Source organism: Magallana gigas, chromosome 6, assembly GCF_963853765.1.
Source record: "Magallana gigas chromosome 6, xbMagGiga1.1, whole genome shotgun sequence".
NCBI classification, from domain to species: Eukaryota; Metazoa; Mollusca; class Bivalvia; order Ostreida; family Ostreidae; genus Magallana; species Magallana gigas.
The window spans coordinates 28,880,061-29,168,418 of record NC_088858.1 but is presented as its reverse complement, the minus strand read 5'-3'; the positions used below and the strand labels follow the sequence as shown (position 1 = coordinate 29,168,418).

Below are 288,358 nucleotides of genomic sequence, written 5' to 3'. Positions count from 1 at the left end.
GAGAGAGAGAGAGAAGGATCTCGGACCCTTTCGATATTAAAAGATTAAAGGAGCCTGAAGTGTACTGAAGATATTGGTTAAAATATCAACCCTCGACCTCTAACAGTTTATAAGGAGTATTAAAATGCATTAATACAGAGATTTTCAAATGACCTTTTACTTTTCGGTCATCGGTTTGATGTCTCTACGACGTATGGTTAAAAGTTGTAAGTGTTTTGATTGGTTTCTCAAAACTTTCAGGGTCCCTTTCGATATGAATAGATTGCAGAACTCTCTAAGTGAACATTGGTAAAAGTTTCAAGTTTCTACCTCTAAGGGTTTAAGAGAAGAAGCGATAACAAACTTTTCATACACAAGGGCAATAACTCTGTTAATTCTGGGAGTTATTAAACAAAGGGTCATTTGGTACCATAACTTTTAATGGTAAATTACATAAAGAAAAAATTCAATATCTTTAGAAATAAAAAAGCTGTCTCTCAAAGGTAGAAAGACCTAATACGATATACAAAAGGTCTTTCACCTGAAAGGTAGAAAGACCTAAAATTTCAATAAGATTTCGGCTGCTAAACAGTTCAAGGTTTCTCGATAAGGTCAATTGTGTGTTATTTTTTGAAAATTTTGCTATTGTACAAGAACTTATTGATTTAATAATTAATAATCAAACAAATCAACTAATTCATTAAGAAATAAGGTATCATTTTTGAAAGTATATCGGAAGGGCTTTATGGTAGATTTGATCACGTACCAACCCGTATTTATATCCTGATATACATCCAAAAATGATACCTTATTTCTTATATTTACAGTTGTTGCAAATTATGACAATAACAATGCTCCATGCTTTCTTTTTTGTGATGACCTAGAAAGTCGCTTTGATTAAGATGACGTAACAAAAAATAGTACAACAATGTTGCAAGTATTTGATTATTATGATAAATAAATATGACACTACTTTTGACGAAACAACACTATTTTATTATGATAAAGTGAAACAGAAAAGAAAATTCACTTGTACAATTGAAAAAAAAAACGGTTGAAGCTTGGCGGAATAGTAACACTTTTGTCGAAGTCGCAGAGCGGTTGAAAATTTGAAAACAAAGCGATCGAAAGTTGAGTTATTGTCTACTTAGGCATTTTCAGAGGAAACTCTATCGCAGAATCAGATTCAAGAGCATAATGATTTTCCTCCGACATTATAGAGGAAAGCAATTTTAACTTCTCTAAGTTCTTTTTACGGAACAAAACGGACAGATTCCGACAAGGAGTTAAATTTGACCCTGATTCGTGAAGCAGTCAATGAGGAAGCTTTGGTAAGTTCATATCTTGATACAGGTAATAGATATAAGTTTTACTTCTTTTCACCTTTTAATTTTTAGGCAAATGAGGAAAATCAGATTCGCTATCCATTTAGCTTAAAAAACATGAAGATCGATGAGAAACTTTTCCTAAAACGTAGGGGGGGGGGGGTGCAAGATCTATCAAATTTTTCATAGAGGCCCCTGTCACCCCCTTAACACGAAAGGTCTGTGATATTGCGTTTGCGATTTTGATCGAGGCTTGTAATAATGCCAGAAATGAATTTTAACTGATTCAACTCCTTTGACAAATTGTAATTTTCAAGAACGCCTTGGTACGACGTCGATCCATAAACATTATTCTGTTTACATGCCTATCTTACATGAATCATTTATCCCCCGCAATTAATGTTATAAATTTTTTTTTAGAAAAAATGATTAATTAAAACTTAGTTTAACAAAATACGGATACTTTTTTCTTTTAGACCTAAATTATGTTTTCATTACGATATCTAATACATGTAGGTGTGTTTCAGTACTGTAAGTCGGTTAGTTTCAGCACATACATAGAAAGAGTAGTGACCTACAGTAGTAGATTATTCATGCGCTACTTTGACCTTTTGACCCATAATGATGTAATGCAAGAATAACAGCAGATTGCACAAACAGTGTTATACAGGGGAAAACATTTGCAAGTGTAAATATTTTGAAAGAACAAACGTTTGCTTTTCTGGTGATAATTTTAGGGACTAAAAAAACTCTCAAACGTCACAGCTACATGTACTTATAGAAAGGCACAACAGTATATACAACAGTCGGCATAATATTAACAATAGTGTTGTGTTGTGCATGCGGATCGTGCACCATGTATCAAACCCTGACCACTATCTAGACATAGTACATGCACAACACAACACAACACTATTACATAAATAAAGAAAGGTTTTATTGATTTCTCCGAGAAGATTCTAGTAGCCGAATTTTTGCATTTTAAAGTTGTTTATGTTTGTATATTATGTCATGAAAGTATAACTATTAACAAACTGCTTCGTCAAAACGCTACCTATGATGAATCAAAGTATTGAGAAAACTGAAAGTTGATCTTCATTTAAAGGGACTTAGACTTAAGACCTAACATTTTAATTTTCATTTTTTACATTTAATAATTTATGCATTTTGAATGATTGACAAAAAATTGAATAAAGTCAAGTTGCAAACGAGGTACAGAGGAAAGAAGTCATAGTTATGTAATCAAAGCTCGAGTACTAAGTATGGAAATCACCTTTTTTGACAAAACGACTCGTGACAAACAAAATAAATCAACTCACTGTGTTCATAACTTAATAAATATTATTCAAAAAGAAAGAGAAACATTTAATTGAAACTTATAACAATGCAATACATATTCAAACAATAACATGACTCTAGTTTTGTTTACAAACCAAAAAATGTCAAACCCTGTATCTTGCTCGAAATCCGATATTTGACTTTCAAACTGTGACGAATCATTTTTACCAATACTAACCATTCTAAACATTAAAGATAGAAAAATAAAATTTGATATAAATCTTGTTTAAGTCCATTTAATGTAAATGTATACTTTTGGGAACCAAAAATGACAAAGTACATGTAATATTTTCATTTGTGATCCTAATATAGTAGCTGATCTTTTAATGATGCAAACATTTATTGATTTTTAGCCTAGTTTTTAGAAAACACATACACGGTATTACAGGAAGGAAAATTTATACCGGGAAATGTTGATTTTCTTCAGTATATTAAATTTTATTGGAAATACATAAATTAAAAACAAGCTTGCAGGCCGCTTTCCAGTACTATTAGGCCCTTAATTAAAATAGTTTACATGACATTAACATTGATATGATACCTGCATCCTATAAGTGAATGTATCTCTAACACATTTACCACAATGCGATTATGCAAAAATTCTCTCTCTCTCTCTCTCTCTCTCTCTCTCTCTTTGAGTTGGTCCATTTTTAAGCAGCTAGTCAATGATACTGACAAAAAGTCAGGGCGATTGAAGCTGCGCACTAGTACCAATAGAATGAATTGGAGTGTATATTAAAATTCTGCTCAATTATGTTCATTCCTAATGATTTTAAAATGAAGCCGAAAACTACGCTTCACTATGTAAACTAGATTCATCGATATAGTATGAAAGCCTGTTAGTACCACAGAAGATACGTGAAAAGAAAGCTGTATAAATTAAAGAAAAACTATTAATTAATACATATCTACAAAAGAGAGTTTCATTTTATAATAAGCCGCTTTCTAAATAAATCTAAATAATATATAAAACACCGGATTTGACCGTGGCATCTCTTTGTATTTAAGATCATAAGCCCGAGAAAGAAAACTCACGTCCGACGCAGCGAACAGTCTGTGTAGGAGTGCTGAAAGATAACGCGAATGAAATAAACAGCAAATTAATGAAATTGTTCCGAAAATTTGACAATATTTTCCCTTTCTGTTCGTGTCGTTGGTTGTTTTTAGTGCTTCTTATATATATATATATATATATATATATATATATATATATATATATATATATATATATATATATATATATATATATAAAGCAAAAAAAACCCGAAACATTTTTTACTGAGTTTAGCCCAGCGTCTGCATGATAAATCTCTCTCTCTCTCTCTCTCTCTCTCTCTCTCTCTCTCTCTCTCTCTCTCTCTCTCCTGTTTGATTACAAAAATAAGTATTTATTTAGAAGCGGGCCTTTTTTTTTAACAAAATGACATACTTTGTATAGGGATGGCAATCGATTGCAGAATTGCTAATCGGTTAATCGCAATTCGTTGCGACGAATTAACCGGTTAATCGTATCAAAAAAACGCAGATTCTTGTTTAATTATTATCAATATTGATAAATGTTATAAATAACACAAAAAACACGATAGGAATATTCTGTTTTTGTGGTAATCAAAATATAATGAAAAAATTAAATCTCATGATAATTATTCAACAAGAAATCTTAAACAACGAGTAAACAGCCAAGAAGTATGTCGAAATTTCGCAGACCGACCAATTCTCAAAACAAAAAATGTCCATGACAAGTTATAGGTCTCCGTTTGAAATGATTATCCTTTTGGATAGTAGTAACATGCATGTGCCCGCTTCAGAAATTGTATTATAATTGGATAATAATCATGAATTGGTGTCGTGTTACAGGAAAAAATTAGGATAAACCAGAGACATAAATAACATGTTATTTATGTCTCTGAATAACAACTTTGAACGTATGTACAATAATTATCATTGTAACGGTACTCGACAATGATACTTGTATTAGTATCATTTATTAGTGATTTATGAAAAGCTGAAGAGACAAGGTGGTAACTTGTTTTAACAGTGATTATTATAAACACCTTCTGGCCAAATTTCCTCCAAGACCTCAGCCCGCGGGTCTTGGCGGTTTCCAAATTAAATAAACTTGATTAAATGATAGTCTCGAGAGACAAAACAAGAACTGAAATTTATTTGAAATTGCGTAAATATTCACATTTTTAAAAATCTTATAAGACTAACCGATTACTGATTTTGTAACCGGTTACCACCGTTCCGACCGATTAATCGGTTAACCGGTTAGAGATTGCCATCCCTAATTTTGTGTTTTCTTGATTTCGTTGATTTTTTTTTATGTACTTCGTACGTATCTAAATATATGAAAACTCTTTTTTAATATACAATGCATGGTGTAAATCACGAACGCCAACTAGCTAAAGAGATTTAGGACGAATAACTGAATCACGTTTATAGATCATCTTTTGGATATGAAAAGTTCTTAAGTATTTTGCCATCAGAATTTCGCAAAATATTTGTTATATTTCAAACTTTATAATGTAATGCCATTTCATGCATTACAAAAATATTTAGAATCTAAGCTTTGTATAGACCGAAATACTTTTAAATTTTGTGAATCAATTTCTACTTTAAAACATTTTATTTACTGTGGAATCATCAGTGTTTGTGAGGGGCCAATGTTCGTGGCTTTCGTTGGTAACCCTTGCCCACGAATTGATATCCCCACGAAAGTATATACAAGCATATGTTTGGTATTCATTAATATTATCCCAAACTTTCTATCAACAAAATTACGTCGCCACGAACCAGGAAAAGTTTATTAAACCACGAACATTGACCCCCACGAATAAAAATGATTCCACAGTTTATAAAAATTTATAAATCCGTGTTTCCTTCTTGAACAGTTGTACATTTTTCTTTTTTTTTCAATAATTTACACTATCTATTACAGTGTATCTACAATTGTAACTATTTATACATGTATATGTACTATTTCAGTATGTATCGATGTCACAAGTTGAACAAATTTAAAATAAGTCTGATAAAACTACAGTATTTTATGTACATATAATTATCATCCATTGGTTTTGCCGACACATTCAAATAATTGGGGTTTTTTAAGACCATCAACTAATAGATGTAAAAAAGAAAAGAAAAATACTCACGAATTTGGTCTGATTCCTATGAATACTAAACTCCAAAAAATTGAATGTGATCGGATGCTTGAATGTACAACTTGATTTCATATATAGCACGTGCCTGACAAATATGCCTCTGTTTTTAACACTTCGCAGGCAGATAACGAGAGCTCATCCATGTGGCATTGCCACTTCCTCAAAAATCGATTGAAAGGGGCGTGAGACAACTTATTGGATAATACATATCTCTAGTCCAATGGTGCCGTAATCTTTTCTTTCAAAACAGACGAAATCAGTGATAGGTAATCGATATAGATTTTATTGCTGCGATTCCTAGGTTATTTCATTAAACTGGTACGTGTAATCGCTGTAATCTCGTTATTCTGTAAATTGGGATAACAAATGCACCAGGCAAGTCTCAAGAGAAGCGTTTCTACAAACATCTGGTGCGAACATTCTAATTTTCTCTTCAAGGGACTTCATTGGATTGCTAATTGACAGATAAATATTGTTTTCATCCAAAGGAATCATGTAAAATTCATAATTCTCTTGCAAGGATTGACGAAAATTGAGCATATGGTAAAATTATGTACTCGTAACTTTTAACGATCATCCTATTGTATTTCTATACTGTATATTACACTATATGAAAATGTTTAACAGTCACTCATTTTTATCAAAGATTTTTATTGTCTTCCTGTCTTTTTGTTTTATTTATTTTAATTTTATTATTTTGGGGTGTTTTGTTTTTTTTGGCAAACAAATGTAAAAGAAATATAAGTAAAACATAGACATTTGCTTTCAAAGGAACATTTTCTAATATTTAATATCGAAATGAATCAATAAGGAAACATTAAACTTCTTGAAAATGTGTTTATTTTACTACCTTGTGTAAACTATGGAATCCGGATAGGGCCATGTAGTTCACTATCGCATCATTGACGTTTAAGTCGATAGTACGATGACGATGATGCGGTGGTGCGATAGCGCGACAATGCGATGACGATGGTGCGATGGCACGATAAAGCGATAGCATGATGATACGATAGCGATAACGCGATGGTGCGATAGCGATAACACGATGGTGCGATAGCGGTGTTGCGATGCTCTATCGCGTCATCGTCATCGTGTCATCGCGCTATCAACTGTTTTACGCATGCAACATTGAAAAGAGAAAACGCGCCAGACAGTGAATATATGAACGGATTTCATATGAGAAACTGACCTTACTTGGTTGATAAACTTGACTCTCTAATAATAATTAGGTATTACAAATTAGCCTTTTTTTTCTTGTTAAACATATAAATATTTAAAAGAGTCAACTTATAGGTAAATAAACAAAGAAAACAATGCAATTAAAGAAGACCGCATGACCGAGACATGGATCTAAACGGGGAGGGTGATAATTCACATTCAAATTAATTAAAAACAAACACATACGCTCCATATATTGAGCGAAATAAGATTCAATTCCAGTATACTATTGAACTATTAGATTTGAAAAAGAGTGTGTCTTTGATATTTTAACCAGTTCTTATTGTTATGACTATTAAGGACGTCGTTTACTCAGGGTTTGAGTTCTCAAAATCCGGATTGTTAAAAAGTTCAATGTCATGAGTAAAATTTGTTTTAAACACTAAAAGTATTTATGAAATGAATTATTATTGACAAACCATTCGATATTTTTACTATATCATGGAATTAGGCTCAAACAAAGTTGGACTTTTAGCAAAACAGAGGAAATTCGGACTAAAATTTAAGATTTTGTTTTTCACTTTAATATTTTTGGTAGTGCTGTAATATTCAAAGTTCAGATCTTATTTGTTAGTGAACATAATTTTGCATATTTTCTGTTGGTTTTATCTCACTTTTTCATTTAGATATTTGAATGGCACACACTACAAAAATATTGAAAAATGTTTAAAAACGATAAAAGACACCATATCTCAAAATTTTGATCATTGACCTCATATAACTTTTATACCAGCAGAGTAAGGTCAATATGCCTAGTTTAAAGCTATAAAGGTTTTAGTATTATCATCATTCAATGTTTTGTAAAATTGAATCAAAAAAGGGTAGGAATTTGAAAACTAATAGAGGAAATTCGGACTGGAATATTCAAAAAAATTGTGGATGAAAACTTAATGCTTTGTGTCTGTTCAGTGTCACTGCCATTCATAAACTGTATTTCATTTTTAAAAGAGTTAAGCAATTTGCATTATTTTCACAATTAAGAAAATTTCAATCATGGTATAAAAATTTTGGGACTTTTCTTATATTTTCAAAAAATATTCAGTGGCCATTATCTCAAAAAGTAGGTCATTGACCTACTTTTTTGAAAGTGGAAAATAGCACTACAATGATAGGTCTTTAACACACAATAGAGTTTTTTTATTATCATCAGTGGAATTTTTTTTCATTCTGAGTAAACGTATACCTTAAGGAAGAAGTACGTACTCTATATTCATTGTAATTGTCAGAGTTACCTCCCTTTAATTATTTAAATGACTTGTGTACATAATATGAATTATAATATTGCAATAGTATTGATTTAGATGGAAATTATGGACAATTTAATTACATTATAGTTATTTTTTATGACACATTTGCAGGTTTTATATCTATACATCAACAAACAGAAACATCTGCACGTTACTGTGTCCGTAATAAGTTTAATTCATTTTAAATCCTATCCATTAACAATATTTTCTAGCATCTTTTCGTCATCAAACGCCATGTTGTGCAATGGCTGCTGGGAATGTTATCCTTTATAAAGAAAGTCGACAGAGTGATGATGCGTTGACATGATAACGATGACGCGATAAAGAACTAACGATGACGCGATAGAGCATCGCATCATTGCTATCACACCATCGTGTCATCGCTATCGCATCATCGCGTTATCGCTATCATATCATCGTGTCATCGCGCTATCGTTTTATCGTGCCATCGCACCATCGTCATCGCATTGTCGCGCCATCGAATCATCGTCATTGCATCATCGTCATCGCACTATCGCAACATCGAACTATCGACTAAAACGTCGATGGTGCGATGATGCGATAGTGAACTACGTGGCCCTATTCGGATTCCATAGTAAACAGATAGCTATGCTACGACCTTGAATTGTTTTTATTACAAATTGGTCACTATGATACATTTTGTACTTACGTATACCTAGATACTGTGCAATGAATTGTGGCAGTGATAACTAAAGTAATGACTTTTGTAGCACAGCGCAGAATTCCTAAATGATGTTATGCAACCAGGTATAGAATGCAGACACAAATATCCAAATTGGGAGTTTATAAATAAGTTGTGATATTTGGCGATTCTGTGTCTGCATCGATAGCTTTGGTACTCTATACTGAGTCATGTATCGCATGTTTTATATATTCTTTGTAACCTTTGAAACCATGAACTCATGTATACTTTTATATATGACCTTTTAATATTGTACATAAGCGATGCGTCATACTCAGGCGGGAGACTCAAAGCCTGCAGCACCCCAATAATCTTAGTCTTAAATGACGTTAATTAATCAGGTACGGAATCCGGACACAGTAAAATCCAAATTGAAAATACATACACAAGTTATCATCAAATTTGCGATCCTCTGTCTGCAATAAAGGCCCTGATACTGTAAGGTAGCCATGTAATGATGTAACCTTAAAGCCATGTATGAATGAATGTGTTATGTGTAAGCGATGCATCATACCCAGTTGAAGGACTCAGAGACTCGGACTCGGAGACTCAAAACCTGCATCCATACTCTTTGATAGACAGTTCTGACAGTTTTGTTGTTTTATTTAAAAATAACATTTAACTCTGGAATTTGAACACTACATGTCAATGTTAACTCATGGTCATCGTAGATGGGCCGCACTAGTCGGAACTGCCAATCATAAGTAAAATGTAATATACCCATGAAAAATGATGTTAGACAGAATTTTTATTTGATTTTGGATTTTGACAGATCTTTTATTTTATTTAGGAATTTTATTTGAACTTATGGATTTTGATTTAGATTTTGAATTGATGTTATAATTTTGACTGTACGATCACGCTTGTTAATAAACTGCTTGGTAACCAACAGTTGGACTTGGTGATTCTTAAGTTTGAGTTGAGCCTTAAGTAGATCAAGAAGACAAATGGTTTACAATTGACTATATTGTGTAATAAAAACTTAGTTTTGTTTTGTCTAATATGTTAATAACTGGCATACCCATTGATTTATATTACTAAAACCGATTTGGTTTGACTTTTCCGATCGCGTCGCGTTCAACCTTTTCAGCTACGTCATACATAAACAATACCCGCACCTTAACCACAGTTTTTTTATTGGTGGATTCAGCTTACCGCTGATTGGCTGCTGGTTAACTAAGACTAAATTATGCACGGACAGAACAACAACATATCAGAGAATGAAAAATTCACATGGGTACTCGTGACTGTCGAAATTGGGCTATTTTTCGAAAGTGTACACTTGTGATAAAACAATACATACGGTACATAACATATATAGCTGTAGCTCTGTGTATAAATTTTGGGTTAGAAAATATAAAGCTACAGTGCATACAATACTTACATGTACAAAAAAACTTTACGGCAATTTGCCGCGTATAAAAATAACACTATTTTTAAAAAATATTTACATCATACCATACCACATTTTGTGCAAATAATTCATTTAAATAATTCTTCATTTAGTTTACTACTGTTAATAATTGTAGCTTTACCCGCCCCAAACTTTCTCCTATTGAACAACCTTTAACCGTACTCGGAAAGCGGATCAAGAACTGTATTTTTTATGTATGTAAACAAACCAGTGTTCATGTATGGAGCGGGTGATCGGGGGTTCAGAGACAGGTAAAATAAAGAAATCTGCAGTAAATGGTTTGTGGATATTTTAGTATATATATTTACACCGAAAGTGATAGGGCAACACAAGAGAAACAAATAAGACACTTGCCTAATGAAGACGCACATGTACAAACCTCCTTGCACTCTCCACTTCCGTCTCGTTCTTTCACACCATCGTTCAGTACTTTTATTGACTGTCGATTGCCGATCAAAAGGTGTAGAAATCGAGGAATTCATACCTATCACTTTGACTGGCAAGTTAGTAGGTAATACATGTGCATTATACATTTACGGTATTTACATGAAATGAACGCTTAGCACATGCAACTTTTAAATATTATATTTTTTATAACGCCGTACTCTGGACCGTAGCTTGAGGCTATGGTTTAACGCCCGTTTACACAGAGAGAGAGAGAGAGAGAGAGAGAGAGAGAGAGAGAGAGAGAGAGAGAGAGAGAGAGAGTTTAGCACAGAATTTAAACATACGGGATAGTCGATTTTGAATGAATAATATTGGGGGGAAATAAACTGTTCTGAGAAATCCTTCAGCTCTGGCATTGCATAAGCGTATCCTGATAACTCGGCCTAAAATAGGAGTTAACCAATCATATAGTTTTCACACCGGCGGCGTGTATAATTTATGCATGACGTAGCTGACAGAAATGATCGTGACGCTATAGGAAAAGTCAAACCAAATCGGTTTTGATAATATATGATTATTTCTTTGCCGTTAACAATCGTTACATCAAAGTGGTTTAGATTTGGTTATATTTAAGCAACAATAACTGACAATAATGAAAGCTGCATGTTCTCTATAGTACATTTAGCTAAACACGTTTCCTCGGATAGTACGGAATAACCTTCTATAAATGTTTTAGAATATATTTACCTTAAGGATTACGTTTACTCAGGGGAGAAAAAAAATTCACTAAAAGGAACAAAAATCTACTTATTTTACATTGTAGGTCTACTATTGTGGTGCTTTTTCCATTTTCAAATAACTAGGTCAATCACATACTTTTTATACTAGTGACCTCCAAACAATTGACTGCCTAAAACTTTTTATTGTCTATATTCTGTTGACATTAAAATTATATAAGGTCAATGATCAAATTCTCGAGATATTCTATCTGGAATTAATTTTAGTATTTTAAAGAATTTTCCCATCGGGTGCCAGCCAGTGATATAAAATTATACACGAGATGATACAACCATAAAATATGTAAAATTATATGAAAAAATACGTTAAAACTTAATTTTTTCTATTACATTGCTTTAGAGTGTTTTTAAGAGAAAATAAGAAATGAAAAAAATTGTCTGAATTTCCTCTGTTTCAATATTAATCTACCTTTGTCGTAGCATATCTTCCTCAAATAAACAAAACATGGATTTTGATATCGATATTTGTGTATAACATTGCTATTTTGTGTTTTTAAAACAACTTTTGACTTCAGGTATTGAACTTTGTAAAAATATTTTTTGAAATCTTAAACCCTGAATATACGTAATCCTTAAATAGTTTTGTGGTGTTTTTATTCATATAGAGTGAAGTTTCATCTATACATTAAATGAAAAGAATTTGCATATAACTTTTGATTGATATATTTTGTGTGATTAGAAATTATTGGCATATAAATTTCAATACAACCAGCTATCACATGTGCATTATATAATGGTTTATGAATCAGGCAATGTACATGTAGCTCGAAATGAAGCTGTAAAATGCACCTTATAACTATACATGTATACACAAATTGGTAATTGTTTGTGGTTCATAAGTTTTATTTAAAATTTAGACTATAATGCCCCCAAAAACACCCCAAACCCAATCACATAGTTTGCAATTATACTATTCCCTCCGCAACAATTTACGTAGGAAGATAATAACTGAAAACACCTATAAGACTGTGACGGATAATATTCTAGAATGCCAGTGTCTAGATGACAATTGTGCACCTGCTTAAGATGCTGTTTCGTAAAATTCCATATATTCCAAATGATAGATTATTGCTTAGCTGCAGGCATGTCTGAGAAAAACTGAATGGACGAATTGCAGCTGAAAAGTTGCAATTAAAGGCGCATAAAAATTGCACTAGTTTTGGACTGATATATATAAATCCTATTTACAGACAAATTCTGTGGAATTTTCTACAGAAAACGTTGTGCGATGCAAATGCATTAAATTTTGCGATATAACTTGCGTCTGTTTACGACTGTTGTACAATGACAGCGAGTAGTGTAAGATAATGCTATAGAATCGGACGAGTGATCTGATGATTGAACGTACGTCAATGCGATTGGACTCGTGTGATCATGCGTTTCATGGTAAGCATGTTCATTCTATAAATCGTGCAATGATATTAAGCGTTGCAAGATTACTTGAGACACGTTAAGCAACAGTCTCATGTTTGCAAAACACACGCATAGACAGTTGCGATTCATCTTACGACCTTTTCAAATCGTGCATAAATCCTCCGAGTACACAAAACATTGTGAGACGTTCGTACTAATGTTTTTGCGTTGCATTCCGATAATTTCTCGCAAGAGCGATGCACGATTTTTGAAGATCGTAAGATAAATCGCAGCTGTTTATTCGTGTGTAATGCGACCATGAGACTGTTGCTTAACGTGTCTAATGTAATCTTGCAACATTTTATTTTCATTGCAAGATTTATTGGTCTCAGTTTCAATATTTTGCTACTAGTATCTACTGGATACAGGGTTATTTTCTTCCGTGCTAATTTCGCTTCTACTTACGGTTTTGCCTCGGCTTGAATTTGTCCCGACAATGTTGTGGCAAAAGAGAGATAATATGAGACATTGGGATTCAAGACACTGAAATAACTAATCAGCTGACTGACAATAAAAGCGAATTGAGCGAAAAAACGGGGACAAATAGTTCCATTATACAGTATACACTATAAACACCTATCTGTTTCAGGCCACAATTGACCCTCGTTTTTGGCTGTTGCTTTTGTGATATTCTTGGCTGGTATCTTCTCTTGCATTCAACTACATGAAAATCGACAAAGAAGCGTCGAAAACGGTCGGTATTTATACCTCCTCCGACTCGTAGGACTATACTTACGATGAAACGAATGATCAGACGAGCGCCGCTCGTCCTATCGCAATGACACACGTTTATCTATCATACAATGTAACAGAAATTCTACAGGAATTGGTTAAAGTGAATGCATTATATAGATAGCGTATAACCGTTTTTGTTCGAGGAAAAATATTTCTCTTTTAAGGTAGTACGAAACACCCCTAAAATTATTTATTAAAAATATTTTCTCATATACACAAAATAATGGCTTAATATTATGTAAAAGTTATTTTCAGTCCATTATTTTAAGAAAAAAATAAAAATTATACCAATCAATTACTCAAGGCCAAAAAAAATTTAGGATACAACGTACATGTATTTCGATAATTTTGAAACATACATTTGGATGGTGTTCATATGATTTTTGTGCAATTTAGCCTTATATCATTTAAAAATGTGTAAATTTTGTTCTTTTCAAAGTAAAGACCTGAAATTTGGAAACAACCACCACCAGTGTTTAGCCTTTATGTCAAACAAATTTCAAAGTCATATCTACAGGTCAAAGGTCAAATATGATGACGTCATCAAGGATTTTTATCAATTTATACCTCCGTCAAACATACTTAAACCTTAATTAATCTACAACCAAAGGTTAAATTTTCTTTATTTTGATATATTTTAATAACAGGGTCATGAAAATCATACTGTTAAATTGTATTCGAATTTGAATTATACATTTTCTTTTTAGATACCGTTAAGTGCTGCAAATTTTCGTCTTTAAAGAGTATTCACAAGCACTAGTTTTACATTATATCGCATGAGAAATTATCTTAATTTACCAGTAAGAATTTATTTCAGTATCTTTACGTAACAAGAAGGTCTCCTGTTTAAATAGCAGCACAAATATTTGTAATATCTTGAAAATTAACTTAATGGCATAGAGAATTATAACAATGACTATTTCATTTTACACTCCACTAAAAGGAGATCCAATGGTAGGTTTGGGGCGATGTGGGCAAAAATTGTGAGGTCGGATTTTTTTCAAATTTTACGTATTAAAAGATTTCATTCCAAAGAAAAAAATGGTAAGAATTTATTTTAGTATCTTTAAGTAACAAGAAGGTCTCCAGTTTAAATAGCAGCGCAAATATATGTAATATCTTGAAAAATAACTTAATGGCATAGAGAATTATAACAAAGACTATTTCATTTTACACTCCACTAAAAGGAGATTCCAATGGTAGGTTTAGGGCGATGTGGGCAAAAATTGTGAGGTCGGATTTTTTTCAAATTTTACGTATTAAAAGATTTCATTCCAAAGAAAAAAATGGTAAGAATTTATTTTAGTATCTTTAAGTAACAAGAAGGTCTCCTGTTTAAATAGCAGCGCAAATATTTGTAATATCTTGAAAAATAACTTAATGGCATAGAGAATTATAACAATGACTATTTCATTTTACACTCCACTAAAAGGAGATTCCAATGGTAGGTTTGGGGCGATGTGGGCAAAATTGTGAGGTCGGATTTTTTTTCAAATTTTACGTATTAAAAGATTTCATTCCAAAGAAAAAATGGTAAGAATTTATTTTAGTATCTTTAAGAAACAAGAAGGTCTCCAGTTTAAATAGCAGCGCAAATATATGTAATATCTTGAAAAATAACTTAATGGCATAGAGAATTATAACAAAGACTATTTCATTTTACACTCCACTAAAAGGAGATTCCAATGGTAGGTTTAGGGCGATGTGGGCAAAAATTGTGAGGTCGGATTTTTTTCAAATTTTACGTATTAAAAGATTTCATTCCAAAGAAAAAAATGGTAAGAATTTATTTTAGTATCTTTAAGTAACAAGAAGGTCTCCTGTTTAAATAGCAGCGCAAATATTTGTAATATCTTGAAAAATAACTTAATGGCATAGAGAATTATAACAATGACTATTTCATTTTACACTCCACTAAAAGGAGATTCCAATGGTAGGTTTGGGGCGATGTGGGCAAAAATTGTGAGGTCGGATTTTTTTCAAATTTTACGTATTAAAAGATTTCATTTCAAAGAAAAAAATGGTAAGAATTTATTTTAGTATCTTTAAGTAACAAGAAGGTCTCCTGTTTAAATAGCAGCGCAAATATTTGTAATATCTTGAAAAATAACTTAATGGCATAGAGAATTATAACAATGACTATTTCATTTTACACTCCACTAAAAGGAGATTCCAATGGTAGGTTTGGGGCGATGTGGGCAAAAATTGTGAGGTCGGATTTTTTTCAAATTTTACGTATTAAAAGATTTCATTCCAAAGAAAAAAAAATAAAAATTTCAGAAAAATTGAATTATAGGAAAAATGTAGCTTATCTGTTTTGCTCTACCTTAAATAAACGACTGGTTCTTCTTGTCCAATTAAGGGAAAGTTAAAACTTTCTAAAATAGTTGGTTTGCATTAAAAGGTGTTTGTACTCTTTGCACATGGCACCTGAATAGTTGTAAATCTTTAAGCAAATGCTCCACGAAGGTGTGTTTTGGCATTTTTTCTTCAACTTCTTTCCAACGATACCGGTATTTATCACCATCATTAATTTTCTTCCATTGTTTGAAAGCAACTTCATCTTAAAGTTTTTCCTCTAACTCCTCTTTCAGTTTTTCATGTTTCATACCGCTTTATAAAAAAAACCCTGGCATCTTAAAACATACTACAAGCTCTTGATTTTCAGGGCCATGTTTTGATGTGTAGAGCAAAGACATGTTCTGCGGGATGAAAAACAGGCAAACAATACATGAGGTGGTCTCATCTTGCAAAAGCAACTGTGGCTGATTTTCAGTTCTGGATTTTCAGTCTTCTTGTGCAGATTGTGCAAATTATCTTAAAGTACCACTTTCTGTTTTGTTTCTTTAACATATTTTTTCTTTGGAGTGTAGAACAGTTATTTTCTCTCTCCAAAATATTGGTTACAACTTCTTGTAGTCGTTGCTTCATTGTGTTGCACTTTCTTTTGCTTCCTACTGATCTTATTTTCTTTCTGCCTACACCAAGTACACTTGCCCATATATGTAGAGCATCTGTATTTCTTCAAAATGTCAAGTCTAATACGACCCAGATTCTTGCCTTTTGGTATTTTTTTTCCACTTTAACCATAGGTTAAATAGAACAAATCAGCGAGTAAGCCATGATAATTTTCTTTCTTAAATCTTTATGTCTCGTCGGCGACATACCTTCTGTCCCTAGTTCTTTTGAGGGTTTTGAGCGTGTTAAAGGTAGTGGTGTATGTTCAGATTCGCTGGTCTCGCAACTAACATCTGCAGGGTATGTGCTGTCTTCTGATCGGCAGGAAGCTGAAGCATACTTCTGAAATTTCTTTTACCCTTTTCAAGTTCATTATTCTTCTCTTTTACCCTCTCTATGTCTCTTTAAGCCTTTTGAGCTCTCGAGTACCTCTTTATAAACGGTTAGCTTGTCAACAAAAATGTTTGTTATATAAAAGACAAAACAACATAATCAATAAAAATTAATTCCAGTACGGTTTAGATCAATATCTGTTAAACCTGAAAGTTTCATGAAAATCAATCAAGTCGTTTCTGAGAACTAGCGCGAACAAAATTTGTAAAAAAAAAAAAAATAATAAAAAATAAAATAACTAGACACGGTCTCGGTGCAAGCAACGAGGAGGTCTTTAGTCCGGTTTTAAACGGTGACATATGACCCTTGATTTCTATATTTAATAGCTAATCATATTGGAACATAAAAGATAAAGGTCTTCCTTCAAAGACCCAGAGACCATTTTATTTTTGCTTAAAAAGCTTTTGGCCCCTAATTTCAGAGGTCAGTCCCTTTTTTGTAATCAATTGAAAGGTCTTTCAATTCTAAACACGTTTTGTTTTGTTTGTTTTAGGTGTTAGAGCTTTTGTTGGTTTTTTTTTAATTTAGACCCCTTTTGGTCTCTTATTTGAGTGGTCAGTCCCTTTCACTTGATAACAAATGCAAGGTCTTTTAAATCTTAACATTTTTATTAAAACAAGTGTTAAGAAATCAATCAGTTACCTGTCTTGAGATATCTGGAATAGAATGTTTAAGGGGCCGAAATCTATCTCTTTATCGGGGCCAATTAGAAATCAAAGTACTTATAGTACTGAAAAGCGCTAACTCAGCTTCTGTATGTGTGTAACAGATATATGTGTATAACATTTCAGCTTCTGTATACGCACTATATACTACATGGCAGTCCCTGCAATGATGTATGTAAGCCCGGTACATTAAATTCACAATAGCCCGTACATTAGATTCAGAATAGCCCGTGCATTTTTGTGCTTAAACACCAGAAACTGTTCCCTAACCAGTTTAAATGATGTATACTTCTGCTCATAGGGGCGGTTATTCGATGCACCGGAAGTAAAGTCTAACGACAATAAAGCATTGAGCTATGCTTAGCGCTTTAAAAAATGTTGGTTGCATATTGTTTAGCATATTATTCTATGCATCTTTTCAATATTGCTTTTCAAAATATTTCTTCATTTTGATAAAAATATTAGATTTCTAGCCCCTTAAAACACCTAACTGCGTAATGCATGAGAGAATTAGTATAGTGTATGGGAACATTACTATAAGATGAACATTTGTGTTCTATTTCTTATTACATGTACAAAATATTCTTCAGTTAAGATATATTGATAAAAGACTATAAAACCCTCTTTTTTTCTATGTGAAGTCAGTCCCTTTTTCTTAATATCAAAAAGCTCTTGTAAATATAAAATTTATTTTCTTAATATGTCCTTACAACATATTTCCGAGAAAAGGAATAAACAAAGAAAACTAAGAAACACGACGTTTTTTAACCTTAAACTTTGTCCCGTTTTGAACAAGAAAATTATGAATGCCAAATGACACATCTACAATATTTTATCTACCAACCCTGAAAATTTAAACTCAATGTTTGTGATCGTTAAGAAGGAGATCCCAGGAAAAGATGACCCTCGAAAACTCGCTAAAACGTTAATATCTCAATAAAGAAAAGGACGTTACAAAAAAATGTATATTAAGTTCCCATTAATATCTATAAGATATGCAAGATTCGTGAAAATCGATTATAATTTACATACATCTTTACATCATTTACGATTTTTTCCTTAAAAAATTAAGATTTGTAAGGTACACAGATTACATTAAACTAGATATGATCTCGTTACGAGTAAAAAGATGGTTTTTAGTTCGATGTTTATTTGATACTATGAAATATCGATATCACCCCCCCCCCCCTCCAACTTTCAGATAATGAATAAAAATCCCTTATAACGTTGTCATAAATACGTGTGACAATGAGTTTTTCAAATAGATATTGTTACGAACAACAATTTTGCTTCTTTAATGCATTACAAAAAAGTTGGTCGTTTTTAAGTTATTTGTAATAGACTTTACGAGTCTTTCTGCCCCTAATTAAAGGGGCCAGCCCCTATATTTTGCAAGAAATGTCTCCCAAATTCTAGCATAATATGCTCTTACAATCATCTAAAATTGTTTGTTATTTTTTAGATACAAATGATTGAATATTCTAAGGGCGAGCCCTGTAGATCCTTACTGGGGACAGACAAAGGTGTTCCGATTAATGGAATCGATTAGAATCTTCAATGCAGACATTTTCTCTTCTACAATGCTAAACAAAATATATATCCTCTTTTCTAAATATATTCCGTCAAAGTTTAAAGACTTTGTCCTACACAATCCCTAATCATGTAATAAATGGGAGTGTTTGAACAGATATTGTTATTGTTATACTTAGTAATCAGCAACATTGCTTCTATAATGAATTACAAAATCTTGATCGTTATTTCAGCTATTTGTAATAGTTTTTAGGAGTCTCTTGGACCCTATTAAAAGGTGAAAGCTTCTTAATTTTAATTGTGTTAGACTTTTGGTATTCTACAACTTTTTTTTTACAGATGTCTTTTAAAACAAAATATAAACTGAATAAAATAAACAGATCAAAACGTTTGCAAATTTGTAATACAAACGTATCACCCCATTTACGTGCTTATGGCGTAATAGAACTAAATAGTGTATCTATCCTGAAAATTTCAAAGTCACATTTCTGACAGTTTCTGAGGTCAGCTCTGCACAAAATAGGTTGTACAAAATTACAAAAACTGTCGTAAATCTGGAAAACATATAAAATTCAGATCACATCTGATTATCTGTGGAAAAAATTGTTCAGATCAGTCTATTAGTTTTCGAGAAATCGCGTGCACAAAATTTGAGAAAATAAAAACTTTATATTGAGAATAGGGAAAGAGAAACATAACATAAACAATAACGCTTTCCGTTGGTAACGGTAGATTTAAACTAGAGCAAAGCTCCCTGCAAAGCAACGAGTGATCCTTCCGTTAATGTAAAAAGTAAAAGTTGGCATTTCCTGCTTAAAGCAGGATTCTAAAATCAAAAGCTGTTTAACGAAAAAAAGAAAAAAATTAAATGATTCTTGCTGCTATAAACAATTATTTCAAATACGAATAAAGCATTATCAAAATGATTCAAAAATAGAAACTCCAATAAAAGTTCGTCCGACTTTAAGGTTTTCGAAATAGTTTCTGATAATGGTTAATGTATCTTTGATGTATATTTTTAATAAAGATCGCGGATTTGGAAGATTTGGAAAAAATTGCGATTTAAACCCCCAGTATCTCTGCATTGCATTGTTCGAATTCAAATCGGATTCCAGTTTTGTGTTAAGCTTTATTGACATCACAACAAGCGGATATCTATTTTTTGGATTTGTTGCAAAAATTGAAATTCTTGAGAAATAAAAAAAAACCCACGTCGGTTTCGACCGAAAATGCCAAATTGCAATTATTTGTTAAAGTGCCTTATGTAAATCAACACATTCACAATCGTATCAAGTTTTCAATTCTCTATAATGAACCATTTTATACAGAAGCCCTAGGCATAATCATAATTCAAAAAATATTTTGAAATAACGTCATTTTTAGCCTTTCATACCGTAGAAAAACATTTGAGACTTCCGTTGAAACTGGGAGACACTGACAAATTTACGCATTGCTTATTTTTAATTAAGATAAATTGTCTGCAAATATTTGCTGATTATTAAAATCTGGCAATTTGTCTAGGAAAGTTAGATAAAAGAAAACTAGTGCAATCCGAGTCTGATATATCATGTAATCGATAGTCATAGCTTATACTGGTAAAGAAATCTATTTTTAGGTTTGAATAAGATGTACAGTGGTATAAAAAGTGAAATATGTCTTCTTTGGCCTTTGTAGAACATATCACACATAATCTTTCGTTTCATCCCCCGACCCATAAATCGTTCCGTTTCAATCCTGATACTTAGAACACCACAACTAAACTGAGCAAGTGTAGATCTGTGAGATTTGGGTATGTCCACTGAAACATATTTCTCCAAATTAAAATCACGTTCAAAAGACTTGTACATGTACATGTAAGTTCTGAGTTTTGAAACACTTTGTAGTTCATTGTGCCAGTCATTCACAAACTGTTGAAGTTTGTTCTCGGCAAGGTTCAGGTTTCAAACCTAATGATTAAAAAACATGTTGACATATCGAGAGATTGGAATAGAAGTAAAACATGGCATGCTTAGTTCTGCTTATTTGATTTTTCTAAATCAAGTTGAATGTATTTAACGTGTGTCGAATTTTTTGGATGAGTATTTGAAGTTCACAAGTACACTTTAACGTAAATGTCGAACAGTCACGGTAAATGAAACTGATAACACACTGGATATGGAAATCTGTCTTGCAATTATACATTTTATCGACTTAATGACCAATCTCTTGCCTTTTAGACATTTTTAAAAACTGATATGATACTTGTTCATTCATAATCAGTTGACTGATCAGTAATGCCAATATATAGATATTCAAATGAACCTGTAATAATGCAGTAAAATTGTTTATCAGACTAAAAAAAATTATGGAAATGATGCACGTATTTTCTGATAGAAATCAGTATGAATACTAAACGCGTGATTTTCCACAAATTGGTTCGTAGACATAAGCAGTCATTTCGACATTTATTGATTGATTAATCATAGCAAGAGGATCACAACGTAAGATGAATTAGGTGCTTAAAATAACATCCATACCATGTCCAAATAAAACTATTACATATTTATTCAAATGTTTTTTTTCAATAATAATACGACAAACTCTCATTAAATTAATTTCATTTTTGTTGTTTCTTATTGTTTTCTTATGTAAGACCCTTTGTACTGAATGTAATCGTTTTCTTTTCAATAACATTTCGAAGTACACGATAACTCTCAATCTATTCAAACTTTTTAAAATATGTTTTTTACTGATAAAAAATACATATTTAATCTGTTAGTTATCACATTCCGTTTAACGGTTACGGAAAACTTTTATCTTTAAAACGAATTGTGTCCTCAAAAGTTTTTAAAAAAGGGTGAAGTTAACATATTTTTGACGATTTACTATTAATAAGTCAGTCCGCGGCCTGACTAATCAAGTTCCGATTAAACTTCAATTGGACTTACGTAAATTGGAATTCTGAGAAGGAATTAGACAGCTTGTGTTAAAAAATTCGAAGATGACTTATATATAACTCTTCAGTTTCTAGGTCAAACTGCCCATCGTTGTTTTGCCCATGTGTATCGTCTGCAGCCACGGGACGGATTCCATAAAAGTAGCACTAAACTAAAATTTAAAAAATATATAAAACACCGGATTTGAACGTGGCAACTACTTCCTTGTATGCAAGATCATAAGCCCGAGAAATAAAACTCACGTCCGACGCAGTGTAGGAGTGCTGAAAGATAACGCGAACCAGCCATTCTCCAGAAATGGTTCCAATTATAAAATGTTATTGTTGCTAGAATTTATTATTTTTTTTTTCTTGTTCATGTATGTTACTGATACTTTTTTTAGATGTGCAAATTTCAGCATGTCGCCAGGGAGTATTCAATTTTACTACATTATTAAATGGCGTTGATAATAAAAACTTGTTCTCTTTTTTTTGCCCGGATTTAATTATTGTCGGTAAAACTACCCTGACTTCCGTAACACATGTTCGACTGAGAAGTAAGCGATTATATTGAAATTGATTGGATGAAGTTATAAGTTTTTAAAAATTTTAAACTCATTAAAATCGTGTTAGAATGACCTCAGACTAATTTAAAAACATGATATCTAAGTCGCACTTGCAATTCTGCGTCTGAAGACACCTTTCTCGAATTAATTGGATGAAATTTTAATTTTTCAATTTTTTTTATTCAAATCGTGATAAAATGACATCAAACTAATTTTAAAACATAATATCTAAGTTGCGCTTGCAATTTTGCATCTAAAGACATCTTTTTTAAATTGTTTAGATAAAATTTATTTTTTTTGAAAATTTGTAAAATCATTTATATTGTGTTAAAAGCATTTATTTTTATTTTTTATTTTTTTATTGTTACTTTTTATTTAGCGAGACCTTTTATTTAATATCAAGAAAAAGGGTCTGACCCCTCAAATTAGGGGCCAGAAAGGCTACAAAGTATTTTTATAATCACTCTTTCCTTAGCAATAATATGTTATTAATCATAAAGCAAAATAAAATAGCTTTTTAAACTTGATTTAAAACTGAAATTTGTTTTAAAATTGGACGATGCATTACAGATATATTGGGGTTAAAAAAATTACTAATTTTGATTCTGCATTCTTGGTTAAGAAAATAGTGTTATGTTCAAAGTTAATTTAACTCGTACCTAACATATTTCTGTAATTGTTAAATCGCACTTTAATACAGTCAGATTTTTTTTGGCTAGGTCGTTCTTCAAATTGAAAAGGTTTTTGTTCATTCATACCAAGAATCATTCGGATTTTGTTAACTCGTACCAAGAACTTTTCGATTTTCTCTTTTTGTTTTAATCACTCGTGTTATAGGTATTAAACTCCGCTTTTTAAAGGAACTTCTAGCTTTACTTTCGATATTTACCGAAGACATACTCGTTGCTTTGCTACGAGCTTTGCTCTAGTTATATATTATCTTTTGTTGGTTTACATCCTCGACAAAACATGCTCCGCCTCGCTTTCTATGGACTTTATCAACTTCGCAAATTTCTGTAAACAGTCAGTAACAAGCCTAATAAATTATATTATATATATAATTTATTAGTTGCTGATGAAGGTTGTTTGATATTTTTGTTTGTCGATGTTTTGCAAATCGATAAAAAACGCGAAACGCGGGGCGAGACATAATTAACATCCCGAATGACCGGAACTTAAAATTAGCGGCTTTGGATTCAAATAATTTCAAAGTGAAATATTATTAAGTTAATTTTCTAAAATCATAACAATGATTCTCTTTACTCGGTATTTTGTTATGCTTTAAAAGCAAGCGTTCTTTTTGAACCAATCCCGTGTTCGTATAAATTGCCAGCGTACATTTTACATTTCAGTAATACACATTAAATTTTGACGGCAGTGTATTGTAGAAAAATTGAGTTTAATTACCATGCATTAGAACCATTTTATTAACACATTTCCTAGTAGTTAAACAATTCAAGATGTCTTCGTTTCAGTAAAACAACGGGGGTTAAACATGTGTGTATATCCATCTCTGAAATCACATGCACTGTCGTCTGGGCGACGGCCTTATATGCAGTCAGCGGCTCTGCTATCGATCGGTTACCTGAGTCTCGGAATGCATCTAAATATAGAGAGGGGCAGAGTTTTGAGGCAAGCAATTAAAATAGAGCCAAAGAGGTTCAATTTTATGAAATGAAAATGTAAATACATGTATCAATCAATACATCAATAAATACAATACATAAATACAATTTATTTACCACTTTACTTCAATTATGCATTAATTTTTTTTATTCCTTAACAAGTTATTGACAATTTTTTTTTTTGGAAGACTCTAACTCCCTAATTATTGGGGTCAGCCACTTTTTCTGTATACCAAATGAAAGGTCTTGGTAAGACCAACAACTTTTGAAATATATCTTTTAACAAATTATTATCATGTAGAAAACTACAACGGACAATACGTTAATTTTTTAAATATTTTTTTATTTTACATATTTTTAAAATATGAAACGACAACATTGCGCTGCATGTTATCAGACCTGAAATTTTCAAAATCATCGGTAAACAAACGAGCGAGATATTAAGGATCAAAGTTGGCGTCTAAAAGAAATAAATAATAAGAAATCTGAAAAATTTTCAGAATAATAGTAAAGTCTTCCGCTCAAAGGAAGCGAGAGATATAAATAAATAAATTTCATTTCTTTAAAAAGTTCAAGTGATAGCGTGGGTCAGTAATTCATCAACAGAGCAATACCTCTTTATGTTCAGCTACAAGCTACAAGCCATGCATTTTTTTATTTTATTAATTGATTTTTTTTTACCTGCTTTGCCAACTAAGTCAATAAATGATGAATAAGATATATTTTAAACATATTCTTCCTCAACATTGCTGTTTATTTTTAAGAAAGTACAAGCACAAAATCCTTAGACCATTTCTCCAACCCACCCCTAAAGAACAGAATTAAATAACAATACATGAACCATGTAAATTCCTATAGTATAGATTTTGAGTGTTGATCACAACAACAAATATACAGATTTTCAAACATTTATTATTCATTTTTCAAGGAAAATATTGAAGAAATAACTCATAGTTAAGAAACTGAAATTAACAAATAAAACATGATTTAAATAGATAATATTTGAATATTTGGATTCATTCCTGACTGTATAACTTTTAAATACTAGTATCATTTATAATAATTTTTTAAAAAGTGCAAATTTTTTAGCGCAGATTCAACCTATAAATATTAAGACGATGTTTGTACATTTATTACAAATACATTAACATATAAGCATGTTTATATTTCTGTTTTGATAATATAAATGCACATTATTGCTTTCCTTTACCAAAACATGCCGATGGTCTCCACATAAGAAAAGCTGGGTAACAGGCAGACGAGGAACAGATGAAGGTTGAACCCAGCCAATTCACCGATGCAGATGGTCGCACGCATAACAAAGTTTAACATAACTTCAAGTACACACATTATAAATTTTAGCACTTGCACTTACAACAGTATAAAGAAGAAAATGTTAAATGACGAAAAATGAATCTTTTTTGATAAAAGAAAACCCTATGAGCAAAGTATTAGCCTCTGATGTTTATTCAAAGTTCTTGTAAACGGCTTTGATACTGAACACTTCTTCAATCATTCTTCAATACTGACCACAAAAGATGCCAAGATGTTGATTTAAAACCATATGATCATATTTTTGTTATGAAATAGTGCATTTTCTCAGTACATGTAAAAAAAATATGAAGATTTAGTGTTAGACTGGTTAAACACTATGAAGTTATGCAATAGTGGGATGACACTTAAGCGCGTAATAATCGTTTAAAAGCTTTGTTTAGAGTGCACAGGGTCTGCATCAAGTAGCAGACGTTTTGGAGCAACCGAAACTAAAGTTTTGATAAGTCGTATGAATGGTATATCTAATGTATGCAACTGTATTAGCATTATCTTTCATGTACATCTGACTAAAATTTGAATTCTATACTGCTGTAGCATTTCTTGATAGCGTGGATTTGAAAACAACGATCTTGGTTTTATATTACTTTTAATTTTGGATCAAAATTACGGATACATGTACATGTACCTGCGTCGTTGTTCACGTACAATTCGTTGTGGATGCGTTCGTGGGTGAAATTAAATGCAATCATTATAGTGGTGATATATTATATGTTTTGTTTTTAAAATAAGAACGATAAAATACACAACATTGAAAAATCTTCAGAGTTATTGCATTTTAGTAAACTGAAATGATAAATATTGAGCTCTTCAATCTATTATGCTTGACAATTACAATCAAACCAAGGTAAAATAAAATTCTTCGCGGTCGTTTTCAATATTGTAAAAGGTGAGTATATACAATGTTTTGAGTAAATTGAATTTACTAAATATATTCTCACCACTTACATCTGCCACTATTAAGGCATCTCCTGTACTATTATAATTTAAAAAAAAGGTAATTCCCGTCATTTTATCTATTTTATCACAATCAACAAGTCAATCAATCAATAAATCAATAAGTCAATATTTTGCAAATCTAAATTTACCATCCTTTCTAGTTGTTTTTGCAAAATTGACGTGCAACCAAATATTTGAACAGGCATTCAACTCTTTCCGTAAAAATGAAACTTGCCACTTTTAAGGCTAGTCAAATTTCATTACCTTAACTCGTTTTGATTGGAGAGACAGTGTTATAGTGATTAAAGAACTCATGTAAATTTCATGTTGCTTAATGGATACCGAAAAAGATTTAACAGATATCTAATTCCGTAAGCGATGTTAAATTTCATGTTTAAAGACATTTCCTATTAAAGATTCTGCGAACGATTATAATAGGAATGACATACTAGTAGTCCTTCACTTTACCATGTAACGTAGTAACTCAGTAAAAGAAAAAAAATTATATACAATATGCACTTATATAATATCACCCATACTTTACAAACACGTTTTTGACGTGTGTTACTTTGCTGCAATACTCTAAATTAAATTAATGTTTAATAGAATTATCCAAATGGTGGTAATAACCATGGTGTTGTAAACGGGTAATGAAATAAGAGAAGTTTGAGGATGACATTGAGTTAAAGCTATTACAATATGATTGCAACCATGGTATCATTGGACGCAGAAAAAAAAATAACACATAGGTTATGTTGTTTTGTAATTTGCAAAATTGATTTGAAGGCATTTTAACTCAATTACACAACAAACTATTTTTTAATTCTTAAAATATAGCATCCAATTATATGTCGAAAGTGACCTTTAGTCGCAGAATGCAAGCAAAAACCTATATTGGAATCAAATTGAAGCTGTTTAGAATTAAGCAAAATAAGAATTTTCCGGATAAAAAATTCCTTACAAACATTTCAACAATGTCTATTTGATAGTTGCGGAATTGTAATTTTAACGCAACTTATATGCGTAAAATTTTTGTTGAAAATTATATGACATCAAATTAATTCAGGATGATTCGATGTTGAATTGCAAATGCAACTTAAAATTAATATGTTGAAAACTAATTAAGCCACAAACTCAGACTTTTAAACAATAAAAGAAGTTTAAAGAAAATATTTAAATTATCACGATTGGTGACAATTTTATCATATTAAATATAACGTTTTCATGTTATTGGTATATGGTGTTAAACGATAATAGATTAAATTGTTGTTTTTTTAATACGCTTTTTCAAAAAAATTCAATTTTCAAGTTAAAAAATTCCTAGTTTTTCAATTGATATTTTTAAAGAGGACATTACCCTTTTCTGTATTAATTTGTAAATGCCTGTGTAATGTTTTCAAACGCTTTAAGAAAGGACTAGAAATGAAGAATACTAAAAAAAACTCTTCTGTTTCTGAGCTATTTATATCTAGCTGGTTTTTTCTTCAATGAATGACCTGATTAAAAAAAGTGATAAAAAGAAGAGTAAAAAAAAGATCTTCCGTTATAGTATTGAAAGTTTCAATTGGGAGGATACTTCTGAATTCAACATAAACGTAAAATTACTCTTGAATCCAAATTATGTCTCCTCTTCTTAGAGGCGACATTTTTTGTCGATTTTCTAAATGAGGTCTTCCACTTTCAACTTTATTGTTTATTTTAGGGTTCTTCCTCTCTTTTATTCATGTTAATACTTTGTTTCTTTTCCCCTTAATTATTAAGGTCTTCAACGGAAAACCTTATTGTTTTCGTACTTACTTCTTATTAATGTCTTCCGTTTCCAACAGAGGACCTTATTGTTTTTGTAAGGTTTCTTTTGACATATTATTTTTCTTCTTTTTTTTTTGTTACACAAAATTTTTCAAAAACCAAATTCTCAATAAAAGGATTTTCACGAAAGTTTTACAGATAGAATTCTGTATCCAAAACTACGCATAAGTATCTTTTCATGTATGACGTCACTTCCATTCGTCAACGTCGATCAATTTCCTTTTTTAAGTAATTTTGTCCAGCAAATACAGTCATTGGAAAAAGGATTCGTCGCTGGCGTCGAAATGCCTTTGATGTTGTAAATTCGTCGCAGCTATTTTTGTATCGCGTTATTTATAGAAAGCACATCGGGTTCGGAATTTCTTCCCTTCCCATAAATATATAAAATATATATATATATATATATATATATATATATATATATATATATATATATATATATATATATATATATATATATATATATATATATATATATATCTCAAAATATTTTTGAAAAAGTTCGGGAAAATACCGCCTCGTAAGTTAAAGGAAATTCCGGTGGCAGTAAGAATGATAGTTATAGAAGCTTTCAAGACAGAAGAATAAGGCAGAAATTGGGAGGTTGTTGGGAATGGACTAACATTGTTAGCATTATTTAAAAATTTGAAGTTCATGGAAGTGTGGAAAAAAAAGGCATCGATCTGGACGGAAGCCGAGGTTCACCGTGTGCGATGAAGTCCAACTTTCAAGAATCTTGAAAAAACAGGAGAGGGATGATATAACGAGTGCAATAAATAATGCATAGGATTTTACTTTTTGTTCAAAAACTGTCAGGAGAAAACTATTTAAAATGAGATACAATAGACGGATGAAAGGTGTCCAGGTAGCGTAGTGGACAATACACTCGCTTTTCACCGCTGCGACCCGAGTTCGATCCCCGTGATCGACAGAGGTTGTATGTGATAGGGTTTGGCGGTCGCCCGCTTGGACACGTGGGTTCTCTCCGGGTACTCCGGCTTCTTCCCACACCAATGACCCCCTCGCGCTAACATCCGTGCCAACGAGAGATATTAATATAAGTTGTAGAACTTGTTTATCAATCGTTGTAAAATAAATAAAGTTCAGTTCATAGACGGATGAAGAAAAAGAAAATTGGTCGTCAGAGTATGTAACAGGGAAAAACGCGTTTCTTCGTGCAGAGAAAGAAAAAAACTGGACTGTTGATGATCACTGGAAGAAATGGATATTCAGTGATGAATGTCAAGTAGAAATAAGTTATAACAACCGCGAATATATCTGGCGAAACACCTACAGAATTGACAACCCCCATCTTGTGTGCGCGCCATCGAAGAGCAAACTGTCTGTTATGATCTGGGGTTGTATTTTTTACGAAGGTGTTGGAACATTGACCAGTGATAATGTTAATATTAAATCTTAAAAATATTTTGATATATTAGAAAACAAAAATTTAGCCCGTAATTGTTCGGTATTTTCCTCATGGATATTATGTTTCAAGATGACAATGCCTTCGTTCATAGATCGCGATTATTCAGTGCCTATAAGGAAGAAAATAATGTAAACACTACATCATGGCCAGCCCAGTCTCCCGATATTAATATCATTGAATAAATTTGGTTAAATCTAAAAAGAAACCTACAGTCTACAAGAAACACCATCGATTCTAAAGATCAGCTGATCGCAGAAGTGACACTTTTTCTGGCAAAACCTACCGGTAGATTATATTCACCAGCTGTACGCCACAATTCAAACCCATCTACAAGAAGTAATTAAAATGAAGGGATATCTCACAAAATATTAAGGTAAGACAACGAATATCAAAATCAGGAGAGTAGGTTTTATTGTGTAGTTACTGTAAACAAATCGCCGCCTTTTGACGTCACTGACGAATACTTTTGTCCAATGACTGAATGGTTGAAAATAAAAACTTGAAATTGATAGATCTACCTTTGGAAAGGGTCACCTAAGGTTAGATAATGAATGTCCGTCACTTCACTTCTGGTCCCCCCAATTAAGCAAATTTCAAATTTTATTTTTTCTTCTTCAAAATTAACAATTGTGATTTCATCCCCTATGAAATATGTAAATTAGGGTATCCTGAATGTTCAATAAGGATTTACAAAAACTTAAATTTTTTAGCTTTATTTGTTTTAAATTGAAGTAAATTGACGTTAGATGATTGCATTCTTGTCTTACAGGACCATTTTATTCTAGCCCTTTTCTTTTGCACATGTGATGACATGAAAATGGAAGTTAAAAGACGAATTTTGAAGTTAAAAAAATTAAGAATATTAAAATAGAGTTCAAACAATTCCAAATCAATTTTTAAACACATTTTCTACGTTTCACGTCCAAAACTGCATTCAAACACATCTTTTGAATTGATTGAATTTACATTTTTCAATAAATATATAATCATTTCAATCGAGTTAAAATGACTATAAAGTTTAACCAATTTCAAAACATCATATGGAAATTGCCCTTGCAATGGTGCGTATAATGACATCGTACTCGAATTGATTGTATAAAAATTGAACTTTTTTCCCCCCAAAAAATCATTCAGTAAAAAATTTATTAACACGTGCTGAACGATAAATGATGAACAAAAATGATTTTTTCACAGATGATTGCCAGTGGTCACAAATCACATGGGCATCGTATCCGCTCTACTCTTTATGACATATACATATTTTAAAAATAAAACACAATGGAAGAATCGAAAGTAGGACACCATTGGTAAACAACGTCAAAAATCAACTCACTTGACAAAAGTTATACAAATCCTCCTACAAAATGTTGCAAATGTTGTCAAAAAGACGTTCACAATAGAATATTCCTAATAAACTCGGAAAAAGCGTCTTTATCCTATTGAAACCGCTGTCTGCTGCAGAATTTCAATCTCTTTGTCCAAGTAAAGATAACTCCGAACTTTCGCATCCGGAAACTTTCGGGACTCTCTATAATATGTTCAGTAATGAAAAAAGAAATTTCAGCGGTAAACTATAAAATGTCTGGGGAAATTTTCGTCTTGTTGTAAGCATAATAACATTATTCATTCCGATATACTCAGTAATTAGCATAATTAAATCCACAATTGTTTAAAAACAAATATATTTCCTATCATTTAATCTTTTGTAGAAAGGTAAATAATTTGATATATACAAAACAATCAATGCTGAATTTTTTAGGCAACGACCCATTAATTTTGAAGGAATGGGTTGCAAAGACAATGAATAATGAGTATTTTATTTATTTACTAAAAAAATAATTTAAAAAATTAAATGTCAACACCAACATAGTTTTTTTTATCAACAATTTAGAACCAAAAACAATTGTTAAGAATTAATCACTTGTTTCAACACTTTTTGATCATCATTAATTGTTTATTCTAAAATTACTAAATATATTCCTTATTACGAATCTTTTCTTCTAAATCAAATGGTTTTGCTCTAATGTCCTGTATTAATTAAGTGCATTCGCAGGTCAAACAATTCATTTTTTTCCAACATCCCATTTTGATCTCTAAGACCACAGAATAAATATTCATCGGGACAGCAGATCTACATTATAAAATAAATGTACATATTTTGATGACATTTTTAAACTGAATTCTAGATAAACTTAAATATGTTGCCATGGGAGGAGAGGTTTGGAATTTAACTGCGTTGTTTTAACCATAAACAAAGTGGCCAGCTCTTGTTATTAAAAGCTGGAAAACAAATATTTAACAAAAACAAACACTTTTCCTTGAATGAGGACTTTTGGTCTCAAATTTGGCTCGGTCCCAATTTTTGGCTTGGCCTCAAATGACCTGTACAAAAAATTTGGCATCTGTTTTATTTTCATATTTTATTTACATATTTGATGCACAGGTGCTTGAGGTCAGGATCGATCCCCCCAAACTTCCACCTCCCCCCCCCCCCCCCCCCCAGTATACAGACCCACGGGACTTTATTCATTTTTTAAATTAAATTATCCTTTTAGGACATATTTCTTATCTAATTTATACATTCATTGCACAAAATTACTTAAAACAAACATTTTTTTTTTAAATCAGACCCTCTACATGTAAAATACAAGAAGGTTACTAACTTCGTCTGCCAGCCGAGAGGCACTGCCGATGAATATTTGTTGAAATGTACTATCAAACTACATCTACTAGTTAAAAACGGTGACTTTATGTCGTAGCCTGATAATTCCCTTCACTGAATATCTGCATGCCATGCCCGTGTAAATACATTTATTGGGTAAATTAGGACAATTTTCACCGACAAGTTGCAAGTTTTGAACCGATCCGTCTAGAATCAACGGAAGTGAGGGTTTATCGCAAGGAAGATAACTCCGCTCGCTCTTAAACAGAGAAATTGCATGGCAAACTCGAGAAAAAAGTACAATTCATTAGAAGTATGAATTCTAATCAAGCCGCGAAGAAGTGAAAACTTTTTTATCGTCTTGGGTACTGGAAAATCTGAAAGATATTGAGTGTATTACAATGGAAGACATAAAAGAGAAAGTAAAAAAAAATTAATGTAACGAGTTACATGTATCTTCCTTGCGATAAACCCTTACTTCCGTTGATTCTAGATGGACGAAGTTAGCAACGAATGAATAAATTAGATTTGAAATATGTCATAAAAGGATAATTTAATTTTAAAACGTAGTAACAATATTTTTTTGGGGGGGGGGGGTGGTAGGGGGAGGGTCGGTCCTATATATGGGAAATCCAAGTAAGGTTTAAAGTTATGTAAGAATATGCTCGTATTATTTACTAGATTCAAATGTCGTTTTTCAATACCAGAGTTATATTCAAACGGAGTTAAAGTCAATGCCAAAGCTCTCTTCAGTGTTATTGGTTCTTTGCAATTTGCTTTAACTGTTACATACCAAAGTTTGCAAGTACATTCTTAATGTCAATTTGATTACAATTTGATTATTTAGATGACGAGACTAGGTATTGATAATAACCAATTTATTTTCATTAGCAAGCACACAACTGCTTGAAATTATCATTAAATGAAGTATGTACATTAAGCCTACGTGTATAACGATACTGTCCTGATTTGTCTTTGATAGGCATTCCACATACAAAAATGAAAACAAAACGTATGTTATTTTAGATTTTTTTTTTATTATTGTATTTTATTACTGATCTTATTCAGTACCCATCAATGATGTCATGTGGGACAGTGGATTTATTTCTGCTGGAGGATTTAGTGAAACGAGATTTGGAGAGGGTGTATTAAATTATGCTTCAAAAATTAACTGCTGCACTTTTAACTTCAACAGTGCTTTTGATTTTTGGTCCTTGATTTTCTCTAATTCCTCCTCGATGTAAATTGCAAACAGCGAATCTTAATCTTTTGTTGTTTCCTCACATCTCTTGTCTTCCATAGATACCTTCTGCATTACCTCATCGGGAAGGTCTCATTTCCTCTTTTTGAACAGGAGGGGGATTTTGGTCTATTCTCCATTTTATCCACATCATCACCTCCATTTTCTTTTTGAGAATTAGTACTATTCTAAAACAAAAACACATATGATTAATATTTTAGGCTCCATCGACTTCTCAAGAATGGGAAGGTATTGTAGTGGTATTTAAATCCAAAGGGAACTTTCCTAATCGCATCGGCGCGATTGATGGAAAACAGATCACCATACGAAATCCAATTACGAGCGGATCTTGTTTCTTCAATTATAAAGAATTTTATAGCATTCTTTTAAAGGCAGATGTTAATGCAAATTATAAGTTTATTTATGTAGACATTGGCTGCAACTGAAGAATAAGTGACGTTGGTATTTTCGGAATATGTTCCCTTGCACCTTCATGAGAAGCATGATGGTACAACTACCAAAACCACTAGGTTGGTGATAAAGCTTTCCCCCTTAAACCATACCTTCTAAAACCGTATCCATCATTACAACTCTATGAACCAAAAACAATCTTTAATTGCAGACTTTCTAGAGCTTGGCGCATAGTATAAAAGGTATTTGGTATTATGTATGAAAGATTTGCTATTTTTAAGAAACCTATTGCACTGGACAACGGAAAAGTGGAGATTATTGTACTAGCTGCCTGTGCACTACATATTTTTTTAAGAACGAAGTGCCATGGCATGTACATGCCGACAGGCAGCACTGATCAGGAGGATTTGGAAAGTAACTCTTCAGTCGATGGTGACTGGCACAGTGGCCCTAATCCCCAGGGTAACGTCATTCGTTTATCAAGTCAGGGAGGAAACAGGACATGTCAAGTCTAGAGACAAGGGATATTCGCGATGAATACTGCTATTATTTATTCACAAACGGACACGTGTCCTGGCAGTGGGATAAAACAAGTTAATTACAATGAATATATGCACATGAACAAATAATGAATTTATAAGATTAGATAACACAGTCGAGTGAAGGTTACCAATGTGCTGATCGATTGTCTTGGAGTAATTTTCTCCCAGGGAAAGCTATCCAAAATTGTAAAGTATGGCCATTTTGATGAGTAAATTTCATTGGTATCAGATCCACTTTTTTTTGCTCGATTTTGTTTTCTTCAACTCTTTTGCATAATAGCATCTCAGACTTTGGAGTTCGCAATTAATTTGAGATGCTACAAAGAATTTAAACCAATTCGAGTTCATAAATTGCTTATTTGATAAAAATTAGAAATACATTATTGTTATTTTTTTGCATACTTTGGAAATTAAATTCATATGTAAATCAAAGTAATTTATTTCATAATTTTATTTCTTTTATATTATTTTCTGTGCTTATTGGTAAATATGTGATTTCTAGAATTCCTTTGGCATCAACAAATATACGCACAAAATAACATTTGTTCACTGTATTATAATTTTTTCAACATGGACAGGGCGATGTTTATGTTAAATCGTATCAAAACAATGCACACTAATGTAAAGTCCATATCCATGTCTCGTTTGAGAATTTCCTTAATTTTTAGCAAGAGCAAAGAATTCTGGCGTTGGTCTTTTTTGTGATATGCCTTGCAAGACACATTACAAATGCTTTCTTCCTCCTCCCACAGACAGCATAACAGCATGTGGTCACTCAAATATACCCACTGAACGGTTTGATATATTTTAGATTGACATTAGGGTAAATGATTTTCATTGGCTATGATGCAAAGGTCGGCTAAGTTTTGTATTAGGAAATAGAGCAGTGCTCTATTCGTAAGATTGACTTGTAAGGCTAGCAAAAACGTGTATTTAGGGTGTACACACGGCAAGGCAAGTTAGAACTTAAGTTTTAAGACTTGTAATGCAAGCCTTATCGTGTGTACCGGCCCTACGGTAGCCTTACACTGCTGCAAAAACAAAACAAAAACAGTTTCAAATTTATTAACTTCATTTTAAGTAACCAACTACGAAAAGGTTGCCGATCGGTATGACCGTACAACAGTCGATTACTTAAGTAGTCGTTGAAATCCCTATTAAGAAGTTTCCGATATGTATATGATAAAATTACACATTAACATGATGTGTCAATCTAATTTGTAAGTAGATGTTTATGAATGCGACTTTGAGTTATTTCATGACCTTTGCCCAAATAAATATGCTTTTCATGTTTCTAGCTAATACCAATATCAAAACAACAGACAATTATGATTCAGATATTTACCCTGATGTATATACAAAACTAAATAGACTTTTCTTTGTTTGGCGTAGTTGTCATGGCCGTTTAATCAAATGTGCAAAAATTAGATAAGTACATGAATATCAGATAGATATCAGTCAGATATATAGTACAGGTACATCAGATAGATTTCATACATGTACATTGAACTCGACATGCGCCGTTCAAACAATATGGCAGCATATATCAAATATATATGTAATATACAATATTAGAAATACTCTCTTGACCCGAGGAGCCTGGAAAAAACAGTGCCCCACGGAGACAGTATTCTAATCAAAATTATGCCAAATGGATCACGGACACTGTCACGTGAACCATCCGCCAATACCAGGCGGCAATTTTGACAACAATGACACCTGTAGATATGATACATAAGAATGTCTATACTTGGACATTCTAGATTCAGATATATGTATATGATATATAATAAGATAGATAAGTAAACGGACCATGACTTGCCAGAGATATATCTGCTAGTATATTTTAAGGATAGGTGCGAGAGGAAGATGTCACAAACTGCACAATAGCATTTTTCAGGGAATTTATGTATATATTGTTACCCAGATCTGACAAATGCACACCATCTAATCTAAATAATCTCTTTTGAGTTATCTGGATATCTGGATATTTTATAGATGCACCATTAAGCTTTTTCAAAACAAATGTTGCAATGGCACTATTTATTCTACGCCTAGAGTTTTCACCTTCAATGGTTGATAAAGACTGCCTCCAATTACTTCTAGGTAATATATGTGACCATACAATGAGAGTGTTTGGCAAGAGGTCTGCTATTTGAGATAAAGTTAGTTTCATGAATTTTTGAATACCTTTTAGGGTATTTTGAGGGTCCCCAATATTATTACCACCGCAGTGAATTATCAAAATAGTTGGTTGTTTATTAGCTATTAACATACTTGACACAGTTGTATACAAGTACTCCCAAACCATTCCCCTTCTACCATTCCAATTAATGGTGAAGTGGTTTAATCCAAGGTTTAACTGATTTGTGGTCTCTGCATATTTCTGTGCCCAATGAATAATAGATGAGCCAATGATCCAAACTGAATCTGAAATTTATGTATGATTTAACAGCATAAAACTAAAAATACTATTAACATGGTCTTATGAAGGATTTGAAAGCCGAGGAACTCCATCTACCCATGTGCTTGATTTGTATTTCAGAAACCCCTTTTAAGTACAGGTAAGTTGCACCTCCAATCCTAAATGAGTGCGACTTGAATGAATTTGTAGGTACCTCTAGGAATTTTAAGGATTTATACAGCATGGATGAAAATTGATATTGAGTCAATGGTTAGTATTGCAGTGGGCAAATAGATGTGTTGCTTGAATGCATTGCCTATGACTTTGAAATTTTTGAAAAATTTGCAACATCAAAAAAGAATCTGGTGTTTTGGGTATTCTAATGGATGAACCGTTACCAAATTGATCTGTTTTTGAGCAACCCACAAAAACTATAAACTCATCCTCCAACATTTGAACATGATTTCTTTCCAATGCCACTAGCTCACTTACTCTCAATAAAGCAAAAAATGCAATGAGAAGTGCTGACTGAAATAAATGTGCTTCATATGAAGAAATAGTTAAATGTGGAATGATACTGGTAATTTGTGTTAATAAAGACAATGTAATTGGTTGTCTAATGTCCTGAGTTCTGCATGACCTTTTAAATCCTGCTAACAACTTTTTGACCAAAAAGGATTCCGTAGCATTCTGCCAACCATGTAAATTTACAACAAAACTCAAACCAGCCATATAAGATTTTGCTGTTGAAAATGCAAATCCAGATTCTTTCATATAAGCTATAAACATTACTATATGATCTATAGGTGGTGGCCAGAAATGCTCAAAGGAAGCTTGAACTCTGAAATTAAAAAATGCTTGCCATGGATGCCTTGTTTATAAACTTTACTTGAGTTTTCAGATATACCGGCTTCTAACAGTTGATCTATAGTTGATGAATAATCTCCCAAAATGGAGCAGGAATTTGACATGGAAAATTGTCTGCTGTAGGAGCCAACTTTCGGAATCTTGACCACTGAAAGCGAGAAATAGCATCTGCTATATTGTTATTTTTTTCCCGGAACATGTATAGCTCTAACCTGAATATTATAACTAAGGGTATACAATACCAACACTCGAATTAAAACCATGACCCTGTTATTTTTTGAAGACTTTTGATTAATAATATGAACTAATGAGAGATTGTCAATATGTAACAATAACTTTTTTGCATAGAGTTGTTCTGCCCAAATAAAAACTCCCCAAACAATAGGCACAAGTTCAAGAAAAGTAATATCTTTTGTTGTCTCATAAAACCAATGTGAAGGCCAAGCCAAATAACACCACTGACTGCCAAATATAACCCCACACCCTTTTGAACCTGAGCTATCTGTATAAAATTTGAGTGTCTCATCATCTTGCCATGTCAAAGATGGAAAAGGGGTTAAGCCATTAAACTTTGTAAGAAGTTCTACCCACATTTCTAAATCCAATCTGATTTCTTTTGAAATTCTTATGAAATGGAAAGATTTTTTACCTCCTGCTAAAGCCGCATATACACGACGACAAAATGCTCTTCCTGAGGGCAAAGCTTTAACCACAAATGCAAGTGACCCTGCTAATGACTGTAATTTTTTAACGGTGACCTTTTTACAACTTAAAGTATCATTAATTTTTTCCAAAAGTTCAGTAACTTTATTTTTTGGAATGAAAATAGTTCTTGAAACTGTGTCAATGCCTAATCCTAAGAAACAAATAGATGTACATGGACCTTCTGTTTTTTCTGGAGCTAATGGGATCCCTAAAATTTCAGATAACTTTATCATATGAGCCATTAACATCTCACAATCAGCTGTGTTTGCTCTACCTATAAATAAAAAATCATCTAAATAATGAATGATCCCCCTTGAATTTGACCTTTGCTGCAGCTCCCAGTGAAGGAAGAAAGAACATCTCAAATAATGAACATGAAATTGAGCAACCCATTGGCAAGCATTTGTCCACTTAATATGAATTTAAAAACTTGAAACCTAGCAAGCAGAAATCTTCAGGACAGACTGGCAACAATCGAAAAGCACTTGAAATGTCCATTTTGGCCATTAATCCACCCTCCCCCATCTCCTGAATCAGTGACAAGGCTTGATCAAATGTAGAGTATGACACTGAACAATATTGCTGATCAATGTCATCATTGATACTATTACCCACTGGGTGTGATAAATTAGAAATCATACGCCACCCCCCTTGCTTTTTGGGGAGGATACCAATAGGATTACACCGCAAATTTGAAATAGGTGGACAGGGAAAGGGGCCTAAAATTCTACCCAATTTTATTTCTTTATTTATTTTTTCATGTAACTCAACAGCATGTTCCTCTGCAGATATCATGTTTTTAAATTCAACCTTTTTTCTAATGCCTGTATATTGAAGCGAAAACCCATTTTTAAACCCATTTGATAGAACTGTTGCTATTTCTTTGTTTGGGTAATTTACCAGTAAAGAATCGAAGTTATATGTATTGATTGGAGTGCTGCCAATATCCCATAATTTATGTAACAAGTTACATGTAGGTTTGCCGTCCTGTGGTTTGTTGTCGATTCCTGAAAAATTTGTTGTTGGAATTAAAATTTTCCGAACGAGCAGGTGCATTTTTGGGAATTTGATTAAATTGATTATTTTTGAAGCAGTTAATGGAGGGATGATATGCATTACATGTGATGCACTGATGCAAATACTTGCAATATTGTTTCTGACAAACACCTTCATAATTGTAGGCATAACATTTCAAATACCTACGAGTTGACTGATTTGACAATTGGGTTTTATTAACTGTTTGCATGTAAAACAACCATAGTTCAGCATCAATAGATCCCCAGTTTAAAGAGGAGTCTACAGACTTCTTTAAGCGAAATTGCACATCATAATCCAACCAACCTGAATTGTTACTAGCAGCCCCCCTTTTAATTGTTGACATATATCTCAAGAGTGAAATGGCTTGTAGTGGATGTTTTTCTAAGTATAAAAAGAAGCATATATGAAAAATGCATCCATCCATTGCGAGAAGTTTGTAATTTTTGTTTCTTTATTTTTTGGTTTGACCTGAAAAACACCCCCCTCGAAAACAATTTGATTTTGCATTTCTGTGCAAGGCTCTTGAAGCAACAATTTGTTTAAATGAACAAATTCGCCATTCCAAATTTTATCTTTGAGAGCTTGGGATACATGGGATCCCAGTATAGAAGTAACACTGTTAAATGGGTTTGGCGTGTCAATATTATTTTCCAAATAATTTTCTGTACCTTGATTCATGGGAACATGTGACCGACTCAGGGAACAGTTGAATATAAAAGGAAGAGCTTAACGCGCATGCTCCAAGACCAGGAAGTGTAGAGTTATTGCCTTTGAATTAACATTACTAGAGTTGTAGTTGTTGTCCCAAACAATATGCTTAACTGCATGAAATAACAGGGTTTATCCATATTTGATAAACCTAATTAACTTCACAGGCAACCCTGTGTCGTCGCTCTGTTCGCAATCGTTTGTTATCTTACCAGGTTTTTGGATTGGTTTTTTTTTACACGTCCCAACCTTTTGTTAGGAGGACTCGATTGTAGTTGGTATTCTTAGACTGCATTGATCTTCTTCCAATAGTTCCCAAATTTAAAAGATTAGGTGTATCTTTACTTAAGAAAAGTTAATTACTATAAACAAACCATATCTTAAAAAATTTTTGGCAGATCTGATTGTATACTTTTTTACCATCTAGCCACCTTAAAATCAGTAAAATAAGTTTTAAGTGTATAAAGAGTAAGAAGTTCTGGTAAGTACAATAATTATTAAAATAAACGGTGCATGTAAAATAACCTCCCTTGAAACGAGGTCCCGGTATTCTAATACAGAAATCCATTAATAACGTGTTGCATGTTTCCACTGGGTCTGCATAGAACAGTTCAGATCAGTGTCAACCTGAGAACTGACACCGCTCATTGGAGTGATAAAACCTCTTACGGACAATATTTCTGACAGTTGTCTACAATATTGGGGAGCCAAAGTAAGTAGCTTTTATGTTGGTCATTGCGTTTGAACGTAAATACAAATTTATTATTTTTGATACATATATTAGTTGTAAATTATGGATGTGAATTCTAGGGACAAAATCCAGCAAGTGATTTGGAGAGTTTACATTTAGATTTTTGTAAGAAAAGTCTGGTGTTCTGTTTTGAATTGTGGGCATAAACTATTGCAGTTGAACAGAAAATGCAGAATATTGAAATATTGGTTAAAATTAAAGAATTATGAGAATTGTATATTAAGCAATATATACCAATATATGTTTTAAGTATGTAAAACAGAGGTAATTCCTAATTGCTGGCTGTCTTTATGTAAACCAGAGAACTTCAGGCCTTGACGGTCACCAGAGTACCATAGTCCTTAGACTGACCTGTCAGGTGGTCTGATTTTTGTATTTAAAGCTTCATTTTAGAATCTCAACTCTAATTCGAGACTCCTCTCCCCTGCCTTTTATCATTTGATGTTTGAAAAGCGTTTATGCGTTAAAGGAGGGGAGCAAGGGTCAAAAGGATCTCGGGTTTTATATACCCTAGCTCCAGGGGCCGAACAATGTAAACGTTTGGTATAAAGAGACTTGCAGTCCCTTAATGATCAATTTTTTAATTATATTTATTTCCATTTATAATGCGAACAACATGTATAAATTTATTTCTACAAGCAAAAAGTGCGCAGGAAATAAAAGTAGCCATTTTCTTAAACAGAACACATATTTATGGCCAAGTCACAATTTACCTTATCATGTGGTTTTCAAAGGTGAAGTTTGAAATGCATAATAACAGATTAACGGACGGCAAAAGGCATTAGGTTACACGAATGATTCAAGTGACATACTTGTACATATTTACTATACAACAATACTTGTCATTCTCCCACCCATATAAAAGCCCTAAACCCCTGTCCCATTAGCAGGGAATTTCAGAATTCAAGAACATATCATTATGTACATAATATTGCATTTAGATATCTCCCACGGAATTGAAAGTACAGAATAAAGTATAATGAAACTAAATGCATTTTCACTATGTGGCCATATTGGCCATCCCTTAGAGCCTGAACCCCTGACCCATGGACTATGAATTTCACAAATGGCAGAAGGCTTAATGGACATCATATTGAGGCATTTAGTTTTTTTCTCAAATGTAAATGGTGGTAGTGAAGAAGATTTAATACATTTTCTTTCAATGGCAATATTGGCCACTCCCTCGGGCCCGAACACCTGACCAAGGGACCGTTTCACAGTTTATATAAAAGGCTGAATGGCCAGCATAACATTGCTTTTAGTTTTTTCTAAAATGTATATGGGATCGGAGAAGAAGATTTTCTAAGATTTAATATATCGTCACTATATGGCCGGCTTTCGTTTTCCGTCCGATGAAAAATAATTTACAAAAATTACATGATCATTTTTACAGGAGCACTTCTGTTTGTCAGCTTTCGGTTCATCGACAAAAAGCCTTGTCTCACTCTGTTTTGAATATCATTGTTTAGTTTAAAAAACCGCTAGATGATGAAATAAGACATATATCTTAATATGTTTTCATATTTAACATAAATCAAAGTAGGATATGATACAAAAAACGACCAGTACTTTCGTATTTTGATAATATTATCCGAACACTTATACTTCCACTAGAAATTTCATAGAAACTAAACAAATCTCGGGGAAGTCTCGTGAACTTTCATTCGAGCACCTCTGGATTTATTACATACTTTGCAATGATAAAGAAAATATTCCGAACACCTTCGCAGGTGTGCCACGGGTGATGAAGAGAGGAACGACGCGTGATCAACCGTAGATTTTCGACGATGCCTTATCTGCATTGGTAAAAGCTATGGGTTGTTTACCGTTTGCTAAGACAAAATTGCAGTGGGAGAATTTCGGTAGACATTTTAATATTGAAAACATTCTTCAATAATCTCCAATATAATTTGGAATTATTTTTACTGGAATCTGAAAGATTAAGCACTAAATTGTTATAATAATTGTCAATAGCATACTTTTTCATATTGTTTACTTTATTGCGCGATTTTTTAAAAACTTTTGCATAATTATCTAAAGCGTCTTTAGAATTTATTGCAATCTTCCTTAAGCGGTTTCTTTGTCTAATTTCTTTCCGCAAGGCTGAGTCAAACCATGGTTTATCTTTGGGTCTGATAGTTACAGTTTTCCGGTAATATAATTCCTAACATGAGATAAAAAAAGTTTCTGAAAAATTGACGGCAGTCTGATCTACATCATCGGGCCCATTATTAATGTTTCCCAACCTGTATGTGTAATAAGTAAATTAAGTTTATCATAATCCGCTTTTTTGTAAAGCCAAAGTTTGCGCTTGTAAGGACTGTTAAGACATAACAATATGTACAAAATCGTAGCTTTATGGTCATTTATAGTATGGTGAACATCTTGAACACCAGAGTCAAAAACTGAAACGTCACGTGTCACTAGAATTGGGTCGATGAGAGTGATCGTGTTTTGGGTTACTCTTGTCAGTTTGGTGATTGTTTTTTAAAAATTGACTGGATAGTAAATCTTTGACCAAGTGAGTGTGTTGGATATTTAAAACATCAACATTTAGATCGCCGACTACAATAATCTTGACGTATCTATCATATGCTTTTTCAATGGACCAAGACAATTTTTTCCAAAAGGAATTATCGCAATTTGGACGCCGATATTTACAACAAAGCAAAATATTGCAGGTAGGATCGCTTTATTTCAATCCATGTACATTCCATGTTTGTTGGTTCTAAATCAGTGCGCCTTATCACTCGTAGTGAGTTTGATACATATATAATAATACCCCTTCCAAAAATATTCCTGACTTTCCGAAAAATTGTCTTAAAACCATCAATACACAAATTTTGGTCTAAAATAGAGGAATTTAAGTGAGATTCCGTAAAACATAAAACATCAAAATCTGTGACTAGCTTTGTATTTTGTCTAATATACAATGTATTTCTAATACTTCGAATGTTAAGATGAAATATATTTATAGTATATTTAGTTCCAGGACAAGGCCCAGGGTTCGTCTCAATATCTTCTGACAGAAATAACAGCATGAAAATGACTTGAAAAAAATAGCCAATAACTATTGAGTATTGCGCCCAACACCTCAACAAAGTTTTATACAAGTTTCCAAATCATAGTAAGTTTTGAGTTAAACATTTTAAAAGTACTCGTAATCGAAAAAATATAAGATAAAAACATTTATTCATACACCGAACACAACAGTAAATAAGTACAATCGCGACTCGGTATTGTTCAATTGTGTTACCCGCCATTGAAAGTCATGTTGATTAACGTTGTCGAAGCTAAAAGAGAGCACTGCGATCGAAAAGACAGGTGTGAATTCATGCATGTACCCAACGACCATGACCTTCGTTGCATAACATCAAGACAAAAGTTGAAGGCAAAAACACAGTAAGCAAACACTTGGAAAATGTGTGCAAACAAATAAAAATTGTAAAGTGAAAAACAAGAATGGAACCAAAGAACAAAAACAAGAAAATGTAGAAAAAAAAGAAGAATTTTGAATAGGTTTACAAAAGTTATAATATACTATATTATAGCAATAAAATTTCCTATATGATTTAACCACAACTATTATATACATGTACTATAACTTAGTTGTATTTATAAAAATATAAATTGTTTTCATATATTTGCAAGTATCTACTGTTGAGAAACGCAATTCTTAGACTGTCTCACATAACTTATTATACATTGTATTTAATTTATACTATACATTGCTTACATAGGTTTGGGATTCAGAAGAGAGCATGGGATAAGCGTTTTTTAGCCTTGTTGTTCGTCACTCGGTGGCGGCGCGATTTCGTGCAGTTCACTTATGGATTTGATCGAATATTTTTGCCCATTTTTGGACAGTTAAGTTAAAATTATCCGGTCGTTTGTCCAGAAAGAGTGATGTTTACGCAGACGTTTAGCAGCTGACAGTTGATGTACGATTCCCTTTCAGTATCTAGTGAGGTCTTCAATCACAAAAATATCGGAATTTTTTAGTTTGCTCTTTGCTTTGTACACTGCTTTCTTTGTTTTCCAATTGTGGAAACGATGAATAATTTGGATACCCCCATTGTTGTTTCTGTTTCCAATGGAATGGGAACGTGAAATATCGTTTCCGGTTATTTGGATCCCAGTTTTTCCTTGCAAATATCTTTAATAATGATGTCTTTGCTGTTGTTGGAAATTCGGTTGGGGACAATTGTGGAACCGAAGGGATGTTCGTCTACTGTATTGTTCTAGCTCATCCATTGATTCTTCGAGACCCCATATTTGTTGTTGAAGATCTTGATTTGATATTTCAGCATTTTTGAGTTTGTCTTGTAATGTGACAATTTCGCGATTTTGTTCGTCAACTGTTTCTGATTTCTTATTGTATCGTTTAGTGACTGGAATGCATTCTCTACTGCACTTTTTAATGTTGTCATTATAGCTTCAGATGATACATGGACAAGTTGGTTCACTGGGGTTTGGTTTTTGAATGCCCCAAATATTATGTCCAGTAGAAAGCCTTCCCCTGGGCTTAAAAAATGGGTGGCTGGTCTTGGGTTGACGAGTTGGAAGTAGTAGGACTTGGAGCAGTAGGATTGGTCATGGCGGCTAAGGATAACTTGGGTTCCCTAGCAGACTGATCTAAGGCACTAGATTATGTATCTATTCACTTTAATCAGGAAGGGACGATGACAAAAACCTTCTCCGCTGGGAATTGGAATTTTCAACAGGGCTCGTTTGTTTTCGTTTAGAGATAGACCTGGGTCGGGACTGTCTCAACATGAGCACTTTTCACCGTGCAATATAGGACACAAATTTGGCAAAATTTGCACAATCCCCTATTAGATTACAAAAGTTCTTGTAAGAACACAAGTAGCAGCTACTCACAATGTCATTTTCATAATGGTAGTCTCAATAACACACATAGATCTACAAACCGCCTTGATTTTCTATCCCGATATAACTATGAGATAAGATGTTTTAAATCTTTATTTGATATGACACAAAAGACATTTTGCATATTGTTTTAATTTACATTTTTGGAAAATCTCGCTAAACCCGGTGGTCGTGCATTCGGAGGCCTAATTTCGAAAATACATTCAAACAAATCGATAGGATTTTACACGTACGAAAAGATGTTTTTATGTGGAATTGTGCCAATTCTTGACTACTGTAGTCACCCCTGCGAATGTATTCGGAATGTTTTCTTTATCGTTGCTAAGTATGTAATAAATCCAGAGGTGCTCGAATGAAAGTTCACGAGACTTCACCGAGATATGTTTAGTTCCTGTGTAATTTCGAGCGGAAGTATAAGTGCTCGAATAATATTTTCAAAATACGTAAGTACTGGTCGTATTTCATATCATATCCTACTTTGAATTATGTTAAAACATGAAAAAGTGGTTGAAAATATAACCATTGGGTTGAATAATAAAATCAAAGCCATGTTTGATGCTTGTGGTGTGCAATACCATGTTTTTAAATAAACAATGGGTGTCTGTTTTTCATAAAAACTTTGTATATCGAGCCATTTTCAAGGGACATTCTGCATAAAATAGTATAGTCTGTTTCACTATTGATGTTATTACTAGGTCAGGCGCGGATCGAAAATTAATCCTCGGGGGGGGGGGGGGGGGGGGGTCGGGGGTCTCTACTAAGCATGTTAATCGTTACAACAGCAGACAAAAACTATTTACATTTAAATTATTTCTAGAACAAATTTTTCCACCAATTAATGAAGATAAAATTTAAATTCACTAAACCTCAAGATTCTATTTTTGACTACAATTACCTAGATTCCATGAAATAGACTATTAACACGAGGTATGGTTTTTACTGCGAAACTTAAAGGGTCAAACAAAACCACGTGGTCTAAAATTTAAATGACAATAACATTCGCAGGGGTGGTAGTGGCGTGTGGGGGCACACAAAACATTACAACATGGAATCCGTACAGCGACGGGAGTTGTGATTCTTTCTGGGGGTGCACCGGTTTACACCGTTTGTAGCTAGTACTCAAGGAGATACATTTACTGGCTGGCTTCCTTCACTCTATCGCCATCAATTTAACATGCTACGACTGTGGAATCATCTTGTTACTAATTAAACCTTTTCTCCAATCTATCGATAGGTCAACATGGGTTTTTTTTTCAAAAATCGGGAGGTCTGTAACTTGAACGTAGCTGAGATCAAACTTCAACAGAAATTTGTGAATGACTGGCACAATGAACTACAAAGTATTTCAAAGCTCAGAACTAACAGATCTTTTAAAAGTGATTTTAATTTAGAAAAATACGTTACAAAGGACATACCCAAACCTCACAGATCTACACTTACACAATTTAAGTGTGGTGTTCTTCCTATCAGAATAGAAACAGGGCGATTTAGGGGAGGAATAAAAAGATAGGCTCTGTATTATATGTTCTGTAGAAGCAATAGAAGACAAATTTCATTTTTTTTTACATTGTACATCTTATTCAAAACTTAGAACCGAATTCCTTACTAGAATTGGCTTTAATAATCAATTACTAAGCATGTCAGACTCAGACTGCACTGATTTTCTCTTGTCTATAACTTTATACATAGACAAACTACAAAATTCGTATATTTAGCTTTTATGTGAAAACAATCTATCCTGTATAAAAAAAAATAACAATACATAAACTTATTATTATTTGTATAAGCCTGTTTAAAAAGTGATGGGCCGGGTGTTTATTCATTAAGTTATATATTATATAAAGTACATGTATCTATATTTGTTTATAGAACACATGTCACTTAAACAAGCATTCTGAGAGTATTGCATAAGCAATACACGTCCCCTACCGGTTTGTGGAAATTATGAAAACAATGCACTGTTATGCAGAATATCAAACCCGAACATTAAAAAAATTGGAATATAAAAAATTAATTTTCTCAAAAATATGTCAACCAGACGCTAAAAAAGTGTAAACTTGATCTGTAGTTTGACATTTTGAAGCTGTTCAGCAAATTTCATATTATTCCTCAAACGCATAAAGAAAAAAAGTGTGGAAAACTGAAGTGGGACAGACGGACGGACAGACAGACGGACGGACTGAGGGACGCAGAGGAAAGCTGTAGTCCCTTCCGGTGAAAACCGGTAGGGAACTAATAAATCATTTACTTACTTAAATGACTTACTAACTACCAATGTAAGGTTCGAACTATTTATGACACAGCCCCTCGTTTCAACGCTTCATACCCTAAAATATACCACAGAAGCGACACACATGGCTGTCTAGCCGATACTTATCTTAATGGGAAGCGACTCCATTTTGTATAAAATTCTAATACATTCGAGGTGTTTTTCCGAGCCCGAGAAGTTGCGATTGACTAGTGACTTTGCTCGATATGCATGTCTAAATGACATTAGATCGTATTTCTGTACATGTATATGCACTAGATCGAAGAAAAGACGGAAGTGTACTGTCTTCTTAAATCTGCACGTTCCGTTTATGAATTTACATGTATGATCAGCAGCGAAAATTAACATTCATTTCTAAAACGATAGCCTAATTAATACATGCTTGCTTCCATTGATAAATTTTTTTTAAGTCAGGGAAGCTTTTTTGAAAGCTGTTACTTGTAGTAACGTAATGTTTGGCTAGCCACTGGTGTGTTGTACAATGATTTTTGGATAGATGCCACGCCCTGCCGTCACCAACTTTCCCCAACTCATGCATTACTCAGCCTCAAATCTGATTACAGACCTCAAATTTATACAGCTTTCTTTAAAGTAGGAAAGGATTTGAGGAAATAACTGAGTTAAGTGATTCGAGAGTTTTGATGACGACGGAGCCAGATGTTATAATTTTTATATATTTTATATAAATTATACAATAATTTGCAGTGGTGAATACTGAAAGCCAAAGTATTGTTAAAAGAGTAATAAGAAAGAAAAAAGGGTAGTTTACCATCTTATTTCCATTAACATGCCATAGGGAAAGAATCATTTGATGGGGGAGGGGGTGTAAAGGTGTACTAGCTACCTTTAGTTTTTTTAATGAAAACATATGCAAGTAAAAGCTATCTTAACATTGAACAAATTGTGGGGAAATTATTTCCTATCATTAGAGTCTCGTACCTTTTCAATATCCGGGGTTAATGATTTTTACCAAAATTATAGATTGTATAGTCCTTCTTGCAAGATTTTAGGTTAAGGGTGGGGGCTGTCATTACCATGGTTTAGGGTTTATTTTTACTCCAGAATAAAGCAAAATTAGATACATATACAGTTATTATGACAGTCCTCCTCGACAGGTCTGTCTATGGGCTATAGTATTCAGGTGACCGTTAGGCCTGTTGGCCTCTTGTTATTTCTTATCTATAGACAAAAAGCATCGCGTAGTTAATTAAAACAATAAGAAAAAGTCTATGTTATGCCTGTTTTAAAACATTTATGTCACATATATAGCACGTTATTTTTATTCATATCTTTTTAATTGATTAACGAGATTAAATCAAACTTTTAATCGGAGTGAAAATTTTGATATCAGGGTATAACATTTTATATATTACAGCGCACATGAGAAGCGCGGTGCGTTGTGTGACTTAATATTTTTGGATCAACCCTTGTAGACCGTGTGTTTTCAGGATGGCCCATTATCTCACAAACTAGGGATGGCACTTTCAACTTTTCACACCATGGTATTGGTAGAACAACAGTCAATGACCATGGACTTGTAGAAATTTAGCATGAACTGTACTCACTGAGATTTAAAAACGATAAAATTAAATTCCACGGTAGCATATATTTTTTTAATTTACAGATAGATACAGATTACAGATTGATATTGATAAACACAAACTTTACAATATCTCTCAAATTAACATTTACCTGCATATATACATGTATAAAGAATATTATTCATATATAAAAAGTAAAAAGAAATTCCCTATTACAATTGGATTTCCACATTTTTCCGCCCTTTTGAACAGAACTTTAGCCCTGCAGAATATATATTTTTATTGTTGCTTGGGTTTTTGGGGTTTGTTTTTCTTGGGGGAGGGGGGTGTTATTTTGGGAGTGTTTATGGTTCATGTCATAACTCATGCAGTCTTCAGCTAAATCATTGCCCCAAATCCACGAGAGGGATTTAATGTTGTATCTTGTTTTGCAATTTGTGTCGTCTAGATATGCTCACTGAGCCATAAACAATGAACGCAAATATTAATAGATAAATATGGTCTAAAACAAACCACACGCTCATAAATTTCGTGTACGTATAGAGGAGATGTTCAGGAAGTGCCCTTGATTTTCCATTCGTGACTTGCTGGAATGTATTCGTTTATCTAGTTCATGATTTGTCAGACTAATTGCAGAATATAAGTATTTATAAGTAACACACACACAGGCACCCCCCCACACACACACACACACACCCTCCCTTACATATATACAGTTTGTTCTCAGTTTAAGTTCGAATTAACAACACGCATATTGTAAAATCATGCAAAAAGTCAAACACTTTTTAATAAAATAAGAAAAACGGAATTTGTTTCATCAACTTTTAGCCTGTATATACAATTGAATCCAATAAAAACAAATTATTTTATTTAGCTAGTTTTTATGTAAACAAAATATTAATGTTAATATTCCAAATAATAATCAATCAGTAAATCCTACCTTTTGTTCCCATTTGCCCACTATTTTATAACTGTTTTGAAATTACAATACTCACCCATTTATTTCTACCTTCATCTAATTATCAAGAGTGCAAAACAGATAACACATATCACAAAAAGTGTTGTTTTAAAAATGAAGTTTTTGAAAGGAAAAATAACCATTGCATCTGAAAGCTTAAGCTTTGTTTAATATCCGAACGCTATTTGACAATAGTTGAATATTTTGTCTTCTAATAACACAACATGCAAACTGCATTTGTTTAAATCATGAACTATTTACAGTGTTGTCTACACCGTTGTTCATGCATCATGATTATGTTTAATTTCAATTTGATGATCAAAATAATTTTATCCAGTTTAGATGAAAACCAAATAAAAATTCAAGTAGAATTTAAAAGATATCCACAACGTATCAATAAATGTCTAGAGGCTTGCTTATGAGTTATCCAAAAAAATCTTTATTGTCAACTTATATCCCGAGGCTTACGCCAAATTTATCTCAATATCAACACATCTGGCAAAGCAAGTGGACACTCAAAATGCCAAACACCGTAGCTCACATTGTTTTCTCGCATTTACACGGTGTCCATTAAAATTGGTAAGTAATTTTCTTTTATTTATAGAGAAATTGAACGTGGTTAATAAGAAAGGAAGATATGAAGGAACAGTTTACAGTATCCATGCTACTTAAAGACTTCATCCGAAGGTCTCTCTCTCTCTCTCTCTCTCTCTCTCTCTCTCTCTCTCTCTCTCTCTCTCCCTCTCTCTCTCTCTCTCTCTCTCTCTCTCCCTCTCTCTCTCTCTCTCTCTCTCTCTCTCTCTCTCTCTCTCTCTCTCTCTCTCTTTTATACGTATAGTTATTTATTTTTATATGACTAATATAACATGAAAATTTCATGTATTCAGGTACCGTGATATATCATATCAGCCAGATCAGATAGTAGGAGACAATCAGGAAAATGTGGAGTGTATTTTACAAAAGGCTGGTTTGACAGGGTATAACATTTCAGGAAATGAACAGGTTAGTGTGTAATGCCCATTTTATTTATGAAGTTTTACAATGTACATGTATATCTTTTCATTTCGTTTTCTTAAAAGCAAATTTAAAACAGACAATATGATAATTTTCAAACTGTTATATATTATTGATGCTGATGCATGTACTGAATTAAAAATTCTTTAATCGTCTTGCATTTAATTATACAGGTGGTCATTCCACAGTGGCATAAATCTATTTTACAAGATCTTGTTTATGAAAGAAGAAAAATGATGGTCGTTGGACAACAAACGCTATTAACTGACCCTGAAACGGATCTTGACACAACATTCGATGTTTTGGATGAAACCCTACCAAATGCAGATTTTGTTGAATCAACAATAAAAGGGCAATGTTTTTCCGGAGAAACTGCGAGAACTGAAACAAACGTAAGCAGCAAAAATGTTGAGAAATCACAATTTGGATCACAACGAAAGGTGACAGAGTGGATGCAACACATAGACTGCGACACATCTGAGGTATGTTATTCATGTTTATAATGTGTTTGATTATATCTATATTTTATGTTTAATATTTATCCTAATTGTTACTAATGTTGAACTGAGTTACTTAATATTTACACATTTATCGGACAACCTATATTCTACACGTAAATAATTTTCTGAATTCCCAGATAAGTGTGGGATTGAAAATTGTAGCCGTGATATTAAATGTTTGTTTCCTTGACAAGTATACATGTATTACATCTACTGAGTACTATAGTATTTACTGCTGTATTTCTTAAGAAAACCGATTGTGATTTCAAAGCTCTAAACAAATTGACAGGGTCAGCTGAAAGCTACAAGATCTAGTTCTAGCCAATTTATCGGTTGAAACCATGAGCAACCTAAGAAAAATCACAGACTGCACGAAATAATCATGTTGATGTTTTCACTCGAATTTCCATATATTAAGACGACTTTATAGCTACTAGTATTTCTCTTTCATGTATCCATCGTACTGATGCACATTAACAATTAGTTAGTTTTACTAATGCTTTAGATCATTAAACTGATTTATAAAAAGAATGTAAACATAAACAATATTTTTTTATGATTCATGCGGTTTGTGAAGGTAGCGATTATTGCAGAAAAAATTTACAATATATTAATACGGGGCGCTCTTTCCCCATCTTCGCTAGCCAAGGGTTTACGATCCACTCTGCTCCTGTAGCAGAGTGGATCGTAAACCCTTGGCTAGCGAAGATGCTCTTTCCCGTACGGAACTAATACTGGGCCAACCCCGAGCTTCACACAGTGACACATGCTTCGCGTCCGCGTAAAACACGTGTTTTTAATATTTTTCATCAAAAGTAGCCGCGTTATTGTCTTCTTTGTTGCCTATGTTGTTGAAACAGGCGTTCAAGTTGTTTATCAAGCAACACGGACTCTAGATGTTCTTTTTCAAATGGTCTTCAGGAGGGCGTTGTTTTGTTCCCTCAGCTGTTTGGTTGTCTCGTCAGCCTCCGTCTGAATCTTCATTACATAGTCATAATGTTCTTTACCTATCTCCTTAAGTTTTCTGTCCATTAATTCCATTAAAACCTTGTCTCCTTGAGTGTTCTTTTCTAGTTTACGAATTTTCTTTACATACATATTAATGTCAGAACGTTTCGAGTTTTCTTGTAACTTCGTTTTCAAATCCATATTTTCGCTTTGAATTCTTGCGATCTTAGACTTTTTCCGTCAAAGATATTTGCACAGTCGTTTCATGTCTCGCGTCTTTTTACGACCAAAAAACCTCTTCCTTTCAACACGTTTTGTTGGTTTCTTCATCTGTGTTAAACACATTCTGAAATAATGTCCAATTCTGTGACATCGGTAGCACTTCTGGTTGAGCGCAAAACATAAAACGTTGGGAGGCACGTTTCCACACCTTCCGCACACTGGACACTGACATGAAGGGAAGCTGAACTTCTTCTGTCTCCACTGCGGTTGGAAAGAATATTTCATGTTGAATCTAATTTAAATCGCCTTCTTCATCTGTAAATTCTGCACCTTGCTAAACTGTTGTAGAGGTCCAGGATCCGACTACTACAAAATATATGTAGCAGTCCCAGGTGTCGTTACCCTTAGGTTTCTCCAACCAAATATTACGGGGCACTTTCTCCCGTACAGGACTAATACCAATTAACACAGTGTCCGAAAAAAGTTATTTACACAATAATTAAAAATAATCCGAAAGATAGAATTTCACACCGTGACACAACAACCATGCAGCTTACGCGGGTTATGTATTTATTTTTTATGCAATGTTGCTACCTTCATATCCCGCATGAATCACGATTTTAAATATGTTTAAACATCTCAAATATCTTTAAAGGTTTTTTTCGTTTATTAAGGTTGTCAACAAAAAATAACCAGTACCCTCTCTGATTTTGATGCCAAATGTAGAATGTTGCAGGTTGAAAAAATATTTGATTGTAATATTTTATCTGATCAATCAAGAAAGCCTAGGGGTTTGAAAGTCATAAACCATCGTATACAAGTTGGTATATTGTGCCTTTAGGTTTTAGTCATCAAACAAAAGGCTGAACGCCAATCATTAATAGTCAAACAGGTATATTATCCCTTCGATTTCGTCACACCCGATTGCACATGAATTTAATGAAACCTGAATGTTGTAGCTCTGTGGGAATATTCGGGTTGACATGGCAAAAGTCAATGTGCATTTCGCAGTTACAGTAGTTGTAGGAGAGAGAGAGAGAGAGAGAGAGAGAGAGAGAGATCATCTAGGGTTAGAAACATATTGAGAAATTTATCGACTTTTTAAAAATATTTTAAGAAAACATGTGCCTTTCTCTTTTTTTGCGTTTTTGACAGATCATTTACAAAAGCATGTCATTGTAACCAAAAGCATTAATTCATGTTAGATTTATTAAAAAAAATGACACAAAATGTCTTATATATGGTGGCATAGATCTGCCACCACTTGTCAGATAATTATGTTAAATTCTCATATGATAATGTCGACTTGTCAGATATTTATGTCAACTTGTCAGATCTTTATGTTGACTTGTCAGAAAATAACCATAGTGACTAGAAACTCAATATTTTGTTGTCAAAGTGTGTTAGTGCCACTAACTGCCATTTACTTGTCATCATAATATCATATAAGTCGACATAAATATCCGACAAGTTTACATAATTATCTGTCAAGTCCACATCATGATCTGACAAGTTAACATAATTATCTGACAGAAAAAATAATATGGCCACTAGTTTAAAGAAAATTATCATTCATATTGTAAGTCGACTTGTCAGATAATGATGTTGACTTGTCAGATGTTATGTCGTCTTGTCAAAAAATTATGTTGACAAGTCAAATAATTATATCGACTTAAAAGATGATTATGTCGACTTGTCAGATCCTTATGTCGACTATTTCAAATGGATGGCACAAATTGGGCGTGAAAAGGTTAAAGTGTTGAATTCTTAAACACGTGTATAAGTGACAAGTCGACTTAAAGAACTGACAAGTAAACATAATTATCTGACAAGTCGACATCAAGATCTGACAAGTCGACATAATTATCTGACAAGTGGTGGCAGATCTATGCCACCATACTTATAGCATAACCAAAAAAAAAACGGTATTGGCTGCGCCGTGTAGTATAGATAGCATGTGCTACATGAAGAAAATAGTGGCTTTAAAATGTTGCTTTTTAAAAAGTGTTCAAATTGGAAATAATATTAATATAAGTAATAAGGAATCATTCTTTGAATATTATGAGGTGATAGTTTTGGTCGGAGCGTGGTCAAATCTATCATAAATCCCTTCGGGCTTTATTGGATTTGACCACGCCCCGACCAAAATTATCAAGTCGTTATACTCAATGAATGATTTCTTATTCCTTATTTACTGAGGGATATTTTGTTATAGACTATAGCAACCAAAATGTTTATCATGTACCCATATAATTTGATAATTTTTCACGTTGTTACAAATAGGAGTTTTTAAGGGTCAGAATATCAAAACTTTGATTACCTGTATCTCGTAAAGGAAAAATATTCTGTTAAGCAGTAGAGAAGATAAAATGTTTATAATGATGCGCTGAACAGTATTCAACCATCAAAATTTCGTTAAACGGTCCCGATGAATAAAATGTGCTGAGTTTCAAATGCCCTTTTGTCCAAGTTTTATCAGAAATAGACATGCTGCCCTGCATGTGGTTTATCGTTTCCATGAAAAAGGAAGGTAACAATATATAAATAGTGCCTGTTTGGGAGGGTAACAGTTGAAATTGACACCCCGAGAAAACCATTGTCAACCGACGCGAAGCGGAGGTTGACAATGGTTTTCGAGGGGTGTCAATTTCAACTGTTATCCTCCCAAACAGGCACTATTTATTTTGTTATACTGAATGTCTTTTTTAAAATTTGTAAGAAAATTTTACTGCTTTTATATAGGAATAACGTGAATTCTACAGCGAACCGTACGCGCATAATTTTCGCGCATGTAACATTTTTTAATGTTACCCGTTGCCAAGTGCGTTGCTAACGCTGAGGGTAATAGTAAATATTATTAACTGCGTCTTAACCAATCAGATTTCAGTATTTAACATGAAAGTATAACAATCATATTTAGTGAATATCCTATCTATTCTGGCTTCTAGTCTCCTTTCAATAAACCATGCTAAAACAGTAAGACCTACAAGTGTGATGCATGCCTTGCATTAATATAAAGTTCAAACACACCAGGGTAGCTGTAGGCAGATAAGAATTGCATGAAAAGTTTCAAATTCTAGTAAATTTTCATTTCAAAATCACTGTGTTGATTTTAACTTTTTGTTATTGACATTGCGCTAGATATTTAATTTCTGATCTAACATGCTTTCATTTTACTAATTTAATCTGAACAATCAAACAATCAAATCAAGCAACATTTGATTTCAGAACATAATTTTTAATGCAAATTACTTGAACCTTTCGTTACTTGTCTACGCTATTTTGGGACAACCCTCGTACATCTAAAATATCACTTTGGGACAGGAAGGGGCAAAAACTTTTTGACATTTTGTCTAGTCCCTTAGGCCCAAAGCTTCTTTATGAAACGAGTCCCTGAAACTCGTGGCCAACGTGTAGTATTCGTTTTGTGGTTTGAGATTTTGTGCACTTATTTCTTGTCTTATTTTCATTTACTGTTTGGTATTAATGCATTAACCTGTATATTTGATGTGAATATTCTCCTGGCTTGAAAAAAAGTGCGTAAAAATTTGATAATTTCCTCGTGACCTACCATCACAGCGTCCATACAGGTTAGACCTCAATAGCGAAATACTGCGAACTGTTAAGAGGTCTACAGCTTATTCCGTATATTGGAGTTGTTGGTATAGCGGTGATTAAAGCAAAATATTGCAGACCTTTTACGAGTAGTGTTCAGCTTTATCAGACCATTGGGCGAACTCCATTAATTTTCTATTTTGCATGGAGGTAGGGGTGGTTAAAAAGAACATTTTAATTACTTGTCAATTTGGGAGACAAAACTATTTTAGTTTCGTAACTTCGAATCGTCAAAAATAGTCAATTTGGTAAATTTAATTGCATATAGAATTTATGAGAACTACAATGACCCTACTTGATATTTACAGATGAATTCTCGTTATTTAATCGAAACCAATATTTTACTTTTTAATACAAAGGATCGTGACTTTAAGAATATCCTTATAAGTCACTAATTGCACCATAACTTTGCAAAATATTTTATTAAAGAGGACATGTACTGACCTATATTTATTCATGTGCGAAAAAGTAATGATTTAATTGTAATACTATTTTAGGCGCAGGCCAAATGCAATCTTCAAGAGAAATCGTTAGATGCGTAAGTATAGAAGAATGGCAGAATATGTATACCAGAGAGAGAGAGAGAGAGAGAGAGAGAGAGAGAGAGAGAGAGAGAGAGAGAGATGTATGAGAATATTTTTCTTTTCAGCGAGAACCAGCTTTGTCAAGTTATATTCTATAAAATGTTTCTTCGTATTATTATTTTTTTTCTTTAGATATACATATGACTGATGGATATGAAATAGTTCAGCTTGTTATACGCCACTTTATCAAAGGTTAATCATTTTGTTGGCCATTTAATTAACTAGTTACATAAGAAACCACTGAAATAAATTACGAACTGAAAAACCACAAATGTAAATAACCAACTGAAAAACCACTTATATAAATAACAACTGAAAAACCACTTATATAAATTACCAACTGAACATGGGGTTGAAAAGATAGAAAATTAATTAAGCCCTGTCAAACTGTCACGATTTTCAGTCGAGCTACGATAGCCCACGAATAAAAAAAAAAGATATTTAGAATTTTCCTTAAAATAGCATGCAAAATGCATTTTAATGCTTATTGATAAAGTCAGTTTATATATTTTCAATTGAACACTTTATACATGTATCTAAATTAAAAAAGGATCATAACATAAAAATATAATTATGGAATTACTAAGTGGAAATTTTCACATCGTGGAGATTAGAAAAAAAATTGAAAAAATGGAAGACAAGGCCGCATTTGACCTTAATGCGATTTAGACTCTGTATTTTACATATATTATCCACCTTTTCTAACATTTTCTGTAATATTGCTATTATTTCTCTTACTCGTGCTTATTGACACATGTGTTTGATTTACTATGTTGTATAATATTATTATATATAATTTATTAGACCCTTGACGTTAAAATTTAACGCAAATAACACAATTTTGTTCCTCGTGTACCATTGTTTTTGTAGTGGTTTGAGAGAAAAAACAAATATGCTGGTTTTCATTTTGAGATTGTATGAAGAATTATATTTAGTTTTATACTCTACCTCCATGAATATAATTTATCATATCTTTTTTCCCATAATTCCAGTCGTCTCTGGGACCGTTTCCAAATGATCCCTCGTGAAAGAGTTTCTACAAGTGATACATTCCGACCATTTTTACGGCTTTTTAAGGTCCTGTGTTATACCCTTTTATTCTGTATAGTACTTGGTTCAGCAGTTGCAGCAAAAACCTCTATCCTTTTGATGACGTCTAGCATTGTAAAGGTAAGAATCTTATTGAAGCTGGTTATGTATTCTCATAAATACATAAAAAGAAATTAAAAGAGTTATAGAATAAACAATGGTTTGCGATTTGAAAGTGTTAACAAATCTGGTGACTATATATTTCTTTCAATATTTCAGGATGAAAATGTGCGGAGCGTCGACAACTCCCCAACACATACAATGCTAATCATTAGTATTTGCTTTCCATATGTTTTATGGGTGATTGGTTACACAGCAAAATCTTTGTTTGGAAGCTGTGCATGGCCGTCTTTAAAGACGACAACCGTGGTATGTCAATATTTTTAAGCACACACTTAAACACACACGTGAATAAACAAGCAAACAATCTGAGAAAAAAACCCAGGAATATTACGTAAATTGCATGAATACCAAATTGTCCTTGTAAATGATAATCTTTATATGAAATTATCCCCAAATAAAAAGTAACTTAACATCAATGGTTCAAAGATATTTAAGGAATGAATTCAATATTTATTTGTTTTATACGATATAAAATGGTTTGGGGCAGTTTACGCTTTATAAACCGCGAAGCGGTTTATAAAAAAGCGTAAACTGTTTCAAACCATTTTATATCGTATAAAACAAATAAATATTGAATTCATTGCTTATAATTTAATTTTTTTACTCTTCATTGTAAATAAAAACGGTCATTTGATCTTGAAAATGACGTAAAATTGTACAAAATTCAAACGTAACGTCAGGCGTATTGATATGTTTTTGACGTTAATCTTACTATGACGTAGGCAACATTCTTTATACGATATAAAACAATTTTTAGCCAATCAGAAAGCACGTTACAACCAGAATTAAATTATTCATTTGTCAATTTTAAAACACGAAGGAATGCGTAATATACATGATACATGTATCGACATACAAAAGAAAATTTGTTTACTCTCTCTCTCTCTCTCTCTCTCTCGTACTTAATGTATAACTTTTATATCTACTCATTTTCTTTTTCTCTTTTTTCAGATGCTGTTCATAGAGCTCCTCCACAGCTTTGGTTTATGTTTGATGGTGTTCCACATTCTTCCAAAAACAGATATGGCTAGATGTCTGATACACTTGAGTGGAATATTTGTTATTCCAGCTTTTCTAAAAACGCTATTTGTCATTACAGACAAATCTCTTTCGGGCATTAAGCGAGTAACGCTGACACTGATTAATGGAATAGCTTTTCTGATTCAATTTGGAAATTTGGCAGCTACTTGCATGTTTAGCATTCCACTTACAGATGGAGAAAAGCAGTCACTTGTAAATGACGTCATTGACAATACTCACGTAATCACGACGATTCAACGACAACGCCCTCTGTTTACAAACAGAATAATCTGGGAGGTTCCAATGGCGTTGATTTTTGTTTCACTGTCATTTTGGGAAAATTATGCAGAAGGAGATTTATATATATGCTCATTCAAAATACCTCTTCTTGACTGGAAAAAGAATTTGTTGCTTGTAAAACAAAGACTTTACATATTAATTGGATTGTGGAAGATTGGTTGGACTTTAATCTTTGCGGTATTATTAGTTCCAGGACTGAATTTCAATATGAATTTTTCTGATCTAAATTCAGTTGCAGGCAATCATACGAAAAACAATAGCACAGACCTTTTACCACTGGCCGAAAAGAAAATTGATGCACCTACCATTGGAATAACAACAAGCCCTCTAGTTAGTGGCATTGATGATTTTTCGCAAATTAATCTGACGAAGGCAATCAAAGACCAAGGAATTAAATCTGTGCTGCACCTCACCGAGGAAATGTTAGATCGCGAACAAAAAGTGACAGGAAAGAACCAAAACATTACAAACATGAAGAAAAACAATACTTCCAATGATTACCGGTACATTTCTGAAGTCATAAGATTGAACTTTGAAAAATACGGAGTATTGTATTTGAATATTATTTCTAATTGTCTTATGGCATATTTTGGGAGTCTCGCGTGCAAATTGTGTATGCAACTATTAGGGTTTACAGTCCCGATGTTTTTAGCAACGCCTATAACATTTGGACTTATCATTGCCCAATGTAATGAGCGGTTGATACCTTCGTACATTTATGTGTGGGTTTGTCCAGAATCAAAGGGAGATATTCGACTGTTCCATCTTCTTTGGCTTGGTGCAATTTGGATATCACAGATAATCACCACGTCACATATCTGGTTTCCCCGAAACGGAAGGATGGCTAAAGTTGACAGGTATGAATACCATGAAATAATGCAAGGTTCTTTTTGTAAATACATGTAGCTGCATCATCACTTCTGAAAATCGAAGAATCACGTGCACTATTAAATTTCATTTTGTTTAGTGAAATTGTGTATACAAATAGAAAGTTTCCTTTAAAATCAAATATAATATTTACATTCCGGATATAGAAAACAAGAGAAATGACGACTGACCTTAAGCCTCAGTCATGCGTGCGTGTTAATTAATTAATATGCGTTTGGTACGGGTCTTTTGCCGGTCCTGGCTTGCGTAGCTGATCGTAGGACATGAAAAAGTAATGGAGTGATTGCAAGTGCAAGTAAGGCAAACAATTTGCTTGCGAATTATAATTTTTGTGCATCAGGCGTACGTTCACCTTGCGAATGGCAGTACTAGCTATCCCGGTAATTTCCGCGTCGTAGTTCACTTGCAAATCAATCGTAGTTGCATGGACAATTGTTACTATTTCCGTTAAATGGAAGAATATCCTTGGGTCACCTGAGTCACTTCGGTGACCTGTTGCGATATGTTTTCGTACGTAGGCGTGCGTTAACATTTGAACATTTTCAGCTTCTTGTATAAAACTATTTGGGCCATCTTGACCATACTTGGTTTTTGGCCTCTACAGGGGAAGGGGGGCATAAATTGTGAAATTCATGACCCCCACCCCCAGGGACCTTAAATTCAGTAAAATCTGTCATAATCGTTGCAAACTTAAAAATCCTCTTCTTTACTATTGGACATTCAGCAGAGAATATAATATATATGACAATATAGTTAAAAATGTATTAAATCAAATAAATAATCGTCTTCTCTTCTCCTGTATATATTTGAGAAAAACCGAATGCATAATTATAATGTTCAGGATGCCCTTTACCGAAATTGTGAAATTCATGACCCCTTTGTCAGGAGTTCAGGTTTTGAGGTGCGGTTAATATGGCCATATAGTTAAATTGTATTAAATCTTAGAAAATCTTCTTCTATACTCCCACATATATTTGAGAAAAACTAAATGAATGATTATGATGTTTATTATGTCTTCTTCTTAAATTGTGAAATTCACTGCCCATAGGACATGGGTCCAGGCTATATATGGCCATATAGTGATCATGTATGTTTTAAGTCGACATTAACGCTTGTTCGCTCGTTTTAATACCGATGCGTCAAGATTAGTTTAAAAAAACAACTGAGAATGCAGTTCATCGGACAGAAAACAGTTAAACCTGATGCTAATATTTCTTGTAAATTTGCCATGACAAAGCTAAAGATGAAAAATCATATTTAATATTATCTGCAACAAATGCATATAGAAAATTCACTTTAAGTTTCCATTATAGTAAGAATAATTAATAATAAAGGACTTTAATCTAATAATAAAGAACTGTAGTTTTCAAGTTGACAATATTTAATCTTTGATATTGAAAATGTTTTGAACAAGTAAATTTGAAGATCGCGCAAGTAAATGTCTTGGTCACTTAAGCTTGTTACAAATAAGACAAACAGATGATGTAGGGCCATGGGTCACTTGAGTTTTTAGGGTAACCCATTGTCGTTGGTTGTTCATTGTCCGTTAATAATCTAACATTAATGGCATTCAAGTGATCGCCAAGCCCTGTGGGCCTCTTGTTATAACCAGACAGAGACTGAAATAAAATGCTCGATAAATCTGGTGTCACCAAGTGAATATCTAAATATGAAAAGAACTCGAAAAGCAGGAAAACTATTTAATTGTTATTGCTGCTCTTGTGAATAGCCTATGTTAAACCGATGACACAAATTGAGAATTTTCTCAAAACAGTGTGTATTTTTTTTAACTTGATACCATAAAAATTTTGAATAAAAATATGATTTTACTCTGAAACATACCAGAACGCCCATGTAAAAATATAATTTTAAAAAACCATTAAAAGAAAATGTTTCGCTGAAAATATTATTTATTATTTGAAAACTGTTATATTTTTGTAAACTACTGAGTTGAACAAAAATAGCTTTGACGAAACTTTTAAGAAGTAGTTAAAAGCTTTAAAAAAAAAAGATCACGCCGAACGCTTTAAATATTTCAAAACGGTTACACAATTTGCAGTTAAATTTATCAAAGTCGAACAACAATTATATGGGACTTTGAATTCAGTATCATTAAAAAATCATTTTACAAAGTTTTTGTCATTATAGCTGATAATTAATATTTTCAAATGCTCATAACAGTTATAGTCTATGTACAAACAAAAATATCCTACTCTTCCGTTCTGTTTTTAGCAACACCCTAAATTGTATGATTCACTGTCGTGTCTCGCAAGATATTGATCAATATCCGCCCTCAGACCACCCGTAGGAGCACACGTACGACTAGTTGTGACCGAAGCTTTAACGCTGCATTTACCGACAGAAGAAGTAAAAAAAAAAACATCATAAGAAACATTTATTCCTTTTAAAGGAATTATCGGCATGTGCTATCATAGGTCAGCTTTATGTTAATGTAATGCAAAAGCAATAAACATGATAAATAGGATATATCGCACCGTTTTGCTGATTTTCGAAAAAGCAAATATATCAAAACCGATTTGGTTTGACTTTTCCTATAGCGTCACGATCATTTCTGTCAGCTACGTCATGCATAAATTATACACGCCGCCGGTGTGAAAACTATATGATTGGTTAACTCCTATTTTTAGGCCGAGTTATCAGTATACGCTTATGCAATGCCAGAGCTGAAGGATTTCTCAGAACAGTTTATTTCCCCCCAATATTATTCATTCAAAATCGACTATCCCGTATGTTTAAATTCTGTGCTAAACTCTCTCTCTCTCACTCTCTCTCTCTCTCTCTCTCTCTCTCTCTCTCTCTCTCTCTCTGTGTAAACAGGCGTTAAACCATAGCCTCAAGCTACGGTCCAGAGTACGGCGTTATAAAAAATAAAATATTTAAAGGTTGCATGTGCTAAGCGTTCATTTCATGTAAATACCGTAAATGTATAATGCACATGTAAATGTATAATGCACATGTATTACCTACTAACTTGCCAGTCAAAGTGATAGGTATGAATTCCTCGATTTCTACACCTTTCGATCGGCAATCGACAGTCAATAAAAGTATTGAACGATGGTGTGAAAGAACGAGACGGAAGTGGAGAGTGCAAGGCGGTTTGTACATGTGCGTCTTCATTTTGTCCGATTCGTTTCTCTTCTGTTGCCCTATCACTTTCGGTGTAAATATATATACTAAAATATTCACAAACCATTTACTGCAGATTTCTTTATTTTACCTGTCTCTGAACCCCCGATCACCCGCTCCATACATGAACACTGGTTTGTTTACATACATAAAAATACAGTTCTTGATCCGCTTTCCGAGTACGATTAAAGGTTGTTTAATAGGAGAAAGTTTGGGGCGGGTAAAGCTACAATTATTAACAGTAGTAAACTAAATGTCGAATTATTTAAATGTATTATTTGCACAAAATGTGGTATGGTATGATGTAAATATTTTTAAAAAATAGTGTTATTTTTATACGCGGCAAATTGCCGTAAAGTTTTTTTGTACATGTAAGTATTGTATGCACTGTAGCTTTATATTTTCTAACCCAAAATTTATACACAGAGCTACACAGCTATATATGTTATGTACCGTATGTATTGTTTTATCACAAGTGTACACTTTCGAAAAATAGCCCAATTTCGACAGTCACGAGTACCCATGTGAATTTTTCATTCTCTGATATGTTGTTGTTCTGTCCGTGCATAATTTAGTCTTAGTTAACCAGCAGCCAATCAGCGGTAAGCTGAATCCACCAATAAAAAAACTGTGGTTAACAGTGGTTAAGGTGCGGGTATTGTTTATGTATGACGTAGCTGAAAAAGTTGAACGCGACGCGATCGGAAAAGTCAAACCAAATCGGTTTTAATAATAATGAATAAACTTTCCTCCTAGTTGGCGAAGTTAACTAATCTTTTTACGCATATAAAGAAAAATTTGATTTGAATAATTATGTATAAATGTATAGATGTTGTTATCTCAAGGCACACGCATTAGAATAATATTCTTTTAGTAATTTACATGTAATTGAAAATTTACATGAAGCTGTCACTGCGTTAAACGAAAGTAGAGCGAGGCGCAGTGCGTGTGCAAATAGTAAAATCTGCCTGATCCCCCATATTACAAACACGACTAGTGTTAATGACTTCTCAAATAATTATTGTATTGGCCCAATAAGTAAATAATTATGTCGAATTATAATATACCCCAATACTATTGGGGTATATTATAATTCGACATAATTATTTTCATTCAGTATTTACATTCAGCAAGTATGGTTCCCTCTATTTCTGACGGAAACTTATTGTAATTCATAGCTCTGTAGTAACTGACAGGACTCAAATCTATACACCCCTTTTATCAATTGGTCGAAACCTTCATCGACCTAAGAAAAAATAAAGGACTGCACGAAATAATCATGATGATGTCAGACTCAAATTCCCATTGAAGATTATTTAGCTCTTTGCGTTTAGCTAATGTACTTATGTACGTTAAACTGTAATTTAGTTAATTTTACTTACTTTTTACAATCGATTTATTAATCTGATGAAAGAAAGATGTCAATATAAAAAATAAAATGCTTTTTTGATGATTCATGCGGGTTATGAAGGTAGTGATCATTGCAAGAAAAATGACATAACCCGCGTTATTACAAAACCCGCTAACGCGGGTTATGTATTTATTCTGAAACGTCGCCACCTTCATGTCCCGCATGACTAAAAAAAAGGCATTTTATTGTTAAAATTTGTATTCTTGACTAACACGATATGATTTACGTGGATAGGGTGTTTACTGTGTAAATCATGTCTGTCTACTTTGTGATATATTTTTTCTTCGATAGGAATAAAACTAAAGTTCAATATCGATATAATGAATATTGTACATAATTTTATGTATAAATATTTCTTTAAATAATAATAATGCATTCATTATATACTCATTTAAAGGTACTTTTTTCAGGCTCTTCGTAACTCCATTGAGGTGCGGGATTTTTACAGATCTTTCATTAACGCTTCGCCGAAGACTTAATGATAGAGATTTTAATCTCTTCAATAACGAAGAAGAATGCTCTTATATTTCTGAAGATGACGAAATTCACAAGGCAGATGATGTTGTTCCACAAATATATGCGTGTGCAACTATGTGGCACGAAACTAGAAACGAAATGATTCAGCTATTGAAGTCCATATTTCGGTTTGTTTACTAACTAATTTATGTTGGTTTAAATATGGTTGAAATGTGGCTTAAAGTTGTTTTTAGGATTTATTTTCTTTATTGCTTTCAGAATGGATGTTGATCACAGTGGCCGATCTTTAGCACAAAAATTCTACTGCATACGAGATCCGGATTATTACGAATTTGAAGGTGAGTTACATTTAGAACTTCTGAAATCTATGCTGTGCGAGTCGTTCTTTAACATTACTTGTAATTACACACTGAAAATTCAAATAACAGGCCTTTTTTTCTTAAATTATCAATACAGGTTTTGGCCCTTTGATTTTAAAATGCATGTTAATTTCCTCTTAATGTTTTGAATCTCTTTATACAGACCCATATGCTGAGAAATGTACCACACGCGACCAATAAGACCATTTGTATCTATTAAAGCTTTATTTTAAAATGGCTGTTTTTGTTTTCATAGCTCATATATTCTTTGACGATGCATTCGATGTACCAGACGACAACCATACTTCTGTTCCAAATGAGTTTGTGGCTGAATTTGTTGACTGCATCGATGATGCTTTAAGGTAACATCCGAAGTTTGTTTCAAAGTATAGGTGAATACATGTTAAAGTAGAGTAGAAGGTCTAACATTTTCCAGAGACCTCTTTCCAATGACTTATTTATAGGTATGCAGTCAATTAGCAGAGTTAAAACTTTTCTAGCACAATTCCTGTTGATTGATATTCTTTACAAAAGAGGTATTTTAATTATAGCCAGTAAAAATTATTGCTCTAAATGTCTTCATATACCTTTGGCTGTATAATTATTCAATGACTAATTTATAATCAAAACAGCAATGGTCATGCGGTCATCCAATAACACAGTAAAAGGCAGATAAAAATTATTCGTTTCTTACCAAAATCAACGCACATAATTTATGTCGTTTGCTAGAATAATTAAATTATTACAGTTAACTGTGGAATTAATTAAGCTAAAAAAAATATAAAAAGAACAAGTGCTTATAATTCAACATACACATATATAAACATGACTGCCTTTTTCCCAAAACAACTCAATATCTACTTGCTCTTTAATACCGCGGCGGATCATTTAGGCATTGAATACACGCCTACAGTATACAATTACTAATTATTATATTTTCTACTTTTTAACGTAAAGTTCTGTTCATGCGAGACAACTTCAACTTGGCCCTCCTATGCGAACATCTACACCTTACGGGGCAAGATTAACATGGAGATTACCAGGTTCAACTAAATTGGTGGTTCATCTTAAGGATAGACAAAAGATAAGGCACAAAAAAAGATGGTCTCAGGTAAGTACTTGTGGGTAAATGTTTAAGTTTTTCTCCTTGTCACTTAATTAATTAGAAAAAAAAATTCTAAATTCATCATAAACACGTCTGATAGAGTGTCTGACTGTTGGTTATGTTTGTCAGATATGTTTCAAATTTTTTGTACGCTTTAAAGAGGCATGATCACGATTTTAGTCAAATTTATTTTTCTCTTTTTATTATTTACAATGCTTTAGAAATGCATTTCTAATGATCAAATGAAATAAGAACGATACAGGGCTCACAATTCTTTGTCATGTAAACAAGGCTCGTGCCCTGTTTTGTTTACATTGGTTCAATATAGCAGTAAAAATAAAATTTCAAGCTGATTTGTCTCTCTTTCCATTCATTTTAAGCATTAATAAACTAGTCCTAACGTTTAACATATTCATTTTAGGTCTAAAACTGGAATTTTCATTTCAACATTCAAAATGAAAACAAACGTTTCGTTTACCTAGCAAAGCATTTCAAACTTTTTAAATTGTTTATTAGCTAAAAAATGACACTCAAATTTCGGTGCCTATTATAAATAACCTCACTGAAGCATTGTAAATGTTAAAATCGGAAAAATAATTTTTGACCAAAATAGTGACCATGCCTCTTTAAAATTATGGTTTTGTTTGGTGTGTGTATAAAACTAGACATTGTAGTAGTTTCCCCGGTGAATTGAGCCATACTTCATTGGGAAATGGATCTGCAAAACTCGTTTACCAAAAAAAAAATTTTTATAAAACGGTACCACATTATTTCGCCCATTATTAAGATCTGCCTGAATAACCATAACTAAATAGAGATAATTGAAAAATGTGTAATTACAAAGTACGCATGCTTTGCAATCTACAATGTAACTCATCAAGAAAAGCCATTGTGACAGTACTTGCTGTTCTTTGTCTGAAGAAGCCATTTTAAACAAGAGGCCCAGATGCCACATTGCTCACCTGAGTGACAAAAGCCATAATTCTGATCAAATCAGCATTACAGTACCAAATTAAAATTATCTTGACAGTAGATCATACACAAAAAATTAAAGAAGATCTGCTGATTTTTATTCACATATTTTTATGGTAAATACCAAGCCCCTTTTGTTGTTTTAGTATCTATGAGAAGATTTTTCTCTATTTCTATTACCCCCCCCCCCCCCTTTATGGCTTCACTTTTCTCCAAGGAATCATGGTTTGATCACACTTTCATCTGTACAACATTTGTACAATCTTTCACACAAGTTTCAGCTTTTTTGGCTGACAGCTTTCCTAGAATATTTTTAAAGATGTTCTCTATATCTTCCTAGTATAAATTCAACATCTAGACTCCCCATTGTGGCCCCGTCCTACCCTTTGGGATCATGGTTTGAACAAACTTGAATCTTCACTACATTTTCATGGCCAAATGGTGTTTGAGAAGATGATTTTGAAAAATACTAACAAATTTTCCAATAATTCTAAATTATATCCCCTTAAAGTGAGCATAACCGTTCAGTTGAGGCAATTTAAATCCCATTCACCCAGTGATCTTTGTACCAATCTGATTTTAATCAGATCCTTTGATCCGCTCACGAAGATCGCTACACTAGGCCTAGTGTTGCGATCTTCGTGAGCGGATCAAAAGATCTGATTTTAATCAGATTGTCTTTGTACTAAGTTTAGTTAAAATCGGCCTATTGGTTCTGGAGAAGAAGACGAAAATGTGAAAAGTTTACAGCAACAACGACAACAACGACAGATAACAGACAAATCTTGATCAATTTTGAAGGAATAAAAGATAATAAAGAAAATTAATAAGTTGAAAGATTTGGTAAAATTACTAAATGGGAATTAGGTGAATCAGATGTTAGGCTATGTGACGTTCATTTTAATGCAGTCAATTTGCTTGTTCATGCCACCAGTTCTGAATGATTTGAGTCTGTGCATCCAGAACTTTACCTTTTTTCCTAGTAAATGATACCAAACTGTCTTTTTGGTGCTAGAACCATTATGACGTTATAATTGTTGATTTAATGAATCTTTTCCCATATTTTACGGCTTTAAAGGAATTATGTAGAAAATAAAACAATATTTTGACATTCTATATTTAATCACAGGAAAAGTAATCCCGGTACATATATTCATTTTGACATCATTTTAAAGAGGAGGACAAGAGCTTGTTTACTGTCGTTTTTGGAGAGACTGTAGGCATTCTAGATATATTTCATTAGTCAAAAATGGACAAAACTCCGAAATCTGTAACTTGTATCCTTCATATTTCATAGAGAACGGTTGTTTAAAACACCCTATGAAACAAAGATATTGTTATGAAGCACCATTAAAAAAATTTATATCTTGAATTTCATAAACCTGTAAACACTTTTCATTTACTAGATCTTGACCCTGATTTTTTTGGTCTTTATGGTATAGCGGTGGTTGTTGTTTATTTTGCGGGGGGTCATCTGTTTCATCATCAATTTCTTAGAGCAAACTTTGCAACTGATGAGATAGATGCAGTTGCCAAATATTTTGAATGTGCGACCCGTGATAGGGCTTTTAATACTGTCTGTGTTGGTGCTGTGATAGCACATAAGGCATCTGCATAGGAAAATGTCGTTAGAGTTCCTTGGGCGTTAAAACGCAGCCATTGGCGGATCCTTGAAAGGGTCAGCCATTCTTGTGTAAGTGTGAAGAATTGGCAGATTATTTCTAAGGATGCTGTTAAGGTTCTTAAAGGCGGGGTGATAGGCAGCGAGAAGTGGAACCCTGCTTTTGACTCTTTGTATTGCAAAAGGGTTTTATATTCTATTCAGTGATATATATATATATATATATATATATATATATATATATATATATATATATATATATATAAAAGGAATCATTCTTTGAATATTATGAGGTGATAATTTTGGTCGGGGCGTGATCAAATCCAATAAAGCCCGAAGGGCTTTATGATAGATTTGATCACGCCCGACCGAAATTAACACCTCATAATATTCAAAGAATGATTCCTTATTACTTATATTTATATAACTTTAGGCCATCGTACGATTGAATATTTAAATATAAATAAACAAACCCTGCTGGCGCCTCGATTTGGCGTCATTTGTATTATGAGTTACTAGTATATAGTACAAAATCGATACTTAGTGTTATCACAGACAAAGACACTGGATTATATATATATATATATATATATATATATATATATATATATATATATATATATATATATATATATATATATATATTAAAACACGCTTATACCGAAGTACCAGGGACATGCGATTTTGCTTCGTTATAAGCGTAATTCGTTATATCCGTCAAGTTTACAACATATAATAAAGTCACGGAGAATGAAAATTACTTTACTGTAAGCGTCAATTTATTATAAGTGTGTTCGCTATAACCGTGTCTTACTATTTATATATAAAGTCTTGGTACAGATTAAAATACTTAAAAATGTAAAACAGAATGCAACAGTCGGCTCTTCAGTCAGTTATATAAAATTGTATAGATCGCAATAAATATTTGATAACGATATATAATTAGTTATATTAAGTCGATTCTGTTCCTCTATATTTGCAGGTGATGTACATGTATTATCTTCTTGGGTACAGAATTCTCGCTCAACCTGAAAATTTGCTTCCCAGAGATGAAAGAATTTTTGTGTCTTCATCCGAGGAAACTAATAGAAGTACGCGGTTGACCTCATCGCAACTCCGACACAGGCGTCAAGCCTCACACTTTACCAGAAGTGTTATTTTTAATTACACATCCGAAGAAGTTCACACACAGGTTTTGTTTATTTTTTATTTTGTTTTTTATTTTTTATGACAGTTTACTGATAGTAACAAAATATTTCACAAGTTGAATTTTCATTTGTATGTAATTCACAGGCAGAAAATACTTTTATTTTGACTCTTGACGGTGATGTGGAGTTTAAACCTGATGCAGTTCGACTTTTGGTTGACAGACTGAAAAAGAACAAAAAAGTTGGTGCTGCTTGTGGTCGCATCCACCCAATTGGCTCAGGTACATTTAACCATAACAAACAAAAGGGATTCAAAATCATGACTTAAAGATTCGAAGTGAATCTTCTAACTACTTGGCTTCGCAGGTGACATTTGAAAAAAAAACTATTTATAAAATTACACTTTTCAGCAAATCAGAAAAATTACGGACTGCACGAAATAATCATAATGATGTCAGTCTCAAATTCCCATATAAGACGACTTGGCTATTTCTTTTGTCTATCGTAATGATGAACATTAACAATCCTTTAGTAATTTTTAACCGGGTTTTCCAACGGAAAAATCCGGTTATTAAAATGGTGAAAATGGCGGGCGGGCGGCTGCCAAAAGGGTACCCTCATTGTACGGATAACTCCTCCTACAGTTTTCAAGATAGGAAGTTGTTCTTTTGCAGATCAATTGTACATATATCAGAGGTGTGCATATTGCAAGGATTTTGATTTCTGATAATTTATCAAAAAAATACCAGGTTTGAAATTAGTAATTTTTTGGCAAAATTTTGCATATAGGGTACCCTCATTGTACGGATAACTCCTCCTACAGTTTTTAAGATAGGAAGTTCTTCTTTAACTGATCAATTGTACATATATCAGAGGTGTGCATATTGCTAGGATTTTGAATTCTGATAATTAATGAAAAAAATACCAGATTTTGAACTTAGTCATTTTTTGGCAAAATATTGCATATAGGGTACCCTCATTGTACGGATAACTCCTCCTACAGTTCTCAAGATAGAAAGTTGTTCTTTTGCAGATCAATTGTACATATATCAGAGGTGTGCATATTGCAAGGATTTTGATTTCTGATAATTTATCAAAAAAATACCAGGTTTTGAACTTAGTCATTTTTTGGCAAAATTTTGCATATAGGGTACCCTCATTGTACGGATAACTCCTCCTACAGTTTTTAAGATAGGAAGTTCTTCTTTTGCTGATCAATTGTACATATATCAGAGGTGTGCCTATTGCTAGGATTTTGAATTCTGATAATTTATGAAAAAAATACCAGATTTTGAACTTAGTCATTTTTTGGCAAAATATTGCATATAGGGTACCCTCATTGTACGGATAACTCCTCCTACAGTTCTCAAGATAGAAAGTTGTTCTTTTGCAGATCAATTGTACATATATCAGAGGTGTGCATATTGCAAGGATTTTGATTTCTGATAATTTATCAAAAAAATACCAGGTTTTGAACTTGGTCATTTTTTTGCAAAATGTTGCATATAGGGTACTCCATTTCATTGGATACGTGTTGACATGGATTATGGATACAATTCACATAAAAGAAAACCCGGTTTGCTGTCACATTGACAGCTTTTCTCTTGTTACTTAATCTTAACGATCAATTCATTGATTTGTTAAAAGAAAGATGTAAATACACGTCATAAATTTTATTATCATGAATGTACCCCCCCCCCCCAAAAAAATGAAAGTTTGCAGGGAAAATTTTCAGAATAATACTTTTCAAACTATACGTAAACTCCACCTATCTGGACATATTCTCCACAATTCTATATTTTATCTTTATATTTGGTTCATCATTTTCTCACTTTTAGAGACCATATTATTGTACAAAACTTGATTTTTTAGCTCACCTGAACCAAAGGTTAAAAGTTTTCGCAATCACTCGCAATTAGCAACGGGACCACATCGCTATAATTAAAGGGTTTCTAGCGTCTTTATTCATCAACATCCATGAAATTGTGGAGTAAGGGCACGTAGGGATACAAAAATTGTTTTGATGTATAATTTTAATGAAAAGAAATTGTTGGAATAAGATGGGTAAAATGCTTATATTATAATAAACTTAAAATATAAGTCTTTCGTTCAAAAGAATGCTTATTTAACATACGCTTAAATAAGTTTTATATTGATTTAAACTTGTGGATACGTACCAAAATATTCCAGTTGTGCCATTCTTTCAAATTTTAATGTCTTTGATTTCGTATTGTGTGTCAGTGATTCATAATTTTCCCAGTCTATTTAATTTCATTAGAAATATCATATTGTATCTCAACAATTGAACGTTTCTGTAAAATAATATCTGTAAAGCCGTGTTCAAAGTCACATATAGTGTCTTAAAAAACTTTGTTTTGACTTTTGACTATATGATTCAGTGGTTAATCTTAATAACCTTATACCAAATTAGTTCTTTACGTTAAGGGTGCGATAACTTCGGAATTGAGACTTATTTTTTCTTCGTGTTTATTAAGATATTCAAAATGACAATATTTATAAATTGTATTTTTGCAAAATTGTACCATATCATTTAAAAAAGATTTAAATGAAAAAAAAATTGAAAATAAAATTGTAATCTGCGATTAAACTAATGGACATATGCGCCACCTTATTCACCAATCTTATTTTAATTTTCTTAGGTCCGATTGTCTGGTATCAAGAATTCGAGTATGCCATTGGCCATTGGCTGCAGAAAGCCACTGAACATGTCTTTGGGTGTGTTCTTTGTGCCCCTGGGTGTTTCAGCTTGTTTAGAGGATCGGCCCTCATGGACGATAACGTTGCTAGATGTTATGCAATTAGAGCAAGTGAAGCCGGTCATTATGTACAGTATGATCAAGGTAGGAAAAATTTACGTTTCTTATATTTCATTTACTCTTATAGATCAACCATGAGTAAACAATCGCAATATAGAGAGCTAACTATAAAAACTGTATCAAATTTGCTATAGACGAAATAAAAAAAAATGATAGAGATGAATATTTGAAGATAATGAAGTGATTGCAAATTATTTTTCCCAGAATTTTTGTGCAACTGTGTCTGACTTTTGTATAGCAGGAATAAGAATAAATGTTGTGAGGCCAAATGAAACTATCAAACTTCGATACGCTCTATTTGTTTTCTTATTTCACGAGAGATTGTGGTTTGTATTTTTTGCGTTTTCCTAAAAGTTCTATTTTATTTCGTTGTTTTGCGTACAATTTGTGTTTGCAAAATATTTCTAGTGCAAGTAATATTATTTGTTCACATTTTTTATTTACCATAGCCTAGTAAAAGTTTAAATTTAAAATAATAAGAAAAAAGTATTCATTTGCAAGTAATGTTCACATTTTCTATATCATTTTATTCTTTTTCTTGTTTTAAAAATCATATTTTTATATTGGGCATAACGAAAAGAAGCGAAAATCACTTACAATATAAAACAAAGCTTGCAAACATAAATTATTCTCATTGTGAGTTCTGTTAGTTTTGAATTATAGAAATATTCTTCTGAATTAAGTGATGGTAATGAATACATAAATCCTTTGGTTTTAAAGGAGAGGACAGATGGCTCAGTACACTTCTTTTACAACAAGGATACAGAATCGATTATTGTGCTGCTTCAGACGCCCTTACACATGCACCTGAGACGTTTTCCGAATTTTTCAATCAGCGTCGTAGATGGGGACCTTCAACTCTAGCGAATTTGATTGATCTTTTAGGGGACTGGAAAAATACTGTGCGGCTCAACGACAACATAAGCACACCTTACGTGTTGTACCAGTTCTTCCTTCTAGTGTCTACCACATTAGGTCCAGCTACAGTACTTTTGATGATGGCAGGAGCATTTACTGTCGTATTTAAAACAACAGTCTTGGAATCGTATGTGATATCTTTGGTACCAGCAATAGTTCTCATTGTTGTATGCACTTATGCAAAACCAAGTACGCAAATCATAGTCGCTACTATCGCAAGCGCATGTTATGCAATTGTCATGACGATTGTCTTAGTTGGTACAGTTGGAACTGCTATAGAAGGAGGTCTAACAAGCCCAAATGTTGTTTTTCTCTGCATGTTAGTTATCATATACTTTATTGCTGCTCTACTGCATCCAGAGGAATTTGCTTGTGTTATACCTGGAGCTTTATACTTTATATGTATCCCCTCGGGTTATCTTGTCTTAACAATTTATTACCTGTGCAACATGCATGTAGTATCTTGGGGTACACGTGAAACTGTTTCGTACAAAAGCAAAAACCAAATGGATGAAGAACAAAAGGTTTTGGAAGAAAAAAGTAAAACGAAAAAAAGCAAACCCGGAATACTTGGATGGCTTGGAATTACTTCTATTTTTAACGAGGCTGTGGAACTTTTTCGTCAGGCCCGTTCATTTTCGTTTGAATCAAACTCGAATTCAAAAACGGACACATTGTTAGAAGAATTGATAACGGAACTACGTAACAGCCATATGCCAAATGTTGATGACAAAGAAGTCTGTTGTAATACATCAGTAACAAAATCAAAACATTCAACAGTTTCCCAGGATTCAATTAGTACAGATATTGTGAAGGGCAAAGATCTTAGGCATAGCAAACGGAAAAATGATGATTGCTTATTAGAAAATCTTGTTTTCGGAGATGGTCCTATAAAACATTTAGAGGAGAGAGAGATAACTTTCTGGAAACAAATGTTACAGAAGTATCTTTATCCTATAAAAGAAGATAAACTTCATCAACTAAAGATGGCAAACTCTCTTAAAAACTTGCGAAACAATGTCGTGTTTGGATTTTTTATGACGTCGGCACTATGGATTGCTCTTACAATGCAACTTCAACTATTACAAGATGATTTTAAGGACACAGTGTTGTTCATCAAAATTCCACATTTTTATTCTTCAGAAAAACAAATGACGTTTGAACCTCTAGGCATGATATTTTTAGCATTGTTTTCTGCAATACTGCTTTTCCAGTTTCTGGGAATGCTTTCACATCGTTGGGGGACAATTCTTCATGTTCTGTCCATTACTGATATTGATTGCAGTCAAAAGTTCACGGAGAAATACAAAGTTCAAGAAGTTATTGCTAAAGCAATGGAGCTACAAAGAGTTTGTAATATTGAAAATGAACCTGAACCCGATTATGATGATCCTTTGCCAGATTACGAAGATGATGATTTAGAAGATGACGACGAAACATTATCGACTGCATACACAAGTTCTTCGTCCTCTACTACCGATCACGCAAACCAGCAGACCAGTGGTGTGTTTAAAAGGTCGTCTCTTCGTCGTAGAAATAGCGCCGTGTTCAATAGACGTGGACTAACAACAGGAAGAACACTGCGCAGGGCATTTGAACGACGATATAGATATCAACTTCAAAAAGAAAAAGGCGTCGATCAACACAGCGAATCTGGTTTCAATCACCTGAAAGATGGCGAGCTAAACGACGGATTTTTAAGCGTATAGATATGGGCGTTAGAAAAAAAATTGTTTTAGGTGCAAATTTATATGTACCGTGTACCGTCTATAAAATAAATATAAATGTATACATGTATATCAACATTCTTAATCTAATGGGGTTTTTTGTAATGATTTGTAGTGATTTGTTTTTCAACTTTCTAGTAGTTTTTGCAAAAACACAACAACAAACAAACAAACAAACAAAAAACAAACAAAAAATTAAGATAATTATTTTTAAAAACTTACTTAAAAAAGCAAAAATCAAAAACTAATATCTTCAAATTTATTCTCTAAGGTATAAATTTACTCAGAACGAAAAAAAAAGATTCCACTGATGATAATGAAACACCATCTATTGTATGTTTAAGACCTGTCATGGTAATACTATCTTTCACTTTCGAAAAAGTAGGTCAATGACCTACTGTTTGAATTAATGGCCATTGAATATTTTTTGAAAAGTTTAGAAAAATCCCTAAAAATTTTACACTTTGATTGAAATTTTCTTAATAGTGAAGATAATACAAATTGCTTAACTCTTTAAAAATGAAATACAGTTTATGAATGTCAGTGACACTAAACATATTAAATGAAGAATATAAAAGGAAACAACAATAAATAAAATACAAAATGTATATCCTTTGAAAAATCCAATATGTGTGTCGTTTATACATAGTGCATAGCGTTTTCATTTTTGAAAACCCCGGCGGTACTACATCCAACACAATAGCTAAATGATAGTAAATCCAAGAAAGAAACAACATATTAACATCATTTTCTACAAAAACGCTACGTTTCTAAAATCCATGCAATCATTGACATTGCTCGATCTGCCACAATTATCGAGGATTTTTTTATTTCAGTTTGTCTTGTTTCGTCGTTCATTGGATGTTCTTTGCCAGTGCAGTGATTGTTATATTATTTTTGTTCAAAACGCGCTTCTATGCGTCTTTTCGTCCAAGGTAACGTTTTCGGGAGCATGAAGTACCTGAGTGTGGTGAAGCATGAATAGTGTTCTCGGCCTTATATAGGGGGTGTGAAGCGATGAGCAGAACAATAGAATTCGACAACTAATATCGCGTTAGTCGGATATAAAATGGAAACAAGAAAACATATTGACGCAAGCGTCAAATGGGCCGCAAAAAATATAATTGTTGTTTGAATCATCATGGCTGATTATACATAAAAACACAGCACACAGAAGAAATTAACGAGTTGGTTGCACTGGTTTTGATGGCAAATTTTAAAACATTTTCAGCAACACGTTTTGAAGTTTAATATTTTACTATTATCATTAAGAATCGAGTTCGTTACTGTAAGTATTTCTAACGGTAATTGTATGACCATTGCCATAGATTTGTACATTATTCAAATACAAATTCAACTCGTCATTATTCTCTTGGAGATTCTGTATTTCGAACCATTTTTATTTCTCGTTGCAAAACTTAATGCATTAGTTTATATGATTCCAAGGGACCATATAATTAAAAAAGAAATAGATTATTTTAAAGGTACATGTAAGATCATGCTCATCCAGTAGAAACTGCACAATTTTAAAGGTAAAAAAAAACCCAGGATAATTTTTCTCCGAAATGGAATGGTTATTTAATTGCATGAGGGTTTCGAAAGAAAAAAAATAAATCAGGTCAGCTCAAATTTTCAAGTCATTCAGTTTTTCATGTCGTTCATATTTTTGCGTAAATAACTGGAATGGGTGTCATTTCATGATATTTTTCTACATTTCACATGGAAATATAATAAATACACGGACAAAGTCATTTTATTTGATGCAGAATATAGAAATCAAATAGATCATTTATATAAAATTTCATGTCATTTAGGTCTTTAGTGTTTCAGGTCTTTAGTATGTCCCTAATACAGATCCCGATGCAATGAAAAACTCCGAAATTTTCCGAATAGAGTTAGTCTCTATAAAAACGCGCCTAACACGTCTATGGCCTACTTTTCATTTACGAGTAATACAAAATATATGTAATAATTTTTAAAGGCATAAAACATATTTGTACATGCAAATTTACTTTTAATTCATGAAAATAAGCATGAAATTAATTCTATAAAAAAAACTACCCCGTAAAAACGCAGTTACAATATGTAAATGTATATCAAACAAGTAATAATAAGTTTTCCAAAAAGCTTGCCTGACTAAACATAATTATTCAATGGAAGCATGCATGTATCAATTAGACTATGTTTTCAAAAATGAATTTTAATTGGGCCATCTTTTACATTTGAGAAGAAAATGTAAACATTTCTTAAACTGGTTTGTTCCTGTCCAAAACTAGCTAAAACTGTTGTTTTAAAAAAGATAAAAAAGCAATAAATATGACGTTCAACATGTTATTATGTATGCAATTTACGCATACAAGGGCAGAACAATGCATTTTCATGTCACTTTGAACTGCGCAGCTATAGACTAAAATTTAAGATTTAAAAATTTGAAAGTAAGTCATTAGTGTCCACCCTGCAACCATTTGGTGATAAAAATGTCAAAGCGTGCATTTTTAAGTTGTAACTTTGTCTCAAATGAGGGTACCCCATTCTTAAAATGAGTCTCAAAAACCGTAAATCTGCACGAGATATTTTTGTCTGTGTCTGTAGAAGTACATTAGAATTATATTTTCATTGAAAAATATATGTATATTTTACCTTTAATGCAATTGATTTATTGGACCCCTATCCTACTTCTGGAAAGAACTCATAGAACTAAAACAATACAATTGCAACTGGTTATAGAGATGTCCGTCACATTCGGTCCGGATTGTTTTTAAATTGACATTTATTCTCCTCAAGGAAAATAAAACGTCAATGTACCTCCATAGACACGGGAGTTCTAAGTAAAAGCCTGGAATTTTCTTTCTCTTAAAATAGATATCTAACGACTGATAAAAATAAGGTGCCCTATTTTGAGGCAAAGTTTCTGCATTTGTGTGAAGAATTCAACCTTTTTTTCAACAAATGGTTGTAGAGACGATACCAATGAACCCCCTTCATATTTTTTCAGGTTTTATAAATCTTCAAAATTAGTCTGTAGCTGCGCAGTTCGACAGCTGTTTTAAGTTATTAAAAAGGCACTCTCCTGTTCTTGTATGCATAATTTGCATACAAAACATGTAGAATCTCATATTCAGTGCTTTTATATCTTTAGCAACAGTTTTGGGGAGAAACAAGCCAGTTCAAGAAATGTTTACCTTCTTATCAGATGACCGCATATCCCCTTTAATATCGCTTTGACCGTTGTAACCAAGAGTCGATGCATGTTAAATATAACTAGAGGTACTGTGAGCAAGCTCATAATTGATACCCCCCGCTAAGAAAAAACACATAACACATGTATTTTTGCTATTATAGAAAATATTGGATGAATCTATTTTACCGTCCATTTTCTATAACAAAAAAAAAACTGCTCTATTTTTTAAAACTGTTAATGCTAGTACGAGTACACAAACCAATTCCTTTAATTCCATTTTATTTTAAGTTAACTGTTTTAAAATGCATGAGGACATTTGCATCCTTCCTTTAACAACCATGACTCAAATCAAACGAAAATCCAGATGTCAAGCAGCCACTTCATATAAACATTTTGAATTATTGGTATACTGAGCCCGATTTGTTCCGAATTTTTTTTTCCATAAAAAAAAATACATCGGGGCAGGCCATTTTCAGAGAGACGGGGATGAGAATCTAAAAAATAATTTTATGTGGCCTGAGACAAGCAAGCTTTGTGTCCAATTTTAACTTCTAGTTATTCCATTAATTAAAGACATGACACAGACAGAAATTAAGCATTTTTTTAACAATGACCTTGAACTTCCTTAATTGACCTTGGGTCAAGGTCATGACACCTTCAAGTTATAAGCAATTCATGACACACCTTCAAGTTATAAGCAATCTTTATATGAATTAAGAACTTCTAATATTTGTCCATAAGAAATATATGGACCGGACATGAATTCTGCATTTTTCTACCAGTGACCTTGACCTTGCCCAAATGACCTTGGTTCAAGGTCATGACACACCCTTTGGTTATTAGCAATATTTGTGTGAAGTAAGAACTTTCAATGTTTCTCCATAAGAAAGATATGGACCTGACACGAATTTTGCACTTTTTTGCCAGTGACCTTGACCGAATGACCTTGAGTCAAGGTCATGACACACTCTCAGGTCATAAGCAATCTTTGTGTGAAGTAAGAACTTTCAATGTTTCTCCATAAGAAAGATATGGACCGGACACGAATTTGCAGACAGACGGATGGACAGACAAGACGATTCCTATATACCCCCCCCCCCCCCAAACTTCGTTTGCGAGGGTTATAATAATTCACCATGTGATTTCTCAGCTTTGTGAATACAAACTTTTATCATGTGACGTGTAAGGTAGCACGTTATGTACTAACTAGGACAATGTTTTCGAACTGGTTAAGTTGTCAAATAGGGCGAAGTCTAATTGTTTAAACCATATTAAATAGCATTGGCGGATCCAGAGGGAGGGTTCCAGGACCCCCTTCCCCCCCCCCCCCCCCTTCTCTGGGACATATCATTTTTTTTAAAACGTTTAATGCCTATTTAAAGGCAATTTTTCCCATTTATACATGCGCGGATCCAGAAAATTTTTCCAGGGGGGGGGGGGGGTCCGAAGGATAATTGTGTTTGCCAGGGGGGGTCCGAGGCATATTTTCGTGATAATTTTACTATGTAAATTTAATAAATTTTCATTTTCCAGGGGGGGGGTCGGGACCCCCCCGACCCCCCCTCTAGATCCGCGCATGTTATAATAGAAATCGAAATAAGGTACATTGTACTCCACTTCAGCATCCGGTGTTTATTACACTGAGTAAACATGTGGAAAATTAAAGAAAAAAATATATAAAATTAAGCAGTATCACAGATTTATAATAACATCTACAAAGTATTTTCTACTCTATTTCTTTTAAAAAAATCGATTATAGTTCATACAGTTTTGAACTGACAAGCCATCGAGTAAAACGACGTTCAAGTACGAGTACACGCATTCGTTTTACTGTAAAAGGCAGCTGTCAAATGTATTGTTTAGTTGATTAACTTAAATAATTATAATAGATGAGTTTTACTTAGTTTCATACGAAAAATACAAAGTAAACTACATGACCCACTGATGCGGGTTGTGCCATTTTTGGGAGTTGATTTTTATCAACTCTCCTATGCACTTACTCGGGCAAACCGAAAGTGAAACAGTGTTTGGACCTAAGCACAAATCAATATCGCAGACAACACATAGTTCCTGAAAATAATCGATAAATTCGATGCAAAGTATTCGGAAACATTGTTTTTCAAAAAACCCTATTTATTAATACCATGAAAATAGTAAGATTTTAAATGGTACAAACAGTTTAGATATTTTTTGAAGTCGCATGCATGTATTCATGCGCTAGACTTCAATGTACTAATCTCGTTCAAGCAGACGCTCGGCTGTCTCCGTTAATGTCCGAGAAAACAGAGTCTCTCTTGCTTGTCGGAGATGAACGGAGACAGTCGAGCATTTGGTTGAACAAAACTAGAGTTCAATCTTGCCTGGATCCATACAATTTCTCAGAAATATTTCGATTACTGATACTACTTGATATGCAAAATCACATATCACTGATTTTAAAATAAATGATAATCGATAAAATCAACTCCGTCAGTACTTTGATTCTGTAATGCTAGCTACCTTCATACCCACATGATACACAAAAGAAAGCCTCCTTTTGTTTTGTTTCCAAAAATCGGATATTCTGTTACCAAAATACCGTGTAAAGGGTTTATATGTAAACCATTATGAAAATGCACAACTTTTCAAAACTTTTTTTTAAATATGATCGCATCTGTACTAGCCCGGATGATGTAGCGCACCCATTACAGAGGTCACATCAAGTTCTCTGGGACAACAATTGCTTTTACCATTGCATTACACACGTACCATCTTTTCAGCAGATAAATTATCCCCATTTTTTTGTCATATCCTATCATTTAGACCTCTATTGAAGAAGGCAATCGATAGAATTTAAAAACATCAAAGACAATTTTTTTTTACCAAAATATCCATTTTAATAATATTTTGTCGTAATTGTCTGAGTTATCTTTTGTTTCTTTTCTATCAAGCATAGAAGCACTTTCTCATTGCTGGAAACTTTGGTTTCTTAAGGCTAGATATTATGCAAATATTCCTTACCTAAACCAAAACGGCAAAACGCTCAATAGTGCAGTGCACTCTGATGTTGAAATAGATAGTGATGAGATAAATGTTTATTAGATACAGTTGTATACGCACGGAAAACGTTCAAAAAGTCCTTGTTTATTAACAAATGATGAATTTTGCACATATTGATTTTCATCAAATGGAACCCCCCCCTTCCAAATTGCTGAATCCGCCTCTGAATAGTATACTTGTACCATATTGAATAGACAGGGTTATGGTGGAAGCGTGATCACATAAATTTATATACATGACATTGTTATCCATGCTAGTCTAATTTAAGTACCATTCTGATAATGTTAGCTTCACTTCTCATACATATTAATATAAATCTTATGTTCGATCAAGGGCAGATAAGCGAAAACTTTCTTTTTTCAAAAGTTGTAAGGAGAAAAACATAAAATGAGTTTATTGTATCATAGTCTAAAATCTTAATTCATGTTGGATATTGTCTAGACTAAAAAATTTAACAAAAGTGATAATAGGTTAAGAAAGAAACGCAACAGAAGCGACTGAAAAGGGCCCAAAACCCGACGCCAAGTGCAGTCACCCTTTGGATTTCCTATGAAACAACCCTTAACTCATTTTCTTCAATACTGCAATGTACTTGGTCAAATAGCGGAATGTAACAATTTTAAAATCACACGTTTGGATTCAATCCATGCACTGAAAAAACAGAAAAAGTGACATCTCTTCACAACTTTATTACACCAAAGAGTCTTTACTTAAAAATTTTGCCTTGGTTGAATTTTTTTCCATTAAAATTCCCTTCCCAAGCAAAGTACTCTTTCACAAGATTTTTAGTTTCCTCAGTATCTGGGTCCAGTTTTTTCCAACTGTAGCTTTCATAGTCTATCTGCCAGTCTGGTGAAAGCTAAAAAACAAAAATAAATCAATGAAACAATAAACAAATATACACGCCATGATGGATCAAATGATACAAATAACAATAGTTTTGCAAAAAATGTACAAAACAAAAAACACCAAAAAAAATAAATTAAAAACTAAAGAGGCCCGCATTCCTTCACGATCACCCGAGTACCAAAGCCCTAAAAGGGGCAAGGTCACGATTTTGTTCAAAAATTATTTTTTGCTTTACAGTAAATGTTTACAATGCTTCAAGCAATATGAGCTGTATTTTTTATAATTTTATTTTGCTCCAAAAACCTGCTAATTTGCTAAGTCTGTATGTAACTTTAACTTTAATGATGAAGTTTTCAAAAAATCATAAATTTTTGTAAGAAGAAAGATTTTTCTTCTTAGGAATATATATATAGCAGTTCAATTTTTGTACAGGACAACAAAAATTCAATTTTGCTTCAATTAAGGCTTTTAAACGGCTTTTCCCACAAAAATAAGGCCAACAGAAATTAAAAAACCATTATATTTTTTGTCATTTCAGTAGATAACATTTTTGTAAAAAAAAAAATTCTGCATGAAAATTGCAGCTCATATTGCTTTCAGTAAGCCATTTTAATAGGCAACCAAAATTTAAGTGTCATTTGTTGAGTTTTAAGCGAGTTACAGAGCTTACAATTCTTTGCTATGTAAAACAAAGCTTTTGTTTACATTCAAATTCTAAATGTTGAAGTAAAAATTCCAGTTTTAGACCTAAAATGAATGAGTTAAATGTAATGAATTGTTAATTGATAGTTCAAATCAATAAGAAGTGAACAAATAAGTTTGAAAAGATTTTTTACTGGAATATTGAACCTACATAAACAAAAACAGGGCACAAGCCTTGTTTACTTGACAAAGAACTGTGAGCCCTGTATCTTGCTTACAACTCAACAACTGACTCTCAAATTTCATTTGATCACTAAAAATGCATTCCTAAAGCATTGTAAATAAATAAGGAGTAAGGAATCATTCTTTGAGTATTATGAGGTGCTAATTTCTGTCGGGGTGTGATCAAATCAAATTATGATAGATTTGATCACACCCCGACCGAAAATATCATCTCATAATATTCAAAGAATGATTCCTTATTACTTATATTAATATAATGTTAAGCCATCGTACGATTATAAATTTAAATATAAATAAGCAAACTCTGCTGGCGCCTCGATTTGGCGTCATTTGTATTATGGGTTATATAGTACAAAATCGATACGTAGTGTTATCACAGGCAAATACTCTGGAAAATGTAAATATTAACAAATGAAAAGCTGCCAATGTCACAGCAAACCGGGTTTTCTTTTGTGTTAACTGTATCCATAATCCATGTCAACCTTAATAAGCGGATTTTTTCGTTGGAAAACCCGGTTAAAAACAGAAAAATAGAATTTGACCAATATTGTGACCATGTTTCTTCAAATGTTCCTGTCAAGGAATCACGTTTGCATTTTAAGCTTAATTTTGCAGTCTAATCCCTAATTCAAGACTTGTCCGACTGCAACACGCACTGTTAATATTACCCCATTTACAGGGCACAAAAATTGTAAAAAAAAGACTTGCAGGTCTTTATTGGTCAATCTTGAATAATATTTAGTTCCATTTTAATGCACAAAACATACATGTATACAGTTTATTGCTACAAAGTGGGAGAATTTTTGGAGTACGTATATACATTTTGTATATCATAGATCGTAAACCAATTTTTATTTAGCAATGAGGAGATATTCTTTCTCTTGTCTCATTTATAACTAATTGAGACCAATACAATCATAAGAACAATCTGAACACAGCATGTTCTAATGATACTGTACGATTTAATATATACACAGCATGTATTGTTCAACTCACTGTGTAAAAAATATTCACAACAAAATTCTGATCACAGCTTGTTCTAATCGTGCTATTCAACAAATCCACAACGTGTATTGTACAACTTGTGTTGTAAAACCACATGAACCATGTGTAAAACAAAATGCATGGATTATCAATCCTTTCAAACCAAGTCTTCGTCTTAGGTAGATTTAAAATAAACTGACAAGGGCCCATGTCCCGATGTCGCCATAAGCGTTTATCACAATGAACGCACTATTTATACAGTATGTGACGTCACTTCCAGGTAGGTTTTAAGCTTTTTTCGAAGGGCAATCCCGAGCATAATAGCCAAGATATAACGCTACATGATACTCAGTTAGGCCGAAGGCTGGATGAAAAAAAAAAGGCTTTTCAGAAGATTTTGTGGCCCACCTTACCCCTGAAGATCATGATTTTGACCAACTTAAATCTACCTTACCTGAGGATGCCTCCATCTAAGTTTTTACTTTTTTGCCTATTGGTTTTGGAGAAAATGATTTTTGAAAGATACCAACAAATTTTAAATAGTTCTTAATTATCTTCCTTTGAAATTCATTTCAACAAACTTGAATCCCCGTCAACTTAGGATACTGTGCCAAGTTTGGTTGAAATCAGCCAAGTGGTTCTGTAGAAGAAGTTGATAATGTAAAAATTTACAAACAGATGGACACTGGATCAGAATAGCTCACGCAAGCTTTCCGCCCTGGTGAGCTAGAAAACATCCCATCTGTACCAAATTCAAACTTAAGTGTGTATTTTTATGATGAAATTGATGTGTGCAACTGTTGTTAAGATAATGAACAGAAAGTTAATGATGACAGAACAGGGTAACACTTTATGACCCCAACCATTTCATGGTTTGGGCATAAAAAAAAATATACCTCAAAAGCAAGCTGATGTCCTTTCCAAACCCAAACTCCAGAAACAGTGTTTTTGTTGTCCTCTCCAAATATGCACATACTTGCAAATGCATTTTTGTTAAGTTTCTCCAGCCTTTGGAACATTCCTTAAAAAAATAAATAAATACATATATAAATAAAGAAGAGGTCCATGGGCCAAATTGCTCACCTGAACAATAGTCATAGCTGCATGTCTGCTGCACCCAGTCTAAAATAATTTAGATGGACGACCTAGAAGCTACAGTTTCTATGCATCAAAAAGTTGCAATTTTCGGCACACAAAATATTGTGCTACTTTTGAAATAAATTCTGTGAAAATAATTAGTACCATTAAATTCTTCGATTTATAACTTATAACTGATATTGTCACTTTACTTGCCTCAGACTTCCTCTTCAAGGGGCATGGTCATGATTTTGGTCAAATTCTATTTTTCTGTTTTTATTATGTACAATGCTTCATAAATGCATTTCCAATGACTAAATGAAATTGGAGAGTCAGTAGTGAAGTTATAAGGTAGATACAGGGCTCATAATTCTTTGTCATGTAAACAAGTCTCGTGCCCTGTTTTTTCCATATTCTTATTCAATTCAAACATGAAAAAACAGATCTTAACATTTACCATATTCATTTTCGGTCTTAAACTAAAGTTTTCACTTCAATGTTCAAAATGTAAACAAACGCTTTGTTTACATTGCAAAGAATTGTAAGCTCTGTAACCGCATGAAATCAACGAATGACACTTAAATTTTGGATGCCTATTAAAAAGGCCTCACTGAAGCATTGTAAACATTAAAATTGGGAAAACAAGTTTTGATCAAAATCGTGACCATTAAGAGTTCTTAAAACTTTAACCTCCTCCAGCACTCAAAACCTATGGCTCAAATTTAGCATTCATGCCTGTCAGGTGCATCAGTATTATAAGATGCATCATCCATGCAAGTTTGGTGAAGTTAAGACCAGTAATAACTAAAATATATTTCTTACCATCCTTGATAATGGAGATAAGGCTCTGCATCTGAAGCTACCTCTGTGATTAATCTATATTATTATTTCAGTTAAAATCAACTATGCAAGTTTGAAATTTAAACATGTGACATGTTCCAAAAGAACTAAATTTCATCCAGTATTCAAAACCTATAACTCAGATCTAGATTCAGCATTCATGCCTGTCAGGTGCATCAGTATCATAAAACGCACCATCCATGCAAGTAGCGACCCCCCCCCCCCCCCCCATAAATTAATTTTTGATCCGCTCCTAAGCTACCAATGGCATCAATAGTGAAACAGACTACACTACTTCATGTAGAATATTCCTAGAAAATGGCTCAATATAGTAAGTTTTTATACAAAACAGACACCTATTCTTTTTTTTAAAAAGCATGGTATTGCACATCAAAAGCATCAAACATGATTTTCTAAACAACCCAATGATTATATTTTCAACCACTTTTACAGTTGTTGAACACGAACTATAACTCTGTTCTAAATATCATCGTTTAAATAACCCCTAAATGATGAAATGAGACATATATATATCTAAATAGATTTTTATGTCTTTACATAAATCAAAGTTGGATATAATATGTAAAACTACCAGTGCTTACATATTTTGAGAATATTATCTGAACACTTGAATTCATTATACCATAGAATGCTTCCACACAAAATTCAGCTTTTCTAGCCAAATGGTTTATAATGTGTGAAAAATACCAACAAATTTTCAGCGATTTTTAATTATTACCCCTTTAATAAAATATTTTATCATATTTATTGTATCATAAAATAATGCATTTTATGATTATATAATCACATAATGATGCTTTGTGCCAATTTTGGTTGAAATCGGTCCTGTAGTTCCAAATGTTAAAATTATACAGAAAAATGGACAGACACTAGACAAATAGTAATCAAAATAGCTTACTCAAGTTTTCAGCTCATATGAGCTACAAAATATGGGGGTTAACTTCCTTTTTTACTTTTTAGTACAATATTTTGATCATGTATATCCTCATTTTGCTCAATCAACTTTATTTTGGAAATAAATGTAATTAAATTCACTGAACATATACCATACATTTATGTCAATAGTTTCTCCTGAATGAACTCACCTCTTATAAGATTTGATGTCATAAAGATTTTTGCCAGTTCATCATTGTACTTGTATTCACAAAACCAGATAGAGTAATTCTCCTTGTCAAAGTTCTTCCAAAAATAGGGCAATGCTTCTGTCAATGTATCTTTGTTGGAGTATTCCCTTTTAAATTCATCAAAGTTAAAGGTTCTAGAGTAAAAAAAAAAAAAAAACACATGTAAATAAATGGTACAGATACAGGGTTCAACATGACAATATTTATATGAAATACAAGATGCAAATGTTACTATTAAAGCCAGTTTTAACGTCACTAAAAAAGCCAACTAAAACTGTCTTAATCGGACCAATTTACCCAAAAACCTCAAGTTATTTGAGGTAAATGTGAATTTCTCTAATTCAACAACTACTTTAATTGAAACATTAATTAAGTTGTGTGACACTTAATAAAAGACAAGAACATTTTACAATCGTAAATAAAATCCAAGCAAATTCTCAATTAAAACAGATAAAAATTGAAATGTAAAATTCACAACTTTGCTGTAAATAATTCATTTACCTAATCAGTATGTCGGATGTATGAAAATGAACCGATATCAACACAAGCTAAAACCACCGTCGCAAGTGAAAATAACAACGCATTGAAATATTTAACATCAATATGCATGTCTGACATTTTCCCCTAAACATTATCTACACAGGGTTTCCAAAGTTTTTTTCAAATATTCATCAATGGTTTTTTCTGGACTGTTTTTAACGTCAATCATAGGGATGTATATTCCATATATGTTTACTTCATGTACACATGCATTTAATGATTGATTATTATTAAAGGCCAGCTGCCCACACAGCTCGTCTGGCTTACACACAAGCTGTGTTTTTGTGAAAAGTGTTTGAAATATTCTTACAAAAGTATATTACACATATAATTGCTTATTTATTGCCTTACACAATGAAGGATTGCAAAAGGTTCTAGAATGAATTGGATGTTTAGAAAATTACACATACCCTTTAGGGAAAGAAGCAAATGGATCCTTTGATTCTCTTGGTTTCTCTTCTTCTTCCTCTTCTTCTGGCTCTGCTTCTTTTTCTTTTTTCTAAAATGAAGTAAAAGACTGTTTAATATTAAGCTGACTTGAAGTTATTAAAGTATTCAGTCACTATATTATTTTCTATTTACTGCTTTCTAATCAAGGCATTTAGTTTTCATCATTTTGTAGTTCCAGGTAGTCTATCAAAATTAGCATATCTTGTACATATGCTTTTATGAATCTAAACCGGTTCAACTTCAAGTCATTTTTTTTAAAAGAACACCAAAATGGATTTGAAAATATTAACAATTACACATCAGTGCTGTATGAAACTAGACTATAAAAAGGCACCCCAAAGTAGTTATAGCATATCATCCTTGTAATTTTTCTGTACAAGTATTTAATGTCTAGCAAGACATTTCTAATGATCAAGCAAAATTCCAGCATCAATTGTAGAATTATAAGCAAATTACAGAGCTAGGTTTGAGTCATGATTTTGATCACGAGTATATTACATTCAACTTAATATTTTTAAACTTGGTATTTCCTATTCAGCATTTAAAATGTAAACAAACTTAAGCATGGCCTCAGCTCTGTAGGGATGTGTATTGGTAAAGATTTTCCAATTCAATATGATACAATACTTTCAGATCTATGCAATATGCAATATATTGGATTTACAGTTTGGTTTAGCATTTTTAAGAATAAAGAACTATAATAAGCCAAAAATTAAAGATATTTTATTGGATTTTTAAAATAAAATAACCAAACAAACACTCAATCTTAAACAAATAAAACAAAAGAAATACACTAAAACAAAGAAAGAACACAATTTATTTTCGAAAATGAATCACACATAAACCTACATATTTCTATCAGCAAAAATATTCTCTGTTAAAACTGAAAATGCTTAGCATCATAACAAAACATGTTGCATTAAACAACCATTATTACACCATAACGGAGATATCATACCAAACTAGTGGGTATTGTTTTTTTTACAAAAAAAAACACATGTCTCCCCTTCTCCCCAAGGATTGTTATATGGGGCAAATTTAACAATTGAAAAAGAATGATGTCAACTATATGTTACCCAGACCCAGACAAAATTTTATTATCTTTTTCTTTAATTTGACCTTGAGTAAAACATGGTCAAGGTCATATATAAATCAATAGTACACCTAAGTGTATTATTATTGTTCTTTGTTTAAAGTATGAAGTCCTTCTGTCAAAGTATATTCAGGAGTTGAACAATGAAGTTTTTTTCTAATTTGACCTTGAAATACAATTTTTAGGTCAAGGTCAAATTTTTTTGTAAGGTTCAACTAGATTATATACCAACTATCCATGATACAAGGTAAAAGTCTGTATGTTAAAGGACTCTTGTGTTATGGTCCGGACAATATTTTTTGTGAAAAGCCAGACCTTTAAAAGCAAAATAGGTCAAGATCAAAACTTTTGGTGAGGTGCACTCCTTCTCATTACCATCTACCTATGTTCCAAGTTTGAAGTCTTAATGTCAAAGGGTATTAAAGTTATGATCCAGACAAAATTTTATTTTTTTTTAATTTGACCTTGAGTAAAACAAGGTCAAGGTCAAATATATTTTTCAATAGTACACCTAAGTGTATTATTATTGTTCTTTGTTTAAAGTTTGAAGTCCTTCTGTCAAAGTATATTCAGGAGTTGAACAATGAAGATTTTTCTAATATGACCTTGAAATACAAATTCTAGGTCAAGGTCAAAAATGTTGGTAAGGTTCAACTAGGTTATATACCATCTATCTATGATACAAGTTAAAAGTCTGTATGTTAAAGGAGTCTTGTGTTATGGTCCGAACAATATTTTTAATTAAAAGCTTGACCTTGAAAAGCAAAATAAGTCAAGGTCAAAAAATTTGGTGGTGTGCACTCCTTCCCAATACCATCTACCTATGTTCCAAGTTTGAAGTCTTAATGTCATAGGGTATTAAAGTTATGACCCAGACAAAATGTTATTATTTTTTTCTTAATTTGACCTTGAGTAAAACAAGGTCAAGGTCAAATATTATTCAATAGTACACCTAAGTGTATTATTAGTGTTCTTTGTTTAAAGTTTGAAGTCCTTCTGTCAAAGTATATTCAGAAGTTGAACAATGAAGTTTTTTCTAATATGACCTTGAAATACAAATTCTAAGTCAAGGTCAAAAATGTTGGTAAGGTTCAACTAGGTTATATACCATCTATCTATGATACAAGTTAAAAGTCTGTATGTTAAAGGAGTCTTGTGTTATGGTCCGAACAAAATTTTTTATGAAAAGCTTGACCTTGAAGAACAAAATAGGTCAAGGTCAAAACTTTTGGTGGCATGCACTCCTTCTCAATACCATTTACCTATGTTCCAAGTTTGAACTCTTAATGTCAAAGGGTATTTAAGTTACGGCTTGGACAAATTTGGATGAAGAAGAAGAAGAAGAAGAAGAAGAAGAAGAATAAGAAAGTCGACAAAAACAATATGTCTCCCCTTTGAAAGGGGAGACATAATTACCAATAGAATAAATAGGTTTATTTTGTTACTAAGTATGTTGTTAATGCATCAGATTTTGCTAATTTTGCGCAGGTAAACAATCAGCTGTCTGATCTACTGAAGTCTCTGTTTGATCTAATACGCAAGAATTCCAAAATAGAGGATATAGTTCTTCTAAGTTAACACATAATTAATGAAAATAAAACAAAAATCAAAACAAGCTAAAATTATCGTCACAAGTGAAATTGTCAACGCATTAAAATATTCAACCTCATTTTACCTCACAAAATCGGCAATGATACATTTTTCATGTTTCAAAGATGCCCTTCGCAAGTATACTGTTGGACAACAAACAAATTCATCTCTATCAGATTGACCTGTTTATGTCCAAGATGGCTGCTTTAAACATAGAACCTCATTTTCCAGAAATGAAAAAGCAAACCGGAAGTTATAAACTGAAGGACACCAGCGGCCCTTATCTTCTTTATAATTATTTTCATAATTAACTCATTTGACAAGGAATTAGCCCTTGATTTTTTCAATTTATGTTTTCTTTTCCATAAGGATTATTTATGCTAAATTACATTGAATTTGACTCAGTAGTTCTTGAGAAGAAGATACCCCCTAAACTTTGTTCAAAGGGGGTATAGCTTCAAGTTATATACACATTTTGTATTCATGCAACATTTTCTTAAAAATTGACAAAGTTTAATAGATGGTATTTTTTTTCATGTTTCATCAAAAATTAAAATGCATTTTTTAATTTACGCAAAATACAGTGCTTTATAAATCCTCCTCCTTTTCCCTACTAAAGGTTTACAAATAGGTACCAACCTTAGCAGCTGGTTTTGGTTGTTTTTCCTTCTTGCCACTACCTGCCGTCTGGCCATGAAGTTCTGCAAACTTTTTTGCTACCAGATAAATGAAACATAATAATAAGAAAAATAATATATATGATATGAGTTACGGTAAATTTGGCCCCCATAATTTGCCATTTTTTTAAGTGTTTTTGGTACAATAAAATGTTATGTTATATTTTAGAAGAGCTGATGTAAAATATATTTTTCACCTATTTATTTGCACTCACTGGCAGTATATGACGTCAGAAGTGACATTTTTTCTATAATTCAATCAAAATCAGTCAAAAATTGACATTTTAAAAAATCTTTTTATGAATAGGAAATGTAGAGCGCATGCTTGAACAAGGAAAATATTTTAGTCACTTATTCACTTACTAAGCCCAGTATTTCTACAGATTGTTTCTCCTATAGAGAGATGATCTAGGTCATTTTGACAGCTGTTCTGTGTGACCCCAACGGTTTTGTTAGTATTGTTTACATGTGTATCGATCAAAGAAATCACTTGCAGATGACAGAATTTTTCTTTGAATTTTAATATACTCTTCACTTATTTATAAAATATCTTCGAATCATAGTCCTAATATTCTAAGGGCAATTTAATACGACTATTACTACTACACGGTAAAAAGTAGACCTGCCAGTCATTTAAAAAAATTCGAATGAACTTGACTTGATTTAAAATCTTTTTTCAGACAGTATTAGAAATTTAAAGATTTTGGTGTATAGTAAATGAACAACAAAAATTTGAGTACAAAATGGTAATTCACATAAACACATTATGTGACGAACTTAAATAGATAAAACATCGCTTTAACAAAAAAAAAATTGGGTAGGGATCAATTTTGTACCTATCACTACTTACAATCAAATTCAGCCATTTTGCTGCACATCTTGAGAGGTCCAATAACTGCAGAAAACTGGGGTTGGTTGACAAGGGTTGTAAACCATCTATTGGTATGAATATATGGTGCCCGAAATGATGGATCTAAAACCTGATAAAAAAAATTGATGGGTGATACAAATTAGAGCAAAGCATGTTGCAAAGCAACAATTTGGTTTTTTGGTAATGTCTAAATTAGAGATGTCTGAATTGAATGTCTAGTATTTTTACAAAACAAGAGGCCCATGGGCCACATATTGCTTATCTCAACAATAGTCTTGCCTTGGGCCCAACAAAAAAATACACTGTGACATTTGTCTTTTTCTGATATCAACGCGGAAGCTGTGTGGTAAAGTCATAAATTTCATAATTTAGATTCCTCATATCAGAGATGATTCATACCAAAAATTGAAACAATTGGCCTTGGTTTTTTTTTAATTAAAATGTAAATTTGTTAACGAGGCACGTTCACAACAATGGACAAAAACCAATTGCAATAGGTCACCCAAGTGACTCACGTGACCTAATGAACTGCCTTAAAAACTTTCAGGTATTGTATAAACATTCTCAAAATATTTCAGAAAATTAATTATGAAATTTTAGACATGTGAACTTAAAGAGCATCAACATCATGAATATAACTTACATGCTTGTAAAGGAGAAGCAAGTTGCAAGCAACTGATATGTCAGCTTGTGAAATCCTTTCACCAACAAGGAAAGTGCGCTTAGATAAGTGTCCATTCAATACTCCAAGGGCTTTCTTCACCTGTTCTTTAGCTTTCTCTGTTTCCTGAAATATTAAGTTTTAATGTTATAATTAATCAAAGTACTGGAAGGTCTGGAAAGCAGTAAGGAAGCTTGTTGTCCGTTGTTGGGAATATTACCTTATATTTTATTTTAGAGTACTAAAGTTACAAAATTAGGAAATAATCAACATTTAGTGCAAGACAAACCAATGACCTCCCGTTCCTTGAATACCAATTTGTTTTTTCTTTAAATTATTTTTCCCAAGTTTCCCCAAGTCTCCCTCTGAACAAAAACATGATGGCTATTGTTGGGAATGAAATATGATTGGTCAACTGATGCTTTCGGAAGATTGCTAGAGTTTTCCAGAGTTTAAAATAAAGGCTATAGAGCGGTAAACTTCCGAGAAATGTTTTGAATTGTAGCAAAAATGTCGAACGTAGAATGAAGCGACGACACGAAAGTTTACTTTTTCACAGTGATAGCAAAGACGAATTAATTTTGATGGATTTAATCCTGCAGTACATAACTTAGGAGATGTTAATTTATTGATTTATGTGTCTTTGATGGACTTTGTGCCAAAATTTTTTTGAAAAGGGCTGTGGTCCTTAATTTTCACAACTTTGTATCCCCTTGCCTAAGGATGCTTTGTGCCAAGTTAGGTTGAAATTGGCCCAGCAGTTCTTGAGAAGATGTTGAAAATGTGAAAAGTTTATGAACAGACAGACAGACGACAGACAAAATGTGATCAGGGCTGCGTTCAAGATCTTAGCAGCTAGCCTAGCCGCTAGGTCGTACATATCTAAGTCTATTGAACGGACCGCTAGGTCTCAGATTTGAAGTTGGAAATATTCAACTAAAGGCTATGGTAATTACATCGACAAAATTTGTTAATTTAAAGCGGAAATATATACATGTTAAAATTCATTATAACTTAAGGGGTGAACAAAATATCACTAATTAATAGATTTCATGTTTGTTACAAAGTGGTAACTAAGGTGGCCATCTTGAATTTGATGCTTAGCATAAATTATTTAGGCTACAAATATCTACATAGCGGCTAGGCTTGTCTATCTTTCAACTACCTAGCCCTGCGTAGCAGCTACGATCTTGAACGCAGCCCAGAAAAGCTCACTTGAGCTTTCAGGTTAGGTGAGCTAAAAAGAGAGTAAAGGGGGGATCCAAGTCAGTGGGACTTGAATAACTAAATTAAGGCATTTAGTTTCTTTCCATTTTAGTTTTGATCAATAGAACTTACTCGCTTGCAAGGCAAGACCTCTGGTGAGAGAATGGAATAGACCTTTCCAGACAGGGTAACTAAAGTTATAGCTTTTCTAGAGAAATGTTTGGTTTTTTTTAAAGATTTTTAAAAGGTTTCTCAAAACTCCTACATGTGTGTAAAAATTCAACCCCCATTGAGGCTCCCACCTACATGTATCCCCAGGTACAGTAAAACTGGTCAATTTTGCTTCGTATAAGCATAATTCGTTATATCTGTTTAGTTTACAACATGTTACTGAGGTACAGGGAAACGAAAATGACTTCGCTGTAAGCGTTAATTCGTTATAAGCTTGTTTGTCATGATCGTGTTTACTGTACCATGATCTGACATCATTGATTCTTTACAAGCTGAGGATACTTTACAAAAGTAGCAGCTTTTCAGGTCAATGTTTTTTGTTTATCATGTATTATTATGTCAAAATTTCATCCATCATTGTGGCCACCCTACCCCCTGGTATCATGATTTCTACAAAACCTGAGGATGTTTTCACACAAGTTACAGATTTTCTGATCGATTGGTTTTTGAAAAGATTTTAAACAATATTTTCCTTATACTTCTAACATTTCTTGTCAAAAGTTTTAACTATAGTACTCTGGAAAGAGTTTGATTACCTGTTTGTTGAATTGCATAATTCCCAGACATGGAAAAACCCATGTACAAGATGCTGGCAAAACTTCATTATCTGCAAAATTAATCCACTGTTGCACAAATGCAGCATCTCTAGAATTGGCACCCATTAGCTGGGCATTGGAAACTGAAAGATCAATCATTAAGTAATCAGCAATGAGAACAAGAGGCCCATGGGCTACATTGCTCATCTGAGCAAAAATGGCTTTATATGGATGTTCAAAGGATGTTGTGACATATATATGGCCCCTCAGTAGATTAACAAATTAAATATCTGAATTGCATATAAACTTAAACTTTGACGTACATGTATTTACCTTTATGGAATACCATCTATACTTATAAATAAAGGCACTTTGCAAATAAACTACAAAATGCTAGCACCAGAGTACTTGCTTACACCTTTGGTATTTCAACACGTTAGATGATGTCCGTAAGGCCTAAGAAAAAAAAATGGTTTGTTTCCGGTTTCATGCTGAAAAAAAGTAGGGTCGGTCGGTCGGATTTTAAAAAAAATGTCTAATACCATTTATATATATAATGACAAGAATTACATAAAGTTCATGTTCACCATGTCTGATAAAAATAGCACTAGCATTGAAAGTTACGAGATCATGCTGTAATGTTTAGAAAGCAAACAAATAAAACAAAGGAGATAAGTACCAAGTGCATGTATTATTTTATATTATTTGTCAGAAAATGAAATACTATTATATATTATATGTGTACATGTACTGATGCACACTTTTAAATGTGAAGATTTTTTATACGTTCATATATGCCATTACAAAATATGGGTATGGGGAATTTGTCAGGCCTTGTACGTTCTCGTCCTTTCATGAATTTCATATTATAAGAAGTATGTCTGATAATGAAAAGACTCCTTCCTAAGTCAACATCCACCTACCCTTGCCTCAGATTAATCTAGGATGAATAACAGGGAATGAAAATGCAAAGGGTCAACTCAGTGTACCCTACAAATGTACTTACCATACTGTGCAATGGCATTACTCTCAAACAGACAATCTCCAGATGCTGATTCAAATGCTGGAACCTGTTTAAGATAAAAATATATACATATAAATTTCCATGGCAGTACAACAGTTCCAAGACCTACTTATCCTTTTTTTTCAGGTGCTAAGGTAGCAAAGGACAGTTTCGAATAAAGTAACCATCAATATTTTTGTAAAATTGAGAGTTGCTGTACTTGAAGGCTTATTAGTGTTGCTAAAATTCATGAATTGATTTTTATTGAATATTATTAGTTAAAGGGATGTCTCTTGTTTAAATTGATATGCAATATGTAGGCCCCATATGTTAGGTACATGAGAATCAGAAGTGCTTAATTGGCAGGAATTTACAATTGTTATCATTAATTTTTGTTATTTTCTATAAAATCGCAAATAAAATTAAATATTGTTGTTTGTTGAAATTGGTGTTTTTCACAGTGTGTTTAAAGGTGTTAAAGGTGAAATATATATTATTAAATTTAAAAGTAAGACCAAGCAGAATCTTCAATCACAAAGAACCTGTGAAATGAATTATAACAACATAGGAAACATTCAACATACTAAGAGTGTGATTCATCGTCGGAACCCACAGGTTTTGCAATGTAACGGATAGAAAACCCGTGGATTCTGACTATGAGTGTGAATCTGACTCTCTAAATGTTCAGTATTGTGAAATTCCGCGAAACATCAATAACAATACTAGGAAATAAATTTATCTGTTTATAAACGCCTCCTCTACTGCTTCAGGTTTCAATATACATCCCAAAATTAAAAGTCTAAGGAGATTTTGCATTGCATCAGCCATTAATAAGCCCGTATGATAACGTAAAAAAATTGCGCGAGGTATCCCGAGTATTTCCGAATGGAAAAAAGATATAAGCATTTCACATTATAAATCTCCAGAGGAAAATTGTTTCATTGTAGGTATTTGAGACTAATCATAGAAAATTTAGGTGAGATACAGCTTGATTTTTTTTTTTTATTCAGTGCTCTAAGTTACGACTAAAATGGTCGCATTTGCGACTAAATTTCAATTAGGCGACCAAAATGTCATAGTAACTCACATTTTCGCGACCAAGAAAATTTGAAGATGCGATCGTCTCGGGATCGAAATTTGTCGTGATCGGGATCGAAATTAACAAAAAATTAACTCTCGGTCAATGTACTGTTTAAATAAATGTTAGCTTGAATGAAGCGTCACTGGAATGAAGATTAACATTGTCAATCACGTGGCCACGATGGCGGAAAAACAAAAGCCACGGCTTCTGTCCTTTGGGTTTACAATTAGCAGTGAAGGTCCTCCTATTGAGGAATTTAAAACTAATGCCATTGTTGAACGCTGGTTTTCTCAGAAACGTACTGTTAAATATGCAGGATGGCCAAATGCCATCCAACTTCCACAATAGTAGACCTCCAATCCTGCTTGCTGCATATTTTAAATTGTCAATTTGTTAAAGTGTAATAAAGGATATATGACATTACTGTATATAAAGGAGTCTTTATTATTTGTTTCATATTTAACTTGTTAATAAAATCATTATCAGTTATTATGGCGAGTGAATTATATTTGATGGCTACCATAAATTCTGAAATGGCGACCTAAAAAAATTGTTGGTCGCCATTTAGCGACCTGATAGCAATTGTAACTTGGAGCACTGTTCTTTGCTACAAAGCAAGTATATGGGGTACCAGACATCTCATCAAAAGACAACTCGCCGAAAGTGACAACTCATCGAAAGTCAACTAATCAAAAGTAAAACTCACCGACCGATGCGACATGTCAACGAAAGACATCTCATGGATGATGTGGTATTATGTAAATGTTTGAACACTTTTCAGGTTATTGTCTTCATTTCATTCTTAGTCACAATATGGCTGAGGGAGGAATCGCAAAGGAATAAAAACAAATTAGCTTACAATTGTTTTATTTACATTTGTGATCGGAAAAATGAAAAAAAAGTTATTGGAAAAAACAAAAAGATTTACTCGATCGTTTAAACATTCGGAGAACAAGTCGCGAATGGCAATTATTTCCCATACCATACCTTGAAAGGCTAGCACACAACATAAGATATTAATGTAAATGTGAATCAGTGCGAATACAATTAAATTTTTTTATACCTATCAGTTCTATTGTGTTTTACTTTTCACTTTTAGTGTCTACTTTTTTCACTTTTATTTTCACTTTTGATAAGTTTCGATGTATTGTTGTATCAATGAGATGTCTATTCATGACTTGTCGTATCGATGAGCTGTCCATTCGTTGAGTTGTCGCATCGATGAATTTTTTCGATGAGTTGTCATAGACCCGGGACGAATTCTATCGTTAAACCGGGTCCGTATGACATCTGTCATTTTAACGATAGAACATTCTATCTATATTTACCAGGACGGGAAGTACCGGTATTTACGGTACCACTGGTAATTCCAAGCACTGATATTTCCCGGCCAACACTGCCACCTGACCCATCCTATAACATACCTTTCCGAGAGGAAATTTCTCAAGAAAGCTTTTCGACTTGTTGGTCTCCCCAAATTTAAAACCCGGCGAGATTTTCACGTCTGCTCCACTGTACTGAGCAGCAATAAGGGCCTTAAATGCCCTGAAGTTATCGGGAAAAGTATACAAAGTCTAAAATATAAAAAAACAATCATTTTATTTATTTTAATAACAATAAATGAATGAAGTTGATGAAAGAGATAGGAATCGGATTATCCACTGTAATTTTCTTACCCCCGACGCCATTGCACTAGAGAGGAAAAGGAAATAGCAGACGCAACGCATGCGCACAGCACAATGAACAATTGACAGTAAGGATTATTGCCAAGAAATCTATTCCGCAAAATGGTAATTTTTTTAATTTATTTTAACATTGTATGAATTATCTTATCAACATTAAAGTAATGAAAGTAAGTAATACTCAAATGCAACAATTAATTTGAGAAAGTACTTTAAAAGGCGGAAAAGCTGAGAAAAATTGAGATGATCCTAAACTAAAACTCAATAGACCTAATTAGCATTACCAAAACACTGTGTAATTTTGTACAGAACCAAAGTGTAGTAGGTTTACTCAGTAGTATAATTCACAAAAAGTCGTCGTAACGTCATCAGGTCAGTCATTTGGTTGTTGTTATTATTGTAAAGGTGCTTTAATAGTGCTGTTATATAATTATATACGTTTATATAAATGAACAGAATACAAAAAAGATACAACTTTATTACTTCTGTATAAGGGCAAACGCATTTCATACATATTTTAAAATATTCAACAAGACCTGAGTACGTACGAAAACATGCATACCCTCGGCATTCATGCTAACCTCCATTGATGAAAAATAGGTAGATTTTGAACTCAAAAGCCGTAGCATTGCGCACGGTGCGCGGGAGCGTTTCAATTTTCATGTAAATCTAATGGCTACAATAAGGAATATGAAGGAATGCAATAATGAAACAATAACACTGTTATCACATGCAAAGAAAGATTTATTCGTGTTTATTGGTGTAGGATTTTGTAGCTATACTGGCGTGCGACCAGTTCTTGCCGAGTACCATTTCTCGCCAGTACATTGTGACGTCATTTTATCAACACAGAAAATTATATACGAAAAATGATGTCACAATGTACTGGCGAGAAATGGTACTCAGCGAGAACTGGTCGTACCCCAGTAGTCGGTCCGAAGATATTTATGCAGCACATTTGGACAATTTTTAATGAAAATACACATACCCGTGAGAGAAGTACAATTGAAATAGTTGAAAGGGATAATTTCCAAGAAAATTTCATTGACACATTATCATCTTTCACTCGGAAAAATTCACAGGAACCAAAAAAGATTCCATAAGGAGATATAATATGGGGAATGTTTACATCTTTTCTCCATTCGGAATACACTCGGAATACATCCTGCAATTATACAATGTTATCATCCGGGCTTGCTGCAATGCAAATCCCTGTAGACATCACATTTTTTAGCAATGTATTAAAACCTGATAACCACAAAGGGGCGTTTCGACTGAGAAATCTTGGAAACTTTTCATACTTTTGTATGCTGTCCCATGTTCAGATATAACACAGACAGCTAGTAAACATCATTTATTCACTAGGAATAAATTGTAGATACTACAATATAAACAAAATCACTTATTACACAATTGCATGAACTTGTCATTACATAATATAGGTTGGGGAGACCGTTACACATAAGTAAAAAAAGGTCAATCTAATTTAACTCTATTCATTTTCTTGTCACAATATATATATAAACCCGTAAGCATGAAAGTAAACAAGTATGCACTGAACTTCATATAAATTAACTGACATTAAATCTAGTAAAGGCTCAAATACATATCGTAGATATGAAAAACATGTTTGTTTACTGCACGAAGTACACATAGCCCATTCAAATAGTAAAATATACCTTAATGGAATTTATACAAGTCAAAGTGCATAAGAAAGAAATATACCGTTCATAACTCTATATGTTATATAAAAAATACAAAAATACATACACTGTGGGGTCTCTATATCACCAAAAACTGATGGAACGTGGTTCCCTGAATTTGTGCATCGCGCTCGTGGAGCGGAGGTCCTACTATAAACTCTGAACCGGTTATGTATATATAAATCCGGATTATAACTGAACATAATAAACAATTCCGGAATGATTCCAGAACACTCCCCACCTAATATTGTCACAATATTACCCTTTAAATCAAAAATTGTAACAATTTAAGACAAGATAAAATAATACAATTTACATAAGAATATACATGTTATCAATTTTCAGCCAAAATCAAATGGTGCAGTGACCAGGATAACATCACCATAAAATGTGAAAATGAATGATTGTCATAACATTGATCATTTTATGCCTATTCAATTGTTCTTCACAATGTCATATTAACACTGAATATGAGAGTACAGTAAATGTTCAACAATAAACATCTATTCAATGAGGCGAATTAGTTCACTGATAGGTCTCATATAAGTACATGGTTTCCCATTCACAATAAGGCGTACGCGGACTTTTCGCACAAGTTCATCAACACTTTGGATAACTTCCTCCACAAGTCCCACAGGCCACTGGCATCGCGCTATATCTTTATCTCTAACGATCACAACATCCCCAGGTTTAAGGTTAGGTGTTTCAGTGGTCCACTTACGGCGAGACTGTAAGGTATGAAGATATTGATCATTCCACTGCTTCCAGAAGAAATCGGAAAGTACTTGCACTTGTTTCCACTGTTCCTTATACAGGTCACGAATGCTATCTTTCACACAGGTAGAGAAATGTCCCGATATTTTCTGATTCAATAGTATTGCAGGGCTCAACACAAAAGGCATATCTGGATCGCTTGATATCGTAGTAATCGGTCTAGAGTTCATGATTGCTGTCACTTCGGCCATCAATGTACTAAGAACCTCATGAGTGAGATTCTTTCCCTTTGGTCCTAATAGTAGAGCATCTAAGATACGTCGTGTTACCCCTATCATCCTTTCCCACACTCCTCCCATGTGGGAAGAGTGAGGGGCATTAAAAATCCACTTTATCTTTGACTGGTCTAAGAAGTGCTTTACTGGACCTTGTATCACATCTATGTTAAGATCTCCGGTAGCTCCAATGAAATTTGTCCCACGGTCAGATCGCAGTTCACAAACGTTTCCACGGAGGGCAATAAATCTTCGTAATGCATTGATGAATGATGAGCTTGACATGGATTCCACCAGCTCGATATGAACAGCTCTTGTCGTCAGACACGTAAACATAATAGCCCATCGCTTGCTTTCAGCAACACCTCCTCTGGTTTTACGTGTCACAATCGACCAGGGGCCAAAGGTATCCACACCTACAGCACTAAACGGAGGTCCTGGAGTTACTCTAGATGATGGTAAATCTGCCATTTTCTGAGACATCAAGTTTCCACGTAATCTTTTACACACAACACACTTATGAATCACTGATGAAATCAGTTTCCTTGCACCGATCACCCAGTAGCCATTATTCCTTATGACACCCTCCGTAATGTGCCTTCCCTGATGAGCAACTGTTTTTTCATGGAAATGTAGCACAATCAATTTTGCAACATGCGATTTCCTAGGAAGGATAATTGGGTTCTTTTGCTCCATTGGAAGTACACTAAGGTTTAATCTGCCTCCTATTCTCATAATACCGTCCTGATCCAAATATGGGCATAGATTCCTTATTGAGCTGTCTCGAGGCAATGGTTTCTGGTCTTGTAAACACAAGAGTTCTTCTAAGAAAAACGTTTTCTGTGTTTCTTTCACAACAAATAGTTCACTTTCTTGTTTTATGGTTAAAGAATCGAATGTCATATGCTTCCATTTTCTAGCAGCTGTTTTTAGCACTGTAACTGCAGATATTAGGGAATTCCATGTAGAAAATCTCTCAAAACGATTTGTGAGGTCTGCGGTCTTCAACATTAACTTGTTTGCATTTATGCGGATTTCTTTATCGTCATGAGGGTTCACGAGTGGAAAGTATTCTTTTACAAGGTCTTTGCTGATATGCAGAAATTCAGGTCCTTTAAGCCACTTACAGCTCAAGTCTTCGGCTGTACTTAATCCTCTTGTTCCTACATCAGATGGGTTTTCCTCAGATTTTACATAATTCCACTGGGAAGGGCTAGATGATCGTAAAATGCGTTCCACACGATTGGCCACGTAGTTGTAAAAACGTTTGGTATGATTACTGATGTAACCTAGCACAATTTTGCTGTCAGAATAGAACCATGTGTTGACAAAAGTAATGTTTAAATGTCTCTTAACAGTTTCTGCTATTTCAACTGCCATAAGAGCAGCGCAAAGTTCTAATCTTGGCATTGAATGTCCATGTAAAGGGGCCAATTTCACTTTGCCAAACACAAATGATACTTCACTCCTTATCTCATCTGGAACTTTGATGTATGACACTGCTGACACTGCTTGTTCGGAGGCATCACAAAATACATAAAGCTCTACATGGTCACAAAGGCTCAACGATTTTGTGATATACATTCGAGGAATGGAAATGTTCTGAAGTGATGAAATGGACCTTTTCCAAGATTCCCATCGATGTACATATGAACTATCGACATCGTCATCCCAATCACATTTTGTCGTAATTTCGCAAAGGATGATTTTTCCACAAATAACGAGTGGTCCAATGAATCCCAGAGGATCATATATGCTGTGCAACATAGACAGGTAGCCACGTCTAGTGTTTGGTTTCTCTGGGAAGTTGACATCAAACAGGAAACTATCAGTTGACAAATCCCATAATAGACCAAGACTATGGTGTACAGGAAGAAGGTCTTTCTCTAAATCCAGTTGTTTGATTTCTTTACTCAGGTCTTCTTTGGAGAAAGCTAACATCACTTCTTTATTGTTTGATGCAACTTTGTGGAGATTGATGTTACCATTGGTTTTCAACGCAGTCCGAGTTCTTTTCAATAGGTCGATCGCTTGCGAAGCATTTGGAACAGATGTTAAGGCATCATCTACATAGAAGTTGTTATTCACAAAGTCTTTGATATCTTGCTCGGAATTCTCCACACTTTTGCGTAATCCAAAGGTAGCCACAGCCGGCGATGGACAATTTCCAAAAACTTTCTAAATCACTTAAGGTGGCTTCAGATACAATAGTCTTGAATGTCCCTTTCCATACGTTGTATGAGGAAGGGTCATCATCATATCTTCTAAGTCGTTGTGAAACTAAGTCTTTTTTCAATAAATAACAGTTAATAGTATCACTAGTCACCGCACTGTCAATAACACTAGATGAAATAGGTTGATATTGATGCCGCGGTGTAAACGTAGAATCCAAGTGCGGTTGTGCTATAGGAGGCGGTCTATACGACTGTGAAGTTGGTGTAAACCTAGGTTGCATAACCTGAGGAGGGAACCTAGGTGGTAACGGTTGAGGTGTATACCTCGGCTGCATCAATTGTGGCATGTATGCCTGTCCAGGATATTGCATAGGTCTCGGAGGATACATAGCCATCACAGGTTGAGAAACTGAATGCTGCGGCGTTGAAGTCGACGACTGTGCGAAGTGCGGCACTGCTGGAGCAGGAACTTGTCTTGGTAGTTGCTGGTTTACAATCTGCTTAGATGCTTGTCCAATATACCTGTCTTGTTCTTCTTTCTGTGATTCAGGTTTTACTTGTTTCGGACCCAAAGTTATTTTTTCTACATACTCTCTGGATTTATCGACACTGTTTATCCTCGGTAACCCCAAATCACATACATGTCCTTCATCTTCCATCATTTCAAATTTTACCTTCGACTCTGCAAGCTCCAGTTCTCCCTGACACTTCAACAATTCTAACTCATTTTCTAAATCTTCCTGTGCTTGTTTGTATTTAGCAACATTCAAGTTTTCTTCAATGATCAGTTTGGACTTTTGACGCTTTAATTCAATGGCTCTCTCTGTTATTTTCAACTTTGTTTTAGCTTCTTCTAATTTCTGAAGAGATTTAATGCTTAATCTACTTGACGTTGACTCTTCATCTGTTTTCTTCCTTGTTTGTGAAGGTTTCAATTTTTGTAAACACTGAATAACATTGTCATGAAATGGAGTAAAACACTTGTTCATCAAATCTAGTTCTTTGAAACTTTCTTCATTGTTCTGTCTATTCAAATATTCACAACACTCATGGTATGTATTCTCATAATTTTTCAAATTAGCTTCAATCCTATCACACACTTTAACAAGAACTGCTGAATCGGATGTTGAAGTAGATTCAAGAATGTCAGAATTAATTCTTTTTTCTAATTTAGCCAACTTGCTTTTCTGCTTGTTGAGATTTTCTAAATATAGTTCATGTCCTTTCTGTGTTTTCTCATGTAAACGACCTGAAGTTCTTGGATCTTTCTCCTCCATTTCCATGTTTCCTTGATCATCCAAGTGTCCTTGCTGATCCTTCTCCCTTTCATGTGTAGACATCTTAGGATTGGTGAAGGCTGAGTACCAGTTATCTACTATGCTGTCCCATGTTCAGATATAACACAGACAGCTAGTAAACATCATTTATTCACTAGGAATAAATTGTAGATACTACAATATAAACAAAATCACTTATTACACAATTGCATGAACTTGTCATTACATAATATAGGTTGGGGAGACCGTTACACATAAGTAAAAAAAGGTCAATCTAATTTAACTCTATTCATTTTCTTGTCACAATATATATATAAACCCGTAAGCATGAAAGTAAACAAGTATGCACTGAACTTCATATAAATTAACTGACATTAAATCTAGTAAAGGCTCAAATACATATCGTAGATATGAAAAACATGTTTGTTTACTGCACGAAGTACACATAGCCCATTCAAATAGTAAAATATACCTTAATGGAATTTATACAAGTCAAAGTGCATAAGAAAGAAATATACCGTTCATAACTCTATATGTTATATAAAAAATACAAAAATACATACACTGTGGGGTCTCTATATCACCAAAAACTGATGGAACGTGGTTCCCTGAATTTGTGCATCGTGCTCGTGGAGCGGAGGTCCTACTATAAACTCTGAACCGGTTATGTATATATAAATCCGGATTATAACTGAACATAATAAACAATTCCGGAATGATTCCAGAACATTTTGAATGAACCCGGTTTACTGTCACATTGACAGCTTTTCACTTGTTGTATTTAAAGCAGCACAAAAAATGATACATTACTTTTTGAGGCGCATCGCTATCAGCGATGTAGCCTCATTGCTGTCAGGCCACTTCTCTCGGCTTATATACAAGCGGTGTCATAGAACTCAAGTATCAATGCGCCAAAAAATATATAGTGCCGTTCTGATTGTTACGTATTTTCAACCAGGAACATATATTCAGTATTCGTTTTAAAAATGTCAACAAATCATTACAACAGATATCTCCTTTACACATTGAAAAAACATCAAGATCAATGAAAGAACAAAACAAAGATTAATACGCTGATGAGATGGCAACGCTTGCAATGCGATGTTCATACGATAGGGACAGAGGACCAGTCAACCGATGAGATAATTTGCATAACAACAGTTCATACTTCAATTTAAAAGCGGCCACGTTAATTGTTTGAATATCGGAGGTAAAAAAATGAAATAATTTCGTATATAAATTATTTATATTAAAATGAGAGTAAGTTGCTGTCTTCCTATAGCTAGGAACAGATTTCGTATTTTATCACTTGATAAAACGAATAAGACGATGTCCAACTGAATGAGGAAAAGCGTGCCACCTTCCCCATGTGTAGAAAGGCGATATTTAACAACTTGTAGTGATGTTTTTAGCTACCTTCATGCGATGCGCCCTTCAGGCCTTTGATTTATTCTAATATTATTTGATATAGGACTTTTGGTACAGAAATTCAAATTATTGACCATATCTATATAAAAGAAAATGTCAGCTCGATGCTTTTGTGACAGTTCCGGCCTTTGGTCCTTTATATATAAAAAGGGTAGTAAAACAAAATAGCTTGATAGATAAACACAATAAATCCCTGGTATGAATATAAATGGGGGGGGGGGGGTGGTTTCCAGGTGTTGGTGATATGTTTGTTAATAGATGTATGTTTTAGATAAAAGTTCTAACGATTGAGCAGCATTCTATATCTGTGTGTTTCTATTGTTAGCTCACCTGAGCTGAAAGCTCAAGTGAGCTATTCTGATCACATTTTGTCCGTCGTCCGTCTGTCCGTCTGTCTGTCCGTCCGTCCGTCCGTCCGTCCGTCTGTAAACTTTTTACATTTTGAACTTCTTCTCTAAAACCGCTTATCCAATTTCAACCAAATTTGGCACAAAGCATCCTTATGGGATGGCGAATATAAATTGCAGAAATAAAAGTACGATCTGTATTCAAAGCGGAGAAAACCTTGAAACTGTAGAAAAAGGGGGGGGGGTGCATTTTTAAAAATCTTCTTCTCAAGAACTACCGAGGCAAATTCAATGTAGTTTAGCATAAATTATCCTTATGGGAAGGAAAATATAAATTGCAAAAATTAAGGTCTAATTCAGTTTCAAATCTGAGTTATTACGAAAATAATGATAAAGGAAAGGCGTGTTTCAGCTTCGGTTCGGTTCGGCATCCGGTAAAATGGGTAGGCAAGACTTGGCCTGGTCAAAACAAAAGATTGGCAGTTATTAATCTGCCAATCTCATTAAAATTTCAGGATATTTGATGGACCAGTTATATTTGTATTCGCTGTAAATATTGCCGCAAAATAATGCGTATTTGGAATTGACGATTGCCGATCTACCCCGGCTTTTATTTTGCCACGGCCCGGGTTTGCATACCCATTTTACCAAGACTCGTATTCCATACTTCTAAAACGAGGTTCTTTGTTTAAAGCAGCCATGACATTATACGAAAAAGGGTCGATCTGACTATGATGAATTTGCTTGTTTATGCAACAGTTCGTGTATGAAGGGAAATTTTTGAAACATGCAAAATATATTGGTGCCGATTTTGTGAAGTAAATTGAGGCTAAATATTTCAATGCGTTGACAGATTTCACACATGACGTTGGTGTTAGCTTGTACTGATTTTCGTTTCGTATTCATTATTTATGCTTTGTAATTTAACCTGGGAACTCTCGTATTTCGTGATTTTTACGTATCAATTCAAACAGAGACTTCGGTAGATCAAACAGTTAACTCTTTACCTGCGCAAATTAAGCAAAATCTGATGTATCAAAAAAGTACTGAAATACAATTCATTCTATCGGTAATTCGGCGTTATCTTTTGCGTAATGGTAGATTAATGCAATAGGTTTTGTTGAGATCGATGCTCGGCATTTTCTCGAGTTTATTCAGTTTAAATAGAGTTTGATATCGCTGAAGGAAATATGTAGGTATATATACATGTATATATGATTCATTTCGAAAAAATAAATTGTGTTCTTTATTTGTTATAGTGCATGCATGTTTCTTGTGTTTAATTGTTTACAATTTCTATTTACTAACCATATTTGAGTGTTAAGCTTCGAATTATAAGCAATTACAGACCCTGAAACGTACTACTACACCACACGCTCGCTCCACGCTCGCTACACGCTCGCTAAACGGTTCACACGAAACGCTGAACGGTTTACACGAAACGCTGCACGCTTTGCCCGAAACGCTAAACGATTTACACGAAACGCTGAACGGTTTACACGAAACGATTCTTGCACGAAACGATTTGCTCGCTTTTCACACGCTTTGGACACGCTTTTATCCTGATCGATTCGGGTCCTCTCGGATTTTTACCCTGACTCTGTTAGTAAGAATTAATTTTAAGAAAACACGAAATAATAGAAATACTGATATTAGAAACATATAATTATGTACATAAGTATTGAATTGATTAATTAAATTAATTTGGTACTTATATTTAAAGCAAAACATTATTTATTCACAGAATTAGCCAAAAATATTACTTCTGTAAATATATTTATTGCTCAAAAGAAATATCCATGATTCTTATTAGTCCCGTAAATAATAAAAATTCCAGAGAAAAAAGTTACCGTAACACAATATTCAATACCAAAAATAAAATCCGTATGATTATGCAAACTGAAATCGGTTTTTCAGTATTCGGCGGGATTTGTTTTTTCTTCTCACATTAATATTTTTATTGGTTTCAGAGAATACGATGTAAAAATACTAATTATAAATAAACCTGTAATTATATGACTAATTTTAGGAAAATGCTATAAAACAACCGAATAATTTTTCTTTAAGTCGAATCATTCGCGTAAATAAATGTTCTGTACATAACATCACAGAGAAAAATCAATGGATTAAACAATAAAGAAAGTTGTCATTACTATTTTGGATTTCGGAAAGAACAAAAAATAAAAAATGATTTAGATTTTTGTCTCAATATTCGTATACATAACCGGCGCCCCGCATAACGGCATACAATATATCTATCATAATGTATTTGAATTAAGTACCATGCATATATATTCCCATATTAATTAATTGCATGTATACATTTTAGGAAAATTTCAGTGTGTTAATTACTTGTTGTTTTCCGTTATCAGTGTTTAAATGATTAAAATAATAACTTGTAGAAATATTTTTATTCGGGATTCAGAAGAATTTACTTCCCGCATTTCATAGAAATGAACAGAATATTTTCTTTCTATGTTTAATTTTAATTTTGTTCAAATTAATGTTAAATAATCTATCATTGAAATTGTGTGCATCATCAAAATTAATACTGATTCCGACTACCTTGAAGTCATTAAATTTCTATTGGCTATTGACAAAAAAAGAGACGCGTGACCATCCAATGAAAACGAATACACAGAGTTTGATTGACAGGTTCAGCCAGGTGCAGGTCTTACCCGATGTCCGAGGTTATGTGTACTGGTTGTACACAGCCGAATAGTCTCAGTAACTAGTCTTCTTTCAATACGCGTACTTTTCTTTTGTTTGTTAAAAATTAATTCAATTTTGTAAAAAGATAAGTATATCATTTCTTATAGATTTTTCTCACGAGAATATCTCAAAGGAGTTTTGCCAATCAGTTTAAAGTAATGTTTAAGACGAGCGCTATTTTGAAACAATTAAGTTGTCAGAGAGTTCCGAATGAAATCTGATGAACGTTTCACACGGTTCTCGCACGCTTTGCCCGAAACGATTTACACGCTTTGCCCGAAACGCTGCACGCTTTGCCCGAAACGCTAAACGGTTTACACGAAACGCTTCACGATTCACACGAAACGCTAAACGGTTTACACGAAACGCTAAACGGTTTACACGAAACGTTTCTCGCACGAAAGTCGCACGCTTTTTTGGTGTAGTAGTACGTTTCAGGGTCTGTAAGATACAGAGATTTGCTCACAATTCTATGTTTGTACACAGATCTTAAAAACTAAAGATTAAAAAAGTAAAAAATTTGTCAATATTTATTAAGAAAAATTTTCAAAGTCTGTTCTTCCAGAAACCAATTTTAACAACTTATTGTATTGTAAACTTAACCTTTTTTCGTCATTATTACTCCTACTGTACACGTGATCCTTGACTGTGTTTGTGTACATTTGTATAAACTGATTTTGAACCTTAAATACCAATGAACTGGTCTTGAGTGAATAAAAGAATTGAAAATCTTAGGCCATTCTTTTTTTCCATTTTAAATGCTGAATAGGAAATATCAAGTTAAAAATCTTAAGCTGAATGTAATAAAGTCATGTCAACAAAATATGACTCAAACCTAGGGAAACTGTGAGCTCTGTATCTTGCTTATAATTCTACGATTGACGCTGAAATTTTGGTTGAACATTAGAAATTCTATATGAATTAGAGTATGTTAAATACTTGTACAAAAAAAATAAAAGAATGATATTCTGTATATACCTACTCTCTGGGGTCCCCTCATTATACAATAAATAATGTGAAATCTACATCAATTTTGATAGTTTTTCAGACACGAGTAAATAAAAACGACATCTTTAAAACAGTTTCCATAGTTTTGACACATTTCTGTTATGGGGATAAAATAATTATCGCTATTCCTAAGAAAATATCACAGCGGAAAATTATCCTGGTTTGTACGCGAGGTAAATAACAGTCATTTAATTATAATGGAAAACAAATTAAATTTTTGAATGTTTTAATTTGAGGAATTGAGCACATTGAGGTACAATTTTCTTCTTCACATCTATACATGAAGGATTTTTTAAATAAAATACAATAACTATTATATATTTTTTTTAAATACAATAACAAGTAAGTAGTTGATGAAACAAATGTACCTATATGCTCTCATATATTTTGATCGCTTTACAAAGTGTGTGTGTGTGTGGGGGGGGGGGGGGGGGGGGCAGAACGAAAATATAGGGAATTGGAAGTTAACAACTTAACAGTGTACCCCTACCAAATGTTTAGTTTTATATCTTGCGTAGGATTTTCTTATTCTGGTAAAAAATAGTATTTCATGAAGGTACAATGTCAAAGATTACGTGTATGCAAAAATAATTGTAAAATTCGAATACTTGACAATATTTATTTTTTGTTATTCTACTGAGGGACCATATGGCACAATATCTTTTGAACGCCAATTGTTGCTCAGGTGAGCGATGTGGCCCCATGGGCCTCTTGTTTTTTGACTAATGATAATACATATTAATAGGATGATTATTTTATTTTTTGGGATGAACAGTCAAGTAAGAGAAAATGTAATACAAGATATGTATTTGTTCCATCGTATGACAAAATTAACCCTTTTCACAAAAAATCATTATAAATTGTTCAAGATGTTTTAATGAACTAATTTAAATTTCAGGGAAATGAAAATTCTCTTCCAATGGAGCTTTGCTCAAACTGTAAGTATTATTTCATACTCCTTATGTTATGTTTGAGATCAATTGTACATTGTTGCAGTCATTTCAAAGATTACGGTTTTTAGCTCAGTCAAAGGCTCAAGTAAGCTTTTCTGATCACAATTTGTCCGTTGTCTGTCGTTGTCGTCGTTGTTGTAAACTTTTCACATTTTAATCTTCTTCTCAAGAACCACTGGGCAGATTTCAACCAAATTTGGCACAAAGCACCACTAGGTGAAGGGTATTCAAGTTTGTTCAAATGAAGGGCCACACCCTCTTTAAAGGGGAGATAATTGAGAATTATTGAAAATTTGTTATTATTTTCAAAAATCTTCTTCTCAAAAACAATTCGGCCAGAAAAGCTTAAACTTGTGTGGAAACATCCTCAGGTAGTGTAGATTCAAGTTTGTTCAAATCATGGTCCCCGGGGGTAGGGAGGGGCCACAATATTGGGGGATCAAGTTTTACATAGGAATATATACAGAGAAAATTTTTAAAAATCTTCTTCTTATAAACTATTTGGCCAGGAAAGCTCAAATTTGAGTGGAAACATCCTCAGGTAGTGTAAATTCAAGTTTGTTGAAATCATAGTCCCTTGGGGTAGGGTGGGGCTACAATAGGGAGATCAGGCTTTACATAGGAATATGTAGAGAAAATCTTTAAAAATCTTCTTCTCAAAAACTATCAGGCCATAAAAGCTCAAATTAAAATGGAAGCATCCTCAGAGAGTGAAGATTCAAGTTTGTTCAAATCATGGTCCCCGGGGGTAGGGTGGGGCCACAATAGGGGGATCATGTTTTACATAGGAATATATCGAGAAAATCTTTTAAAATCTTTTTCTCAAAAACTATGTTGCCAGAAAAGCTCAAATTAAAATGGAAGCATCCTCAGGTAGTGTAGATTCAAGTTTGTTCAAATCAGGGTCTCTGGGGATAAGGTGGGGCCACAATTAGGGGGACTAAGTTTTACATAGGAATATATCGAGAAAATCTTTAAAAATCTTCTTCTCAAAAACTATTAGGCCAGGAAAGCTCACAGGACTATGTGCGGTATGGTCAAATATCTGCCCCAGATTTCAATCAATTTTTTAATAGTATCGTATAAAAATAAAATCTTCACAAATCATTGTATAGTGGATGCCTATAACTTTAATAATGATTTTAGTCATCATTGCTCATTCTCTGTGTATCTATGACATCACCTAAATGGCCCAATTCCCGCAAATTTGCAAACAAATGAAAATATTCTCATTTTTGCTCTATATTTTGCATTCGGAAGTATAGAGCGCAGGTCTGCTCAAGTGCGATTTTAACATATGTTTTTCTCCAGATAGTTATACACATTATACTAAAATATGGTACTAGAGCAAGCCTGCGCTCGATGTTTCCCAGTCGAAAAACCATCGGAAAACACCCATATTTCGCTACAAAACATCAATTTATCAAATAATGCAATCTTCATGACGTCATTTCTACATTATGACGTCATTGTGGTGATAACCTTTTACACCTTTTATTTCCAATATGATTTTAACTATCTTTCACCTTATTTTTAAAGCTCTTTCTAAAAATTTGATTTTGGGGGCAAAAAATGCATAAAACCGCACATAGTCCTTTGAGTGGAAGCATCCTCAGATAGTGTAGATTCAAGTTTGTTTAATCATGGTCCCCGGGGGTAGGGTGGGGCCACAATATTGGGGGATCAAGTTTTACATAGGAATATATACAGAGAAAATTTTTAAAAATCTTCTTAAAAACTATTTGGCCAGGAAAGCTCAAATTAAAATGGAAGCATCCTCAGGTAGTGTAAATTCAAGTTTGTTGAATTCATAGTCCCTTGGGGTAGGGTGGGGTTCAGGGTTGTCTCTAAAAATTGAAGTAGAAGGGAGAAATAAAAAAGTAGAAGGGGATCTAGGGGTCTAGCTTATAGCTAGATTGTGTTTGAAATGCAATAATAGCCGGGTAATTACGTCACTTTAGGCGGGGAAATTCCCCGCCTCCCGGGTCTTAGAGACAACCCTGGGGGTTACAATAGGGGGATCAAGTTTTACATAGGAATATATAGAGAAAATCTTTAAAAATCTTCTTCTTAAAAACTATTTGGCCAGGGAAGCTCAAATTTGAGTGGAAACATCCTCAGATAGTGTAGATTTAAGTTTGTTGAAATCATAGTCCCTTGGGGTAGGGTGGGGTTACAATAGGGGGATCAAGTTTTACATAGGAATATATCGAGAAAATCTTTAAAAATCTTCTTCTCAAAAACTATTAGGCCAGGAAAGCTCAAATTTGAGTGGAAGCATCCTCAGATAGTGTAGATTCAAGTTTGTTTAATCATGGTCCCCGGGGGTAGGGTGGGGCCACAATATTGGGGGATCAAGTTTTACATAGGAATATATACAGAGAAAATTTTTAAAAATCTTCTTCTTATAAACTATTTGGCCAGGAAAGCTCAAATTTGAGTGGAAACATCCTCACATAGTGTAGATTCAAGTTTGTTCAAATCATGGTCCCTGGGGGTAGGATGGGGCCACAATTGGGGGATAAATTTTTATATAGGAATATATAGAGAAAATCTTTGATAAAATTTCTTTTAAAAACTATTTGGCCAAGAAAGCTCAAATTGGCATGTAACCATCCTCAGATTCAAGTTTGTTCAAATCATGGTCCCTGGGGGTAGGGCGGGGCCACAATGGGGGATAATTTTTTATATAGAGGGAAAATCTTTAAAAATCTTCTTCTCAAAACTATTAGGCCAGGAAAGCCCAAATTTGAGTGGAAGCATCCCCAGATCGTATAGATTCAAGTTTGTTTAAATAATAGTCCAGGGGTATGGTGAGGCCACTATGCATTGGGGATGAATTTTTACATAGGAATATATAGAGAAAATCTTTAAAAATATTCTTTTTAAAGACTATTTGGCCAGAAAAGCTTAAATTTGTGTCGAAGCATCCTCAGGTAGTGTAAATTCAAGTTTGCAAAATCACAGTCCCTAGTGGTAGGGCGGGGCTGTGATGGCGGTTTTTACATAGGAATATATAGAGAAAATCTTTAAAAATATTCTGGGAAAATTTTCGGTCCAAAACTCAGTACCGTGTACTTAGTGTGAAAGCACAGGTTATGCAGATTTAAGTTTGATGAAACCATGATTCCCTAGAGAAAAGTGGGGCCACGAAATGGGGGGGGGGGGGTATATAGGAATAGAGAAAAAGCTTCTTACAGGTACAACAACAAAAAGGGCTTGGTATTTACCATTAAAAAAAGAGATGGATAAAAATTGGCAGATTTTCAATTTTTTCTTAGCAAGATCTACTGTACTTAGTTGTCAAGATATTTTGATACTGTAATGCTAATTTGATCAGAATTAAGGCAATTGTTGCTCAGGTGGCAGGGTTTGATACTAACTTTTTACTTTGGTGGACCGCAGGTCCACTCAGGTCAAGAATTTTTGGTGGACCTTCACAAATTCTGGTGGACCTTCATTAATGTTTGAATTTTTGTTGAATTAATTTACTCCATATGCTATGCACGCTGCTTAAATGCAATTAATTTGAACATTAACATGTGTAATCTTCTACTTTATTGACTTTATTTCATTTTCCTACATCATTATCATTTCCACTGGTAAAACATAAAATATTGAAATATTTTTACTGTGTCACAATTTTTGGTGGAAGATTTTACTTCTCCCTAACAGAAAAATATATATAGAAAGAAGTTTGAGAATTAAATCAGAGAGACTTCATTTTATTTATTAAGTTAACAATGTTAATATTCAGAATACAAAACTTAAATTTAAAATATTGTTAAAGATTTTGAGACAGACTATACTTAAATGCATGTAAATTGGATTAGATCAAGTATATGTCCACAACAGCTAATAAAAAATCTACTTTTGAAAAAAAAATGAAAGCTTATCGGAGTTGAAACTTTATATATTTAATGTATTTATATCTCTAATAAAGGAAATATCTCATCATTTGTATGCTAAGTGACAAATAAAAATCTGTCACTTTATTTCAGTGTTTTTAGGGGTATTAGTCTAACCCAATGACCCACTTACCACCGTTATGTAGAGGATAGCCAACTGGTTAAATTATAAATAATTGTTTTAGTTTCTATTTTGCATTAAAAATGTCTTTTTATTTATCAACTATCATTTTATTGCCAAGGAAGTTAATTTACATAATCATGAACTTAGAGGACAGAATAACTTCAACTTCTTTTTATGAGGAAATTCTGGTGAAGTTACCGCGATCACAAAACTTCATTTATTAATTTTTGGTTGTCAATTTCAATGTAAGAATTTGCATTAATAATTTGATTTTCATTAAAAAAGTTAAAAACTTAAGTGGACCGACGGTTCACCAGGTCCTGAACTGTTGGTGGACCTTCCCAATTTATGGTGGCCTCGGGCCGCCGGTCTACCGTTAGTGTCAAACCCTGGGTGAGCGATGTGGCCCCTGCGCCTCTTGTTTAACTGGGTTCTCCGACGGAAACATCTGGTTATTGAAATGGTGAAAATTGCCGGGGGGGGGGGGGGCTGCTTAAAGGGTACCCTTATTGTACAGATAACTTCTCCTACAGTTTTCAAGATAAGAAGTTGGGTTGTTGTTTTTTTTGCAGATCAGTTGTACATATTATACATATATAAGAGGTGTGCATATTGCTATGATTTTGATTTCTGATAATTTATGAAAAAAAATACCAGCTGTTGATCTTAAGTATTTTTTGGCAATATTAATATTGCATATAAAATACCCCATTTCTCTGGATATGTAGTGTTCATCAATTCAGGGTTGACAAATGGATTATGGATACTGTTCACACAAAAAAGAAAACCGCATCAATCACAAAATACACACAAAATACACCATTCATGAAGAGTTAGAATCATCATTATTTTCAATGTCTCTGAAGTAAAATCTCCTAAAAAAATTTGATGAGGACCAGTCACCAGTGTTTAAAATGTTCGATATAGAGCCACCACTTTTCAGAGCTGCAGAGGCAGATGCTCCATGAATTGAATGTGCCTTAAAAGTACTTAATATATGTCTATTCCTGCGCTTTCCATCACACATTCAATCCACCTAGCTACAGTACTTGTGGAATTTTATCAAAGGTCTTAAACAAGACAAGAAGTTGATCACACCTGCGATTTTGACTTGTTCGTTTGATATATTCCCGTAAAGAACGCACAACACAATTTTTTTCATCCTTGAATCTTTCAAGAGTAATAGAAAATGACTTTTAGGCCTAGATTTCTTAAAGTAATGATGAAAAATGAAAAACAACTCTATCTGAACTAAAATTCATGTTCTTAATATTCAAGTTTATGAGAGTTTGTGCTCTAGCTGCTGTTGATAAATCTTAAAGTGTACATAACGTCCAGGTAAAATGCTTCATGTCTAATGAGGCCTAAAAAAAAAAGTTGTGTGTTTGGGTAACCCGACCTAACCTACAAAAATGGCCCGATCCTACCATTTTTAGACCAGTGTTTCCCCAGGCCAATTTTGCATGGCGGTACCGCCATGCATTGAAGATCCCCCGCCATGCATCACACAGGGCCGCCATGCTTCCCGCTATGCATGTTTATTTCAAAGCAAAATTCTTTTTCCAATTATTACACATCTTAACTGTAATTAGTAGATATAAAGTTGTCATTTCTTCGCTCAAACTTCAGAAAAACACTTGCACCCGCAGTGAGCGCAGTTAATTTCGACATCGATCTCAGCAAGGGGGCACACGTGGTTTACAGTGTAAGGAGTTAGCTTATGATTAAGATATATTAAAACTGAGTTTATTAATTGGTGATTAATGCATAAATAGAGACGTGATCACTTCTTGTTTTAATATAATGTACTTTTTTCGACATCTCCGCCATTATCGAATGTTGTGGATTTTCCAAGATCTAAAAATAGCACAATGTTTTACAATGGTGTTAGCTTGGATTCGATATGCTTGAACTCTTTATTTGCCGCAAGGATATTGGAAACTTGAAAAAATGTACACAATAAAGAAAAAAACTACAGTTATTTGCAGAAATGCACGGAAGCGATGTCACATGACTAGAAACATCATATATTGTATGCCTATGAAAATGATTGACTGTGTACATACATGTGAACGGGGAAGGGGACTGGTGTCAAGATATCTCAGAAACTTTCATATGAACCCCCAATTTAAACAAGAAATATTAACCGCCCAGAATAAGTTGAATCAAGTTTGCTGTAATTGTATGGACTTGTTCTGCCTATTTCTTGTTCAACACCCCCCTAAAAAAATCTCTTTATATAATATGTAGAAGAAGGGGTGGGACAGAAGCTGATGTTGAACTGCCACGTGAATCTATATTTCTTGTGTTTTGTGAAAACTTGTGAGGACCAACCTCTTAAAAAACTGATTTTGAAAAAAAATGTTATTAGTTTTGCCAGAAAAAAACCCCAGAAAAATTGTATATTAAATATACACAGATATTAAAATATAATTATGAATTGAAATGATACTTGTTGATGTAGATTTCATGAAAATGCATCAATTATAGTACATATCATGTAGTACGTTTCATCAAATGGTTATATTATTACACACAGTGATTTTGCCGGCTTAGGCGCTTTAATGCCGCACCGCGCACTTACTCTGACAAACTTCCCCCCATGCTTCAAAAATTTTCTGGGGAAAACACTGTAATAAATAGATGTCTGATTTTATCCGATTGTGAATTTTATCTTATTTCCAATAAAAAATATGTTTTTAAATATGAAACAAACAAACATTCTTAGGATTCATACAAAAAAATATGATAAAATAAAAAAAAATCCCTACCTTCCTAACCTAATTTTTTCATCAGTGTTACCCTAAACACACAATTTTTTTTTAGGCCTGAATTCAAAGGAAAAAGAGATATCAAATATTTAAGAGCTTTACTCGCATCACATGTAAATTTACATGTATATCTTGGCAGGTTTGGTCTTAAATCTAACAAGCCTTTCATAAATTTAGTAAGCAAAGGTGAATTTTTATTCCAATTTTGGTCTAATAATGAGTTTTGAGTAACAGCTACTTTGTGAGTATTAATACATGAGTAAGCTAGACTTTCCATCTTTGAGTAACCATTACCATTTTTTATTTCAATATTCTCTATCAAGCAAACAATTTCTTCTTTACTTTGATCTGATAAATTTATATTTCCATCATTTTGATGATGATTATCATCATTTTTATTCAGTGCTCTAACTTTGTCCCTTTCTAGAGATATGTAATAAAGGGGTCCAATTGAAAATGCATTAAATTCATGCACAATGAGTCCAATGAAAGCTGTGACCCCTCTCTAATACTAATTCAGTCTTCCTACAAAACACTTTTAGCAGCATTTTTTATTTTATCTATTTTATTTCTTGGTGAAAATACCTTAAATTTCTTTGAGTCATTTATCAACCCAAAAAAAAGTCAATTATTTGAGTTGATGTTGTCACTCTTTTCTCAAAGTTAACATGAAAACCTATTTTTATGAATGTAAAGTATCTACAATAAGTTGAGTATTCTTCATACGTAAGTCCAAACTTTGGTTCAAAATTAAAGAATCATGCAGATAATAGGAACATCTAGACTTTTCAAATTTATTATAGGTCTGCAGAGCTTTCCATTTTTCTTAATAGGAACAACAGATATATTAGAAATAAATAAATCATCACTTTCATCTATTTCTCTTATTGCACCTTTTCCTAACACATCGTTAATTTCATCATTAACAACCATAGTCTCTTGATCATTAAAAGAAATTTGAGATGGGTTTTTAAATTGGTAAGGTCTTTCATCAAACAAAATTTCATAACGTTGGATTGTCTTCAGAACCCATGGATCATTAATGATCTTTTTCCATTGAGATACATGATATTTAATTTGACCAACACTTACCGTGTTTGTCTCATTAAGTATTTCTTTTTGCCTTCCTCTCTTGTCTGAACTCGCTTCTCGGGTTCTTTCTATTAGATCCTGTTCCTCTGCCAATAAGGTGAGATATTTTATTTATGTTCTTTCTTTATTAAAGTTAAATATTTCTTTTTTAGTTGATGCAGATGAAATCAAAAGACTTGGAAAAAGATTTAAAAAGCTGGATTTGGATAATTCTGGCTCCTTAAGTGTTGATGAATTTATGACTTTGCCAGAGCTACAACAAAATCCATTGGTTCAAAGAGTCATAGATATATTTGATACTGATGGAAATGGAGAGGTTGATTTTAAAGGTAATTAATTGATTCAAAACTGTGTTATGGAGCATTTGTCTTACCATTTTACAATGGATTTCCCTGAAAATGATAGTCCATTTGTTAAAATAAAATAATTAATTAATTACCAGATAAAGCCACTAGATTGTTTTTTAGTGACATGTAATTTTAAATCTTAATCAGCGTGCAATGAAGTTGTCAGGGTATAATATTTTTGACCAGTCAATCAGTCTGTCCTGTCATTTTTGTAAGCACAACCTATCCTAAACCGCTGCATGAAATTTAATAAAACTTTGTAGCTATTTAGGACACAATGTGTAGGTGTACATATTACCAGAAAATTTTGATTCCAATATTTTTATTGGAATTTTAATGGCCCTTTTGAAATTGGGGCCTTATTTTGAATATAGTAATAATCATACTGTAAGTGGAACTCTGTGTAAACTGGTGCAGCATAGAATTTAGTGACAGTATTTAGGACATAATGTGTAGATATACATTTTACCAGTATATTTTGATTTCTTTATTTTTTGTGAAATTTTGGCCCTTATGAACAAAGAACTTTGGCCCCTATTGGCCAAAGTTCTTTGTTCATAAGGGCCAAAATTTCAATAAACTGGTATTAAGCAACTAACTGTTACTGCAGTAACTGTCGTCTCACATGGGATGGCCGAAAAAAGGCAAAAAATTCTGGGGTTGATAACTTATATAAAATGGATAATATTAATACCTTCATAACTAGCATAAATCACCAAAGAAAGCCTACATGTAAAAGCTCATCGAGATGAAGTCAGGGGAGCTTATGCTATAACACCCTCCCCCCCCCCCCCCCCCCCCCCAACCATGTTGGCGTCCCGACCTGGTTAAGTTTTTGTTGCAGGTCCTGTATCTAAGTTATTACTTCTTCTATCTTCACCAAATTTGCATGGATGATGCATCTGGACCTACTTAGGCTGTCTCAAGTTAATTCTAACATGCGCATTTTAGTTTAGGAGAAATTGTGTTTTTAAAAAAAAGAAAAATCCCTATTTTGATTTGAATTTTTCTAGTTAGATTTTACTAAACTACTGCAAACTGTAGAAATTCGAAATGTTCGGAGCACATTATGGACTCTTTATCAGATACTCCATGGGATTTTAGAGCAAAGATCCTAATTAAAGAGGAGGCCTTCATGTAGCTTGAATGCTCAAAGTATTTTTACTGATGCAAATGAATGATATTCAGTTGTTTGAAAAAATTGTTTGTTTTAAGTTTATGACCCTCCCTCGTAGACTTTGCATTTTTAAGTGACATCAAACGTAGAATTAACTTTGGGCGGCCTAATGGACTGGACAGACTTGAATGCTGAGTCTGAGCCATATGTCTGGATGCCGAACGAGGTTAAGGTTTTTGGAGCAGGTGTCCTTTAATACAAGGTCAAGCCTTTCATAAAAAACATTATGACAACCTTTGTAATGATGTTTATTCCCCTGATCAAGACCTGAGCTTTGATGAGGCCTCTTGTGCATGGAAAGGACGCTTGAGATTCTGTGTCTACAACCAGCAAAGCCTACTTAGTTTGGGATAAAGCTGTACCAAGTTCGTGAGGCCAAGCCTGGCAACTGCCTTGGATTCGACATCTACACAATTATAACTACCTATAAACAGAATTTATGTATTATTTATTACAAATTATTTTAAAAAATTTATGATAATAACCTGTTAAAAATATGCATATTTTGATATGAGTAATTGGTTAATCGGTTGGATCGAATTGCAATTAACTGATATTGCTATGATAATTATTACAAAATTGTTTTACGGTTATAACGAATTACGGATATAGTGAAGTAAATCCCTAGGACTTAGCTATAATTGATTTTTACTGTATTTCTATTTAAATAATACAATATTGAATGGGATTGGTCAGCAAACACAGCCGTTTTTAACCTTCTCCCTACGTCATGGTCAAAATGAATATATTGGACTTAATAAACAACTCAGAGAATAGAAAGGATACAAATCAAAAGAATTTGTAAAATCAGAAAAAAGAAAATAATATTTTATATTTTGAATGTTGTTTTTGACTAATGTATGGTATCAGGTGACTTCATGCACAGCTTACATGTCTGAAATATAATGAAACTGATTACTAAACACTGAGAATATGGAATATCTTTTATTACAGAGTTCATTGAGGGTGTCTCTCAGTTTAGTGTTAGAGGAGACAAGTTATCCAAGCTGCGATGTAAGTGAAATATATTTTTTAAGTCATTTTGAAATTTATTAAATTTTATAATTTGTACTTTTTAGTTCATTGAACTGAAGGTTCAAGTGAGCTTTTCTGATAACTGATTGTCCGTCTTCTGTAAACATTTTGCATTTTGTACTTTTAGTACTTTGTACTACATGTACAATTCTACAATTTGTGAGATTTAAATATGCAAGCATTCTAACATTGTAGATTTCTAAATTGTTTATATTGGGACCCCCCGGACAAATAATGGGGCCCAAGAGGGGTTTAAAGTTTAACATATTGAAATAAATAGGCAAAATGTTTAAAAATCTTCTCAACCAATACGATATTAAAATTTGTAAGTTTACTATGCAAGCATCCTTAAATATTGTAGCTTTTAAATTTTTAATATCATGACTCCCACGCTAATACTGGGGCCCCAAGAGGGGTTCAAAGTGTAACATATTATATAAATGAAATAGAATGATACAAGGAATTGTTCATGTGAGCGATGTGACCCATAAGCCTCTTGCTTAACTTAATAATTTGTACTTGTATAGTTTAATGACAGAATATATACTTTTTAGCTCACCTGAGCTGAAAGCTCAAGTGAGCTTTTCTGATCACGTTTTGTCTAGCGTCCGTCTGTCTGTTATTAAGTAATTTACAAAAATAATAACAAAGAGAGAATAGGGGTTATTCAGTTTAAAACTTCGGGTTCGGTATTTCAAATATCAAACACCAAGTTCTTTGTTTGAAGCAGCCATGTTGGATGAATAATAAATGGGTCAAACTGACAAAGATGAATTTGCTTGTTGTGCTACAGTTTACAGTCAAAGGGAATATTTGAAACACGCAAAATATATTTATGCTGATTTTGTGAAGTAAATTGAGGTTAAATATTTCAATGCGTTGACATTTTACTTGTGCCGGTGGTTTTCACTTGTTTAGATTTTCAATTCATTTTCATAAAATCTGCTTTTTAGCTAAATGTTGTGAAGAAAATTGAGGTTAAATACTTCAATGCATTGACAGTTTTCACGTATGACATTGGTGTTAGCTTGAGTTAGCTTAGTTTTGATTTTCGTTTCATTTTCATTATTTATGCTTTGTAACCTGGGAACTATTGCCTGTATTTTGGAATTTTTACGTGTCAAATCAAACAGAGACTTAGGTAAATCAAACAGCTGATTGTTTACCTGTGCAAAATTTGATGCATTGACAACATGTTATAAAATACTTTTTTTTCTATTGGTAATTCGGTACAATCTCTATGTAATGGTTGATTAATACAACGTGTTGTGTTAAGATGCTCAGCGTTTTCAGTCTAAAAGGAGATTATTTTCACTGCTAGTAATATATAGGTATATATAGGTATATATATATGATGAAAATTAAATTGTGCTCTTTCTTAGTTTTAGTGCATTTTTCCTTGTTTTAATTGTTTACAATTTTCTGTTTACTTACCGTATCTGAGAGTCAAGCTATATTTGAGTGTCAAGCTTCAATTTATAAGCAAAAAGATACAGAGCTTTGCGCATAATGCTATCTTTGTACACAGAGCTGAGGTCATGCTTTAGTTTGTTTATATTTTGAATGCTGAATAGGAAATACCAAGTTTAAAAATTTTAAGTTGAATGTAATGAACTCATGTGAAGGAAAACATGACTTAAACCAAGCTCTGTATCTTGCTTATGATTCCTCGATTGATGCTTAAATTTTGGTTGATCATTAGAATCTTTCTAAAAGGATAATATGCTGCAAGTCCTTTCTGGTGCCCCTTCTTAGACGATGAGTTATATAAAATCTATTATGACTATGAATTTTTATTGGAAATTGTCCAAATTCTGTAACAAATGGCTTGAAGTAAAATTGAGTGACGAATAAACGTAATAGTAATGACTGAAAAAGGACCCAAAATTAGGCGTTGAGTACAGTCATCCTTAAAATTAAAATGTTACATATTTCAAAGTCTCGTCAAACTGACGGACAACGTTATTTCCTATTCAATGTAAGGATAAATGTCAGATGAGGTGGATAGAATTTCCAAGCAAACAATAATTTTTGTTTTGGCCTAGTTGAAGAAATCAATTGTAATTTATCCTCAGATGAATAATGAATAGGACAGTCAAGGAAAAAAATTCATTGAAAGAAATAACATTTCTTCATTGGAATTTTAAAGCAACGGATATGTAAGAATAAGTATGTTTCAAATATCTGTTTCAAGTTACCGGATACTATATAAATATATGTATTTAGTATATATAAATGTAAATATATGTTCATTATGCACAGTGGTTTGTACCTTGCCAAACCCTGGTCACTCTAGGTAAATATAATTTAAAATTAAGATTCTGGTGCACATGATATATCATTTGGATGGAAAATAATTTGTCGATGGTTGAAACATTTCAGTTGCATTCAAGATCTATGACATGGACAAAGATGGCTATATTTCCAATGGAGAGCTTTTCCAAGTGTTAAAAATGATGGTTGGAAATAATCTTAAGGATACTCAATTACAACAGATAGTCGATAAAACTATCATTCATGCTGACACAGATGGGGATGGAAAGATTTCTTTTGAGGAGTTTTGTGCAGTGAGTAAACTATATGGGTTTTTTAAATATCTCTTTTTAGTATGCGTATTAGATGTAGAGAAACAACACCATATCAATATACCTGTCATTACACTTGCATTTTGTGGGAAGTCTGAAACATCAATCATTCAAAAAATAAAATGCTGTCAAATTCCCCCATGAAACCATTGTAGGAAATTTTGCACATGTATCTTGTCTAGTAATTTTCATCAGAAATAGGTTTTAGGACTTAAGTATTCATGCTCAATGATGGCAGAAAAAATTCTTAGTGACAGATCTCAGAAGACATACACCCTGACTACTGTAACTTAAAAAGTTATTTAAAAGCTATACTTTGCTTGATTAAACCTGCAAACCCAACTCAGTACATTTTTATACAAGTTTTGATAAAATGCATGCAATTACAGAATTAGGCCATGGTAGTTGAAATTATCCATTTACTGTTGCAGACCACTTTATAAAAAGTCATCAAGTGATACACATTTAAGTTTTTTTAGCAGGTCACTTTTGATGACCATAGATAGTTTATTACATGTTCTATCTTCAACAAAATATTCATGGGTGGTGCATCTTATGATACTTATGCACTTGACAGGCTTAGATGCTGAATATGTCCCGTCTTGTGAAAATTAATATTCTCTATTATGGCCGATGCTTCGCCAACTTATTTCGACATTTTCATATCAACTCAAGGCGTTTGTTTTTATATAGCCATTAACTTTAATTGTTGATTTGGCATGGCACAGGACAATGACTTAACATGAAACAGGTCACATTTGATTTGCCTAAAATGATATGGAGGTCAATAATGTTTAAGCGTCACAAGAAAAGGAAAAAAGCTTAGGATATCTAGATAAAATGCTTTTTAAATTTATTTGAAATCAAATATATCTATAGTGTGTATAATCATAAGTTTTTAAATGTTTATTATGGTTAAGATACGTTGTATGTGACAGTTAAATAAGGGCACACAGTTTCAAATAAATGAACGAGTACTCGACCATCGCTCGACTAAAGGCTCCAATTAATCAACTAAGCAAACCGAGTAAAATTGACATCCCTACTTTTGATAGCAGAAAATGACAATGTAAAAAGCCTGTTCATTATGATTATAATGCTTATTTGAAAGTACAGTAGTAATTAACTCTTCTATACACGAAAAAAAGTGCTGTTTAAAATTTTCCTACACCAAACCTGTCATAATTGATGTCAGTTTATTTTCTTTTCTTTTTAGGTTGTTGGAAACATGGATGTTCATAAAAAGATGGTTGTAGATGTTTAGTTTTCACCTCATACATATTTTTTTTAAATAATGTAATTTATTTCCATGACATGTATTTATGAAACTTGGATTTTTATTTGTTATATGCATGTTTGTATTAATGGAATTTTGTCTATAATGTAAATAAACTTTTTTAAATCTTTCTTCTGTACATGCAAGTGGATTACAATATAGAATTTATGTAATTAATAGATACAGTGCAATAAGAACCTTGCACTCGCATTATATCAATGTATGTTATGCTGCATGATAAGTTTTGAATTATGTGTGTTGTTCTGGTTGAAGGACACAATGAATACACCGTGTTAAAAACACATTATTATACTATACTATATATATGTGTGTGTTATCAGATGCCAGCACAGGCGCATGATGTCATATATTATTTTCATAATAAAAATATATATTCACCCCCTACTTAATCAGGTAGGGGTTATATTTTTGTATTATGAGGAAAATATATAACGCCAGATGCTTGTGTATTCCAGGTATATACATGTATTTGTAAATTGAATAGAATTTGAATCTAATGGCAAACTTTTATGATCTTACCCAACATAAATTTTACTTTAAGAAATCCATAACTTATGTTTTCTCAAATAAAATAATGTTGTTCATCTTTTTCTTTTTCTTTTTAAAAACCTGAACGTAGTTATCAAGCCATCTGTAAACTTATTGCATGATTCATTTTTCCCTCCCAAATTGGTTATTGGTATAAACCATCGTCTGGTGAATGGAGGTTCAAGATGTGTTCCAAATGGCCCATGAAAACAACCTCTGGGGCTCGTTTCACAAAGATGCCTAAATTTAGGGCCAAACTTTAGTCTAGTCCGAGGACTTGCACCGAAACTTAGTCGGGCGTATTTTGCATTTCATAAAGCGGCGTAACTAGCATCTTCGCTGGCCAAGGGTTTACGATCTACCAAGGGTTTACGATCCACTCTGCTCCTCTACAAGAGGAGCAGAGTGGATCTCTGCTCCTCTACAAGAGGAGCAGAGTGGATCGTAAACCCTTAGCTAGCGAAGATGCGTAACTAGAGGCGTAAACTTTAGACTTTAGCTTTAGCACAAGGCCTTGACAACGCAGCACTGCACATGCATAAAACTCTACGACCGACACTCAAATTAGTTTATCATTGCAATCTTTTCTAAAGCATTGTAATCAATAAAAAAAAATTAAAAATGTTTAAAGATGAATGTCGGTAGCCAGTATTTGCATGCTTCAATATTTGTAGATAAATGCTTTATGATGACTGTCAACATCCAGTGCTTTCTGGTCGCAATATAATTAAAAATGTATACAAATGAATAACCAAGACAAAAAAAATAATTTTTAGATAATTATTTTAGCCATGAATTGACTTTATCGAATGCCAACTGACTTTGTCCGACTAATATAATTTAACCATTTTTTTTTTTTACAAAATAAGTCTGTTGATATAATTTATTTCAAATTAAAGGGCTTAGGGACAATATTTTACTTCTGAATATGAAACTCATTTCTACTGTAATTTTGGAAATCAAAGCAAATTTGTTATTTCGTAGCATAGATCGCTATTTCGTAACTTTTCCCAGCATTTATCATTTAACGGGTATAAAATTATTACATCTCTAATCATTCTCTTAAGGATAAAAAATGTAGTTTTGAAAACCAAGGTGCATTAAATAAAAAAAACTGCTTTAACATATCTCTACGTAAAGATGTTCTACTATTTAAATTTCATCAGACTAACGCATTTTAATGACATGCATGTATCATTGTAAGTGTTTTAAAAGAATGTTATGTTCATTATCTCTTTACTAAAGATTTTACTTGAAGTTAAAGGAGGACGCATCTATACACTTGAATGTACATGTAGTCATGTACAGTACCATCATAATGCATTATCATTAGGTGGGGAGGAATGCGATTTTCATTGAGTTTTATAGGTGTTTATAACGTTTAATTATATTTTATTATAACCACCATAGATATTAAAGACGTTCCCAACAAGTCAGACGTCCATTGCAAATCAGTGTTCTACATTTAGATATATATTATATCATTAAGAGTGCAATTACAACGCTTAACGATAAAAATGTTTGTATCATTAGATGTTGACCTTGTAGCTTTTTGCTTGTTTCATTAAGCGTTAGGTCTGCTTTGCATTCGCGACGCTTAATGATAATATTGTATCATTAGGCGGCGATTTATCATTAGTGGTTAATATTGTCAACTGTTAATGCAAGAATTTATAGCATAAGGGTTTGCAATTGCAACGTTTATTGATACAATGCTACAAGAATTTACTTAAAGTTGGTGATGTTATTTTGCCGGACCCATTCTTGATATTCGACAAATGGGAGGACGAAACACAAGGAATGTCCCATTGGTCACCAGTGTTTATTACCGATGTTACCACTTTTCTAATGAAATACGAAAGCGAGGAGAAGGCACAGCTGCATTTGAACCAATATAAAATTGGTAAAACATAAGGGTACTATACATCAGAGTGGCTGAAGGAGGTGTTTTATCATCCAACATCTACTTCATCTCCGTACTGTTTTCTGCGTGCCAGATGTACTCCATCACAGAGTAATACTATCTTTGTACTTATTTCAACATTAAATCACTTGTATTTACACATTAATTATAATATTCTCTCTTCTTATGCGGGTTCCATTAAATCGCGATATTTTCAGTACTTTGCATGGTCTTCTTTAATGCATATCCACAAGTCTTTAGTGCCGAATCTATCGAATTGATTTACTATATTTTGAAAGGAATACCTGTGTTTACCAGTGGGTTGGGGAGTCAACACAAACCAAAAAAATATGTGGGTTTTTTGGGGGTTTTTTTAACAAAAATTGACCAATGCAAGGTATCTGCGTGATGCATGATGAACTTTCCCTATACTTTTCGCCATGATGGTTCAGTTAGTCTGCGTGCTCAGTTATTTATTTGAGTGTGGTCTGAAAAGCTTTTCTTATCTATTCCTAAATCGAAAACTGAAAAAACGATTTGATGCCTTTTATTTATTACGCATCTGTCAATCCTTATTTCCTTATTGTACCTAAAATTGAAATGCAGTAACATATTCACACTTTACGTTATTATTCAACATTACACCATTGTCATTATATGATTTTTATACAAACTTCTATCGATTTTGACCCGCCAAAGCAAGTCCATCATCTCCTGGTAGTGTGTCAAAAAAAATAGTAGGTTTTTATTTAATTTCAATCTGATAAACCTTAAAGTGGCAATTGATACCTCCATGTTTGGACGTATTATTTATCAAAATAAACAGCAAAATCAAATATGTTTTTTTTTTAAATATCCCAAAATGCCATCTAATAGCTTAAATAGCTCAGTTGGTTAGAGAATTAACTACGGTACTGTAACTCATTAGTTCGAATCCCGCCCGGGCTTTTAACATTTTTCTCCCCAAAAATGTTTATAGCATATTTTTTTGGTGAAATATTGTAAAATTTAAAAATTCTAAAACGACGAAAGTAAGTACATGTACTAGTACTAGTATCGTCATGTACATAAACCCACATTCATTTCTACAGATGTCCCTTATCACTTTAATTTTATCAACAGATCACTGAACTGAAAAACACGTTAAAATTTGATTTGAAACATTTCTTCTTTTTTTCTTTATTAATAAATTTGAACGTACTTTTATGCTATGTAAACAATGCTCATGTCGTTACTCTTGTTGCCGAATAGGATATATTTAAAATCAAATTGACTGTAACAAACAACAGGAGCTGTCCAACTCAATTCATTCATAGTTAGTAAAAAGTATAAAGCAGATGTGTTTTTAACAAAAGTACAACGAGTTATCTTTACCATTGTAATACCAACAACCCAATAGAAACCTTTTTATATAAATTAGTAAACAATTCTAAACTTCAAGCGCAGTTGAATTCGTGACTACGCCAATGTAATCAAGGTGGCGTACATGGCACGGTTTGACATCCTTTGTTATAATGAAAAAAAAGATCATAAGAATATTAAAGCTGAACTAAAATTGTTCAACTCCCTTGTCTTATTTAACAATTTTGTTACATAAAATAAATGCAATCAGAAAATTAAATTTCATTTCAAAAATGATAAAAGTTCGCTGGTAATTTGTTTCTATTTATTCAATTGCTGAAATAATTTTTGCAACAGAGACAACTTTTATTTTTTGACTAAAGATTTTTTTTATTCAAGAAACATCGTTGATATTTCGACATGATTCATGCCATTACTAGATGTGTTTCCGACAACGACAGTTGATAGAGATAATAGAGAGGATATATAAACTTTTTATAAAAAAAAAAAAAAATATTTCAAACGTTATTAACCAAAAGAATTTATAGCTGATTATATGTAAATAGTTTAGGGACTTAATTCTGATTGTAACTGTGATATTTTCAACATATTTCAGGTTGGGACAAACTTGCAACCATGTGGCAGGTTTACTTTTCTGCATTGAATCTGCAAACAAATTAGGCCTTACATCTTGCACCTCAGGCACATGCATATGGGTAAAACCATCTGAAAAGAAACTCCAGCCTGCCCAAATAAAGAACATGAATTTCAAAAAAGTCAAGACATTGTAAATCTGGTAGGTACATATATACATTTACATGTATATTCTATTATGCTACATTTGGTGCATGCATTTTTTAAGTGAAGTTATTGTTACATGTTTTACATATTTACATTTAGTGACCACTTGTTGGAAAGAGTGAGGCTGACTATGATGTAATGCCTGAAGCAAACAATGACACTGAGGCCTGCATTCAGAAAACTCTTTCAGCCTCTCTGAAGGATGCTATTCCTTGTGTATTCAAAGGTATTTTAAATTAGGAATTTTATTACATGTATAATTATTTTATATTTCCTAATTCTTAAACTAACAAATAGAGGGAAACTGGAACTTAATGATTTTAAATCAGATAAAAAGGTCCAAAGAATTAAAAAAAAAAGATACTTGAGAAAAATTCTGTTATTTATTACTGATGAAATTTTTTGTTCTTAGGTCTTCATTGTTGATTGATATTATTTTATGATAGGAATGCACACCACTGATGACCAGGATACCACACAGTTACCTGTACCAGTGAATCAGAAAGAAACAGCTGATGTTATGGTTTTGATGTCTCAAGTCATTATATTGACAATATCATTAAAACAATGTAGAACAGTCATAGATACTGAGGTTCAAGCCAATAACAACCTCACCATGGGTCAATCATCCAACCCCCATTGGACAGAAATGAGGAAAGGACGGATTACGGCATCAAATTTCTATGCTGTCCAAACAAAAGTGGAAAGTTATAAGAGAAACGTTACACACTGTGACATTAAGCCTTTGCGTTCACGTATGATGGGATATTATAATGTCAATCCGAATGTGATGTCTGGACGAGAAATGGAACCTATTGCTAAAATTGAGTTTATGAAAATGTACAGAAAAAACACAAAAATGTATCATTTGATGAATGTTGTATATTTTCAGATGTTGATCACCCCTATTTAGCAGCTTCTCCTGATTTAATGGTATCATGTTCTTGCTGTGGTGAGGGTTTAGTAGAATTTAATTGTCCTCTCATTCCAAAATGTTCTACGTGTTTTAAAATTGTTCTTTCAGCAAACGTAATTTGCCAAGTTGTTTACAAAATACTGAACCACTTGCATTGAAGCATCGTATGGTCAAATTCAGGGCCAGATTGAACTTGCAAAGCGAAAATGGTGTATGCTGTACATCTATACATGCAATGGACCATATTATTTTTTACCAGCATTTTTATTCAGAAAAGTGTCATCCAAGCTTGAATTTTTATAGCTTTCATTTGGTTTAGCGGAGATTCATTCTAGGTCTTTGCAACATCTTTTGACCCAAAAAAGTTTAAATGTTCATACACCGAAGCCAATGGAAATTGACAACAAGGTACATGTGGAAGGTGAGACATATTTTTGTCCTGAATGTAATATCATAATGGTTATTATGAATGAAGTGACCAAGCTCAAAGGGCGTAGCATAAACTGTGATATGTACAATTTACTTTGGTATCATTTTCATTATATTGGAATAACCTACAAATATGTCAAATGTTTGATATCGTGGCATTGTAAAAAATGCATTCAATCTTCTTCTTAAGCTTCATTCAATAAATAATCTGAAGCAAACATTTAGAAATTGTTGTAAAATGGTTTTATACTTATGTACCTGTACATTTCATGTATATCATAAACTAGTATATTCTAATTATTACCATTGATGTTTATTGTGTGTTCACTGTATGTATTATATTTCATTGCATGCATGACTTGGAAAATAATAAATTGTTTACATTTTCTTTTCATTTAATTTCATATGATTTAATTTACATTCTCTTCGAATATTAAATGCACTTCATAACATGATATAACAAAATGCCAAAAGGAAATACATGTATACTGAAGATTCATTAGTACCAGACAATATAGGGATAGAGGGTGCATCGATTTACCCAAAAGGACCCAAAAGAACCCAAAAGGAACACAAAAGGACCCAAAAGGAAATTTTAACGTTCATTAAATGCCATAAATTACAATATAAATGTACTAAATATTATCTACTTGGGGGAGAGTTGTTTAAAAAATTAAAAAATCTGAAGTGTAGGGTGTTAGCCGCTATCTAAGCACGTTTTATTCATTCAAACGTAGTTAATATGATAACGTTGCCCAGCTCTTGCCACGTGGAGGCCATCCATTTTAAGAGCCAAAATTTAGTATTTTTGGAAAAACAAAAAACCAAAGTTCCAAATTGTTAAAAACTGTTAGATAAAAAATACAGAATAGAGGTAATTAATTTTTTTAAATGTAAACCTTTTTTTCTTATTAAAAAAATAAATAAAACGTTTGGGTCATTATTTTAAAAGAAAGTTTTTAGAAAAAGAATAGCAAATAAATAATTTAGGTACCATAGAAATTTTGTAAAAACAAGCACTAATATATACATTCATGCACCATGCAAAAAAAAAAAATAATAATAAAAAACCCCACGAACAAATAAGTCAGACGAACATAAATTATTAGAGCACTAAAAGGTATTTACAAAGCACACCTATTTGTCAAGACAAAACGAGCTCCAATATGCACAATCATATATATATATATATATATATGCAAAATTTAAAGCACTAAAAAGTTCCTATATGCAAAACAAAATTATTAAAACAACAAGATAATCATTGTGTTGTTTTAGGAATTAACGGCACGTGTATGGGTAGCCCTCCTCTATACATACAATTATCTCATTATATCATAATTGATATTAATGGGCTATGCGGAGTCGACAATTTGAACTGTTAAATATCTAATGAGATATTTCATTATTATGTATAAAGTTAAATAGGCTGACTTTTATAAATTTTGGCCGACGATTATTATAATTTCATCATGCATTTTATAAAATCCACATTTTATATCTATCGATTTTAAGCAATGCCAATATTAATATTCACATTCATTCTCTTAAGATGTTACTGACTATTTATTAAACATCCATCAATTTCCTGTATATTATAGACGTAAGAAATTACTGATCCGATAGAAGTTTAAGAATTTCTTTGTTCACTTTTTCACAATCACTATGAAACCATTTTTTAAAAAACGGCACAGAACAAGCAAGAACGTAAACAGTTCTTTTTGCACGCACCGCATGGCCACTCGTTCTTCTTTTTGATAGTCTGCCGGCGAACCATGATGAAAATCTGAAAATACCAAGGGACAAAAAAAATTAAAATAAGAAAAAAAAATCCGGTCTTATAACAGTTATCTTTTTCTATAAAATCAACTTAGTAAAATTTTACTAGAAAAATAAATTTGTGGTTGAAAAAAAAACCTATCTGGGAATATTAATAAATGTAAGCCAAGGGCTTATTTCTTATATCGGCTAAGTGATTCAAATTCCAGTCCGAAACTTGTGTGATGAGAGATACGTGAAATGAGAACCTGCTTTATAACACCAACGTCTCATAATTAAGTTCTCATGTTTTAATTAATGAAATTCTATTGGATATTTTAATCAACTCAATTATGCACGATCATTTGATTGGAACAACTTATAATAAGTAATTAGTTAATTACATTATTAAAAATAATAAATTCTAACATTTTTATCGGAATAAATATAAAATCTTTATAAAATCGTTCCCAGTAATTCCTTTTGGGTCCTTTTGTGTTCCTTTTGGAATATAAACACAGAAAAAGTTCTTAATTTTAAAATTTTTTTAAAAATAAATATAAAATCTTTATAAAATCGTTCCCAGTAATTCCTTTCGGGTCCTTTTGTGTTCCTTTTGGAATATAAACACAGAAAAAGATCTTAATTTTAACATTTTTTTTAAATATATTTAAAATCGTTCCGAGTAATTCCTTTTGTGTTCCTTTTGGGTCCTTTTGTTTTCCTTTTGGGTCTTTTTGGGTGTCTTTTGTGTCCTTTTGTGTTCCTTTTGTTTTCCTTTTGGGTCCTTTGGGTGTCTTTTGGGTCCTTTTGGGTTCTTTTGGGTCCTTTTGGGTCCTTTTGGGTAAATCGATGTACCGCACTAACTATTCTTACAATATCACCAAGATGTTGGCACATTGTAAGGGGAATTTCAAACTTCAATATGCGAAAGTACTTCATTTTTCTAATAGCCTTCTCTATAGAACGCCATAGCTGCCTTATGTGGCTATTTTATATGAAGATGGTGCTTTATTATATGAAGATGGTGCCTTACTATATGAAGGTGGTGCTTTATTATATGAAGATGGTGCTTTATTATATGAAGATGGTGCTTTATTATATGAAGGTGGTGCTTTATTATATGAAGGTGGTGCCTTATTATATGAAGATGGTGCTTTTTTATGTGATGATGGTGCTTTGTTATATGAAGATGGTGCTTTATTATATGAAGATGGTGCTTTATTATATGAAGATGGTGCTTTTTAATGTGATGGTGCTTTTTAATGTGAAGATGGTCACTCGGAACTTTATTTTTGAAGACTGAGTTAAACATTTATTATCTCGAAATTTTGAAACTAGAACAAAATTGATACAGTTAAAATCCATTTATTACACAATTGCTAGTTTCTCTTTTTTTAGCATAATAAGTATTTATGTTACGAGATGAACTGTACGACTTAATCTCAACTGAATTGACAAATATGATTAATTGAATAATACAGTATTTTGTCAGTATTTCTTGACATTTTAATTTTGCCTTTACCACTAATAAAAGGGCCTTCTTTGAGCTATATTATAGTATAGTAGACCTTTCCCTGTGACTTTCCCTTATTTTATCTTCAAGTCAAATCCTATCACCTAGGGCATCAGTCTGTTTAAAATCAGATCCTCAATCCGTTCCTTTATTTGTTTTTGTTTTTGTTTTGTTTTTTACAATGTTTTGTTTTTAAACCACTCAGAATGTGTGCTCTTCCTCCAACTCACCACTTAGGTTAAAGAGGAACGGTCATCAATGACGAAGACCGACTGGGCGATGACAATAACAAAATCAAAGTACTGAAGAACTGACGAGATTTGATTTTGTCGATGTTTATTTATTTTAAAATCAATGAATGTTATTTTGCATGACAAGTGTTATGTTATTGCATTATAATTTGTTTATTGACATAAGCGACAGTCTGTATCAGATGGTTATCTGTGATGTAAGCATCGTGTCACGGGATCATATTCAGTAAAGAGTTTGAACACCATTATATTGAGTGTTGTGACTTTACATGGTGTCAGAAGTTCGAAGCTGCAAGGATTATGGAGCAACTGAAGCCTCCAGGCCATTTATCGATGGAAGGAAATCTTGCAGAAAATTGGAAGGAGTGGATCCAAGGCTTCGATATATATCTTACAGCTCGCAAAATTATAGTAAATATACAAAACATGCAAAACAAAGAACTGGAAATCAAAGGCCTGACAGTACTGATGGGAGGTCATGTCGTAATTGTGGAAGAAGACACATGAAAGATTCATGTCCTGCATTTGGGAAAACGTGTCATCGTTGTCATAATAAGAATCATTTTGCGAAATACTGTTTGACAGAACCATCGTACAATTCAAAGAAAATTCACGCTGTTGGAGTACCAGACGATGAAGACTCGTACGAGGATACAGAACTTTTCATTGGAACCGTACAGATTAACACAGTGAATCAAGACCAGAGTGATTGGATTGAAACCTTGACCATTAATGACCACCATATAGACTTTAAGTTGGACACAGGCGCCCAAGCTAACATTATTCCGAAACATGTCTTTGACAAGTTAAAGTTGCATGACCAACACCTCACAAAGACAAGCGTCAAGTTGGTTACATATGGCGGAACTGAAATTACACCGAAGGGTATCAAGACTTTGGAGTGTTCTGTGCGAGGTGAAAAGTATGACTTGTCATTTTTCATAGTGGATGCGAATACTCAAGCGATTCTGGGAAAGAATGCCTGCACAGAAATTGGATCTATTGTGCGCGTACACTCTGTGAGCAAGGACTTGTCAAAGGAAAACCTACTGAAATCATATGAAGATGTTTTCAAGGGACTGGGTGAACTTCCTGGAAAGCACCACATCAACATTGACGACACCGTTACTCCAGTCATTCATCCACCGAGGAAGGTCCCTGTAGCACTCCGTGATAAAGTGAAAACGGAACTTCAGAGAATGGAACAGTTAGGAGTTATCGCGAGACAAGACGAGCCCACCGATTGGGTACATAGTCTAGTTACAGTCCGTAAACCCAACAAGATAAGACTTTGCATTGATCCAAAGGACTTGAATCGTGCAATTAAGAGAGAGCATTACCACTTAAAAACAGTCGACGAAGTGATTGAAAACCTTCCGCAAGCCAAAGTGTTTTCAAAGTTCGACGCAACCCATGGATTTTGGCACATCAAACTTGATGAACCAAGTTCAAAGCTGTTGACATTCAATACCCCATTTGGTCGGTACAGATACTTGCGTTTACCATTTGGAGTAAGCTCTGCACCAGAAGTGTTTTCTAAACGAGTTCAAGAGATGTTTTCGGACATAAAGGGCGTAGAGTGCATAGTAGACGACATCCTAGTATGGGGAGAGACCATTGCTGAACATGATTCCCGGGTACAACAGATGCTACAAAGATGTCGCGAAATGAACTTTAAGTTGAACAAAAGCAAAGTGGAGTTCCGTGTACCCGAAGTGAGGTATGTCGGACATTTGATTACGAACAGTGGTATTAAGGTAGACCCTGAGAAAGTACGAGCGATAGTAGACATGCCAGCACCAAAGGACGTGTCAGGAGTCAAGCGCATTTTGGGCGTCGTACAATATGTAGCTAAGTTCATTCCGAACTTGTCTGATGTGACGGCACCACTTCGTACACTCCTGCAACAAGACGTCGAATGGCATTGGGATGCACCTCAGCAGGAAAGTTTCGACAGACTGAAACAATTAGTCTCAAGCACACCAGTACTCAGTATATATGATGTGCACAAGCCTGTTACCATTTCCGGTGACGCAAGCTCCAAGGGACTTGGCGTAGTCCTCCTCCAAGATGGACATCCGGTGGCATACGGTTCGAGGGCTTTAACAGAGACACAGAAGAGGTACGCTCAGATTGAACGTGAAATGCTAGCTATCGTATATGGATGCGAGAAGTTTCATCACTACATTTATGGCCGAAAGGTGACCGTGGAGACGGATCATAAACCCCTTGTCGCAATCTACAACAAACCACTGTATCGAGCGACGCCTAGACTTCAAAGAATGCTTATGAAGTTACAACGCTATGACCTGAAGTTAGTGTATGTACCGGGAAAGGATATGCATATTTCAGATGCATTGAGTCGATCTTACCTGCAAGAGACCCCTGAGATTCTAGTCGACGATGAGATCGACGTTGATTCAATTGAGGCACAACTTCCTGTGTCTCCAGCAAAACTACAGCAACTCAAAGAGGCGACTGCTGCTGATGAGACATTACAAACGCTGAAAAATACCGTTTTGATTGGTTGGCCAGTCGACAGATCAAGTGTTCCATTGAACATCTTACAGTATTGGAACTACCGTGATGAAATCACTGCCATCGATGGCCAACGACTCATGGTGCCAATCAGCTTGAAAAAGGAAATGCTCAATAAGTTACATGAAGCACACATGGGCATAGTGAAAACACAGACAAGAGCACGAGAGCTGTTGTTTTGGCCCAAAATGAACCAGGACATTGAAGACTTTATAGGACAATGTGCAGTTTGTAACAAGTACAGGAATTCCAACTGCAAGGAACCTTTGATATCACAGGAGATGCCTTCACGTCCATGGTCAAAAGTTGCTGCAGATATGTTCCAGTTTAAAGGCTCTGAATACCTCCTGTGTGTTGACTACTACTCCAAATTTCCAGAAATTGTCCGTATGTCGTCAACTACCAGTGCACAAACAATCACATGTTTCAAATCTCTGTTTGCTCGTCATGGCATTCCGACAGAACTATTTACGGATAATGGACCTCAGTTTTCGAGTTATGCATTCAAGAAATTCGCAACTGAGTGGGATTTCATTCACACCACCTCAAGTCCAAGATACCCGCAATCGAATGGCCAGGCGGAGAGATGTGTTCAGACTGTCAAGAACCTGCTCAGAAAAGCTGACGAATCCGGAGGCGACATCTACACCAGTCTTATGAACTACCGCGCATCACCGATTGACGGAATAGGACTATCACCATCGCAGCTACTCATGAACAGACAGTTGCGTACAAAGTTACCAATCACAGCTGACTTGTTGAATTCGAAAGCTGTTGAATCCTGCAAACCTCAACTTATTGCGCGCCAGGAGAAACAAAAGTACTACTATGATCGTCATTCCGCAACGTTACCCAACGTCAACAAAGGTGAAATAGTTCGCGTACAGAAAGATTCGAAACAGTGGGAGCCAGCCATAGTAGACCAGAAACTTGCAGACAGATCTTACGTAGTCCGCACGGGTGACAATCAGCTATACCGCAGAAATCGCAGACAACTTCTAAAGACCAGAGAAACCACTTTGCCGTCTGACGTCTCTGATCATTCCGAAGCAATGTATGACGCACCACCACAGAGTCATTCAGAACCCAATCCGCCAAACACCACACCTGCGAAACCCAACCCGCATGAAAATGCTGCCACTCCACACAGAGAACCCAGACCACAGCGAACACTGAGACGACCAAAACATCTGGAGGATTTCATTTGTAAATAAACTGTTAACTGGTTGATTCATACATGTTTATAAATGGACATGTTTTTGTTTTTTTAGTTCAATATTAGTAATCTTTTCAGGAATGGAAAAGATTTTTTGAAAGGGGAGATGTTATGTTATTGCATTATAATTTGTTTATTGACATAAGCGACAGTCTGTATCAGATGGTTATCTGTGATGTAAGCATCGTGTCACGGGATCATATTCAGTAAAGAGTTTGAACACCATTATATTGAGTGTTGTGACTTTACAACAAGTACATGTAGTTTCTAATTTGTATTTGAATTACGCACATTTTTATAAAATGAATTTTTGGACTTTTTCGACAAGAATGTCGAGAAACCCCCCCATATGAATCATGTTAAATAATATTTAAAGATAAAATTAATTCAATCAAACTATGTATCAGTAATAGAAATATTTCTCGAAAATTGTATGGATCCAAGCAATATTGAACTCTATAGTCTCCTTCAACTAAACGCTCGGCTGACACCGTAAATCTCCGACAAGCAAGGGAGACTACTCTCTGCTTGTCGGAGATTTACGGAGACAGCCGAGCGTCGAGTTGAACGAGACTATATTGAACTCTGGCGTAGGAATACATACGACTACAAAAAATATCTAAATAAATGTTCGTACCATTTAAAATCTGACTATTTTCAAGCTATTTATAAATAAGTTTCCTTGAAAAACAATGCTTTAGCATACATTACATCGAATTTATCAATTATGTTCAAGAACTAAGTCTTGTCAGCAGCGATGATTTGTGATGAGGTCCAAACACTGTTTCACTTTCGGTTTGTCTAAGTAACTACATAGGAGAGTTGATTAAAATAAACTCCCAATTAAGAGCGGATGAAAGATCTTATTTTAATCAGATTGCTAGGGCATAACCTTCGCTTAAACACAAATAATTATTAAAGTCAATTTTCTGCTTTTCAGGATAACGTTACTAGGTTTTAATTCTTGTAATATTCCGTCATTATATAGTTGTCACTTAATAGATGTAAGTTCGGTTGGGGTAAAGTCGTACACAGCTAGATCTTGTCGATACCTTATATACTAATTGTGCTAGAAAAAAGAGGAACTAGCAATAGTGTATCAAATGGATTTTGATCGCATCAATTTTTTGTTTTACTTTCAATATTTCGAGATAATACATAAATGGTTAACTCAGTATTCAAAAATAAGAGGGGTTCCGAGTGACCACCTTCACATTAAAAAGCACCATCATATAAAAAAGCACCATCATATAATAAAGCACCATCTTCACATAAAAAAGCACCTTCAGATAAAAAAGCATCATCACATAAAAAAGCACCATCTTCATAAAATAAAGCACCATCTTCATATATATAATAAAGCTCCACCTTCATATAAAAAAGCACCACCTTCATATAATAAAGCACCATCTTCATATAAAAAAGCACCATCTTCATATAATAAAGCACCATCTTCATATAATAAAGCACCACCTTCATATAATAAAGCACCATCTTCACATGAAATAACCACAGCATAATATAATAAAGCACCATCTTCACATGAAATAGGCACATAAGGCAGCTATGGCGTTCCATACTTCTCTACTAAAAAAGCCATCTATTAGCAATTTCTTTTGTTTTCCTAACATCATTAGCAGGCATTTGACTGACCCCATGTTTGCCCGGGGGGGGGGGGGGGGGGGGGTCAATTGGGTAACATGAAGAAGGGTGCAATCTTGCAATAGATTACTGAAACCTTTGTCGGCCATAATACAATCTAAAGGCTCTATAAGATCAATAAACCATGGGAGTATTTGGTATTTCTGAAAGATGTGACTAGGTTAATAATAGGTTATATCTTACTACATCTTTTTGAGCATTAAAGACTAAACAGCTCAGATACCTTTTCAACAACTTCACGCATGTTGTGAAAAATCTTGACACATACAACGCGTGTGGCTCTGGTAGAGGTTTTCCAAATCTGGGTTTAACAACAAGAGATAGTCTAAGGTGGCACGGGACAGTTTTTTTGATACAATTCATTGTAGCCAGGGGATGCGTGTCTTCGGAACTCTGTAACTAGAATTTCCTTAATTCCCATTCAGCACAAATACCTTTAATTCACTCTTACAATCGCCAATTTCTGAAGAAAATGATTAGTCAAAACCTGTAAAATTCTCTACATACTCAGGTTTTTATGAGATTTTTACCCTTTCATATTTTGCTAATTTTTCATGATTTTTCAGCTTTTTAGACCTCCATTCCCTGCAAAGGGTTGACCTTCCATACCGCGTGCATGTTGCACCATCACATGTCAGAAACTTACCGGTGTATAGTTTACAATATCCAATACACCTACTTTTCGTGTTATTTTACCTCCCGTATGTAACTTGCAATTTCACTGTGTAAAGTCAACACAACAGTCATAGCCGTTGGTTTCGCATTTCCTTCTGATTCTCATGTACCTAACATATGGGGCCTACATATTGCATATCAATTTCAACAAGAGACACTCCTCTAACTAATGATAATCATTAAAAATCATTTCATGAATTTTAGCAACACCCATAAGCCTTCAAGTACAGCAACTCTCAATTTTACAAAAATATCCGAAACCTGTCCCTTGCCACCTAAGGGTTGGCCCTGTAATGGTCCTGCACGGAAGGAAGCGTCTCGTCATAGTAATAGGCAAGCAACTGAACGTTCATATTTCATGGAAAACAAACCATAATTCTGAAATAACCCAGATATGAATATCAATTTTACATACATACATACATACCGTATAACGGGTAATTTTTACTGCTGTGATTTTTTACGAATTTGTCATAAAATAGGGTGATTTGAATTTTTACGCGTAATTTTTTTACGAATTGGACATGTCCGTAAAAATTAAAATCATATGTGGTAAAAGGGGGGAAAGTTTCACCGTGACTTTGTTACAGTTAACACACATACAAATCAGAAAATCGTTTTTCCGTTATTTAACGATTCCTTATTTTTATGATTGTGTTTATACATTTACCTTTATTTCATATGTGATATACACTTTTAGTTTACTTATTCCTATTTATCTGGGTATCAATATGATGTACACCATGTGCTCGTCTCAGTTCGATTTACCGGGAAAAAAAGAAAGACAACTCCATTTCATTTTTTTCTCTCTCTCTTTCTTTCTCTCCCAACCAAAAAAGACATCTAGCTACTACTAAAGAAAGCATTACTTCAGTTCATTGTGTTGGCTATTTTAAATTGAATGATGCATCGCTTAAATATAGCTTGTTCATGCTACATGTATCTGTAAAACACAGACGATAAGTGCAGAAACCAGAATTAATCGATCCGTCACCATATACACCAAGTTCTATTTTAATATCCATAACACTGTTAAAAGCACTACTGTCATTTCCGATATATTTCATTTTATCAAATAAATTATACAACATGACTACTTTTTAAAAAAATGAAATATATCGGAAAGGACACTACTTGGCATATAAACGCTACCTATTATTGTTACCCAGTAAATTAAGAAAATATTATCGAAAAGAACTTCAAATCATCACCTTCCTGTAAAAGTAGAAAATAAAGAAAAGTTTTTATGTTTATTACGAAATTTAATCATCGGAGAGGATTTATTTGAACAATGAAATGCTTCCTTTGATGATTATTGCGGGTGATGAACAGGTCGGGTACACTACCTTATATGGATAGCATTATACATGTGACAATTTACGTCAAACAGGTTCTCCAATCCATTGAATGAGTCGCAAAGCATGACGGTATACAACGTGTTTACTTTTCAACACATACACGTGGTTTGTGGCTGTTTTACACACAATATATAATTGCTTACCGGAAAATTCGTACAAGTTGGTTTTTACTTTAGAAGGTAAAAAAAGGAAAGATTACGTACCGTAGACTTTATTCCATGCTCAAATTGGAAAATACGGTTGTTTTAATTTATCAATTGATGCTTCAAAAATCGATCAGTATCAATAGACTGGCATACATATACATACAAGTACAAGCAAATTTTGATAAGGAAAAACTGCATAATTGTTTATTGGTGACTAAATTATTGTACACCATTTATAAATGCAGGTAATTGTACATTTTTAACATGCGTAAATAGCCACGATTGTAGTAATGAACAAATATACAAATACAGAAGTACAAGTTATGGATCATGTAGTATTTTGTACACTAAGCATTCTGATGAGTGTCCCTGGAGAAAATTTCAAAATTCTACTAATGTTGTCCCAAACCTGGGGCATCACGTGAAAAACGTACTCACTGCTTCTAATATAATAGGAACTTTAACAATGGGGTATTTAAATAGGTTTGATATAAGGCCTCATAGGCAATATTTTTCAAATGTGCGCATAGAAATGAAAGATCAGACATGACTTAATATATTTATTTCATTAATTCTGAAAAAAACAATTGAAAATGAGTTTCCAAAGAACAATTCAAAATGGTATATATTTTCAATACGCTTTGTATACACTGAAACGTAGCCCACAATGCCTTGCAACTCATTCACCTGATTGGTTTGTCAATAAAAGTAAACAGATAGCTAATTTTGTATGCAAATTAATGCCGACTTCACAAAATCTAGTGGTCTCGACCTGATGAAGGTAGCGATCATTGCAGGAAAAAACTTACATAACCCTGCAGTCCTTGGTTTTTCTTAGGTCGCTGTAGGTTTCGACCAATCGATAAACAGGGCGTGTCCTTTTCAGTCCTGTCAGTTTCTTGTCAGTTTCAGCCGCTGTATATTTCGACCAATCGATAAACGGTCGTGTCGATTTCAGTCTGGCTGTTTCTATTGAGCTGTGAATTAACTATAAGTTTCCGTAAGAAATAGAGCGAATATTAATTGGAATATGTAAATATATATGTAATATCTGTTTATAACCATCCGTTAATGTGATGCATAATAAAAATGTTTAAATTAGATTAAAAACTAATCATATTGTTTGTTCACCCCATTTATTTTCTGTTTGATCTTCACAATGATATTGTGCACGTGTAAACACATTCAATGGGTTTGGATGAAAATATACTGAACTGAACATATTAAGCAAAAACAAATCAACACAAAATATTCAACAAACATGTGGGGTAAGCCCTTATATGTGCGGGCGACTTCATTGTGTACACAAGAGATTTGAAATACCCCAAACAGAAGGAAGTTGAAATGCAAATAATTAGGCCTACTTTTGATAGATTTTGTAAAAAAAAAAAAAAAAAAGACAGAAAAGTATACAGTTTTTGAAAGTTTATGATGAACATGTTTTTGTCAATTTTCTTCAATTATCAAGGCTCCATGATAGATGAGAAACAGCGTTTTCAGTATTCAAATATTTCTCTATTGAGGATAGCGTATAGTATATAGGATTTTCAATTTCGTATATAGACAACTTATAGATTGATCATGATGACTTATATAGATAACTTATATATTGTTCATGATGAATTTTTGGTACTTCCATATCTTGATGTTTCGTACATTACAAAGAAAAAAACTTCAAACTTTCGAAAACACGAAACGCGATGTGATTCGAAATACCCACAAATGACTATGTATACATGTTATTACAGTTTATCGTAGTAATCACGACTTCCTGCTGTTATTTCATTCTATCTCATCAATTTGCTAAAAATGTAGCAATTATAAAGTTAGCCTGTATAATTTTTCTACAGCCTGTGACGTTCACCATCTGCATACAAGTATTAAAGGGAGGACAAAGAAGAGTTAATTTGAGGTTGAAATAAGAGAAAATACAGAACGGGTGTCGTGTAAAGACTCCCCACACTGTGTGCTGTTTGGGCGAGATACTGGATATGGCCACTCTGTGGGACCGATTGTCTCGGAGGATGAGGGTTGTGTGGTTTGGTTTCTTTGTATCGCCTCTCGGTCCCGCCTCTCCCTCGCTCTTCTGTTCTGGAACCATATCTTTACCTTTAAAGGAAGGTCAAACATCAATACTAACCAATAATGTACATAATTAACAGGAACCGCGAAATGACATTAAGTCGGTTTGTTGACGTCTTTATTTACCACCTAGGCGTATACCCATTCAATTAGTGTTTAAGGATGTGGTGCGTATTAAAGTCATTTTCTCTTAATTATATGGAAAGGTGTCATCCGTATGTTGAATAGATAAATTGTAAAATGATGGAGAAGTCAGGTGTTGAAATGCTATCCGATTATTCCTAATTTAATAGACAAATATCCGTAAATGATAGTATATTGAACACCTCTACATCAGCCTCTATTATTACTTTTCACCTCCTTTTCCACCTCGCTGGTTGAAATAGTTTCAAGGCGAGATAACAAGCCTTTGTGACGTTTTAGTGATAATTTACATATTAACTTAGAACATGCAAGAGAGAAATCAGTTATTTTATTACATAAAAAATTTGTATTGAATCTCATTCACTATTATTAAAGAGAAAATAATTTTAAAATTCTCTGCTTAAACAATAACATAAAAAAAAACAATTCTTGACTCTCAAAATATGATTAAGCAACATTCTTTTTTTTTTTGGGGGGGGGGGGGGGGAGGGGTTCTGTAAAACCAAAATTTTAATAGTCTTAAAATCTTAAAATTCAAAAGTTTTATACACATGTAATATGTACTTCCTCTCACGTTGTAGTAAAATTATATCATCGTTTTTTTTTTCATTTTCCCCCCTCCTATTAATATTTGTGTATCAGAGGAACAAATTGATGATTTCAAGCTATTTGTGTACTTCGTACCAACCATCATTTTTTAGCCCGGCTTTGCTGAAAGCAAAGTCTTAGAGCTAGGAATGCAAATTGCAAGTGTTCCTGTAAATAGCACAACTGCAAAATTAAACAAAAAAAGGAATAGCGTCAACGTAGAATCTTCTGCTATACCAAAGAGAGAGAGAGAGAGAGAGAGAGAGAGAGAGAGAGAGAGAGAGAGAGAGAGAGAGAGAGATTTTGACAGTCACAAAATGCATAACTACAGGTACTCATTAAAATAGCCCGACTTTTTTATTTGCAATGTCACATGCATGAATAATCTGCTGAACAAAATAAGTACCGGTATACATACAAAAAATTCTATTAAAGTGTTAATTTTTTCGAATAGAATAATTTATGAATCATTAAAGAAATTAATGTGAAATTTTCAACAACAACAAAATTGTTCGCAAAAGCATAGGAAAAGAATTAAGGCAATACCGATTGAAATCAGTAACCTCAAAACAAGAATCAGTAATTCGCAGCACGTACAGTGGAACTTGGACTTCATTTTTTTGCAATATACACGGCAATTTCTTGATCTGCGAATGACTTGCAAACAAAATTGTCTGAAATTTAAGTAACTCAATTATTTAATGACAGCATTAAACATCGGACCACCTAAGGAGTTGACGATGGTCAAAAATGTTGACCATTCAAAGCCATTCAGAGCGACATTTTGTCGGATGGCGGCTGCCAAAGACAGAACCATCAAATTACATAAATGATAGGAGAGCGTCTTATAATTTGAAGATTTTGTTGACATTTAAATCGTCTAATATACTGGTTTACTAAATCTAATGAAAGAGTAAAGCGTGAAAAATACAGTGTTAAAATTGAAGGGTTTGCAGCAGACTTTGGGGTTGGATTTTGGAGAGGGCGACACATATTAACAAAGACAGATCGTTAAGATTAGTAGTCATTCATTATTGTCTAACGCCGGAATTTCCTGTAAAATTGCTTGTTGTTGTATATGACTTTTAAAACACTCCTCTCTCTCTCTCTCTCTCTCTCTCTCTCTCTCTCTCTCTCTCTCTCTCTCTCTCTCTCTCTCTCTCTCTCTCTCTCTCGTCATTAGTCATAAAAAAAAACCCTGTCAGACTCACAAAAAGGAAAGGGAAATTAATAAAGCAGTATTTGTGACATGATTCTTCCAAGCAGTATCAATTCGTCTATTATGGTTATCATATAATCAAAGAGGTAATAAGCAGATATTTTGATATCCTTGAATTTCTATCAAAACACATCAAAGAGCAATCAATAACAGTAATACTGTTTTATGTGATTTTCTTGACACATTAGAAAAAACAAAGCTTTCATATTTGCAATTTAACGACGATAATTGACACTATAGATAGCGAGAATATATACTCCTTTTATGATAAGTCGTAAAATGAAACTCATTGAAAGATGCGCGATTTTCTTTGAAATATTTTGTTGGTTTGATAACGCCTTTTCTCATTAAGTCTGTTCAACGTTTGTTCGGCATTTTACATGCCAACAGAGTCAAACACGGTGCGAAATACTCATACACAAGTAGAGTTTGGGTCTTCTCTCTCTCTCTCTCTCTCTCTCTCTCTCTCTCTCTTTCTCTCTCTCTCTCTCTCGTTATTGCAATTAGCTTAGCCACAGATTATCTCATTGTACCTTGTTTTTTTAAGATTGCAGAAAAAGGAGATATTTCTTTTCAGATATCTTAATATTGATCTCATTGTAAATCTCGGTGCTTTTTATCATTTTTATTACAGCAACTATACTGCCGAGTTTGACTCATTAACTGTTACTCTATAGAGCTTTACCTTACCGAAAGAAATCAGTAACACAATATTAGTTATATTTTGTCTAAAACACAACGCTATAAATATTAAATTTGTAATAAATGTGTCCGAGTCTCCGCTTTAATGCAGTGAAATTGCTTATTTCCGTCACCGTTTTACCAATTTCGCAATGTTGATGAAAATATGAAGCTATTACTTTACTCGGTAGTCGTATGAATTAACGTACAAAGCTACTCTGCAATAATTTATTACTCTAATTAAACCACAATACTTGCCTGAAATGCTTTTGAAATATTGTTTAAGAGTCGTAAAAAACAATGGTCACACAATGCATTCTTTAAGAAGTACATTCTTTTGGCAGTTTAGAATTTTTTTCAATTTCTAATTACATGTACTTTACTGCTTTGTTTAAGAACGGGATTATTCTTTGTATTCTCTCTTTCGTCACTTTTTAACGATAAAAAAAAGACGTACCTAATGAAATGAATGCAATTGCATTCACAGAATAAAAATCCAAGATTTTTCTTTTTACCCGTGGAAATTTGCAAGAACCGGTAATTTATAATGGGATAATATGCATTTAATATTGATATACTTTATCAATTCGGAATTATTAATATTATCATTTGAATATTTGATGCCGTTTGCAATGCAAATGCCCGTAAATACAGTTCATATATTTATCTTTTGACCCTTATGGTTTACATGACTATTGAATAATTAAGGAAAACGTGATGTGAAAACATCTAGAGACCGAGTCTTTGCATGATCAGTGGCAAAACTATGGATCTGTAAATGGCTTTTGTATTGTATAACTTTTTATCCGTATTGTATAAATTCCATTTGTACAGCTTTCCAATCATTATCTTACATTTTTTTGGATTTGTAAAAATTTGATTTCTTCTGTAGGATTTTCAAGGTGCATTGTATTATTTCTTGTAAAAGTTTGCCTTTGTGTTGCATAAATTATGACAAAGCATTTACAATCCTTTGAAAGGGATTGTTTATTTTGGTTTGTTATCAATGATTTCATTGGTTTAATCTAATTCTTACAAGTTTTTGAACTAGTAAATGTGCAAGATGTATTTGATGGTTAACAAATGGTCATCGGTCTTAAGTATATCATCGAAAGAAATTGTGCGTGAATAGACAGCCAGGGACGGTTCTAGAGACAATGAAACGTTGCACAATTAAACATAATTTCACAGGGTCGGCACCGTCCTTAGGTGACGGAAACTTTATATAGAGTAAGTAAGTTAATGATTTATTATAGTGACATGTGTTTTATAAACAAATAAAGATACATGTATATGATATAATAATAAACACCCGGCCCATCGGACCTATATGTCACTTTATAGACATGAGTATACAAATAATAAGTTTACACATTGTTATTTTTATACAGGATAGATTGTCTGCACATAAAAGCTGAATATACAAATTTTGCAGTCTGTCTAGGAAAGTTAGATAAGAGAAAACCAGTGCAGTCTGAGTCTGATAGAGTCTATAGAGATACTTATGTATAATACGTTACACATACCTGTCAGTGCCATGGGTAGCCGGGTAATTTTAACGATGAATAATAATAATCTTAAACTTTTAAATTTTTATGCTCAACGTTTGATTTGTTTATTCATAAGATTTACACATTCATATGATACAATGTTGGAACTTGGAAGCATACTGTTTTGTTCATGCTTGTATATAATGTGTACGAAAATTTTCTTAATTACTTTCTTAGCCTATTCTTTAAAATTGAAATAAAAATCAACAACAAACAAATCTAAAATAGTTAATGTATACATGTCCGTGGCCTTGACTCTTTTTGTTGCAGCTGATCATGACTGGAAAATATAACTTATTTTTAATCAGTGAATGGGTATTTAGTGCGTCGTATCTTTAAATGTTCTTTGGGTCAAATTTTACAATAATTGTTATCACTGTCCCAAGTAAGAATTGATGAAGAAAAAAACCCAGCATTTACAAATTAATGCTCAAGTTACCATAAGGTTTACTGCCAATCTGTCGGGGTATAAAATGTATGAAATTGAAAAAAACGCTAGTGTATGCATATTCTTTTGCATTATTTAAACATGATTTATCAGATCCAAAGTATCTGCCCTACACTTTCCACTGGGTTTTAATTCATTTGACAATGATTACTTATCAGTTAAAATTCAATTATAGCTTTTGGACATCATCCCATACTTGTTGAAATACCAAAGATCTAATCAATTACTCCTGGTCCAGGCATTTTTTTTAGTTTATTTGCAAAAAGTCATAATTTATAAGTATTGGTGATATTTTTGGCCATAAACTAACATTTAGTAAAGAAAAAATCCAAATAATTTAGCTTTAAAATTTTCCTTCATTTGTACACAGGGCTCTTATTCTTGATGGAATTAAAATGCCCTAAAAATGGCGTTCTTAAAATAAAAGTGTTTGTTGTAGCAATGACCTATATACGAATACATGTGTATAGACATTATATACTTGTCCCAGGCTGTAGACAGACAAATCACAATTGCTTAAGAAATTAGAAATAAATCTTTGAGTATTATGAGGTGATGAAATACGGTACGGGATAACCAAATCCAATAAAGCCCGAGGGGCGTTACGATAGATTCGATCACCCCGACCGTATTTGATCACTTCATAATATTTAAAGATTGATTCCTTACTACTAATATTTAAATATCATATCTTTTTCAGCAATTGTACTATTTAATATTTAAAAGTCAGCAATGAAATATATTGGACTTCACATTACAAAATCGATTTGTAGTGTTATCTTACACAAAGACACTGGAAAATGTAAATATTATTATACATGTATACGCCCACCTTCGAATATAGAGAAAAACCGAACAGCGTCAAAAGTCGCACAGATTGCAATACTTTATCAATTTGGGGGGTTTTTGGTTGTTGTTTTTTTTATTGAGAAAATTAATTCTGAAAATAAATAAATGAAATAATGGCAAAATTGCAATTTTGGACCACATACACTATGCGTATGAAATTTAGAATAAATGAACTACTTTCGTTAGAATTTGGGGTTTTTTCTTCTTTTTCTAGCAGGACTCACTGTGTAAACGGTGGCTTTAGCTACGACGCCCGATTAATCGGATGGTGACTGCACAGACGTCGAAATAGTTCTTTGTGAAACACGAAGATGTTAATACATGTCTTTGTGTCAGTTATGTTTATAGTTTTTACCGTATCTTTTTAAAACCTTTAAAAACAGTTTGAAATAGCGGTGCAACTTTTTCTAAACCAATCTAAGGGAATTAAATATTTCCTTCACAATAGAATTCTATAGATAAATTTGCTATAGATAAATTTGCTATTCAGTCTAATTCCATCAAAATATGGACAATTACATATCAAAAGGGTCAAGAGTCAATAAAGGTTCCTAGAGAATTAAATCAAATTATACGAAGTTGGAATCTAATAAACCTTAGAGAAAGAATTTAATAATTCCATAAACGAGGTTGCGTTGAGATTTGTGATAAAAGTTGGGTAGTATAAAATATAAGATATTTGGTGCCTATATATCTACACGTGTGATTTCCAGAAAAATACTAAAATACTTAGAGCTTATTAAAGGCTAAAAAAAGCCTAGCAATTTTATTTCAATGCTGATTTAACCAACAAAATAACGCGAATTTGGCTCTTCACTAGATATTTTTGGTCTGTTCGGAAAATCATATTGTTAAAATAACGCTCTCAATTTTTCTTCCCAATATTTGAAGATAGAAATAGAAACCCTAAGTTTTAGAATCTGTATTATGTATAAGATACATGTATTATATTTTTCGAATCATTGTAATATTTTAGGGTTTTATATAGCTCTTGAAGTCGGATTTATGCATTCGAAGAACAAGTCTAAAATTAAGACTTGGTGACCTGATGCAGGCACGTAGCATCAGAGGGACCAGCCCCCCCCCCCAATTTTCTCGCAGCTTTTCTTTAATTTAAAACTTAAAAAAGTAAATTAACATAGAGTCCCCCGACCCCCACTTTTTTGGGAGTATATTAAATGAAATTGGTGTTAAACGAAGTTATAGGTACGCTATGGATTAGGATTTATGAGAATTTTTTATTTTTAATATTTTGCTTGTCAGGATTTTTTTGGCTGAAATTGCCCCCCCCCCCACACACACTTTCAGTAACGATGCTACGTGCCTGTGTTACACATTGTTGCTGTAACAGAACTTACTCTGTTTTCTGTGAGACTGAGTGCTGTTGAAAGCTCGGCCACATCCATGCTACTAAGGTAATGAGTCCGACGAAACTTGTGTTCCAAAACAGCCACCTGATGTTGGGTAAATGGTACACGAGGATTTCTGCCTAGTTTTCTTTTTTTCATTCCATCTTTCTTTTTGAGACCTACGCAAAGATAAGTGGAGTACATAGCGTGTTAATACTTATCTTTGGTGATTCATGCAGGATATGAAGATAGTGATATTGTAGAAAAAATACAAAACCAACGTTGAATAATCAAAGATAGCATTTAGCAAGTAACTAAATTATTGTTAATGTACATCAGTACGTTAGATAAAAGAAATAGCCAAGTGTTCTTTGAGTCTAACGTCATCTTTAAAACCCTGAATCTGCGTCCTCATGACGATCCCACTGCGTCCTTATATACATATCAATTCCTATACAATTTTACTAATTAACATTAACTACCAATAAGTAGAGAACGTCGTATGCACGCAGTCAGCGCGCAGAGCACGCCATGGACACGAGGTAAAAACTCTTTGCACGTCATGGGCGCTCGGCGGATACTCAGCGAGAGCGCAGTCAATCGCCATGTAGAACTCTGTGAAAACGCAGTTACACGCTGTAGGAGCTCCATAGAAACGCCTCGGTCGCCGTCAGGACGCCGTGACTTCTTCACTTGTAAAAATTTCAAATAAAATTGTACATTTTTTCTTAATTTTACTGCGATCCTACGGCGATTCCAAGAATTTTACAACGCCATGAACATGCTGAGGGAACGCAACTTGGCGTCACAGAGAGAGAGAGAGAGAGAGAGAGAGAGAGAGAGAGAGAGAGAGAGAGAGAGAGAGAGAGAGAGAGAGAGAGAGAGAGATTGTGTATGGATCTAAGTCTAAGATTAAATGACCTAAAATAGAAGAAATGATTTCCTCTCAGTCCACCAATCCTTTATTATAGAGAAGAAGCTGACGTCCATTGAGGTAGCAATTCCTTCTCACACCTTCCCATCTGTCAAATTTAGGTTAATTTTCCATCAAGAGAAAAAATTTGTATAGGTTGATCCAAAATTCCTCCTCAAGATATTTCTGTGTAATTTGTTGTTGATAAAAACACAATAGATTCACGGAAAGTTTAATGGCTCTAATTATACGCTGGGATACAAGATCTCTTTATCTAATTAGTTAGCGATTTGCCTTGGGGAAATTAATATTCCAGGTAGATTCCTTATGAAACATCATTTACCGGAGACAGAAAAATTGAAACATAAAAGAAGGAAAGATAATAATGTATTAAATGCGTGTAAAGACACAAATTAAAGCATAACAGTTATTCATTAAATATTTTATATAAAGCCATTTATGGCTTAATTTCCTCCGAAGGAAATGCGTATAGAACGCCAAACGGAAGATTCAGCCATTAAAAATCATACATCTCGCCCGAGTCTCCTTTAACAGATGCCATACGCTGTATTCCTGGGAATACATACATTTGGGCATTACGATTTACCCAAGAGATTTGCTGCTTTATTTTAGCGAGAAAATATGTTTAAAGACAAAAAAAGAAGTCAAAATACTGTGATATTTATTTATCTTATGAATAAGTTATGAAAATATCGAATAATGATAATCCATTTTAACAAAGAATGGTGTAAATTCAACATTTGCAGTAGTTTGCCGAAATAACGAATGTGTTTATGTGTGGGATGTGAAGGCCTTCAGAAGCGTTTAAAAGTTAGAAATTTAAAAATCAACCTCAAAATGCCAACATTAATTGCTATTTTCCGCATTTCAAAGCAGACTATGAAATACTACAATAGATTTTTTTTCTTAAATGTTAATATGTGATTAGTAACTCCATTTTATACCTCATATAGAAGAAACACAAAATATATGTGAGAAACACAAAATTCTATTATTTAGTTTTTAAAAGAGGTCATCTCATGATATCAAAATGTACCAAATTTTGCTATTTACATGGAGTATAACAAACGTAGATTAAAACAATGGATTCATTCAAAAATTAGGAAAAATAACTAAAATATTTCTGTCCGTAAAATTTCCATTGCGTACATCTTTTCTTTAATGTCAATACTTTAATAAAACATGTGCCCATTTGAAGGTTTATCATAACGTCATAAAGCACAATGACGACGTTGATCCACACAATGACGAGTAAAAAATAAAATTGTCCTGAAAAGCCTCCCAAAAAATCTACATTTTAATATTGTGTTTGATTTAAAAAATTGATATAAAACAATTTTCTTTAAAACATGATGTTTTAAATGATTGCGCAAAAGCATGGACAATGACAACTAAAGTCGAAAACCTTAAATCTTTGAAATATGAACGATTTTCTTGGATATTCCAACATCATTCCGACTTTTATCTTAAACGGATCTACGTTGATATTGAAGTTTGCAACATGAATGTATGGTCACAACGAGTTTTAACATACGTAAACTAAAATAATAATACTACGTTTTTATGCGTGTAAAAACCACAAGACGGATCATTTAAAATTGAAAATCTATATATAACCTCTGAAAAATTCACTACCAATGCTAAAAAAAAATCCATCAAGATATACTAACATCTTCTATGTATTTTCTTCCCTCATCTAAAAGAAATCTATTGTGTTCAAAAAAAGCCTTTGAATACAAGCAAGAATATATGCATTCCTAAAATGTTTATAAATAATGGGTTTGAATGAAGATTTAAAGGATTGGTGAGATGTGTACATGTATATTTATACTGGGTAATTGTGATTTGGTGTTGCGACTAGTTTTATGAACAGTTAATTCTATTTTGTTTTAAGGGTTAAAAAATCCAGTTGATGTAAATACAATAAAATATAATATTTCTGTAGTAGTATGACTTTAAAATAACAAGTTTACTCTAACATTTGAAAGAGCGTGTTGCAGAAACGCGGGATTATTTCCTAAACGCCAGAGGGACTTTTAAGATGGTATGGGACACCTGTCAATATCAATGTGAATAAAAATACATTGTAAATAAAATACTTTTATTGTGTCTATATTTTCAGATTTTACAATATTTGACCCCAAAGTATATTTTAAAATTTTTTAGAAAGGTAAATTTTCTAGAGCCACAACAGGATTCGAACTGATTTATAGATTCGTAGTTTACATCCTAACCCACTGCACTAGCTAGGCTGTTAAGTAACAATTTTGATAAAGAACAAATTTCTGAAATAATACTTGGTTTTATTGTTTATTCTTAAAAAGGAAGTACGCCACAATGTGGAGGTATCCTATACCATCTAAATACGAAGAGTCAAATATAAATATAGACACAGCTACATAGATAACTATATTACATGTAACATAGCGGGTATGCCATGTACACAGTAAATAACGTTGAATTAAGCACATGTGCAAAATATTACATTTACACTAAAAAGTTCTTAATAACTTTATTCTGACATTTATTATTTCTGATACTATCAATATATTACCTTTTAATACGCATAAAAATATGTACATGTATAAAAATACCAATCGTTCCGGGATTCGAACCAAGCAAAACAATTGATTTGGATCCGCATTCGGTCAACCTGTGCAACCAATCGTTCTTAAATTTTGAGGGTATTCATGCCCCCCCCCCCCCCCCCCCCCACACACACGTTAGATTTTCAAAAAGATGCTTCTTTGAAACAAAAATCGTCAGTTTTCAAGAAAATTCTTCAAGAAAATTCTTATTCTTGATTTTAACATCAAATCATTTTTGTTTCAAGAAAGCAGCTGAGGATTCCCCTTTTATAAAGCATGAAATCTGACATATATTTGTGTAACTATTTTCAAATTATTTTTATGGTCTTGTAAAAGTAGATATGGAATTTCCAGGTATTGATCCACTTTGCTTTGTTATATGTAAAATGTTGCATATAAAATAAATTTACATCAAATTCTTTAGTTTTTCCATTTTATCTTCAACACCTTTAGGAAAAATAGTATAAGAACTGCAACAAACAAGTTGAGTTTCCACAATTAAAACTAGAAATTAAAGTTGGAAATACTTAAAATTCCAATTTTGATGTTGGAAAAGTTGGCTTTTATGCTGGCCTTTGGAGAATTTTTTATCAGGTGTCGCAAATACGTTAATTTAAAACTATCTATTAATTTCTTATCGAAAATTTTCTATATACCGATAGTTAAATTAAAACTCTAATTTCCCTAATGTAGATGAGACAAGCATTTATATAAAGACAATTGAATATCAATTTTGGCCTTTTTTCAGTCCCTGGTAGGATTGCAACTGTTCGTGATAGGTGTCTTTTTGACATTCCAAACTCCTTCTCTAGTGGGGCCAGTATTCATAAAATCATTGGTTTGAAAATATCACAAAGATAGAGGGTAGCAAATTTATATATCCAAACATGATAAGACCATTAAAAAAATATATCATAATTTTATTATACATTGTAAATGATTTTTGATTTCAAGAAAACAAAACCCTCTGCCGCTTTTGGGGTAGGGGTTCCATTGATAGACGAATTTTGGTGTATTGATAAACATTAGTCGACAAGACAAGACCATAAGATAATTAATGTCCCTTACTAATTAAGGAAAATTAATTATTTGTGAGGATCCTCTCGACATTTCGATTCACAAGTATGTATAATCATATAACATCTCCTACAAATAGAATTTTGATAACCTGACAACTAAGAGAGCGTAGTAATGAAGAATTTAAATGTCAGTATAAAAGTTTGTTTTCAAAGAATCGTTTAATATAGATATCAGGTTTTCCGATGAAAATACCATTGACAAAATTGTAAACGACAATTTGCGGATGGCCAATATTATCGAATTTTGCTGAATTACTGACGAAACTCTCTCTCTCTCTCCATACATAACCTGTATTAAAAATGTTAAACTTTATTCACTATTACACTGGTTTTTAAAAACTGTAGTTTATAATGACATGTCATTGAAATAAAATTCGTTAAAGTGTTTCTGTTTATTTTATCTATTAAAAAAACTTTAAAATAATTATAAAAACTATTCTTTACTTGTCTCCTTTTTTGTACCAATTTCTTACATTATTTATGACATTTACTAATAATGACTCTGGACTATAGGAGAAAACATTTATATGATACAGGCATATTGCCCACTGGTCAATCCTTTTCTGTGTATTTATGTATTTAAAAAAAATACTTCCTACAGAGTAAATCAAGTACCAAATACTTTTGGTAACAAATTTTATGATTATGAAATAACCCAAACTAAATTTTGACGATTGTTGAAAGTTAAATTTTAAAAGTGATGCAAATGAACAGAGGGGTAACTACTATTAACCTATCTCTAGGGATAGGGTGGATAGGGAAGGCTCATATTCTCTATAAATTTTCGTTTGGAATTTTTTGGTGTTTTTTTTTATAACAACAAAATCAAGGTTAGTTAAACGATCTGATTAAAAAAAAATAAATAAATGTAGAACATTTCTGTATATAATATAGTCAACATTGAATTCCTTAACTGAGAAGCATAAGAGCATCGAGGATTTTTTTTGCGAACACCAATTGATATACCAAAATTATACACCCCTTCCCTTTAAACGCAATTAAGCAAAGCAAAATCAAATACCCCAAAGAACTTACGCGGTAGTTTGGGCGGCTTGTATCTCGTGCACTGAAGCCAGGAAAATTGTGTGGTTGTGTCATCTTCCTTCTCTGGAGTATCTGCAGTATTAGTGTCAAACAGACTCTGCTGATCGTCCTCCTTAGTAGATGATTTATCCCGTAGAATATTTTCTATAGAAAAATTGACCGTTTCAGTTTTTGTTTCTTTTTTGCGACTTTCTATTCTCTCTGGTGGTGTCTTAATAAGGTGTCTCCCATCAGTGGAGGGATAGGGATGAATCAGTGCCGAGTAGGGTGTAGGTTGATGGGAAGTGGCGGGGAACCACATACCAAAATGACGCGGGTCATTGGCATATAACGCGTAGTTGGAAGCAAAAAAAGAAGCTAGCATATCCATAGGAAAAAACACCAATGGTCTGTAGTCTGTTTGGGTAAATAATGGAAAGATAGAGCAATCTTGATATCATAAAAAGACGCTTCATCAAACTAACTCGGGGTAGATTTATAGCCAAAGAGGGCGTTCCGTCTCCAGTATAAAAAATAGATGATTACCAATGGGCAGGCATGCGCGTCACACGCAGTACGGTCTCACCTCTAATTTCACCAAGATTAATAAACAATGCAATGACATTAAGAACAAACAACGAACACCTGAGCCAGAGTCATTTTACGATTTCCTCGTATAATATTCAACTGTTTAAGTAAATAGAGCTTTTAAACAGCAAAAACCATATGTCTTATACTCCGTGCATTTTCTCCAATATCTTTTTCAGTAATGCATTCTGTGAAAGGCTGTCTTTGTCATCGAGCTAGAAACAACCGACCTTGTTAAGTAATTCATTCTGTTATTAATTAGTTCCACGATACGTCGCCTTAGCAGCAGACCGAGATGTATTGGCGGGGGGGGGGGGGGGTATCTTTGGTATTTTCCGCTCATATTTTTCAATGATTTTCAATTACAGTGGATAGTGGAATCGTCTTCAAAAAGTTTTAAAGGTTTCAACATACTACATGCAAAATATAGTTAAGAAATAAATCTAAGATTGTCATCGTCAGTTGGGGTTTGGAATTAATGTCATATCATATTTATTATTCTAAACTGCCTCGGAGATAAGTTTTAAGAAGTAAATAAACATTACCTGAGCAGAGTATAGACGACAATACATGTCAAATATTTTCAACACGAGTATCAATATAGAGAAAATAGCATAAAATAATGAAGAAAAGAAAAATCAAATTCAAATATGAAGAATTGTAGTATCCATCAGTACAACCGATGTGTGTCACAATAAATATTCGATTTTACTCGGTGGCTTTTAGATGTCGGTATGCTGTTCTTAGATCAGAGCAAGTTTTATAAACGTACGTGCATTGCAACAAAGGGAAAACGACATACTGATGTACCGGTAACTTTAGAAATAACCCTGCTTTTTGCAGAAGAAAAATATCAATAAACTCGATCTTTTTTTTCTTGACAAGTTTACAAAATGACAAATTGCACAAGATAGACTTTGATAGTAGAGTTAACTTGCAGGTGGTATAATACATATAGAGTTGTCACATATCTACATGTAAAAGCCACATACATTCGGATAAGTTAAAAATCACATCTGATTCATTTATTTGACCATCTCAACAGGCCTTATCGCATTTCTTGCTTGAAAGTATAGACTACGGCCGATATGGCGATGCGTTGAGTGTCGACACTATTTGATGTAACAGTTTTTAAACAGGTTGAATCGGGGGTTGCAGTTTATTAAAAAAGCGTTTTAAGGAGACTGATTTGGGGTTTTTTGCGGGAAAAACTACAATAGCAAAACTCTTTATCTTTTTTAAACCATATATCATTTACACCAACTGTAGTTTATTTGTAAAGTTTCAACAAAATCGACCATCTGGTTCTTTTTAGGGACGATCTCAAAATAGCGGTACATTTACTATATGAATATATTTTCCACACTTCGAAGCAAATTTAAAAAATACTACAATAGCTTTTTTCAAATTGTTACAAATGATTAGTAATATCATTTTCTACCTTATATGTAAAAAGTACTAAATTCTACTGTCTGGTTTTTAGTGGGGGTCATCTCAAAATATTTAAATGCACCAAATTTTGCTACATATTTGGAACAATACAAATGAAGATTGGTATGATGGATTCATTAAAAAAAATAAGAAAAATGCCTTCGAAGATAGCATTATTATGTGTATAAAATTTCGACGGCGTACGATATTTACTTTTTCTTTTATGTTTTTCTTATAACGAACTCATACAAAGCTTCATTTTATCATAACGTCATAAAAGCACAATGACAACGATCCCCAACAACGGAAAAATTGTTCAAAAAATAAAATTTTACTTAAAGTATCTAAATAGTATTTTTATCTGTAATTTTTTGTTGTTTTCAATTTTATAAATGATATCAAAATTTTTCATAAGAGGTAAGGATACACTGTATCAATATACTAGTATGCGCAAAAACATGCGCAATGAAAACTGAAGTCGGCCTGCTTAATTGGCTGATTTGGTACACTCTCCCGCGGTATTGGTATTTTTTATTCACCAAATGCCCGGCTAAATTCACGCACTGTGCATCAGGACTGCAAAAACCAAATCCCTGCAATGGCTGACCAAGAGTTGTCCAAGTTACCCTTTTTTTTTTTGTGAAAACAAAAACACACTGTTGTCTATAGATGTTTTAAACATAATAAAGGCTCCTTATTTCATCTTTTAGCAAAATGCTTCATCGATAATTTCAACCATTTTTACGCATCAATTTCATTTGAGACAATATTTGTTTTGTTGTAATTTTATGGAAAAAAAATTCACAACAAATATCGACAATACAATATCACAATTTAGGTAAAAAAAAACTACAGGGACATCATAACCATGCATTTAGTTTTTTACAAATATATATGGGAGTAGAGAAGGAGATTTTTTAAATATTTTATACATTTTTACGATATGGCCATATATGCCCCACCCTAGAGCCTGAACCCCTGAGAGTCTTTTAAACACCATCACCAGCCCAATAAAGTGAAGTGGTGCAGTTAGTTGACATGTATAAATGTATATTATAAATAAATAAATATATATCATTAATTTTCTGAGGTCGGTTGTGTGTTCTATAGAAAGGTCTGAGGCAAGCAAAGAAATGATATCAGATGTAAATTGCATTAAGAATTTAATGGTTATAATAATTTTCACAGAATGTGAGTATAAATAAGGTTAATTAGTCCAAAAGTAGCGCACGTTTTTGTGCGCAATAAATACACAGGTTTGTTTTTCAATAGGTGGCACTGTAGCTCCCAGGCTGTCCATCCAAAATTTTTTTAGACTGGGAGTTACAGACCTGCAGCTAGCCTCATCCTACTCCCTGGGGTCATGATTTTCACAACTCTGAATCTACAGTACCTGAGGATGCTTTCACACAAGTTTCAGTTTTCCTGGCCAAATGGTTCTTGAGAAGAAGATTTTTGAAAATTTCTTTAAACTTTTCAATAATTCCTAATTATCTCACCTTGTACATTTAAAAGGGTATGATCCTTAATTTTCACAATTTTGAATCACCTTTACCTAAGGGTGCTTTGTGCAAAGTTTGGTTGAAATTGGCCCAGTGATTCTGGAGAAGAAGGACAGACTGACTGACAACAGACAAAATGTAATCACAAAATCTCACTCAAGCTTTCAGCTCAGGTGAACTAAAAATGCGGCAATCCAAGATGTGGTACATTAAATAACATTCAACTAAAATCAGGGATGGCAATTGGTGACAGTTCATCAATGATCTGTAAATTGTATTATGTTATTTATTGTGTATTTTGCCCAACATACAAACAATTTGATATTGAACAAATGGTGAAACTAAACACACGTTTGTGGCCATAAGAAACAGATTAAAGACCCCAGTGTTCGTAATACTTCATGTTGTAAACATTTTGCTGAATGTGGCAAGGGAAAATTCAATTTTATAACTCCCTTTCACTACAAAAATCAGAAATATTATTACATGAATAATAACAAAAAATAATTCAACCATCAATCCAAGATTATAAGATTAATAAAAGCATCATTTATACACATAATCTAAAAATAATTTCTGATTCATATTCAATTTTTCATTGATATTAATTGTACATTATATTTTACAAACAACAATTGAGCTTACAAATGTATTTTTCCCTTTCATTCTATCGGTACTTTAATTAAAAATGGCACAATTTGGTGCCCCTAAAACATCTTATGATCCTGTGGACTTGAATCAAATGATCATATATATATACAAACATTTGTTCTTTTAGTGTTTCTAACATTATAATTAAAAAAAACCTTCATGAACACATTAAAGTTTTTCTTATAATAATACAAGACTTCGATCTTTCTGTTTGAATTTATATGATTTGCAATAAAAACAAAAAGCCCATGGGCTACATCACTCACCTGAAGAACAATAGGAATGATAAAATCATAATACATAATACAACTCATAATACAAAATATCTGAACAATGTAGTATAATGCATGTAGATCCTGTAAAAATACAAAATCCATTTTCCCCCTGGATATTCTTATGTTAATTATCATTAGTCCCTTTTCTAAAAGGATGAGTATATAGTCATATCAAATTTTGAGCATTCCAGTTCTCAAAAAGATCCTTAGCATTTGTTTATGCATGGGAAATTATCCTACATCAAACTCTGAACCCCTTGTGAGGCCACAGAATTGTCCAGGGGCCAAAGTCTAACCAATGTTAAAGAATCACCTGTCTGATTAGTTTCTGAGAAGATTTTTAAAGTTTTACTCTACATATTCTTATGTTAAAATTCGACACAAGTTTTAGCTTTCCTGGACAAATGGTTCTTAAAAAGATTTTTGAAAATTTCTCAAAATTTTTCAATAATTCCTAATGAACTTCTCTTGAAAAAGGGAGTGGTCCTTAATTTTCACAACTTTGAATTCCCTTTGCATTAGGGTGCTTTTTGCCAAGTTTAGTTGAAATTGGTCCAGTAGTTCTTGAGAAAATGTTGAAAATGTGAAAAGTTTATTGACAGAAGGACAGACAGATAGACTACTGACAAAATGTGACCAGAAAAGCTCACTTGAGCTTTCAGTTCAGATGAGCTAAAAAATTGGAATAAATTCATGTTTCAAATAATTAAAACATGCCTAAAGCAATTCAAGAAGAAGGGTATTTAGATAGCACCAAGAGATATTTAACTTATGAACAATTTTACTTAAAATAATCAAATTATCCTTCAAAAGTGGTTCAAATTTTGAAATAATGACCATTTATGATACTTGTATGAATGAACAAGTCTGTTGTTTTTTCTAGATCCAACATCATTAAAGTGTGACTGATGCATTAGTTTTCAGTTGTGTTGAACTGCAGGCATGTAAAGGGTTTGTTGGATATATCTTTATTGGCAGGTCCCATATCATGGTCTCCACATTAAGATTGGCTGGTCCACACCATATGGCACTCATGTCTGGCCTTTCAGGTCGCTCTAGTTCTGGAATTGGGTCACAAGAGGTCACAAACTCAAAATGCAAGCGCCATCTCAGACAAACTGAAAAAAGTAAACATGAAGTACTTCTTAAATTTACACAAAGCAAACACAAAACTTCAAAGCCAGTCAAATTCTTATCCTTCATCAACTTTTTACAGATCAAGTCCCAGAGAAAGAACTTGAAGTACTGAAAGCCAGGCTCTTTTGGTGTGTCTTTATGCATATTGTGTAGTAAAGACTGAAGATCTCTCTCTCTCTCTCTCTCATGCTTTTAATGTTGGCAAAGCGCCAGAGAGCGACCAAATTTTGTAATCGGCTATAAACAAAAATATGTCTGTCTAGTAGAAAAAAGTTCAACAGTTGCTGCCTTGAATTTTGCAACAAGCGTTATATATCCAATCCGTTTCTTCAACACGCAACAAAGTACTTCGTGAAAATTCATGCGCATTGTATGTGTCCAAAATGCATAGTCTTGTTTTTAAAACACATTATTAATAAGAAAACTAAAAAAGTTAGCCAATGCTCTCGAAATAAAAAAAAAGAAACAAAATGCCAACACATTTGACAAAAGGTCGCTACTTGTGTAACTATTTGGTATAGCGGAAGCTTTTACTTTGACGCCGTTTGGTTTTTTGTTTACTTTTAAAGTTGTGCTATTTATAGTAACATTGGCGATTTGCCTGCCTACAGCCAGAACTCTGCTTTCAGCAGAGCCCGGCTAAAAATGCAACATAAAACATTTATTTTAAATTGTTTGTATATTAATATCAAGTAAATAGCATGAAAAATTCAATAAAAACAAGTTTTCTGATCAGAAGAAAGCAATTATAGGAAACATCGAATTTTCTGATTAGAAACTAATTCATTCATATTTTGGACTAAAAAATTGCAGATTTGTATCCTTAAAAAATTTGACTGTCTCAGGAAATAAAAACATAGGTATTCAAAGATTACACAGCTTACCAAAACAAGGCATCAATTACGTAAGACCACCTTAAAGCTGACATGAATTCATATATACACATTATTTCCCTTTTATTTCCGACTACCTCCCTATTTGCATGGTAAGCAAGGTGGCCACTCACTGCTAGGAGAGTGGGTTCCAGAGGTCGTGATTTCAAGCCCTGGCAGGGGCAGAGGTGGAGCTCATATATATATAGAGAGAGAGAGAGAGAGAGAGAGAGAGAGAGAGAGAGAGAGAGAGAGAGAGAGTTTATTTCACATATTCTTGTAAACTTAGATATTAGTTGGATAAGTGGAATATCAAAACTAGTTACCAATGTCTGTCATAAATCCTGGAGTTGCTGAGAGAGGAACAGGTATATTGACGTGTGTCTTTTCTGTGTGTAGACACATATCTTGATGTTTGACATATGATGTATATGATGAACCATGTCCGACTTTACGACGACACTCTTCAGCTATTTGTTCCTCACTTTGCAATGTAACAGAAAACTACAAATTAAAAAAAAGGCTGAACTTAAATTATGAAAGTTTTTTTTTGGTTGAAATTAGAAAGTTTAGTTTTTAAATTGATGGAAGATTACAATGATCCAGAACCAAAATTTTGCACCAAGTGTAAAACATTTTGTTTAATATGCCAAAGTAATATTATATTACAAGACAATATACAATTACATTAAAAGACCAAATATAGTAAAAAATCCATGTCAAAGTTAGGGCTATGAATTGGCTGGAGATTGATATTGAAATTTACTTGTTCATGTATTACCACTAAATGTACATGTATTGCAGTGTTTTTAATGAAGATTAAAATGATTTTATCTTAAATTTGTTTCAAGAACTACCAATTACATACAGTAAATGTTTACAAACTTTTAATGTTCTTGTTGATATCATCAGTTATGCAAAGAAATATCTTTCTTCATACATCAGCGTTTGCCAATCTAACTACTGTAGATTCCTAATTAAACGCGAGGAACTAATATCTGCGTAAAATCGCAAGAGGCACCCTTCACGGATTGAAAAATCTCGCCATTATAAAATATTTTTCTTAGAGTTGAGAACTTTAAGAAATAAGGATAAAAGTTCCGCTTTCGCGATTTTATATTCTCACAATTTGATACAAAATAGCAGGATCGCGGAATTAAGTACTCGCGAAATATAAGGTATTTACAGTAACTAAATGTGTAAAAATGCTCCTCTTCCATACACTATACAAGATCTTAACAACATTCCTTACTGGGTAATCTCTAAGTGTAGTTTGGTAGAAACTGTATAGCCCGAAGTTTACACATGGAGTAATTTTCACTATATATAAAGAAACGTGTGAATTTATCAGTTAGTGAATATAAACTTCAAAGTTTAATAAAAATACATTGAATATCTAATGTTATCTGTACATGAAATGGTTTCCACTGGATGTGTTTTCGTTTGGATATAATAGTCTTGATTGATGAAGAAGAGATGACACAGGTGTTACTTTTATGTGAATGCATAGATGATTTTTTTTAAATCTACATAAAACACTTCTCTATGATCATTACAATAAAACAATTTCATTCATTAAAACTGGTAGAGGTGTGATTTAATTATCTGAACAAGTATTTGGTAAAGTTAACCTGTGTCATTCTGTCTTATTTCCTGTAGAAGTCTATCATTATGAAAAAATACACTTAATTAATAGAAAAGGAAATATTATACAAATATTAACTGAGGTTGAGGACAACATTGAAATATGCCCCCACAAGACGAAATATTGCCCGAAAACAAAGTCGACATTTTATTTACCCTTATCAATTGTGAAAAGAATATTACCTGAACACATGGAACTGTGCCTTCTGAAAAATCAAACACACCAACTATATCCTCTCCAAGTTTGTAGGCTTGCTTGAACAATATAAACTTTGCTACTTTTCCTTTGGCATTTGTAATGTTATAGAAGTCTGCAAAAGATTTTATTAATGAATTACAAAATACAATTTTTCCTTTTTTTTGAGGTCAATACGTTGATATATCTACCCGAGAAATATATTATTCACTGAGCCAGAGGCAAGGTGAATAACTGAGTCTGAGGCAAGGTGAATATTGTACTTCAAGGGCAGCTAAATCATTGTACTGATTGAAAAAACAGCAGTAATTATTTTCTTATATGATTCACGATTAAGACGGAGACTTAGTCGGGACAACGGTTCACTTTGTAAACGGTACGCTTTGTTTTGTGAACGGTACGATTACTTTGTGAATGATACAGTTCATTTTGTGAATGGAATGGTTGGCTTCCTGCAGGGTACGCTTTGCTGAAAATAGCTGCACACTTTGTGAATGGTTTGCGCACTTTATTAATGAGATAGGTGTGGCCTGAACGCTTCAATTTTTCTTGAAATAATTTGACTTATCTGGTCAGCGATCATCTCTGTCTGTATTCATCAAAAGACATTAGGTCAATAAGCCGTATATGAAAGTTGCATGCTTATTGCACAGTATGGTATGCTTTTTTTGAGGTGGGTCTTGCATAAATTATTGTGCACGCTTTTTGCATGGTACAGTTCGTTTTGTGAACGGTATGGTACACTTTGTGAATGGAACGTTTCATTTTGTGAATGGTTAAGTTCGTTTCTTGCATGGAATAATAGAGTACGTTTTAGAGGTGAAGTAGCACGTTTCAGGGTCTGTAGGTACAATCCATTTTAATTTGTTGAAAATATATTTAAAAATGCAGAGTTTGTATCAATTTCATAGACAAGCGTTTCTCAAATTTCTTGAAGATTCATAAAATTTCATCTCCTTAAATTTTCGAAAATCATTAATCTTATTAATTAATAATAAGATTAATTAAACAATTGCATTTACGTTGAAAAACAATCTTTTAATATCATTTGACAAGAAACATAGCTATCAAACAAGTTTGAGTATGGTATGAGTTTTTTTAGCATCTTTGATAAGGCCGATTAGGCTCTGTATCTGAAGCGATCTCTGCGATTCTTTCATATTACAGTTAAATCAACTATGCAATTTTGAAATACATGTAGTACTATTATCTATTAAGCATGTGACCTGTTCCAAAAAACTAATTTAAAACCTCTTCCATCTAAAACCTACTGCTCTGACTCAGCATCCCGCCTGTCAAGTGCATCGGTTTCATAAGACACACAACCCATGCAAGTTTGGTGAGGGTAGGGCAAGTCATAACATAGAAATAGGACCTGCTCAAAAAACTTTTCACCAGGTCTGGACACCGACACCAGGGGTATATCATAAGCTCCCACCGACTTCATTTTCGTGAAATAAAAATCACGTTTTACACTAAAAAAGTAATGTCAAAGTAAAAATATGGTTGTATTTGCCTAATGTGATTCTTCAGAAGATGATTTATAATGTAAAAAGTAAGCAACATTGCAAATAATATCCACACATGCTACATACGAATTTCAAAAATGAGAACAATGAAAAACAAGAAATGTTTGTAAAATACTTATGCCCCCCTCCCTTGGAAAGAACTGCGAAACAAAATGATCAGAAACTACTAATAATTGGAATTTTTCTATGTCCAAGGGGCACAACTCTGTCGAATATTGATTGATCGCACCCAAAATCAAACTTGACCTAGATATTATTATGATAAACCTGTATACCAACTTTCATTTCAATATGTGCATCCTTTGCAAAGAAAATGAACGGAAACTGTTGATGGACAGACTGACCAAACCGACAGACAGCAGCAAAGCAATATGCCCTCCCTTCTTCGAAGGGGGCATAATAATTTATCTAGAAAGACAAATAAATGCATCTTACGTGGAGCTTTTCTGGCCGTAATGGTGGCCAGCACCTGCATGGCTATGTCTAACAAGTTGTTCTCATTTTGTTCCTGCTTAAGAAATGGGTTACTGGGTTGCACCTCCTCTGTATCCATGTACACACTGACATCATTCATTCCTGTGGAAACAACAGGGTTCCAAATCAAATTGATATAACTACACTACAAAGGAAAAGGGAGCAAGTGAAGACTGTAAAAATATAATCATACAGTTACCAAACAGTAAATGCAGAACATAAATGCGATATGTACCGTGAGTACACAAAATGCATCTTTTTTTTCCGACCCTATTAAGGGAATCATGATGGGACACCAAAATTCAAGGAAAATGAAAATTTGTACAGTATTTTGAATTTTTCATTATTTGCTTCCATTTCCCTTTAATTCTCATAAGTGAGACACTGGAAAACATGTGACCTTCCGATACATGTGTAGTGTATACAAACCATCATGTGTGAGGGTGTGAATTGTCATTTGGGATAATTGTCTTGCTATAAATAAAATATCAAGATACCCCTTTAGGTAGCTTTGTTTTTTTAGGGGTATCTAATTATAACTGTTAAGTCAATGATAAGTGGTTATTAACAATAGAATATATTAAGCCAATTTTAGAGATATATATGAATCTGACCAAGCTCTCTCTATCATAATATACTTATACATGTAATATATACGCTTATGAATAAACTTATTTATTTCACTGAAATACTGTATACAGGGTTATTTTCACCCGTGTAATTTTTACCCTTCCACACTTGGAAACAGTTTCCCCATCTTGAATTCACCCAAACACGGTTGTACTTAGAAAGAGTTAATTTGAGATAATTTGAGACATTGAAGTTCGCCCAGTCTTAAATTCGCCCACTGACAATAAAGATGCAAGTTAAAATAAAACGGGGTGAATATATCCCTGTGTACAGTAAAAGGTATGGTTTGAAGTTTTAAGTGCAGAAATTTATGAAAGGTTGCATTTGCGGCTGCTATTTAGAATTGCTAATGCATATGCATAAAAAATCTACCATGATAATGATAATTTTCAAATGAAAGTGAAATGAGAGGCCCATGGGCCACATCCCTCACCTGAAGAACATAAGTATGATAAAACAGCTTAATAGAGTCATAATACAAACTATATGGACAAGGTAGTATAATAGATGCACTACAATGTCAGATATTAATTTTGGGAAAGAAACAGTTTATAAAATTACATATGTTTTTATTGTTTATTTCGATAAATATGTCACAACACGGAGGTGTCCCATACCACCTGAAAGATAAGTTGTCTGTGCATCCAACTTTATTACATGTTTGTATGTTTGCATATATGCCTATGGAATACATTTCTTATGTGCCAAATGACATTTCATTTGAATCTAAAATTTGGTTTGTAGTGCGGTAATATATAACTTACCATGAAGGACAAGCACCCTGAATGGTATCCTTAGCAGTTTGGTAGGATGCTCAAGCATCTGTGCTCCAATGATGAGTTTGTAAGAGTATTTTATTGCCTGTCCTCTGTATGAAGGAGGAGCATCAGCAGGAATCACATCCTCAAAGGCAACTGTACATAGAACAAATACCAAACATCTGGCATCAACACAGCTACTGGTATCACATGTACATGGTGTACTTGACACAATCTTAAGGGTGTATTCTTGTCATCAATTTTTACCCCAAGTGGGTCTCCATATATGAACATGTCGTAAAATTCAAACTGTTACAATTTTCAACAAAACTTCTAAAAAAAATAAAATGAATCATATTTTACACAATAAACCCTTATTAGATGCATAAGTGACAAAAGAATAGGTAAAATTATGTCATTTACGACATACCATAGTCGGCGCGAACAACAATATAGAGAGGGAAATCCGAAAGAGAAAGGGTCGCTTCGTTTCAAAGCGATGTGAACAGCAGTACTAGTCCTCCGAAAATTACAACTGAGAGATGAGGAAAGATGGGGAAACAATTCAAACAAAATAACCGCCACCACAATTATTTTAGAACTGCAACTAACGAGCGAGATGAGTCAGAGGAAATTCCAGTAGAGAAAATCGAGATAGTTTACAGCAAAAATGTAAGTCGTCAGTGCTTTTAGACTTAGTAAAGTTAAAATGGCAACGTTTATGTTACACTATGCCCTTCATATAATTTTTTTTCAAACTCAAGTATCGCATATATATGATCTTATAGATCAAATCATCACCATCACAACAAGCAGGCGATACATGTGTATATGGCGGTCCATGCGGTTACCGAAATGGCAATTTTATGAGAAACACAAAATTTGAATGTTTATATAGTAACTATTTTCATTTTATTTTAATTGTCGGCAAGTCTACAATAGAAATAAACCTTGCTTATAAACAGGGGATCATAGCTGGAAAGTTATTCTTCAGCTTTATCATTTTTAATATATAGTGTCAAGTCAAATGCAGTTAAAAAATATGAATGGGGACAGCTTATCTACAAGTCAGTATTGATTTATCATGTTTATTGAGGTTTTTTTAAAGATGATCCTCTAAATATATTCTTGCCAGTCAATAGTTTAAAATAAATCACTGGTCAATATTTTTTCTGAGAATCTTACATTTAAATTATAATTGACTGTTTATTTTCATGTAGAGCTACATTTGTATAATATATATTTATAGTAAAGAGTCTAAGATATTAAAGCATTGTATGTATGCACTTTACTTTTTGCAGCACTAATACAATATAAGTCACAAAAAATATTAAATGTGACAATGATTAATTGGTTACACAATGGCATGGACATTTTAACCTTTAAAATGTAATTTTTTTCTGCATATCTAGTCTAAAGGGGAATACTAGCAAGTTAACCATAATTTTGCTTATTATGTATTAATTTTTCTTTAACAGATGGTAATTGCCACATTACCCAGATAGCTGCAGCATGATGAGAAGATCACTGGCACGGTTTTGTCTAAACAAAATTTCCAATTTTTTCCTCTGCATCTGAAGTGACAGTCATAACTGTGAAAGATGGTCAATGTTCCACAGAGGCAAACCTGTTCAATCCAGCAAATTTCCTCTGCTTTAGAGTACTTCATTGACTTCATTGACAAGGAAATTGAGCCATCCTTACTGGGCATAGCATCAAGTCTTACTGGGCATAGCATCAAGTCTTAAGACAGCCATGTTTTAGTCAACACCATGTAAGCAGTTGGAAAGATGGATGCTTTTAAAAAACATGTTGCAGGATTTTTTGATACATTGAAAGCTTTTGTTTAGGTCACAATTCCCAACGTTGCCACCCTATACCCAACAGACTTTAGTTTCATCTTCTTACATTGTAACTATGCTGCTCATGATGCTTTACAAGATGTCATATCCCTTCAAAGACTTGATCAGTCAATTTTGATTCACATAATAGTTAGAAGGCATCATTCTATTTGCTAAGTGCAACTTTTTCACATGAACATTTGTCAATGAAGAGAATCACAAAGTGTACGGATAGAAAAATAGCTGCCAGTGACTTGAACTATGCAGTTCTAAAGCTAGCATTTAGTAGAGGAAGAGGGCACACAACAAGTTTTGTCAGAAGAGTGTGGAAGTGGACCAAGAGTAACAAAGTCATCAAAGATCAGTACATTCGCTTGCTGAACATTTTGGATATACTTTTATAAGTGATAGTTAAAGCTCATTATATCAGAAGTGATAGTTAAAGTTCATTATATCAGAATTGTATATACTGCCTTTGATTTTCATTATTCCTGAACTAGTTATTAGTTCCAGTACATGTATGTACTGTATGATGTAACACGTACAACACAACACCCCCTCCCCCCTCCAAAAAAAAATAATCCTGATAAAGAAAAATTGATAAATTCTACTGATAGTATATTTTGAATCACTCATCGCTATGAAGTGTTCAATTTATGTCTATATTCTAGCTACCTGAATAGAATGATTGTGTCATTCAGGGAATTTTCATAAAACAAATGTTTTTCAACTGATCAGATGAAGTAATGTGCAACTTTTTATATCAATAGACAAGACAGTATTGTATTGCAACCATATATTGATGTGTGTTCATTTACAATATAATCTAACACTTTATTAGAAAATATCATACATGTAATTGTATGTATATGAACTATCAATATATGCTCTGACCTAGAATGCATATATACTGGTTAAAACTTATTGATCAGACATCAATCCATTTTGAAGTTGCATTTTTTTCATTCCATGTCATCATTGCTTGCATTCATTGAGAAAACACTCTCAATCAAAATCTATGCATCTAGCTGCTTTTTTTTTTCAAAGAAAAATATCAAATGAATTTTTAATTTCATAATTATTACATTATTTTAAAAACTTTGATAAATTAGAACATATAATTAGCAAGAAATACCTAATCTCATTCCATGTTATTCACACCAAGGTCAAGGTCACACCCAGAAGATGGTTTATAAGCACTATTTTTATTATTTTTTTAGAGTTTATTTTGTTGTATGTCTACTATATATTCTTGAAATACTTTTCTTTACATAATAACAATTGTTATTGAAAATAAATACACCAATTGTAAAAATTTTGGTGAATAAAAGTTTATGTTTTGCTGCAAATATGGCTAATTTCGTTACCATAAAATGCTTCAATGGAAATAGGGGGTGGGAATGTAACCAGCAATATTTTTTTCTTATATGCACACTAACCCCCACTTTTTATGCCTTCAGTTGGAACCATAATATGTAAAGAAAGTATACAAATACTTTCATAGAAAGTTAAATTGTAGAAACCTGTCTAACTTAAGTTTATTTACCATATTTGCAACGAAAAACATGCTCCAATTTTACTTGAGGAACACACATTTTTGGGCATAACTTATCAAAAAAGTTATTTCATAGTTTTAGATTTGTCTAAAAATGAACTCCGAGATGTTTTTAATTAAGTAAGCAAAACTGAAAATGTCTGAAATCTGCTTTTATTTTCTAAATTAGAGGAAATTTCTGGTCAAATTGCACTTTCTATGAGAATTTCAATGCACTATTTTTGGCCCTTGTTCTGGGGGTCGGATCTCTCTTAAATGAAAACGAACATACACTTTTCTTGTTTTCAATTTATTCCTTAGGAATAGTACTTTAAAAAAATCATAAGCATCTAAAAAGTTTAATGTAGGTTTTTTTTCGTGAGTGAGCAGAATACACCCTTAAGTCAATTTTATGTATCATATTGATCATTGACAAGTATTTGTTATTGTTGTAAAAGGGAATAAACTTGTAGAAACTCTGATGCTGGGTGCAATGGATAAATATTCATTAACAGTGTGATTTTTGGATGTTTAATTTATTAAATATCATAGCTAATTTTTTTTTTACATTTCTATAGTGTACATTATAAAGTGTTATTTATCAGTCACAGTTTTTTCAAATCATTTATCTTCTATTTAATCGTAAAGGATCACTTGTATCTTACAAAAGAATTGACCTATAGGGCCAGTGTCATATAGTATTTTGATACCGCAAAATGTTTTAAGTTTGCATGCAGTCCTTTTGTAAAAATCTTCATATAAGCTTGCTTAATATCATTTAAAAATCAATTTTACTAATTTCTGTGCATAAAATTGGACTCTTTCTCTTCAAATTGTGACCCTTTTCTGAATGGTGAGTATAAATATTATTTATAAACTTAAATTTTCTTTACACTAACTTGCTTCCATATCAAAATATTGTTGTTTAGTATATTTTAAGGGACACTTTCTCCATGTTCATTTCAATATCATACGAAATAAATTATGCAGAAATTATATTTATGCTATTTACTAAAATAAAGAAGAGAAAGAACTTACATATCCATATTCAGATGTATTAGCCTAGGACATCATTTTAAGGACGTTGGATCCTGCGATCAAAAGTCTCTAAGTTTTTTTCTAAAGTATTTTTTTAACATCTACACATATATCTAAACCAAAATTCAAAACAAAATCTTGGGGTCTATATGCTCCTTTCGGTGCTACGGTGTATTTAATATGACCTTTCTGCACTGAAAGTGCGAATTGCACATAAATTGCTTTTCCCTCTATAATTCTTTATCGAAATGAACCATGGTATCAAATACAAATTTACATTATTTAGAATTAATAAAATTAAAATTATCATAATGAAAAAGTTTGCAATTACTTCACCTTATGGATATTTTGACCTTTTTGCACTGAAAAAATACTATTTTTATTCATAAACGATTCAACATGCAATTAAATAATTAAAAAGTCTCAAATTCTGACAGACTTGTCAAAAGAAACTTAAATATTCAGAAAATAAAACCAAAAGTATGGGTCTATAATGTAAATTTTGAGATATGGCATGAAATAAGCTAATTTTAGGGGAAAACATGCCAACATATGTCGATAGAAATATTGAAATATTGTTGAAATATGTTTTTTGAAACAACACGAAGATATCCCAATGCATAAACTATCTGAAAATTTGGTCTGCATGGAAAATAAGAAAGCCAAAATGACGGTACTCTAAAACAACTGAGTTATGAAAAATGTTCATTTTCTTCTTAAAAACATTCCGCCAAAAAATATAGTTCCTTACTACACTCTCTTAAATATGGAATTTTTCCTTCACTATTTTATTCAATATAGTTTATTTGGCATTGTAAAACAGAAATTTACATGTAGAATTCATATATGACACAGAATTTCCAGACTAGAGGTGACACAAAACGGCTACCCAAAATCAGAGGATCGAACCTCTTTAATGGACTTTTTTCTATTGTCATGATAAAATCTTTAAGAATTATTTTTAAAATCATTTGCTTTATTAATTGCACTTACATGATTTGCTTTCTCCAGGCCTTAGCTTTAAATCACAGAACAGTATTCTAGGTTTAGTGGACAGTACCGTCATTCCTTGCTCCCCTGAAAAAACACATAGGTAATCACAGATAACAAAGCTCATCGAGACGGGGCATCACCTTTATGAGCTATCACCTTTATGAGACTACCTTTAACATATTGTATGAAAATCATAGTTAATGATATTGCATCCTATAGAACCAGTGGCGTGGCTGCCGTTAGGCACTTAAGGCACGTGCCTACACATGATTTTAAGACCAAAAATTAAAAATGTTAAAATGTCACATTTAAAAAAAAATTTAAAAAAAGCTCACAGCAAATATCTTTCTTTTTCCTATTTCAAAACTCTGATTGTTTGAGGTCACAAATATGTGACATCGATGATGCTAATTATTGCGCAGTCAATCCGGCAGTGAAAAACATGTCGGGCAATAAACCAAAAGTAAGAACACTGGATGAAATGTTTAAAATCATATTCATAGATAGAAGCAATATATCTGTTTTCTTATTATTATCAAAATTTAAAGTAACCATTACAACTGTTTTTGAATCATGACATTCAATTTCAAAGTCTTAATGTTTTCCCTTTAATAGTAAACTAATTTATAGAGACAGATAATAGCTTTAGTGTAAGAAGATGGGTGGATTAGGCGTATAAAATATCTATGCACGGACGTAAAAGATACCGAAAAATTTAAATATCAATAAATCTGATATTTTAAAAAAAATATTTAAAACATTAAATATTTAACATATCATCGGTTTTTAACCTTTAAATATGTTCAATACTTGGAATATGTTGACTCAAACAGGCGTATACGTATATCAAAACTTCCAATAGTGTCATTTTTTTTTTTACAACTTCAAGGTCTTTTTTAATATAGTGAGTCTCTGCTCCATATTTTTCTCATAGACTAATTAAAGTTTTATGAAAAACAAACCGATTTCAATCAACAAAGACGTGGAGAGATGACCCACTATACAATAAAAATACCATTTTGTATCTCAACAACTGAACGTTTTAAAAAAAATAATTCAAGTCCGTAAATTCGTGGCCAAAGTTCAAGGCACGCGTAATATTTAAACAATCTACTTTGTTGTGTATGAAATGGCTCAGAAGCTAGAGCACCAGACATTAGCTAACCTTCTATAAGTAGGGTTTTTATGTTGTGGGTTCGATTCCACCAAAATTTAAGGTAATATATTTTCTCTATCGTTTGTTAACATAATAAAAACTGAATTTATTTAGAAGTTGTGCTTTTGCAAACTTGTATAATGATAAATTTGAATTGATTTAATTGATAAAATAAATTCAAAATTGTATTTTGCGATGAAACCGAATGGGCATTTGCCCTATCTTATTTCCCCGTTTCTTCCCGCCATTCACTTTGATAACGCTTAAAAAAAGACTCCTGGTGAAAACAATGTTAATTGGATTGTATTAAAAAATGTTTTTTGCCTTTTTACTACGAAAAAAATCTTTTTAAAAAACTCAAATATTTATGTACGAAAAGTGCCTAAAATTTGTTCCTATGTGTTCTATAAAACATGAAATCCGTTTTCCGTCAGGGGGCTTCGCCCCCCCCCCCTGAACCCCCTACCAGGGCGCTGCCCTGGACCCGCTGGGGGCCTTGAGCGGCCCCCAGACCCCTCGCCGTATTTGGTGCCTATACTTCATTCTAGCTCTAGCTACGCCACTGAGAACTATACAATATTGTATACATATGATGAAATATAATACTGTATAAATGGGTACCGCTAATTTAGGAAAAAGAAAATGACTTATTTACAAAGCACTTACCTCTATTAGGAACAAAAGATGTATCTGATGAAGATGGTGAAATTTCCTCGGAGGACAACTTCCTTGTGTTGGGAAGATTAATTCTTGTATCACTAACAGAGCATTGGCAATTGATCTGAACACTGGCCCATGCCAAACAATCAACATTATTCCTGTGGGGAAAAAATGTGTAAGCTTAACATCTTAAAGCTGTACACAACTTGTAAACATAGGTAATCACAGATTACAAAGCTCACCGAGACGAGACATCACCCTTATGAGATTTCAACTTTATGAGACCACCTTTATCATATTAAATGAAAATCATACTTTATGATCTTGGATATTCATGGATTCTGTTTTGACACAATATCGTATATCATCTGTTAAAAAATTGTATGATAATCATATGTTCATATGTTTATCAATACACTTATATAAAATTAAAAATTGCATCCTATCATATTTACAACATATATCATATAATACAATAAAATACCATAATAAACAATGATGAGATATGATATTGTAACGTATGATATGACATTGTATTGTGTTATACGTTATTGTATTTGATCACATAATACAATATCATAATATATAAAACAATATAGTATTATATTACAATATCATATTACATAATACAACATAACATTGAAACATATGATATTATATTGTAAAATAAAGTATGATATTGTATGATACTGTATCATTTTTGAAACATAATATGATATTGTTTCATATGATACAATATAATTTGATACAAAATTGTATCATATCAAATGATACAATATTATGTGATAAAGTGAAATATATAATACAACATTATATTATACATATTGTATCATATGATATAATAATTTATTACATACTTAGTAATAAATACAGGTTTTTTGCACATGCGATACAGATGACATCACAAAATCCGTATCGGCCTCCGGGGCTGATACAGGTTATCAGCCCTCCAGGGCTGATACGGATCCGTATCACACCCCTTGCGGAACTCCTCTGCCTTTTTCGCTTCGGCATTTTTGCATGTTTACAGACGAAAAATAAAACATTTGTCAGTTAAAGTCGACATTTTTAAGTGCAGTTGAAAACTTCAAATGCTAGCAAATGTTTTAAAGCAGTCAACTTTTAAAACCTGATAATATCCCGTTCTGTAGCTTCATGTTTGTTAAAACAAGAAGAACTCATATTTTTATTAAATGCATTTACATGTCCAGACTTTTTTCAAATAATATGAATAATCAATTTGTTCAAGTTGATGGGTTTTCTTTTTAAATTTATTACTAAGTATGTAATAAATATAATAATAGATACCCTTTTCCATATCACAGCTTGTATCAGCCCTCGACCAATATCAACCCTCGGGCCTTCGGCCCTCGGCTGATATTGGAGTCTCGGGCTGATACAAGCTGTGATATGGAAAAGGGTATGTATTATTCTCTATATATTTTACAATATCATACAATACAATTTCATGTGATGTGATAATATATCATATTATAAACCAATATCATATTATACAATATCATATGATACGATATTATATAATATTACAGTACCATATTATACAATTTCATGTGATATAATTCTATTTTACAGAAACCAATATCATATTATACAATATCGTATGATACAATATTATAGAATATACAATATTGTATCATAGGATACACTATTATATATTTTGCAATATCTTATGTAATAGTATCATGTGATAAAATAATTAATTAATAATACAATATAATAATTTACAATATTGTATCATAATATACAATACTATACATAACGATATCATGTTACAATATCATAACATAAAATATCAAAAAAATTGATACAATATCATATCGCATCATATAACTTTTTATAATATTACATATGATATTATATTGTATCATATTAAACAATATTGTTTCATACCATACAATACTATATCATAGGAATCATGTTATATCATTTACCAACAAACACATCTATCTATCGAGGTTTGAATGAGGTAGGAGATTTCTTTAGCATCCTTGATAATGGAGATCAGGCTCTGCATCTGAAGCAACCCCTGCGTTTCATTTATAATATAGTTAAATCAACTATGCAAGATATCATCTATAAAACATGTGACCTGTTCCAAAAAAACTAAACCTCATCCAGCATCCGAAACCTATGGCTTAGATTCAGCATTCAAGCCTGTCAGGTGCATCAGTATACATAAGACGCATCTCCATGCAAGTTTGGTGAAGTTCAGACCAGTAATAAATAAGATATCATCATCAGAGGGCACTAGCAATTAAAACCTTAACCTGCTCCAGCATCCGCAACCTATGGCTCAGATTCAACATCCATGCCTGTCAGGTGCATCTGTATCATAAGACACACCATCCATTCAAGTTTAGTGAAGTAAGGACCTGTAATAACTAAGATATATTTTTTAGCATCCTTGATAATGGAGATCAAGCTCTGCATCTGAAGCTTCCTCTGTGATTCATTCATATTACAGTTTAATCAACTATGCAAGTTTGAAATAGTACTATTATCTATTTAACATGTGACCTGTTCCAAAAAAAAACCCCATATCCAGCATCTGAAACCTATGGCTCAGACTCAGCATTCAAGCCCGTCAGGTGCATCAGTATCGTAAGACACACCATCCATGGAAGTCTGGTGTAGTTAGGACAAGTAATAACTAAGATATAATCATCAGAGGGCACCTGTTTCAAAAACTTTAACCAGCTCTAAAAGCCTTAACCTCCTCCAGCAATCCGAAAACTTTGGCTCAGATTCAGCATTCAAGCCTGTCTGGTGCATCAGTATCATTAGATGCACCATCCATGGAAGTCTAGTGAAGTTAGGACAAGTAGTAACTAAGATATAATCATCAAAGGGCACCTGCAACAAAAACTTTAACCAGCTCTAAAAACCTTAACCTCCTTCAGCATCTGTAACCTATAGCTCAGATTCAGCATCCAAGCCTGCCTGGTGCATCAGTATCATAAGACACGCCATCAATGCCAGTTAGGTTAAGTACGGACCAGCAGTAACTTAGATATTGCTATCAAAGGGCACCTGCAACAAAAACTTTAACCTGCTCCAAAAACCTTAACCTCCTCCAGCATCCGAAACCTATAGCTCAGATTCAGCACTCAAGCCTGTCTGGTGCATCAGTATCATAAGACACATCATCCATGCAAGTTTGGTGAAGTACGGACCTGCAGTAACTTAGATATTGCTATCAAAGGGCAGCTGCAACAAAAACTTTAACCTGGTCCAACAACCTTAACCTCCTCCAGCATCTGAAATTTAGAACTCAGATTCAGCATCCAAGTCTTTCAAGTCCATTAGTAGGTCCAGATGCATCATCCATGCAAGTTTGGTGAAGATAGGACAAGTAATAGCTTAGATAAATGACCTGCAACAAAAACTTTAACCAGGTCCGGACGCCGACGCCGACACCGACGCCGAGGGTATAGCATAAGCTCCCCCTGACTTCGTCTCGGTGAGCTAAAAAGCATTGCCTGCCATGATGTTATTAATGGATGACTGCACTTAAGGACATCTACAAATTGTGACAAAAATAAATTTTATATATAGGCATATTTCTTTTAAAGCTGCATGGTTTGATTTTTTTTTTAACTATTTCAGTATCAATTGCTTTGCTTACAAACCAATTATCTTAAAAAGTTATAGACTTTCACCTATTTACAACAGCAGGATTGGTCTCCTCCCCAAGGATAGAAATATTCGAAGTAAATAAAAATAATTTCTGTATGGGAACACAACAAGAGGCCCATGGGGCCATGTCGCTCACCTGAGCAACAATAACTTTATAAGGGTGTTCAAAGGATAATGTGCCATATGGCCCCTTGGTAGAATAACAAAAAAAAACATTGTGAAGTATTCAAAACTTACACTTATTTTTGCATACACTTAATCTTTGACATTGTATCTTTATGGAATACCATTTTTACCAAAAGTTTTTCTCTATTTATTACAATATCAAAATTCCACCCCACCCATTGTGGCCCCACCCTACCCCTGGGGATCATGATTTAAGCAAACTTTAATCTACACTATCTGAGAATGCTTCCACACATTGTCAAGTTATAGGTTTTTATTTCTAAGATTTTTCTCTACAAACTCTTACGTAAATAATTGCCCTCCCCCTCCATTTTAGCTCCATCCTACCAAAAGACATCATGATTTGAACAAACTTGAATCTCTACTACCTGAGGAGGTTTTTCATAAGTTACAGATTGTCTGGTCATATGGGTTTTCAGAAGATTTTTAAGATTTTTATCTATATATTCCTATGGAAAAATTTGCCCCTCCCCCACATTGTAGCCCCACTTTCCCCCTTGGGGTCATGATTTGAACAAACTTGAATCTACACTTCATGAGGATGCTTTCTCTTAAGTTACAGCTTGTCTGGCCAATTAGTTTTTGTGAGGAAAGACTTTTAAGATAGCTTCGCTGGCCAATTGGTTTTTGAGAAGAAATTTTTTAAAAACAATTCTTCAGTAATTCTTTATTATCACCCCTTGAGAGGGAAAGTGGTCCCATTTGAACAAATTTGTACCCCCTTCACCTAATAATATTTCTGCCAAGTTTGGATGAAATTGAAAATAAAGAATGACATACCTTTGGTAGTATGCCTATTTATGAATCATGTTCTGAATCAACTTTAAATGCGTGCCACTTACTGTGATAGTTTAGATAAATTCTTGATGGTAACAATGCATTTCACAGTTTCTCCAGCTAAATAAACACTCCCTCGAGGCAAAACTCCAGTGACTTCAATCATTATGAAGATTTTGGTGATGCCACTATAAAAGGTCAAACACATTACAATGAATCAAATGGTAGATTGTTCATGACATTGTGTACTAATATATGATATTGGATATACATAAACATAGAGCATTTGGGTGAAGTTAACTAAAAAGGAATGGTAAAAATAGTGATGGACAAGACAAAGATTCAAACCTGGGTCCCAGAATTTCTTATAGTCAGGTGCTTTACCAACTGAGCTATTTGATGCCCACAATCAAACCGGTCTGACCGTCACATAAACATTGAAATTTTTCACTCCATTTGATTATAATTTGATTATAATATGATTTGACAAAAAACTTGGGAGTTCCTTTTTTCTTGACTTTTAACAAAATTCCGATTAATATGCCAAAATATATCGATAGAAATATTGAAAATTTGTTAAAATATGTATTTCGGAACAACTCAAAGATATATCAACGCACAAACTATTTGGAAATTTGGTCTGCACAGAAAAAAAGGAAGCTTAATTTACGGTACTTTAAAACAACAAAGTTATGAAAAATATTCATTTTCTTCTAAAAAACCTTCCGTCACAAAATATAGTACCTTTCTAAAGTCTATAAATATGTAATTTTCCCATTACTATCTCATTCAAAATAGTTTATTTCACATTGTAAAATATGAATTTACAAGTAGAATTAATACATGAAGCATAATTTCCAGACTAGAGGTGACCCAAAATGGCTACCCCAAAACAGGGGAATGAACCTCTTTAAATAACTGATTGTATATGGATTGTAAACCTACATCAAACTACAAACCCCTTGTGAGGCCAAAGAATTGTCCATGGGCCAGAGTCTAAAAATGGAAAAGTTTACGGGCACACAGACAGACGGATATTGGACAAAAAGTAATAAGTAAAGCTCACTTGAGCTTTCAGCTCAGGTGAGCTAAAAAACTTTCATAAATAGGTAACAAACATATTTGATTTGTGACATAGGTCCATTACTTATCACTATATTAAGCTAGGTAGCTTGATTTACCTACATAACTTTATTTACCTACCTAAAGTAGGTTTATTTAGCTACCTTAATGACAGTTTGCATTTTATGTAAAACAGACAAAAACTTACAAGGAACTGTCAGGCGATATTAAATTTTGTACTGTGTAGTTTTAGAAAAGCAACCCAGAGCAGAAATAGTTAAAACATTGCTGCTTTTGTGCAGTTTTAAGCAAAACATGCATTTCTATTGTTTGAGTAACTGAATTGCACCTTGTGTGCAATTAGTGTGATAACTTCACATTGTGTTGAATTATTACCAATCAATTATAATGTTACCAGAACTGCTCTTCTTTGTTATTCCATTTTAAAAAGTAGCCGTTTGGTAACACATATAAACAGTTATATATAGCCTCAAAATCTTTAGAACTTTGATTGGAATTGCGCTGAAAGAGCAACATTTTCTGAGTGATTATTTTCATGAATTCAGATCAGTTCAAAGTTGAAAATTATTGCTGTAACTATAGTAAATGCGACTTTTCCCATCAAAAAAAGTATGATTGAGTACCTAAAAAATCCTTCTTCAGTTAGGTAAATAAAGCTTTGTCAGTAATTCAAGCTACACATATAGCTAAATCTAGTGGTTGTACTGAAACTGTATATAACAGTGTATTATTATATACGTCCCTGGGTATAGTAGGAAAGGAGGAATGAGCATATAAATATATTGAAACATATGGTTGGACCGGGATTCAAACCCAGGACCCTTACAACTGACCTCAACTTTTGAGATACCCAGGCCGATGTTCACCATTTTTTCAATACATATTAATATAAATGAATATTACCTTTTATTACTGGCAGTCAAGTACTGCAGCTTCTATGCAGGAAATCAATTAGTGAATATACTAAACTGTAAACAATTCAGTAATTATATCTAGTCATTTTTGTACGAAACCATGCTTATAGCTTTAATTGCATATAAACTTCAAATTGTGAACGTGTTTTATGTTCCGGAAGGGAACGGTAAATGACCCAAATGGACCCAAATGGAAACAAATGAAAAATGAATAGCATATTAATGTAAGATTTTATTTAATAATTTTAATTATTATGATAAGGACTTTTCTTTTCATGAACAATATGAAAGAGACAATTATTATCAATGTAACTGTAATCTACTTGGATATAAAGATGGGGACCCATAATGTTCATTTTTTTTTTATTTCGCGGTGACCCATGTCACATTCCATTTTTCGGAAATATAGGGCCCCAAACAGAAATGATTATTTTCCTTTAATTTTTGCTATAATTTGACATAGAAATTGATAATTTGAAGAAATCAAACAAATATTTATAGTTTGAAATATCATTTAAGTTTAAAAATTCTTGCTTTACTGGTGGCTTCAAAGGCCAGTACATAATGAACACAACAACAGACGTTACAAAATTTTGGAGTTATCAAATTATAACGCATATAAAATTTTATACATTAATTTAATATCTCATTTAAAGGTCAAACAAGTAGGGGCCACATCTCAAAAATTTGAGATAAAGCATGAAATAACTGTTAAAGCTAATTTTAGGCCAACATTGGAGTTAATTTTTTCTTATCTTCTATGAAATATAAGCTAAATTATATGCCAAAATATATCGATAGGAATATTTAAATATTGTTTTAATATGTTTTTTAGAACATCATGAATATATCGATATCATAATACACAAACTATCTAGAAGTTTGGTTTGCGCTGAAAATTAGGAAGCTAAGTAACAGTACTCTAAAACTAGCTAGTTATGAAAATTGTTCATTTCCTTCTTGAAAACCTTGCGCCACAAATATGTAAAGTTTTACTGAAATAAACATTGAAATAATTTTTTAGCTCTAAATAATTTTTCTTTGGGCCTAATCACTTGAATTAATTGAAATACTGAAGAAAAATCACGGACTGCATCAAATAATCATGAGAATGTCAGACTCAAATTCCCATGGGAGACCATTTATAGCTGTTTCTTTTAGCCAACGCACTGATACATGTACCGTAACAGTGATTTAGTGAATTTTACTTATTTTTTACAACCAATTTATTAATTAGTCAAGAGAAAGATGTAAATATAATAAATAAAATGCTTTCTTCGATCATTCATGCGAGTTATGATCATTGCAGTAAAAATTTACATAACCCGCTATTTAACGCGGGTTATGCATTTTATCTGCAATGTCGCCACCTCCATTTCCGACATGAATCACTAAAGAGGGCGTTTTATTGTTTAGATAAAGTTAAAATGGGTCCATTTGTTATTTGGGTTATTTGATGTTCCATTTGGGTAAATCGACGAATCGTTCCGGCATTAATTTCAAGAAAATACATCGGGTTTGATGTCCCAAAAATAAAATTTTAAAAAATGGTAGCAGCGGGAAGCATGAGTAAAAAATTTACTCATTAAAAAGAAGAGTGTCTGGTGATTTTGTATAATGTAAGTGAAAAAACGTTTAGAATTTGTATGTATGAGTATTTGTAATACTTAGCAACATATTGTCAAACTTCCGATGATTGATAATGAATCTAGTTGAGTTTATTTCGGTCTTGGGATTTTTTTCATATACTACTACGTGTGTGGATTTATACTATATGTTTTTGGAATATATATATATATATATATATATATATATATATATATATATATATATATAGAGAGAGAGAGAGAGAGAGAGAGAGAGAGAATTGTTATGTATTTAACAGGTTGGGCACCAACCCCCGTTTGGTGGTTGGAGTCCCATTTGGTAGTTAAATGCCTGAACGGTATACCTATTTTACATACCAAATGGGACTCATTTTTCGTTCAACTTGGATTACGTTTTTCTGGAGGAAAGGCGCATCACGTTTATTACCGGGGCAAGTACTCTGACATGTTTGCTTTATAATTAAACATTCGTTTAAAAAATTTTATGTGTCGATTTTTCCGCACATGTGTTTAAAAAAAGGCCGAAATGAAATGCTCCCCGGAAGTCGCGTATAAACATAGTGTTTATGTCTTCTAATAGATCGATTTTAATCAAAGTACGACATGGCCTCATTCCTTGAATTCTTTACTTTCAATTTCTATCATCCGATGCCTATACTTCCAAAAAACAATTACTTACCCAAAATTTTTTTTTTTCCAAAATCATGAAATTCCTAATCCGTGGAGGGGGGGGGGGGGCCTAGTATGCTTCTGAATCTAACCTAACTAGTTTGCTTCTGAATCTAACTTCTCAATCTTTCAAGGTAAATTAGGAACGATAATCTTTCCTGCGAAAAAAAAGTGGGGGGCTGAACCCTCTATCATGCTATGTTTCTAATGGTTAGGTATAACTTTAGCTTAGCCCCCCCCCCCCCCCCCCCCCCCAATTTTTTTATTGTAAATACAATTATGTTTTATCATTCCTTTACCTTTTAATTGTGATCATTAAAATCAGTAAACAATAAATTGTGTGTCTGTGTTATTTCTCATTTTGTTCCTTGTTGTTATCTGTGTTTTAATTATTTCCTCTGTGACATCAATTTTGTTTTTAATCTTTTTAATTTTTGTACGCTATATAAGCGTTGTAGACATGTGTCCTCACCCTTTTTAGTGTGTTATCCAATATTATATAAAGGTTTGACCACATATGCAACTCAATTTGTATAACAAATACATGTAGATATTTTAACAGTTTAATTTTTATACCCCCGCAAACGAAGTTTAGGGGGGTATATTGGTTTCACCCTGTCCGTCTGTCTGTAGACGCAACTTTGTCCCCCCTATAGAATTTTTTATTACTGCATGGAACAGTTTGAAAATTTGTACATATGTTAAACACCATCTGAAGATGTGCACCTGCAATTTTTTTTTAGATCAGACAAGATTTAATGATTTTATGACACTTTTCATTTTCCTTATTCTATATATTGTACACTAATGTTGAAAAGTAAGGGAGGTAATCCTTACAGATTTTATTAATTAATTAATAGAAAACACTCTAAAATATATTTATATGAATACATCCAGATGGAGATTTTTTGTCTTTATGTCTTAATTAATAAAAAAAAAAATATTCTTTTATAAGTATTCTATCAACTGACAATGCAAAGTTGTTGTTTGTCAGTGATAAATTCTTAGGAGCTAATAAGAACATCAAAGACAAGTGTGGCTGAATTCATTTGTCCCAAGGGAGCCATTATCTGAGCCATGGCTCAGATGGAGCATGTGTTTAGGGGAAATTGATAATCTGTAAAATGGGTGATGGTTTTGGGGCTATTATAAAACTGTTTCATGTAAACAAAAAGTTCTATCATTATAAGGAAATAAATAATTATATCATTTTTAATAAAGAAGTTAAACTATTTTTAGAGGTTGTTTAAATTTATTTGTCAAGTAAGTTGATGAAGTGACCCTATTGGGCATTAATTTAAATGAAATTCAAAATTACTGATATGATTGTAGTGTTTTGGTAATTTTAAAATTGTTTGTAATATTAAATTTTTTTTTTTTTACATATTTTTACATAGTATGGTAATTATGGTAATGTTTTTGGAGTTTATTAAATTTAACAAGCTCATCAAAGAAAATCATAGTCCTATGGGATCAATTTTCTGATATGGAGTTCCATTGTGCCATAGGAGAAAGTGAGGAAAATTTGAAGCAACTAATTGCATGTGTCAAGACTCTTATTAGAAAGATATTGAAAGTTTTATCAACAGATGAGCATTGCTTGGCTACCGGTATTTCCATTTACTGCAAAGGGAGGGGTTATTGTCATTTTGTTGGTTTTTCTTTAAATCAATTAAATTTTTAAAAAAAATATATCATCAGATACATACATTTGTAAATGTATTACTGTTATAGATATGTATTTACAGTGAGATTCTGACAATTTTGATTTTAATTTTTCTTTGTTAACTAATTTTTTTTTTTTACAATTCTAGAATTTTTTTTTTGTATGTGTTCCAAACCTTTATTTTTGTCCCATTTGAAATTAGCCTTGCGGGGGTATTAGTCCCATTAGGACAGTTCTAGTTTTCTTTTATTTATTCATTACAAAATGACGTGGCTGCACGTAGATCTAATAATGATTGGACTTTTCTTTTAATAATTTTTTGTCACCTACCTAACGTATCCATATATGATTGGATCAATATGACAGTAAATTTAGCATGGAACTAAGCAAAAAAATTATCAAAACAAAACTAATCAGCCAAAGAGTCACAGTTAACACTGATACTGAGTACTTTCTACACGTTACATCCAGTACAGATGCCTGATCCACCTCTAAATCTATTGCTGGAAATTATATAGCCCGAGATCACTGTGACGTCATACTTAACTTTTCACTCGACAGTTTTCGTAAATTGTCGGACAAATTCGGGGAAGGAAATGACGTCATATGTCAGCAAAAGTTCAGATAGGTACAGTTTTTTACGTAAGCATATGTGTTGTTTACTTTAATGTTTTTAAAAGGAATTTTTATGTTAAATGAAAATTATGTATGCGATTTACAGGTAAGAATTTTCCGTAGAAACGCTTCCTGTTCCACCATGTTGCTATGCACCGCAAAGGATTATTGGGATATGTAGAACTTTTTCAAGTGGCCTCATAAAAATTTCTTTGAACAATGTGCAGATTTTAACTCGAATTTTCTCCGTTCGTACACATTGTCTATGGAGCTCGCTTCGCGCCGCCTCGCTGCGCTCGCTATCATATGAAAACTGTTTGTTTTCTTGCATTGTTTTATCAATGTGAACATTGTTTTCTGTTGTTTTATTTCCTTATCAACCCTGGATGACTAAATATATTGTTGTTTGAGTTTAAACCCGTATTTTATCGAACAAAAATGCTGAATTATGAAATTTTTTTCATGAATTTAGTCAAATGTGTAAAACATTTAACAGATGAATGTACATCCTATGTAGCAAAATGACAGTCAATCAAAGCACTCTTGTTATAAGAAACATATTTTGATATCATTGTCATTCTTTCGGATGATTTTTCCATGACATTATTAATAATATTGATAATACATATTTTGTAAAAGGTAACGCTGGGTCTATTCCTCGTATAATCAAGGCATAAAATTACATCAAATGTCGCCCTATTATTCATTAATATTGATTTCGGACCAATGACAATCAAAATAGCATTAACACGGGATTATAAACAGAAACTGAAAGTTCAAGATGGCTGCATGATATCTCGTATTCTTTAAATTTTTTACACTTTATTAACATCCTTTGTCAAAATGTTAAATTTTGTCCAGATTTTATAATGATTCATTGTCAGTATGACAATTTAAGCTAAATGGAGTTAAAGAGTTAAATCGCTGACCATAGCGCTCAAAAGAAAATTGCACTTTATTAAAAAAGAAATTAAGATCAACGTAATAACTCCGAAATAATTACTTGATTACATTTAAAAAAAAAATTTAAATTGCTGAATTGTATATTTTGTCAATATTTAAGTGATTAGATAAGTAACAATAAAGGTATTTGTTTTGAACATTTGTTACTTTTTGATAGTCTCATGCATGATTCTTTAACCACCGATTGACGAACTATATGTATTAGCTTATGAATGCTTGATTTTACACAGTCTAATTTATTTTTCTGTTTTATTTGATTACAGTTGAGTAGCTAATTATACAAATCAATTACCAGTCTAAGGTGTCAAACCCCCTCTTTGTTCACCAGACTCTTGTACCATGTGTATACATACCCCAGATACACACATGTCTGGAGCAGTGGCTTCGTTAGTTAATTTAACTGTTTACCCGTGTCATTGTCTCGGATTAGTTGTGTGTGAAGGGATATTATGTAATCAAAAATGAATAATGAACAAAAATCTGCCCATGCAAGAGTTTTAAGATTTCGTAATCAGTGGTAAAAAGGTGATGAGAGTAGCAAATTTTAAAAATCCTTTAAAAAGAAATCTGACTGTAACAAAATATTTACGGACACAAATTTCTTAATCTACAATACTTAAAATAACTAGATACGTCAAAAAATCAGACCTATATCAATCATTTTGGCTGTAAAATCGAATTTATTTTGTATAGCTTTGTAAGGAAATTTCCCTCCTGTTGACCTTGTGATGTCACTTCCGCTGAAGCCCTGTTATCGCCTAATTCTATTTTCTCTTGATTAGATTTCTCAAAACAGGTAAAAAGAGCCACTTTGAAGTGGCGTAACTCCGTTATTTTTGCATCGATTTCCAATTTTTCATGCGTTTTTAGCTCACCTGAGCTGAAAGCTCAAGTGAGCTATTCTGATCACATTTTGTCTGTCGTCCGTCTGTCTGTCTGTCCGTCCGTCTGTCTGTCTGTCCGTAAACTTTTCACATTTTCAACATCTTCTCAAGAACTACTGGGCCAATTTCAACTAAACTTGGCACAAATCATCCTTAGGCAAAGGGGATTCAAAGTTGTGAAAATTAAGGGTCACGCTCGTTTTCAAAGGGAGATAATTAGAAATTAATGAAAAATTTCGAGAAATTTTCAAAAATCTTCTTCTCAAGAACCAGAAAGCCAGGAAAGCTGAATCTTGTGTGGAAGCATCCTCAGGTAGTGTAGATTCAAAGTTGTGAAATTCATGACCCCCGGGGGTAGGGTGGGGCCACAATGGGGGGGTCGAAGTTTTACATAGGAATATAAAGAGTAAATCTTTAAAAATCTTCTTCTCAGAAACTAATCAGCCAGGAAAGCTGAAACTTGTGTGGAAGCATCCTCAGGTAGTGTAGATTCAAAGTTGTGAAAATCATGACCCCCAGGGGTAGGGTGGGGCCACAATGGGGGGTCGAAGTTTTACATAGGAATATATTGAGTAAATCTTTGAAAATCCTCTTCTCAAAAACTAATCAGCCAGGAAAGCTGAAACTTATGTGGAAGCATCCTCAGGTAGTGCAGATTCAAAGTTGTGAAAATCATGACCCCCAGGGGTAGGGTGAGGCCACATTGGGGGGGGGGGTGTTAAAGATTTACAAAGGAATATATAGAGTAAATCTTTAAAAATCTTCTTCTCAGAAACTAATCAGCCAGGAAAGCTGAAACTTGTGTGGAAGCATCCTGAGGTAGTGTAGATTCAAAGTTGTTAAATTCATGATCCCTGGGGGTAGGGCGGGGCACAATGGGGGGTCGAAGTTTTACATAGGAATATATAGAGTAAATCTTTAAAAATCTTTTTCTCAGAAACTAAACAGCCAGGAAGCTGAAACTTGTGTGGAAGCATCCTCAGGTAGTGTAGATTCAAAGTTGTGAAAATCATGACCCCCAGGGGTAGGGTGAGGCCACATTGGGGGGGGGGGTGTTAAAGATTTACAAAGGAATATATAGAGTAAATCTTTGAAAATCCTCTTCTCAAAAACTAATCAGCCAGGAAAGCTGAAACTTATGTGGAAGCATCCTCAGGTAGTGCAGATTCAAAGTTGTGAAAATCATGACCCCCAGGGGTAAGGTGGGGCCACATTGGGGAGGGGGGGTGTTAAAGATTTACAAAGGAATATATAGAGTAAATCTTTAAAAATCTTCTTCTCAGAAACTAATCAGCCAGGAAAGCTGAAACTTATGTGGAAGCATCCTCAGGTAGTGTTGATTCAAAAGTGTGAAAATCATGACCCCCAGGGGTAGGGTGGGGCCACAATGGGGGGTCGAAGTTTTACATAGGAATATATTGAGTAAATCTTTGAAAATCTTCTTCTCAGAAACTAATCATCCAGGAAAGCTGAAACTCGTGTGGAAGCATCCTCAGGCAGTGTAGATTCAAAGTTGTGAAATTCATGATCCCTGGGGGTAGGGCGGGGCACAATAGGGGGTTGAAGTTTTACATAGGAATATATAGAGTAAATCTTTAAAAATCTTCTTCTCAGAAACTAAACAGCCAGGAAGCTGAAACTTGTGTGGAAGCATCCTCAGGTAGTGTAGATTCAAAGTTGTGAAAATCATGACCCCCAGGGGTAGGGTGAGGCCACATTGGGGGGGGGGGGTGTTAAAGATTTACAAAGGAATATATAGAGTAAATCTTTGAAAATCCTCTTCTCAAAAACTAATCAGCCAGGAAAGCTGAAACTTATGTGGAAGCATCCTCAGGTAGTGCAGATTCAAAGTTGTGAAAATCATGACCCCTGGGGGTAGGGTGGGGCACAATGGAGGGTTGAAGTTTTACATAGGAATATATAGAGTAAATCTTTAAAATTCTTCTTCTCAGAAACTAATCAGCCAGGAAAGCTGAAACTTGTGTGGAAGCATCCTCAGGCAGTGTAGATTCAAAGTTGTGAAAATCATGGTCCCTGGGGGTAGGGTGAGGCCACATTGGGGGGGGGGGGTGTTAAAGTTTTACATAGAAATATAGAGTAAATCTTTAAAAATCTTCTTCTCAGAAACTAATCAGCCAGGAAAGCTGAAACTTTTGTGGAAGCATCCTCAGGTAGTGTAGATTCAAAGTTGTGAAAATCATGACCCCCAGGGGTAGGGTGGGGCCACAATGGGGTGGTCGAAGTTTTACAAAGGAATATATAGAGTAAATCTTTAAAAATCCTCTTCTCAAAAACTAATCAGCCAGGAAAGCTGAAACTTATGTGGAAGCATCCTCAGGTAGTGCAGATTCGAGGTGGGAAAATCATGATCCCTGGGGGTAGGGTGGGGCACAATGGAGGGTCGAAGTTTTACATAAAGTTTTACGCGCATAATTTTCGCGCATGTAACATTTTTTAATGTTACCCGTTGCTAAGTGCGTTGCTAACGCTGAGGGTAATAGAAAATATTATTAACTGTGTCTTAACCAATCAGATTTCAGTATTTAACATGAAAGTATAACAAAATATAATGTTGTATTATATATTTTACTTTATCACATAATATTGTATCATTTGATATGATACAATGTTGTATCAAATTATATTGTATCATATGATACAATATCATATTATGTTTCAAAAATGATATAGTATCATAAAATATCATACTATATTATACAATATAATATCATATGTTTCAATGTTATGATGTATTATGTAATATGATATTTTAATATAATACTATATTGTTCTATACATTATGATATTGTATTATGTGATCAAATACAATAACGTTTAACACAATACAATGTCATTTCATACGTTACAATATCATATCTCATCTTTGTTTAATATGGTATTTTATTGTATTATATGATATATGTCGTAAATATGATAGGATGCAATATTTAATTTTATATTATTGTATTGATTAACATATGAACATATGATTATCATTCATACAATTTTTTAATAGATGACATACGATATTGTGTCAAAACAGAATCCATGAATATCCAAGATCATAAAGTATGATTTTCATTTAATATGATAAAGGTGGTCTCATAAAGGTGAAGTCTCATAAGGGTGATGTCTCGTCTCGGTGAGCTTTGTAATCTGTGATTACCTATGTTTATATGTATTTTCAAGGAATAATTAAAACCAGCACGCTGGATATTGAGGATATGATATCAGCCTGTGAAACACAGGAGTTTGTACCTTTTGGGAGGAGATACATTGAAAATCATCCAGGAATATTTCAAATACAAGTACAGAACCATGTTAGCACAGAGCAAGGGATACCTTTGGTCAAATCCTTTAGAGATATATCCATCACAGATCCTAAAAAAGTAAGTTGTTGTACATGTTGTGTAAGGATTATTATGCCCCCTTTCGAAGAAGGGAGGGCATATTGCTTTGCTGCTGTCTGTCGGTCAGTCAACCGACATTTTCATTTTCTTCACAGAGGATGAACATATTGAAATGAAATTTGTTATACAGATTTATCGGGATAATGTCTAGGTAAAGATGGATATGGGGTACGATCAAGCAATTTTCGACAGAGTTATGGCCCTTGGTCTTAGAGAAAAATTCCAGTTGTTTAGCAGTTTCCGCTCATTTTCTTCGCAGAGGATGCACATATTGAAATGAAATTTGGTATACAGGTTTATCAGGATAATATCTAGGTCAAGATGGATATGGGGTACGATCAAGCAATTTTCGACAGAGTTATGGCTCTTGGACATAGACAAATTCCAGTTATTTGCAGTTTCCACTCATTTTCTTCGCAGAGGATGCACATATTGAAATGAAATTTGGTATACAGGTTTATCAGGATAATATCTAGGTCAAGATGGATATGGGGTACGATCAAGCAATTTTCGACAGAGTTATGGCTCTTGGACATAGACAAATTCCAGTTATTTGCAGTTTCCACTCATTTTCTTCGCAGAGGGTGCACATATTGAAATGAAATTTGGTATACAGATTTATTGGGATAATATCTAGGTCAAGTTGGATATGGGGTATGATCAAGCAATTGGATATAGGGTACGATCGAGCAATTTTCGACAGAGTTATGGCCCTTGGACTTAGAGAAAAATTCCAGTTTTTTAGCAGTTTCCGCTCATTTTCTTCGCAGAGGATGCACATATTGAAATGAAATTTGGTATACAGGTTTATCAGGATAATATCTAGGTCAAGATGGATATGGGGTACGATCAAGCAATTTTCGACAGAGTTATGGCTCTTGGACATAGACAAATTCCAGTTATTTGCAGTTTCCACTCATTTTCCTCGCAGAGGATGCACATATTGAAATGAAATTTGGTATACAGGTTAATCTAAATAATATCTAGGTCAAATTTGATTTTGATTATGATAGAGCAATTTTCGACAGAGTTATGGCCCTTGGACTTAGAAAAATTCCAAATATTTGCAGTTTATGTTCATTTTCTTTGTGGGTGTTTCCAAGGGAGGGGGGCATAAGTGTTTCACAAACATCTCTTGTTTATTATAACCATGATCATGAATTAGGTCTAGATTTGGTCAACGAATCCTTCTCATCAAATGTACTAAAATTTCAGCCAAAAGAACATTGGATGTTCAAAAAGCAGTGTAAAGATTTCTCCAAGGAGAATGAACATTGTGATGAAGAACTGTATGTAAGTGGAAACACTGTTATTTGGAGTCATGGAGGACAAAGTGGAATACAGCAGGTTCTCAAAACCTTTACCATGGATACACCCGTTTTACAGGTAGGACTCAGTTATTAGGATTTATACTTGACTTGCTGTTGGGATAAAGATTAACTGAAGGTAAATAGATTGTTAAAAGATTAGAAAAAAATGATATTAAGATAGTGTTAAATCTAGAATTTGAAAAGGGTGTGAAAAGGGTGTGTTACAATTATATCTGATAGGGCACTTTCATCGCGCTGAACACTTAGAAGGCATTGCTAGCAGCAGACATACCAGTTTACAGTGTCATATGATAACAGTTTGATTTGTTCTTGAAGTGCTTCAATAGAAAGCAACATTGTGAGTGAAAAACAAAGATTAATTATTAAAATAGACCCCACAATGGGGGATGAATTTTTACATAAGAATATATAGAGAAAATCTTTAAAAATCTTCTTCTCAAAAACTATTGAGCCAGAAAAGCTCAAACTGGAGTGGAAGCATTCTCAGATAGTGACGATTCAAGTTTGTTCAAATTATGGTCCCCGGTGGTAGGGTGGGGCCACAATGGGGGATGAATTTTTACATAGGAATATATAGAGAAAATCTTAAAAAATCTTCTTCTCAAAAACTATTAGGCCAGAAAAGCTTAAGCTTGTGTGGAGGCATCCTCAGGTAGTATAGATTCAAGTTTGTTCTATAGAAAAGTGAGGAGAAAATCTTTAAAAATCTTCATCTCAAAAACTATTAGGCCAGAAAAGTGGGGCCTCAAAGTGGGTTTTGATTTTGATGCCTTAATGCTAATTTGATCAGTCAAGGATATTGATGCTCAGGTGATCGATGTGGCCCCTGGGCCTCTTGTTTTCATTGGTAAACCATGGGTTTGTGTGTCACACTGTCTTTTCAACAGTTAATTTGTTTTTGTGTTTTGCAGGCCTTATGGTTTGATTTTATTTTGCCTAACACAGAGATTGTTCCAGACCCACCTAGTTCACTGGACATTGAGGGTAAGCTTCTAAGAGATTCAGACTATATTTAATTTTGCTGGGTGTGTCTTTTTACTTTAATTAACTCCAATGAGAATAGAGCTTTCTATCAAGGTAAAGGTAGCAATTCATTCTCAGGGGAGGGGATAAAGGGTTGTAAAAGGGCTAAACTATTTTTTAGCTTACCTAAGCTAAAGGCTTTAGTTTACATTTTTTGATCATTTTTAGCTCACCTGAGCTGAGAGCTCAAGTGAGCTATTCTGATCACATTTTGTCTGTCGTCCGTCCGTCCGTCCGTCTGTCCGTAAACTTTTCACATTTTCAACTTCTTCTCAAGAAATACTGGGCGAATTTTAACCAAACTTGGCACAGATCATCCTTAGGCAAAGGGGATTCAAAGTTGTGAAAATTAAGGGCCACACCCTTTTTCAAGGGGAGATGATTCAAAATAAATGAAAAATTTTGAGAAATTTTCAAAAATCTTTTTCTCAAGAACCATAAAGCCAGGAAAGCTGAAACTTGTGTGGAAGCATCCTCAGTTAATGAAGATTCAAAGTTGTGAAATTCATTACCTCGGGAGTAGGGTTGGGCCACAATGGGGGGTCAAAGTTTTACACAGGAATATATAGAGTAAATCTTTAAATCTTTAAAAATCTTCTTCTCAGAAACTAATCAGCCAGGAAAGCTGAAACTTGTGTGGAAGCATCCTCAGGTAGTGTAGATTCCAAGTTGTGAAAATCATGATCCCTGGGGGTAGGGTGGGCCACAATGGGGGGTCGAAGTTTTACATAGGAATATAGAGTAAATCTTTAAAAGTCTTCTTCCCAAAAACTAATCAGCTAGGAAAGCTGAAACTTGTGTGGAAGTATCCTCAGGTAGTGTAGATTCCAAATTGTGAAAATCATGATCCCAGGGGGTAGGGTGGGGCACAATGGAGGGTTGAAGTTTTACATAGGAATCTATAGAGTAAATATTTAAAATTCTTCTTCTCAGAAACTAATCAGCCAGGAAAGCTGAAACTTGTGTGGAAGTATCCTCAGGTAGTGTAGATTCAAAGTTGTGAAAATCATGATCCCTGGGGCTAGGATGGGACCACATTGAGGGGGGGGGGGTGTTAAAGTTTTACGTAGGAATATATAGAGTAAATCTTTAAAAATCTTCTTCTCAGAAACTAATCAGCCGGATGATTCTTTATAATTGTTAAGACTTTGGCTCCAGGACAATTCTTCGGCTTCACAAGAAGGTTCAGAGTTTGATGTAGCTTTATATCTCATATATAAACAATTGTTAAGGATCTTTTTGAGAACTGCAATACTCAACATGTGATATGACTATAAAATCATCCTGTTAGAAAAGGGACTAATGATGATAAACATAAGAATATCCAGGGGGGAAATGGATTCTATTTATACAGGATCTACATGTATTATTGTACATTGTCCAGATTGTTTGTATTATGACTCCATTAAGCTGATTTTATCATACCTATTGTTCCTCAGGTGAGCGATGTGGCCCATGGGCCTCTTGTTTGTCTATCTGTAAATTTTCAAATTTTGAACTTCTTCTCTAAAACCACTTAGCCAATTTCATCAAATTCATCAAATTGGCACAAAGCATTGCAGAAATGAAATGCCAATTTTAACTCAAAGCTAAGAAAACCTGGAAACTGCATTTTTAAAAAACTTTTTCTCAAGAACTACTGAGTCAAATTCAACATTATTTAGTAAAATAATCCTTCTGGAAAGGAAAATGTAAACTGCACAAATTAGGGCTTAAAATTTTGACCCCCCCCCCCCCCCCCCCCCCCCCCGATGTTTAATGCTATAGGAGTGGGGGTTCAAATTATTATGGCCGCTATATATTTTTAACATATATAAAATTTGTTATTGGTTTTTTATTTCAGGCGATCTTCAGACAGGAATCTGTGTGGTAGAATTAGGCTGTGTTAGTTGTTACTGCCAGTCTGGAAAAGAATATTCCATGGCATTACCATTTCAGGTGTGTTCTTTTATATAATTTGAGTCATTCAGATGACATATTGCTTTCCGTATTTTTCTGACATTTTTCATAAATTTTGAACATTTTAAAAATTTAACTGATTTTTAGCTCACCGAGACGAAGTCAAGGAGAGCTTATGCTATACCCTCGGCGTCGGCGGTGGCGTCGGCGTCGGCGTCCGGACCTGGTTAAAGTTTTTGTTGCAGGTCCTGTATCTAAGCTATTACTTGTCCTATCTTCACCAAACTTGCATGGATGATGCATCTGGACCTACCTATGGACTTGAAAGACTTGGATGCTGAATCTGGGTCCTAAATTTCAGATGCTGGAGGAGGTTAAGGTTGTTGGACCAGGTTAAAGTTTTTGTTGCAGGTGCCCTTTGATAGCAGTATCTTAGTTACTGCTGGTCTGTACTTCACCAAACTTGCATGGATGGTGTGCCTTATGATACTGATGCACCAGACAGGCTTGAGTGCTGAATCTGAGCTATAGGTTTCGGATGCTGGAGGAGGTTAAGGTTTTTGGAGCAGGTTAAAGTTTTTGTTGCGGGTACCCATTGATAGCAATATCTAAGTTACTACTGGTCCTAACTTCACCAAACTTGTATGGATGATGCGTCTTATGATACTGATGCACCTGACAAGCTTGAATGCTGAATCTGAGCAATAGGTTTCGGATGCTGGAAGAGGTTAAGGTTTTAAGAGCTGGTTAAAGTTTTTGTTGCAGGTGCCCTCTGATGATTAATCTTAGTTACTACTGGTCCTAACTTCACCAAACTTGTATGGATGGTGCGTCTTATGATACTGATGCACCTGACAAGCTTGAATGCTGAATCTGAGCAATAGGTTTCGGATGCTGGAAGAGGTTAAGGTTTTTAGAGCTGGTTAAGTTTTTGTTGCAGGTGCCCTCTGATGATTTTATCTTAGTTACTACTGGTCCTAACTTCACCAAACTTGTATGGATGGTGCGTCTTATGATACTGATGCACTTGACAAGCTTGAATGCTGAATCTGAGCAATAGGTTTCGGATGCTGGAGGAGGTTAAGGTTTTAAGAGCTGGTTAGATAAAGTTTTTGAAACAGGTGCCCTCTGATGATGATAACTTAGTTATTACTTGTCCTTACTTCACCAGACTTCCATGGATGGTGTGTCTTCTGATACTGATGCACTTGACAGGCTTGAATGCATAGTCTGGTTTCGGATGCTGGATAAAGTTAAGTTTTTAGGAACAGGTCACATGTTTAATAGATGATAGTACTATTTCAAACTTGCATAGTTGATTTAACTGTAATATGAATGAATCGCAGAGGTAGCTTCAGATGCAGAGCTTGATCTCCATTATCAAGGATGCTAAAAAATAAATCTTAGTTATTACTGGTCCTAACTTCACCAAACTTGAATGGATGGTGTGTCTTATGATACAGATGCACCTGACAGGCATGGATGCTGAATCTGAGCCATAGGTTGCGGATGCTGGAGGAAGTTAAGGTTTTAATTGCTAGTGCCCTCTGATGATGATATCTTAGTTATTACTGGTCCAAACTTCACCAAAATTGCATGGATGATGCGTCTTATGATACAAATGCACCTGATGGGCTTGAATGCTGAATCTGAGCCATAGGTTTCGGATGCTGGATGAGGTTTAGTTTTTTGGAACAGGTCACATGTTTTATAGATGATAGCTTGCATAGTTGATTTAACTTTATTATAAATTAAATGCAGAGGTTGCTTCAGATGCAGAGCCTGATCTCCATTATCAAGGATGCTAAAGAAATCTCCTACCTCACTCAAACCTGCTCGATAGATAGATGTGTTTGTTGATAAATGATATAACATGATTCCTATGATAAAGTATTGTATGATATGAAACAATATTGTTTGATATGATACAATATGATATCATGTGTTATATTATAAAAAGTTATACGATACGATATGATATTGTATCAATTTTTTTGATATTTTATGATATGATTATGTATCATGATATTGTTATGTATAGTATTGTATATTATGATACAATATTGTATAATATTATATTGTATTTTTAATTTATTATTTTATCACATGATACAATTGCATAAGATATTGCAAAATATTATATTGTATCCTATGATACAATATTGTATATTCTATAATATTGTATCATACAATATTGTATAATATGATATTGGTTTCAGTAATATAGAATTATATCACATGAAATTATATTATATGATATTGTAATATTATATAATATTGTATCATACGATATTGTATGATATGATATTAGTTTATATGATATATTATCATAACACATGAAATTGTATTATATGATATTGTAATATATTTTATTGTGTCATATGATGCAATATGTATAATATAATAATGTATTTTATAATATTTTACCATATCACATAATATTGTATCATTTGATAAGATACAATGTTGGAATCAAATTATATTGTATTACATGATATAATATCATATAATGTATCAAATATGTTTCAGTGTCATTCAATACAATATCATTCTATATTATACAATATAATATCATGTTTCAGTGTTATGATGTATTATGTAATATGATATTGTAATATGATACTATATTGTATTATATTTTATGATATTGTATTATGTGATCAAATACAATAAGGTATAACACAATACAATGTCATATCTTATGTTACAATATCAAATCTCATTATTGTTTATTACGGTATTTTATTTATTATATGATATATATTATATTAGAAATATGACATGATGCAATATTTAATTTTATATCATTGTATTGATTAACATATGAACATATGATTATCATGAAAAAATTTATCAGATGATATACGATATTTTGTCAAAACGGAATCCATGAATATCCAAGGTCATAAAGTATGATTTTCATATAAAATGATAAAGGTGGTCTTATGAAGGTGATGTCTCATAAGGGTGATGCTCCGTCTCGGTGAGCTTAGTAATCTATGATTACCTATGTTTAATATTAGGCAAAACTTGACCAATTTTCGTGTAGCATTTGTAGGGAAAGGGGACATTAATTGAAAATTCATGATTTCCAAAGGGCCATATTTTACAAATTTATAAATAGCAAAAATTAGAATATAGTTATCAAGACCCCCTTAAAACAGGAAAAAACAGGAAGTGCTTAGATATCTTTGAAAAAAATTGGGATCCCCACCCCTTAACCATAATATATTCTTTGTCTTTGTGTCAAGGGTCATCAAATGGTATGAAAGTAATGACAATATGGGCTTGTCTTGCTGCCCCTTAACAGAAAGTGGCCAGATATCTTAAAAATATTTGAGATCCCCACCTGAAACTATATATATACTTGATCCTTGAGTCATGGGGCATCACATGACATATAGGATTTGACCCCTCAAGAGACATCATGACTTTCAAGAATCGGAAATAATCAAGTACTTCATTTTTAAGCTCACCTGAACTGAAGGTTGAAATGAGCTTTTCTGATCACCTGTTGTTCATCATCTGTTTGTCTGTCTGTCTGTCCATTGGTCTGTAAACTTTCCAATTTTTTACTCTAGAACCACTTGGCCAAATTTAACCAAACTTGATACAAAGCATCCTTATGGGAAGGGGGATTCTTAAATATTAAAATAAGAGGAAAAGCTTTTTTATGCCGCTGCCATGATATGATATTGTTTCAATTTCTTTGTACATTAGGATATGATATTGTATCATGATATTGTTATGTATAGTATTGTATAATATGATATTGTATATATTATTTTATCACATGATATTGTTTCAAATGATATTGCAATATATAATATTGTATCATATGCTACAATATTGTATAATATTATACAAATATTGACTGGGGTTGAGGGCAACATTGATTATATTAGGCCCTTAAGGACGAAATATTGCCCGACGTGAAGCCATGTTGTGACTGAGTATAAAATGAAGAAAATAATCTGAAAAATGTTCAAGCTTTTTTAATCTTATTTCAATTTTTATCGATTAGTTGTCATCATCCACGAGTTGTCTTTCGTTGACATGTTGTGTCAACGATTTTTACTTACGATTAGGTGACTTTGATGATTTTTTTTTGATGAGGTGTCCGATACGGGGACTTACAATAAATATGCAAACTGCATTGACCGTAGTGTAGGATGGATTTATCAAAATTGAGAAAAAACATGATCCCTTGCTCAGGGTTTTTGGTATAGGGATGGAGTTAAGTTCATGAGACATGTATATTAAATTCATTTAGAATTTTTTTTTTCTAAAAGGTATCTAGCAACAAAAAATAGTCAATTACTAGGAAGGGCAATTAGTACATAAACATATGACCAGGGTTCAAATAATAGGGATTAATTGTCATTTTATAAAATTTATTTTGAAAAAGAAACTGAAACATTTAGTCTTAAAGTGTTCAAATTTTCTTTTGAAATAAGCTCAGCTTGTGTCAGTATTTTTAAATAAATTTGTGAAGAAAACACCAATGGATACAAAAAAGCCTGTAATATTTATATGATATTTAGATTGCAAGTGTTTGGAAAATGAAGAATGGTCTTCTATTTGAGAGAGCAGTATCCATGGCAGAATCAAGTAACAGTAAAAGGTAAGTAAAAGCTTGAAGATTTGCAAAGACCAAAGGCTTTGAATCACCAATGGATATTAAGTAAAACAACTTGAAATTTATATGCTTTATGTTCTTATATCCATTTGTTCTTGCAAGTTGATTTCCAAAAATGTCATTCCCCAAGCACATTTGATTACAACTTTTGTCAAACCTCATTATCTCAAACTATAAATTGGAATGGTTAAAGACTTTGAGATATCAGAGTATTCGAGATATGAAGGGTAAAATACTTTTAAAAAGTGGTCATAGGTCGTCTGCTAGCAATTTTAGATTAAATCACAGGGGCATCGTATCCGCTCTACACTCTATGACATATATATAATAATACACAAGGGAAGAATCGAAAGTAGGACACGATTTGTAAACAATGTCAAAAACAACTTACTTCACAAAAGTTACGCAAATCCTCGCACACAATGTTGCAAATGTTGTCAAAAAACACGTTCACACTCAAATATTCCTAATAAACTCGGTAAAAAGCTGTCTGCTGCAGAAACCCAATCTCTTCGCCCAAGAAAAGATAACTCTGTACTTTCTCTCTGTATATGTTCAGCAATGATAGTAGAAATTTCGGCAGTAAACTGTGTAAAATGTCTGGGGAAATTTTCTACGTATATGTTACTACCGTAAGCATAATAAGTTAACATGCGTTCCGATATATTTGGCATGTACTTTAATTAGCGTAATTTAAAAAACAAATTAATATATTTCCTATCATTTAATCTTTTGTAGAAACGTAAATATACTAGGCTAGTAATTTGATATTGACAATTAAAACAATGCTGAAATTCTTCGGCAACGACAATTAATTTTGAAGGTTTAAATTGGAATAATTGCAAAGACAAAAAATGAATTATGAGTATTTTAATTATTGAATAAAAAAATAATATAATTTTTTTTTATGTGAACACCAACGTAGTTTTCCATTAACATTTTAGAGAAGAAAAAAATATTTAAAATTTCCCCAGACATTTTACAGTTTACCGCCGAAATTTCTCTATCATTACTGAACATATAGAGAGAGAAAGTACAGAGTTATCTTTTCTTGGGCGAAGAGATTGGGTTTCTGCAGCAGACAGCGGTTTTAATGGGAAAAAAACGCTTTTTAACGAGTTTATTAGGAATATTTGAGTGTGAACGTGTTTTTTGACAACATTTGCAACATTGTGTGCGAGGATTTGCGTAACTTTTGTTAAGTAAGTTGTTTTTTGACATTGTTTACATTTCGTGTCCTACTTTCGATTCTTCCCTTGTGTATAATTATATATATGTCATAGAGTGTAGAGCGGATACGATGCCCCTGTGATTAAATATTTAACTTTATGAAAACTACAAGGCCCATTATTATTTACTTTTTTGTTTGAAGCATCTCTAGAATAAGAAGAATCAAAATTGTGAAATTAATGACCCCCTGGGTCTCTGTTGGGCCAAAAATGTAAAAAAAAAAACAACAAAATTTCAAAACCTTTTTTCTCTACTCCCACACAAGTGAATTAAAACTACATACATGATGAAGGTATCACATCGGTAATTGTTTTCACTATAAAGCACTATAGAGGGAAACAAATTCTTGAAAATCAGTTTTTATGTTATCTCATCAGCGAACACCTTTAAAAGGGCACACGATACGGCATTTCTCAAAATATCTAGCTCCAAACAAGTTTACCCTCGAAACAATGTGTTTTCCGTTTGTATGTAAACAGACTGCACACTCCCCAGGAAGCTGCTGCATGTGCCCTGAAGGAAGTAGTCCCTGTGAAAAAAAAATCATCGTCTAACAAATACATCCTCCTCAGTGACACTAACTAAGTAAAGGAAAATGTAAAAATGCAGTCAGGGAAAAAATAATTCTGAAGTGTATATGGAACTACAGTTGACTAAGTTCATTTTGAATGGTCAATTACTAGTGTGATGCCTCTAAGTTCATTTTGAATGGTCAATTACTACTGTGATACCTTAAAGCCATATACCAAAATTATGAAATTCATTGACCCTTGGTCAGGGGTTCAGACCGTAGAGTGGGGCCAATATGGACATATAGTGAAAACATATATTAAGGAGGCTGAGTGGTCAATAAATTACTGTGTACGGGGTAATTTTTGCCGTGTGTAATTTTTGCCCTGTGTAATTTTTGCCCTTCTACTTTGCAAACAGTTTTGCCCTGTCTTGAATTTGCCCAGACTTATAATTTGATCAAATTAATATTTGTGCCGTTTGTAATTAGCCTTGTGGGGGGTATTAGTCCCATAAAGACGGTTCTAGTTATGAATTTATATTTTCTAACATCAAATAAATAAAAGCAGGGTTAATCGTTAGAGGAGTATCTGCATGATTAAGGTTTAGATATCAAAATAAAGCTTAAAATGCAAACATGAGACACCCTGACAGGTCCATTTAAAAGTTTTGATTCTCGGGTGAATGTCAGGGCTTGTGTTTTAAAACTAAATTGTGTTTTCTCTCAAATCTTTGTTTTCTACAAACTAAATGATTTCCCACTTTTGCTAAATGTTTGTAGCCATATTGTTTTATTAACACAAAAAGACAGGTTAAAAAGTAGGCAAAATACTATTGAAAAATGAGACATTTATTATTGCATTCAACTGATCTGAGATCAGCTATTTTTGTGTGAGGAGGGGTTCAAAGTTTATGGTTGTATAGGAAAACAATTTATATTTAAAATACTTAATGTAAAAGATGCATCCAAAACTGCTTACTTTTGTCATGTGAAAATTCATGCTTTAGCAACATTTAGCATTGGGATATTCAAAAAGTGTAATTTAATTTGAGAAATAAGAATTTAAAGAGTGCATGTTGCCATGGTAACATTGGACGTTCATGAAAGGCATTTTGCCTCTATAATTTTTTTTTCAGAAATTTCCCAAATCAAACCACAGTATTTAGTATGTTACACTGTTTGGATGAAGTTTCACCAGTGATAACGAGAACAAGTAAGTATTGATAATCCATGACAGATGAGGTATTGTAATAAGTAAAGTAAAATTTAATCTATCTTCTATTATTTTCTATTGTTTTTCCTGTCTCAACAATGTGAAGATTTTCACTAAATAATTTCAAAATTATATTTTCATGTTATATGATATTTTTATGCCCCCTTTGAAGAAGGGAGGGCATATTGCTCTCTGTCTGTCTGTCGATTGGTCCACCATAGTTTCCATTTATTTTCGCAGAGGTTGCACGTATTGAAAAAAACCTTTAAGATTGACAAAGCATACTCAAAAATTGATAAGTATGCTTGGCAGTCCAATTTTCATTTTATAACTCACCTAAGCTGAAAGATCAAGTGAGCTTTTCTGATCACATTTTGTCTGTCGTCCATGTGTCCGTCCGTCTGTCCCTCAACTTTTTACCATAAAGTATTGTGTATAATATGCACTCGTTAATAATTATAGGCACCCCCCAAAGTTGACCAAAAAATGGCGAAAAAACAGCAGGTCCTATGTATAACACGCAAACCAAAAATGGCGAAATCAAGGGCCGCCATTTCCCCAAAAACTATCGATGTTTCATAATGATTTTATAATCCATGTGCAATTTCTTTCATTTTTTGTTTTATCAGAACATAGCACAGACAATGAAAATCGATGGCCGCCATTTTTCTAAATAACTATCGCTGTTTGATGATAACTTTAGAACCCAAGCACAATTACTGTAATTTCGTGATCAGAACTTGTCCCTAGTGATATTAGAGTCAAAGTTCTTACAATTTTACTTAAAAAGGATATTATGAGACACCAGTATACAATGACTTTATTAATAATTATTCAATTGCATTTTGCATGATATTAAAAGAAAAATTGCACAGCATCTAATTTTTGATTGTGTAAATGTAAAACATGTTTGGCTTATGGCAAGCCAATACTTAAATTTTACTATTGTTTGGATAAATGTCTTTGTTGGTTTTTTTGTTGATGATAACGAAACAACAAAGCTTTATAATATCTTCCTCTCATTTATTGCATTCAGAATTTACAAATATAAAATGTTCTGTAGAGTTGAAAACTTAGAAGAAACAAGTCAATCGTTAAGAATGTATATTAAAGAAAATACTTTACCATATTGTTCAGTTCTATCTTCTTTACATCAAATGAAAGAAAAGAAACTTATTCAAAATTTTGCATTTTTACTATGAATATGCATTTATCCTTTAAATATGTATTTATGCTTATATTTATTATGTATGTATATATATGTTTATAGACGCCCACCCTCCGAGGGAGACAGTCCCTCTGTTGTAAACAAGGGTTTCTAAAATAGTCACAGACTTTGACTGATGATAGTGAAACCCTTTGTTATGTGTGGGCCAAAAAAAAAAAAAAAAAAAATCACATGTAAATTATCAATGCAAGGATTTTTTCACATTTTTCTGTTTAACACATACATGTATAAATGTACGAACGGTGTACATGTAGTATCTTTATTTAAAAAAACTTGATATATATCGTATACGTTTTTTTCAACATATGTTGATTTTTTTCCTTTTTTCTAATTAACTCATATACATATACAGTGTACATTTTTAGTTTATAAAAACCTGAGATATATTCTAAATCTGTTTTCACCATATGCTATTTTCTGATATGATATTATATACTTGTTTATAAGGAATCAATAAATGTTAAAAAGAAAAAAAAATTTTTTTTATAATATTCTAATTCGAATCCAAAGATAGCCTGGTAATGCACCTAGAATTTTGATCAAAGACAATTGTTTCTGTGATTGATTAAATGATAAAAGATACTGATATTTTAGTCAGTTTCTATAGAAACATCAGGTGAGTTTTTTGTATGTACATGTATAAATTCTTTTTTCTTCACAGACACAAGCAGTGGATTAAAAGTCTCATATATGACAGATACCTCACAACATATTGTATATACAAGTGTCGAGCCATCTTTAGCCCTGATATATGACTCACAACTAGGAGTACATTCAGCTTGGAGAATTCAGAGAGCAAAGATAGATGTAAGTATATTATGATCACTTGGCTTGTCTATGATAGTATGTTTTAACCTTCATTTAATCTTGGATGCCAAGCTTTTGTAGATCAATTGTTGTTTCAGTGCAAAAGATGATATGCATGCATATCAAGAAAAGGAACATATCGGCCTCAAATTGTTTATATTTCATTTTGAAATTTTTGTTTCAAAATATCACACCAAGGATGGAAAAAACTAAGCCAATATAAGAACATGAATTGTTCAAAATACAACTTATAAAAAATAATGCAACTTTACATATAAAGAAAAGGCCCAACAAAAACCCAATCGTTTGTTTCTGCTTTCTTACTGAAAAAAAGTAGTGCCAGTAGCTCAGAAGAGCTTAAAAGAGGTACTGTAGATTCCTTATTTTACGCGAGTACTAAATTCCGCGATTCAACGGTTTTCCATCAAATCGCGAGAACATAAAATCGCGAATGCCAAAATTTTATCATAGTTTCATGTAGTTTACATATGTCTAAAAATTAAAAGCGAGATTTTAAAATTCGCGAGACGGGCTTCTCGCGATTTTACGCGGATATTAATTCCTCGCGTTTAATTAGGAATTTACAGTATTTCGCAGTAAAGGAGGTATGAATTGAGAATTCATATTTTCCCCATAAATCTACTGGGGTCTTATTGCACATCATCCTTTCTAGAATATTTACCATAAAATTATCTAGTTGTGTTTAATCATTTAGTTAAAAAAATTAAACTTTGGTAGAGTAACCTAGCTAATAGCAATATCAACAGGCAGATATTAATCTATTATATTTTAGTTGGACTATGTTTGTAAATAAAAAATATTTATTTGAGATTCATTAATGTGTGCAGTTCTCAATATTGATCTGGAAATGAAGAATGTTGTTATTTTCATTAAAATGAAATATGTATGAAACATAAAATCAAAAAGTGGGTAAAATTTTGAACAGGACTGTAGCTTGGTTTGTGGGACTATGGATAACAGTCTGTATCACCCTGCTCCTGGAACACCCCTCAACAACCAGTCCAGTTGTAGTTCTCGCTACTTTGGAAACCTGTCATCTCAATCTCCTAGTGTATCTCCACTTCGAAACTTCTCAGGAAGGATAAGCTCACCAGGTTGTCTTTATCTTCCCCAACCTATCAGTCCAATGATTTCCAGCATTGCAGCATCTAGGTTTGTATTGCCACACTGACTCTTGAAAAGAAGCTCCATTTTTTCTTGAAATTGTACACATATGGCGTAATAGTCAATAAAAATGTGTAGAATTTAGAAATTCTAAATAGATATATTTTAATATACCGGTACCCCAGCAAACAAAGTTTATGGGGGTATATTAAAATCATCCTGCCCGTCTGTCTGTAGACACAGATTTGTCCTCACTATAGACTCTTTAACTACTGCATGAAATTTGTACATAATTATGTTGAACACTATATGAAGATGTGCACCTGCAATTTTTATTTTTTTAAAGATCAGATAAGATATAATGATTTTATGGCAGTTTTCATTTTCCTTATTCCAGAATTCGTGAATTTTTTTTTCATCTGTCAGTCATCTGGACTGACTACCATCTGAAGTTTTTCAGTCAAGACAAATTTCTATCAGTCCAAAAAAACAGATCATTAAAAAACATGAAAAATAGTATTTGAATTTTATTATCAAATTCAATACGTTTCATTCTCAATCTCCATCTCCAACACAAGGTTTTTAATTTCTCTCTCATTTTCACTTTGATCTTGCTCATAAACCAGCTGACTCTTCACTTTCACCTTCTGATTTATTATTTTTTTTTTTTATTTATTTCTCTTTCTATTTGTTCATTTGTATCTGTCTCCTTCTGAGCTTTCTTTTCCCTGAAGTAACAATGACCTCTTCTCTGTCCAGATGGGGATAACTATAATGCAAATTTTAAAAGATATATTTAAAGATTTTATATTGTATTTTAAAGCTGTAATTTATCTGCATGATAACAATGTAGTTTTTTAATTTCAATCAATATCAATTATTTTAAAATAAATTACTCCAATGGTTTCCATTCAATTACTGTGGTATCACAATTGTTCATGGGGGACTAATGTTCATGGCTTTCATGGGTAACCCTTGCCCACAAATTAACATCCCCACGAGCTTATACAAAATCACTTGTTTAATAATTATTGGAATTATTCCGATTACACTACCAACAAAATTACGTTCCCACAAACCAGGGAAATTTTGGCTACCCACGAACATTGACCCCCAGGAATAAAAATGATTACACAGTAGATAATGACCATCCATTTGTCAACTGCTTCATCTAAATCTGAATAAGAAAAATATGATTAAGATGTATACAATATGAGTGAAATATGAATTTTACATATTATTTCAATGATTTATTGTTTAATGTTTGTTTATTGTTTAATTTAAAAAACCTTAGCATCAACATACCTCTATGCTTCTCTTTAAACATTTTCTTCATTTATAAGGACTATATTTATGAAAAATTCTAAGCCCAAATAGTAATTTAGTTAGTTGCATGTACAGTTTTTCACTCTTAAAAAATATCTTTAAATGCCAATTCCAACCTGTGTGCTAGGCAATGAACTCCAGTGATTTCAAGGTGGTCATTTCGCATTGATGTGAATAAACCAGTCTTTTTGACCATCATATTAGTAGCGCTATCACTTCTGAAGCCCACAAGTCTATTCATGTCTTCCTCAAACCCATTTTCTTTTGTACTGTCTCTCACTAAAGTTTACAAGTTTGCTGAAGAGGTTGAATTTGGCTCACCAATGCAAACAAATTGTGTAACAATTTTTCCATATTTAGATGCACAGAAAAATAATGTTTCTTGCTCCAAAACTGCACTGTCTATACTACCATATATAGTAAGAGAAAAGAATTTGATACCAGGTACTTGTCAGCCATTCTACATCGGAAATTCACTCTAAAAAAGCTGTAGCTGCAGTTGGGTTGTTGTAGGGGATTCCATGATCACAATCTTTAACTTAAAATTTTTGGATCCAGTTATGAAATGGTTTTTAGGGGCCCTGATATTGTCACCTGCATCAAAACATACCACAAATCTCATACCGATTTGATCGTGTAACATTAAACACTCTCTTCCCTCCTTCCAATTTTTACTAAATTCACCTGGGGAGCAATTTTCTTCATACTTTTTTTTTTTCTTTCAATTTTACATAAATATGGGGGTATGATTTACATCGGTATCAAACATCATCTGAGAATTCACTGATGGGTAAAGAAAGAGTTTCCTACACGACGGCCGAGAAGTTGAAGATCATCAACTATGCTGAGACGAACGGCAACCGAGCAGCGGGTGGAGAATTCAAGGTCAACGAGGCGAACATCAGACAGTGGCGGCTGAAGAAAGACCAGGTCCAACAACTTCCAAAGAAGAAGATGGCAGAGAGAGGCAGAGAGACCATCCACTCACAGATGGAAGAACAGCTCAAGGCGTGGATCCAGGACGTGCGGCAGCAGGGGGTTGGCGTATCCATGGCAGAAGTAAAGATCAAAGCAAAGATCATCGCCAAACAGATGAAGATTGCGAACTTCAAGGCTTCCCAGGGATGGTGTTACAGATTTTTCCGGCGACACAAACTCTCAATGAGAAGAACACACATAGCCCAGCGCCTGCCTGAAGACTACGAGGAAAAAGTCACAGATTTCCAGCGGTTCGTTATACAGCAAAGAAAAAGGAACGACTTCACCCTTGATCAGATCGGGAATGCTGATCAAATGCCACTAACCTTCGACATTCCCTACACCACTACAGTCGCCACCAAAGGAGACAGATCTATCAGCGTTAAGACAATGGGAAATGAAAAGAACAGATTTATAGTCATGCTTGCGTGTACAGCCGATGAAGGGAAGCTGCCGCCATACATCACCTTCAAGAGGAAAACCCTGCCTAAAGAGAAATTTCCTGACGGAGTGATAGTTAAAGTACACGAAAAAGGATGGATGGACAAAGACCTGACGCACGACTGGATCAAGACTGTATGGGGGAAGAGGACAAGAGCCAGCGAGCCATGCCTACTTGTACTAGACGCCTTCAGATGTCACAAGACAGAGAAGACAAAGAAATTACTAAAGAAGAAGAAGACGACACCAGCGATCATCCCCGGAGGAATGACCAGCATATTGCAACCACGTCCTAGATGTGAGCATCAACAAGCCCATAAAGAACAGTCTACGGAGAAAATGGAACGAGTGGATGCTGAACGGAAATCACAGCTACACCAAAGGGGGACTACGCAGGAAGCTAGATCTCCCTACCATATGCCAGTGGATTCTAGATGCGTGGTTGGAACTGCCTAAGAAGATCATTCATTGTTAAAGCCTTCAAGAAGTGTGGGATATCAAACGCCATGGACGGGACTGAGGACGACCAGCTGTGGGAAGACAAGAGCGACAACGAGAAAGATGAAAACGAGGATCCTATCTACGCAGACAGTGATTTCCCCTGGACACAGGAAGAATACGAACATCTGTTTGACAGCGACTGTGAGAAAGAAGAATTCTACGGATTTACAGAAGAAGACGTGGCAATGGGTCGACAGTGAAATAAACGAAATAAATGTTGAAAGTGTATTAACACTGTTTGAGTGTGGTGTATTATATATATACAATAAAGATATTCCTTGTCTTACCTGTTCTTATTGTGCTATTGTTATTGCTAAATAAAAAATGATCAAGTATAACGGTGTTCTATGTGAAGTGGAGCGTATAATGAGTCCCTATCAGTGACACTGTCTATTTAATTATGGTACCGGTAAACGTTTTAAGTTAAATTCATTGTTCAATAAGTTAAAAGAAATCGAACACAAAATGGGAAACTCAATTTTATTTTAAAACTTCTTTTACCCTACTTACGAAAGTTCATGTAATATCACTATACTACATTATATCGTCGGCCACGAGACACAAAATATGCTACCGGAAATTGTTGCGTAACTATTGATCAGGCATCAGGTAGCTGCTTTGTCAAAATGGCAATCTTGAACATAACACAGGAACACAATAAACAACAAAGTTTATTAGATTTATTTGTTAATGTACGTTTTTTAAAGGATTTGTAAATATTCGTTAATAAGATGTATAAATGTTCATTAATAAGATGTTTTAATCGACCGGATCGTTTTGTAAACGGTAGATCACAGTACATGACATGATATATGTCCTGAAAAAACGGGGTAGAAATTAGGTCCTATGTATAACACGCACCCCCACTTTTGAGTAAATTTGGGGTGAAAAAAGTGGGTGTTATACACGAGACATAACGGTATTTTAGACTGATGTTGAAAAGTAAGAAAGATGAACCTTACAATGTTTAAAGATAAACAGCAAACACACTGAAATATACATACAACTACATCCAGATGGTTTTTTGTCCTTTTTATGTTCTAAATATTCTATCAATTCACATTGATTAATGTTTGTTTGTACATCAAAGACATGTTGTTAAAATCCTAAAAATATATTGGGAAAATATTTAAAAACTTAAATAAAATGATACAATGAACTGTTGTTCAGGTGAGCAGTGTTGCCTGTGGGCTTTTTGTTTTTTATTTGTAATATTTTCAAAATAAAGAAAACCTTGTTAAGGGTGTATTTAATGGGATTTTTAAATAAATCTCAGAAGTAGCTTGCATGCAAAATATTTTATTGAGCTTTCTATTTATTTGAAAGTGAATAATTGTGAATAAATGTACAGTTGTTCGATTTTCTTTAGAGGAATTTTAGTGCTACTGAGTTAATCCTTTTAAAATATTTTATATAAAGGCAATAATGCTCAAGGAAGATATGCAAAATATGTTAATGTATCATATGGCCTCTATTTTATCCAATTTTTGCAAGAGAACTATTACACAATACTATGCATTACATAGATATAGGGAACTTGATAAGATTTTCTAGATAATGTTGTTGGCTTTCTGGTTGTTTTAGGTCTCAGTCCCCCGCAGTAACAAGTGGTTCTCTTCACCGTTTCCATACACCATCTCCAAACCTCGGTAGACACTCGGGAAACTACTTTCGAACTCCACCTGTCTGCTCCAGTAACGTGTCCCTCATCAATGAGAGCTTCACAGAATGGGTAGAACCTTTAAGGCCTGAGGTATGCTTGGAGCACCTGTGGACAGAACCTGCGCCAGCAATCAGGTATTGTATTGAATGAATGAAACAACTTATTTCATTCTCCCCTGACTTCCAAACATATTATTGAAATAGTTTGACCTGACGTTAAAGTTGATATCAGTGTATTGTATCATTTTAGAGATGGATCTCTAGGAAAATCTGCAAAAGTTTTCCAGATGAGGGACTTGTGTGGACAACAGTACTTATGTTACCTGATAACATATAGACAACAACTAAGGCAAGTTTTATCAGTATGATATTAGCGGTATTATAGGCGGAGACAGAGCTAAAATTCATATCGAAATTCTTTTGTCATCATCTAGTTTGCTACTGTATATTATATTTTTCTTAAATGCTGAAAAAATTAAAAGTCACCTTATCTGCCCTATTTCTAAATTCTATAAATTATGGAAATACTTTTTTGGGGGCTGTATTAGTTCAGTCAATCTAGCTAAAAAAAAATGTTCAGCCTCAAAGTAATTGAAGCAAAAGTTTTCTTGGTTTAACTAGATCTATTGATATAAAAAATTATTTAAAATTAAAACTGCGAATTTTTGGGTCAAAATATGGGTTCTGCACAATAACCGCTGAAAACTGGAATTTTTTTTTTTAATTTTAAATTTTAGTCTTGTGACAAAATATTTATGCAGATTTATTATTATCTCAGCTAGTATTTAAAAAAATCTATTTTATAACTGGGAAACGTTTGGTTAAAAACTGCATGTTTGTGAAAAATTGATCGAAAATGGAAATAAAACATTATTGATCTTCAGTCAGGAATTATTACATAAGCTTCTGTAATCCGGTATGTTTTTTAAAATGTTTATCGATTTTGTTAAACTTTTTAGACAGCATACTACATCGCAATACGATGATAATCTTGACTTTTGTGTACATTTTTGGGTTAAATATTTTTTTTTAATTGAAGAAAAGTTTAGAAAAACTGAAAATTAAAGATTAGCTGCCATATTTTTAATGTATTATCAATAAAGCAAGCTATAATTTTAAATGATATAAATAAGTGATATTTATACAAATAATAATGCTTCCTTAACACCCCCGCATTGTGTCAAGGGGCATCAAATGGTATGAGGGTCATGAGCTCTGAGGGTAGTCCTGACTCCCCAAGAATGGATATGTAGGTCATGACCATACAAGAGTGACCAAACATCTTTAAAATCATTGAGATCCCCACATCTAAACTATATTTGTGTTACTTGTGTCATGTGGCATCACACGATATAACATTTTTAGCTCATCTGAGCTGAAAGCTCAAGTGAGCTATTCTGATCACATTTTGTCTGTCGTCCGTCTGTCCGTAAACTTTTCACATTTTCAACATCTTCTCAAGAACTACTGGGCCAATTTTAACCAAACTTGGCACAAATCATCCTTAGGCAAAGGGGATTCAAAGTTGTGAAAATTAAGGGCCCCACTCGTTTTTAAGGGGAGATAATTAGAAATTAATGAAAACTTTCGAGAAATTTTCAAAAATCTTCTTCTCAAGAACCAGAAAGCCAGGAAAGCTGAAACTTGTGTGGAAGCATCCTCAGGTAGTGTAGATTCAAAGTTGTGAAATTCATGACCCCCGGGGGTAGGGTGGGGCCACAATGGGGGGTCAAAGTTTTACATAGGAATATATAGAGTAAATCTTTAAAAATCTTCTTCTCGGAAACCAATCAGCCAGGAAAGCTGAAACTTGTGTGGAAGCATCCTCAGGTAGTGTAGATTCAAAGTTGTGAAATTCATGACCCCCGGGGGTAGGGTGGGGCCACAATGGGGGGTCAAAGTTTTACATAGGAATATATAGAGTAAATCTTTAAAAATCTTCTTCTCAGAAACTAATCAGCCAGGAAAGCTGAAACTTGTATGGAAGCATCCTCAGGTAGTGTAGATTCAAAGTTGTGAAAATCATGACCCCTGGGGATAGGGTGGGGCCACAATGGAGGGTCGAAGTTTTACATAGGAATATATAGAGTAAATCTTTAAAAATCTTCTTCTCAGAAACTAATCAGCCAGGAAAGCTTAAACTTGTGTGGAAGTATCCTCAGGTAGTGTAGATTCAAAGTTGTGAAAATCATGACTTCTGGGGATAGGGTGGGGCCACAATGGGGGGTCAAAGTTTTACATAGGAATATATAGAGTAAATCTTTGAAAATCTTCTTCTCAGAAACTAATCAGCCAGGAAAGCTGAAACTTGTGTGGAAGTATCCTCAGGTAGTGTAGATTCAAAGTTGTGAAAACATGATCCCTGGGGGTAGGGTGAGCCCACATGGGGGGGGGGGGGGGGTGTTAAAGTTTTACATAGGAATATATAGAGTAAATCTTTTAAAATCTTCTTCTCAGAAACTAATCAGCCTGATGATTCTTTATAATTGTTAAGACTTTGGCTCCAGGACAATTCTTTGGCCTCACAAGAAGGTTCAGAGTTTGATGTAGCTAAATATCCCATATATAAACAATTGTAAGGGATCTTTTTGAGGACTGCAATACTCAACATGTGATATGACTATAAAATCATCCTGTTAGAAAAGGGACTAATGATTATAAACATAAGAATATCCAGGGGAAAAAAATGGATTTTATTTATACAGGATCTACATGTATTATTGTACATTGTCCAGATTGTTTGTATTATGACTCCATTAAGCTGATTTTATCATACCTATTGTTCCTCAGGTGAGCGATGTGGCCCATGGGCCTCTTGTTGAATAAGTTTTCTCGTTATGTCACGAATGAGATAATTTTATTACTATGCCCTGAGAGTTGCTGAATCACACCAGTAATAGTTATATTGCCCTCCCGGAAAAAGTTATATCTAACAGGAAATGGTTATATTGCCCTCCCGAAACTGTTATATTACCCTCATGTGCAATCATTCTGCATATTAATTACGTCGGGTTCAAAATTTAACTAAGCAAACGTAAACAGTCCCTCAGAAAAAAAAATGTAATGACAGTGTCTGCTATTCAGAGAAACTTACTTAAATTGTTTAATTTGAATAATTATATTCTTTTTGAAAGCATCAATCGACATTTTACAAGGGAATTGATTTGTACATTAAATACACATGTTAATGAGGTTAATCTATTCTTAAAAAGATTTAAAAAAAAAAAAAAATGTTATATAACATATATTACTTGTCTTCTCAGATGACAATACCAGAATATTTGTCCCTCGGTGACAGAAAAGCCCTGGAGTGGCTTCGGCATCGGGCTACATAACACGCCAGGGTTTTCCTGTCACCGAGGGGCAAATATTCTGGTATGTCGCCCTCGAAGCCATGTAATATAATATGTATAATATGTAGGATATGACCCCTTGTGAAACATTATGAATTTCCAGAAATGGAAATTGTCAAGTATTTAATCTTTTTCAAATGTAATGTTTGACCCGTGTGGGTCATCCTCTCCCGAAGTGATGGCTTCACTTCGTTTAAGAAACTATATAATCACCCGGATTATTATTGCATCTTGTTTTTTCCAGGTGTGTAAAATTTGAGGAGAGCAACGATTTGAGTCAGTTAATATTTGGATCTGTATCAATCATTCCAGCCAAAGATGCCTTGCCAATAGAGGTATATGTAATTCCCTCACACATCCAGACAGATATATATATTTATAGAAACTGTAACAAAGTTTAACATAAAAATATATAGAGAAATGTTTGAAAATCTTCCTCCCGAGAACTACAATGTAACAATTTGTGGGATTACTGTGCATGCATCTTTGGATAATGTGGATTCAATATTTTTAAAATAGTGACCCCTGGAAAAATACTTTGAACCATAGCAAGGGTTTGAAGTTTAACGTTGAAGTACAGTCTAGACTGTCTTATGTGACCATCCAAGGGACCTATAAAAAAAGTCACATAAGACAGGGAGTCACATAACACAGTCCAAGACTAACTTCACAATCTTTTGAGCTACCTTTTAGCTATCCATAATAATTGGTACCAAATACATATGTAGTTTATTCATATATCTTTTAGCTATAAACTAGTTTTTGATAGACTGAAATTAAAATTTCATGGTAAAGCATCCTCAGATGGTGTAGATTAAGATTTTTTTAAACTAAGGTCAGGTAGGATAGGGTGGGGCAACAATAGGGATCAGAATTTTACTTTGGAATATGTAAGTAAACATCTTTAAATGGTCAGAATTTTACTCTGGAATATGTAAGTAAACATCTTTAAAAACTTAATTCTTAAAATTCATCTCAATGAAGATTCAAATTTGTTCACATCATGGTCCCCAGGGGTAGGATGGGGCCACACTGGGGGTCAATTTTTACAAGGGGACACATAAGGTTTGGATCAGAGTTATGTCAGTTTGGTATTGTTGCTGAGGTAAGCAATGTGGCCCCTGGGCATCTTGTTAAATATTTAGGTTTTCTAATGTTCAGAAGTGTAATTTTAATGCAATTATTTTTGATATTTTATGTTGATTAGTTAATGTTCAGATGTTTAATGGCATATTTGAGAACAGCTGATTTTATTCAGATTGGTAAGAATTGTTAATTGATGGTTCATTTTTTCCCACAGAGTTTGAATCTGTTGGTGGTACTTGATCCCAATGGAGTGTTGTTTATTTACAGTGGAGTAACTAAGGTAAGAGTTTATACATGCATGTATGTCTTACCATAAAATGTTGATCTGAAAAATGGAAACCACAAAGTCTATCATGAAATGTACAAGGCAATCAAAGAAAATCATGAAATGTATCTGCATAAAATTTTCAATATATTTGATATCTGAGACATAACATTTTCAATTGTATATACTTAATATAGAAGTAGAAATTATAGCGTTCTCAGTATGAAGACATTAATAATCTAATTTTTATTTGCTGCATTCTATTGCATAGATGTAAAAATGAAAACCCAGTAGAATTTTTGATATTTTATGTTGATTAGTTGAACCGACTACATGTTTCAACACTCCCCCTTGGGTCTGGCTCTTTGAGTATGCTGAAGCCTGTGACACCCATGAGTAGCCCTCAGAGGGGAGGCATCTTTACCTCCAGTAGACCTCCTAGTGCCATGGATCAAGCTGGCTTTGATGAGGAAGTGAGAATGAATCTTTACTCTATGATACAATTTCTTTCATATTTATATAAACCCCCCGGAAAGGGGGGTTTATTGTTTTACCTTTGTGCTTCGGTCTGTCTGTCAGTCCGTAACAAATTTTCATCAAAGATTTCTCAGCAACTATTAATCGCAGATGCTTGAAAATTTAATACACAATACACTTTTTGTAAAGACAGAAACCAATATCGTCCCTATAGGTCAAGTCTATTGTTAGATACAAGTTTTCCTTTCAACTTTTTTTGTATATATTAACATTAGGTCAGGGAAATCACTAGTAAGCAATGGCTTACAGATTCATGTATCTTGTTTGGACTGGATTGAAAATAATTACATGCCAAATATATTGCTTTTAATAATCAATGTGTTTGATGGAATCCTGACTTTCTTTTATAGTTAAGGAATTCCAAAATCAGTAGATCAATCAGCTGAGTTCTTCATCAGATTTATGTATACAGACCTTTAGTGCATAATGCTTCTGTTTCTTGCAGATTACTAGACTTTCCCCCGTCCAAACCGATTTAGAAGATTCCTCACACTTTGACGAGTTTCAAGCTCATTCTAGCTACATACAAGGTCTAAGAGACAATGTTGGTAAAAGATTCACTATTGTAAGTTTGACAGACATTGGTATAATCGTATGTGATTCCATTGGCTTTAATGAAGTAAAGCAAGATTTTGATTGTTTAAATTAATGAAAGGATATATTTCTGAAGGTTGCTCGACACACCAACATTTTATTTGATGTGTCCTGTATCTAAGTAATTACTTGTCCTATATTCACCAAACTTGCATGAATGATGCATCTGGACCTACTTATGGACTTGAAAGACTTGGATGCTGAATCTGGGATATGAATTTCAGATGCTGGATGAAGTTAAAGTTTTTGTTGCAGGTGCCCTTTGAAAGCAATTTCTAAGTTACTACTGGTTCTAACTTCACCAGACTTGCATGGATGGTGCTTCTTATGATACTGATGCTCCTGACATGCTGAATCTGAGCAATAGGTTTTGGATGCTGGAGGAAGTTAAGGTTTCTAAAGCTTGTTAAAGTTTTTGAAACTTTTGCCTTATGATGATTATATCTTAGTAATTACTAGTCCTAACTTCACCGAACTTGCATGAATGGTCTGTCTTATGATACTGATGCACCTGACTGGCTTAAATGCTGAATCTGAGCCATAGGTTTCGGATGTTAAATGAGGTTAAGGTTAAAAAATTATTCCTGAAAATATAAATTGTAATTATTTTATATATTTCTTAATCTATAGATATAATTTGAAAAATGATTCCTAATCGATCCATCAAATAATGCATTGGTGTGTCGAGCCACCTTGAATTGCTCACTTTTAATAAATCATATTTGATTTGAAATTCCTGTCCCATAGACTTTTGACTTGTTGCTTTATATTGCATGCTTCCAACAGTTCTATTGTTATAGTCACTTGTTTTTTTTTCTCTTACTAATGTGTGTGGGTGTGTACACACATGCATTGTGTGAACAAGATATGGAGATCATCATGTCATTGTAGCAACTGAATATTGTAGGAACTCATTAATGGCAGTATGGTTCGGGCAGTAATGCCAAAAGCTTCACTATCACCTGGCAGTGAGTATATACTAAAAGCTAGAATACATTTTATTTGGTTATAATAAGATTTGTTAAAGCATTCAAAACACAATTAAAGAAATAATAATAAATTTTGTACCAATTAGGCTATAAGTACAACATTTAAAGAAACTTTGTTTTGACAAGACAAATGCCAGACAGATTTTTACTTTGCAAAAGGAAAGTAAAACAATTTTAAATGAGTCATAAATCAACTAAGCTCATTTTTCTTTACTTTATTGTGTTCTTTTGCTAATTTTTACATAGAAATTGACTTGTTTATATTAATACTCTATAATATCGTAGTGCAATATTTGTTGCTCTCTTGCTTATTAAAAAATATGTAGGAATTGCTTTTCATGATTGCTTGTTTATGGTTTTCATAGTTGTTTATACCAACCTCATGAATCTTCGACTTATTATACATGTAGAACTATCTGATTATGAATTGATGTTTGAAAAGTGAAACATTTAATTAAAAAAAACACAAGTAACAATCAAAGGAGCCTTAGATTAGGGTTTTAGACCAAAAAAATGAAGCTTAAAATGCAATCATGAGACTCCCTAACAGGGCGATCTAAGGGCTAAAGTACTCGGGTGACCATTAAAGCCTGTGGGCCTTTTGTCTTTCATTGTTTTGAATAAACAAGAATTATTGCATTTTATTTAGTTGAAAAGAGTTTACAATCCCTAAGACATATGTTGCCAAAAGATATCGCCATTAGTGTGCTTGGTAAATGGTACACCACCAGGAATGCCCCAGGAGGACTAGGAAACCAGTCAGAGTGGACTCTGTTCACAAAAACTTTGTTTGGACTAATGGGATATGACACCTCTAGACTAGCTTTGACCAGTCAGGTATAATTACAAATTGGTAGAAGTAATTCAACATTAAGGTGGCTCTATACACCCACAGTTTATTCCAATTTTCAATAGAAGACCACAAAACATATACTTATCAAATATTAAAATGACGATAGGGATACTATAGGTATTTTAAAAGAATTTTTTAATGTTTTTTCGTGTTTTTGTAAAATATTTTTTAAAAAGACAGCTATCAACAAATTGAGAGAAATTATTTTGTCTTATGATGGATATTTCCTTCGGACACATGAAAAAAAAATATAACAATTCTTAACATTCAAAAATATTACTATTGCAATTTTTTTTAGTATTTCTCCAAAATATAATTTTTCATATTTTCTTACTCTGTTGACAAATCATCTGAAAAAGTTGCTTGATGTTATAAGAAAATGTATTTTAATAAATGTGACATAAAAAATTGAATAAAAACCATTGCAAATAAACACAAAAAATATTTAAAATTTTATTTGGTATAAAAGTTCCTCAGCTAAGGATTATCGTTCTTAAGTCTCAAGGCCCAAACACCTTGGGGACTTTTCATTTCTGAGTTGAAGAAAATTTCCCAAATATAATGTTGGAATGATAAATACATACATATACCATTATAGACTTTGCCCTGTATAAGTGAATATATTCGCTTTAATGCAAAACTAAGTCAAATAAATAAAGGGGAACCTTGACAAGGCTAATAGGATTTATGTATCCCAACCTGACAGAAATTCAAAGCAACCCTTTCATCCCCTTTCATTCCCGTTAGGTGTCGATATTAATGTGCATTAAGTATATTCTAATTGAAATATTGAATTCAATCAAAAATACATTTTAGAAATTTTTGGAAAGTTAAAAAAATTATTGTTCTCAACGGGAATCGAACTCATGACCTACTGGTTTGTAGTGAACCCACTAACCCACTGCGCTACGGTGTAACATATCAATGATGGTAAAGAAACTTTTTAAAAATTTATACTTGATTTTATTTTTTATTTCGATAATAATACCACACAACGTGAAGGTGTCACATACCACATTAATTACTTGTAAGTAATGAATTTTCCAATTATCAAGTTTTACATAGGAGTATATAGAATTAAACTTTTAAAATTTACTTCTCAAAAAGCAATTGGCCAGAAAAATTGAAATATGTGTGGAATCATCCTCAGATAGTTTAGATTCAAGTTTGTTCAAATCATGGTCCTGGAGGGTAAGGTGAGGCCACAATGGGGTGGGGTGTCTAAATTTTAAATAGAAATATATAGATTTAATCTTTGAAAATGTTCTACTCAAAAACCATTAGGCCAGAAAAGCTGGAACTTGCATGGAAGTATCCTCAAATAGTGCAGATTCAAGTTTGCTCAAATCATGGTCCCTGGGGATAAGGTGGGGCCACAATGGGGGGTCAAATTTTTACATAGGAAATATAAAGAGAAATTTTATTCTAAATCTTCTACTCAGAACACGACTGGCCAGAAAAGCTGAAACTTGTGTGAAGTATCTTCAGGTAGGGTAGATTCAAGTTGGGTCAAATTGTGATTCTTGGGGGTAGGGTAGGGGCACAATTGGGACTGGTTAAACTTTTACAAATGAATATATTGAGAAAAATATTTTTCTAAAAAAAAACATTGTCTTAAAAAAGGTGCAACATTAGTGAAAGCAACCTTAGATAGTGTAGATTCAAATTTGTCAAAATCATATTTTTCAGGAGTAGGATAGAATCACATTGGGGGGGGGGGGGGGGGTCCAATTTTACAAAGGAAAACATTTTAAATTCACCAAAACTCAAATGTTTTAACGTATGGTTTTACTTATATGCAAGCATTTTGACATATTTTTAATTCTAAGTTAATTGTTTAGACTTTGGCCTCTGGCAATTCTTGGGCTTCACAAGTTTGATGTAGGTTTATATCCCATTTGATTTAGATCCTCTTCAGAACTGTAATGCTCAATATGTGAAATGGCTATACTGTGACAAAAAGGGATTTATAATAAACAGAATATCAATGGAAAAAATTGATTTTTTTAAATACATGATCTGTTAGACTACATTGTCCATATTTATTTTTTTGGTATATTACTCCATAAAGCTGATTTTATGATGTCTATAGTTGCTCAGATGAGCAATGTGGCCCATGGGCCTCTTGTTTCAAAATAAAATAAATACATTGTGGCTGATGGGGATGAGAATCTAAAAATTAATTTTATGTAGCCGAAGACAGAGTGTTGCTTAATACAGAGAGTGGCTATATTTTCTCCTGTCTCTGAATAAACAGCATCCAAACAGTGCTCACTGACTGGAAAAGTCCTTTAGCATACCATGCTCCTGACTGTAAATGTCTTGAATTTTACTGTCTCAGGTTCATACTTGCCAACTGACCCGATTTCGTCGGGTCACACCCGATTTTTCAACCCTTCACCCGATTATTTTTTATGACCCGGCGGGTCATGCTTTTCACCCGATTTTTGTCGAACAACCCGAAAATCTCCCGATTTCCGGATTTGGTTCGTAAATTACGTTGCGCGTTTGACTTCCAGTTATGAACCCAAGCTGAGCTATGAGTCAGGTTGTAAGGGACAAGTACATGTTGTGACATATTTATACTTATTTATTGAAATAAACAATAAAATCAAAGGTAATTTTATGAATAGTTTCTTTCCTAAATTGTTATTCAACATTGACTTTGTAGAGCGTACATGTTGTGACATATTTATACCTATTTAATGAAATAAACAATAAAATCAAAGGTAATTTTATGAATAGTTTCCTCCTTATTTGTTATCCAACATTGTAGAGCTGAGGGTTAGACTATGATATGGAAAAATACCTTTTGTAGGAGGATCTAGACATCTCAGCCTCGCCTGCTATTGTTGCCAAGAAACCAAAGCAGTCTGACCAGGGGTCGGAAGTTGTAAGTAATTGTCTATCTGGACATCAATTTATTTCTGATCATAGATACTAAATAAACGAATTGTTAATATGATGCTTTAAGGATTGGGAAGCACTGATTGGTTCCGACCATCACAAGTTCATCAAATCGTCTATTGAGTGCTGTTTTGGATTAGACTGCTCCAGCACGTCTGTGCCGGCCTCCAAGCACTCCTTCCCATCATCAATCAACACCAGCTCTCTGCTATTTGTACACATACCAGCTGTGTTTGCAGCATTACATCTTACATTTGAGGTAATAAATTCAATTCGGTTTTGTTTTGTACATGTAATTGGTTACTGCTCACAAGTATTCCAACAGAATAGCCAGCCAATCTTTCTGAATTACAGGAATATAAAGGAACTCTAATATTGTGTGGATAAAGATCTCCATTACCTTAAAACCTTAAGGATGCTCAGGGTCCAATTTTTAACTAAATTAAATGTTCTTTATCAGGTTAAGAACAATATTGGCCTTTAGTTTCAGGGTGATGTTTTCTTTATTCTTTCCTTCAGGAGTTGCTGTTAAGTACAACTCTAGTAGAAGAGGTTGAAAATCTGGTGCCTAGCCTTTATCAACTAGCAGTGTGAGTATTGATAAAATAACCCAGACTTTTTGGATTTATTAGTACAGTAAAACTTGTTAAGTACAAACACGGAAATAGCGAAATCTCGGATATAGCGAAGTTTTTTTTGAGTCCCTGGTAAAATTCTTATCAAATCTTTGCAAAATGTTACGGTTATAATGAATTCAGATATTACGAATTTACAGATTTAGCGAACTGATTTTGAGTCTCGTAGAGGTGAATAATAACGAAATTTAACACTCTTATAACGATTTTCTTTACAGTTAAAAAGTCTGCACTACCATTTAACATAATAGTTTGGATGAATTTATTTTCACATAAATTCTTCAATTCATGATCCGATTTTTTAAGGTATCACAAGAATGAATTTTCATTTTAAGCCTTAATCGGCTTTTACGTTGGTGAAAGAAAACATGTATTTAGTGAATTCGCAATAGTTGTTATTACGAATTTGTTATATGGATATAACAAATTACGGATATAACGAAGTAAATCCTTTGGTCCCTAGGACTTTGCTATAATGGAGTTTTACTGTAGAGATTGAATGACGAAAGTCAAATCCATGCAAAATAATGTGGGAAAATTGACGTGGTAACAGAAATCAGAACACATGGTGTGCATTACCTGCAACCCAAAGATACACAGACATATATAATTAGACTTCTGGTTTGGTTTGAACATATTTTATTGCATAAACATATACAAATGGTTCGAACACAAGTTCTTACAACTTACGAGGTTCTTACCAAGACTTCTATTACTTAAAATCATAAATATACTTATTTTGTGTTGACATATTACATTTGCCAAATCTCCTGTAATCATTAATTAAAAGAATCATTAAAATATATCTTAAAGCAAAAGACATGAATTGAAAAATAAGCCACAGGTACACTTATTTATAAGCTATTAAAAGGATTTCATAATTGAAATGGAAGTTCCAATACTCCTTTGTAGTACATATGGCTTAAAAATATTCATAGATTTATCTGCGGTGAATTTCTTCTATAAATAATTTTTGCTATACAATCATGTATTAAACTTAAAAATTATCAAATGTAATTTGCATTTCTAGTCCAGAAACTACAGTTTTGTGCCTTAAATAAGTTCATAAAATGGCTGCCGTCAAGTCAAAACAATCGATTATTTGAAAATATACAGTACAGCTCACGAGTATCCCGACAAAAACACCGACCACCGTGTTTGAAAGTCCACGCTGAGCGTGGAAGTGTCGGTACCTTTGATCTATTGTTCTCTGTTACGGCCTCGAAACGAGAAAAAACACGGTGCGACACGGTGCAACGCGATGCAACACGGACATTTGCACGGTGTAACACGCGGTATTTACCTGTGAAAAAAGGAGGATTTGGGAATAAAACTTATAAAGAATAAAATATTTATTGATGTACATAAAAGAATTAAAGAAATAGAAAATATTATAAAGAAAATTTGAAGGCACGCAATTTTTAGACATGTGCGATTGTTACGGTTGTTTTTTGTTGATATTGAGAACAAAAAAAAAATCGATATCGCCCATAGAAAGGTTTGATTAAATAAAACACTAACACTTTCTTTTCCTTTTTAAAATTGAAATATACAGTTAAATCAGTTTTTGTTTGAGTCCGTTTTTAAACGTAGTAGTAATCGTATATAGTAGTTCCACAGTTTCAATAGTGCGTCTAATCGTAACGGTGAATTTTTTACACTTATACTCTATTCAACGATAACAAATCTAACGGGTTGTTGAAAACAACGGCATTTTCTCTAAATAATATAATTAAACTGCTTTATATTTAGTATATTTGTAATTTTTCTTTCTTTTATGATACATAAGTGTGATGTACTTGTCCTTGTAGTACCGCACGGTACATATTCATAGCACGTAGGATCCGTCAGTCGGTACTATAGATAATTTTTATTTCATTTTCACGCAACTATAGTTTAGAAACTATTTGTGTTCTAAGAAAGTATTCAGTATTGCAAAATTTATTGTTTGATTGTTTTAATGATCGTCGTAAGAGAGAGAGAGAGAGAGAGAGAGAGAGAGAGAGAATATACCGGTATATGACTTAACTTTCAGTACATTTTGCTTGTAATTCAGTGTAATAAGTTAGTTTGATAGTTTCCATTATATTGACCCTTTTCCCAAAAAATGCGATAGAATCCATGCAGTCAGAGTCTACGTGCTACCCCTGTCAATCAAATCAGCCCAAGAGATACACCACATGCTCCTTCCATGATGAGGAAAAAAAATGTCGCTTTATTGTTTTTGAAGTCCGCAAAATAGAGAAATGTTAAACAATGAAGTATTAAGTGTTTGCAATGTTTAGTTTCTTCATTGTTATACTGCATGTACATGTATGAGTGTTGGAATATTGCGTTGTTAAATCTCTCTCTCTCTCTCTCTCTCTCTCTCTCTCTCTCTCTCTCTCTCTCTCTCAGAGCATATATTTGTGTGCAATCATTTTTGAATTATAAGAGTTTTATTTGTATGAATTTAATTCATTTATTTTAGACCCATAGTTTTAATAACGATTTCAACACAATGACGAAAAGTTTGTACAGTAGACGATGTACATAATCAGATTTTTCGTTAAAATTTCGACACTATTTCACATCATACATATTAGATAGGTTATAGAGTAAATAAAGTTGTGTTTGTTCTAAATGCTTGCCAAAAGTTACCAGTATTATCTCATTCATCTATTTTATGGGTTTTTTCCGTACATATATGTACTCGGTAAATAATTTGTTATCGCAAATTAATACTTTGTGAAATTCCCGCATTTATAGAGTTGCTGTTCTAGTTCTTCGGATCCACGCGCCGATAGTCTTACGTTTAGTTGTTTGTGTACATATCTACAGACAATTCTTTTGTTTGTTAGAGATTAAGAAAAACCATGGAACTAACAAAGTAGAAGTAAGATATATTCAGACCATACACACGACAGGTTGTGATGAGTTACCAAACAGGTGTCCGCGGAAAGGTGTGAATAACGGCATCTCGAGTACACCTGTTCAGACGTCCAAATATACACGGAGGTAGTTGTTAATTACAATGACACCTAACAAGAAAGACAAAAACACCTGTTGTGTATAGAACCCAAGATGAAAGACAATGCTGTGTATCTGATCAGCTTTCGCGTTCCGTACAGGTATCGCACGAGCGTGAAATCACGATGCCATTACCAGCTATACGGGAAATAAAGTTGAAAGTTATTTTATGAAATGCGGGTATATTTTTACTACATGTACAATGCTTGAATATAATTTAACAAGAGTTTGTTCATGTATTTATCTATATTCTATCATATAATAGTGATTTTTTGATTATTTATTGCTACATAAATAGCTGAAATACTAATCATTCGAGTCACCGGTAATAGGGGTTGTCATTTACTACGGCACGTCCACATGTATTTTAAAAAACATGATCTGAAATGTTTTCATTTCTCATTTTTTATTTGGTTTAAAGTAAGGCTGTAAATTAATTAATACAACAGAGTTTTTAGATAACAGAAAATAACTTAAAGTCGTTTACGTTCCCGACATTTTTATCGGATCGTCAGTTACAACATCACGTGTGTTTAGAAAAATAAACCCGATGAAATTAATTGATTTGAATTTTGATTATATATCAATCGATAAATAAAATATATTTGGTGAATTTATTTAAATTTATATAAGAACAAATGAATTAAAAGGTACCCATTTACGTCAAGTTTTCAGATCACAAAAAATGAACTTCACGTTGAAAGCCCCGACAATTTTCTGGGTCCGCGTAACTTAAGTTGAGATTCTTTCTTTTTTAAATTTGAAGATTGTTTCAACCATTGTTTAGCTATAATTTCTTTATTTCTAAACATACGCTATTTCTATCAACGTCTCAGGTAACGATATCCACGGAGTAACACAGGGGCCACGGAGTTACACGGGCGGTCACAGTGCGACACGGTGCTTTTTCTTGAATTTTCCAATACACATACACTGTGTCACACCGTGTACACGGTGTGACACAGACCGTTTTCCACCGTGTTTTTTACACGGTGGGTGTCGGGATACTCGTGGCCTGTACTGTAGTTACGAGTTTTTAGCTCACCGAGACGATGTTGGAGAGAGCTTATGCTATACCCGGCGTCAGCGTCTGGACCTGGCTTAGGTTTTTTTTTTCGCAGGTCCTGTATCTAAGTTATCACTTTTCCTATCTTTATCAAGACTTTGATGCTGAATCTGATACACTTGACAGGCTTGAATGCTGAATCTGAACCAAAGGTTTCTGATGCTGGATGAGGTTAAAGTTTTTTAAGGTGGTTAAAGTTTGTGGAGCAGGTGCCCTCTGATGATTATATCTTAGTTATTACTGTTTCTTACTTCACCAAACTTACATGAATGGTGCGCCTTATGATGCTTATGCACTTGATAGGTTTTTGAGCTGGTTGAAGTTTTTAGAGCAGGTGCCCTCTGATGATTATATCTTAGTTATTAATGGTCCTAACTTCACCAAACTTGCATGGATGATGAGTCTAATGAATTTTATGCACTCAGACAAGAATGCTGAATCTGAGCAATAGGTTTCAGATGCTGGGTGAGGTTTAGTTTTTTGGAACAGGTCACATGTTTAATAGATGATAGTACTATTTCAAACTTGCATGGTTGATTTACCTATAATATAAATGAATCACAGAGGTTTCTTCAGTTACAGAGCCTGATCTCCATCAGCAAGGATGCTTAAAAAACTCCTACCTTATTCAAACTTGCTTGATAGATGTGTTTGTTATTAAATGATATAACATGTTTTTATAATACAATATTTATATAGTAGTGTTGTGTTGTGCATGTACTATGCCTAAATAGTAGTCATGGTTTGATACATGGTGCACGAGCCAGAGGCTCGTATCAAACCCTGACTACTATTTAGGCATAGTACATGCACAACCCAACACTATTTTTATTATTATGCCAAGTGTTGTATATTCTGACGTGCTTTGCTATAAATAGCTGTGACATTTGAGTGTTGTCTTGTCCCAAAAAATAAGCGTTGGGTTTCAAGACAATGCTTTTAGTGGCAAGAGTACGCAACCCACTGTCGGCGCTAGCAAAGTTTTCGTTGTAAACATTTGCCGTGCTCTATTTCGGCATAGTATGCTTACGCTATATAAACCCATTGTATACTATGCGAAAATAGATGAGTATTGAATATATAGCCTCAAACTGACAGGAGGCATAATAATGTATGATATGACACACTTTTGTATTATATGAAACAATATTATATCATATAATATTATATTGTAAGAAAAATATTATCATATGATACAATATCGTATTTTATACTACTATATTGATTAAAATTATATATTACAATACTTTATGAAATTAACATTTGATTATCAAACAATTTTTAACATATGATTTATAACAATATTGTTTCAAACCACACTACAGTATCCATGAATATTCAAGAATAGACCAAGATCATTAACTATGATTTTCATATAATATGATAAAGGTCATAAAGGTCATAAAGGTAATGCCTTGTCTCAGTAAGCTTACCTATGTTTTTTCTTTAAGTATATATAGTCACATAATTTTCAAATACAAATATTAAATGCATCTTTTCCCAATAGCAACCATTACTACACCTTGAGTATTAAACGTGTTATAATTAATGGAATATATTTTTTTCAGAGATTTAAGGAAAACAAATTATGCAGATTACTACTGTAGAAAGTTTCCATCTTTATATAACAGCTGTAGTGATGAGCCAAGTCAGATCACAGAAGGTAGGGATGTATGAATGTTAAAGGTCCTCACTGGTAATTGATTTATCTAATTATTCATTACATTAACTATTTTCAGTGGATATCTGAACAATTGATTGTTTTATTCTGAGTAAATCTGTCTGCCAGACATAAATTCATAATATCAATTGATAAATTTATCAATATCAAGTGATAAATGTCTGCCATTGCAACACTTGCAATGGCAGATATATCAGATAATTTTTTTGAATTCATGTTAACATTTACCATCATGATGCTTATTTTCCTGTGGTAGAGCATCTGATCAAGCTGCAGTATCCAGGGATGGTGTTTGACCAGGTGGTGTCGGTGGATCACTGGGTTAATGCAGCCTTAAAAGAACAAGAATGTTTCCCATTTCCATACATTCCTGGTGTTTGTAATCTCACAAAGAGCATTATTTCAGTAGGTTTTAACCAATTTTTTGTAGCTTAATTCAGGTTTTATTTTAATGTTATGTATATATACATCTACTTGCTGTAATTGTTTTTTCTCTTGAATTGAAAAAAGTGAAGAATTATGGTAAATGGTTCTCTACACTAATTAATTGGAAGAAATTGTTGTCACATGCATTTGTTTCTAAAAGGAAGGCCCAATATTCAACAAGATAAGGTTGCAGAGTATATGTTATAGTCTTGTTGAATATTATGCAGTTTTAGGATTTTTTAGAAAATTTTTAATATTGAAGTCTTGATCAAGAAAAACCCTTGTTTTTCTAATTTTAAAAATTTTCTGCTTAAAGGCCGAACATTTTACAAACGCCCCCTTTTTTACCTGTACAAACTTCAAAAAGATGCCGCTTGTCAGTCAAGTTTGAAACAATAGCACCCAGTTTGATTGACGTGATCGTCCGAGCGTGATCTTGCCAGGTCCGCGGATTTCTGTTTACTAGCAATTAACAACGTTATATTTGATATCTTCCGTCACGTATTAAAAGGGGGATTATAAATTGAATTTTTAACATCACCAGTATCAACATTGTTTATGAAAAATAATTATTCAGTAATTGAAAATACGCAATTTATATTTCAATCATGTTGAATGCATGTGATCTAATAAATTCTACGAAGATGCATGAGCAGCTCCAAAGCACATACACTCTTCTGAGCTACTAAAGCTGTATTTACTGGTAATACACTCAACTGGAACTTGTTGCACGAAAACGTCACTCAATGGAAAACGAACTCCATTAATTGTCACTGTGTAATGGCTGCCTTTACATTCCACATTCCAACTGATCGTATGGTTTTCTTATACAATTATATTTATTAAAATTACCTTCCTAAACAATGTCAAGGGCTAAACACAATGTATCGACTTATATTTTTAAAGCAGAATTAATTTACTGAATTTTTTTTCAATTGTACTTTACACACGTGTGCTTAGAGAAAATTCGGACGACGCTAAACATTTCTGTATAAAATCGCTTCGTATGGTCATTAGAACAATAACATATTCAAACTATGGCCAATTCTGGCTAATTATTTATTTCCTGTGTATTAATTTGCTTCCTGTGTATAGTGATTAGCAGCGTTCACGACCGCAGGTAGACTGCAAGCCCCGGAGACTTTCACACCTCTAGAAATTAAGCCCTGCCCTCACCTGAGATTTACCACCCGGTAAAAATGTTCGGCCTTTAAACATTCGAATGAAGGTGAATGTTATAAAATTTTAAAAAGAAAAACCTTTTTAAAAATCATGGGTGAATATTGCATTATTTTTATTTGAATCTCCCAAAATATGAAACTGAAACATATGAGTGTGTATATAGATATAAGGAAAGTAGTGTTTGTAATAATATTTCGACTTAAATATTGAAATATTGTATACACAATTATTTCATCCCATGTTTTTAGCTCATCTGAACCAAAGGTCGTCTATGCGTCCGTCCCTCTGTAAACTTTTCACGTTTTTTACTTCTTCTCTAAAACCACTGGGCCAAATTTAACCAAACTTGGTACAAAGCATCCCTATGGCAAGTGATTTCAATTTGTTAAAATAAATCGCTAAACCCTTTTTAAAGGGGAGATAATTGCAAAACAGTGAGTATAGGGTATGTGTCTTTAAAAATCTTCTTCTCAAGAACCACTGCACCAGAAATGCCAATTGGAAGATTCTATAGTGAAGATTCCAAATTGTAAAAATTGTTACCCTGGATCAAAACTGGGGCTCCAGGGACATTTCAAAGTTTTACATAGAAATAAGTAGGAAAAATGTTTCAAAATCTTCTTCTCAAGAACCACTGCACCAGAAATGCCAATATTTACACAAAAGCGTTTGAAACTGATGGATATATGTCAGACATGTTGTGACGATGTATTGATTCACTTTAACCCACAATTTCCATCATTTTATGTATATGTGGTTTTTTTGTAGTTGTATGCTGTACTAGTCAAGCAGAACATGACAACAGAGCAAGCTGTGGATCGCTGTTTAAGAAGATTGGCACCTGCAGGTATTGTTCTTAAACTAGAACATTGTTACCACTCTTTGTGTGACAATGATGCAGACTCTGAAACGCACTACTACACCTAAAAAGCGTATAAGGAGGGTGCAACTTTCGTATTGTATAAGAAGCGTATTGTATTGTGCAAGAAACGTACCGTGAAGTATAAGAAGTGCAATGTATCATGCCAAAAATGTACTGATAAGAAGGGCATCGTATCATGCGAGAACCATACTGAATCATACAAGGCGTTTAAGAACTGTATGAAAACCTTGCAAGAAATTTAGTTTTTATGTGAATTTTACTTCCCGGTACATGACGGATAACAAATATTCTGTTTAAAAAATTTAACAAATAGGCAGGTTGATTTTATCTCCATGCGAATGCTTTCAAGAAATACAATAATGATCAATTAATTTGACCACAAAATACTAATGCATGCTTTACAGACATATTTTTTCAACTTGGACATGCATAATATGACAGACCAATGAGCTAGAATTTCTATTCTAACTATTAGATAATTATATTGTGCAAACTTGAATATATGTCTTGCTTTCCTTTGCATATTTAAGGTGCTTCACTACACCTTGAAATAGTTTCTCAAATCGGCAGAAAATTACTTGATTATGATAGAAAGCATGATGGATAAGAAGTCTATATGTCAAATAGGCGAAAAGATATGCAATCTTAGATAAAAAATGATACTGGCCTCCTGTATAAGATTGACAGAGAATTTAATGTTACAGAACCTTCTTTAGTCTCAAAGGTCTGTGTCAGTGCTATGAGCAAATTTAAACTTTTTTCATTCTAGCAAATTGTGACATGTCATAGGACTATGTGTACTATTAGGTTTTGTATGTCAGAGGGTTAGGCAGCAAGATGTTCTGCCGGAAAAAAACATCTAACACTTAAACAACATAAAATAGACAAGAATTTATAAACACTTGAAAAGCTACATGTATTGATTGAATGTATTTATTAGCTGTTCGTATGATTTTTTGTTGAATTATTTACATTATTGTCATTTATGCTTTTTGTATCCAGGTCACAGGGGTCCAATTACAGATTTGTCTCTGTCCAGAAGCTTCTCTGTGACTGTTCCAACTACCAGTGTACAGGAAAGAATGGTTTTATTCATGACAGATTTGGGTGAGTATACTATGATTGGCTTCTTTGAGTAGCTGAAAGAGATGAAGAAAATGCTGATAGCTTAGATTATAGATAAATATATATTGGAACCTGTATTTTTAGCTCATCGAGACGAAGTCGGGGGTAGCTTATGCTATACCAGCGGCATCTTGACCTGGTTAAGGATTTTGTTGCAGCATGTCCTGTATCTAAGTTATTCCTTGTTCTATCTTCACCAAACTTGCATTGATGATGCATCGATCTGGACCTACTTATGGACTTGAAAGACTTGGATGCTAAATCTGGGCCATCAATTTCAGATGATGGAGGAGGTTAAGGTTTTTGAAGCAGGTGCCCTTTGATAGCCATCTCTAAGTTACTACTGGACTTAACGTCACAAAACTTGCATTGATGGCGAGTCTTATCATAATGATGCACTTGACAGGCTTGAATGCTGAATCTGAGCCAAAGGTTTTGGATGCTGGATGAGGTAAAGGTTTTTGGAACAGGTTAAAGTTTTTGGAGCAGGTGCCCTCTGATGATTATATCTTATTTTTTACTGGTCCTAACTTCACCAAACTTGCATGGATGGTGTGTTCTATGATACTTATGCATTTGACAGGCTCGAATGCTGAATCTGAGCTATAAGTTTTGTATGCTGGATGAGGTTAAGGTTTTTGGAGCAGGTGCCCTATAATGATTATATCTTAGTTATTACCGGTCCCAACTTCACTAAACTTGCATGGATGGTGCAATTTATGATACTTATGCATTTGACAGGCTCAAGTGCTGAATCTGAGCCATAGGTTTTGAATGCTGAATGAGGTTAAGGTATTTTGAGCTGGTTAAAGAATTTAGAGCAGTTGCCCTTTCATAGACAAATCTTATTTATTATTGTCTCCGTCTTTATCAAATTTGAATAGGTGATGCATCTTGGGATTCTGATGCACTCCATATTGAATCTTGTGGTATAATGTTGTATCAATTATATTGTATCACATGATACATTATCTTAAATGTATCTAAAATGATACATATGATATGATACAATATCATAATTAATTTCATGATATCATACTATATCATACAATATGATATTACTATTTTACAGTATTGTGATGTATTATTTGATATTGTGTATCATATGATGCTGTATTATGTAGTGTTAATACTAAGATTTGAAAAGGGCATGTTAAATTATGGTGAAAAGGGCACTTTTCTCCGCGGTTAATATTATAAAACCTTGAAAGGGGCACCTTTTTCTGCGATAATATTATAAATCATTAATCCTTGAAACAAGCGTATCTTAAATTGATTTACATTTATTTTTATCCCTCAGAACAGTCATGGCATTGGTCACATCTGTATCCAGTAATGAATCATAGGACATGTATAATGTAGACAATATCCTCTTTTGAGGAGTGGACAGGCATAGCGTGGATGTAGGCTATGCATGTCCACTTCTCATTCAAAAGAGAATACGTAGTCAACTGATGGCAAAATTAATTATTAAACCCTTTTTACCACAGAAATATTGATATTGAAATTGTTGTTTTAAACTTTTTAAAAATCAATTTGCATTAATATTAAAATCTGTATAACAATCTTTTATTATGAATTAAGTTTCTACATTCTTCAAGAAGAAGAGCTACGTTTTTTTGAAACGGAGAATATTCTGGTTAATCTGACGATTGTTTAAAAGCTTAAAAAAGAATAAAAAAAATTAACATCTAGATTTTTATTAAAATGTTTCATTAGTCAAAACATGGTTTTAGGTGCCTCCGTGTTAGAATTTCAAATTATCTCCGTAAAATGTTTTTTTTTGTGTTAATTCTCTTTATAATTAACCTTTTGATGTCTCAATGATAAACTAGCTGTACAATTTGTCTAATAATTTCAAGGAGATAATTCAGTTGTTATTTATCAAATTATTGTACAGTAATTAGGTGTCAAATCACCCATTTATACAGGACAGCTGTGTATACCCCCTCAGCTTGGGCCTCTCCAGTTTACATGTATTGCTAATATCTTACCTCCTGCTAAATTGTAAAAAAAATCATTGGCTAACAGCAGTCACATGGAGACTATGTATATTTCATACATAGTCAGTAGAAAATATTACCCCCTTCGAGCATTATGACGTCATTTTAGAGCATTATGATGTCAGGTTTTGTACTCAAATTGAAACGTAATATTATGATAAAAAGCTCGATTTCCATTGTTTTATTTACTTTTTTAATATCATTGAAAAAAGACAGTCCGTAAGATATAATCTTTACATGGTTGGTAGTAGACCTAATATGCTTTATACATGGTCAGTAAATTCCATATGGGGGCTTGAGCTCCGCTCTCGCCGCATATGGAATTTACTGACCATGTATAAACCATATTAGGTCTACTACAAACCATGTTACTAATATTGTCTCAGCTAGGTCACTCGTGCGTGAAGTCCAGCGAGTTTTGGTTTAACTTTGCAATCAAAACAGAGGCGAGGGCAATGGTGGTTTAGAATTAAATGTACATTCAATAAAAATTTCATCACTTTTATTTATTATTAAAAAGGCATAGGGTTTAGAAAAAAAGGGCATGGCGCTGATAAAATCGGGCAAGGCGCCACGCCAGTTTGCTTTATAGATTTAACACTATATTATGTTATGTGATGTATCATGTGATCAAATACAATAATTTATAACACGATACAATACTGTGTCATATCTTATGATACAATATCATATCCTGATACAATGTTTTATGTAACAATATCATATTGCTTCATTATATAATACAATATTATATTGTATCATATGATATTTCATATGACACAATATTGTATAATATCATAAGATGCAATATCATATGCAATACTGTATGAAATTAACAAGATTATCAAACAGTTTTTTAACATATGATATATGATATTGTGTCAAACCACACTACAGTATCCATGAATATCCAAGATCATTAATTATCATTTTCATTTAATATGATAAAGATGGTTCCCTATGGTGATGCCTTGTCTCAGTGAGCTTTGTAATCTGTTATTACCTACATGTATGTTTTTAGAACTAAGGCAGTAAATTTTGTATGGTTAATAATTAAGAATTTGAATTATTTTGCAGGTATGACTTTGGAAGAATTGGAATGTTTACCAGTAGGTTTATCATTACCCTTTAGAGAAGCCATTTTTCACTGCAGATATAACCCACCATCAGATTGGCCTGAAGAGCCCTATGTTCTAATAGGTGAACAAAAATTAAGGTTTTTTTTTCTCAAAAATGTATCTTTATAATAACAGATGTGTACTTTTCAGATGATAGATATGTGAATTCTTTTACGGTCACCTGAGGTACTTCACTTTATAGAGAGAGTCACTCAGGTGACCTAATGAAATTGGTCTTCGTTAGTCATCGCATTAGCAATTTCATTTATTTTTAACTCCTTCTTGAAAACTACAAGGCCAATTGTTACTGTTTTTGGTATGAAGCATCTCTATGGTAAGAAGAATCTAAGTTGTGAAATTCATGGCTCCACCATCCCCGTGGCGCCACAGGCGGGGCCAAATATGCAACAGAAAAAAAAGCCAAATGTTCAAAAGTCTTCTTCTCCACTTCCACACACAGTAGGAAAAAACTGAATGCATGGTTATGATGTCCATGAAGCCCTCTACCAAAAATTGTGAAATTCATGGCCCCATGCAGGGTTAGGGGTTCAGGTTCTAGGAAGAAGCCAATATGGCCATACAGTGTTTGAAATAACTGTCCGCCTGACCGCCCGAGACTAGAAACACGTCTGTACAGCTCCAAGACAAGGGTATAAAGGCGATGATCAGTGCTCAGCTGTAATTGAGCTGCATTGATAAATGGCACCGATCCCAACGTAAATACCATATAAATATGAGCACTGAATGCTTAATTTTGGTCCTTGCTCGAGCTATAATACACCAGGTGATGAAGACAAATTATCATACTGGTGCTACACATGGTATTCAATTTTTCTGCATGGCCAATGATGATGTATGGCATAAAAAAAAATTTGTGAATATTCATAACAATAATCAACAAAGTGGACCAATTCTCATTTAAGTAATTACTTTTATTGTTTTGGGATTAGACCCGCAAACATTATTACTTTCAAGAGCTTTTAATACTCTCAATATAAATGCATGCACATCAGGAACTTTTTAAAAAAAATTTGTTAATTGGTTGCATACATAGGAGCAAACTTAGAAATAGTATTTTTTTCATCGTTTTACACTCAACCTAAGGGTGCATAATATACACAGGTGTGTAAAACAGATTTGATTTAAAAAGAAATGTTTATGTATCTCATAAACAACTAGACTCATATTAAAAAAATTATTGTTGATAATTTTACAGGACGCCAGGATTTAGCAAAACTTTTGTCCATGGGCAAAAAAAAGAATGTTTGTCCTCCAGGTATATATACCTCCAAACCCTACACAGGGACGGAAGGCACGCAGTATGAGGAGGATGGCATGGAACATCTAGATCAAGAGGTAAATACAAGTATATGTACAGCATTATTTTTATTCCATCTCTATAAGAATCTGTCTGAATGTAAATCTTTGCAATCATGTTCAGGCAAATTCTTTTTAGTTAATAATTATTTGATGTTCCTACTTCAAACATAAACTGCTCATGACTTGATTGTGTAGCATCTGCATGCATGTATCATGTGTACCACATATTTCACGGTCGCGGGATTGATTTTACCAAGTAGTAAATATGTCTTTTTTTTTCACATAAAGCATTATAAGAATATAGAGTTAAATTGCATGTATCTAATCTGCTGGATTTTTCCTTTCAAATTCTTTTGTTTAATTCTGAGTATAAGCGCACCCAATCTGAGTATAAGTACACTTACATTCATTGCATTTTAACTGAAAGTTATCACAATTCAGAATATCACTTTGAATGTTTATTAGAAACATTCCCCATTAAAGATTATCATTTGTGATTTTACACAGGATCAAGATCAGAAAGATTCACATAGGGCTGAAAACAATCCACTAAGTTTGTTGATAATATGATTGCTTTTAGCTGCTTAGATTGAGATTTTCTGAAGATCTGCGAGTGTCCGAAGCACGGCGTCTCCTTCAGTCCTCCCGTCCAGCCAGAATAGCTCTCACTCAAAGGCCAGAGGTCAGGTAAGCATACCTGTTAACCTTTCGAAGCTGCTATGTGGGAGAATCTCCCCCTTACCAACTTGGCTAAGGGGGAGATTTTGCGTAATCGACGTTTTTTCACGTGAAATACTGTTAGATACCTTATTTTACCATTGTAATTAATGCATTTGCAATTATTTTAAATTTTATTATTTCTATGAACACCAGTGTGCAATTACAACTTGTGTTGTGTTCAGAAAACTATTAATTTGTTTGCATAGTACAATACAAGAAGTCAATAGTGCCACTTTTTATATTAAGTCTTCTTATTGTTGAGTATTGAACCATCACTGCATGCTGACATCTAAGGTAAACACAGAAAATTTATTTTGCATATTTTGAATATGCAGTGAAACCCAGTTAAGAAAATACCAGTAAATAATATTCATTAAAATTATTTTTTGCCTTATATATAGGAAAGATTTTTAATTCACAAAACAACATGTATTTCTCCAGTATCATTTAAAAATGACCTCTGTTGTAATGTCTATAGCATCCCTGTAATTCATAGTACCGGTACTATAAACTTTAAAAACTGTTGTGAAATGCTTTTACACTTTTTTACTCGAGCTTCACTTTTATCGGTAACTTGTATAAACGCTCAGTGTTCCAAACTCACTTTGATTTTTACCAACCATGCTGTCCAGACAGAATTAGTCACGACTCACTGCACGTGGCTTGGGTGCTTTACCTGTGCACCTGTTAAGTGACACCATTGGCTGTGTATTGTTTTCTTTGGTGTTACAGAGTAAAATCAAGATGTTTTTAGCTTTCAATTATTTTTATGCATAACTATAAATACGTAACTGATTTAAGTCAAAACCTGAATTAATCGTAAAAAGTAAACTGGACTATAACATGTCATACTATGATCACGGTAGACAGTACTTGGATGGATTTTGATATATTCAAGCTACACAGCAGCTTTTTTAACTCAAAATCAGAGAAAAACCCGCAGTGGTTGTTGAAATTTGCATGTAAAGATTCAGAATTGGGAGGGGGGGTATGGGGAAGACAAATACAATTGCGGGAGAAAATTGTCTCCCGCGCGGGAGATAAGGTTGGATGCGGGAGATCTTAGATTTTTAGGCCGTTTTGCGGGAGTCTCCCGCGCAATGCGGGAGGGTTAACAGGTATGGGTAAGGTCAAAGTACTATAGATGTTAAAGTATAAAATTGTCAATAAATCTTGATCTTTTTATTTCCTTTGCCTCATACTACAAGTGGAATTAATGACATTGATATAACCAAATGTGCTCTACTGTCTTTCTCTTGTAGTGATCATGATTTCATTGAAGAACAAGAGCGCCATTTATACAACATTTGCATCAGAACTATGGCCCTCCCTGTTGGAAGGTAAGAACTATTTTCTAGCTATGTTAAAATCTACAGTGGTTTAGCAACTAATAAATAAACTTCAGAAATTATGCATACATGTAGAAAAGTTCTTATAACCTGTACAGTGGTTGATTCTTTGTTATTTAATTTACAACAAGACATCTCACAGTCCAGTATGTAGTACTCATGGTACTGAGGAATCTGATCATAATTTATTCAATGTTTGTTTCTATTTATAGTTGATGATAATTATGTTCAGGTGACGCCATCACTCAAATTCTCCAAAAAATAAAATGTACACATAAATGAGGTCAAAACTCAGACTTGAGACTGAGTGAATACTGAAACTTGGTGACAGCAGGGCCATATCTGTATATTTAACAGGGAAAAAGAACTATGTTAAAGCACATGCGTATGGTTAGCACTATAGTAAATGGCTGAATCATAACATCCTGTATGACTAAATTTTAAACCTATCAGTCAACCCGGAAAATTCCAAACTCGAACTCTTGATCCTTGGAAGTTTTTCCTTGGTCCCTTAGACTTCAATTGATCGAGAGTTACCTGTATGTGTTGAAAAATGGATACATGTATTTAACTTTAAAACAGCTATTTCTTGTCTGTCCTTCTTTACTGTGGTTTGTTGAGTATAAATACAGGTCATTTTGATTTCTTTGTAGAGGAATGTTTACATTGTGTACCTATCATCCTCTCCCCACGGAGCCACTGCCCATTCCTAAGCTCTGTCTACAGGGAAGGGCACCACCAAGGTAAGATCCCACTGGTCAGGACCCACAAATTTTTATGGGTAAATTGCTAATGCAGTAGGCATTTATATGAAAAGTTTAGGTTATCTTGGCTAACATTTTCGCGTAAATGTTAATTCTATATATGTTAATTCTACCGGTTTACGGGGAAATCTACTGCGTTTTAGCTCTGTCTTCAGCCAACCTCCTTGACAAGAAAATCTCATGCTTTTCTTCAAAAATATGTTCCTTGTTTTGATAAATAGCCATTTGGAAGCCATTGTGATCCAAAGCTTTTATTTCAACAGAATAGAATAACAAGCAAGTGTGTGGACAGTACTTTAATAGTATAATAAATGGCAAAGAACACAATATATACAATAAGACCTCAATGAAACAATGAATTGACAATAAACAGAATCTGCGATGGGGCTTCATGCAAAATTCGGCCATATGAGGTACGAAAGCATCAAACAACTTACTTGATGCTTATGGACATCCGCCACAAGTGAGCAAATTTTGCCCATGCCATGACTAAACTGCTTTATGAATGTAAAGGAGGAAAAGTATCAAGGTTTTCAAGCAATATTTTGTACAAGCCCATACCTGTCAACTCTCCCGATTTTTTCGGGAGTCTGCCGATTTTGAACCCATTCTACCGCTTGTCTACCGATATATTTTTTACCCCCAATTTCTACCGATTTTTAAGAAATCCGGAATTTTTACTGTTTTCGCTTTGAATAATACCATATTTCCTGTGAAAGAGAAGATGGCAGTTCATTGTTTATCGGTAGATACATGTTTATTGCTGCTGATAACAGGTACTGTAGATTCCTTATTTTACGCGAGTACTTAATTCCGCGATTCAACGGTTTTCCATCAAATCACGAGAACATAAAATCGCTAATGCCGAAATTTTATCATAGTTTCATGTAGTTTACATATCTCTGAAAATTAAAAGCGAGATTTTAAAATTCGCGAGACGGGCTTCTTGCGATTTTACACGGATATTAATTCCTCGCGTTTAATTAGGAATTTACAGTAATCAACTAGGTGTCAACTGTGCTACCAGTGATTACTGGGATTGTAATTGCTTCCAATTCTCATTAGCAGAGTTTATTAACAGAGACAGGCATGCCAGATGTTGAAATTTTAGAAATACACATTAGAAAAATAACAACAGGATACCAGCTAGTGTCGAATAGACACTCTGCAGCAAAATATGACAATATACAAATGAACTTATAAATGGAAATAAGTTTTGGAAATATGGCATTCCTTATTATAATCATGTACGAAGTTTTTAAGCATGGAAAATACACCACTAAAGCCAAAGAAGAAAAGATACGTCTTAGTAAAATTGCTCAGTCTATGTGTTGTATCCCAAACAGCAAAGCAGATTGTGAGAGGGTGTAACTTCTCCCATGTGAGAAAAAAACAGACAGAACAAAGAGCTTCCATGGACAATCAGACACTATGTAGTTTTCTATGTGCTAAAATGAACTGTAAAGAGGAATGCCATCAAGTGAAACCTTCTAAGGACACTCTAAAACTAACTAAATCAGCAGCTTACAATTATAATAAAGAACATTAAAGTGTATCATTTGTTATTTCTTAGTTTTCAGTATGAACTAAAAGAACGCGCGATGACTTTTTACTATCAAAAAAGGTCGTCGCGCGTTTTCTCCCCCAAAAAATATTTGGAATGTTGACAGGTATGCAAGCCAGATTGAATACCATTCAAAAATAAAGTTTGAGCACAATCAGAGAGATGAATGCCATCGGGGTATGATTTTGAGTTGCATTTTGTAGTTGATTTAGCCCCCATTTCTAGCATTGACAAAGTTTGACATGGAACTGTTGATCCTAACATCTGCTTTTTCCTCTGCTATGTGCGAGAACATATGATGGTAATATGTTCTTGGTAAGATATGACACCTGCAAATAATTCTACAATTGGGCTGATTAGAGTGAATATTGGCAACTGTCAGTTTCATGCATTTTTGAAAGCGACACAAAGACATAGTACCAATACTGTTACCCCCACAATGAATCATTAGTACATCTGATAACCAAACTGTTGGACTAGGTCACGAAAGCCTGGCTCAACATCCTCCCACACCATTCCTTTTTTGCCAAACAACCTTATGGAAATATTGTGAGGCTCCAACATTTTAAGGCGGAACAGGACCTTAAGATTATAGGCAGTAATAAGAAAAAAATTTTAAGAAACCTTAAAGGGGCCTCAATAACAATAAGTGAAACACTACTGTTAAACAATTATGTTTATGAAAGATTAACATGAGCTTCTCAGAAATAGTTTGGTGTTTAGATTTGATCATATGAGTTATTGAACAATCATGGCAACACATGGTTTTTTGTAATGATTTTATGATTTTGCATAAATGCACCCTAAACACCGCTAGTAGCGAGGATAAATGGGAGAAAACACTCACCATTATGTTTCCTACAAAAATAACTTGCGAACTTTGTTGGTACTTGGTAAAATATCCTAATTGTTGGAGATTGGGAATGATCGAACTACCTCTTGAAGGCAAAATCCAAAAAGAAAGCTGACAGTTGTGCATGAACGATTGCGCATTGAACTAGGAACGATAACTCTAAATTATACGTCATGTGAATCCAATAGAGGTAATTGAAAGTTATCTTTCTTGGATCAGCTAGTTTTCAATTTGTCTCAATAAGTCTGATTATACGCAACATTACTCAAAACATCTAAACAATGCATGATATATTTCTGTCATATTTTTCCTTGATATACCATAATGCTACCAATGCTATAACTTAAAAATTGCTGTGGAACTGATGTTGCTTCTTTTTTGTTTTACAGAAATGCTACGGTTGATTTAACACACATAGATACCCCTGCCAACATGAGTTCATGGCCACAGTTTCACAATGGAGTAGCTGCTGGACTAAGAATGGCAGACTTTTCTCATGTATATATATAATGTATATATAAGAATTTACATTTTAATGTTTTATTTAATTGCCGTGATTGCTGTGTATGCTTAAACAATACCATTTTCTTCTGGAAATACAATACATATACAGTTACTACAGTATTTTCTGCAAAATTGGTACAAGGATATAGTTGTGTGATGGACTCTTATTTACCACAGATTGACTCCACGTGGATCTTGTACAACAAGCCTAAAGGAAATGAGCTCACTAATGAATATGCTGGGTTTTTGATGGCGCTTGGTTTGAATGAACACCTTATTCATTTACATTCTTTGAACGTCCATGATTACCTCAGCAAAGTAAGGGTGCCCAGAAAATATAAACTGACAAATGAAACAAATTCAAACAACCTATCCATTCATATTGTTGATGTCTAGAATATCTGGGTTTTAATGTGTCTGATTTTCATCGTTTTACAGGGTAGTGAAATGACTACAGTGGGATTACTGCTTGGTCTGGCCGCAGCCAAGTAAGTATTAGCTTTACAATATACACATGTATATACTGTGGTTTTATTAATATTCAAGGGTATCAATTTTCATGGATAAAGTGAAAATCACAGTTTCAAGGATACGTAAATTCGTGGCCAATGACCCTATCAATACAAAATGTTAATAGAAATTGCCCTTCAATGAACACTTAATTTCGTGGATCAACTTAACGAAATCCACGAAAATTGGTATTCAACGAATATTGATGAAACCACAGTACACAAGTACATACATCTAGCCCATTGAATTGAAAACTAATGAAGTAACGGGTGTGATGGTGTTTGAGTAGAAACCTTTCTGCAGGTAAGGACACAACCTTTTGAATTTATCATCTATTTTTAACATGTTGCATCTCTGGTTCAAAGCCCCTTCTGTAGCTAACATGTTGTCATTCTTTGATCCCCTCGTGCGACTTGTTGTGAAAGGGATATAGCATTGCTGCTGTGCCTGTGTGTGTGTATGTATGCGTGTCCATTTTAGCCCTTTAAGAAAAATCAAAGAAAACCCTCGCATGCATGTTTATGAATCATCAAACACTTCATAAGCATGGTTAAAGAACAAACCCTATTCATTTTCAAGTAATTCTGTTAAATATTTATTAGAATATTGTTAATTACGTACACCACTTAAAATAGAAATTTTATGTACCACTTGACTGTAGACATTTCCTGTTCACGAAAGTAAACGTTTCAAATCAACAACTTGATATTTTGTTGGATTCATCCTAAATAATGCATCTCCCCCCCCCCCCCCACACACACACACACACACACTACTTTATTTCACGAGGGGATGCTCCGCTTCCCAATTTTTATCTTCATGCAACCAAGCAGATTTACTCTTGATCTTTCAAAGGAAATTTTTGGTATCGTTATATTATTTCATTGTTTGACTAATTGAGAGTCAATTGTATTTACTTTAGAAAAGAAAAGGTCTCGATGCAAAATGGACTTGTCTAATTTTTATAAAATAATAGTACTATAACATCAACCAATAACTTAACTCATTGAACAGGAGACTCAAATTTCAAAGCAATTTCTTTTTATCTGTTGACAGAAGAGGAACAATGGACTTTGCTACCACTAGGATTCTTAGTATTCACGTGGCAGCCTTCCTACCACCAACCTCCACTGAGCTGAATGTTCCCCACAATGTACAGGTGGCAGCCATTCTGGGTGTTGGATTAGTTTACCAAGGCACTGCTCACAGACACACCTCAGAGGTCCTGCTTTCTGAAATAGGTAACAGTTAACACCATTTCTTTTTTAGCCCACCTGAGCTGAAACTCAAGTGAGCTTTTCTGATCACGTTTTGTCTGGCGTCCATCCTTCTGTCTGTAAATTTTTTGAATTTTTTACTTCTTCTCTGGAACCACAGGGCCAATTTCAATCAAACTTAATTGGCACAAAGCATTATTAGGTGAAGGGGATTTAAGTTTGTTCTAATGAAGGCCACTCCCTCTTTGAAGGGGAGATAATTAGGATTTATTGAAAATTTGTTGATATTTTTCAAAAATCTTCTTCTCAAAAGCCATTTGGCCAGAAAAACTAAACTTGTGTGGAAGCATTCTCAGATGATGTAGAATCAAGTTTGTTCAAATAATAGTCACCAGGGGGTAAGTTGGGGCCACAGTGGGGGGGGGGGTTGAAGTTTTACATAGGGGTATGAAGAGATAACCTTTAAAAATCTTTTACTCATTTCCTCTTACTATGATCATTGACATTGCTTGATCTGCCACAGTGTGGGGTTGCGCATGTGTAATGTTATAACATATACACGTCAGCTATTGAGGATTTATGAAGTATTTGTGCCTAAATTTCAGTCTGTCTTGTTTCATTGTTTATTGGATATTCCTTGTCAGTGCAGTGGTTGTCATATTATTTTTGTTAAAAACGCATTTCTAAATGTCTTTTCGTCCAATATAACATGTTCGGTTGTATGAAATACATGAATGCGGTTAAGCATGAATAGTGCTTTCAGGCTTATATAGGGGATGGGTAGTGATGAGCAGAACAATTGACAACTAATATGGCGGTAGTCGGAGAGAAAAGGGAAATAATGCGTATTTATGAATTAATGTCAGCTTTAAGATCGATATTTTAAATTATTAAGCTTCATTAGTGCACCCCCAGGTTACATGACTAACTAAACTCTTCTTTGAAATGCATTTGAAAAATACGGATAGATCTTGGCGGGGGAAAAAAGCAGACTATAATTGGTATCAAAATACAATTCACACCTATTGTTCTATACCTAATAATCAAATGTTTGCAAAATGGGAACACACCAACTGACCAATGGGTACTACTTACATAACAGTAAATAAGGCATGCTTGATGTTTTTATACCTTCTAAGTGACATGCCCAACATACTCAGAGGCAGCAATACTTCTATAGATTGGTATTAGACTTATTAGCTGCAGGTCTGTAGCTCCTGGTCTAAAAAAAATTTCAGATTTTTACTATGGGAGGCAGTGTAGCTCCCAGGTCATCCATCATAATTTTTTCAGACCGGGTGCTACAGATCTGCAGCTAAAGACTTACCTATAATTGAATCCTAAATGATTTCTAAATAACTTATACTTTGTCAATATCTACAGGTATAACATTGAAGATGTATATGCATATTTCATTCCTTTCTTTTTTTTTATTCTTAATCTCTTGTTTATTAAAATCTTTAAATGCATTTTATTAATACCACAGAAATAATTTCTGATTGATGTATTGATAATTGTCTGTTTTCTCACTGCAGGCCGCCCCCCTGGACCAGAGCTAGACAACTGTACGGATCGAGAATCCTATTCCCTCGCTGCAGGCCTTGCATTGGGACTGGTTATGTTTGGAGTAAGATATGCTACGTACACAGTAGGAACAGCTGTTGACCTGGTTTTAGGGCAGCATACAATAGTCCAATCCACACTTTTCAAAAGTTGTTTTTCTTTGCAGGCTCAGACCAAAGGTCAAAAGGAAAAAAATTAACTTTCCCCTTCTTTAAACAACCAAATATTTGTGCATCCTGAAATCTCTTTGAATTTAATTATTCCTTTGATGTGTGGGTTACCCCATCCTCGGGCAATCAAAATACATAGCGGAAATGGATTTTAATGTGAAATGACAAGGTTACAAACTTCTATCTACAAAGGCCACTGTTAGAAATCTATGGGTTTTCTTAGTTAGGAAAAGGCATTTTTGGTTTGGAATCGGAGGGTCCAAAATATAATTTGCTTAGATTTTTAGCTCACCTGAGCTTTCAAGTGAGCTTTTCTAATCAAAATTTGTCTGTTGTCTGTCAGCGTTGGTGTTGGCGTTGTCGTTGGCATTGTCGTTGTTGTAAACTTTTCACATTTTCATCTTCTTCTCCAGAACCATTGGGCAGATTTCAACCAAACTTGGCACAAAGCATCACTGGGTGATGGGGATTCAAGTTTGTCCAAATAAAGGGTCACACCCTCTTTAAAGGGGAGATAATTTAGAATTATTGAAAATTTTATGGTATTTTTGCAAAAATCTTATTCTAAAAACTATTAGGCCAGAAAAGCTGTAACTTGTATGGAAGCATCCTCAGGTAGTGTAGATTCAAGTGTGTTCAAATCATGGTCCCAGAGGGTAGGGTGGGGTCACAATGGGGGAATGGATTTTTACATAGGAATATATAGAGAAAATCTTTAAAAATCTTCTTCTCAAAAATTATTAGGCCAGGATAGCTCAAATTTGAGTGGAAGCATCCTCAGTATAGATTCAAGTTTGTTTAAATCAAGGTCGCCAGGAGTAAGGTGAGGTCACAGTGGGGGTTGAATTTTTACATAGGAATATATAGAGAAAATCTTCTTTTTAAAATTTATTAATATTTAAAGTTAGTGTTATTAGCCTTAGAATATAAAAAGAGTCCAGATGCTAACCATTCCCATTCACATGCATGATGTTTGGAAAATCACTTTTTTTCAAATAAGACACCTATCCAAGAAATGGGTAGATATTTCTTTCTTCTCTAAAAAAGTAAGGTGTTTATATTCTTTTATCCCAATCTGAAGAAGAGGGGTGTGTTCTGTTTTAACCCTTTTGTGTCCGTCTGTATATGATAAATTTCTGTTACGTTTTTCTCAGCAACTAGTGATTGCAGAAGCTTGAATTTTTAACACTCTCTTTGTTTAGGTATGCCAAATAGTGGGATTCATTTTTGTACCAATCAAACGTCAACTTCCTGTTAAATAACAACTTTGTTTATATTTAGCTTTAATTTTCAATCTTATATCATAGGAATAAAGTATTAAAAATTTTGTTCAAATAGGTCACCAAAGGGTCTGAGATATGGCAGCAATTTGGGCCCAATTATCTCCCAGTAAAAATATTTATGAAACAATTTCTGCTGCAAAATTTGTATGAATCGCTGTTTAGCGACCTACTATATGCAGCTACAAATTGTTTCTGAATCTGATCAGGTTTGCTGACTAATACAAAACCAATGCATGTCTGTCAATTTTGTCTTTTTTTTTCAGAAAGGAAATGAAGTCATTGGAACATCAGACCTTGGAATGGCAGACACCCTTTGTCACTTCATGACTGGTGGACACAAGCGTCCCTTGGTAATATCAACTTTGCCTTTTTGTACCAAATTCCAAGAAAAGGCATATTGCTGTGAAAATGTCTTTTGATCCATAGACTGTATCTTAATGTCAATAGGATGACTCCTATGGACATTCAGTTCCAAGGGGCAAGGATTTTCAGCTGTTTTATGGATGAATAATTTCTCAAATCTATTTTACAATCATTTCTTGTTGAAGAAGTTGGTTTTATTTGATATTCGTAAAATAAGTGAGTGCTTTTCATTTTGTAGATAGGAAGCAATAAAGAGAGATACAAAGCACCCAGCTATCAAATTAAGGTGAGACAACCATTTACAAAACAGAAAAATCTGTTAAGGAATTTACTCTTTACCTACAGGGGCTCAAAGCGACTCCCAGGCTCCCAAACAGGTATACATATCATTCAAAGTCTTTTTAAACAAATGAGAGTCAGCCAACACATCCAGTACTATGGAAGTTGATTTCTTGTTTACATGGAAAAATTGCCTTAATTTTCTATTAAGTGCACATTTGTAGATTAAAAATGGAGTCTAAAAATGCTTGCAGAAATTTGCTTCAATTAAAAACCTTCTTTGGAGTCTGACTAGACTAAACCAAGCTAGGTCAAAACATTTTATCATCAATGAGGCATTTATTTATTCAAAAGAGTTCAACATATTTCTAGTCATCAGCAAAATTGTGTAATTTTTGGTCCTAGGTCATGTTGTTAAATTAATTATCATAATTCAATTTTTATTTTTTTGATTAGGAGGGGGACAATATAAATGTTGATGTGACTTCACCAGGAGCCACTCTCGCTCTTGGCATGCTTTACTTCAGAACAAACAACAGGTGAGTTTTATGATTATATAAATTTATTTGAAGTAGTAGAGAAATATATTATATACCTCATGCCTTTAAGGCCAAACATCTTTACTGGGTGGTAAATCTCCGGTGAGGGTGGGGCTTATTTTATAGTGGTATGAAAGCCTCTGGAGCTTGCAGTCTACCTGCGGTCATGAATACTGCTAATCTGTATGCACAGGGAGAAAATTAATACACAGGAAATAAATGATTAGTCATAATTGGCCTTAGTTGGAATATGTTATTGTTCTAAATGTCCATATGAAGCAATTTTTACACAGAAATTAATCCAATTGTACGTTCTACATTGAGATAAATGCAGTAAATTCTGTTTAAAGAATATAGCTCAGTATATTTTGTTTAGCACTTGACATTGTTAAATGTAGTTAAAGTATCTCACTCCTCACGTTTTGGTTTCATTGTTCATTATAGACATGTATTTTAATTAGATATGATTTTATCAATTTAATCCACACAGAAAGATCATTATTTCATAATAACACAACTTTCATAAGGAAATCCATTTTAATTCAAATTTGGGGTAGAACTATTTTCTTATGTGGAGAGGATTTTTAGACAGAAACAAGCAATTTCATGAATTTTCAATATACTTTTCTTTTTAGCTCACCTGAGCTAAAAGCTCAAGTGAGTTTTTCTGATCAAAAATTGTCAGCTAGTTGTCGTTGTTGTAAACTTTTCATATTTTCATCTTCTCCACAACCACTGGGCAGATTTCAACCAAACTTGACACAAAGCATCACTTAGTAAAGGGGATTCAAATTTGTTCAAAGGGCCACACCCTCTTTAAAGATGAGATAATTTAGAATTATTGAAAATTTGTTGGTATTTTCAAAAATCTTCTTCGTAAAAACTTTTTTACACAGAGTTTCCTGAATTTATGACAATTCAGCAGTTACAGACACCACTATACAATCAGTATCTAGGTTTTGACAATCATATTGCGACAGCTAAGTACCTTAGTAAGCTATTTTCAGTAACTAGTACTTTCCGTCCAAACACAGCTAGGTGTAGGCAAAATAATGGGAAAAGGCGCTATACATCTTTGTACTTAAAAATATCTGTAAATTATTGTATAAACTAGTTTACTAATGCCAATGTTTAAATTAACAAAAAGCCTAATATTTAATGTTCTTTTGTCTTCGTTTTCCCTAATAGTGCTGTCATAGATTGGTTGAGAGTACCAGATACACAGTTTATGTTGGACCAAGTTCGACCGGATTTCCTCATGCTTAGGGTTTGTTTATTTCCTACTAAACAAGTAATTAAAAAAAATGGCAATTAACTTGATTATCTTGAAAAATCTACTGTATTTTATTAATGAATATAATTATTTGAATGTTTACAGACAATATCAAGAGGATTGGTTTCATGGGATTTTGTTGTTCCAAGCTTTGAATGGATTAAATCTATGATTCCGCAGGTAACAAGCACTACCTCTTAAATCATAGATAATGTAATAGTATATACAATAGTTTTATATTGCAAGCATCTCAAAATTAATGTTGTACAAAGAAAATGCATTCTTATTTCTTATATACACTATTTTTTTGTGCTATTGTGTTTGCAATATATAGAAGTGATGCTATTTAAAATAGATTTTTTTAGTATTGGTGTATTTCAAGCTGTAACTAACTTTATATTGAAGTCAATTTCTATTTTGTGTGTATACAGATACTGCAGGAAAAGGCTTTTGAAAGAAAACAAGGGGAGGAAGATGATGTAATGATTGATTATGAAACAATGAGGTTTGTATACTATGATTAAAGCTGGCCGGGGTAAGCTGTAGGTCATATTAGTTCTTCTGATCAAAAGTTGCCCTGACGTGACATTGTGTCCATCGTTATCTGCAACATTTTAAACTTCCTCTCTGGAATCACTCGTCAAACTTGGGGAAAAAGCATCCTTATATAGGCAAAGAGGTTTAAAACGTTCTTATGACATATTGGTAATTTAAAAATAGTCGTTTATGCTTAGGGAAAACACTTGTCATGTGCTTAGATTACAATCTCATTAAAAACCCCACATGGTTTTAATAAATTCACAGCTTGATGATCATCCCAAAGTTATAGATATAATACTGTTAGAATTGTCAGACTGTTGATCTTGATTGCTAAACACTAATTGTTGTGGCTCTATGTATTATTACCTATTAGGGTTTGTTACTGACTGTTTACAGAAATTTGTATTATAATTATAATTAGGGCCCCGCAAGGATTTGCGGGTGCCCTATAGTAATCACTCTGTCCATCCGTCCTTCTGTCCGTCCATCTGTCACTCTTCTGTCCACAAATTTCCTGCTTTTTTCTAATAACTTTTTTTATGGTTGCCCAATCAAGTTCAAAGAACTAGGTACGGTATATGCCAAAAATGGCCCTATCTCTAAATCAAACGATATTTTACTAATAGGTAGACATTAATATGTAACTTCATTAAATAGAACAGTTTTGATAATTTCTTCATAATTTTTGTGTGTGCCACTGCTCAAATAGTGTGTCATTTTAGTCACGTTATAATGACGTCGCATTTAGCATCGTAACGTTATACACGTAAGCAATGAAATTCATATGAATCACATTATAATTATAACTTTAAATAAGACGGTAAGTTGTATGACGGCCATTATTATATACACATAATTATTAACATATCTATTTACAGTAAATAAAAAGTCCAATATCTCGTGTGTTTCTGGAAAGTTCAAATTATAGTGCTCCATATTTAAATCAATGTTAACACATCTGCCTTTACAATTACGTTACATCATTTATACATTCTCTTTTGAAATGGTTGATATTTAAAAAAAAAATAATGATAAATATTGTAAATTATTAAAGTCTTTAACAATTAAACATAATCTGAATTATTTCCTTATTTCAATTTGCATCCAAACTAGTTTCGTTAGGATTTAGGCTCGCAGTGCAGTTTAAAAATGCCAAATCGGGATTTTCTTGAAAAGGTGACAGCTTGTTTTTGTTATTGGGTGTTTGCGTCTTCGCATTCTCTAGCATCAACGATGAGTTTTGTTTGAGATATGCATGCCTAAAATCGTTGGGTATAAATGCATTTATGCAATCCGTTTGTCTTTTTTCATTTTTTTTCATCTTGCACTTTTCGCTCATATTCAGAATGTTTGTGTCCCCTGTAATGAGACATGGAAAAAGAAAATAAAAAAGCGTCGCCGTAATCGATTTACTTAAACGTTTTATTTATTTATTTTTGTTTTTGTGTTGTTATTTCCGAAACGCAAACAAAGTTGCAATCAGTAATTACCGTTGATATTTCTATATAATTTAAATCAACACTTACCTGCGGGAACCTTCTTTTTCATTACACGTGTTTTAAAAACATTGGGATTTTGTATAAAAAAAAAAAAAAATAAATAAATTGAAAAATACATTTGCATGCAGATTTACATGTACCTAGCCTTTCGGGTTATTAACAACCAAACCTGAAATTAAATTCAGTGGCTAAATACTGTTTATTATACCTTCATGTTACATTTGTAAATACTTAAATCTGTATAGTTTAGACGCAGTTGATAATCCACTCTATTACCCTCAGCGTTAGCAACACATTTGGCAACGGGTAACACAACAAATTGTTACATGCGCACAAGTTCGCCGTAGAATTCATGTCATTTCTATTATAAAAGTAGTAAAATTTTCTCTAAAACTAAGACTATCAGTAAATTAAAATTAAAAGTGCCTGTTTGGGAGGGTAACAGACTATCAGTTGAAACTGACACCCCTCGAACACCATTGTCAACCTCCCTTTACGTTGACAATAGTTTTCTCGGACGTCAATTTTCACTGTTACTCTCACAAACAGGCACTTTTTGTATAATGTTCCTAATGAAACTCGAGGAATTAATTTTAGCGTAAAACCCCAAGAAGCACATATCGCAGGTTTTAAAATATCGCTTTTAATTTTCGGACAGATGTAAACTAATTGAAACTATGATTAAAGTTTGGTGTTCGCGATTTTATATTCTCGCGATTTGATTCAAAACAGTTGAGTTGCGGAATGAAGTACTCGTGTAAAATAAGGAATATACAGTATGTGACACAAAATGTAAGGGAAAACGGTCCAAAACATACTCTTGATTTATAAAAGTAGTATATTCAGTTCATTTATTCAATGAATTAATTGTATCGAACTTTAATAGCATGCAGATTGGTCGGTTATAACAGCGAGTACATAGCATGAAGAATCATAACGAAAGACATACATATAGCTTACCCTTTTTATAACATTTACCGTTATCAAAACTATATAAAGACATAATTACAGACATTTGTTCTTTATTCAAGAGAATAATATATAGTTTCATGTATTTAGAATGAGTTTAAATATTTTCTTTCTTTATTACTTACATGTGATGTATAATTTTTACTGCACGCCGTATAATATTTTAGGTATCATTTGTTCTAAGAAAGAAACAAACTATTGCATTAGTTTTTTTGATAAATGATAGTCATTTTACTCTCAAATGTGCAATACATTGATATGAAATATTTTTAAATCTTTATAATTAACCATAAATAATGCACACTGTGGTTTAATCAATCCATCCAACTAAACAGTTTCGATCTACGTGTTTCACCTGTCAATCAAATCAGTCTGCGAGCTCCACCATGTGCTCTTCCATTTTCGTTCAATTGTTTTTCATTTCAAGAAAAATGCGTCTAACAATGACGACGTATTTTGTAGTATTTGTGATGTTTGAGGTCATGATTGTACTGCCTCTGTGAAGTTTAATTCTTACTTACACTACGTTGTTTGAAAGAAAAACTCTCTCTCTCTCTCTCTCTCTCTCTCTCTCTCTCTCTCTCTCTCTCTCATGTTTGTATGCCTGTACAAACAATACAGAAGTTATAAAGTCTTCTTTGCAGTGATTTTATTTATTTTAAATACTAATGGTAAGTATAACGCTTTCAACACATGAGTATACGTTTGTAGACTATCATCGGCTTCATCGGTACAAATATTATTTTTACAGCGCACATACAAGAACATAAAGTACATGTAAATGAAACTGTGCTTGCAAAAAATTATATTCACTGATGCAGAAAAATAGTAAAACTGACAAAAAAGAAAATATTTGACTAAAAACGTACGTCGTGATCGCGGCAAGGTGTGAATGTCAGACCGTAGGCCTATAGGACCTTTATATGATTATCATCAATTACTTGTCAGCTGAATTAATTTAAGCATTAAAGATGTGTCGTGTAAACTTATTAAAAATATTTTATTGTATATCACAGTCTACATCAGCAACCTATTGTTTGATGAAGTCGGGAGTCCACTCACAATGTCGAGTAAAAAAAAATCGCTAAGCCTAATTTCTTTCACTTACGACCCGCCTTATTAAAAGAATGTGACGTCATGTAAACAAACTTGTTCTGTAAATGCGTTTGAAATGCTTCAAATGAAATTTACTGATATTTTCTGAGTGAATGGATCATTCACCGAACATTTCTATAAAAATACGGGACTTATTGTTGAAGTAATGATGTTTTTTTGTGCTGTGTAAAGAAATAGGAATATTATGCGGTGGAAAAAAGTGCTACTTTGTTACCGAAGCTAAGGCCTTTCGAGAGTTCAAGCTCTCGATAGTGAAGTATGGCGATTAGCGAATATATATCTTGTTTTTAATCATTTGTCATATCGAAGAATCGTTTCAAGAAGCTCAAAGTATGTAGTGTGAATGAGGAAAATTATACAAAACTTACAAGTGCGGGGAAAACAAAAGGAAAACATCAGTCAACAGTATACGGTAGGCCGAAAAAATGATCACGTCCTATATATTCATTATCATGATAATAATTTATCAGAAATTATTAAAGATATCATTTTTTGTAATGAAAGTTACTGAAGATAAATTCATCTTATCTTGTCTGATTGTCGTCATCGATAATTGATTATACGGCGTATATAACCGCATCTGCCCGACTGAAACCACCACTAAAACTCGTCACAAAACGGGAAATTTAACTATCAGCGCAGGCCTCGAGCAAAATGTAATTATGTTTAAATCTTTTCTCTTTTTAATTATATTTCAATGAATCATGTTTCGTTTTGCTCGAGGCCTGCGCTCTATATACATTTTCAAATTTTATAGTAAAAATTGCCTGGAATATGTTAATTTCCGGTAAACATCGTGCATCTAGCGGATGCTGGTGTTGCTTAGCAACGCTTTGAACAATTATTTTTACGGATTTATAGCTTACACTTGACATTATATTCGTAATTATGCATTTATTTACTTTTCATAAACAACTTGAAAAATGTTGGAATTTTAGGCATTTATACCATTTCAACCGTACCTAGTTCTTTGGTATGGTAGTTCAGTAGGCAGAAATACATATTTTGATGCTAAGTTTGGTTCTCTATGTCTTCTGGTTTGGAGCTGGGGTGGTGGGGTAGATTCCTAACTATGCATAAGAATGAATGGGCAAAGAGAGATAACTGCTGAGAATGAATGGGCAAAGAGAGATAACTGCTGAGAATGTTACCATTGTATACATGGAAGGCTGTGCAATATTTGTCCTTTGGGATTAATTAACCTTCCACAGGAAGAAAATCCTAAGCTTTATCTTTATCTGTCACATTGAGATTAATTACTGCACTGCCTGTGTCTGCAAATGAACTTTGTTTTGAAGTTAAGGTCAATTTTGAATGATGTGTAGTATTGTGTACATTCTTTGAAATATGGATTTAAAATATAATGTTCATATTTTATTTTGGTTAAAATACCGTACACAATGATTTATGATAATTTTATTGAATTCTAAAATCAAGATACATATTAAGATATCCTTTTTCACTATTTCATTTTTTGATTATTTATTTCATTTTTTTCTGCCTTAATGCTGTAAATTTTAACAGGTAATCGGATAATAACCCCATTCTGTCATTTCTGAAAAACAAAAATCTTATTGTAAATTTAGAAGAAAAGGATGAGAGAGCAGAACAATTAATCCCCTGGGATTAATTATCTTGCCTGCTGCAGAAAATTTAGAGGCTTATCTCTATCTGTCATATCAAGATTAATGAATACCTTTGTCTGCACTGATGTTTGTTCTGAAGCAAATCAATTAACTCTCATTCCATGAGCTGCACCCTAATATTTTTACCCCTCAGTTTAAAGGATGGTATTTGATAAAGAATATATTTCATTCTAGTCCAAATACTTATATTCTGTAAAATAAAAAAATATATATGAATTACAATAAATTAAAAAAATTTTTTTTATTAGATATCAGTTTATTGATTTTTTTTTTTTTGAGGCGCATCGCTATCAGCGATGTAGCCTCATTGCTGTCAGCCCGCTTCTCTCGGGTTATATACAAGCGGCGTCATAGAACTCAAGTATCAATGCGCCATTGAAAATATAGTGCCGTTCTGATTGTTACGTATTTTCAACCAGGAACATATATTCAGTACGCGTTTTAAAAATATCAACAAATCATTACAACAGAGATCTCCTTTACACATTGAAAAACACATCAACATCAATTAAAGAACAAAACAAAGATTAATACGCAGGTGAGATAGACTGGCAATGCCTGCAATGTATGATAGGGACCGAGGACCAGTCAACCGATGAGATAATTTGGATAACAACAGTTCGTTCTTCAATTTAAAAGCGGTGACGTTAATTGTTTGAATATCGGAGGTAAAAGAATGTAATAATTTCGTATATAAAATCTTTATATTAAAATGAGAATAAGTGGCTGTCTTCCTATAGCTAGGAACAAATTTCGTATTTTAATATTATCACTTGATAAAACGAATAAGACGATTTCCAACTGAATGAGGAAAAGCGCGCCACCTTCCTCATGTAGAATGGCGATATTTAACAACTTGTAGTGATGTTTTTAATTAGCTACCCTTAGCTGCAATAATGTAGCCCTCTCCGATTTTTTTTTTATATCTGATTTTTACTGGAGAGGTCTACAATTCCATAGGATCTCCGTAACGGTGCAAAATTAATTTTTTAATGCGACTGACTTCGGTCTAAAAAAATCGATTTTATATTTGACTTCCTTAAGATAAAAAGATTCTTTAATTCAGGTTGAACAAACTAACCGTATATAATTCAAAACCAGATAAAACAAATCAGCATGTTAACCAGTCGTTTCACCAGTTTTTCAGCAGCCATAACAGTTCTCGTGTGAATGTCAGTGTAGATAATCGATCTTGCCTCCTTCTATCACTCAAACATCATTTAAGGAAATGGTATATAATAGAAATTCATATCTACCGTGTTAATTATGTTTATAATAGGGAAATTCTTATATTCAGTTCAAGATCCGCTCCTGAATTCTCATTGGCTGATAATACCGGTCAAGGTCAGTAAACATGGCGGACAAATTCAACTTATGTTGTTGACATACACGAAAAATAACCGATATATGGACTATACTTGATATTTTTGATTAATTTTTGCCATAGACATCTACAATGTTTGAGTTCAGGTAAGAAATGCAAATGTTATTGTCATTTATATACGATTTGAGACGAAATCGTTGTGGGAGTGAAGCACACTTGCACCATTACGGAGATCCTATGGAGTTGTAGCCCTCTCCAAAATAAAAAAAATCGGGAGAGGGCTCCATTATTACAGCTAATCTACCCTCAATGCGATGCGCCACTCAGGCCTTCAGGCCTTTGATTTTCTTTTTTAATGGATGTTTTGGTGTTGTTGTTGTTTTTGGTTGCTATGTTTCTATTAAAGGAAACTTAAGAATAGTACCTGAAAATGTTCCTTCTGTAAGCCCTGATTAAATTCAATAAATGGATGAGAGCAGGATAATTAATCCCCTGAGATTAATTGCCTGTTTCAGAAAATCTAAGGTCTGTCTTTGTCTGTTATATGTATTACCGTACACATGTGTCTGCAAGTGATGTTTGTTTGAAGTTGAGGCAAAGCCTAGGTATCATTGCATTGGTATCAATTCTTTGTTTTTTTAACAAATTTTATTTCATCCCATGTTAACCCCCTTTATACCGTGGATATGACTCATTGGATATTTTTTTGATATCCCACAGTTGTGACTTTACAATGGGATTTGCGTAGGCATAATGAAGTAAAATAATGTGGAGTTTTATAAACAGTGTAAACATTGATTGTGGTGTATACAACATGGGATAAATAGAATCTCATATGATTTGTAGTATAATATGATTTTTATCCAACTTGTGTGTTTTATCCCCTCACTAAGGCTCAAGAAAAAAACATTTTAATTGTTGGGTTAAAATCATATCCAACTACAAATAACGAGATCCTATATATTCCAGTTCTTTACATCTTCTGCCGGGCATTTATTTTTCATCATTGTTAATATAAAGAGGATGGAATTCAAAGTTTTTTTCACTTCTCTATATTAATGGTCATAGCAGAGCCCTTCCTGACTGGTCAGTTTTCTAGTTATTAATTATTATAAATTTGTAATAATACAATATAATGTAATGTAAATGTAATATAATGTAATGTAATGTAATATGTTTGAAAGGATAATACTAAGTTTTTGATCTGATTCAAAGCAGTTATTTAATCTCACGATTTTGAATATGACAGTTAAAATATGACACTAAATTGTCCATATGCTTCCTTAACACCCCTGAGTTCTGACTATGTATGATAGGGACCGAGGACCAGTCAACCGATGAGATAATTTGGATAACAACAGTTCGTTCTTCAATTTAAAAGCGGTGACGTTAATTGTTTGAATATCGGAGGTAAAAGAATGTAATAATTTCGTATATAAAATCTTTATATTAAAATGAGAATAAGTGGCTGTCTTCCTATAGCTAGGAACAAATTTCGTATTTTAATATTATCACTTGATAAAACGAATAAGACGATTTCCAACTGAATGAGGAAAAGCGCGCCACCTTCCTCATGTAGAATGGCGATATTTAACAACTTGTAGTGATGTTTTTAATTAGCTACCCTTAGCTGCAATAATGTAGCCCTCTCCGATTTTTTTTTTATATCTGATTTTTACTGGAGAGGTCTACAATTCCATAGGATCTCCGTAACGGTGCAAAATTAATTTTTTAATGCGACTGACTTCGGTCTAAAAAAATCGAATTTATATTTGACTTCCTTAAGATAAAAAGATTCTTTAATTCAGGTTGAACAAACTAACCGTATATAATTCAAAACCAGATAAAACAAATCAGCATGTTAACCAGTCGTTTCACCAGTTTTTCAGCAGCCATAACAGTTCTCGTGTGAATGTCAGTGTAGATAATCGATCTTGCCTCCTTCTATCACTCAAACATCATTTAAGGAAATGGTATATAATAGAAATTCATATCTACCGTGTTAATTATGTTTATAATAGGGAAATTCTTATATTCAGTTCAAGATCCGCTCCTGAATTCTCATTGGCTGATAATACCGGTCAAGGTCAGTAAACATGGCGGACAAATTCAACTTATGTTGTTGACATACACGAAAAATAACCGATATATGGACTATACTTGATATTTTTGATTAATTTTTGCCATAGACATCTACAATGTTTGAGTTCAGGTAAGAAATGCAAATGTTATTGTCATTTATATACGATTTGAGACGAAATCGTTGTGGGAGTGAAGCACACTTGCACCATTACGGAGATCCTATGGAGTTGTAGCCCTCTCCAAAATAAAAAAAATCGGGAGAGGGCTCCATTATTACAGCTAATCTACCCTCAATGCGATGCGCCACTCAGGCCTTCAGGCCTTTGATTTTCTTTTTTAATGGATGTTTTGGTGTTGTTGTTGTTTTTAGTTGCTATGTTTCTATTAAAGGAAACTTAAGAATAGTACCTGAAAATGTTCCTTCTGTAAGCCCTGATTAAATTCAATAAATGGATGAGAGCAGGATAATTAATCCCCTGAGATTAATTGCCTGTTTCAGAAAATCTAAGGTCTGTCTTTGTCTGTTATATGTATTACCGTACACATGTGTCTGCAAGTGATGTTTGTTTGAAGTTGAGGCAAAGCCTAGGTATCATTGCATTGGTTTTTTAACAAATTTTATTTCATCCCATGTTAACCCCCTTTATACCGTGGATATGACTCATTGGATATTTTTTTGATATCCCACAGTTGTGACTTTACAATGGGATTTGCGTAGGCATAATGAAGTAAAATAATGTGGAGTTTTATAAACAGTGTAAACATTGATTGTGGTGTATAAAACATGGGATAAATAGAATCTCATATGATTTGTAGTATAATATGATTTTTATCCAACTTGTGTGTTTTATCCCCTCACTAAGGCTCAAGAAAAAAACATTTTAATTGTTGGGTTAAAATCATATCCAACTACAAATAACGAGATCCTATATATTCCAGTTCTTTACATCTTCTGCCGGGCATTTATTTTTCATCATTGTTAATATAAAGAGGATGGAATTCAAAGTTTTTTTCACTTCTCTATATTAATGGTCATAGCAGAGCCCTTCCTGACTGGTCAGTTTTCTAGTTATTAATTATTATAAATTTGTAATAATACAATATAATGTAATGTAAATGTAATATAATGTAATGTAATGTAATATGTTTGAAAGGATAATACTAAGTTTTTGATCTGATTCAAAGCAGTTATTTAATCTCACGATTTTGAATATAACAGTTAAAATATGACACTAAATTGCCCATATGCTTCCTTAACACCCCTGAGTTCTGACTACTTTTGTGTGGCTGCAGTACTCATGGTACATGTACATGCAATATCAGAACAATGGCTTGAGAAGTAAGAGGTGAAAAAACACATCATACAGTTTTTGTTTTCAAATGCTTTTAGATTTAGTAATGAGATCATCCACAAGAGCAATACATTTATGTCATAATTTTATTCCTTGACTTTCTCTTTATTCAGTGGACATTTTGCCTGACTTTTCTTGACATGTTTTGTAGGATATGTATAATTTATGATTGATAGCAAATTATGATAAAGTGTCTTATTTGTTACAAAATCAATTTTTCCCTATTCTAAAAAAGATAACAATTATATTGATAACTATCTTTGAACTTTCAAATCAAATTTCAGAAACTTTATTGATATATGAAATCATACAAATTTTTGTGAAGCATTACACTAATTGAAACAAGCATCCAGGTCAATGAATTTGAGTTTTGTTTGTTTTTTTTTAGTCAAAGTTATTGCAATGTGGTGGCTGGAGGCTGTTTGGTTATTGGACTAAAATTTGCAGGAACAGCCAATCAGATGGCTTTTGGAACACTGGTAAATGTTATTTTATTGGGTATTTTAGCTCGCCTGAGCTGATGGCCCAAGAGAATTTTTTTTTCTAGTACATACAGTCATCATAGAATGTATCTAAGTTTTCACATTTTCATGTTCTATTAGTCCAACAAGCAATTTCAACACCAAATTTGACAATAAAGTATCCTTGTGTTGTTTAAAATCTGTTAAGTTAGTTGAACCAGCAGAATTTACTTTGAAAAACACGGAGAAAAGGTCTGTAGAAATTGAGAGTGCCTATGATCAAAGGGTGTGCAGTGACCTATCTTATATATTATTTTTCTGTAAAAACTTTGTTGATGTGAAAATACTTCTATCATAATTCTGTCATAGTTGTGTTGTATAATAATTCATTTGGTTGTAGTATATGTTTTACATTGCTGTGCTGTAATTACAGATGAAGAGCATAAAGCTTGCTTTGACAATAATGTCCAGTCAATCTCATGTGGAGCAGACAGGGAGAGGTGTGCTAGAGAACTGTATGGTCACTATTCTCCTCTCACTAGCTATGGTTAGTACAAGTTTACATCAACTCACCTATATTACTCATTCATTATACTCTTATCCCCACAAATAAAGTCCCGAACACTGCCAAATATTTCTGTTCTAGCACTAGGGCTAGATTTATTAAATTTTTGGTGCAGAAATGCACCCAATGGAATAAAAAAACAGGCCATCAAATCACAGAACTTTTTATTTTACTTCGTCTATAACAAATGAACTTTTCTGATCAATTTTTGTGTTGTGTTCATAAACTTTTTACATTTTTCGATTCTTTTTGATAGCCACTGGGCCAGTTTCAAGCAAACTTCTTAGCACAAAGGTTTACTGGGTGTAGGGGATTCAAGTTTGTTAAAATGAAGGGCATGCCCTCTCTCAAGGAGAGAAAATTAGGAATCATTGAAAATTAGTTGGTAATTAATAATAAAATCTTCTCAATTACCATTTGGCTAAAGTGCCAGGTAATGGGGATTCCAGTTTATTCAAATTAAAATCGCCAGGGAAAGAGTAAGGCCATAATGATTTGGGGTGGGGGGGGGGGGGTTCAAATTTTTACGCAGGAGTATATAGAGACAAATCTGTAAAAATCTCATGAGATAATTAAAAATTGTATCATTGAAAATTTGTTGGTATTTCTGAAAATCTTCTGAAAAACCATTTGGCCAGAAAAGCTGAAACTCTCATTCTCAGGGTGGATTCAAATTCGTTCAAATCATGATCCCTGAGGGTAGGGTGGGGCCACAATTGGGGGGGGGGTCAAATTTTTACATAGGAATATATAGAGTAAATCTTCAAAAGTTTTCCTCTCTGAAACTGATTGGGCAGAAAAGCTGTAACTTGTGTGGAAGCATCCTCAGGTAGAGTAGATTCAAGATTGTTCAAATCATGATCCCCAGTGGAAGGGTTGGGCCACAACGGGGGTGCGTCAAATAATTACATAGGGATATATAAAGAGGAAAATCTTTAAAAATCATCTTCTAAAACATGATTTCCATAGGAAAGCTGTAACTTTAGTCAGTTTATATAGTGTAGAAAAAAATTGTCAAATTCATAATCTTTGGGAGTATTGTTGGGCCACATGGTGGTGGGTTCCAATTTTACAAAGGAAAACATTTGAATTATTCACAGTAACCCAAATTTTATTTAATTATATGCAAGCATTTTGACATACTGTTGATTCTTTGTAATTGTGTAGACTTTGGCCCCTGGACATTTCTTCACAAGGTGTTAAAAGTTTTATGTAGGGTTATAATCCATATATAAATAGTTGGTGAAATAATCCTGTTACAAAGGGGTCAATGATAAAACATAAGAATATGCAGTGGAATTTTTTTTTATATATGATGTATTTTGCCACATTGTTCAGATATTTTGTATATGACACCATGAAGATGATTTTAATATGTCTATTGTTGCTCAGGTGAGCGATGTGGCCAATGGGCCTCTTGTCTTTATTATTAAAAAAAAAATTTTTAATAGTATAAGTTTGTATTTGATGCCATTGTTAATTCCAATGAAAAATTATAGAGGGAAAAGTGATTTATATGCAATTTGCACTTTCAGTGCAGAAAGGTGATATTAAATACACCGAAGTGCCAAAAGAAACATAAACCCTAAAATTTTAATTATAATTTTAGTTAGGCTTTGAGTGTTTAAAAATACTCTAGAAAAAAGCTTTCGATCGCAGGATCCAACATCCTAAAGATAAAGTGCATTTTACTGAAAAGATGGTTAAATTTAGTTGGACCTTATATAAATGTAGTTTACCGCTGGTATACTCTCTCTATGTTTTTTTTTACAATTTAGGTAATGGCAGGCTCTGGGAATCTCGAGGTCCTGCGACTTTGTCGTATGTTGCGTGCACGAATCGGACCACCACACAATATCTTTGTGACCTACGGTTCTCATATGGCAATCAGCATGTCTGTTGGATTACTTTTCCTTGGTGGTGGCAGGTAAAAATTAATAGAACAAAGAATATTTTCTTTAAAGGTATTGAGAACAGATCTGACATTCTCTCTTAGTTCGAAAGAAACTGTTCTAGTAACAAGATTTTTCTCATGTAAATGAAGATACATGTATATACATGTATAAAGTTATGCAGGACATTACAGGTGAATCTCGATAACTCGAACTTCAGGGGACATTGATAAAATTTCAAGAGATCAATGGTTAGAAAAATTGAAAGTATTGTTTAAAATCCTCAAAGTTTAAATTCATCAAGTATTTATTCATCCTGCAGGATAGTCTAACATGAATTCATTCTTATTTCCAGCCACTTCATTTCTGAATAAAAAATACAGATAAAAAATATATCCATTTTGCAATTGTGTCCCAAAATTTACAACCTTCTTTAGCCCTGCTGTATCATGAAACTTTTATATAGATCTCTTTTGAAATTTGTCTCTGTTTTCAATTTAACAGATATTCACTCAGTACAACTCCAGAAGCTATTGGAATAATGTTATGTGCATTTTTCCCAAAGTTTCCTTTCCACAGTAATGACAACAGGTACTGTATTATACTATTTGTTAAAGCTGCTTGGTCTGGGTTTTTGACAATAACAATTTCAAATAATTTTCCATACAAATCAATTATCTTAAAAGTAATAGACTTTCAGAGTGACCTTTTTACAGCAGCAGCTGTGCCAGGTCTGAACCAAAAAATGCACCTCCATTTCATGAATTTGAGTTAGAACGCAGTTTTTGTGAAACAAGATCTGGTCGCCAAACTTCCCCTGCTTTTCTCCATATGTACACTCTTTCATCATGGCCAACCATCATCTTACTTTCATCAGAATAAATAATTTCTCTCCAATTTTTTTCAACAGGTCCTCTCCACTTTTCCCTGACACTACAAGAGCTGGGGTTTTTTTCTGTTTACTTCTTTTATCACCAACTTTTTACTCTTCGTTTAAAACCATTTTCATGTAAAACTGTGTTTTTAACAGGGTTTTCCATCGGAAAAATCCGGTTATTAAAATGGTGAAAATGGCGGCTGCCAAAAGGGTACCCTCATTGTACGGATAACTCCTCCTACAGTTTTCAAGATAGGAAGTTGTTCTTTTGCAGATCAATTGTACATATATCAGAGGTGTGCATATTGCTAGAATTTTGATTTCCGATAATTTATGGAAAAAAAATACCAGCTTTTGAACTTATTCATTTTTTGGCAAAATATATATTGCATATAGGGTACCCTTTCACCTTATCCATTTCACTGGATTCGGGTTGACATGGATTATGGATACAGTTCACATAAAAGAAAACCCGGTTTGCTGTCACATTGACAGCTTTTCACTTGTTGGCAACTGGATTTGTATAATTTTGTTATCCCCTCGCGCATCGCTACTGTGCGTGTGTGTGTTCGTATGTGTGTATGTATGTGAGTATGTATGTATGTGTGTGTGTGCACTCCATTTCAGTTTTCTAGTAAATTAATAAAAAACCTTCCAATAGAATTTCCTCAACCTTTGCACAAATATGCCTCATTGTAAAAGATTAAAACAAATGCAATGTCATATTAATTGGTCAAATTTTTATGCAAAAAACTTGGATAAAATTACACCATTGTAAAGGGGGGGGGGGCATACATTATGACAAAATTCGTTCAAAACTAAAAAATATTTATCATAGATTGCACACTTCTGTAAAATAACAAATAAAAAATGCATGTGCCTTACCAAACCAATAATACTATTACAAATTATTATTTCATTAAATCAATGTCATAATCAATTTTGTATACGAGTTATGAATCGAAATTTCTGAGTAAGAGTTATCAATCTTCTGCTTCACTTCTTTGAAGCCAAAGTGAAAGTAAGCAGTTCAAATCAACAACTTGATATTTTTTGGATTTAGATCTAGTACAGGTAAAGAAAATGTAGTTTTTGCAGTAAGTGAGGGTTAGTAGAATGTGGTCTTCTCATTAACATAACTATATATTGCTAAATCATGCATCCCTACACACAATAACTCATGTCGCGAGGGGATCGATGCTCCGCTTAGCGGTGCCCTTGTTAAATTTACAGTAATGTCGGCCAAAGTGTCTCTCCTATTGACTTTAACTAACCTCTCTAATTTTCTGTAATTGCAGGGCGTAATTTTTTTTTTAGGTCTGCCACTTCTGCAATGATTTTCTATTTCATTATGCAGTAAATAACGTTTAATAAAGCTACTCACAGTACTGTGGGATCTCTAATAATCAACTGATTTCAGTTATTGAAGTTCCTCTCTCAAAAATAGCAATGATTATGGTAACTGCTAGTAGGGGGCCTTGGACCCTATCGGTATGAATAAATGGAAGGAGCGTCTAAGTGAACTAAAGACATTAGTAAAAGTTTCAAATATCCATCTCTTATGGTTTCAGAGGACGTTTCTTACACAAAGGGCATTAACTCTGAAAGTTTTGGGAGTTTTTAGAAACAGGGTCATCTGGTACCATAACTTTTAATTACCAATTGCATTAATTTTAAATTGTTAAGTTTTGATAACCCTAATAACAAATCAAAGTACTGAAGTACACACAGGAGTTGATTTTATCGATTATTGTTCATTTTAAAATCAAAGATATGTTACTTTGCTTGGCAAGTAGTTTATAATCTGTCTTTGAATTACGCACATTTTTATAATATGAATTCTCGGACTTTTCTGACAAGAATTTTGAGAAAAACCCTGTATATATCGTGTTGTGTAATGATTAAAGATATAATTGGTTCCATCAAACTATATATAAGTAATCGTAATAATCTAAAAATTGTATGGATCCAAGCAATAATGAACTCTAGTCTCGTTCAACCAGATGCTCAGCTGTCACCGTTTATCTCCAACAAGCAAGAGAAATGCACACCAGGTCACGTGATAGCTTGATGACATGACCTCTAAATATAAAATGACTCTCTGCTTGTCGGAGATTTACAGAGACAGCCGATGGTTGAACGAGACTTTATTGAACTCTGGCGTATGAATACATATCTAATTGTTCGTACTATTTAACATCTGACTATTTTTAAGGTATTCATAAATAAGTTTCTTAAAAAGCAATGCTTCAAGATACATTTCATCGAATTTATCGATTATTTTCAAGAACTAAATCTTGTCAGCGGTGATGATTTGTGCTTAGGTCCAAACACTGTTTCACTTTCGATATGCCAGAGTAACTGCATAGGAGAGTTGATAAAAATCAACTCCCAAAAAGTCATCTCGAGATAAATAGAAAAAGAAGAAGATTTAGTAGACTATGTGTTCTCAAACAATTAGAGGTCTTTCCTCCTCATTATTAGTCCCCTACCGGTTTTCACCGGAGGGGACTATAGCTTTCCTCTGCATCCGTCAGTCCGCCTGTCCGTCCGTCTGTCTGTCCCACTTCAGTTTTCCACACTTTTTTTCTTTATGCGTTTGAGGAATAATATGAAATTTGCTGAGCAGCTTCAAAATGTCAAACTGCAGATCAAGTTTACACTTTTGTAGCGTCTGGTTGACATATTTTCGAGAAAATTAATTTTTTTTATTCCAATTTTTTAATGTTCGGGTTCGATATTCTGCATAACAGTGCATTGCTTTCACAATTTCCACAAACCGGTAGGGGACGTGTATTGCTAATGCAATACTCTCAGAATGCTTGTTGTTTATGTTTAAAGTTATTTTGTTTCAATAGAATTAATAAAATATTTTTTTTGCATTACTTCATAAAAAAGTCATAAAAACTAGTATGTAAATTTTTTGTTTAACCTCCTTGACCTTGGACCTTTATGTAATTTTGACTGATCAAGGTCAACCTTTCAATTTGAAATGGTCTGATGGTCCTACAGTGTAAGGTTCAAAAGTTGTAAGTGAAACTTTCAGGGGCGATAACTGCTTTAACATGATATCAAATCCATTTTATATGAATAGATTGAAACATTTAAGAGGCAGGATGCAATATTTCATTTTTTTATTTGTATATGCATACAGATATCATTTGCAAGCCTTTCGTCATCTATATGTACTGGCCACTGAAGCTAGGGTGGTGCTTCCAAGAGATGTAGATTCGGGAGAACCTTGTTACGTACCTCTGGAAATCAGATTCAAAGTAAGGCATATAATATTTCTATTATAAGGGTTTCGGCTACTGTTATTAATTGCATGTGTTTATCAACCCCACAACATCTGAAATTTTAGCTCACCTGATCTGACAGCTGTTAGCACCTTTTGTCTGTTTGTCTGTCTGTCCATCTGTAAACTTTTTACATTATTGACTTCTCGAGAATCACAGGGCCAATTTCAACCAAACTTGGCATAAATCATCCTTTGGGTGTCAAGTTTGTTTTAACAAAGGGTTATGTCCTCTCTTAAATGGAAATAATAAAGAATACCATAATGTGGCATGTATAACACACACTTTTTCAGCCAAAATTTGATCAAAAGTAGGGGGTGCATGTTGTACATAGGACTAAAATTTTACCCCATTTTTTCAAACCATGATTCTTGATACCACGGGAGTAGTGACTGCCGATATAGCCTGTTATGCAAGTTGTGTGAGTGTATACTAAATTAACTGCATCAGAAATACCTTATTCTTAGTTTTATTTCCATGTATTGAAATATATATCCTCTCTCAACACTATTTCTTGCATCAAACGAGTTTAAATAATGCTGTTGTATTTGCCATAATATTACGTATGCAGCCATCTGTTGACTCAGTGCGTTGTTAATGTTTGTTTAACAATTTCCGGTGTCAGAAGCATGCACCTGTCTTGTGTCGGACTTCACAGGGTGTTTTAAAGTGCATAAAGATTAGATTTTATTAAACTTGATTACTTCGTGTCCAGTTATGCAGTTAAACGTTATTGCTTTACATAGACACTGCTAAAAATAAATCGATCATTTGTACGACTTGCTAATGACAATATACGACATACATACATTTCTTCACAATGTTTATTTAACAACAATCAGTGAGTTTGACTATATTTAATCAATTAAATCATTTCTTTTGATGTTCTTTTGGTTTATATCTGCAAACATTATTACTTTTAAGCACTAAGCTCAGTTGCCGTTCTTCTCTACATATGATGATCTTCTACTTCTTGTTGTATAAGAAACTCTTAACAAAGTGTTTAATGATATTTGATAGCGCCCATGTAAATCATGCCATCCTTTTTAAGTAAAATTGTAAGAACTTTGACTAATATCGCTTGGGCCATGTTACCCCGATCACGAAATGCAGTAAGCGCTTGGGTTATGAAATTATCATTAAACATCGATAGTTATAAGGAAAAATAGCAGCCGTCAATTTTCATCGCTATGAAATGTTCCAATCACAAAATTAAAGAAATTGCGCATTGATTATAAAATTATCATGAAACATCGATAGTTTGGAGGGAAATGGCGGCCGTTGATTTCTGAATTTTTTGGGTGCATGTTATACATAGGACCTGCTGTTTTTTGCAATTTTTTGGTCAACTTTGGGGGTGCGTATTATACACGAGTGCATATTATACATGATACATTACGGTAATTAAAAACTTTTGGGCAATTTTTAAAAGTCTTTTGCTGACATAAACTATTTGGCCAGCTGAACCTTGTGTTGAAGCATTCTCTGATAGTGTAGATTCAAATCGTGATTCCCAGGGGTAGGGTAGAGTCACAATGGGGGCTAAATTTTTACATTGGGATGAATAGAAAAAAAAATTAAATCCTCTCAAAAACCATTTTGCCTAGAAAATCTGAAATTTGTGTGGGATCCTTAGTGTAGTGTAGATTTAATTAAGTTCATGATCATGATCTTTTGTGGAAAATGGTCACAATATAGAGGTTTAATATTTATACAGGGATATATAGATATATTTGACTAGATAAGCTGTGGTGGTGTTGTTTCGCACTTTTGTGCCATTGTTGAAAGTCTTCTTTACTATATTTTTTAATTGATCGTTTCATTAAAGTGACAAGGTGACTCAAAAAGGATGTTTAACTTTTTGATGATGATGACAAATAAGAAATATATGAAATTTCATCATAAGAAAGGTTTCTTGCATTATAAGTCATCACCTATCCTCTACAAGTCATTAAAACTCATCCGAAAATACACATATAAACAAATTGAGTTGTTTTGGACATTGATTTGAGTGTCATGTGATTGCGATTGCTGTCTTAAAATAGTTACAGTGGGACAGACACACTGAAAAAAGAATTTAAATTTTACTTTATTCGATGTGTGTAGTGCATCTTCTGAACAGACATAAGGTTACAATGAGAGGGCGCTGGCTTATGATATATGCTACGCTGCAGTAGCCCCTCTCAGTTGCGTGGCTATGAAACGGAAGGAAACTCAATATTTATGTGTTGGTCCAGCACTTAATTCTATTTTTTTAAGCTTTATACCGGTAATTTGATTTATTTACTTTTGAACACCATAATCTTTTTTGATTTAAAGTTTATCTTTACATATGCTATTTTAAATATGTAGAAATTGTGTAAAAATGCGATATATGGTAAATTATGGGTTTGTGCATCACCATGTCTCTTTAAAAAGTTTTAGCTTATAATAATTTGTAAATATTTTAGCTTTGGACACAAACAAAACACTATACATGTAATTAGCACCTTGAGTAGGGGTATGCCAGCTTTGGGTATGCCATTGACACTATTATAAATACAAGTGCTTCTGAGGGAGTAATTCGTTAAATGATTACCCAGTATTTATTTCTGTTTTAATAAATTAATTAGTGTTCCTAACTTTGTAACTTTTTATACAGAGAAAAATCTAAACTGATGTCCATAATGATGACCCAAAAAACTATTTTTGGTAAATGATGCAAATTTACTGCTTATTGTTAGGCCATAGAAAATTCATACTTAGATCCAATGTAATTAACCCTTTTTACAATATGCCCCTAAAGAAAGCCATGTGTTTTGGTTGTAAGTAAATAATACATTTTTTTATTGTAGGACACGGCAGATTACTGTGGGGAAGTTTTCAGGACTTCAGCTCCTACACTTCTTCCTGAGTTAGATAAAATTGAAGAGGTGAGAGGACTTCAATTCTTTGTTTTGATATTTCATGAAATCACAATAACCAACACAAATTGCAAATCCAGGGACTGGGTTATGAAATATGGAATCGAAACTTAATGCAGACCAAGCAGTATTTCTATCTAAATGTTTTAAACAATAAAATGCTTTCTTTGGGGATTCATTGTTTTTAGCAGGATAATGTTGCCCAGGTAAGCAATTTGGCCCATTTTACTGTTGCTCAATAAATATATGCTGACTACATCATCTTTTGCAGGTTAAAATATTGGGACCAAGGTATTGGCCTATAACATTTCATATTGACAAGAATTGGAGTACCCTAAAGTAAGTTAATTCGTTCTCAGGAAAAATGAGGAAGTTAGAATGAAATGGTTTTTAGCTCACCTGAGCTGAACGCTCAAGTGAGCTATTCTGATCACATCTGTCGTCCGTCCGTCTGTCCGTAAACTTTTCACATTTTCAACATCTTCTCAAGAACTACTGGGCCAATTTCAACCAAACTTGGCACAAATCATCCTTAGGCAAAGGGGATTCAAAGTTGTGAAAATTAAGGGCCACATTCGTTTTCAAGGGGAGATAATTAGAAATTAATGAAAAAATTCGAGAAATTTTCAAAATCTTCTTCTCAAGAACCAGAAAGCCAGGAAAGCTGAAACTTGTGTGGAAGCATCCTCAGGTAGTGTAGATTGAAATTTGTGAAATTCATGAACCCCGGGTGTAGGCTGGGGCCACAATGGGGGGTCGAAGTTTTACATAGGAATATATAGAGTAAATCTTTAAAAATCTTCTTCTCAGAAACTAAACAGCCAGGAAAGCTGAAACTTGTGTGGAAGCATCCTCAGGTAGTGTAGATTCAAAGTTGTGAAATTCATGACCCCCGGTGGTAGGGTGGGGCCACAATGGGGGGTCGAAGTTTTACATAGAAATATAGAGTAAATCTTTAAAAATCTTCTTCTCAGAAACTAAACAGCCTGGAAAGCTGAAACTTGTGTGGAAGCATCCTCAGGTAGTGTAGATTCAAAGTTGTGAAATTCATGACCCCCGGTGGTAGGGTGGGGCCACAATGGGGGGTCGAAGTTTTACATAGGAATATATAGAGTAAATCTTTAAAAATCTTCTTCTCAGAAACTAATCAGCCAGGAAAGTTGAAATTTGTGTGGAAGCATCCTCAGGTAGTGTTGATTCAAAGTTGTGAAAATCATGACCCCTGGGGATAGGGTGGGGCCACAATTGGGGGGTTTAAAATTTTACATAGGAATATATAGAGTAAATCTTTAAAAATCTTCTTCTCAGAAACTAATCAGCCAGGAAAGTTGAAACTTGTGTGGAAGCATCCTCAGGTAGTGTTGATTCAAAGTTGTGAAAATCATGACCCCTGGTGGTAGGGTGGGGCCACAATGGGGGGTCGAAGTTTTACAGAGGAATATATAGAGTAAATATTTAAAAATCTTCTTCTCAGAAACTAATCAGCCAAGAAAGCTGAAACTTGTGTGGAAGCATCCTCAGGTAGTGTAGATTCAAAGTTGTGAAAATCATGACCCCTGGGGGTAGGGTGAGGCCACATTGGGGGGGGGGTTAAAATTTTACATAGGAATATATAGAGTAAATGTTTAAAAATCTTCTTCTCAGAAACTAATCAGCGAGGAAAGCTGAAACTTGTGTGGAAGCATCCTCAGGTAGTGTTGATTCAAAGTTGTGAAAATCCTGACCCCTGGGGGTAGGGTGAGGCCACATTGGAGGGGGGGGTGTTAAAGTTTTACATAGGAATATAGAGTAAATCTTTAAAAATCTTCTTCTCAGAAACTAATCAGCAAGATGATTCTTTATAATTGTTAAGACTTTGTCTCCAGGACAATTCTTCGGCCTCACAAGAAGGTTCAGAGTTTGATGTAGCTGAATATCCCATATATAAACAATTGTAAAGGATCTTTTTGAGAACTGCAATACTCAACATGTGATATGACTAAAATTGAAGCAGGCAGCTATTTTTTCATTAGAATCTTTTTGTATTACTGTTTTGAGTTATTGCCCTTGATTTATTGATTTTTGATTATTTTAATTAATGCATCCACTGTTAACCAATTATTGTGATGATTATTTTTATACAATAATAAATATTCAATGTATATAAGTTGTTCTGCATAAGTAGTTTTGGGTTAGGCCGGATTAGTTTGTTTATTTTTGATTTCCAAATTTTAGATACTATGAATTATTTTAGGCCGGCACATATATAGGGACAGTGTCTATTGCATTATCATGAGTAACAGTTTGGGGTTAAACTTGAACAGGTACGGATAGATTGAGTGTGTGGACATCCCTGCTCTATCTAATCTTCGTGTTTTTCTAACCTAGACAGAGTATGCTGTCATCCCTGCCCTGTATTACATTAATACAAGTGTGCGGTCATACCTGCTTGTATTGGTGGTGGTTGCGGCGGAGCACTACTGTATGGTCATCCCTGCTGGTGTTCTGGCCTTTCTAGCGCAAGTGTGCGGCACTCCCTGCGTTAGGTTGAGCTGTTGGCGCAAGTGTGCGGTCATCCCTGCTTGCGTTATCTCTGCTTGCGTTAACGTTGGTACCTGTTGAGTTGCGTAGGTGTGCAGTCATCCCTGCCTGCGTAACGTTGAGTCCCTATGTATGTGCAGGAGCGGTGATTAAAGTCTGCTCTTGTAAATATTGGCAGCAATCAGGGCTTTCCGAGTTCCAAGGGGGGAAAATGGATTTTATTTATACAGGATCTACATGTATTTTTATTGTACATTGTCCAGATTGTTTGTACTATGACTCCATTAAGCTGATTTTATCATACCTATTGTTCCTCAGGTGAGCGATGTGGCCCATGGGCCTCTTGGTTTTTTTTAATTTCATGAATGTATTTCTAGACATTTCTATTCTATAGTAAAGGACATGGAATTGATTTCTAGCATAACTGCTGACTTGAATTCACATATCATACTGTAAAAATTCCATTGACTCCTTTTTAGCAGTTAGATTACAGCCGCAGCAGTCATTCAATTGACTGGGTTTTTCATTACCATTTTATGTAAAAGACTTCTATTTTTTTAGTCTGCTCCTGAAGAAAAATGGAATCTTGTTTGTGAAGCAGAGAGCTGGGTACTTGTCATATGTGTTGGATCCAAAGGTATTTATGATACGTTATCAGACTGAGTGTTGTATCTAGTATATACTCAGTGTTTGAATCTCTTCAAAATAAATCCTAGCCTGACATCCAGGGCTGACAGCTAGCAAAATTGTCAGCCTGTCCAAAGATTTACACACCCTGAGAAAACAGAAGTCAGATTTTTCATTTTGTATACAAGACACAAGGGAAACATTAAGACTTACAGGCCCAGTTGATTTGCTAAATCACTCACTTAACTTTACAATATTTATACCCCCGCTCCGAAGGAGAGGGGGTATACTGTTTTACCCTTGTGTGTCTGTCTGTCCGTCTGTCCGTCCGTAACAAAAATTTCTGTCACATTTATCTCAGCAACTATTTATCGCAGATGCATGAAATTTTAACACAGTGTTTGTTAAGGCATGCAATATCGTGGGATATATTTTTGTACCAATCGCACGTCAACTTCCTGTTAAATGACGACTTTGCTTATTTTTTAACCAAAATTTTCAAACAAATTTTCGTCAAAGATTTCTCAGCAACTATTTATTGCAGATGCTTGAAATTTTAACACAGTGTTTGTTAAGGCATGCCATATCGTGGGATATATTTTTGTACCAATCAGACGTCAACTTCCTGTTAAATGACGACTTTGCTTATTTTTTAGCCAAAATTTTCAAACAAATTTTCGTCAAAGATTTCTCAGCAACTGTTTATTGCAGATGCTTGAAATTTTAAGACAATATTTGTATAGGCATGCCATATTGTGGGATATATTTTTGTACCAATCGGGTGTCAACTTCCTGTTAAATGACGACTTTGTTTATTTTTAGCCAACATTTTCAAACAAATTTTCGTCAAAGATTTCTCAGCAGCTATTTATCGCAGATGCTTGAAATTTTAACACACTATTTGTTTTGGCATGCCATATTGTGGGATATATTTTTGTATCAATCGGACGTCAACTTCCTGTTAAATAATGACTTTGTTTATTTTTTGCCAAAATTTTCAAACAAATTTTCGTCAAAGATTTCTCAGCAGCTATTTATCGGAGATGCTTGAAATTTTTACACAGTGTTTGTTTAGGCATGCTATATTGTGGGATATATTTCTGTACCAATCGGATGCCAGCTTTCTGTTAAATGTCGACTTTGCTTATTTTGCATATTCACATCAGAGCGGGGGTATCACTAGTGAGCATTGGCTCACAGATATCTTGTTCTAGTATCAACACATACTAGAATATTCAAACTCCATATTTCAGAAGAAAACAATGTTTTGTGTATGTTTGTTTCAACATGAATTCTATTTTGTTTTATATTGTTTTTTAGAGCCCCGCTCTGTGGGCGCCCTATAGTGATCAGTCTGTCCATCCATCTGTCCTTCCGTTCATCCATCCTTCTGTCCATTTGTCCATCCAAGATCTCTTGTCTGAAGCCTATCTTCTCTCCTCTTGGCTAAATCTGGCTCATACTTCACCCAGAGTGCTTTTAAGTAAAGGATATGGAGTGATCTTGAAACATGTTTCTCAGTTGAAGCTGAAGGTCATAGAAGAATTATATGAAAAATCCTTGTTCGGAGCATTTTTTCTCTCTCCTTGGTCCGATTTGGCTCAAACTTTACTCACAGAGTGCCTATTGATCAAAGTTGTGCATTAACCTTGCATGAAGTTTGTAGGTCAAGGGTCAAGGTTATATTGGATTGCGCAAATATTATTTTTTCAGAGCATATATACTCTCCAAAAGGGTATACAGTGACATTGAACCAAGTTTCAAGGTCAAATGTGAAAGTCATAGCAGAATTGTATGAAAAAACCTTGTCCAGGGCACATCTTTTCTCCCTTTCGTCCAATCTGGATTATACTTCACTCACAGAGTGCTTACGATCAAAGTGTGTGCAGTGACCTTAAATGATGTTTGTAGGTCAAGTGTCAAGGTCATATTGGATCACGCAAAATTCTTTTTTCAGAGCAAGTACATACTCTCTACTTGGCCCTATTTGGCTCCTACTTCACATGAACAGAGCTTTTTGGTTAATGGTGAGCAGTGACTTTATAATTTGAACCAAGTCAATCTGAAGGTCATTGCAGATCTCTTTATGGTCAGTTTTAGATCATAAATTATTTCCTTTTGCTTAATTTTGCTCAGGTTGAACAAAAATGTTTGTATGTAAGGGATAATGAGATGGAATTAAATGTTTAATGCCAACTGGAAAATTTCTAAGTTTTAGGTCACTGTCAAAGTAAAACTCTTTGAAATGCTTTCATCCTATTGTCCATTATTTAAGTGGGGTCTTTTGAGATGGTCACCATCTCAATATTGTCTAGTTTTTTTTTCGCTTCATAGTCAAAAAAAGAGTAGTATTTACACAAAGTCGAAAGATTGCTCCTCACCTCATATCAAAATCAGCAAGAAATAAGTTTATAAAAAGGTCAATCTAGTTAAGCAGTTATGAGAATAAGATTCAGATTTTCAAAAAAAAAAAAAAAATTGAAATTTTCAAAACCATTTGGTCAGAAAAACTGAAACTTGTATTGAAGCATCCTCATGTAGTATAGATTCAAGTTTGTTCAAAACTTGATCCCTGTGGATAAGTCGGAGCCTCAATGGTGGTGAATTTTTACATATATAGGAATAAATAGAGAAAACTCTTTAAAAATCTTGTTCTCAGAAACCAGTTGGCCAAAAAATTGAGTTAAATCATGTTCAATTCATAACTTCAGAATATGTTGTGAAAAATTTGAAAATCAAGATGAATTCTATTACGGTAGTTTGTTTAGATATTTTATATTTGATACAAACTCTTACACCCATAAGGCTTATGTTATATTTACAAGTATGATGATACTCCAATGTGATTGTTACAATCACATGCCAATATTAAAGAAACCTACAGGATATTTACCTAATTTTAAAAATATATTTTTCGGTAAAGATTTGTTTGCCAAAGTTGCCAAAAACTTATATGAAGGTAAGATTTTTCTAGAATTTGGGCATGAAATTGGCAACAAAATCAACAATACGTGCCACTTTTATTCTGATCAAATAAATCCAGTTCAATTTTGTTGTAGGGATACAGAAGTGTATTAGCGAAATCACTGACAAGTGACCACTCCAGCCATACATCTGTTAAGGTACATTGTTAACCCGCAGATATAACAGATATGTTAAAAAATTATGGTTAAGCTACCAATAATAGGAGCAAAAAACCAGGTGATTAGAAAGACAGTCACTGTGGTAACCAACTTAATACAGTAAGATAAATCATTTTAATCACCAGCCCAGACATTTTGTCAATGTTTACCAATTAAATACGGCATATGCTCTCGCATATATAATGTAATCTGTCTGTTTGAGAATAAAGTTGTTAAGATAAACATGTAGAGACATAAAAATTTGTAGATCAGGAAATTTAAGGGAATCAATATTTACATACTTTTAAGTGTGTATTTCTTGATTGATGATGATGCAATTAGATGAATAATTTTATGTTAATATTTTGACCAGTTTCTGTTTGTTAAGACATATACATGTAATGATCTCTGCTACTTATAATCTATGTCATGATATTTTTGTAGCCTGATGTCATCAAAGCTTTTACCACTGATCCTGTTATATCATCAATGGCAGATTATTTCCTGATGGGAAAGGATGATTGTCAGGTATTTATATACAAAGATGGTCTCCTCCTGATTGTGAGGTGACAACTGTGATATGGTTGATAGTTTCAACTTCTAAAATTTTTAACATAGAAAACAAAAAATAATCTGTGTTGAAATGACAAACAAAAACCACCCAACAGACACCCAGATAAAGTATTATTTTAAAAAGTTTATTTTTGTAATGAAAGTTCACATTAATGATAATGTTATGTACACAAGTTCAAGCAGTTGAAGGTTTGCATCGACCATGTGTAAGCACTAGAGGTGATATCTCTGTTTACTTCCTACAGTATGCACATAGTGTTTCCCTAATTGTTCTCCTTGAATAGTTCTGGGGCTGTTGACCTGAACTTAACAATACCTGGTGATACATGAAAAGGTTCTTTTATGAAACCTATCTATGATCCTACTCTAGGACCAATGTCAGGGATAGGTTCCCAATGAGGATCCTCTTAATGATCCTATGATATTACCAATGTCAATATAAGGCTCTTTTGTGGGTCCTCTTTATGATCCTACTCAAAAACAAATGTCAGAAAGGGGTTCCATTATGTATCCTGTCAATGATCCTAATCCATGACCAATGTCTCGAAAAGGTTCCCATGTGGATCCTCTCCATGATCCTACTGTATACTAATGTCGAGAAAAGGTTTCCATGTGGATCCTCTCCATGATCCTACTGTATACTAATGTCGAGAAAAGGTTTCCTTGTGGATACTCTTGATGATCCTACCTGGTACTCTATTACCAATGTCAGGAAAAGGTTCCCATGCCGATCCTTTCTATGATCCTACTCCATAACCATTATCAGGATAACGTTCTCTTATGGATCCTCTTATATGATCCTACTCTATGACCAATGCCAGGATTCAACCATTGTTATCCCCTCATGCAACTTATATATATAGCATTGCTGCTGCAAAAAAAAAACATCAAAAATTTCGGAAACAGGTTATATCATACTGGTCTATTTTTACATGGATAAGAGTAAGTCCTGGATAGCTCAGTAGGTTAAAGCGCTGACTATGTCACACATGATGTTTTTGTGCCCTGGTTTGATTCCATCTGTGAGCATACTTTTTCTATTTTAAATACTGGTATTCAATCTTCTTCCGTTAATGCACATTTGTTCTTTGAATTAAAGATATCGATGGAAAAAGTATATACTTTAGTACCTCACTAAATGTAAAAGCAATCTATCGGAACTATACCCTATCGTAAGCATGCTTTGTTTGAGGACAAGAACCATTCACTCCGAGTTACTTAAGACATGTATGCATAGTATCATAAGATGCAATATTATATTCTAGCTATATTACTTATTGATTAAAATTGTATGTTACAATACCATATTAAATTAACGTTTGATTGTCAAACAATTTTTAACCGGGTTTTCCAACGGAAAAATCCAGTTATTTAAATGGTGAAAATGGCGGGCGGGTGGGTGGGCGGCTGCCAAAAGGGTACCCTCATTGTACGGATAACTCCTCCTACAGTTTTCAAGATAGGAAGTTGTTCTTTTGCAGATCAATTGTACATATATCAGAGGTGTGCATATTGCTAGGATTTTGATTTCCGATAATTTATTGAAAAAATACCAGCTTTTGAACTTTGTCATTTTTTGGCAAAATGTTGCATATACATGTAGGGTACTCCATTTCACTGGATAAGGGTTGACATGGATTATGGATACAGTTTACATAAAAGAAAACCCGGTTTGCTGTCACATTGACAGCTTTTCACTTGTTAACATATGACATTGTGTCAAACCACACTACAGTATCCATGAATATCCAAGAATAGACAAAGATCATTAACAATGATTTTCATATAATATGATAAAGGTGGTCTCATAAAGGTGATGCCCTGTCTCAGTGAGCTTTGTAATTTGTGATTACCTATGTTTATTTCTTACAAGAGAATGATTTTACTGTAAGTGCCTTAAAGGTCAGTTACATGTAGCTTCAGAACTGTAGCACTTCAGAAAAATGTTGATAGATCTTTAGTTCTACACACATAGGTGAGTTATGGCAACATACAAAAATATGCACATGAAATTTTGAAATAAAATATTTTATTAAACTTAAGTCAAATCACATTTAACATATGGAAATAGTTTACACATATTGTTAACTTTTACATTATCAAACAAATATGCCACTTGATATAATTATACTTTCATGTTAAATACTGAAATCTGATTGATTTAGACGCAGTTGATAAACCGTTCTATTACCCTCATCGTTAGCAACACACTTAGCAACGGGTAACACAACAAATTGTTACATGCGCATAATTTATGCGCGTACGGTTCGCCGTAGAATTCACGTCATTTCTATATAAAAGCAATATAAAAATTCTCTAAAATTAAGACATTCAGTATAATAAAATAAATAGTGCCTGTTTGGGAGGATAACAGTTGAAATTGACACCCCTCGAAAACCATTGTCAACCTCCGCTTCGCGTCTGTTGACAATGGTTTCCTCGGGTGTCAATTTCAACTGTTACCCTCCCAAACAGGCACTATTTATATAATGTCAAAAATACATGCTATTCAATGAATAAAAATATGCATGGCTTAAGGGCAAAGCGGTTGAAATTTACAGGGGAATTTGATATAAAGTAATGTAAAAAAGTAAGATAATGCATATAATCACTACACAAATCCTATACAAAGATCAATGTAATCAGAAATATTACAAGTACATACCTGGCCTAAAAGTCTCATTACTTATAGTACAAAAAAGTCTAAATATTTTTTAAGATTTAATTGCATTGAAACATAATGAAATCATGCAAAAGCAACATTTCCAACAGTTTCGGTTACATTAGATTGTAGATTTCAAGAAAATGAAGAAAAACCAAAATTGTCAAAGGTTGTGGTGGTATTAAAATCTTCAATATAATAATATGTAAAGCTAATGCTTTGGTATTTTGTTTTGGAGATTTGGGCCATATCTCAAGAACCCCATGGTCACTTTTGGTTTTGCAGTTTGGTCAGAATCAAAGGTCAATGACTGGTAAAACTTCATGGTCATTTATTATGTTTAAAAGTGGATGTGCTAGAATAAGAGTTAAGACATTATATTAAAAAAAACACACATTTTTTTTCAAATCAATTATTTTTCTTTTTCTCCCAGAGAAATAGAACTCTTCAGAAGCTGTCATCTATATTGTATTCCTGTGTCACTCAAGAAAAACCAGAAGTGATCTCTACTCATCTTAGACTTGATCAGGTATCAACCTTTAACCCTACTGTTTTTTGTTCCTTCGTTTTGCAGTATGCAATTGTTTTCATGCTAAACTTGAAAACTATCATAGCTGCCATCAAAAAAGAAAATTTGGTACATGTGTATTAATGCGCAAATGCAAGTGCTATTAGATTAATGCTAGTGAATTTTAGTGCATACCCTCTTTTTAGCTCACCTGCGCCAAAGGCTCAAGAGAGGTTTTTTTTAGATATGTATGTGTAAGCAACTGAATTAAGATATTTTTATGAATGTGAAAGATCAGTATAATCCAGAGACATAAATAACAGAGATTGGCAGCTGATTGAAATCTCGCGAAATCCTGTGGTCCCTATTTTAAAGTGTTCCCAGTTTAAATTAGTATATCTTTCTAATAAACAATTATATCGAAATATAAACAGCTAAAACCTATTAGCAAAACATTCAAAATATTATATTTTCATGAGTTTATGTCATATAAACAATATTAAAGAGGAGTTTTAGGAGGCAGTTGGCTACCCGTCGTCCGAGATTTTGACTATGTTTTATAGTTGGCCAATATATTTTCTATATATTAATCCTATTTTTCAATTTTTTGTTTTAAAAATGTCTAAAACCTATGCACACTTTTCATTAAAACAATATACTTTTGGTTTAAGATCATTATCTCAGTTCACTAAAATGTAGTTCTCAAAGAAAGGTTGGTCCCATTCCATTTTTCAACAACAAACACGCTAATGGCAGAGTTACCAATCTCTGTTATTTATGTCTCTGTATAATCTTAGTATTTTTTGCATAAACTTCATAGAGAAAATATGTACTAATGTGAATCATGCTTGGGAAACCTTCAGATTTATTTATGTAAATTGCTCTTGATTAAATTTTATAAGAATATGCCTTATTTTGAGGATGAGGCAAAATGTTTTCACAAAATATGGAGTAAATGAAATATATGTCAAAGCCCAAGCAGGAACTGCAAAGAATAAGACCTATCAAAGGAGTTTTAAAAATAATATGAAGTACCGGTATTATTAATCACCTAGCTGATGCAGTATAATTATATCACTTGCAATGGTAGGAAAGGTATGTCATCTGATTAAGAAGTACATATGACATCACAAAAATGCTTCGAATATAGTGTTGAACATTTTGTCAATTATATTAGATTTAAAGAAATAATCTCCACAAAGTATATTTGTTTTTTAAACAATACCGCTTCCCAGCCATTTTCCGATTCCATTATTTTTCCAGGTACTGTAAATTCCTTATAATACGTGGATACTTAATTCCAAGATCCCGCTGTTTTGTATCAAATTGCGAGAATGTCAAATTGCAAACGCGGAACACTTATCCATATTTTCTATAGTTATCGACTCTCAAAAAATAATTGCAAGGTTTTAAAATCCACAAGGGATGCTTCTGGTGATTTTATGTGGATATAAATTCCTCATGTTAATAAGGAATTTACAGTATTTCTACCCTTTCAAAAATTTTAAGTTGATGGAGACAAAAGAATAGATGTGCATATATGCAGGAAGTTTTTTGCTGATGATTTTTTGCAAGTTATGCACCTCATCAAATTGTGTATTTCATGAGTACCTTACCATTCACTGTGTATATCTTTGTCAAGTAATGGGGTAGCATGGAGTATGTGCATTACTCAAGCTAATTTTTGTAGTAAAATGCAAGATCTTGTTGATAGGTAAATGCTTTAGCACTGATTGACTAAAATCATCAATCATTATGGCATATGAATATTAGAAAATTGCCATTTCTCCTTAAATTGCATTAAAAAGTGTAGTACAGACTCCATCATTGCTTATCTATGTTTCATCCTATATTTCACAAGATTCTCTTTTTATGTAGCTTATCTTGCTAACAAAATTTTCCAATATTCCAATTCCAGTATTCCAAATAAAATTCTATTTGGATGGCATATGTAGTTTTGATACAAATTGGGTTTTTTTCTAGGTCCTAAACCAATCCAACTTTTCATTGACTCACCTTGGGATTAGACAGCTTAAGAATATTCTAGCATATTATAACAGTCCATTCAACTTGGGAAAATTAGAGAATGTTTCCTCCACACAGCTGTTGCAAATGGAATTTCTTTTAGCTCTTAAGTCACAGCTAGAAGATAGGCTGGATAGATGGCAAGCAGGTAAATTTTAGAGACTGACTTAAATGAAATCCTGTGAGAAAGATTTACAAACAAAATTTGTTCTGATGAAGGTTCATTTTTTGACCAATGTAATAAAATTAGAGAAAATGGGAAAAATGTGTAGAATTTTCAATTTGTGTCAGTCATTTTTTGCGATTTAATACTTTCTTACCGAAAATATTACAGCGTATAATTTCTGTATACTCAATAAATCCAGATTTAAAAGAGATTGTGAAAAAAATGTAAACAAGATCATTGTGAAAGTTACTGGATATGCAGTATGAGAACATAAGAGCATTTAAAAGAAATGCTCTTTTCTTTTTAAAATTAGCAAATATGGAGGGAATAGTGAAGTATCTGCAGACAAATGTTGTTGAGAGTTGTGATCTGGTCCTGTTGTCAGCTTATGTCACATGGTACAACATTCCAACACCAGAGGAAATTTCAAAGATAATAGTTGAAGGTAGGTGCCACTGTCATCCATGAATTTACGAATCTTCTTGATGATGTGCTGATGGATTTAGTTGATGTTTTCTGTACAAACCAATGATTATCAAAGCCACAAAATGTCAATTATGTTTTACAGTACTTTTGAACATATCAGACATGTTGACATCAAGATTCTTGATGAAACAAAAACCAACCACTCCAAAAAAATCTCTCTCTCAAACCAAATTCATGGCCCAGGTAAAAAGAAAAACTAAGTGTTAGCTTATTATGTTCATATCCTCTACCTTATAAAATTTATGGTCATGGGTTTAGGCACTTGGATGGGGCCAATATGGTTATATAGTGAAGATGTATTTAATCTTAGAAAATCTTCTTGTCTTCTGCACTTAAGGCATGGTTGTGATGTCCATAAGACTCTCTACTTTGATTGTGAAATTCATGATCCTTTGGTCAGCTGTTCGGGTCAGTTGGTTGGTAGGACCATATTAGCCACACAGTGAAATGTATATTATAGTATATTCTGTACTTTCACAGTCATGGGAAACAAACAAAATGCAATGTCATTATGTGATAATGTCCATAATATCTTCATCTTAAATTGAAATCCAAGGTTCAGGCTATTTATTAAGGGTGTGGCATGATCATGGGCATGCCAAACCTGACCTTAGAGTGAAGATGTATTTTTTTTAGGTCACTTGTTTCACACAGTTAACTTTTTTGCCATTGGTAAACATCAAATAATAAAAGCGGGGGATAACAATCAGAGAAGTCTTAGATAAGTGTAAATCAACGCTACTAATGCAAACATGAGACTCCCTGACATGTCTGTCTATGGACTATGGTACTTGGGTGACCGTCAAGGTTTGTCGGCCTCTTGTTTACTAGTAATTTGTGTGACGGAATTGGGGGAAGCTTCAATATAACAATGACCACCTTGATATAAAATGTGGCCAAAATCAAGTTAATTTTTCTTACACAGTAATACATGTATACAGCTATAAAATTATTTTTCTTCTCAGAAATATGCTTGTAAAAAAATTTGTTCAATTTTTATGCAAGAAAGCTTTTATGAAAAGTTTAATTATATTTATACCATAACCTAATGGGGTCTGAAAGTGGTTTTATGGAGTCATAAAGGTGTACTGTTAATTTAAAAAAAATTATTTGTTATTTTTCCTCTGAAGCCACTGAGATAATCTTGTCTGGAAATTGTATGCATACCGGTAATTAAAAAGGTCAAATAGCTTCAAACAAACAACTCAAGAAACCATGTCCCCAGAACTTACATGCAAGATTTTCTGTGAATAATGAAGCTCTGGTGAAATAAAAAAGGGGGCATAATTGGCTACTTTGGCCAGAGTAACTTTATACAATTATTTTAGCAAATGAACCCATAGGCCTATTATTTTGGAATTGGTACATGTATAAATACAAGTGTTAATTGTTGTATAATAATTTGTAATTTATTAAATCTAATTTGTTGCTTTGATCAAGTCAAATGAAGCTGCTCAATTCAGAAAAATGTTTTATATGTCTCTTGTTTTGTTAATTTTTTTTAATTGTCTGAATTCTACTTCAGGTGGCCCAACCCTTCCAGTCTTATGCTCCACTCTCCCACATTTACCAGTAAACACGGTGATGCAGATTCTCGCTGCTTGGCAGGCTGCAGTATGAAAATGGACTATGTTAAAACTACGATAAAAAACAAAAAACAAAAAAACTGTAAAACCATTTCTTATGCTGATGATAGACGAAATAAAATATAGTATTGAATAAAGTTTTGTTTCCAATGTCATGAAGGAAGAAAGACTGGCATACTCAAAATTTGTTTTATAGCATAATTATATATATGTTTCAGTTATATGATCTCGTCAAATTGAGACTCGGTAAACGAAGTACACCTGGCCATTTTATATATATAAAAAACTTTAATGAATAAAAACACAAAGAGAAAAACATGTTTTACTCTGACTTTGTGATTTAAGTTTTCTATATTTAATACGACCACTGTGACTAGATAGATGGATAGATGGATGGATGGATGTATACACACACAAATACTATCTTCAATAATAATGCATTCATTAAAGCACATAAAAGTCTACAATTCGTCAAACTTTTGTTAAAAGTTATATCTTTGTAGGAGTAACAATTGGCTGTGTATATATCAGCCAATTAGATATCCAAGAATTAAATCAATACAGGCATATTGTACTGAAAACTTACAATTCAATTCTTTATTTCTTTAAGCTTTACAGCTTATCAGTATAACATATGCATAACATGAGGTGGTAGTGTATTTACAGGAGAACTTGTGCACGTACAAATTATAACATATACTATACTTTATGAACACGTTGAGAAAACAGAACAAAAGACTAACAATTATGTAATACAGTTGTCTCTTAATGGTATACTTTTAGAGATGAGTTTGCCAAGATTACAGAGATCTTTAACATTTTCAGTATTAAAAAGTTGAATTAATTTAAACATAGAAGGGTTTTTAGCTCACCTGAGCTGAAAGCTCAAGTGAGCTTTTCTGATCACCCGTTGTCCGTCGTCCGTCTGTCCGGCCGTCTGTCCGTCTGTCTGTCCGTCTGTAAACTTTTTACATTTTGATCTTCTTCTCTAAAACCACTCGGCCAAATTTAACCAAATTTGGCACAAATCATCCTTATAAGAAGGTGAATATAAATTGCAAAAATAAAAGTCCGATCTGTATTCAAAGCGGAGAAAACCTCGAAACTGTAAAAAAAGGGGGGTGCATTTTAAAAAATCTTCTTCTCAAGAACTACTGAGTTAATCTTAACGTAATTTAGCGTAAATCATCCTTAGGGAAAGGAAAATATAAATTGCAAAAATTATACGCGAAGTCTGTTCCAAATTTGAGATAATTGCGAAAATACTAATTAAGAATGGCTCGTTATACAATATATCGTAGACTGGCAATTCA

The 288,358-nt window shown here is 33.4% G+C and overlaps 7 protein-coding genes and 1 long non-coding RNA gene across 11 annotated transcripts; 4 read left to right on the top strand and 4 right to left on the bottom strand.

Moving 5' to 3' along the window:
* The first annotated feature begins 51,324 nt into the window (after positions 1-51,324).
* On the top strand, positions 51,325-76,952 carry LOC105324613 (chitin synthase chs-2). 2 transcript variants are annotated; one of them, XM_011423733.4, is made up of 15 exons: positions 51,325-51,445; positions 51,754-51,868; positions 52,054-52,362; positions 57,663-57,703; positions 58,742-58,919; positions 59,058-59,207; positions 59,913-61,138; positions 66,138-66,371; positions 66,463-66,542; positions 66,820-66,925; positions 67,521-67,674; positions 71,244-71,453; positions 71,555-71,690; positions 74,070-74,270; positions 74,967-76,952. In XM_011423733.4, the coding sequence occupies exons 3-15, from the start codon at positions 52,114-52,116 to the stop codon at positions 76,871-76,873; spliced, it is 4,872 nt and encodes a 1,623-aa protein (XP_011422035.3). In that variant the 5' UTR covers positions 51,325-51,445; positions 51,754-51,868; positions 52,054-52,113; the 3' UTR covers positions 76,874-76,952. The 2 variants fall into 2 exon arrangements, with proteins under 2 accessions (XP_011422035.3, XP_011422034.3); XM_011423732.4 differs by having other exon boundaries at positions 51,432-51,553.
* A 6,832-nt stretch (positions 76,953-83,784) lies between these two features.
* On the bottom strand, positions 83,785-100,583 carry LOC105324050 (elongation factor 1-gamma). The gene is made up of 11 exons (XM_034469098.2): positions 100,507-100,583; positions 100,255-100,404; positions 97,753-97,816; positions 96,747-96,889; positions 94,756-94,899; positions 94,092-94,221; positions 93,204-93,280; positions 89,842-89,930; positions 88,853-89,025; positions 86,726-86,850; positions 83,785-83,970 (listed from the first exon to the last, which is right to left on the bottom strand). The coding sequence occupies exons 1-11, from the start codon at positions 100,555-100,557 to the stop codon at positions 83,818-83,820; spliced, it is 1,299 nt and encodes a 432-aa protein (XP_034324989.2). The 5' UTR covers positions 100,558-100,583; the 3' UTR covers positions 83,785-83,817.
* LOC105335836 (calcineurin subunit B type 1) lies at positions 100,401-128,023 on the top strand. Its single transcript, XM_034469099.2, has 6 exons — positions 100,401-100,620; positions 113,049-113,088; positions 121,151-121,327; positions 123,477-123,536; positions 125,940-126,124; positions 127,359-128,023. The coding sequence occupies exons 1-6, from the start codon at positions 100,618-100,620 to the stop codon at positions 127,404-127,406; spliced, it is 513 nt and encodes a 170-aa protein (XP_034324990.1). The 5' UTR covers positions 100,401-100,617; the 3' UTR covers positions 127,407-128,023.
* Positions 101,819-106,718, bottom strand: LOC109620520 (uncharacterized). The gene is made up of 3 exons (XM_066086976.1): positions 106,053-106,718; positions 102,283-105,382; positions 101,819-101,893 (listed from the first exon to the last, which is right to left on the bottom strand). Exons 1-2 carry the CDS (start codon positions 106,716-106,718, stop codon positions 102,719-102,721), a joined length of 3,330 nt encoding a protein of 1,109 aa, XP_065943048.1. The 3' UTR covers positions 101,819-101,893; positions 102,283-102,718.
* A 17,573-nt stretch (positions 128,024-145,596) lies between the features above and the next one.
* On the bottom strand, positions 145,597-159,771 carry LOC136276613 (homeobox protein MSX-2-like). The gene is made up of 3 exons (XM_066089041.1): positions 159,024-159,771; positions 153,397-153,566; positions 145,597-146,586 (listed from the first exon to the last, which is right to left on the bottom strand). Exons 1-3 carry the CDS (start codon positions 159,400-159,402, stop codon positions 146,380-146,382), a joined length of 756 nt encoding a protein of 251 aa, XP_065945113.1. The 5' UTR covers positions 159,403-159,771; the 3' UTR covers positions 145,597-146,379.
* A 3,027-nt stretch (positions 159,772-162,798) lies between these two features.
* LOC105335835 (RAB6A-GEF complex partner protein 2) lies at positions 162,799-184,665 on the bottom strand. Of its 2 annotated transcripts, none has more exons than XM_034469100.2 (9): positions 184,527-184,665; positions 182,606-182,728; positions 177,927-178,078; positions 176,105-176,188; positions 170,705-170,854; positions 169,272-169,412; positions 167,295-167,422; positions 165,794-165,971; positions 162,799-164,576 (listed from the first exon to the last, which is right to left on the bottom strand). In XM_034469100.2, exons 2-9 carry the CDS (start codon positions 182,704-182,706, stop codon positions 164,353-164,355), a joined length of 1,158 nt encoding a protein of 385 aa, XP_034324991.2. In that variant the 5' UTR covers positions 182,707-182,728; positions 184,527-184,665; the 3' UTR covers positions 162,799-164,352. The 2 variants fall into 2 exon arrangements, with proteins under 2 accessions (XP_034324991.2, XP_034324992.2); XM_034469101.2 differs by lacking the exon at positions 184,527-184,665 and adding an exon at positions 184,457-184,495.
* LOC109617923 (uncharacterized) lies at positions 170,932-173,578 on the top strand. The gene is made up of 2 exons (XR_010714657.1): positions 170,932-171,370; positions 172,177-173,578. It is a non-coding gene; the product is annotated as an uncharacterized lncRNA (long non-coding RNA).
* A 1,375-nt stretch (positions 184,666-186,040) lies between the features above and the next one.
* Positions 186,041-287,182, top strand: LOC105321354 (anaphase-promoting complex subunit 1). Of its 2 annotated transcripts, XM_066086811.1 has the most exons (55): positions 186,041-186,156; positions 194,131-194,330; positions 195,567-195,737; positions 196,594-196,666; positions 198,549-198,643; positions 203,149-203,228; positions 206,121-206,197; positions 208,087-208,232; positions 209,179-209,405; positions 214,188-214,400; positions 214,516-214,614; positions 217,863-217,953; positions 218,919-218,984; positions 219,290-219,442; positions 219,952-220,071; positions 221,008-221,068; positions 221,739-221,926; positions 224,761-224,835; positions 224,917-225,108; positions 225,369-225,439; positions 231,128-231,222; positions 231,497-231,645; positions 233,617-233,695; positions 234,734-234,838; positions 237,937-238,059; positions 239,194-239,333; positions 239,878-239,984; positions 241,280-241,357; positions 242,020-242,109; positions 244,937-245,045; positions 245,229-245,369; positions 245,490-245,539; positions 246,618-246,802; positions 248,314-248,405; positions 250,058-250,144; positions 250,396-250,443; positions 250,893-250,975; positions 252,164-252,242; positions 252,354-252,428; positions 252,680-252,753; positions 263,165-263,255; positions 263,671-263,784; positions 265,581-265,729; positions 266,199-266,285; positions 269,726-269,843; positions 272,702-272,779; positions 273,042-273,109; positions 275,852-275,927; positions 278,841-278,876; positions 278,977-279,039; positions 279,484-279,567; positions 282,708-282,803; positions 284,766-284,955; positions 285,287-285,418; positions 286,985-287,182. In XM_066086811.1, the coding sequence occupies exons 2-55, from the start codon at positions 194,166-194,168 to the stop codon at positions 287,077-287,079; spliced, it is 5,829 nt and encodes a 1,942-aa protein (XP_065942883.1). In that variant the 5' UTR covers positions 186,041-186,156; positions 194,131-194,165; the 3' UTR covers positions 287,080-287,182. The 2 variants fall into 2 exon arrangements, with proteins under 2 accessions (XP_065942883.1, XP_065942884.1); XM_066086812.1 differs by lacking the exon at positions 278,841-278,876.
* Positions 287,183-288,358: the final 1,176 nt, after the last annotated feature.

Excerpts from the sequence above, each read along its gene's own strand:
- LOC105324613 (XM_011423732.4), top strand. The coding sequence starts at position 51,504 with ATGAAGGAACAGTTTACAGTATCCATGCTACTTAAAGACTTCATCCGA. Across the intron at positions 57,704-58,741 it reads CAAGAGAAATCGTTAGATGC|TCGTCTCTGGGACCGTTTCC; the intron begins GTAAGTATAGAA and ends CCATAATTCCAG. Across the intron at positions 66,543-66,819 it reads GGATTATTACGAATTTGAAG|CTCATATATTCTTTGACGAT; the intron begins GTGAGTTACATT and ends TTGTTTTCATAG.
- LOC105324050 (XM_034469098.2), bottom strand. The coding sequence starts at position 100,557 with ATGCGTTGCGTCTGCTATTTCCTTTTCCTCTCTAGTGCAATGGCGTCG. Across the intron at positions 100,405-100,506 it reads CTAGTGCAATGGCGTCGGGG|ACTTTGTATACTTTTCCCGA; the intron begins GTAAGAAAATTA and ends TTTATATTTTAG. Across the intron at positions 97,817-100,254 it reads AGAAATTTCCTCTCGGAAAG|GTTCCAGCATTTGAATCAGC; the intron begins GTATGTTATAGG and ends TATCTTAAACAG.
- LOC105335836 (XM_034469099.2), top strand. Across the intron at positions 121,328-123,476 it reads TGGAGAGGTTGATTTTAAAG|AGTTCATTGAGGGTGTCTCT; the intron begins GTAATTAATTGA and ends CTTTTATTACAG. Across the intron at positions 126,125-127,358 it reads CTTTTGAGGAGTTTTGTGCA|GTTGTTGGAAACATGGATGT; the intron begins GTGAGTAAACTA and ends TTTTCTTTTTAG.
- LOC109620520 (XM_066086976.1), bottom strand. The coding sequence starts at position 106,718 with ATGTCTACACATGAAAGGGAGAAGGATCAGCAAGGACACTTGGATGAT. Across the intron at positions 105,383-106,052 it reads TGGAGCTTGCAGAGTCGAAG|AAAGTTTTTGGAAATTGTCC; the intron begins GTAAAATTTGAA and ends TAAGTGATTTAG.
- LOC136276613 (XM_066089041.1), bottom strand. The coding sequence starts at position 159,402 with ATGGATATGCTAGCTTCTTTTTTTGCTTCCAACTACGCGTTATATGCC. Across the intron at positions 153,567-159,023 it reads CAAGCCGCCCAAACTACCGC|GTCTCAAAAAGAAAGATGGA; the intron begins GTAAGTTCTTTG and ends ATCTTTGCGTAG. Across the intron at positions 146,587-153,396 it reads TCAGTCTCACAGAAAACAGA|GTAAAGATATGGTTCCAGAA; the intron begins GTAAGTTCTGTT and ends CTTCCTTTAAAG.
- LOC105335835 (XM_034469100.2), bottom strand. The coding sequence starts at position 182,706 with ATGATTGAAGTCACTGGAGTTTTGCCTCGAGGGAGTGTTTATTTAGCT. Across the intron at positions 176,189-177,926 it reads ATCTTTTGTTCCTAATAGAG|GGGAGCAAGGAATGACGGTA; the intron begins GTAAGTGCTTTG and ends GTGTTTTTTCAG. Across the intron at positions 164,577-165,793 it reads AGGATTTATGACAGACATTG|TTTGTCTGAGATGGCGCTTG; the intron begins GTAACTAGTTTT and ends TACTTTTTTCAG.
- LOC105321354 (XM_066086811.1), top strand. The coding sequence starts at position 194,166 with ATGATATCAGCCTGTGAAACACAGGAGTTTGTACCTTTTGGGAGGAGA. Across the intron at positions 195,738-196,593 it reads TGGATACACCCGTTTTACAG|GCCTTATGGTTTGATTTTAT; the intron begins GTAGGACTCAGT and ends TGTGTTTTGCAG. Across the intron at positions 220,072-221,007 it reads TTGGTAAAAGATTCACTATT|GAACTCATTAATGGCAGTAT; the intron begins GTAAGTTTGACA and ends TGAATATTGTAG.